The sequence below is a fragment of the Rana temporaria genome, chromosome 6 (genome assembly GCF_905171775.1).
Source record: "Rana temporaria chromosome 6, aRanTem1.1, whole genome shotgun sequence".
NCBI classification, from domain to species: Eukaryota; Metazoa; Chordata; class Amphibia; order Anura; family Ranidae; genus Rana; species Rana temporaria.
The window spans coordinates 132,959,100-133,202,892 of record NC_053494.1 but is presented as its reverse complement, the minus strand read 5'-3'; the positions used below and the strand labels follow the sequence as shown (position 1 = coordinate 133,202,892).

At 42.7% G+C, this 243,793-nt stretch overlaps 2 protein-coding genes across 3 annotated transcripts; one reads left to right on the top strand and one right to left on the bottom strand.

The window, feature by feature from the left end:
• Positions 1–3,578: 3,578 nt before the first annotated feature.
• On the bottom strand, positions 3,579–64,638 carry LOC120943834 (ras-related protein Rab-5B-like). Its single transcript, XM_040357391.1, has 6 exons — positions 64,464–64,638; positions 31,839–32,096; positions 19,291–19,442; positions 11,426–11,548; positions 6,183–6,276; positions 3,579–4,612 (listed from the first exon to the last, which is right to left on the bottom strand). The coding sequence occupies exons 2-6, from the start codon at positions 31,996–31,998 to the stop codon at positions 4,500–4,502; spliced, it is 642 nt and encodes a 213-aa protein (XP_040213325.1). The 5' UTR covers positions 31,999–32,096; positions 64,464–64,638; the 3' UTR covers positions 3,579–4,499.
• An 8,750-nt stretch (positions 64,639–73,388) lies between these two features.
• On the top strand, positions 73,389–127,334 carry FTCDNL1 (formiminotransferase cyclodeaminase N-terminal like). Of its 2 annotated transcripts, none has more exons than XM_040357389.1 (6): positions 73,389–73,493; positions 84,942–85,066; positions 99,906–100,001; positions 109,921–110,073; positions 115,356–115,550; positions 126,802–127,334. In XM_040357389.1, the coding sequence occupies exons 2-6, from the start codon at positions 84,952–84,954 to the stop codon at positions 127,239–127,241; spliced, it is 999 nt and encodes a 332-aa protein (XP_040213323.1). In that variant the 5' UTR covers positions 73,389–73,493; positions 84,942–84,951; the 3' UTR covers positions 127,242–127,334. The 2 variants fall into 2 exon arrangements, with proteins under 2 accessions (XP_040213323.1, XP_040213324.1); XM_040357390.1 differs by having other exon boundaries at positions 73,421–73,493; positions 84,895–85,066.
• Positions 127,335–243,793: the final 116,459 nt, after the last annotated feature.

Below are 243,793 nucleotides of genomic sequence, written 5' to 3'. Positions count from 1 at the left end.
CAATCTGCATGAAAGGAGGGGAGGAAAACTTCACTATTTGGTAAGATAAACCGTTTACCCTCCAGTACCCATGGGCAACGTGGGCAGTTGCCACACCGGTAAGTTCCCCTAAGTACTGGGGGAGGTGGAAGTTCTTGTGTGTAGTGACTCTGAGTGAGTCGGTCTCGCAGTGAGGATGCACGGCGGTAGACCATTTCGGGATGTACTTTCACATGTTTAGACAGAGTGCTATCATCAGTAAGAATATGCCAATGTCTATTGAGGATGTCACGTAAGACATTGTGATGAGCGGAATAAGTAGTAATGAAACGTACGGGATTGTTGGTTGAGGTGATTGTATTCCTCTGTTTGGGTGTATCATACAACAGGGAATTCCTAGAACGTAGGCAAGCCCTGTTGTAAGCTTTTTTTAGATTTGTTCTGGTATAGCCACGATCAAGTAAGCGTAACCTTAAAGCATCTGCCTGTTTTTGGAAATCGCTAGATAATGTGCAATTCCTGCGTAACCTTAAATATTGGGCGAAAGGAATACTTCTAATTAAGGGTTTGGGATGGGCACTAGTAGCAAATAGTAAAGTATTTCCAGCCGTAGGTTTACGGTAAAGGTCCGTATGTAAAGTGCCGTCGCTTTGTTTGATGACAGTCAGGTCCAGGAAGGGGACCTGACTGTCATCAAATTGGACGGTAAATTTAAGGTTAAATTCATTTATATTGAGCAAACGTACAAATTCCAACAAGGATTCAGAGGTACCGGTCCAAATAATAAATAAATCATCTATAAATCTATACCAAAGTAAAACCTGATCCAAAAATCTACGAAAGATGTCATTAGCGTGTAATGAACGTTCCCAGCCGTCAAGATATAAATTGGCATAGGCTGGGGCGCAGGATGTATCCATGCCTGAGCGTGTTCATGATCACTCAGGTAAACCAAGGTGAGTAGTCCTGTGACTCTCCTACAAAGCACAATATCGACCTTGTGTATTTTTCTTTCTTATCAAATTATTGTACATAATTGCTTGTTGCTTTACTATATTTTATTTGTATACTTTGTAGACATTCTCCTGAAGAAGCAGTTTTATACTGCGAAACCGGTCGAGACCACGACTCCACCGATTAGACCAACGGTCTTGTGATCGATCCGATTTGTGGGGTTTGTCCCAAATGTCCTGTATTTTTTGTATCATTATAATTTGTTAAATAAATATTTATACTATTTTTTACATTGTTGTATATCAGTGCCTCGAAAATCCCAAACAACTCCCCCTCCTCCCTTGATCTACAGTCAATCAACTAGGCCGCAAGCAGCCTTTGTTTGAGTTATTGATCAGGTCATACCAATTACAATCAATAGGGATGCTGGCACATTTTATTGATATTGTTATCCAAATCTAAAAGAGGTAATACTCGCACTTTGCACTTTAGGAGTGGACAGGCGATCTCCTGGGACCTGTTACGTGTCCCAGGAGATCGCCTAGAGGGAGGGGCCTAAGGCGAGAGTAGGAGTTGCCTAGGCGGCCCGTGGGTGGAAGTAGGAAAGGAAGTCCCACTCCCCCCCGAAAAAAAATACATGCCAAAATGTGGCATGTAAGGGGGTGAGGAGTGCTTAAAGCAGAAGTTCCACTTTTGGGTGGAACTCCGCTTTAAGGAGCAACCGTCATCTCTGTCCAACAGCGGATCCTCCTCTGACCCTCTGTTGACTCACCGACAGTCCCATTCATTTTAATGGGACCGCTGGTGATGCGGCAGGGACACAAGGTGAGGGACTTGGCGGCAGCAGGTGAGCGGATGCCCGCCAACAGGTGCTACCATGATGGATTTAAAATGACAGGTAGTTAGAATCTTTAAATATTTGCAACAGTGATGGTGAATAAACTAAATTATGAATGTATCTGAATTAGAAAACTATCTTTACTTTGAAGGCATTTTAAGTTAAATTTGATAAAAAAAAAAAATCCGATTTAAACATCAACAAAATCTTTTTTTTTTTTTTACGAATCGATTTTTATCCACCCTGGGTGGTTAAGCACAGTTGCAGTGGTTGCTGGATAGCATTAAAAGCTCATCACGGAGTTTACCACCTCCAGTCCCGGCCTTTTATGGTACTTTTTGTTCACATGTAACAAATCAGTATTTTTTTTTAAAGCAGAAGCCCTCGAGAATAAATCCATAGGCAACGTTTTAAAAGCCTTTACAGGTAACCACTTTAGATTTACAGAGGAGGTATGGTGCTAGAATTACTGCCCATGATCTGGAGTTCGTGATGATATGTCACGTGTGGGACAATCAATGTTTGTTTGTGTGCGGGATCGACATGTGCGTTCGCTTTTGTGTGCGAGCACGGGGGTCACTTTCATTTTTTTTATTCTTTTGTTTACACAGTTGCTATAATTTTTTTTAATCGCTTTTAGTGCTGTCACAAGGAATTTAAACTCCTCGTGACAGAAATATGCATGTGACAGGTCCTCTTTATGGAGAGATCTGGGGTTTATAAATGCTTTAAATTTTTAAAACTGGTGCGATGGTTTCCGAGTAAACTATAATTACTTTCAGTTAACGTTTATGAACAGCTGATAAAAGCTGATCCGGGCTTTGCTTGGCTTTATGGTCAACCAAGGGATGTGCAGGTTGGTCGCTTGGGTCTCCCGGTGGGACAGGAGAGACCGAGAGAGCTGTGAAAAGTGGTGGAAGGGAGGGCATCCCCCTCCTGCTGTCTGCGATGGCAATTGAGCGGCTAGTAAGCTGCTCCGATTGCTATTACAAGAGAGCCAACCACTGGAGTTCCGACGAGAAATGCCCCCCGTGGCTTGCACAGTACCTTCGAACATCGGAATTTAGGATCAGCTGTAGGACGGCGCCCACACACAATAGTCGACATTGTGCCAAAAACACCTGATGCTCGTGCAAGTCTGCAAAGGGCGGATTTCTTCATGATGGGCACGTGTGAGGGGCAGATGCCTACAGAAGGGGGCGTATTTTGAAATGATGGGCAGTGCTGTTAATCTGCTATACTGCCTACATGTGTTAGCTGGGTGTGTTTAGCCAACTGAAGGTCGGTTTTTTAATGTTGATGGGCGGATTTGCAGGGCTGATTTAGCGAGCCAACACAAGCAATAGCACTAGCCATCATTACAAAATACACCCCCCTCTGTAGGCATCCGCCCCTCACATGCGCCCATCATGAAAAATCCGCCCCTTGCAGACTTGCACGAGCACTGGGAGTGTGTGGCACAATGTTGGGTATTGTGCGCAGGAGGCGTCTACAGCTGATCCTAAATTCCGATGTTCGGCGGCCCCGTACTTCGCATTTGCAGTTCTGGCCGGGTATTTCTCGACAGGGGGAATTTCTCGACAGGACACCAACTCTAAAAAAATAAAAAAAAAACACAATGCAGAGTGATGCCTGCAGCCATCATCCCGGTACAACTACAACTATCGAATCCCCAGCGACGCATGGGTATGTCGCTGGACAGGAAGGGGTTAAAATGGGTTGATTATATGGCATGGCATACACAATTTTGGTTTACTAAAACCTGAATCTTGGACCTTTTAGGAATCCAAAATAAACACAGCAAACATTTGATTCACTTTGCTTTAATGTTACATTAAAAATCAATATTTTAGGATTCAAGTAAAACATTATATGAAGGTGCAAATACAAAAGTTTTATTCAGAGCATATTTTCTATCGCTTTTTTGAAGCTGTTCTTTTTATAATAGGAGGGAAATAAGGTACACAGGCAGTTGAAAAGTGTTTTCAGGGTAGACAGAAATGGATGGAAGGTAAAGTGCAACAGATCCACAGTGCTTTGTTCATCTGGGAAGTAGGAGAACGAATCACATCCAAGTAACATAACAGCCATGTTGGAGATGTCAAGAGTCTTAATTCATTAGGTCTTCGGATAGGTGGAGGATTTTTGCACACAGTGTTGGTAGAGGGTAAAAAAAAAAAAAGCAGTCTTATCGGCTTTATAGAATTCTCATGTCTGCTGAAGAGTTTAACACCTTTATATCAGACCAAGTTCAGTCATAAGCAGATAATCCTTTAAGTGCTTGAATAATACTGCCCCAAATGGTATATTCTCGACAGAGATACAGAGTACAGAGTTCAGGCCAAATGTGGCTGTACGCTCTGAAGATTTAAACTTGCAATAGCAGGATCTTAACAGTCACTGGGACTTGCTCAATGAAAAGCATAACACACTTCATACTGTCAGACCTGCTGCATGGTAACCAACTACTGCAAATATCATCAACCGTGGATAACCATGTTTTTTTTTTTTTTTTCCTTTTGAAGATGGGAGCGTTATGTTTTTTTTTTTTTCTTTTACAATTTTGTGGTTTCTCATTTGTAACACTATGATAAAAAAAAAAAAAAAAAATTAAGCCAAATAAATTCCCACCAGCTGTAGAAAATAGGGGGCAGCATCCTAACCAGTGTTCACAATAATCTGTGTAAAAAATGCATACAGAAGGCGTTTGTTCTTGCAGTGTGTTAAATCAATTGCTGCAGCACCCGCTTCTGGGTTGCTGATCCGAGCCCTGGAGATTTACGCCTCTGTTGCGGGCAGCGTGGGTTGGATTCTGGGCATCAGATTTCGGCATTTTCTTTGCTATAGAAAGAGAAGGTATTTATATAAAAACAGTCTTTTGAAAGGAGCAGGTGTCAGATGCAAGTTATAGATAAGGCCCCTTTCAGGCGGGCGTCTCCGCCAAGCGGAATCTGCTTGCTCAGTGGGGGATCTCTCCTCTGAGCAAGTGGATGACAGGTCAATGACTGCTCTCCTCTATAGGAAAATTGGATGGAAATGGACTGCCTGTCCATTTCCATGCGATCCACCACCAGATGCATGAGGAAAAGAACCACCATCCGTCTGTTTGTGACAGACAGGATCGGACTGAATGGTGGCGGGTGGCAGCAGACATGTGTCTGCTGACATCCGCTGTTCCATAGAAGAGGCTGGAGTGTCTGATCAGGTCTGCCTGAAAAACTGACAGGCGGTCCTGTTTGGACAGCCCGTGTGAAAGGGGCCCAAGAAGCTACTCGTAGGGGCTACCCCCCCCCCCCCCCCCGATACTCATTGTCCTTATTCCTACAAAATTACCATGGGCTTCAGACACATGTCTGAAGGAAGAACAATTCTTGTTGCCTACAGAAAATAGACATCGCCGCTAATCCTCAATATGTAGTAGAGAAGAGAAAAGCTGGCTGCTTTAAAATAATAGAACTGATTTTTCTTTAAAGATATATGCATGAGCATTTAAAAAAAAAAAAAAAAAAAAAAGTGCATGTAAACTCAAGAACAAACATAATGAACAACGTAATATACTGCAGCTTTCCAGTGTAGGTACTGCATTCGTTTTCTTATTTTAGGGCTTTATTTTCACATGGTAATCCTGTCAGTACAAACCTGTGGGTGGCAATGCCTACTCACTGTACCCATGTCTATGAACAAAGTATGCCCTACAGAACATCTCACCCTCATCTTCCTAACATAAGGGAGTTTGGAGTCTCCAGAGGTGAACAGGGCAAGGCTGATAAGAACTACTTCAAGCAGAACTCCGGGTTTCATTTGACTTTGGGTCAAGCTGGCCTGAACAAAAATATCCATTACCAAGAAATGCAGTGGCTCTATGTGCTGCGACATACAGTAAGCGGTGCTGTGCTCAGCAGTGTGGGCCAACTGCACCCAAATGAACTATTTAGGCCCCTTTCACACGATCGACCTGCAAAGATCTGCCTGTCCATTTTTTCAGGTGGATCCGAGCGGGCCACCCAATCGGCAGGCGGATGTCAGTGGAGATGTGTCCTCTGACGCCCGCCTGCCATCCGATCAGATTCGCTCACAACAGACGGATGGCGATACGTTCGCCATCTGTCCAGCGGAATCTGATCGGATGAAAACGGACATTCTTTCCGTTCTCATCCAATCTTCCTATAGAGAACAGCAGGGGTTCCTTTCTGACTCTAATCTAGGTACACTTGGCAGTATCGGCCTATAACATTTCATGCAAATATATTATTACCTAAGAGACAACAAGACCACGTATGCTTAGACCAAGGCAGCACTATTTGCACATAGGACTTTAAGGAGTGGTGCCAAATAAAGTAACAAAATGTTTTATAAAAAATATGACATTTATTTCATATCTCATAAAAGCTGACAAGCATGTAACACCTACCAATTGCTAAAAACAACTCGTTCACGTTCATTGCGGTTTTTGCTGATGTTTCCATGAATAACAAGCTTGTGTCTTCTGCATATGCCTGAGCCTCCTAAAAGAAAATGGATACAGTTATCAGAGGTCATAAAATTATTTTATTCTGACATAAAAGGATTATATGTTTGCAAGCACATCTCTTGCAAAAGTAAAGGAGTCTCTCTCGATTTCATTCCCCTGCACAGTAACACCTAAGACTGCAATGGGGAACACCAGCATTGTAAACTAGTCATGCAATAGTGCCGTCTGCTTAAAAAGAATTTTAGGCATGGCTTACATTATACACACATAGAGATAGAGATTATATATTATATATATATATATATATATATATATATATATATATATATATATATATCTCCATCTATACATACATACATACATACATACACAGTGCCTTGTGAAAGTATTCGGCCTCCTTGAACTTTGCGACCTTTTGCCACATTTCAGGCTTCAAACATAAAGATATAAAACTGTAATTCTTTTTGAAGAATCAACAAGTGGGACACAATCATGAAGTGGAACGAAATTTATTGGATATTTCAAACTTTAACAAATAAAAAACTGAAAAATTGGGCATGCAAAATTATTCAGCCCCCTTAAGTTAATACTTTGTATCGCCACCTTTTGCTGCGATTACAGCTGTAAGTCGCTTGGTGTATGTCTCTATCAGTTTTGCACATCGACAGACTGAAATTTTTGCCCATTCCTCCTTGCAAAACCGCTCGAGCTCAGTGAGGTTGGATGGAGAGCATTTGTGAACATCAGTTTTCAGTTCTTTCCACAGATTCTCGATTGGATTCAGGTCTGGACTTTGACTTGGCCATTCTAACACCTGGATATGTTTTATATTTGTGAACCATTCCATTGTAGATTTTGCTTTATGTTTTGGATCATTGTCTTGTTGGAAGACAAATCTCCGTCCCAGTCTCAGGTCTTTTGCAGACTCCATCAGGTTTTCTTCCAGAATGGTTCTGTATTTGGCTCCATCCATCTTCCCATCAATTTTAACCATCTTCCCTGTCCCTGCTGAAGAAAAGCAGGCCCAAACCATGATGCTGCCACCACCATGTTTGACAGTGGGGATGGTGTGTTCAGGGTGATGAGCTGTGTTGCTTTTACGCCAAACATAACATTTTGCATTGTTGCCAAAAAGTTTGATTTTGGTTTCATCTGACCAGAGCACCTTCTTCTACACGTTTGGTGTGTCTCCCAGGTGGCAAACTTTAAACGACACTTTTTATAGATATCTTTAAGAAATGTCTTTCTTCTTGCCACTCTTCCATAAAGGCCAGATTTGTGCAGTATACGACTGATTGTTGTCCTATGGACAGAGTCTCCCACCTCAGCTGTAGATCTCTGCAGTTCATCCAGAGTGATCATGGGCCTCTTGGCTGCATCTCGGATCAGTCTTCTCCTTGTATGAGCTGAAAGTTTAGAGGGATGGCCAGGTCTTCGTAGATTTGCAGTGGTCTGATACTCCTTCCATTTCAATATTATCGCTTGCACAGTGCTCCTTGTGATGTTTAAAGCTTGGGAAATCTTCTTGTATCCAAATCCGGCTTTAAACTTCTCCACAACAGTATCTCGGACCTGCCTGGTGTGTTCCTTGTTCTTCATGATGCTCTCTGCGCTTTAAACGGACCTCTGAGACTATCACAGTGCAGGTGCATTTATACGGAGACTTGATTACACACAGGTGGATTCTTTTTATCATCATTAGTCATTTAGGTCAACATTGGATCATTCAGAGATCCTCACTGAACTTCTGGAGAGAGTTTGCTGCACTGAAAGTAAAGGGGCTGAATAATTTTGCACGCCCAATTTTTCAGTTTTTTATTTGTTAAAAAAGTTTGAAATATCCAATAAATTTCGTTCCACTTCATGATTGTGTCCCACTTGTTGATTCTTTAATGAAAAATTACAGTTTTATATCTTTATGTTTGAAGCCTGAAATGTGGCAAAAGGTCGCAAAGTTCAAGGGGGCCGAATACTTTTGCAAGGCACTGTGTGTGTGTGTGTGTGTGTGTGTGTGTGTGTGTGTGTGTGTGTGTGTGTGTGTGTGTGTGTGTATGTATGTATGTATGTATGTATGTATATATATATATATATATATATATAATCACACACACACATCCACACACAAGGCTTATATTATACAGAATGAGTAAGTAACTTGTATAGCGCTACAAATGCGAACTAAAATCGCCTCAAGGCGCTGTATCCAATGTCGTCGTCCAGCTACGCTTTAGAATAGATGTGTCTTAAGTTTTTTTCTGAAGGCTTCGGACAAGGAGGAGAGCGGGACCCCACATCTCTGCCTTTGTCCAATTTACTTTGTACTCATTTAGCAAGTATTCTTTGAATGCCTGTGGCGAGCAGCCGACCCCCCCCTAATACTGAGGTCCCTCCCTGTCCAGCGATGTCCATGAGTGTCTCAGCCGTCCGAGATTCTCCCTCCTGATTGCCTGAGACACAGCAATGGCACCATTGGCTCCCGCTGCTGTCAAAGTCAGCTAGCCAATCGGGGGAGAGGGGGCAGGGCTTGGTCAGGGCTCAGTGTCTGAATGGACATAGGGAGCTGTGACTCAGCTTGTGTGTCCCCATAGCAAGATGCTTTCTGTGGGGGCACTGAACAGGAGGGAGGGGCCAGAAGCAGCAAAGAGGGACCCAGGAAGAGTAGGATCTGGGCTGCTCTGTGCAAATCCACTGCAAAACAGAGCAGGCAAGTATAACATGTTTGCTATTTTTATAGGGGGAAAAAAAATGAGACTTTAAAATAACTTTAAGAAATGTACAACCAAGATGATTCAAGAAGGGGAAAATGCTAGACCAGGGCTTCCCAAATCTGTTCCCTGATCAAGAATACAGGTTTTGTAGGTCATCTACCTACATACAGGTGGACTATAGAAAACTTGGGACAATCCCCCCTGTGTCCCCAAAACAAAGGGAGGATGGACTATCTTGTTACCCAAACATTTACAATAGCATATTAAAAAATGTTTTTATTAATACTTTTAATATTTTGTAACCCCATACATGAATAAAAGTAACAATACTATCTTCAAATCATGTGTTATTGAACTAAAAATAATAATTTCTACTGGTAATGTAATAGCCTCCCCCCCCCCCTTATCTCAGGTCAGTCTATGATGATTGAATACACTTAAAGTGTTTGTTAAAACAAGTTCTGCTATAGTTTCTGCTGATATACAACACTAAGCTCCCCAGTGGATGTCATTTATAAAAACATGCTGTATCATAGCTTACTTCAGAGCGCTGTTCAGAGCTCAGCTGACTGCCCGCTGGTCTCCTCTGTCGATGCGATACTGGCAATGGCGTCGGCAGCACCCGACAGCTGATGGAAACATCAGCTGCGGTGCCGACATCGCTGGACTCCAGGACAGGCAAGTGTCCGATTTTTTACAAGTCAGTAGCTGCAGTATTTGTAGCTGCTGGCTTTTAATTTTTGCAGTGGTGGGCACCTCCTCCAAGTGCTGCAAGCTGGAAACTCAGTTTACCCTGGATCAGAGAAATGCCGATACACCTATCCTGAAGAAGTGGCTGTATAAAAGTGGATGCTCAAGTGACCAACAGCTGGAACCATGAACAATCAGAACTAGAGATGTCACCAGCACATCATTGGTCTCCAGCTCAGGATCAGAAATGGGAGGGAAGACTCTGTGGCAATAGGGGAAATCTTATTTGAACATTAGATTCTGATGTGATACGGGGTGAGAGAAATGATGTAGAAATTCACCACTTTCAGAAGGATACACAAAGGGAGCGAAAAAAAAAATAAAAAAAAAATAAAAATTACAAAAACTTTACAAATTTCCATAATTTTTTAAAGTTGCATGGGTTAGATGTGCGGTTTAGTGGAATACATAAATTTCATAGTATTGTTAATAATCGATAGACAGGCATAGGTGGTTGGCCCAGGTAACTGCAAATACTTAACAGACTTAATCATACTATGGCTATGATTCTAAGGCCCCATACACACGGGAGGATTTATCCGCGGATACGGTCCAGCGGACCGTTTCCGCGGATAAATCCTCTCGAGGATTTCAGCAGATTTTAATGCGATGGAGTGTACTCACCATCGCATTAAAATCCGCGCCGAAATCCTCTGGCGATGACGTGTCGCGCCGTCGCCGCGATTATGACACGGCGACGTGCGCGACGCTGTCATATAAGGAATTCCACGCATGCGTCGAATCATTACGACGCATGCGGGGGATCCCTTCGGACGGATGGATCCGGTGAGTCTATGCAGACCGGCGGATCCATCCGTTGGGATGGACTCCAGCAGATGGATATGTTCTGCATGTCAGCGAATATTCGATCTGCTGGAATCCATCCCAGGGGAGATATATCCGCGGAAACAGATCCGCTGGCGTGTACACACCATAGGATCTATCCGCTGAAACCCATTTGCTGGGATTTATCTGCGGATGGATTCTATGGTGTGTACGGGGCCTTAAAGAAATTATCTGCACATAATCTATGCCAGTTATTCCTTATATGTTTACATATTTTATCATGAAGAATCGGGCTACCCAACACGCACATGCACTAGCATCAGCTGCAATCCTATATGTAAAAAGGGCAAAAACAGGTATATTAATAAAAAAAATGTTTATGATATACAGTGCTTTAGTAAACTAAATTTCATTCAGTTGGGCCTCTTTCACATGATCTGGTCCACCCGTCTGTATTTTGGACCACCCAATGGTGGGAGGCGGATGTAAGTGGACACGTGTTAGTTTACACTTGCCTGCATCCGATCTGGTCTGCCGTTTAGCGGCTCGAATTGGATGACAGTCGGGTGCAAGCGGACAGGCAGTCCATTTCCATCTGACCACCCCATACAGAACAGCGTGCTGTGTCCGTGTCTACAAAACTGTCATCCACTTGCTCAGTGGGGGGGATCAGCGGACAGATTCCCCCCCGCTTAGCAGGGGGATCCCTTTGATGGCGTCCGCCAGTGTGAAAGGAGCCTTAGATCTACTATAAACTACAATGTCTATATTATATTCAGTAGGCTTTAGTTACCAGTATACAATACTTCGGAGAAACCAAACAAATACAAGCTTTGCTGAAATAATCCAAAGAAACTAGTAAAAGTATTTATATTTGAGTCAGCTGAGGCTTAAAGTAGCTTCATGCATTCATCCACTGTTCCACAGTTTAATACTTACTTCAAATTCCACCATCCTCTTCTCTGCCAAATCTGACTTGTTGCCAGCCAAAGCAATCACAATATTAGGACTTGCCTGCCGTTGTAACTCTTTTACCCATGCCTTTGCACGATCAAATGTTTCCTGTGTACGATAAAGTAAAAGAACAGCTGAACATTGTGTATTCAGTAAAATTGTTACAAACAATGTATTCAACACTATCATGTTATAAAACCATAGCGTTTAACATGCATATGAGCAAGCTTTGCTCCTTTGTTGACCCAGATTCAAATCTGCACTGAAACTCATTTGGGAATTAACTTTTAAACAGCTTACTACTCAATACTCCCCCCCCCCTCCCCCTCCATGGTTTCTAAATTTCGCTACTTGGGCATTAAAATACAACTACCGTTGAATAGCTATATAGAGAACAATGTACATTCATTAATAAGTAGAATGAGAATCTAAATACTTAGAGTAAACTCCCATTAAACCTGCTGGGTAGGATCAACTTGTTTAAAATTATCTTCTTGCCCAGGTTCTTTATATAGATATAGAGGTGTGCGTTTGTGTTTATATATATATATATATATATATATATATATATATATATATACACACATACACACACACACACACACACACACAGTACAGACCAAAAGTTTGGACACACCTTCTCATTCAAAGAGTTTTCTTTATTTTCATGACTATGAAATTTGTAGATTCACACTGAAGGCATCAAAACTATGAATTAAAACATGTGGAATTATACATAACAAAAAAGTGTGAAACAACTGAAAATATATTTCATATTCTAGGTTCTTCAAAGTAGCCACCTTTTGCTTTGATTACTTGGCACACTCTTGGCATTCTCTTGATGAGCTTCAAGAGGTAGTCACCTGGCGCAGCACCCCATCACTTACCACCTTCCTATGGGGCTCTCATCCTCCTTAAACCTCCTTGGAAACACTTCCAATTTTTCACTTATGCAGTCATTAATTGTAAAGGCAGACGTTTTTTTTATCTTAATTCATTCTTTGCATTAAAATAAAAAAACCTTCTGTGTGTAGCAGCCTCCCCAGCACCCCTAAATACTTGTCTGAGCCCCATTTCTCTCCAGCGATGTCCACAAATGTCTAAGCTGTCCGGGACACCCCTCCTGATTGGCTGCGATACAGCAGTGGTGCCATTGGTTCCCGCGACTGTCAAAGACAGCCAGCCAATCAGGGCAGAGAGGCGGCGGGGCCGGGCTCTGCATCTGAATGGACACAGGGAGCTATGACTCGGCTCGGGTGCCCCATAGGAAGCTGCTGCAGGGGCACTCGACAGGAAGGAGGAGCCAGAAGCAGCAAAGACGGACCCGAGAAGAGGAGGATTGGGGCTGCTCTATGCAAAACCAACTGCATAGAGGAGGCAAATATAACATGTTTTTTTTTTAATAACAAACACACAAGACTTTACAATCACTTTAAGGTTCTCTATTACATTCGTGCATTTTCACATCTTTTTATTCATCAGTTGAGTTTCATATTTAGTAGCACTTAGCCCAGCCTTCCCTTTTTCTTCCCAGTCTCGATCACTGGCATCTCTGGGCAGAGCGCTTGGTTTTGTACTTTTTGTTTTTGTTGGTTGTAGACAGAATAATTGCACTGAGCCAAGAAGAGCTCTTCAGAGAGACTGTGTGTACAATTTCTGAAAAGCCTTACATTTCATGTTTATCAGCATATTGAATGTCCAGACCGAAGATTACAAACTTTAAGTAGATTTGAAGAAAAAAAAAAAAAAAAAAGGGGGGGGGAGAAAGAGAGATCAAATCTACTGAATAAAACATCTCCTTAACATTTTTGATCTGTCCAACATCCTAGAACAATAGCAAAAGGCATGACGATCGGAGGCAGGGGTTGGTTAAACATTTTTTGTCCACCAGGTTCCCAACCTTCCAAAAGGCAGCAGAATAATCCAACTGTCTAAGAATATCTATAATTCCAATTTACTTTGATGGATGAAAAGGTAAGCTTTGTTTCACATTTTGGAGTAAGTAGGGATTGCTTAAAAACTGTATAGGCTTTAAATGTTTTTTTTTTAAATGTCATACTTACCTCCACTGTGCAGCTCGTTTTGCACAGAGTGGCCCGATCCACGTCTTCTGGGGCCCCCTGGCTGCTCTCGCGGCTCCTCCCTGCATCATCTCCAAGATTATTGAGAAAGCAGTAGTACAACAGCTACAACTCCATTTGGACACACACAAACTCTTGGACCCACTTCAATCAGGCTTCCGCCCAGGCCATGGCACCGAAACAGCACTTCTCAAAATATGGGATGACTTTCTCGAAGCAGCAGATGACGGAGAATCATGTCTCCTGGTGCTGCTGGATCTCAGTGCAGCATTCAACACTGTAGACCACAAAACTCTCCTCATTCGCTTTAAAGAAGTAGCAGGAGTCACGGACGCAGATCTACCTTGGTTCGCATCCCTCCTAGAAAATCGTTCCCAGACAGTGAAACTATGAGCCTTCACCTCCGAAACTCGCGCAATTTCTTGCGGAGTTCCTCAAGGATCACCCCTATCACCCGTGCTCTTCATCATCTACCTTCGCCCACTCCTCAAAATCATCAGCAAACAGGACCTTTGCTACCACTCATACGCTGACGACACTCAACTCTACTTTCGCATCACCGGAAAAAAGATATATAACCATATAAATAAATAAATAAATATAACGGTCTATAAAAATGCCTCACATTGATCGATGATTGGATGACAGAGCTCCCTCAAACTCAATGGATTCAAGACAAAACTTCTTCTCCACCCAAACCGAAAGACAAAAGCTGAGACTTCATGGACACCACCCACCATCCTTGGACAGATCATCACCCCAAGCACCAAAGTCAAAAGTCTTGGAGTCATCTTTGACTCTGAGATGTCGATGGATGCACAAATAGGATCAGTAGTCAGCGGATCTCACCATCTCCTCCGGCTGCTGCGTAGACTCATCCCCTTCATCCCAGAAGAGGACATAGCAGTAGCAGTTGGAACTATCATCAATTCTCGACTCGACTACGCAAACTCCCTCTATATTGGACTACCGAAATATCAGATTTCGTGTCTACAAGCCGTCCAGAACACGGCAGTCAGACTGGTAACAGGGAAAAAACCCTGGGAATCCATCACCCCTTCACTGAGGACCCTTCATTGGCCAATAGTAAAGGATAGGGTCACATTCAAGACCCTCTGTCTTACCCACAATTGCATAGAAGGAAACGTTCCTCAATACTTGTGCAAGAAAATAAAACAATACACCCCCAATCGCATTCTCCGATCAACCAACCAAAACCTCCTCCAAGTCCCGCTACAAATCGAAGGGAGAATGAAGATTTGCAGTCCAAGGACCACGGCTATGGAACGCTCTACCCACAAACATCAGCATGGAAGAAAACCATCGGGCCTTCAGGAAAAAACTTAAGACTCATCTCTTCTAAAGGATCAGGGCGACACTGGATGGAAAAAAGCACCTTGAGGCGATTTAGTTTGCATTTGCTGCGCTATACAAGTTATTCACTCACTCACTCACTCACTCAGATAACCCCCTAGGAGAAGCGCTCTCCCGGGGGGGATAGTTACCTTGCGGGCGCGCTCCCGAGTCCAGCATTCGGAGTCCATAGACACGAATGCTGGACTAGTCCCCGCCCCCCCAACGCCGGTACACAGCCAATGGCTGCGCTGCTATCAATCTATCCAATCAAGAGCCTGGACCCCATGCAGAGGGGGATAGCGCGTTTCCGCCAAGGCAAATACAGGGCTCAGGTAAGTAAAACGGGGGGCTGGAGGGCTGGTTACTACCAGAAGTTTTTTTCACCTTAATGCATAGGATGCATTAAGGTGAAAAAACATGAGGATTTACAACCCCTTCAAAGAGTAACCCCAGTTTTGTTGAGAAAAATAAATAAATACAACCACCCCCTCTAGGTGATCTATGTGCATTGCAAGGATTTCAACAATCCTTTTTGCAGATCTCTACCTTTTGTTGCTGTGATGAAAATGCTTGAGAAGTTTGTCTGTGTCAATGTGCAAAGTTAATCTAAATGGGAGTGACTTTTATTATCAATCACCTGATGCACTTGCAGGGTTCTAATGAAGAACCTAGCAGGGTTTGAATCACTTTGGATGTGAATAATCCTTTGGAAGTATCTCAACAAAAATTTAAATTTTCTTGCAGAGGATGCCTAAATCACACAAGCAATGACAGTTCGTGGATGAAAGGTGAATTTTAAGAACATAAAAAATTGTAGCAATTATATACGGTATGCTATATATTTTTTTGTTATCCGCTATTTTTTTCCCAACGAAAGAGGTGCTACCCTTTAAATACTAACCTCACAACAAAAGATTCTGGCATGTACTAACAACCTGTTGAAGCCATCCAGCCCCCCCCCCCCCCCCTTCAGCATACATAACTTTATAAGCAGCAAGATCGCATTAAAAAAGGGCCATTTTAAAAGCTGGGTAACGTAACAAAAAGTCAGCCAGTTCTGACTTCCAGTACGCGTGTTGGCCTCTCTGTTCAACAGTTTGATCAGTGTATTCTGACAGGATTGGGGTGTGGGGTAAGTCCTTGTTTACAGAATACATCACCACAATGGGAGGGATTAAAACAACTAAGCAAAAAAACAAACACACTGTGTATTAAAGTGGTTTTAAAGTCAGGTTTTTTATCTTAATGCATTCTATTCATTAAGATAAAAAACCTTCAGTGTGTATCACCCCCCTTAGCCCCCCTAATACCTAAGCGGGTGATCGCCCCATCTTGATCCAGCGATATTGCACCAGATCCTCAGCGGCCTGGGACTCTCACTCCCAATTGCCTGAGACAGTGAGCCAATGAGGAGAGAGAGGGGCGGGGCCAAGCCACAGCTCTGCATCTGAATGGACACACAGAGCAGTGGCTCGGCTCGGCCCAACAGCAAGCGGTTTGTTGTGGGGGTCACTCGGCAGGAGGGAAGGGCCAGGAGCACCAGAAAAGGACCCGAGAAGAGGAGGATCTGGGCTGCTCTGTGCAAAACCATTTCACAGAGCAGGCAAGTATAACATGTTTGTTATTTATAAACAAAAGAACAAGACAACTTTAAAAGAAGGAGGTCCAGCCTCCCCACAATTTTTTTAATTTTTTTAAAGTCAGCAGCTACAAATACTGCAGATGCTGATTTTTAATATATGGACAATTATCTGTCCAGGGAGCCCACAATGTCTTACCCCAGCCGGGTGCAGCCGCCGCCATTCCTGGTAAGGAAACCTGGCAGTGAAGCCTCTCAGCTTCACAGCCAGTTCCCTACCGCGCTGCACTTTCTAATTGGCCTGGCGGCAGAGGAAGGAGGAGGGGGGCCAAACTTCCAAGAGACGGCACCTTCTCTGGAAGTGGGGAACGGTACTTGTCAAAAACAGGTAGCTGTTCTTCCCTCCCCCCTGAAATGTGGCACTGGAGGGGAGGAGGAGACGGATAAGCAAAAGTTTGACTTTTGAGTGGAACTTCGCTTTAATATCACTTTAATGCATTCCCTGCATTAAGGTAAAAAATGTTTAGGTAATATTGCCCCCTCACTCCCCTCTTCCTTATATTAAAGTGAAGTTCCAGCCTGTAAAAAAATTAAATAAAATAAAAAGTCATCATCTACAAATAGTAAGCTGTAGCTGCTAACTTAATATAAAAGAACACTTACCTGTCCGAGGATGCTGCGATGTCGGCACCTTAAGCCGATTCATCGGTTTTGGGTGCAAGCGCTGGCCTTGCAAGTAAGGGAAGCCGACCGTGGCTTCACAGCCGGTTCCCTACTGTGCAAGCGCGAGTTGCGCTGCACTCTCTGAATGGTCCCGTTGCCTTCTGAACCACAAACAGGCCCTAGAAGGCAGCGGGGGTGGGGACGGGACACGATGCAGATTTGCCAAGAAGTGGGAGCGGGTATCTGGCAGAACCAGGTACCCGCTACCCCCAAAAAAGTGCCAAATGTGGAAGTGGGGGGGGGGGGGGGGGGGGGGCACAAACAAGTGGAGCTTCCCTTTTGGGTTAACCTGAGCCCTCACTTGATCCAGTGCTCTGCCCATCTGTAGCGGCTCTCTCCGCTCTCCCAGGCTTTGCTGCGTCTATGGGACGAAGGCTGCATGGTTCGGGATCGAGCCCACAGGTGTGCCACCATAGCTTCCTATGGTGGCAAACCAACTAGAGTGAGGAGCCATGAGTGTCGGCAGGAGACACCCAAAGAGGAGGATTAAGGCTGCTCTGTACAATTCTATTACATAGAGCAGGTAAGTAGAACATATGTTATTAAAAGAAAAGCAACATAATCACTTTAACAGTTATGACGACAGCAAGTGGGGAAATCTGGATGGTGGAAGGATCTCAATCTATTTTACAGGATACACAGAATGCTGATGGTTATTTTGTGGGGGGAAAAAAACAAAAACAGAACCCTACACGAGACTGTGCAATACATATGTGATATCCAGGGATGAACCGTGTATAGACAGCTGGCTGCACAAACTGAAAAAGAAAAAAAAAAAAAAACAGGAAACTGACCCAATGTTACATCCTGGAAACTTTTAATAGTAAAACTGATAACCAAAGTGAAAATGCTCAAACATGTTGAAATATGTGGTCAGACAGTAACTGGTAATCTAGACCAGTATTTCTCAACCTTTTTTTTCCAGTCGAGGCACTCTTTAAAAATGGACAGTTCTGAGACACCCCATTCTGAAATGTAAAAGACTATTTGAATAGCTTTACACAATGTGGCAACATCCACATGTAGGACACCCAACACTAGAGGTGATTTATTCTTCCAAAGCACATACACTTTTGCACACTGGTACCGACTAGTATTCCAATGTTTCTCTTCTCTCTCAATTTCTCTCCATCAGATAATGTCGCCGCAGTGCTGAGTGAGATGGGCGCAGGAGGGTCAAACAAGGATGCTGTGGAAGCAACAGACATTCTCCTTATTAACTGATGTCATTAGTTGTTAGGCCTCATGTACGCTGCTGCTGGTAAACGGACGTTTAGGAGCAGTTGAGCATTTTTTTCAGCTTCCCCTGAACTCTCCTCTACGTTAGCTTATCAGTACATGTACACAGGGTCGTTTATAGTCGCTTCTAGGCAGTTGAGTTTTGAGGCTTTTGTTGGAACGCAAAAAAAATGGGTTCAGAAGCTGAGTTTAGAGGCATTTCAAGCGCCAAATGCTTCTAAAAACGGAGTAACACGCGTTTATCCGCGCTTCGTTTAAGTTTTTCATTTTTGATCACTTTGAAAAACTAAAAACGCAAAAATGCGCCAAAACACCACTAAACACAGCATGTAAACCAGGGGTCAAATCCTGGGGAAAAAAGTGTGGGAACTCCCACCCAAGATTCTCTCCCCCACCAAAAAGTCCCGCAGGACTTGAGCCCTGATGTAAACACAGCAAAACTGACATTTTAAACGCGGGTTACTATCTGTCAGGTTAAATCGTTCAGGAGAGGTTATAAAAACGTCCCGTGTACATGAAGCTTTAGGATGGCAGTGTCTAGAAAGGCTTTGTGTAACTAAAAGGCAGGCTTGATCCACCCGCTGGCTTGTAAACATTTTTTAAATACATTTTTAAGCATTTTGCCAAGGCACCCCTGAAGAAATCTCAAGGCACCCTGGTTGAAAAAGGCTGATCTAGACATCTGCCTGTGTGCAGGTATGCAAGGAGAATACACCCACACTAAAATGGAGGAGAACCATCTAAAATTGCTTGGTCACTGGTAACAAAACAAAATAATAATAAAAAAAAAACCTCACTGCGAATATTTGCAGATTGTAGTTTAAAGCCTATAAACAAACATAAAAAATAAAAAAAATGTAATATGCTCTTACCGGTTTGGTGATGTCAAATACCACAATGGCAGCCTGAGCTCCTCTATAGTACATGGGGGCGAGACTGTGATATCGTTCCTGTCCTGCAGTGTCCCAGATCTCAAACTTTACAGTTGTATCATCCAGACACACAGATTGAGCCAAGAAGGCAGCTATAGACAAAAGGACAATAAAAAGGAAAGATTAATTCATTCATTTCGAACAGAACCTCAGAAATTTATTGTCACCTAGGTGTCTGTCGAGGAGCTTTCCATATACTTCTGGTCTCTTACACTGAGAAAAGGAATGAATGAAATCTACTTAATGAGGAGCCCTAGAAATCAATAAAATACAGTTTTTGCGATATGGCACTGCGTTACTTAAAAGCAGAGGTCTGCCAAAAAAAAAAAAAAAAATTATATATATTATATATATTATATATATATATATATATATATATACATATATACATATATACACACATACACATCGCAGCTGCTGACTTTTAATAAATGGACACTTACCTGCAGGGCTGTGGAGTCGGAGTCGGGGGAAATTTTGGGTACCTGGAGTCGGGGTCGGCAAACAATGCACCGACTCCGACTCCTACTAAATTTAGATTGGAATTAAAAAAAAAAAAAAAAAGCAAGTTTAAATGTCCCAATTCACAAAAAGTTATAATTAATGACTTCTCTACTGTAAGAATAAAGACCAATGCATGCAGTGCCTCACGTAACCGCAATACGAACACGTTAAGTGACCGTGAAGAAGCATGCTTTTCATGTGCTTCACTATATGGCACGCAACGCACAATTAGGAGCTGCAATACTTATACTTTCCATAGTGTTGTGTTCTGCTTTTACAGGGAACACATGTTAGAGTACCAGTAAGTGTCCAAATAAAAAAATTCCAACAGGAGTTTTATAAAGCACTAAAAGAAGTTGAAAAGTATGATCGCTCATCAAAACTTACTGTTGAAGAAGCCATCCTTGTTTATCCAGAGATCGTTAGTGATGTGGCCAGAATAGTTACTGCAATGCCACCCACCCAAGTCAGTGTGGAAAGATTATTTTCAGCCCTAAAAATAATAAAGTCTGACTTAAGAGCCTCTATGAAAGAGGATCTGGCAGAGGCAATTCTCTTCCTTAGAACTCTACATTGAATTGATTTGCATTTGCTAAGCCTAGAACTACATTTCAAGATTAATATAAACCATTTCTAGGTTTTACAGATTTTGTTTTTGGTTCATTATAGATGAGCTTTGTTTTTGTTCTAAAACAACCAAATAATGTGGTTTGTATTTTTGAACTGGTAAAGATCCTGTTCCTGATCTTTATGCCTGCTGCTACTATCCAGCCACTTGATTGTTTTCATTGTGTTTGTCTTTTGCTTAAACTGTGCAATACAGTAGACTGTTGGCTTCCCAGCCAGTAGTCCTGTGGTAGGTTGCGTTTCTTTCCCTCAAGGAATGTATAAAATACATTCGCATATTAATACAGAGGAGTCGGAGTCGGGGAGTCGGAAGTACATAAAACTGAGGAGTCGGAACATTTATCTACCGACTCCACAGCCCTGCTTACCTGTCCAGGGTGCCCGCGATGTCGGCAGCCAAAGCCGATACAGGTATCTGCACCCCCCCTGAAAGGTGCCAAATGTGACACCGGAGGGGAGGGGGGGCGGGGGAGGGTTTTTCCGAAAAGCGGAGGTTCACTTTTTGTGTGGACCTCTGCTTTAACTGACAATTGCGCGGTCGTGCGAAACAGTACCCTTCCCCCCCCACAAATTTCATCACCACTGCAGGGGGTGGAGGTCTAACTTCAGAGGGATGGCGCCACAGTCTCCCAGAAGGGGGGGGGGAACCTGTCATAAAAGGTACCTGTTCCTCCTCCCCACTTGAAAGATGGGGTTTGGAGGCAGATAAGGAGGTTTCACTTTTGGGTGGAACTCTGCTTTAAATTAAGGTGGTACCTACACGATGATACCACACATTGGGTTCCTGTGGCTAAAGCCGCTACAAGTTAGCTTTAAACTGGTTGTAAACCCTTCCACTTCCATATACCTAGTGAAGCGACTGGCCTGGTGATACACAGAGATGAAACAAAACCTCCTACAAAAATTGTACCTGTTTATCTGCAGCCATCTTTCCCCTACATCCATTCAAAGTGCAGAATTTACACAGGATTTCTCAGGCTGTAAAGCATGGGGAAGGGAGTTGAAGTTGCATCAGTGAGGAAAGCTCTGAGAGCTTATTGAAGGGAAAGGACACCACCCCCCCATTCATACAGCACACAGGAACAGAGCTGAAGCTGTCAATCAGCTAGAGCTCCTTCCCTTGTCACCATATTTCTCTTGGTGTCAGGCAGGGTGGATATGGTTTAAATCAAGTCAATTTAAATCACGATTTAACTAGTAAGAAAGCTAGATTTAAATCATGTAAAAATGCTACATAACTAAGCTCTATTTCACGCTGAATAAACGAAATGATTGATGTATCCTAAATAGAAAACTACTTTTAGATATATTTTTTACTCCAAAAGCATTGGATTAAAATAAATTTGATAAATATATATATTTAAATAAAAATAAATAATTTTTTTCTTTTTTTAAATCATTGATTTTTATCCACCCTGGTGTCAGGAAAACTTGTCAGAAATGATTCATGCTTAAAGCAGAGGAACAAAGCAGCAGACAGAAATGACACTTAGTGCTCTGGATTGCGACAGATGCACACTATAGAGTTAAAAGCTTTGTTCATATTTCATGTCGGAGGTTTACAACCACTTTAAAGCTGAACTCCAGGTATAATCTTTATTGCGTACTTGCACTGGTCCAGTTTGGACCAATGCAAGTTTGCATTTCTCCTACCCAAGGGACAGCTGGGGAAGCAGACCATAGTGGTAGTAGTTGGTGCTACAACAATGATAGTATCGATGTTCTGGGTCCGACTTTCTCTTCTGCACACTGACCACACGGGATTGCTTATTTGGGACTACTACCATTACCAGAACGTCCTATGTTTTTCTTTCAAATCAATAAAAGGCATTCTCTGAATGTGGTGTACATCATGAAGTCCCTGCTTATCCTCTTCACCTCATCCAATCAGAGAATGCCTTCCATTTACAAGGTGTTCCGTGAATGATGACATTGCTAAGCTCCTCTATGGATAGTGGGCAGAGGGGAAGCCACTGAGCACAGGATCTGGAAGATGACGGCCATCACTAGTAGCACCGACTGCTACAGAGATTGTTAGTTTCCCCCAGCAATCCCTCAGGTAGGAGATATGCATATTAACACTGGTCCAAGCAGGTTCAATGTAAGTGTGCAATAAAGATCATGCCTAGAGTTCAGCTTTAACAATGTGTTACTTTCAGCAAGGAGAGCTGAAATAAAAACTGTCATGGAAAATAATACATTCTACCTCAGTGAATTAAACCCTTTACTTTGCTATCAGGAATTAAATAACTGGTTTGTAGTCTGCGGGTAGAGTCTTGGGTTTGTGTCAGGGGTATAATGAGTGAATGAGACTGGGATCAGGTCATTAAAAAACATCCCATGCAATGGAGGAGTCAAGTCAATGGACAGAACTGGAATATCGAGTGAGGAATATAAGAAGCTGCCTGGTGCTTTGACATGCAATCAGGGTCGGCCCGTTTATTAAAGTGGTTGTAAAGGTTCAGTTTTTTTTTAAATAACAAACATTTCATACTTGGCTCCACTGTGCAGTTCGTTTTGCACAGAGTGGCCCGATCTTCCTCTTCTGGGGTCCAACGACGGCTCTCGTGGCTCCTCCCGCAATAGATAACCCCCCTCTGGGAAGATCTCTCCTGAGGGGGTTACCTTGCGGGCGTGCTCCCGTATCATACACTCGGCGTCCATAGCCGCCGAGTGTTTGACTCGGCCCCGCCCCCCGGCGACTGCGTCATTGGATTTGACAGCAGCGGGAGCCAATGGCTGTGCAGTGCGCTGTTAACAATCTATCCAATGAAGAGCCAAGAAGCCGTGGAGACAGCGATGCGGGATCGCGCCCATGGAAATTCGGGGCTCAGGTAAGTAAAAACGGGGGCTCGGGGGCGGACACTGCAAGATGTTTTTTCACCTTAATGCATAAGATGCATTAAGGTGAAAAAACACAACCAACCCCTTTAAGGACGCCACCCCCTCTGTCACACTGTCCTTTATATGACACATGGATAGATGCAAGCATTGCATGAATCTCTCAATGGCCGCCACTGCCACTCCCTATTCAGGCAAACAGACCCTTTTTGGATGCCTGCCGGCTGAATTCCAGTGGTGGAGGGGGGTAAAATCACTCGATTAGAGCCATGGGCTCTAATAGGCTTCAAAAAATTGGGACTTTGAGTGCAGAGCCCTGCACTCGCAGTCCACCCAGGCGTGTTAGAAAAGCAAATTAATATGTGCTTTTCTAACACTGAACTGCCTCTCTGCCAATAAGGAGGCACGGGTCTAACACCAGTCACTGGATTGGCTGAATGCACAGGCGATCCCAGTGGCCAGCTAGCAGAAGCGAAGAATAGACGCACGGAGAGCGCAGGAGCCATAGCCTGACCCGCGCAACCCATCCTACAGCTTGCCGCTGTCACCTGCTGCCTGACCCGCCACCAAGTTGGGGCAAGTGCCGGTCAGACAGCGAGCTAGCAGGCGAGAGGGGGGGGGGCATAGGGGGGGCAACAGTGGCTGCATATGATGTTTTTATTTCAGTATTTTTCAGTTTGTTTGCGCCCCCCCAAAAATTTTGAGCACCAGCTGCCACTGCATACAATAACTCAAACGCAGTGCTGAAATATTTGCCGCCCCTATGTGGAAGAATACTGTGCAAACCTATAACTAGTTACTATAAAGTATTAATATTTTATTAGTCATTAGAAAATAGTGAGGAGAATTGGAGGAAGGCTGCTCACATCCTGCACAATAAGCAGTAACGGCATCACCCGCTGCCCATGTCTGCAATCAGGAAACCTGCCAAGCTTATTTCTGGCTGGTGATGTTTTGCAATAGTAGTGATGGCTGGTCTAGCATTTCCCATGATACCTTGATGATGACAGGGTAAAAAAGGTCAGGAAAACAAGTACTGTTATGGTTCAAAGCATTAGAAAGGGAATCTAATGAAATCAAAAACGTTCACAGTTCTTAACAACAGAAACGCTTAGATCACCAAATATAACCTATGAACAATTTAGACTTATGCCTTGTACACACGATCGGTTTTCCCGCGGTAAACAGTCCGCCAGGAAAACCCGAGAACCTGCTCGGTAGCTTTTCCCCCTACACAGGGCTGTGTTTCCCGACAGGAAGACTGACATGAGAGCTTTGGTCGGTAAACCCAGCCATGTGTGCGCGCTCCACCGCAGGTTTTCCCCATAGGGAAACTGCCGGCTTAAAAACCACCGGGAATCCAAGCAGGAAAAAAAGAGATCATGTTCTAATTTTTTCCCGCCGGGATTCCTGGTGGTTTTCCTGTCGGGAAAACTGCCATGGAGCATACACACGGCCGGGATTCAGGACAAAAGTTCTCATGGCAGTTTTCCCATCAGGAAAACCGGTCGTGTGTACGAGGCATTAGGCCCCATACACACTTATAGACTTTCTGCAGATTTTTTCTTCAGATTTACCAAAACCATGAAGTACAAGGGCCTGCCTGATTGAATACAAATTTAAACTCTTAGACCCCTTTCACACTGAAGCGTTTTTGCGTTAAAAATAGCACTATTAAAACGCTCATAAAAACTCTCTCCATGCATCTCAATGGACCCTTTCACACCGAGTCCTGCAAGCAGCATCTTTGGAGCAGCTTTTGGGCGCTAAAAAAAACGCTCTCCAAAAACGCCCCTCTCCATTGAAAGCGCTGTAAAAACGCGCCTAAAACGTTAGGGTCTTAGCGGTGCTTTACCAGCACATTGGGATTGCAGATGAGGCTTCGCTCGAAACACGCTTGAAAAACACCCTAGTGTGAAAGGGGCCTTAAGGTTTGACCTCATATTATATGGTTTTGGTAAATCTGAAGACAAAAACTTGCAGAAAATCTAATAGTGTGCATGGGGCTTAAAGGGGTTGTAAAGGTAAAAAAAATTCCCCCCAAATAGCTTCCTTTACCCTAGTGCAGTCCTCCTTCACTTACCTCATCCTTGGATTTTGCTTTTAAATGTCCTTATTTCTTCTGAGAAATCCTCACAGTAATGCAAGGCTTTCTCCTTGGTGTGGAGAAAGCCTCTTGAGGGGGGAGGGGGCGAGCAGGCAAGTCAGGACACTCTCTACTTTGCAGATAGATAAAGGAGCTATGTGTTAGTGGGCGTCCTGACACTCCTGCTCGCCCCCTCAAGAGGCTTTCTCCACACCAGGGAGAAAGCCCTGCATTACGCAAGTCATGATGGGATGATTCTGATCCCACCCTCCCCATTTCAATCGCAACTTCGCTTGGCCCTCCCTTATTTACTTCCTGACTCTTATTCCTGTGCCTACCCATCTTCTTTCCACCATGTGTGAGCCCCCTAACAACTCCTGCCCTTTTTGTCATTATCTTTCTTTTATTGCATCAGTTTACAATGTTAAACACCAGTACAGTCTCTTTAGAATTTCGGGTACTGAGACTTCAGGATATATCTGTTGTAATACTCATTAATTGATATTGTAATATTGATTTTCTGTTCTCTGTACTCCATCTTGAAAGATGCCATTTTAAATTGCATATACTTAAATTGTGCAATAGTTACAAGAATTGTTTCCCTGTATGTATATGAGGTGTACCTTAATTAATATTGAAAAATATAGGTGTGGAGCCTTTTAGAGGTTGATGCCTACTACCATATGGCTTCAAAACTTATTCTTCTGCAGGTTGCCATTTGGTGGAGATTGGAGTGTTAACACCCCAGTATAATCATGTCAGGACGCCCACTAACACACAGCTCCTTTCTATATCTGCAAAGTAGAGAGTGTCCTGACCCTCCTGCTCACCCCTCCTCCCTCAAGAGGCTTTCTCCACACCAGGGAGAAAGCCTCACATTACTCTGTGTAGTTACAGACAGAAGAACAGGAAGTGAGGATTTCTCAGAAGAAATAAGGACATTTAAAAGCAAAATGGAAGGATGAGGTAAGTGAAGGAGGACTGCACTAAGGTAAAGGAAGCTATTTAGGGAAAACATTATTTTTTACCTTTACAGCCCCTTTAGGGTTCCAAGGATAAATGTGTTGGCAATATGTAAATAACTAAAAAAACACCAAACTTCCATCTGGTGTCATAGCTCAGGCCTCATGCACACTGGATATTTTGAAAACTGATGCTAAAACAGGATTGGCAACAACGCCGACCCTGTGGTACCCCACAGGACAGGGAGCTGCAATTAGAGTGATAGGCTCCCAGCCTCACCCGTTGTGCCCTATCTTGGAGGAATGAAACCATCCATGCCAATGCCATCCCCTCGATCTTAGCCGTATTTTTAGTCTATGCAGTAGCTGTGTATGATCGATGGTATCGAAGGCAGCTGACAAGTCCAGAAGTATCAGAGCTTCGGTTTCACCGTTGTCCAGGGTACGAAGTATTTGGTCCTGGACATTGACTAGGGCTGTCTCAGTCCTGCATCCAGGTCGGAAACCTGACTGGAGGTCATCTAGAATAGAGTTGTACTCCAGATGACTCTGAATCTGCTGGACTATGACTCTTTCAATGATCTTAGCAAGAAACACCAAGGTGGAAATAGCAAGAGGAAACCTCTCCTTTTGGCAACAGTCACCAGATACCGTGTCCTCATTAGAAGACCCCCCACTTCCGCTTTTGGTGACAATTGTAACATTTTAGATTTTCCCTCACTTTATGCCCAAATGGAAAGAGTCATGTTCTTTCAACAAGAGCACATACAGCAATAAAAACCTAAAAGGGGTTATAACACTTACTAGCTATGGGAGTTTATCTTGAAGCTGTAATAGTTTTGTGCAAGCTCCGTCTGAGGCAGGGCCGGCGCAACCACCAGGCGGACCAAGCGGCCGCTTGGGGCGGGCAGGTCCGCAGCCTGGGATGGGGCGATAAAAGATGACTTTTTTTTTTTTTATTGTCCGGAGTTGCCGGCGCCCGGTGTCCCGCTCCAGGGCTCGAGTCCTGCGGGTCCGGGAACGGCGTCTGTAGAGGAGAAGGGAGGGAGAAAAAGTTTCACTGGCACCGCACTGCCCCGCCCCCTCCCCCGGCGAGCTGTTGCAGAAGAACAATAACATCATTAGCATGTGACAAGCCGAGTCTCTGCTGCCTGACTAGTAACTCCCCCCAGCAGGAGATCGTGGCCGTGCTTCCCTGCTGAAGGGAGCATGCTGGCTGCTTGTAATTTTTTTTTGTGATGGACGCTGATGAGCTGACCAGCCAATCTGCATGCACCTAGCCCTATCAAGTGCCTGCAGATTGGCTGGTCAGCTCATCAGCGTCCATCACAAAAAAAAATTACAAGCAGCCAGCATGCTACCTTCTGCAGGGGAGGAAGAGAAGCTTAGCTAGTGCTGGCCACTATCTCCTGCTGGGGGGAGTTACTAGTCAGGCAGCAGAGACTCGGTTTGTCACATGCTAATGATGTTATTGTATAAATACCAGGAAGCAGCATGGATGGAGGGTAAGTCACAGAAATTGTGTGTGTTACTGTGCCCCCCCCCCTGCAGACTTTATTTAAACTCCTGTTTAAAGGGAAACCTGGCTGAGGTTGACAGGCTGGCATTGAGAAAATGGATGAGGGTGACTCTGGGTGGATATGAGAGTTACATTGTGGAGATCCTCTTCACAATGTAACTCTCATCCCCACAGAGTCATCCTCATCCATCTTCACAATGCAACACAATCATCTTCATCCCCACCCAGCACCATCCATCCCTCTCTAACGCATCCCCTGCACCATCTATCCCTTTCCACATCACATCCCCACCCAGCACCATCCATCCCTCTCTAACGCATCCTCTGCATCATCTATCCCTTTCCACATCACATCCCCACCCAGCACCATCCATCCCTCTCTAACGCATCCCCTGCACCATCTATCCCTCTCCACAACACATCCCCACCCACACCCAGCACCATCCATCCCTCTCCACAACGCATCACCACCCACGCCAAGCACCATCCATCCCACTCCACAATGCATCCCCACCCACCCCTCTCCACAACGCATCACCACCCACGCCAAGCACCATCCATCCCACTCCACAATGCATCCCCACCCACCCCTCTCCACAACGCATCCCCACCCACGCCTAGCACCATCCACCCTCTCCACAACACATGGCTGTGGAGGAGGCGGGTACAGAGAGAGGTGGCTGTGGAGGAGGGGGGGGTACAGAGAGGTGGCTGTGGAGGAGGGGGGGTACAGAGAGGTGGCTGTGGAGGAGGGGGGGTACAGAGAGGTGGCTGTAGAGGAGGGGGTACAGAGAGGTGGCGGTAGAGGAGGGGGCACAGAGAAGTAGCTTTACAGCCCTCTCTGTACCCCCCTCCTCCACAACCACCTCTCTGTACCCCCCCTCCTCCACAACCACCTCTCTGTACCCCCCTTTCTTAAAATGACTAAGATTGTATTTTTTTTCCTTTTTAATAATTATGAGGTGGCACTGGTGGGCAGTAATGAGGTGGCACTGATGGACACTAATAGGCTGAACTGGTAGGCAGTGATGAGGTTGCACTGACAGGCTGAACTGGTGGACACTAATGAGGTGGCACTGTTGGACACTGATAGGCTGCACTTTACCTCTCCACCCTAAACAATAACCTCCTCCCCAACCTAGATTTTCTGAGATAATGAAAAAAAAAAAAAATATATCGGCTGCAAAAATCGGCCTAAAATATCGGCCGCCCCAATTTTGAAATATCGGCATCGGTATCGGCCAGAGAAAAACCCATATCGGTCTACCTCTAGTCTGCACTGTAGGGGTGTCTGCATTGTAGGGGTGGGAGTCTGCACTATAGGGGTGTCTGTACTGTGGGGGTCTGCACTGTAGGGGTGTCTGTACTGTGGGAGTCTGCACTATAGGGGTGTCGGTCTGTACTGTAGGGGTGTCTGTACTGTGGGGGTCTGCACTATAGGGGTGGGGGTCTGCACTGTAGGGGTGTCTGTACTGTGTCGGGTTGGGGTCTGCACTGTAAGGGTTTCTGTACTGTGGGGGGCTGCACTATAGGGGTGTCTGTACTGTGGGGTATGGGGGTCTGCACTGTAGGGGTGTCTGTACTGTGGGGGTCTGCACTATAGGGGTGGGGGTCTGCACTGTAGGGGTGTCTGTACTGTGTCGGGTGGGGGTCTGCACTGTAAGGGTGTCTGTACTGTGGGGGTCTGCACTATAGGGGTGTCTGTACTGTGGGGGTCTGAACTGTTGGGGGGTGTCTGTGTAATGGGGTCCAGAGTGCTATGTAATGTAAAGGGGTCCAGTGGTGTATGGTGCTGTGTAATGTAAAGGGGTCCAGTATGTTTTACATTTAGTAGTATGGTGTATATTATACTAAGAATTTCTGGTGTGGCGTGGTTACAAAAGCACAAATTTAGTGTGTTTTTTTATATAAAAAAATTATTGAAAGAAATTTTTTTGCAAGGGAGGTGGGTGGCAGTTGGGGGGGGGGGGGGCCAAAATGGAGCTTCGCTTGTGTAGGCAGAAATCCTTGCACCGGCCCTGGTCTGAGGGTACTATAGGAATGCGCTTTCCCTGGTGAAAGAAATGTCAAAACCCACGGTCATAAAACTCTTCCCTTTAAGAACCTAAAGTCCAACGCTTTTTTATATATTAATTTATATTTGTCCATTTGCAAATGGAAAAAAAAATGTGTCCTCTTCATCTTTCTCTGATAGTAGTCACCCCAATTTCAGGTGAAATGTTGCCTAGTGTCATCCAACACTTCCTGTAAGCCCAGGTTGTCATGGACACACCCCCGGGGTGCATCCTGAGTTCACATTGTAAGTGTGTCAATGAAGCACAGCCTTGGAGATGAATAGAAAGAACTAGGATTGTCATGTGACCACACTTATAATTAAAGGGTAACTCCACTTTTGTGGGGGGGAATAATAATAATAAAGCAATTTACAATTGCGATACAAGTCATATTGTAATTGAATGTTATTAAAAGCGACCCTGCCGGAGAGACTCGGAAATGCTCAGAGACCGCTCAGCTGCATTCGGAACCCCTTGGGAACAGAGTATTTCCGAACGGCTCAGGCGCCCCCACACCTCTGGCCAAATGCGGTACTGCACACAGCAGAAGCTTGAATCCTGCTCGTTTTGCGAGACAACCGAGTCAGGATTAAAAAAAAAAAAAATGCTCATATTGCGAAACGCTCGTTAACCGTGTTACTCGCAATCCGAGTTCCACTGTACTACTATTTTTAAAAAACCTCAGAAAAGCACCAAGAGCACTGTGCTAGGAGCAGTTTCCTTTACTTTCTTGTGATTATGACGTCTGGCAGTAATAAACCCAAAAACTAAAAATGGAATATGTTGCAGCTTACCAATCGTTAGCTGTGGTGGCCGCATTAGTGTTCTATTCTTTTTTTCCCCCTCTGTTTTCACCTGCTGATCTGGACAGTAACACACCTCCTGTATTAGGATGCCTACACTCTGGATCAATGAGCAACAGAGACACCTTTGGACAGCAGAATTGGTAATCTGGGGGGGAGAGTAATGGTGAATGCACTAGCAGATTAAAATACACTAACAAACTGAAGCCAAACTCCAGCTCACACTTTAAGCAGTGACAATAACTGTTCTGTTTTCCTTTTGAGATAAAAGTTTTACATAAATGAATAAAACCTGACCCTGTCAGTGTTAAAGCGGGAGTTCACCCATAAAACAATTTTTTCAAAAAATCCCCTTAGATTAATGCTCGTTTTGTCTAGAGGAATCGGCTAGTTGTTTTAAAATATGATCCGTAATTACCGTTTACGAGATGCATCTTCTCCGTCGCTTCCGGGTATGGGTCTTCGGGAGCGGGCGTTCCTTCTTGATTGACAGTCTTCCGAGAGGCTTCCGACAGTCGCATCCATCGCGTCACTAGTAGCCGAAAGAAGCGGAACGTCGGTGCGGCTCTATACTGCGCACCGACGTTCGGCTTCTTTCGGAAAATCGTGATGCGATGGATGCGACCGTCGGAAGACTGTCAATCAAAATAGGAACGCCCAGTCCCGCAGCCCATACCCGGAAGTGGCGGAGAAGATGCATCTCGTAAACGGAAAGTACAGCTCATATTTTAAAACAACTAGCCGATTCCCCTAGACAAAACGAGCATTCATCTAAGGGGAAAAAATTGTTATGTACGGGTGAACCCCCACTTTAAAAGGTCTGTCTCAACCTCTCCGACTGCTTCATCTGCAGGACAGATTGTTCTATTGAAAACCAACACTTACTGGCAGGATCACCAGGTGAAAATAAAGGAAAGAAAGCCTAAAAAATAAATCGAATGCAGCCAGCACATCTAAGAATCAGTAAGCTGCAATACAATAAATTTTTGCTTTTGGGTTTAAAACCGTTTTCCGCATGTAAAATGGCCTGTATGTGAGTGAAAGCCACATTTTACCCAACATTAAAGACAAAGATTATGACGTGCCTCTTACCTCCTATAGTGGTCTCTTGAAATTCATCAAACTGACCCTTGACGAACCGTAATACCAGACTGGACTTGCCCACTGCCATGTCTCCAAGTAGCACCAGCTTGAACTGACAGATCTTTGTCTGGCCTACTCCATTAGCCCTTAAGCTCCCCCTGCTGGCCATGGCGTCCTCCGTTTCCTGCCTTCTGACTTTCACTCCAGCAAAAGATGAGATTCTTTAATCCAGCGATTTGAAACCCAAATTTACTTTTAAATACCAATCTGCAGAGAAAAAGAAAAATATAGAATTTCGGTTATCTTTTTTCATTCCACACTCAATACAAATCAGACGAATGAACAAACACAGGGGACCGACACAGTGATGCTTTCAGATATGCAAAGTTATACATGAACAAGGGCAAAAATCTTTTTGTTTTAAAAGAAAGCAGCCAAAACAAATTCAGTTTCACTACAAAAGATATCCACTTGTCGCCACGCGAGGTATCCGTACTACGTCACTGGACTTCAAGTGGTTATACCGCGACAATGCCTGCAGCCATCAAGCTGGTACCGTTTCTGAGAGCCGATGGTCAGCTCTCTTGTAAAGAAAAAAAGCAATCCTAGTGGCTAACTAGTCACTGGATTGCTTTAACAAGCAGTGGGGAGGGGAAATCCCCACTCCTGCCACCTTCATCGGGATCTCTTATCTTACCAGCTGAACAAAGACCTCAACAAAGACTGGATCAGCTTTGTTCGGCTATATGATATAGTAACCCGGAAGAGATGACCTTACACCACTTCTGGTTTACCCGGATGTAAAACTGCGCCATTTTAAATTAACAATCAGAAGCATTTGATAAACACAGATCTTGGTGTGATCAAATGCTTTCAAGGGCAGAGGAAGTGCCCCAATATTAAAAGTCAGCAGCTACAGTATTTTTTTTCGTGGGGGGGGCCCCCAACTCCTCTTTTTTATTTTATTTTTTGTAACTCCTTTTTAACAAGCCAAAATCACTTTCTTGAACAATCTGATGCAGCACCACGATCATATCCACACTGACCAATAGGGGGCATGCTCAAGTATTAAAGCGGGAGTTCACCTAAATTTTTTTTTTTAACATTAGATTGAGGCTAATTTTAGCTGAATCGGGTGTTTTTTTTTTAAATGAATGCAGTACTTACCGTTTTAGAGATGGATGTTCTCCCGCCGCTTCCGGGTATGATCTTCGGGACTGGGCGTTCCTATTTGATTGACAGCCTTCCGAAGGTTGCATACAGCCCGTCACCAGTTCCCGAAAGAAGCCGAACGTCGGTGCGGCTCTATACAGCGCCTGCGCACCGACGTTCGTCTACTTTCGGGAACTCGTGACGCGCTGTATGCGACCATCGGAAGGCTGTCAATCAAATAGGAACGCCCAGTCCCGCAGCCCATACCCGGAAGCCACGGAGAACATCGATCTCTAAAACGGTAAGTACTGCATTCATTTAAAAAAAAAAACACCCCGATTCTGCTTAGTAAAATTAGCCTCAATCTAATGTTAAAAATTGATTTTTTTGGGTGAACCTCCACTTTAAAGGGGTTTTCCACCCATTTAAGCTTATTAAAAGTCAGCAGCTACAAAAAGTGTAGCTGCTGGCTTTTAATAAACAGACACTTACCTGCTCCAGCGTTCCAGCGACGCGCCGGCCGGGGCTCCGCTCCTCTCCCCCCCTCCCCGGCCGGCGTCTTCATTTCAACTGTGGGCACCCGGCCGTGACAGCTTTCGGCTTCACGGCCGGGCACCCACTGCGCATGCGCGAGCGGCGCCGTCTGATTGGACAGGAGATCGCCTAGGACCTGTGACGTGTCCTAGGCGATCGCCTACAGCAGCCCCTTCCTGTAGGTGATTAAGCTTAAATCGCCTACCTGGAAGGAGGAAGTGGGACAGGAAGTCCCACTCCTCCTGAAGCCCCCACTCCCCCCCCCCCCAAAAAAAAATTACATGCCAAATGTGGCATGTAAGGGGGTGAGGAGTGGGATAAGCGGAAGTTCCAATTTTGGGTGGAACTCCGCTTTAACCACTTACTTTTATTTCTGGAACAGAACTCTACTAGTTGTACAAGACAGTGATGTACAGGGGCGGACTGACAACTCATGGGGCCCTCGGGCAATAAAAGATTATGGGGACCTCGGGCAATAGAAGATTATGGGGCCCCCGGGCTTACAGATGGCCACCAAGCCAGGAGGCATTACAGAGGTGGAAAAGCTAAAATCTCAGGATTTTCACATCAAAAGCATGTCGGTTTTGGACATATGAGGGACAGATGTAAAAAAAAAAAAAAAAAAAAAAAAAAACACAGCTTTTTACATACTGTCCCTGGTTTTAAATGAGCCTGGCAACCCTGATGGGGCCCCCTAGTGGCATGGGGCCCTCGGGCAGTGCCCGAGAGCCTTTAATGGTGAGTCCGCCCCTGGCCACGTAGCAAAGTCTGCAGGTTTCTAAAGAACCAATACATGCAATTTTAGGATTTTCTCTATCAAGGCTCTCTAGTGTTGCTATGTCCACACAGACAAAAGATAATAAAATAAAAAAAAACAGCAAGAGAAACATCTCCCTGAAAAAGCTGGCATGGGACATTTGATTGCTGCCGTTTTACATGCTCCATCCCCCGACATTCTAGTGTCAACAGATCACCAAAATGATATTCTGTGCACCGGAACTCGCACCAGACAAAGGTCCATCTATAAATAGTGCATTCTGCTCTCCCTTCCCTTTATACTAGTGACACAGCACACAACAAAAATGCCAGAAAAACAAAACCTTTGATGCCAGGTACTGTGTACTCCACATAAAAGTGGAACAGTCAGCTCCTATAGACAAGAAAGGTCAAATTCAACAAGTTAAAGCGGGGGTTCACCCTATCGACGGGAAATTTTTTTTTTTTCTTTTACCTTAAAATCAGGCATTGTAGCGCGAGCTACAGTATGCCTGTCCCGAATTTTTTACCCCCGTACTCACCTTGTAGTCGTCCATCGAAGATACCGGGGAATGGGCGTGCCTATGGAGACGGAGGATGATTGACGGCCGGCTCTGGCGCGTCACGCTTCTCCGGAAATAGCCGAAATAGGCTTGGTCTTCACGACGCGTGCGCATAGCCTGTGCGCAGGCGCCGTGAAGAGCCGAGACCTACTCCGGCTGTCTTCGGGGAGAGTGACGTGCCAGGGCCGGCCGTCAATCATCCTCCCTCTCCATAGGCACGCCCATTCCCCGCGGGAGCCGAAATCTACGATGGACGACTACAAGGTGAGTACGGGGTTAAAAAAATCGGGACAGGCATACTGTAGCTCGCGCTACAATGCCTGTCTCGATGGTAAAATGTGTCGGGGGGGGGGGGTGAACTACCGCTTTAATAAATAAAGTAAGCAGAAAAAAAAAAAAAACACACAACATTTGGAATGGAATTGGTCTTTCTACAACAAACTGCCTAAATCGGATTGGTTGCAAGGAGTTAAAGTTGTTGTTAACCCTTACATCAGGGTTCCACAAATTTGCTAGGAATCTAGGAGCCAGCTAAAAAAGTTAGGAGGCAGAAAACGCGCCAGTCCCGCCAAGCTCGCGCGCAGAAGCGAACACATACGTGAGTAGCGCCCGCATATGTAAACGGTATTCAAACCACACATGTGAGGTATCGCCGCGATCGTTAGAGCGAGAGCAATAGTTCTAGCTCTAGACCTCCTCTGTAACTCAAAACATGCAAATTGTAGAATATTTTTAAACGTCGCCTATGGAGATTTTAAAGGGTAAAAGTTTGTCGGCATTCCACGAGCGGACGCAATTTTGAAGCGTGACATGTTGGGTATCAATTTACCCAGGGTAACCATATCTTTCACAATATAAAAAAAAATTGGGATAACTTTACTGTTGTTATTTTTTTAATAAAAAAAAGTGTATTTTTTCCCCCAAAGAAAGTGCGCTTGCAAGAACGCTGTGCAAATACGGTGTGACAAAGTATTGCAACGATCGCCATTTTATTCTCCAGGGTGTTAGAATAAAAAAAATATACATAATGTTTGGGGGTTCTAATTAGAGGGAAGGAGATGGCAGTGAAAACAGTAAACACACACACATTAGAACTGCTGTTTTACTTGTAATGCCAACAGCCACCACCAGATGGCGCCAGGTCACAGAAGGCAGCTTGGGCCTTCACAAGGCTGCAAAGCCACGGCCTAAATTAATGGCTGTCGCGATCGCGTGGAGGTGGGGGGGCACGCAGACACAGGATGCTTTGCCTCCGTGCGCCCCCACCTCCCCCGCCGCACGATCGTGGCGGGCCCGCGACGGCCGGTAATTGAGGCCGCAAAGCCGCGGCCTCAATTACCGGCGGGCGCCAGGTCACAATTTCTTGTCGCAACTGCGACCTGACTCCTGGATTTTGTCGAGGCCTGCCTTACATATACCCAGTGAAGTGACTGGCCTCAGGTGATACACATATGGAAAACAAATCCTCCTACATAAGTTGTACCTTTCTATCAACAGACTTTTCTTCTCTACATGGTGCAAAGTGCTGAGTCATAAAGCTTGTTTGAGCGTTCAGAAAAAAAGGGGCGGAGAGCTGAAGTTACACTTAGCAGAGCTCAGTGAGGCAAACACCGAGAGCTGATTGGAGGGGGCCAATCAATGCATGATTGGCCCTTTACTACAATCTATGATCAGCTATGTCCAAAGGACAGAGCAGTTACAGGGTGCACACTGGGGTGCACGAGAGGTGTGTTCTGGGAAGACATCCATGGACGCCCTTCCAGAACAAGAGAGCCGCGATGTAGCCGCCTTTTAGCTATGGCTCTGTATTGAGGGGATTAATCTACAGACACCCAAAAATGAAACTTCCGCTTTGCTTGTGCATGTGCAGTGCGTGCCCACTGTGACAATGCCAGCGCCGGAGAGGAGGGAAAGACGAGGCATCATTCAGATATTCTGCTCAAAGTCAAGGACATCCATTTACGTACCTTGGGCGGGAAGTTGATAATGTGAAAGATGATAAGTAAATAGATACCCAACACCCCTGCCCGCTGCTTGTAAAAACAATCAAATGGCTACTTGGCCACAAGTTGTTATTACAATAGAGCCGACCGTCGGCTCTAAAAAACGGTACCGGGGTGATGCCTGCAGCAGGCATCACTCCAGTACAACCACTTAAAGCCAAATAATGTACAGGTACGTGATTTGGCGGCAAATGGTTAAAGTGGTTGTAAAGAAACAAGGTTTTTTACCTTTACGCATGCTATACATGAAGGTAAAAGACCTTGTGTGTGCAGCCCCCTCCAGTACTTACCTGAGCCCCCTTTTGATCCAGTGAGACTTGCCCCTCTGGGAACTCGCACTACTGATTGGCTATTGGCTCCCACTGCTGACAATCACAGCCCGTGAGCCAATCAGGAGACGGAGGGGGTGGGCCAAGTCAAGGCTCCGTGTGTAAATGGACACACAGAGCAGGGGCTTGGCTTGGGTGCCCCCATAGCAAACTGATTGCTGTGGGGGTTACCCAAGAGGAGGAAGGAGCGCCAGCGTGGGACCCGAGAAGAGGAGGATCCGGGCTGCTCTGTGCAAAACCACTGTACAGAACAGGCAAGTCTAACATGTTTATTATTTTAATACAAAAAAAAAAAAAATGAAAGCTTTACAATCACTTTAAGTATAGAGCATTGCTAATATCCTGCTGGGTATGCTAACAGTCTTAAGACTTAAAAGCAGCTTTATTCTACTTGACACACAAAATACATATTATTTCGATGTAAGAATTCCAAACAGTTTTTCTATAAATACTCAGAACATTCCATGTGTCATTAAAGGAGCCCTCATGAAAACAGGCATCTTTTCATAGGCAAACATTTTACAAGCATACACGTGATGTGCCTTTTACCCAGGCATCTACCAAGGAGAAACACAATGTGACATCATGGAAAAAGCCATCATCATGTGACACACAGCAAAGTCAGATTTGTAAAGTAAATTAGCAATCAGTCAAACAAGTATTTATTATGTGTTGCTTTGACCTTGTTCTTCACCTTAGATCAAGGCATGATGTGTTGTATACACCGTATCCCTGATATTTTCATCTCATTCATCACCTACAGTGGATATAAAGTCTATACACCCCTGTTAAAGTGTCAGGTTTCTGCGAATTTATCTTTTTATATATATATATATATATATATATATATATATATATATATATATATATATATATATATATATATATATATATATATATATAAAAAAAGATAAATACATTTCAGTACTTTTTCCACCTTTAATGTTACCTACAAACTGCACAAGTAAGATGAACAACAAATACAAAACTCAAATAATGTGTAGCTGTGTTCTGAAATAAGCAATCACATTCAAACTCATGTTAATTAGGAGTCAGTACACACATGCCATCATTTAAAGTGCCTTCGATTAACTCCAAATAAACATCAGCTGTTCTAGTAGGTCTTTCCTGACATTTTCTTAGTCGCATCCTACAGCAAAAGCCATGGTCCGAAGAGAGCTTCCAAAGCACCAGAGGGACCTTATTGTTAAAAGGTATCAGTCAGGAGAAGGGTACGAGGAAAAAATTCCAAGGCATTAGCTATACCGAGGAACAAGACAGTCATCATCAAGTGGAGAAAATATGGCACAACAGTGACATTACCAAGAACTGGACAAAAAGAAAAACTGATCAGGGAGGCTGCCAAGAGGCCCACAGCAACATTAAAGGAGCTGCAGGAATATCTGGCAAGTACTGGCTTTGTGGTACATGTGACAACCATCTCCCGTATTCTTCATAGCTCTGGGCTATGGGGTAGATTCGAAAGTCAGAAGCCATTTCTTGCAAAGAAAAACCATCAAAACCTGGCTAAATTTTGCAAAAACACATCTGAAGCCTCCCAAAAGCATGTGGGAAAAGGTGTTCTGGTCTGATGAAACCAAGGTTGGACTTTTTGGCCATAATTCCAAAAGATATTTTTGGTGCAACAACAAGAACAACACTACACATCACCAAAAGAACCCCATACCCACCGTGAAGCATGGTGGTGGCAAAATCATATATTGGGGCCATTTTAATTCAGCTGGAACAGTTGCCTTAGTCAAGGTAGAGGGAATTATGAGCAGTTCCAAATACCAGTCAATATTAGCACAAAAAGCTGAACATGAAGAGGAACTTTATTTTTTTAGCGTGACAACGACCCAAAGCATACATTCAAATCAACAAAGAAATGGCTTCACCAGAAGAAGATTAACGTTTTGGAATGGTCCAGCCAGAGCCCAGACCTGAATCTTATTGAGAATCTGTGGGGTGATCTGAAGAGGGCTGTGAACAGGAGATGCCCTCACAATCTGACAGATTTGGATTGTTTTCGCAAAGAAGAGTGGACAAATATTGCCAAGTCAAGATGTGCCATGCTGATAGACTCATACCCAAAAAGACTGAGTGCTGTAATAAAATCACAAGGTGCTCCAACAAAGTATTAGTTTAGGGGTGCGCACACCTTTGCAACCATATTTATTTAGTTTATTTTTACTTTTACTTCCCTCCACCTAAAAGATTTCAGTTTGTTGTTCAACCGAGTTGTACAGTTTATAGGTCACATTAAAAAGGTGGAAAAATGTCTGAAATGATTTATCTTTGTCCCAATTTCACAGAAACCTGACATTTTAACAGGGGTGTGTAGACTTTTTATATCCACTGTATATTCAGTACTCACAAGTCTTGTGGCAAAACTTTGTACCTTGTGATGTGTGAAACAGTTATGAGACCTGAGCAGAAGAGATGAGCAATGCTAAACATTCAATTGTACTGTAGGCACGAAGTAAACTAAAGTAAAGCAAAAAACAAAAAAAACAAAAAAAAACACTAAGCAACCAGCAAGTGTGGATAACTAATGATTTGCAGGAGTAAGTGCAACTGTGTTAATGTCAAAAAGTCAACCCGAGAAAAACTGTGGTTTGCTGATGGAGGGTAAGGCTGCATTCACACCTGAGCGTTTTGTAGCCTGAAGCTATAAAACGCTAGAGGGGAAAAAATACATTATTCTCTATGGAGATGGTTCACTTCTCCACTCCAAAACGCCAAATTGGGCTGATTTGGGCGTCTTTGAATGTTTGTATTCCCATAGAAACTAATGGAAACGCTCGATTCAATCGTCTAGCGCGACAACGAGCGTTTCTACGGGCGTTTTGTCGCTTTAATCTGTCCTGTGAAATAGAATATTCACCCAGGAAGAAGATAAAAAAAAAAATCTACAAACATAGCAACAAATGATGAAAGAGATGAGCATTTTTCCGATTGGCTAAAATAAAAAAACGACGAAGTTCAAAAACGTCGGACAACGATGTATGCAAACGCACGAATACGTGTTAATACGTGCGACAAAACGACTGAAAACGCTATGCTCAGGTGTGAATGTGGCCTAAAGCAACAGGCTTACTTTAACGGCAGCTCCACCAGAACATGTCCAACGTCCCTTTTTTCTTCTGCCAAACTCAGCCAGGAGTGCCAAAAGTACCTGGTATTCTGGATATTGGTCACTCAGGCCAGGGCTGTCACATGAGGGCAGACTGTACATGAGAATTTTAGACTGTATATTCTTTAAGATATATAAACAGGAATTAACACATATAACGGTTTATATCTGTTTACAGAGTACCCAAAAATAGTCCTCTTTTATGTTATGTATACTTGTGTAAAATGGAAAAATTATAAAATAAAGTAAAATAATAATAATACATTTTTTTAAAGCGCCCCTGTGTGCTCGGGCACAGAAGCGACCGCACACTTAAGTCCCACCCACATATGTAAACACCATTCAAACCACACGTGAGGTATCACCGGAATAGCAACAATTCTAGCACTAGACCTTCTGTGTAACTCTAAACTGATGACCTGTAAAAAAAAAAAAAAATTAAAGCGTCGCCTATGGAGATCTTTAAAGCGGGAGTTCACCCAAAAATCAACTTTCTGTCAGATGTATACTGCATACTGCTGACATCTGCAGTATGCTGGTCTTTTTTTTTGGTATTTATCGTTTTAGCAGTATTTCTTCTATGGCTCCGAGCGGGGATTACTTCCTGGTATAGGCGTTCCCGAAGACAAGCAAGTTGATTGACAGCCTTCGTCACGGCTTCCGAAAATCCACACGAGTGACACTCGGCAATTTACGGAGCCTGCGCAGTCAGCCCTACACGGCAGGCGCAGGTGCCGTAAACAGCCAAGTGTCACCTCGGCTGTTTTCGGAAGCCGTGACGCGCTATAGAAGGCCGTCAATCAACTTGCTTGCCTTCGGGAACGCCCATTCCCCGCAGGATTCCCCGCTCGGAGCCATACAAGAAATACTGCTAAAACGATAAGTACCAAAATGAGATAAAAAAGACCAGAATACTGCAGATGTCAGCAGTATGCTGGATCTAACTGCAGAAAGTTCATTTTTGGGTGAACTCCCGCTTTAAGTACAGAAGTTTGGCGCTATTCAGTGAGTGTGCGCAAATTTTAACGCGACATGTTGGGTATTTACTCGGCGTAACATCATCTTTAACTAAAAATTGGGCTAACTTTACTGTTTTATTTTTTAATTCGACTGCCATTTTATTTCCTAGGGTGTCTGCTAAAAAACATATATAATGTTTGGGGGTTCTGAGTAATTTTATAGCAAAAACATTATGATAATAAACAGTGTACCATTGGTTTTATATGTTCTTAAAAAAACTACATATATATATTCAGTTTGCAAATTAGACCTGTTATTAAATCAGCCAATCCCTCTAACTTTGGCCTAGGCATCAAAACTTGAACAATGTGCTTTGCCTAGAATTTCTATGGAAAAAAAAAAACATAATTTTACCAGAACAGTCACTTAATGCAACACAAAAAGAATTTTATTTTAGCTATAAAACTGTCAGCTTATAATTTAATAATCGCCTCCTGAAAATAAGAATAGCTACATAAATGGCCAAACGTCTGCCAGCAGCAGGGTGGAAATTATAGACTTCGCTTTTCCCTGCGCTCCAGAGATGGGTGGCAACATTGTGACACAGATGTGTTAAAATAACTCTTTAATGTATCAGTCATTGAAGTGGATACAAGGGAGCTGAGAGAGCCAGACTGATAAATGGCAGGGATCTGGTCACATTCGCATGTAAAGGACACATAGTACATACCGTATTTGCCGGCGTATAAGACGACCTTTTGCACTTAAAAATATAGCTCAAAAATCAGGGGTCGTCTTATACACCAAAAGCAGACTGTGGGCATCCATTTTTTAAAAGCTGCGCCTCCTCCTTGTGGTGTTCCGTGATAGGCGGAACACTCAGTTTCCCAGAAGAGCCTGTGTTTAGTGTTCCACCTATCACAGACGTCGTCTCGTCCTCGGCAAGGGGAGGCAATGGCACAGTGAGGCGAGGCAGTGGCACAGTGAGGTGAGGTCAGGGCCGATGCAAGGATTTTTGTGAACTCAGGCGAAGGTGCATTTTACCACAGTGGGGCGAGGGGAGGCAATGGCACAGTGAGACGAGGGGAGGCAATGGCACAGTGAGGCGAGGGGAGGAGCGGTGCAAGGATTTTTGCAAACTCAGGCGAAGGTGCATTTTACCGCCCCCCCCCCCCCCCCCGCACACGCAGCAGTCGTCAATAAATTATTTCCCTCCACAGGTTTTCAGTGAACCGAATCCCCTGTATATGCACTTTGTAGAATGAGGGGGTATAGGCAATGATATTGGTGCCAAGTTAATGGGGCATTGGTGCTAAATGGGGGGGGGGGCAATGTGCTAATTTCTAACTTGGGGGAGAGCTGGAACAATGGTGCCAAGTTGGGGGAGGGGGGGGGCAATGGTTCTAAGTGGGGGGATGTTTGGGACATGTTTGGGGAGAGAGGGGCTACTTGGGATAAGTGGGGGATATTTGGGATACATGAGAGGAGAGGAGAAACATTTGGGATACGTGGGAGGACAGGTGGGGACATTGGGGATAAGTGAGAGGAGGGGCATTGTGGATAAGTGGGGGGGGGGGGGAGAGGCATTAGAGATAAGTGGGGGGACATTGGAGGAACATTGAGGACATTAAGTGGGGGAGACGTTGATGTTCTGTGTATGTACATCCGTTTCACATACCGCAGTTCACTTGGTCAGGCAGCCGCAGATCCATATCCCTGAAGATGTAATTTCATTGCATGTGAGTACCGGGTTAGAGCTGGCGCCGCACTAGTACCAGAGTGGCTGCCACAACGTAGGGGAAATCATCCAATCCAGAGAGGAGGAAGAGAAGACGGCGGCGGTTCACATTAGCAAGGCGGAGGCGGAACTCCTTGAGCAATCCAGCCCTGCCACCGCATGTGACCTCCGTTCGTCCAATCACTGAATGGAGCCTGGTGGCCGAAGCCCAGAGCACAGCCAGTCATGCAGCGGCAGCCATGAGCCCAGCCCACCACAGACACACACACACTACGACTGTCCCGGCGGTGACCAGCTCAGTTTTCCGCCCTGTTTGCCTGTCGGCGCTGGCGCCGTAAGGCAAGAGCCCAACTTGCCTTGCGCTAGCGCCGGCCCTGGGTAAGGTGAGGCAGTGGCACAGTGAGGTGAGGCAATGGCGCAGTGGGGGGGGAGGGGTCATCTTATACGGCGGGTAGATCCCAAAACCAACATTTAAGCTGGAAAATTAGGGGGTCGTCTTATACGCCCAGTCGCTTTACACACTGGCAAATATGGTACCAATCTTATTTCAATTCATCTTACATGAACATTCTATTAAAGAGTAACTGCAGTCAGCTCACATAATTTGTAATAAAAACATTTTTGCCCTTCTGAAGCTTCTCTCCAACCACTTTGCATGTTATTTTATGCGATTCTATACTTGCCAAATATGCTGCATCAATTTTAACAGTGGGCAGCTGAAGCTGTTGCCTGTTCACTTCCTGGATTTACACAGACACACCTCCAACTCTGCATCTCTCATTTGCCCTCTTATGAGAAGATAGAGAGATCATAAGACTAGGCCAATGACAGACAAGAAACAAGAAGTGGGCTGTATTAGGTATTTCCTGGCAGGAAAAAATATTTTACTATCCAAAGTTAACACAAGGGCAGAAGATTTATTAGATGGAAAGTTGAAAACATGACTGATGGTCTGCTTTAAATACTACGGGAAAGAATGGAACTTTAAAAGCATATGCAATAAAACTGAGCATTTACTTTGTCCCGTAAAAAACTTCAAAGACCAACCAAACAGAGGTGGATCAAAAATGACCCTGGAATTACTGGAAGCTGTAACAAAACTTTATTGCCTGTATCATTTTAATATAATAATGGCAATTAAGACTTAACATTCCACAAGTATTCGAAATGTTTGGAAGGATTTCTGTGATCAAAGTTCTCTGTGGGCTTTTAAAAATATTTTTAATCTAGAAATATGGTCTGTAGAGGGATCTGAACTTCCCTACATTTAAAATGACTGCAGTGCCTTGTTCACATGTAGGGGACTTCAGTGTACAATCACACGAGGGCCGTGTATTACTGTGCAGGCATTTCCCCCCATTCATGTCATCTGGGATGCAGCGGCTGCACGAACACAGCTGATGCTCCCAATCTGACAGCCATGCAAGCAGGGCTGTGGAGTCGGTAGATAAATGTTCCGACTCCGACTCCTCAGTTTTATGTACTTCCGATTCCGACTCCCCGACTCCGACTCCTCTGTATTAATATGCGAATGTATTTTATACATTCCTTGAGGGAAAGAAACGCAACCTACCACAGGACTACTGGCTGGGAAGCCAACAGTCTACTGTATTGCACAGTTTAAGCAAAAGACAAACACAAGGAAAACAATCAAGTGGCTGGATAGTAGCAGCAGGCATAAACATCAGGAACAGGATCTTTACCAGTTCAAAAATACAAACCACATTATTTGGTTGTTTTAGAACAAAAACAAAGCTTATCTATAATGAACCAAAAACAAAATCTGTAAAACCTAGAAATGGTTTATATTAATCTTGAAATGTAGTTATAGGGTTAGCAAATGCAAATCAATTCAATGTAGAGTTCTAAGGAAGAGAATTGCCTCTGCCAGATCCTCTTTCATAGAGGCTCTTAAGTCAGACTTTATTATTTTTAGGGCTGAAAATAATCTTAGAGAGGTAGTTGGGCTGCTGCTTTCTCCTTTGTGTGCTTATCTGCTGCTGAAGATAGGGCAGTGGGAGGATCCAGGAAGGGGCATTTATTCTAAAACATGATTTTCCTAGGAGAATCCCATAGTCATGTTTAAAGTTTAAGCTAACAATCGGAGTTTACAAGTTTTTATAGCCTTAGCTGAATGACAGCAGTTTTTCCAATGGTTTACAGCTTCAGTCTTGGACTATTGGCCCTCCATTCCCTTCACTTATACAAGTGTCTCACTCTCTAGTCCTGCAAAAAACATATTTATTTAATCCCTTATCAGTGAGAGGCTAGGTTACACATGGACGCTGCGTTCCCTGTAAAAGCAGAACACAATACTATGGAAAGTATAAGTATTGCAGCTCCTAATTGTGCGTTGCGTGCCATATAGTGAAGCACATGAAAAGCATGCTTCTTCACGGTCACTTAACGTGTTCGTTTTGTGGTTACCTGAGGCACTGCATGCATTGGTCTTTATTCTTACAGTAGAGGAGTCATTAATTATAACTTTTTTTGTGAATTGGGACATTTAAACTTGCTTTTTTTTTTTTTTATTCCAATCTAAATTTAGTAGGAGTCGGAGCATTGTTTTCCGACTCCAGGTACCCAAAATTTCCCCCGACTCCGACTCCTCGACTCCGACTCCACAGCCCTGCATGCAAGTGCACGGTACCAAATTCAGACAATGCTGGCTATCGAAATTGGGAGCAGCAAGAGCTTGTACTCCCTCCCCCGTCATACGCGGTACCCCTTCAGCTTCAGCAAAATGACAGACTCCAGTAAGAAGAAACCTGACCAATGCTGGAGGCAAGTTACAGCACACAGTTATTTTTAAGGAATAATTATTATTAATGTGGAATTTATGTTCCTTGATAAAGAACATTATTTATATCAAGTTGTTATGGATAACAGTTAGGCCCCGTACACACGGCCGAGGAACTCGACGTGCTTGGCACGTCGAGTTCCTCGTCGGGTTCTGGGATGAAGCCGCCGAGGAGCTCGGCGGGCCGCCTTCTCCCATAGAACAACGAGAAAATAGAGAACATGTTCTCTATTTTCTCGTCGAGCTCCTCGGCGGCTCCATCGAGCCAAAACTGTACAGACGACAGAGTTTCTCGGCAGAATCCGGGTTTTGACCGAGTTTCTCGGTGAATTCTGCCGAGAAACTCTGTCGTGTGTACGGGGCCTAACACTTTAACCACTTATGGGCCGGAAGGACTTACCCCCTTAATGGACCAGGCCATTTTTTGCGATATGGCACTGCGTCGCTTTAACTGACAGTTGCACGGTTGTACCCAAACCCCCAAAAATTCCCCACAAATAGAGCTTTCTTTTGGTGGTATTTGATCACCTCTGCGGTTCGGTTTTTATTTTTTTGCGCTATAAACAAAGAGCGTAAAAAAAAAAAACACACACACACACACCACTTTTTTTTTTTACTTTTTGCTATAATACATATCCAAAAAAATATATATATTTAAAAAAAAAAAAAAAAAAAAGTTTAGGTCGATTTATATTCTACATATTTTTAATAAAATATATATATATATATATATATATATATATATATATATATATATATATATATATATATATATATATATATATATATATATATATATATATATATATATATATATATATATATATATATATATATATATATATATATATATATATATATATATATATATATATATATATATATATATAAAAAAATCAATAAATAAATTAATTCGCAATAAGCATATATTGATTAGTTTGTGCAAAAGTTATTGCATCTACAAAACTATGAGATAGATTTAGGGACTTTTATTTTTTTAATTGTTTTTACTAGTAATGGCGGAAATCTGCGATTTTTAGAAGGACTGTGACATTGCAGCGGACAAATCTGATCCTAAATGACACATTTTGGGGGACCAGTGACATTGATCAGTGCTACTGGCAGGGAAGGGGTTAACGCTAGGGGCAATCAAGGGGTTAAGTGTGTTCCCTGGGTGTATTCTAACTGTAGGGGGAATGGGCTGCAAGGGACAGGATAGAGATCACCGTTCCCGGTCACTAGGAACAGTAGATCTCTGTCATGTCCCCAGTCAGAACTGGGATTTGTCTTGTTTACCAAGGCATACCCCGTTCTGCCCCTGTACTAGCCGATCGCAAGTCGCCCGACCCGTGGGCATGTTCCCGCAGTGTGCACGCGCCTGCCCCCACAACTACGCCTGCGCGATCCGCTGTACGGCTACGGCGATTTGTGCAGGAGAGCCAACCTGCCGCCATATAACGACAAGGACAGCTGGTGGGCAAGCAGCTAATGACCCAATTAGCAGGCTGATAACTTCTTCATCAAGCTGTGCTGCTGCAACAGGGTTTAAGGTTTAAGATGTGCTGTTGGTTAAGATTTTCTAGATTACATTACTGGCCAACCAAATTTACAAATAAAACCTTTCCCATTCACTTCCTGCATGAATTTATCATTCACAACTTCAAGACATTATTGAACGTTCATATTCATCATTAACCACTTGCCGACCAGCGCACGCCTATTCACGTTGACAGAATGGCACGGGCAGGCAGATTGGCGTACAGGTAGGTCCATTTGAATCTGCGTCCGCCGCGTGCCTCTCGAGTGCGGCCGTGGGTCCCAGGGACTCGATGTTCCCGGGAGTCCTGCGATTGCGGTCAGCAGGAGCAGAACGTGGGAATGCCTTTGTAAACAAGGCATTCCTCTATTCTGCCTAGTGACACTGTCACTGATGACCGTTGCCCCCCGTGATCGGGAACGGTCACCAGTGACATGTCACGTGTAGCCACGCCCCCTAATGCCGCGTACAGACGAGCATACATGTACGATGAAACCGGTCTTCACCGTACATGTATGCCCGGGGATTTCTGTATTTCTGTATGGTGGCTGTACTCCCCATCATACAGAAATCCGTGCGTAAACAATACGCGGGGCGTGTCCGCGCCATCGCCGCGACGATGACGCGGCGACCCTGCCAGTTAAATGCTTCCACGCATGCGTCGAAGTCATTCGACGCATGCGAGGGATGGCGGGCGCTCGGACATGTACGGTAGGTCTGTACAGACGACCGAACATGTCCGAGCGGGCAGGATTCCAGCGGGCTGTTTTAAAACAAGTCCAGAAATATTTGCCCGCTGGGAAAAGGCCCGGCGGGCAAATGTTTGCTGGAATCCTGCCCGCTCGGGCCTACACACGACCGAACATGTCTGCTGAAACTGGTCCGCGGACCAGTTTCAGCAGACATGTTCGGTCGTCTGTACGGGGCCTAACAGTAAGAATCACTTCCTAGGGAACATTTAACCCCTGCAGCACCACCTAGTGGTTAACCCCCTCACTGCCAGTGTCATTTTTACAGTACCAGTGCATTTGTATAGCACTGATCGCTGTAAAAATGACAATGGTCCCAAAATGGTGTCAAAAGTGTCTGATGTGTCCACCATAAGGTCGCAGTCACAAAAAAAAATAAAAAAAAAATAAAAAGGGGAGGTGATCGCCGCCATAACTAGTAAAAAAAAAAAACATTAATAAAAATGCCATAAAACAGTCCCCTATTTTGTAGAAGCTATAACTTTTGCGCAAACCAATCAAAAACCGCTTATTGCGATTTTTTTTACCAAAAATATGTAGAAGAATATGTATCGGCCTAAACTGTGGAAAAAAAATGTTTTTATATATTTTTGGGGAAATTTTATTATAGCAAAAAAAAATAATAATAATAATAATAATAATAATAATAATAATATTATTATTATTATTATTATTATTATTATTATTATTATTATTATTATATTGAATTTTTGGTTTATAGCTCAAAAAATAAAAAATAAAAATCGCAGAGGTGATCAATTACCAGCAAAAGAAAGCTCTATTTGTGGGAAAAAAAAGGAAGTCAATTTTGTTTAGGAGCAACGTCGCAGGGCCACGCTATTGTCAGTTAAAGCGACGCAGTGCCAAATCGCAAAAAGTGGCCTGGTCTTTAACCACCAAAAGGGTCCAGGGCTTAAGCGGTTAATCTCTCCTATTCTTTTCAACCGTTAGCCTTTGTTTAATCTTCAACTGCCATGGTGCTCCATATGTGATCAGTTATGACACCAGCCATTTGATGACAGTTGAGAGCAGAAGAAAATGTGACAGTTACATTCCAGAATGTAACTTTTTTTAAACTGTTAAATCAAAGGGTTAAGTTCCTCTTTAATGTCTTCTGGACTTTATGTTGCAGTGATTACACTGAAAGCGACTAATAAATGCAACAGCAAAATATCTTAAAGCAGAACTTTACAAAAAAAAAAAACACTTTAGCAAGGAACATACATTCCACATTATTTATTACGCTACCAAAATGAGTGTGTGCTGTACATTGCCTCCAGCATAATTCCTGTTTCTTATTGCTGGAGGATGCAATTCTGCTGAAGCTCAGAGCCCCTGAACAGCTGCAAATCATAAAGTGGAACAAAATCCATTTAAAAATTAAAAAAAAAAAACAGTTCCATTCCTGGAATGCCAGGTATGCTAACTGTCACATTTGCTTTTGTCCTCAAACTGTCAAACCATCAAATGGCTGGTGTCATAACTGATCACATGTACAGTACAGATCAAACAGAAGCAGCTTCCTTGTCTGTAAAGGATTGGAGGGTTTAATTCTGCTTTAAGGCTATCAGCTGATCGGCCTCTACCAATTCAGCAGTGCTTAAAGTGGTTGTAAACCCTTGCAGACCACTTTTCCCTATAAGAAGGCTTATCTGTAGGTACTGGAAATATCTCCTAAACCTGTCATCGGCGCATGCGCACTTTAGGGTCCGTGCTGTGACCATGTGCGGGAGCAACATCACGTGACAGAGTCCGCAGACCCGGAAGGAAGAGTGGTGAAGATTGATGTTTCCACCAGCGGGGATATCACTGGCTTCATTTGCAGGTAAGTGCCACATAATGGGCTAGTATGAGATGCATACTAGGCCATTATGCTTTTACTTTGCAGGGGAATAAAGAGGAAGTAAAAATCCTCTTTAAAAATAGAGAGCAACTAAACTTTAACAAATTTGACAATGAAAAATAGAGAGCAACTGAGCATTACTGGATTTTAAATAGTATACACTTATTTTTCCTGTTTCATATAGCTATACCTGCAAAAGGAGCCAACCAGAAGTAGATCTGGGCGATTATTCCCCCTAAAAAACGTGGCCTAACCTAAAAACTTTAAAAACATTTAGAAGGGAAATGGAAGGAAAAGGTAAGTGAACCAACAATGCACTAGCTTAAAGGAACCAATTTAGAAAATCAAAAACAAACCTTTACAACCCCTTAAATTTAAGAGGAAAGTTTCGGGAAAAACATATTTTTTTTTAAATAAACCACTTTCAAGCAAAATAATGGTCAGTACCCATCATCTGCAGTCTGATCTGTGCCAATCTGCAGCCTGATCTGTGCCAATCTGCAGCGTCAATGCAGCCTGGAATCACTGATCTGTCATCTCCTGTTTATTCAGCTCTCAGTCGACAGTCACATACACAGTCCCGCCATCGGCATTGGACCAGCTCCTGTGATTGACAGAACACTGGTCCAATGCCAGTGGTGGAGGCGAGACTGTGTATGTGTGTGATGTCAGAGCCAAGTAAAAGCCGAGTAAACAGGAGATGACGGTTCGGTGATTCCGGCGACGCTTGTCCCCCTCCTTCTCCTTCGAAGTAGATCGGTGTATAACATGCACCTGTGATTTGCCACCTATTTTCAGGGGGAAAAAGGCTGCGTTATACGTTGATAAATATCGTAATAGAAAAGTAAGAGTGGAAATCTTCCAATGGGGACAGTTCTGGGGACCTGGGGGTCCCCAAGGGATTCCCTTAATTTGCAGGGATTTCCTCTCATTTCCTGTTTTAGCTATGGGACAGGAAATAAAGGGAAATCTCTGCAATGGAAAACAGATGGCAAAAATAAATAAAGGATCTGACCAGTCATAACCCTCCCTTACTCCATCCCAGATGAGAAAAAGGGGTTTACCTATAATTCTACTTTAGATTTTCTGACAAAAGTTTCACTTTAATTGAGTACCAACACGCTACAAACAACAAGCAGGCAAATTAGGATACAGTAATGAGTTTTCTTCCTCTTACATATATGAAGAATTTTCCATAACGCTGAACTGTCACCAGGCACCGTTTGTTTGCATTCTACAAGGCAGGACGTCATAACCACCTTACAGATTCCTCTGTCACCTTCAGGTAACACAGGTACAGGAACAAGTCACTTTCACACATTTGATGACCTTCCAAGAGAAAGGTCCATAGAAGAGCGCTTAGCCCAGGTTCACACTGGGTACGATTTGCTTCAATTTGAGATGCGATTTCACATGTGAAATCGCATCTCAAATCGACGGCATTTGCCGGCAATGACACCGTCCTAATCGGTGCGACACCGCATCTGCGGCGCTGCACCAATTTTAAAAAGTAGTTCCTGTGCTACTTTTTGAGATTTCGGGCCACGATTTACATTGACATCTGTGCAGAAACCTGCACAGATGTCTCTTAAATCGCGGCCAGTGAGGAGTAAAGCCGTGAGAGTTCAGCTGAAATCGCACGGCTTCACTCTCGCAGCCCAGTTTGAACCAGGGCTCACAGCCATTTATCCAAACTGCAAACTGCATACAGCTGCTTCAGGCCTTTTGCTTTACTATTTGGCATCAACTTATTTTATTTTTTTTTTTTCCAGAATAATAGTTTATTCAAGAGATAAAACAGTATAACAGGATATGCAGTACATTCTATAAATTTTTGCAGTAGCAGAAAGCATATACAGTACTGTAATATAGACCGTATCGCAGTACGGTAAAATGGACGGTTATTACTTAATCTTAATGTTGCTAATAAACATAAATTGGAATGTGCAAAAAGCCAACTGTGAAATAGGTAATAGCACCTCCAACGGGAAAGTCGCATTTGTACCTGAATCAGGGAAAGTCCATGGTATGATATAAACTGTTATCACTACATATGTAGAAAAGGGCTAAAGTGCAATATAACCGCCTTTAGAACGACCAATAGGCTAGTCCCCCCTCTCAATCCACCCCCAAGGGGAGCAATACTGTGAACCAAGAGGGGGGAATATTTAATAAGTGCATAACTAAGGGGGGTAAGAAGACATTTGGTCAGTATAGATAGGTAAATTCGATAGGCCAGTATAGAACATAGGAAATACAGAACTTATGGGTAACTCATATGATATGTAGTGATTATTACACACCAGGGAGGTGCAGGAGAAAGAGGGTATCACCCCTCCAGGTGTGTGACAAACTGAAAAGATGTATATATTCGAACCTTGCGATAGTACTTAGGAGTATGTGGTATAGAAAGGAGGGGGGGAGGGTAAAACCAAGGGGAAAGGAAGGGGAACCAGTAATGTAGAGAGTCCAGGATGAGGAAAGCTGTCACGAGAGATCAGTCATGGTGGTCAGAGGGAGCTGTTAGAAAGTCATCAGGAAGGGAGTCTTTGTAGTGTATCCAACCACCCCAGGTGAGTCTGAATCTGTCCGTTGTATCTCTGGCCTGATGGATTAGTCTTTCCATCAATTCGATCTTGTTAACTCTGACATGCCATTCCTGTATAGTGGGTGGAAGAGAGTCTTTCCAGTGTAACGGGATGCATTGGGAAGCTGCGTTAATTAGGTGCAGCAATAGGGATTTCCGGTAGGTCGACTGTGGCAAGGATGTATGATGTAGAAGGTATTGCTCAGGGGTGAAATCAGGAGTGAATGAAGTAATGTGGGTAATGAGTGAATGTACAGAATTCCAAAACAACTGGATTTTCGGACAGCTCCACCAAGTATGAAAGAGTGTACCCTCTGCCTCATTGCATCTCCAGCAGGTAGAAGAGACTGTTGGATAAAATTTGTGTAGCTTGCTAGGGGTTCTGTACCAACGTGAGTATATCTTATACCTATTTTCCTGAGCAGATACGTTAATCGAACCTTTGTGTATATGTGTCCAAATAGAGTTCCAGTCGTCCTCAGATATGGAAATCTGTAAGTCTCTTTCCCATTTGTCATGAATAGCGGACATAGAGGTGTCAGTGGGTGTAAGCATAGAATACAAAATTGAGATTAGATGTCGTTGTGGAGTAGAGGATGCACAAAGAGTTTCAAAGGGAGTGAGATCTCTGCACCAAAAGGTTGGGGCAGGAGTGGTCTGAAGAAAGTGTTTGAGTTGGAAATATTTGAAGCGCGGTATTTGGAAGGTAGGGAATTGCGAGACCAAAACTGACTGGGGTAAGAGCTTTCTATTTTTGAAAAATTGGTGCGCCCGTAAGGAGGGCTCAGTATGTGCTGCTTGTGGGTCTGTAGTGTCAATACCTTCTGAGAAGCCCGGGTTATGTGTAAGCGCTGTCAGGGGACCTGGAAAAGGTGCCACGCTCGGCTCTTTAAACACTGTCCTGAGACAAGCAAGGGTTGGACCTATCAAGGGGTGCGAAGTACATTTCCTAGGGGTGAGTGGTCGATCTATCCAGGGGAGGTGGGAAATTCGGAAGCCCACAAAGGCTTCTTCCAGGTCTACCCAATCTTTATTCTGACCATGAATGTGCCAGTCCACTATTCGGGTGAGAAGACAGGCCCGGTGATACCTAGCTAGGTCCGGGATTCCTATGCCTCCCTTTGATTTAGGTAAAGACAATCTGTCCCAACTCAATCTGGCTGGACGACCACCCCACAGGAAGGTTCTACAGAGTGATTTGAAGGAAGTCAGGAATTTAGCAGGGAGTTTAATGGGGATGGCTTGTAGCAAGTACAGAAGTCTCGGCAGGACGTTCATTTTAAGAATAGCTGCACGACCAAACCAGGAAAAAGTACCCTTGGTCCAAATTTCTAAGTCTGCTTTTACAGATTGCATTGCTGGTGGGAAGTTGTGAGAGAATAAATTTGAAAGTTTTGTGGGGAGCTTAATCCCGAGGTAGGTTATATCGTTAGGATCCCATTTAAAGGGAAAGTTTTTTTTGCATAGGTCTACAGTTTCAGTTGGTAAAGATACATTTAGTGCAACAGACTTGTTAAAATTGATACGGAAATTGGAGAGTGTGTAGAATAGTTCAAAGTCCTTAAGAAGGTTGGGAAGAGTAACCAGAGGATTTGTTAGAAACAAAAGAATGTCATCTGCATAAGCAGCTATTTTATACTGACGGTGTTTGATGTCGACGCCCCGAATATCAGGATTATCCCTCAAACATCTCAATAGGGGTTCCAATGTTAGGATAAAGATCAAAGGGGAGAGGGGGCAACCCTGTCTAGTTCCATTGCGCACCGAGAAGGCGTCCGACAGTCGACCGTTGACCTTCACACGGGCCGAGGGGACCGAATAGAGTGTTAAAATCATCTGCATGAAATGATTAGGGAAGCCCAGTTTGCGTAACGCTGCTTCCATATAGTCCCAGGCCAATCTGTCGAACGCCTTCTCGGCGTCAAGGGACAACAAGAATCCCTTGGTTTTAGATGTGGACAGCCAATGATGAATATTTATCGCCTTTATGGTGTTGTCCCTGGCCTCCCTTCCAGGGACAAAACCAGCCTGATCCGTTGAGACTAGAGTCGGGAGATGGATTATTAATCTATTGGCTAAAATTTTTGCGAATAGCTTCAAGTCAACATTGAGTAATGATATAGGCCGGTAGTTGGGTACCAATGTGCTATCCTTCCCCGGCTTCGGTACTAGGGCAATGTGAGCCTCCAAGAGATCTCGACCAGTCGGGGGTGAAAAAGGTATGTCAGCGAATGCCTTAACTAAATGTGGGATCAGTATTGGGGCGAATGTTTTGTAATATCCTGAGCTCAAGCCATCAGGACCAGGGCTTTTCCCTGATTTCATTTGTTTCAGTGCAGATAGTGCCTCCTCCACCGATATTGGTAAATCCAAACAGTTTAAATCGGGGACCTGGGCAGAAGGTAGACCATATTTAGAGAGAAAGTCATTTATAAGTTGGCTTCTATGGGCGGGAGTCCCTGATCCTGAAGGCGTGGGTAAATTGTATAATGTTGAGAGAAAGGATGTAAATTGTTTCGCAATCAGATCAGTTCTATGCAAAATGTCACCTGTTGGGGTGGTAATAGAGTGTATTGTATTAATTTCCTTCTTTTTCTGTATTGCGTGGGCCAAAAGTTTACTTGATTTGTTTCCAAACTCATAGTATAACTTGTGTGTAAGGGCAAATTTGTATGTTAAACGTGAGTGAAGCTCAGATTGGAGATCCCTTCTGGCTTCCATCAAAGCTACAAGGGAGTCCGCAGCCAGGGAGCGTTTGTGGGCCCTTTCAAGGGTTCTGATTTTTACAAAGAGTTCCTCAAGCCTAGCAGCACGCTGTTTGCGGCGTCTAGCCATGATGGATATAATCTTCCCTCTGAGGACGCATTTGTGTGCCGCCCAAATAGGGGCGGGAGTAGTCTCGGTAGACGTGTTATCAGAGAAGAATTGTGTCAGCGTTTCTGATAACTCAGCTACATGACCTTGATCCAGGAGAATAGAATCATCCATTCGCCATGGGGGACGACCAGGGATCCGACCTTTCCAAGCGAGTGTCATGGTGATCGGGTGGTGGTCTGATAATATCATGGGCTCGATTGATGCCTTTGTAAGACGAATAAGGTCCTCCTGGGTAACAAAAAAATAATCGATACGTGAATATCTATCGTGTAGGGGAGAGTAGTAGGTATAGTCCTTAGTAGTAGGGTGCATTGAACGCCAGGTGTCATGTAGGGTAAGCGAATCTAGTTGCGTTTTGACAGAGCGAAGTGTGCGATAAGTTAAGCAGGAAGAACCATTCGAGGCATCGAGGAGGGGGGTCAGTGGGATATTGAAGTCCCCGCCCATGATCAGCATCCCTGCTCGAAAAATGGTAAGGTGTTGGATAGTGTCGCGGAAGAAACTAACATGTTGTGAGTTAGGGGCGTATATATTCGCGATTGTAATAGGAGAGTTGTGTAGTTTGCCTTTGATAAAAAGGAATCTTCCATTGGGATCGCTTTCAACATCATCAATTTTTAGTGGGCAGTGTCTGGACAACAGTATGGATACCCCTCTAGCTTTTGAAGTGTCATTTGTAGCATGAAAAACAGTCGGGAAAAGACGGCTCTTGAGCACAGGAATACTATCCGTTCTAAAGTGGGTTTCCTGAATCAACACAATTTGGGGTTTCTCCTTGCGTAATGAAGAAAGTAATAAGGAGCGCTTTTCAGGTGTGTTCAAGCCTCTAATGTTTATGGAGTATAATTTAAGATTCAGAAAAGGCATGTCTTGGTCAACAGGTATTGGAGCTGGGGTAAGGAGGTCAGTCATTGTCACAGGGGGAAATGAAAGGGAGAACAGTAGAGGAATGCAAGGTAGGAAGGATATGTGAGGTTGCGAGGATAAAAACTCTCTAGATCAAATTAAAGAGGGCTATTAACGGCTTGAAAAAGCAAAAGTCTGTCTGTAAACAAGGGGTATGATAACCCCTTAAATAAAATAAAAGGAGGATGCCAATAGGCAAAAGGGTGCGGTGCACCTCAGGTGGAGATACCACGACCTGCGGGTACAGGGACAACCAGGTCCTACCGTATGGGGGTTGGTCTGACCAAGAGTGAGCAATAGAGCGTATATAGATGTTACTAACAACTTAAACTTTAAACAGTAAAAGGTACAAACCGTGAAATCAACCCAAACCACCCCAGAACAACCGTCCCTTATTGTAGGCAAGATGCCAGCCATTGTCAGGAGACAGGATACTGTTCAATACTCGAGGGTGAACCCCTACTCCTAGATATATAAGAGGATACTAATATACTGGCCAAAGATGCCTTATCTAGTCTAAAATCTAAATAAAACAATATTATTATGTCCCCACACCCTCCGGTACATAAGGTAATCTCACCGGCACCGATACGTCAGGAATACCGGGACTTACACTTCCTCCACCACCAGGGGGGCTAACTATAATCCAAGTTATCTGGGTAGTTAAACCTATGGAGAAGACCCAGGGGCTGAGTTATTGTAAATGTACATATAGCCCTAATGTGACTTTGAGACCCTATCAGCATACATACGTTAAACGGAAACTTAAAACACTATTCAATTTCAAGGTGATAGTGACCTTGTTAGGCACATGTTAAGGTGACAGAAACCGGTTCTGAGCATTGACTGACTGTAAATCCAGAACGGGACTGTCAAGTATCAGATAATAACTCCGAGGTCCCTTACTGCCAGGAGACCCGATGCGGATCGTTGTTCAGCAGTGATAGTGTCACATCTGGCAGAACATAAGTGGCCCCGGGTGCAATAGAGCCTTATGAGATTGGGATCCCAGGACAGGGCAAAGAGAGGGCGCAGCATAGTGTCTCGAGTCGGTAGATATAACGGTCATATCTTCAGAGAAGACTATAGCAAACAGGTGGCTGCTCTCAGACTTCGCCAGACGGGCTCCATAAGTAGGGTTGATTAGAATTAAAGGGGCAGAGGCACCACAACCGAACAACTACCCCGCATCGTACTGTACTGTGATGTAGGAGTAGGTGGTGAATGGATAGTATCTTATAGTTAGTTCCATTCAGGGTCTCTCAATATTGGAATTTGTTTGAATGACCGACCTGTCATAAAAGTTGGACCGGTTTTCCACTCCAATCCGTTGATGTATTCTCAACAAGAAGCACACTGAGAGAAGGGTGGACAGTTATAGTGTAGCGTGCCGTTTGTAAGGTAGGCTTATTTATCCATACAGAGCAGCGGTCTCTGAAAGTGGTTGAAGTCTATGACCTGGGAATTTGTAGCTTGACGAGAACACATCTACTGGGATTGAAACGTTATAAAGAATGACAAATCGAGAGTCAGATCACCAACGTGTAAATTAGGAATTTGGAAAACAAAAAACAAACTGCAGAGATCTAAAGACTGGGTATTGTCCTTATTCCCTTTAGATAACTATAACAATCCTTAAATCTGGTTTAAAGAAACATGTAAAGTGATGCCGCAGATAGAGCGGAATAGGTAAACAGGGCTTTCATTTTTCAGCGGTCTCTTCGTGCTCTCCGGGCTGCCGGCAAAAGGGGTACCTGGCGATCCCTACCGTGGGCTTGTGGATCCCGGATACTTCCAGATTCAGATGGTGAACGTCGGCGGCGGAGACCAGTGGTCTGTGTCTCCATCTGCTCAACATTGTGAGTTGGCCACCTGTTCACCGATTGGCGATAAATTGCGTACCACTCAGGTACTGCTACCAGGGGGATTCCCAGCGTGTCACAGAAGCCTGGCAAATCTTCTGGGACCTTAAGCAGTGCGGTGCGGCCTTGATGTGTAGCGGAGAGACAAAATGGGAACTTCCACTTATAGCCTATGTTTCTCTCTTTTAACACATCTAGCAGAGGCCTAAGGTCCCTGCGATGTTTGAGTGTAATGCCGGATAGATCCTGGTATAATTGTAGAGGGGTGCCATCATGTGTCAAACGTTTGCCCCTTGCCTTTTTTATTATCTCCTCTTTCAATCTGAAATCAGCCAGGCAACACACAATGTCTCTAGGGGGGTCTGATTCCCTGCCCTTAGGGCGCAGTGCACGGTGAATCCTGATAAAATCAATGCCCGTTTGAGGGGGTCTTTCCAGAATGGAATTGAATACAGCAGTCACGGAGTGCAAAATGAGGTCTCCCTCAACTGATTCTGGCATACCTCTAACCCTCAGGTTCTGGCGGCGTCCTCTGTTGTCGAGGTCTTCTATGTGACGATTAATGTCTCTTAGCTGGAGTGTGTGATCATCAACCTTCCTAGTGGAGCGCCTGAGGATTGTTTCTTGATCATCCAGCGTAGTTTCAGCTTGTGTGACCCTGTTTGTGAGGGAGCGAAACTCTAGGCGTAGTTCAGAAATGGCCGCTGCTAAGCTGTCCTTTATGTCTAAAGCGACGCTCCTAAGGTCCTCTATCGTGAGGGTCCGTTGTGGATTGGGGTCGTGTATCTCCGTTAGTGCGGGTCCTCGAGGAGCGTCCGAGGGAGATATTGTAGGGCTTAAAATAATGTCTGAAGCTCCTACCTGCGACTGCTGCGCTATGGCTGTGGAGAGTCTTGAGCGGGAGGCCGCCATGTTGTCTCCCGGCGCGCGGAAACCTTCCTGTGTATTCCGTGATCCAGGGCCTGTATTTTCCCTGGGCGAACGTGACCGGGATGTAGAGGCCGGTCTAGAGGCTGTACCCATGCCGAGAAAAACGGAGAAAATTAGGCTGGGTGTTCAGTTTTTTGCTCGGTTTGTCCTGAGGTGGCAGGAGCTGTGAGCTTAGGCTTCCATTCTCCTCACGGTCCAGGCCACGCCCCCCATCAACTTATTTTATCAATACAAATGACATCGTATTCCCGACAAAAACCCCTCCCTCTTACTTGGGTATAACAAACAAATTGTACCACTCAGCAGAAAGAGTCATCTTCCCCTCCCTAACTGCTTCAAACATTCATCCCTGGTTCACATTGCAGTGATTAGGCATACGATTTGACATGTCAAATCGGCGGGTATTGCCGGCAATGGCACCATCTGAAACAGTGCCGCACCAATTTCCAAAAGTACCGTATTTTCCGGCGTATAAGACGACCTTTTATATTTAAAGAAAAAACGCCCAAAAATCAGGGGTCGTCTTATATGCCAGGTTTAAAATTATTTCAGCCCGCCGGGTGTGCTGGAGCAGGGGGGTTGGGAGCGCGGGTACCGCCGGCATACTGTGTTGATCAGGAGCCATGCATAGAGCATGGAGGAAGAGAAAAGCCGTGGGATTACAGAGCGGATAGTTTTCCTCCGCTCCGCTTGTGGTTATACACAGCCCTGCCTCCTGACCCCGCGCCTGTAAGGTGGACAGAACACATCCCAGCATTGGACTGGCATTTTGTTCATCTTACAGGCGCAAGGTCAGGAGGCGGGGCTGCTGTAACAGCCAACTATCCGCTCTGTAATCCCGCGGCTTTTCTCTTCCTCCATGCTCTATGCACGGCTCCCGATAACCCCGCAGGCTTTTCTCTTCTTCGTTATGATCCTCTGCACAGGAGAGCAGAGGCTGCAATGGGGGCACAGGTGAGCAGAGGCTGCAATGGGGGCACAGATGAGCAGAGGCTGCAATGGGGGCACAGATGAGCAGAGGCTGCAATGGGGGCACAGGTGAGCAGAGGCTGCAATGGGGGCACAGGTGAGCAGAGGCTGAAATGGTGGGTGGTGAAATCCATGTTTTTTTTTTTTTTTTAATGGTGGTGCCTTAGAAGGGGGTAGTATTATAGGGTGAGTATAGCCCAAAAGCCATGTTTTCACTTGAAAAATAGGTGGTCGCCTTATACACCGGCAAATACAGTAGTTTCTTTATTACTTTTAGTGACTTCAGGGTGGGATTTCAATAGACATCTGTGCAGAAACCCGCACAGATGTCTCAGAAATCACCCCCAAGGTCGGGACTGACATGCGGGCATGAATTCGCACCATTTCATTCCTGCCGTCAGTGTGAACCTGGGCTTAATGTCGGAACCTTATTAGCCAGAATGAACTTGCAGTGCATTGGTCAAATGCTTTAGTAACACGCCTTTTATTTTACTTTAACACCAACGCAACCAACTGCTCCAGCCTATGTGACACCTTATTACCAGAACTCGGAATGCCCTAAAGTGTGCCCACAATGATCGCAATGAGATGCTGTCACCACCATGCACACCATGTGCGGACACCGGTCTCTGCAATGGCACAAAGAACTCAATTGTTTTCTATGTGCCCTGTAACATTGGTGTCATGTGAGGTTTTTTTTTCCTGTGCAAAAATATGCAACAAAGTTCTCTGCAAGGGTATGTTTTATATGTTTATAAAAAGAAGTCCAGAAAAGTTGTGTCTTCCCAATCAGGTTTACTGTTGTCAATGGAGAAGTGACGTTGTGGCTCCTGATCTCCCAGCACAGAGAAGACAGTGTGGACACACAGCTGCCTTGTCATGCCTGTTACCTCTTCTGCTTTATTAGCTACATTTAGAACAGAACTGTAAATAAACACCAAGGAAGGACAGAGATTTCTAGGAAACATGATTCATGCACTGGCTGGAATCTCCTATGGGTGTGCGATCCCTGGGGGGGTGAGATCCCTGGGGGAAGTGTCAGCAGTAGGAATAGCAGATCACTGGATGGTGCTGACCAGCCATCCTCTGGACACATAGTATATATAGTAAACACCGGAAACTTCAGGAACAAATTTATACTGCCTGATCCCTTTCAGCTGATCACCGTCACCGTATACTAGTGATCAGCGATGGCAACCCTACCATACTAGTGATCAGCAATGACAACCCTACCATACTAGTGATCAGCAATGACAACCCTACCATACTAGTGATCAGCAATGACAACCCTACCATACTAGTGATCAGCAATGACAACCCTACCATACTAGTGATCAGCAATGACAGCCCAACCATACTAGTGATCAGCAATGACAGCCCAACCATACTAGTGATCAGCAATGACAGCCCAACCATACTAGTGATCAGCAATGACAGCCCAACCATACTAGTGATCAGCAATGACAGCCCAACCATACTAGTGATCAGCAATGACAGCCCAACCATACTAGTGATCAGCAATGACAGCCCAACCATACTAGTGATCAGCAATGACAGCCCAACCATACTAGTGATCAGCAATGACAGCCCAACCATACTAGTGATCAGCAATGACAGCCCTACCATACTAGTGATCAGCGATGACAGCCCTACCATACTAGTGATCAGCAATGACAGCCCTACCATACTAGTGATCAGCAATGACAGCCCAACCATACTAGTGATCAGCAATGACAGCCCAACCATACTAGTGATCAGCAATGACAGCCCAACCATACTAGTGATCAGCAATGACAGCCCTACCATACTAGTGATCAGCGATGACAGCCCTACCATACTAGTGATCAGCGATGACAGCCCTACCATACTAGTGATCAGCAATGACAGCCCTACCATACTAGTGATCAGCAATGACAGCCCAACCATACTAGTAATCAGCAATGACAGCCCAACCACACTAGTGATCAGCAATGACAGCCCAACCATACTAGTGATCAGCAATGACAGCCCAACCATACTAGTGATCAGCAATGACAGCCCAACCATACTAGTGATCAGCAATGACAGCCCAACCATACTAGTGATCACAGATGACAGCCCTACCATACTAGTGATCAGCGATGACAGCCCTACCATACTAGTGATCAGCGATGACAGCCCTACCATACTAGTGATCACAGATGACTGCCCTACCATACTAGTGATCACAGATGACAGCCCTACCATACTAGTGATCACAGATGACAGCCCTACCATACTAGTGATCACAGATGACAGCCCAACCATACTAGTGATCAGCAATGACAGCCCTACCATACTAGTGATCACAGATGACAGCCCTACCATACTAGTGATCAGCAATGGCAGCCCTACCATACTAGTGATCACAGATGACTGCCCTACCATACTAGTGATCACAGATGACAGCCCTACCATACTAGTGATCACAGATGACAGCCCAACCATACTAGTGATCAGCAATGGCAGCCCTACCATACTAGTGATCACAGATGACAGCCCAACCATACTAGTGATCAGCAATGGCAGCCCTACCATACTAGTGATCAGCAATGACAGCCCAACCATTCTAGTGATCACAGATACAACCCTACCATACTAGTGATCAGCAATGACAGCCCTACCATACTAGTGATCAGCGATGACAGCCCTACCATACTAGTGATCAGCGATGACAGCCCTACCATACTAGTGATCAGCAATGACAGCCCTACCATACTAGTGATCAGCAATGACAGCCCAACCATACTAGTAATCAGCAATGACAGCCCAACCACACTAGTGATCAGCAATGACAGCCCAACCATACTAGTGATCAGCAATGACAGCCCAACCATACTAGTGATCAGCAATGACAGCCCAACCATACTAGTGATCAGCAATGACAGCCCAACCATACTAGTGATCACAGATGACAGCCCTACCATACTAGTGATCAGCGATGACAGCCCTACCATACTAGTGATCAGCGATGACAGCCCTACCATACTAGTGATCACAGATGACTGCCCTACCATACTAGTGATCACAGATGACAGCCCTACCATACTAGTGATCACAGATGACAGCCCTACCATACTAGTGATCACAGATGACAGCCCAACCATACTAGTGATCAGCAATGACAGCCCTACCATACTAGTGATCACAGATGACAGCCCTACCATACTAGTGATCAGCAATGGCAGCCCTACCATACTAGTGATCACAGATGACTGCCCTACCATACTAGTGATCACAGATGACAGCCCTACCATACTAGTGATCACAGATGACAGCCCAACCATACTAGTGATCAGCAATGGCAGCCCTACCATACTAGTGATCACAGATGACTGCCCTACCATACTAGTGATCACAGATGACAGCCCTACCATACTAGTGATCACAGATGACAGCCCAACCATACTAGTGATCAGCAATGGCAGCCCTACCATACTAGTGATCAGCAATGACAGCCCAACCATTCTAGTGATCACAGATACAACCCTACCATACTAGTGATCAGCAATGACAGCCCTACCATACTAGTGATCAGCGATGACAGCCCTACCATACTAGTGATCAGCGATGACTGCCCTACCATACTAGTGATCAGCGATGACAGCCCAACCATACTAGTGATCACAGATGACTGCCCTACCATACTAGTGATCAGCGATGACAGCCCAACCATACTAGTGATCAGCGATGACTGCCCTACCATACTAGTGATCAGCGATGACAGCCCAACCATTCTAGTGATCACAGATACAACCCTACCATACTAGTGATCAGCGATGACAGCCCTACCATACTAGTGATCAGCGATGACTGCCCTACCATACTAGTGATCAGCGATGACAGCCCAACCATACTAGTGATCACAGATGACTGCCCTACCATACTAGTGATCAGCGATGACAGCCCAACCATACTTGTGATCACAGATGACTGCGCTATATAATCAGGTACAGAAAGCAGTTTGTTCCTTTTAGGATAAAAGTTTTACATAAAATCTGATCATAGTAAGTACCCCTGTTAGTGGTAAATGGTTTGTATCATCACTGTAGCTGACACATCTGCAAGATAGCTTGTACTTTTGAAAAACAACATACTTGCTGGCCAGATCACCAAGTGAAAACAAGGGAAAGGAATCCTAAGAAAAGGAAAACGAATGCAGCCACCACATCCAAGACTTGGTAATCTGCGATGTAATAAAACGTTTTCTTCTGTGTTTATAAATAGAGCTCTATTGATGCCCGGTGACAGTGCCGGTATACCGGTGATCACAGTGTCACCCCCGGGCAGGCAGTGTGTTGTAGTAGAGAACAATGAGAGGAGAGGCGCCGTGTTCCCGGTACTGGCCCGGCTCCCTGTCAGTTGTATGGGGCGGACGGACATACCTCACACCATCAGGACTCGCTGACAGCTCGGCGTAGTGCCCGCTGTGGCCTCGGCTCTTCTTCCCCGGGCAGAGCCTCCCTCAGCTCGCAGCGCTTCTGTCACTCCGTCTGTCTCTCCAGAGGGGGGCGAGCATCCTCCGGACACCGGAAATCCATCAACAATCCCCACTTCCGCCGCTCGCTACGGCTCTGGCTGGGAACTCTGTGGTGATCACATGACGGTCACACGATCGCCAGCCACTGGCCTGTCATGTGACCTCATGTAGTATTGATAATGTGTGAGCTGCCCTCCCTGATCTATTAAATCCTTCAGACCTGGAGCAACCATGGTCCGAATCCTGTAACCCATTCACGGCTAGAGACATTTTTCTGTACACTTAGAAGGCACAATTTTCAGTCTATGTATGTTAGAGGCCACTGTAAAAAATGTTTTTGTTTTTATTTGTCACTTTATTTCTATCAATAACTCCCTATGTGACAGCATATTTAACCACTTAAGCCCCGGACCATTTCGCTGGCCAAAGACCAGAGCATTTTTTGCGATTCGGCGTTGCGTCGCTTTAACTGACAATTGCGCGGTCGTGCGACGTGGCTCCCAAACAAAATTGACGTCCTTTTTTCCCCACAAATAGAGTTTTTTTTTGTGGTATTTGATCACCTCTGCGGTTTTTATTTTTTGCGCTATGAACAAAAATAGAGCGACACTTTTGAAAAAAATGCAATATTTTTAACTTTTTGCTTTAATAAATATCCCCAAAAAAGATATATAAAAAAAAAATTCCCTCAGTTTAGGCCGATACGTACTCTTCTACATATTTTTGGTAAAAAAAAAAATCGCAATAAGCGTATATTGATTGCTTTGCGCAAAAGTTATAGCGTCTACAAAATAGGGGATAGAATTATGTCATTTTTATTATTATTATTTTTTACTAGTAATGTCGGCGATCTGAAATTTTTATCATGACTGCAATTTTATGGCGGACACATCGGACACTTTTGACACATTTTTGGGACCATTGTCATTTTTACAGCGATCAGTGCTATAAAATTGCACTGAATACTGTGAAAATGACACTGGCAGTGAATAGGGTTAAGCACGTGGTAGCGCTGAAGGGGTTAAGTGTTTCCTAGGGATGTGTTTTAACTGTAGGGGGGATGGGCTGTGTGTGACACGACAGTGATCACCGCTTCCGATTACAGGAAGCGGTGATCACTGTCCTGTCACTAGGAAGACTGGGAAAATGCTTGTTTACATCAGCATTTCCCCCTTCTTCCTCACCGTGACACGATCACGGGTATGTCCGCGGGACCCGCGGTCAGAGTCACGGAGCTTGTGGCGGGTGTGCATCCACAGTGCCGCTTCTTAAAGGAGACGTATATATACGTCCTTTTGCGCAGCCGCGCCATTCTGCCGATGGATTGCGGCGGACGGCAAGCAGTTAAAGTTACAGGTTCTCCTTATTGAGATATCAGAGTGAGTGTAGGCAGGTGGCACTGGACCAATACCAACAACTTCCCCTATAACTTCCTGCAGTCTCAAGGAGACAGCTGTCCAATTGGACTCTGGTGACCCATGTTACCTCAGTAGCCATCTTGGGTCAGGCAGAGTCTATTTAAGACTCCAGCTCCTGGATTTGGCAGATTTTATGTAAGATGCTAGCGTAGGGACAGGTTCCCAATCTGACAGAGACAGTGCTTAGTAATAAGAAAAGTGCAGGGACCATGTCTACCTCACTTCAGGAAGCCTGTGGACTGGCCAGGCTGCTCCTCATTGCAGGTGCTGTCGGCATTTTCAAGTCTTCAGACTACTATCACAGTTCGTAAGTGGCTCCAGACGGGTGTGCCTACCCACCAGGCCGGAATAACTGCTTCCCGACCGCCTCACATAGGAGTACGGCAACAGAGCAGCTCTCCAGCGCTGGATCATATGTTAAAAATGTGTCTGCTTGCAATGATTCAACATCACAAATCTGTGAATCCCTTCATTCAAAATCTCCCCATAGGTCTAGCAATGCCTGTACTATGAAAAAGACAAAAGAAATAAAAAAAGGGGGAAGAAAAACATATGAAGCCTCGTACACACGCACGGTTTTCTCTGCAAAAAAGCTGCTGGGAGAGCTTTTGCCGAGAAAACCATGCGTGTGTACGGTTTCTCGCCGAGAAAACTGCCTGGAATGTCGACGAGAAAAATAAAGAACCTGCTCTCTATTTTCTCGTTGTGATTCTCGGCAGTGTTTTCCTGCCGAGAAAGCCGAGCGTGTGTATACTTACCTGCCTCCATGGAAACCTGCGCATGCTCGATGAGACTTTGGCGCATGCACGGTAGCTTCCAAGGCATAGTGTAGGGTGTAGCAAGATGGAAGCGACGGCATCGAATGTGACATACGCATGCTCGTCGTAGTCGATGACGTCACCGCGTTCTTGCCATTCAAAAGAACAGCTGTTCTTTTGAATGGCCTGTGTGTACATTCGGCAAGCAAGAAAGCTTGCCAGGAATCTCGTCAGGAAAACCAACGTTTTTTTCCTGACGAGATTCCCGGCCGTGTGTACAAGGCTTGAATTATCTTTTTGCATGCGTGCAGTACACATCGTTGCCATCTAGTGGATCAAATATAAAATTACATATATTAAATAATCTAGTTGAATCATGAATTATTGTCTAGAAAAAAAATAAAATAAAAAATGAAATTTTACAAATATGCTGAGGTCCCTCCCCTGTCAATTTTTTTCTCTCTGTGTCAGTAAAACTTGTCAGAAGTGATTTATGCTGACAGCAAAAGAAACAATGCATCAGACAAAAATGAGTCATTGGATTGAGACAGATACGCTTTGTTTATATTTCTGTAGTATTCTGTACTTTCTAGCTGGCGCTGCTTTAAATTTAGAGGGTAGTCAGAGATTTAATTGCCTCTGACTGTACTGTTTTTGCCAAATTTGGGCCTCTGTTCCAGCCGTGGCTGTACTGTGAGTGACCACTATTGTTGTCAGGGGTGTTGGTGTCACCCCAGGCCGAGGGTGGCAGCAGTCAAGTCAGGGTGTATTGGGTGTTCTTCCTCGGCAGCCAATCAGTGAGAGTTGATTGTCTCGCTGTGCATGCTGGGGGAGAGTACTTAAGGGACAGACGTCATTAGTTCGGGGTCATCGTCTGTCCCTGGTCAGTCGTCCCACCACCCCCCGTGAGTGGCCCTCCTGGCCGGGGGTGCGTGATCAAGAGTTGTGATCTGCCGAGTAGGCCCGGTAGTCAGACTGGGTCTACGCTGCGGAGTAGTCCTGTGCTGTCTGTCCTAGAGGGAAGAAGCCACCCAATGAAGCACCTGTTCTGGAGAGCACCGAGCAGAAGGCTGGTACGCTCAGGAGAGGCCTAGAACTTCATTGAAGGACGCACTAATACTGAGAGGCTGAGTGATGGTCGCCTGTCAGTTCTGAGTTCACAAGATTTATTCAAGAGAGATCCGGGTGCTTAATCCTGTGCTGAGAGGATTCTGGACCGAATGTGTCTCCACCTTTGGCAAGGTCTGTGGCAGAGACTCTACCAAGTTTCCGTGTGAGATCCTGGCTGCTAGGTTAGGGAGAGAGGCCTATCCAGGTGCACAATACCCGCTCTGGCTAGAGTGGCGACGAAAGCTGCATTGTGGGAAGCAGGAGTGTTTCCGATCAAAAGTTTTACACCTGAACCTATTGCCTATTACCCTTCTACCTCTTCAATTACCACTTTTATTCTTTTACCACGCTTGGTAAATAAAGCATAGAAAAAAGAAGCGCAACATGTGAACATTGAGCTTTCTTTCAGCTCTCATTAAGTACCCTGGACGGCGAAAGAATAGCGGTAACATGCCACCCAAAGCAATCCAGCAGCTCCTTCGGGGGTAGTGCTACATTTCATGTCTGAAGTTTACAACCACTTTAAATAGATGCAGAACTTGCACCAGTTTCTATTTCAAGGTAGCCTCACCATATTCACCAGTTTCGTGTGCTATCATAATGGCCCATTACAATGGCGCAGAAGGCTTTGTTTAGACCAATTCCTGACCGACGTATATATATATATACACATATATGTATGTGTCCTTGGTAAGTGGTGGTGATATCTGGATGATGGTTGCAGCGGCCCGCTGAGAGGGCGTATAGGTGGTCCATGTCTGCTCCACTTATGCAGAGTGGACACGGCCACTCTCCTCTATGGTCCTCTATTATCCGATCCACCAGACAGATGGAGAACAGATCCCCATCCATCTGTTTTTGGCTGATAGGATCGTATCGGATGTTGGCGAGTGTCAATGGACACATGTCTGTTGAGAACCACTGCTCCATAGAGGAGACTGGAGGGTCCTATCGGGTCCACCTGAAAAACTAACAGGCGGACCCGATCAGTCCGCTAGTTGCACCGGCTAACTATAGGGATGAAAGAGGGACTTCTGTTCCCGGATCATCTCTATGGTACATGAAACCCGGAAGTGATTATGATTTTGTCACTTCTGGTTTTGGTTGTTTGTTTGATAGCGGTTACTGGCTAGTAAAGCAACTGATCAAACCAATCTTGATTGGATTGGCTGCTTCGGAGGGCAGAGGAGAGATATAGGGCCTAATAGACCCCAGATCTCTCCATAAAGAGAACCTGTCATGGTGTATACCAGTGAGGGCGAACCTTGGCACCCCAGATGTTTTGGAACTTCATTTATCATGATGCTCAACTACACTGCAGAGTGCCTGAGCATCATGGGAAATGTAGTTCCAAAACATCTGGGGTGCCAAGGTTTGCCATCACTGGCCTATACTATCACAAGGGATGTTCATCCCTTGTGATAGCAAAAAAATTGATATAAAAAGTAGTGTCAACATTTTTTTTAACCTCTTAAGGCCCGCCTCCTGCACATATACGTCGGCAGAATGGCACGGCTGGGCACATGTACGTACAGGTACGTCCTGTACTAGTACCCAGCCGTGGGTCGTTGGCGCGCGCCCACGGCGCGCACCCGCGACCCGGTCCGAAGCGACCCGTGTAAACACGGCTTCCCCGTTCTTCACTGTGGCGGCAGCATCGATCGTGTCATCCCTTTTATAGGGGGACACAATCGATGACATCACACCTACAGCCACACCCCCCTACAGTTGTAAACACACTTCAGGGAACACATAACCCCAACAGCGCCCCATGTGGTTAACTCCCAAACTGCAACTGTCATTTTCACAATAAACAATGCATTTTGAATGCATTTTTTGCTGTGAAAATTACAATGGTCCCAAAAATGTGTCAAAATTGTCCGAAGTGTCCGTCATAATGTTTTGGGGGACATTTATTATAACAAAATATATTGCATTTTTTTCAAAATTGTCGCTCTGTTTTTGTTTATAGCGCAAAAAATAAAAACCGCAGAGGTGATCAAATACCACCAAAAGAAAGCTCTATTTGTGGGGAAAAAAGGATGTCAATTTTGTTTGGGGGCCACGTCGCACGACCGCGCAATTGTCAGTTAAAGCGACACAGTGCCAAATCGCAAAAAGGGGCAAGGTCCTTTAGCTGCATTTTGGTCCGGGTCTTAAGTGATTAAATAAAAAAAGAAATAAAAAAAATGCAAAGCACCCCATCCCCCTATGCTCATGCACAAATATGAATGCGACTATAGGTTCCGCACACATACAGTAAACGGTGATCGCCCCACACATGTGCGTTATCTTTGTGAACATCATAGTGAGAGCAATAATTCTTACATCAGACCTCCTGTGTAACAGTAAACTAGTAATCTGTAAAGATTTTTAAAGTGTTTAAAGGGGTGTTCCACTAAATTTTTATGTTTATTAAAAGTCAGCAGCTACAAAAAGTGTAGCTGCTGGCTTTTAATAAACATACACTTACCTGCTCTGCCGTCCAGCGCCGAGCCGCACCGCACGGAGCTCCGCTCCTCTCCCCCCCTCTCCACCGGCGTCTCCATCCTAACTGTGGGCACCCGGCCGTGACAGCTTTCGGCTTCACGGCCGGGCACTCACTGCGCATGCGCGAGTGGCGCTGCGCCATCTGATTGGACAGGCGATCGCCTGGGACCTGTCACGTGTCCCAGGCGATCGCCTACAGGAGGGGCTGACAAAAGACGATTAGACTATTTGCCTTTGCAGCCCCTTGGCGGAAGGAGGAAGTGGGACAGGAAGTCACACTCCTCCTGAAGCCCCCATTTCCCACCCCTAAAAAAATTACATGCCAAATGTGGCATGTAAGGGGGCGAGGAGTGGATTAAGCGGAAGTTCCACTTTTGGGTGGAACTCCGCTTTAATATGAATAATAAACAATTTTGTCACAATTTAACGGGCATGCACAATTTTAAAGTGTGACATGTTAGGTATCTATTCACTTGAGGTAACATCATCTTTTATATTTCACAAAAAAATGGGTATGATAGAGGGACGGTGCGGCTCTCGTTCTGAGAGGACATCATATGACAGCACCCCAGAATGGCTGCTATCACGCGCCCATGGGGGGTGCACAGCACAGCACGGTGATCGTGGCCATGCTGTGTTGCGCGACTCCGATCTCTGTAAAGAGCCGTGGCTCTTTAACCATGTGATCGGCTTTGTCCAATCACAGCTGGTCACATGTAAATACGGAAGTTCCGTGAATTGACTCTCCTCGCCTCACACTGACCAGGTGTGTGGCGAGGAGTGCCGATCAGCGGCATTTCTTTGCAGAGGAGACCTGGCCAGGTATTCGGGGCACTGATCATCAGTGCCCTGATTATAGGAAAGCCCCAGCAGTGCCACCAATCAGTGCCCATAAGTGATAATAGTCAGTGCCTCCCACCAGTGGCCATAAGTGCCTGCTCATCAGTGCTGCCCATCACTACCAATCAGTGCTGCCCATCACTACCAATCAGTGCTGCCTATCTGTGCCGCCTATCACTGCCCACCAGTCCGCCCATCAGTGCCCACCACTTCCGCCTATCGGTGCCCACCAGTCTGCCCATCAGTGCCCACCACTGCCGCCTATCAGTGCCCACCAGTCCGCCCATCAGTGCCCACCACTGCCGCCTATCAGTGCCCACCAGTGCCACCTATCAGTTCCCACCAGTGCTGCATATGAGTGCCACCTATCAGTGCCCATCAGTCCTGCATATTAGTGCCTCCTCATCTGTGCCACCTAATAAGTGCCGCCTCATCAGCGCACATCAGTGAAGGCAAAAAATTACTTATTTACTGACAGAAAATAGGAAAAAAAATATTCTTTTAGTAAAATAATAAAAATCCCAGCAGTGATTGAATACCACCAAAAGAAAGCTCTATTTGTGTGAAGAAAAATAAAAAATAAATAATTTGGGTAGTGTCGCATGACCGGGCAATTGTCATTCAAAATGCGACAGCGCTAAAAAGCTAAAAAATGGCCTGGGCAGGAAGGGGTGAAAGTGCCCGGTATTGAACTGGTTAAAACATATTTTTTCCTGAAAGTTTACAACTGAAGTCTAGGAACTCTTCTGCTGGGGGGGGTAGATGTAAAGGCCTCCTCCTGTTTTGTATGTCATCATTGGTGGATTTAGATGGATAATATCTCTCTCTAATAATTACTTGTACCTGGTGTTTTATATATATTACCTGAAAATCTGCCAATAAAAACTATTAGAAATTAAAATTTACTTTTGATAAACTGCCACGCCAAAATTGTGTAAAAATTACAACACCCTCTATTCCCTAAAGCCTCTGCTTAACCGCTTGCCGACCACCGCACGCAGATATACGTTTGCAGCATGGCACGGGCAGGCAAAAGGACGTATATATACGTTCCCTTTAAGAAGCCGCATTGAAGACGCACGCGCGCCTGCCGCGAGCTCCATGAGCCCGACCACGGATCCCGTGGACTCGATATCCACGGGGATACCCGCAATCGTCTCACGGTGAAAAAGAACGGGAAATGCTGATTTACACAAGCATTTCCCCAGTCTTCCTAGTGACAGGACAGTGATCACCGCTTCTTTTAATCAGAAGCGGTGATCACTGTCGTGTCACACATAGCCCATCCCCCCTACAGTTAGAAGCACTCCCTAGGGCACACTTAACCCCTTCAGCGCCCACCTAGTGGTTAACCCCTTCACTGCCAGTGTCATTTTCACAGTAATCAGTGCATTTTTATAGCACTGATCGCTGTAAAAATGACAATGGTCCCTAAAATGTGTCAAAAGTGTCTGATGTGTCCGCCATAAAGTCGGAGTGCGATAAAAATCGCAGATCGCCGCCATTACTAGTAAAAAAATTATAATAAAAATGCCATAATTCTATCCCCTATTTTGTAGACGCTATAACTTTTGCGCAAACCAATCAATATACACTTATTGCGTTTTTTTTACCAAAAATATGTAGAAGAATACATATCGGCCTAAACTAAGGAAAAAAACTTTTTTTTAATATATTTTTGGGGGATATTTATTATAGCAAAAAATAAAAAATATTGCATTTTTTTCAAAATTGTCGCTCTATTTTTGTTTATAGTGCAAAAAATAAAAACCGCAGAGGTGATCAAATACCACCAAAAGAAAGCTCTATTTGAGGGGGAAAAGGGACGTCAATTATATGTAGGAGCCACGTAGTATGACCGCGCAATTGTCAGTTAAAGCGACGCAGTGCCGAATCCCAAAAAGTGGCCTGGTCTTTGGCCAGCAAAATGGTCCGGAGCTTAAGTGGTTAAAAAAAAAATTGGACGTTTGGTGGTTCCAAGTCATTTTCTAGCAAAAAAAAAACAATGTTTTGTATATTAGCAAATTAGAAATTTATAAAAAAAATTATATGTACTTTGCTATCTGTTTCACTATCGACTGCAAAGTTACTTGTTTGTTTTAAATTGAAAAAACAAATAAAAAAAAGTATTATTGTTTTTATAAAGACATAACGTCTTCTGTTTGCAGTCCGAATAAAATGAATGTGATTTTTATTGGACCTTAGGGCAGCTTCGGTCATTACAGGTTTATAACACAAGGTGGCGCTGTAGGAACAGCCACGTTTTGGATCCAGTGAGTTGCCATAAGACGGAGCTGTGTGTAGGAAGGCGGCTAGAAGGTAAAGACTTCCGGAGGGAGAACTCTGATCCAGGCTAAGCAGAGCCCATTATTTATTGTCCCCTCAGAGGTTGTTCTCATACAGAGCGATAATAATTAATGAAATGGCACGTCATTCTCTTCTGAGCTGTGTACGGTTTAGCTGGCACAATATGCAGCACAGCACCTTATTAAGACCATAGAGACACTCAGGACATTCTGAGACCTGTAGTTCTACAAGGGAGGGCAGGAGAAAGTCTGGAAGGAACATGAGAATACAGTTTGTTTTTATTCAGTTGTTTTATATTGACAGCATACACTTATTTTATAACAGCAGCATTGTAATACCAATACAAACAGTAATAGGACTTGTGCCTGTCTACTTCCCATCTCTTTCCACCGCTTCCTGGATTCCCAGCATGCTTTGCAGCGCCTCCCCTGCTGTTTACATTTGAGGACTTTATCCACTTCAGCCCCGGAAGGATTTACCCCATTTAAAGAGGAGTTCCACCCAAAAACTTCCGCTTATCCGGTCCCCCCCTCCGGTGTCACATTTGGCACCTTTCACGGCGGCGCAGATCCCTGTCTAATACAGGTATTTGCTCCCACTTCCGGCGATAGATCGCCACAAAATCTGCGGCGATCTACGCCATGTCCGGCCCCTCCGTACCCCGCTATCTTCTGAGGGATGCACAGGTCCCAGAAGAGAGCAGGGACCAGTTAGGACATGCAGCGTGACTGGCGCATGCACAGTAGTGAACCAGGCTGTGAAGCCGTAAGGCTTTACTTCCTGATTCTATACCTCCCAACTCTCTAAGATGGGAATGAGGGATAAGGCACTACTTTAACTGAATATATACAAAAAATATTGCGCTACTCGAAAAAACATATAATATATATCAGTGGTTGTGGGCAGCCAACATACCAATGGATAATTGTGCAAAAGTGAAAAGAATATAAAATGTAGCGCCAACCTGTGTGAAAAATTGTGTCCACAAAGTGGCCCCAAATAGACAGACACCCTATAGGGAAATATGTCCAAAAACTTCACTGGGTACACGATGGGGAAAAGATCATATGTACCATGAACAGAAAAACAACTGACGTTCACGGTTAGATATGAATGGGTGAACCAACAAAGGTAAATAAAGCAATTAATAAGTCCTGTAAAAGTGTATGACCACAGATACAATTTATAAGTGAAAAAGTCCCATGTATATGTGTGGGGGTGGTTCCTTATGATACATTCATAGCTTGTAACTACGTTCAGATATTCCCCTCAGTTGAAAAAACAACACCACTTCACACGGAAAGGCAAAAACCTCTTCTCATGGACATTCCTTGGTAAGTTAAAAGATGAATACTCTTACCGACTCCCGTTGACCCACATCTCACCGTACGGTGGGTAGGTCTCCAAGGCTTATATGGGCTCAGATACCCTCCAACAGCACCGATGAAGGAAGAAATCCTGATTCTGATGTTCCTGAAGGAGATGGAAGTATTGGCCCCAGGAGCGTCCGTGAGATGGTGTGGAATAAACACTCCAGGTTTCAGAGGGAAAAAAGGGAAAAAGAACACCTCCTCATAGTGTAGAAAAATTTAATAAAATCTCTCAAAAGATATAAAAAAAGTGTTCCACAGCAGAGAGAGAATCCAAACAGTACAAATGTATATAAAAAATCCCGACAGATAAAAAGTTCCACACTTAGATCACCACAGCAGGTCACATCACCACAGCAAATCAAATCAAGAAAATCAAGATCAATGGCGTAGTGAAAATGGTTGGAGTCCAGGTTGGATTTTTTATATACATTTGTACTGTTTGGATTCTCTCTCTGCTGTGGAACACTTTTTTTATATCTTTTGAGAGATTTTATTAAATTTTTCTACACTATGAGGAGGTGTTCTTTTTCCCTTTTTTCCCTCTGAAACCTGGAGTGTTTATTCCACACCATCTCACGGACGCTCCTGGGGCCAATACTTCCATCTCCTTCAGGAACATCAGAATCAGGATTTCTTCCTTCATCGGTGCTGTTGGAGGGTATCTGAGCCCATATAAGCCTTGGAGACCTACCCACCGTACGGTGAGATGTGGGTCAACGGGAGTCGGTAAGAGTATTCATCTTTTAACTTACCAAGGAATGTCCATGAGAAGAGGTTTTTGCCTTTCCGTGTGAAGTGGTGTTGTTTTTTCAACTGAGGGGAATATCTGAACGTAGTTACAAGCTATGAATGTATCATAAGGAACCACCCCCACACATATACATGGGACTTTTTCACTTATAAATTGTATCTGTGGTCATACACTTTTACAGGACTTATTAATTGCTTTATTTACCTTTGTTGGTTCACCCATTCATATCTAACCGTGAACGTCAGTTGTTTTTCTGTTCATGGTACATATGATCTTTTCCCCATCGTGTACCCAGTGAAGTTTTTGGACATATTTCCCTATAGGGTGTCTGTCTATTTGGGGCCACTTTGTGGACACAATTTTTCACACAGGTTGGCGCTACATTTTATATTCTTTTTACTACTTTAACTGACAATTGTGCGGTCGTGCGATGCTGTACCCAAATAAAATTGATGTCCTTTTTTTCCCCCCATAATTAGATGCTTTCTTTTGGTGGTATTTGATCAGCTCCAGGTTTTGTTTTTTTGCGCTATAAACAACAAAAGACAGACAATTTTGTATGTGCTATAAAACATTCCAAATAAAAAAAAAGTAAAAAGTCAAACTTCTTCATCAGTTTAGACCAATATGTATTCTGCTACAGATTTTTGTTACATTGATTGGTTTGCGTAAAAGTTATCGCGTCTACAAACTTTGGGATATATTTATGTAATTTATTTATTTTTACTAGTAATGGCGGCAATCAGCAATTTTTAGCGGGACTGCGATATTGCGGCAGACAGATCTGACACTAAGTGACACTTTTTGGGGACAAGTGACACTATTACAGTGATCAGTGCTAAAATAATGCTATAATCCTATACTAATGAGAAGAGAAAAAATTGCGTTAATTAGAGTCCAAATAGATTGAATCACAAACAATTGATTGCAGGGCATAAGATTGTTCCAATAATTGCACAGGTAATTGAAGTCATTCCATAATGGACACCCCAGTGATTGACTCACAGACAAGTGCACCGCCACCTCACAGAGAACACGCTTACTAGATAGTAAGCAAATGGCAATAGCCCAGCCCAGGCCCTTGCGTCTGCAGGAGATTGCGGGAATGCTGTATAGATGATGATACTGACTCGCAAGCGAATAACCATAAGCTCCGTAAGCATTGTTTAACAAACAGCCCAAAAAGAGAAACGATAGACCAGGGACCTCCAGCTGTTGCAAAACTACAAGTCCCATCATGCCTCTCCCTCTGGGAGTCATGCTTGTGGCTGTCAGCGTCTTGCTATGCCTCATGGGAGTTGTAGTTCTGCAACAGCTGGAGGTCCGCTTATTGCATATCCCTGCGATAGACCATAGCGTGATACTGTCTAAATCTTAACTTTATTGTTCAATATAAATAGTTGTACTTGCACTTCAGAAGTTTTAAAATCACGTCAAAATAAGAAGCAGGCCAGCAACAATACAAGCTCCCGTCCTCTTCAATGAGACGGCGTGGTGACGTCAGCATGTAACCTTCCCCCAGACGCGTTTCAACATATATGACGTTGTCAACTGAATAAATGTAAAAAAAAAAGTTTACAACAAGTAAATATGATATAAGGTGTCTGCTAAAAAAAAATATATAATGTTTTGGGGTTCTGAGTAATTGTATAGCAAAAGAATGATGATTTGTACATGTAGGAGAGAAGTGCCAGAATAGGCCCGGTATGAAAGTGGTATAAAAGCCCGGTATTGAAGTGGTTAAAGTATTTTCTTAACTCCTGAAAAATGAATTCTCACTAACTACCCTCTTTCACGCCTTCCTCTCCAAGGTCTTAGCTAGGCTTTTTTCACTCCACACTTTATTCTTTTTTTTCTTTTTGTGTGAAAATGTTTCTGTTTTAATTTTTAAAGCCTTATGTCTCGTACACGCAACAATTTTTAATGGTCTAGAAAAAAAGTTTTTTCAACCAGATTCTCGTCAAGCCTGCCTTGCCTACACACGATCGTGAAAAAAAAAATTGCTCGAGCAAAGCGCGGTGACATACAACACGTACGACGGCACTATAAAGGGGAAGTTCCATTCGGATGGCGCCACCCTTGAGGCTGCTTTTGCTGATTTCGTGTTAGTAAAAGTTTGGTGAGAGACGATTTGCTCTTTTCAGTCTTCGTGCTTTTCAGTCTGTTACAGCGTGACGAATGTGCTATCTCTATTATGAACGCTAGTTTTACCAGAAAGAGCGCTCCCGTCTCATAACTTGCTTCTCAGCATGCGCGTTTTTTTCACGTCGTTAAAGCCTACACACGACGTGAAAAACGACGTGAAAAAATGTATGTTCTAAATTGTTAATGGCCATTTTTTAGGTCATGAAACATGCTCTGGAGCCCACACACAATAGTTTTTAATGACATTAAAAAAAAAAAACATTTTTCACGTTATGAAAAACGGTCGTGTGTACGCGGCATTATTGCATATTCACATCATATGCATTTTGGCAACATAGCCCTAAGCAATCCCAACACAAGTTATTTCCCTTATGTCCTACGGCAAATTTTGGTATGTGCTGAAAATAAGTCAGGCCATACATGCAAATTTCCACGGGTTGCAGCAAAGAAATTCGCATGATTCCCCCATCAGTGTAGTTAGGGAATCCCTCCTGCCAAGCTATTGCCTTCTCCTGACGAAGGGGTGGGCAGGGAAAGCTGTCTCCACGGGAGAAGACAGTGTTTATTGCTAGCAGCTATAACAGTTGCTTGCAATAATCGAAAGCAAATCCGACAGGCTGGTTGTGCCCAAGTTGATCGATTGATCAACTTGGTACATTCAGCCTACCCATTAATAGTTTAATCTTGGCCGTTTCCTGCTGAACCGCCCAAGATTCGAACCATGTATTGCTGACCTAAATAGAACAGGTTGCAAATCTTACCCAGTGCTTTGCAACACACTACACTGCATTGTGACGAGCTGTGGTGCATAGAGATGGACTGTGAGAAGCGTTGTGTATGGCACCTTGAGCATAATGTGTGCCTGCTGGTATGAATCGGCTCTTAAACACTTTGAATGACAATTGCTCAGTCATACAATACTGTACCCAAACTACATTTTTATAATTTTCTTCCCACAAATAGAGATTATTTTTTGTGGTAAATATATATATAATTCCAATGCGCTACTGTGAGTAGACCAAAGTGTGAAAATAGTGTAAATAATATATTAAATGAATAAATATATATATAGAATACCCGGGGCAGCTATATCTAAAAGTGTTCACATAACACAAAAAGTAATAAAAAAGTAAAAGAGTGATAAGCGCTCCAGGTATGTGCAAAATGCAACCAAAGTGTATACGTAAATGAATAAACCACTATCAAAAAGATAAAGTGACCAAGCTCAAAAGTGCAGTACGTGCCGAAAAATGATTATAAAAAAGTATATAATCTGATGTGATACATAAAGAGGATGTCCAGTCCTCTAGAAGTCCATAAGCTCTGTAAAGCTAACACATAGATATATAAATAGTAATATACCGATAAACAAAGTGTATATAGGATGGTTTAAAGGTGAGTGAACAAGTATATAAAAGTGCAACAGTGGTGTTGATGGGACAGTCTATAGGTAGAGATGATGAGATGTATCCAAAGAAGATAGCTATGTAGAAGGTAGCAGTGTAACAATCCTCATTAGTCTTGTAGTTCCAGCAGTTGAACACAACTGCTGGAACAACATACACTGACTGTCCCCAGAACAGGAACGATCGCAGACCCGGAGGGATATCCCTATATGCGCACATATAGCACCTTCATGGTAAGGGCACTACAAGACTAATGAGGATTGTTACACTGCTACCTTCTACATAGCTATCTTCTTTGGATACATCTCATCATCTCTACCTATAGACTGTCCCATCAACACCACTGTTGCACTTTTATATACTTGTTCACTCACCTTTAAACCATCCTATATACACTTTGTTTATCGGTATATTACTATTTATATATCTATGTGTTAGCTTTACAGAGCTTATGGACTTCTAGAGGACTGGACATCCTCTTTATGTATCACATCAGATTATATACTTTTTTATAATCATTTTTCGGCACGTACTGCACTTTTTGAGCTTGGTCACTTTATCTTTTTGATAGTGGTTTATTCATTTACGTATACACTTTGGTTGCATTTTGCACATACCTGGAGCGCTTATCACTCTTTTACTTTTTTATTTTTTGTGGTATTTGATCACTACTGGGTTTTATTTTTTGCTAAACAAACTAAAAACGACCAAAATGTTTGAATTTTTTTTTCTTAGTTTCTGTTATAAAATTTGGGTTTCTCCTTGCCACTGACGGGCACTGAAGAGGCTGCACTAATGGGCACTGATGTGGAGGCACTAATATGTAGAATTGATGGGCACTGATAGGCTGCACTGATATGCAGCACTGATGGGCACTGTGGTGGGCACCTCTGATGGGGGCTGCGCTGATAATCAATGTGCTGATTATCAGTGTACACCCCCCCTCTGACAAGAGAGCTACTGATCGGCTCTCCCCATCAACGCGAACCGAGGAAAGCCAATTACCAGCACTTCCTGGTTCCCTTACCAGCCAGCCTGCAATAAACCACCACTCTATAACTTTGAGAGTCTCCCGAGTACACGTATATTAATAATTGGTGAGGGGACGCACAGGATACCCTCGCTGCCATTGTGTTATTGCTGGGTGTCCAGTACGTCTTTTAAGGAGGGGTGGACTCCCTACTGCCCTTAGATAGATTAATAGATAAATAGATATTAATATAAATTATGTCGGTTGGCTGCTGGTGTGTGGCACAAGAGATAAGTAGAATCAGCTTTCTATAGTACATATATATATATATATATATTTTTTGTATGTATGTATGTGTGTGTGTGTGTATGCGTGTAGTGATGAGTCCGAGGGAAAGTTCATGTAGAGCAGGCATGTCCAAAGTCGGGCCCGGGGGCCAAATGCGGCCCCCCTGTTGATTTAATATGGCCCCCCTGGGAATTTGGATATATATATTGTTTGTGGCCCCCAGGGCCACACAAGATATATACTGTATTTATTGGTGCTGCCTTGGAGGGGACAGGACGAGCACCATCAGATTACATGAAGAGAATCTCCTGTTTACTCAGCAGCGTCTCAATTGGAAGTCCCGTCTCCTGGGATGCCATTGGACGACTGTTCTGTCTATCATAGGAGGCAGGACTTTGTATTAAAGAGGCTACAGGGTAAACAAGACATTCTCCTGTTTGTAATCTGTTGGCACTCGTCCCGCCCCCTCCCTCTGCCCTCCGAGGCTGCAGATGGGCGTCGTTCAGGCTGCACTGATGGCAATAGTAAGGCTGCATTTATGACACATGTGAGGCTGCATTGGTTGCAAAGGTGAGGTTGCAATGGTAAGGCTGCATTCATGGCAATTGTAAGGCTGCATTCATGGCAATTGTAAGGCTGCATTCATGGCAATGGTGAGGCTGCATTCATGGCAATGGTAAGCCTGTGCGGATTATACGCCGATAAATACGGTATATCCAAATAACACGCCCAAGCTCATCCTTAGTCCTAAGCAGCGCTCTGGGATTCGTTGGGGCCACAAATAAAATATATACAGTTTATCCAAATAACACGCCCAAGCTCATCTCTTCACCACACACAGCCACAAAGGCAAGAGAATTCTTGTTGGGCCGTGTATCAGACAAACACACTTAGTTCAAAGAATGTCAGGCAAAATAGTCGGCCCTCACGCATGTTCACTTAATCAAATCTGGCCCTCTTTGAAAAAAGTTTGGACACCCCTGATGTAGAGAGATGTGGTTTGTTAGATGCAGATAGGTAGCCAGCTATGATGAGCAAGAAGGGGCTCTGTGGACATGAAAGAAAGAGAAAGCGGCGCCAATCTAAGTGCAGTATCTGGTTAAAATAATCACACTTAATTTAAAAGTTCACTCACAGGATAGAAGCAGTGTAAAGACCGTTCACTTCTCGTGGTCCCATCCGGGTGGAGAGCTGGGGTTTGTGGCATCTCACATTGCCGGCAGTGCCGGTGGCGTTCCTTCTTTAGGCCTGAAGAAGGCGCACACATGCTCCGAATGCACGCCGATATGACCACGCCCACTACTGGTCCCGCCTGGCTTACTCCTTCGCCAACTGCCCTGTCCGTGAGATGGACCGAAGGGGCTCTGCAAAGCACCAGATGAGCTCTTTTTACATGTTCTTGTGAGTGTTTTTAATCCTTTGGAATAAATTGTGCATTTAAATACTACACTCAGGTTGGTGCTTCCTGTTTCTTTCTCAATTTGCATTGACAGAGTTGGCTTTTCTCTGAGGACGGCTGCCACCATTTGTTTGTTGTTTTTTCTCCATTTGAACTTATGGACTCCCCCTGACCATGTTGTAGTAGGGCTGCACGATTCTGGTCAAAATGAGAATCACGATTCTTTTGCTTAGACAAAAGATCACGATTCTCAAAAATGTAATGCCTGAACCCCCCCCCCCCAAATTTTTTTTTATTAATTAATAAACCTGTGATTTATCTGAAAATATGAATATATAAAAAAAGAGACTAGTGATATGTCTATAATGTTAAAGATCATATAACTCCTATGAAAAAAGCGTTCATGGATACAAACTACTGTTGTGAGAGAAGCTCAGACATCTATCCAGCGGCGCAGGCTGCTGACGTCGGTTTCAAAATCGGCGGCATTTGCGTTCCACGCTGGTTACGTGGAACCAGCGGTGAACACGGAAGAATCGCTGGTCATCCCATGGGGAGATCGCGGGCGGGGAGAATTGAGATCACGATTCTCTCCGCGATTAATCGTGCAGCTCTATGTTGTAGTACTTACACTGTCCTTGTTCATGCTGCTTCTCAGGGAAGACTCCTTCCAAGCTTCTCCTGTTGTCAAGATCCTCCCAGGTCTGCACCTAGACCCCTGCCTGAGGTGGAGCATCCCCCCCCAAACTAGGGGGTTCACCTCAAAGGCCACAGACAGTTCCCACAGCACTCAATCTCCATCTTCCACACGACTCCCCTCGCTGGCATGATTCATTCATATTTAGTCCCCTGCCAAGCCCACCACCTGGGGATTAAAGGATGAGAAAAATGCACCTACTAAGTGCATTATGTCAAGCATTGATAGGTTTATTAGTAAAATATTCATATGTAGAAAGAATAGTGGGGTCACTCTGTAGGAATCACATAGTCGGCTGATTCTCTGTGCAGTGATGTACCTCCTCTGGTGTACAACTATCCGTGCTGTGATGGGGGGAGCGTAGTGGAGCTCGATAGATGTCGGCAGAGCCGGCACTAACCCCACAGCGGCATGCGTTGCAGCCTGGAGCGCAAGCGGCTGTCGGCGACAGGAAGTAATGTCAGACTGGACTCAGGTTGATGACGCGTTTCAATGCTTCCGCATTTTCTTCAGATTTTCTTCAGATCTCAAACCATGCATGGGCAGGCTGAATGTTGATCGATCAACTTCAGTACTATAGTCGCTAGCAGTAATCAATGTGTTCTTGTGGCGAGGAAGGCTTCCCCCCCGCCGGGATAACAGAATGGCTCAGAGGGAGCCAGTGTTGATGGGGGAATAGAGTGAATAATTGCTCCCTTTATAACTGGCTTTAGGCCTTTTTGGAGGTCTACATAAAGGAGGCTTTTGCAGGTAAATAACATGCCTTAAAGAAGAAATTGACCCTGTACATATTAATTGAGTTAGAAACAGCAAAGAAATCCTGGTGCTGCAGTACCTCGTTGCTCTTCCTGTGCTTTTAGCCTTTTGAAGCTGCCATTTGTTTCCAATGACAAACAACATAGTGTCACTCAACCCCTCCCCCCCCAAATCTTCTATCCTCTACATTTGATCTCTGTTATGGAAGGAGGGAGTGAGGCACAATAGCAGAGGTGTGCAAAAAAAAAAAAGAAAATAATCCAAAACAGATTTGTCAATTTTATGCAGATTTTTCATGTAAATGGGGTGTTTTGTGTCTGTTTAACCACTTCCTGACGGCCGTACGACTTTATACGGCCGCAGTGTGGATGGCAATTGCCGGGAGGCCGTCTATATACGGCCTCCTGGCACTGGGGGGCGCGCACGCGCGCGTGACGGCAGCGCGTGTGCGTGCACGCCGCATCACTTAGATGCCGAAGCTCGTGCCTGGCGGCCGCGATGTCCGCCAAGCACCCGCGATCGGTGGTTACACAGACAAGGAAGTGGATCTGTGTGTGTAAACACACAGATGCACGTCCTGTCAGGGAGAGAGGAGACCGACCTGTGTCCCTTGTACCTCCCCCAGTCAGTCCCCTTCCCCCACAGTTAGAAACACTATGCAGGGTACACATTTAACCCCTTCCTCACCCCCTAGTGTTAACCCCTTCTCAGCCAGTCACATTTATACAGTAATTAGTGCATATTTATAGCACTGATCACAGTATAAATGTGAATGGTGCCAAAAATGTGTCAAAAGTGTCCGATATGTCCGCCATAATGTTGCAGTCCCAATAAAAATCGCCGCCATTACTAGTAAAAAAAAATAATAAAAAATAATAATAATTCTGTGCCCTATTTTGTAGGCACTATAACTTTTGCGCAAACCAGTCGCTTATTGCGTTTTTTTTTCTCAATTTTCACTCTTTTTTTGTTTATAGCGCAAAAAATAAAAACCGCAGAGGTGATCAAATACCACCAAAAGAAAGCTCTACTTGTCTGGAAAAAAGGATGTCAATTTTGTTTGGGAGCCACGTTGCACGACCGCGCAATTGTCAGTTAAAGCGACGCAGTGCCGGAAGCTGAAATTTCACCTGGGCAGGAGGGGGGTATATGTGCCCAGTAAGCAAGTGGTTAATATAGCTTTGAAAGTGTTTTGATATATCTGTTCAATGCTGTACATGCAAACATCTGATTTCTGTTGATCCTGACAGAACTCCAGTGAGCTCTTAACTTCCTGTAAACTCTTCCTGTGCTTCATTGAAAATTCAAACAGTGTTATCAAACCTTCCCAGTTCACCTCTGTGAACTACAGGGCACCCTCTCATGTTGTAGAGAGGGGAAGTTGTACTGTAGTCCATATCAGGAGTGAACAACCTAGAGTGTCAAAGCTATTCCTCCATAGATACAGTACAGTGAGTGAGCATTGTCTCCATAGGAAAGGAAGTATGTCACTGGCAGGATGACCAGATGAAAATAAATAAAAAATTATAGAAATAATAAAAAGTATACATCCACCATATCCAAGGACTGGTAAGATGGGTTCAAATATAATACAACACAACAATTGTCTTTTTTTTTTTTTTTTGTAGTGAATTGAGAGAGAATATGGACCAATAAAATCCCCTTTGCCTTGTAGAATAAGCAGAATGGCATCAAGAAAAGTTGGAATGTCTTTAGCGGCCTGTCTACTGAACATTTCAGAAGCCAGAAATAAAGAAGTTGTTAAGAGAATTGCAAGGGCGGCTTTATTTGACAGTCATGGTGAGTATACAATTTTTCAGGGTCACGCAAAAATTAGGGCGGAACTCTGTATGCTTGCATCAAATACATACACTATTTTTTTTTTTTTCAAGAATAAAGTTTTATTAGTTTAATAGCATGAAGACAGTAATACATTAACAATTTCTTTATTCATGTAAGAATAGAAATTAATGACAAGACTCCTCCATAGATTCAGTAATATAACATACTGATAATTAATAAGAGAAATACTAAAATATAGTGCAGACCCTGCAGGTGGCTGACTCAAGCCACCACAAGCTGAGTTATAATATGGAGTGGAGAGCAGGCTGGTCAACAGAGAGCCGGGGCAGACACCGACATGTTCACTTGGCAATTTGAGAATGATGTGCAACATCAGTACTATGGCATACCTGCAGATGATAGGTGTAAATCTATGGTGAGATGCCACTTTTAGAAAAGGAAAAGTTGAAGAGAGAGATGAAAGAGAAGAAGAGGGAGGGAGAGGAGAAGAGAAAACAGGGGAGGTGTCCGAAGGGAAGTGTGGCCAAGCTGGATGAGAGACTAACGTGAAGTCACTCATTATTAGCCAAGGAAAGGTAGGAGTGCAGGGGAAGTCGATCCAAGAAAACGACAAATCCTGTAAGTTCATGAAGCTTTCATTAGCATCAGCAAGTATCTCCTCCACCCTCCATAATGATGTTCAATTCAGCCACACACCCCCTTACTGTAGTGATAATGGTTGATTTCCAACACTTAAGAATCAAGGCATGGCCCGCTAGGACTAAAAAAGCGAAACAGGCATTTCTTTATTTATTTTTTAATGGACCCCTATATCATGGGCAAAAGAGCCAAAATGTTTTTCCAAAATGGTCTGATACTGGACTCTGACCACCATAAGTGGAGATGCGAACGACCCGGCTCTCTGCATCTTCAGCATCGGTCTGGAATTGATGGAATAATTTTGTGCAACATGCCCCAGAGTGCTGTACCACCTGGTCAGGATTTAGAAATTTCTCTTCTGTGCTTGTGAAGCTATAGTTAGTTTTAAAGTAAAGATACAGGCTGTATTCCAATCTTCTGAAGAAGGGGAGTGATCCAGTTGCAGCTCCCAATCTCGGACATAGAAAGGAAGACTGGGGAAAGCACCCCAGAGAAGGATGCTATTCATTTTTTTTTTTTAATTATGTCAGGCAAATCTGTTTCAAAGAGCTATATGTCCTCCAATGGGGTCAGATCCCTTTGAAGCTCACCACCCATCGTTGTGAGTTTGTCATAGAAATTCCAAGGTTGACAATAATAAAACCACTGTTTATGATGCGGCGAGGAATATGTTTTACTTTCTCATAGGGCGTGTTGGATGGGAGAGGGTCTTGAATCTTGCCATTGTAAAAAACATTTGCACTGTATCCCTGGAGGGGGAACTCTGGATTCCCCATGATCAGAGTCATTTGGCCATGATGGGAGGAGATGTTGTATTTTCTAAGTGCTAAATTCCAAATGTGTAAGAGCGAGTTTGTCAAGGGTGTTAGTGTTGATGGGGGTGGGCAGTTGATTGGGTAAATCCATAGATTGAGAATAGTGGTAACGGTGTTATGTCTGGTTCTAAACTAACCCACAGTTTGGATCTGCCATGGTAGAACCAATCTAGTACTCTACAAAGAACTGACGCTGTATGGTAGAGTTCAAGGTGAGACAAGCCTACTCCCCATCAGCTTTACGTTTAACTGAGATGTCGAATTGCAGTTCAGTCAGAAGTATTTGAGTAATAGAAAACGCACAGAGTGGGGAAAAAAGACAGGGGACCAGGATCAATGGGGTTTGAAAAATGTAAAGATACTGCGTGAGGATGTCCTTTTTTAAAGAGGACATCCTTTCTAGCCAGGAGTGTTTTAGGGTTGACCAGCTCTGCAATCTGTATTGGCTAGCTGTATAGATGAGTAGGTGGTTTTAGTCGTATACAGTGCCTTGAAAAAGTATTCATACCCCTTGAAATGTTACACATATTGTAATTTTACAACCAAAAATGCAAATCTATTTTATTGGGATTTTAGACCAACACAAAGTGGCACATAATTGTGAAGTGGAAGGAAAATGATAAACGATTTACAATTTTTTTTTTACAAATAAATATGTGAAAAGTGTGGCGTGCATTTGTGTTCAGCCCCCTTTACTCTGATACCCCTAACTAAAATCTAGTGGAACCAATTGCTTTTAGTATAAATACAGCTGTTCTGTGAAGCCCTCTAGAGGTTTATTAGAGAATCTTAGCGAACAAACAGCGTCATGAAGGCCAAGGAACACATCAGACAGGTCAAGGATAAAGTTGTGGAGAAGTTTAAAGCAGGGTTAGGATATCTCAGGGAGCACTGTTCAATCCATCGTCTCAAAATGGAAAGAGTATGGCACAAATGCAAACTTACCAAGACATGGCCGTCCGCCTAAACTGACAGGCCAGACAATGAGAGCATTAATCACAGAAGTAGCCAAGAGGCCCATGGTGACTCTGGAGGAGCTGCAGAGATCTACAGCTCAGGTGGAGAATCTGACAACAGGACAACTATAAGTCCTGCACTCCACAAATCTGGCCTTTATGGAGGAGTGGCAAGAAGAAAGCCACTGTTGAAAGAAACCCATAAGAAGTCCTGTTAGCAGTTTGCGAGAAGCCATGTGGGGGACACAGCAAACATGTGGAAGACGGTGCTTTGGTCAGATGAGACCAAAAATGTAACCTTTAGGCTTAAAAGCAAAATGCTATGTATTGCAGAAGACTAAGCATTCACACAACCCTCACGAATAATCCTTGTAATTTGCCTTATTTCCTATGATCGTCAGCTCTATCTATTGACCATAATGCTGTATTTTTGTGAAATACCCCAATCAGGAAAATACTGAATTATGGCTACTAGATGGAGCTGGTATGCTATATATTAAAATCTGTGCTATGTGCTATATTAAAATATGTGCTTTTATTAATAAACATGAAAAACGTATCAATTGGCCTGACCAGCTGAGTGGAAAATGTGAATAGGACATGGAAAGGATTAAAGCTCAAAAACGCAAGCTGCTAGTTATATAAATGGTGGAGTTGAGAAGGAACTTTTTAATTATTACATGCTACAGATTTCCTGTCCAGTAGTCCCCTATAAAAATAGCTACCACTAATATTCCTTCTTTGACGGAATATAAATACAATGTGGTTTTGGTCTTTGTATGCTTAAAGGAATTAATGGCCCTGAACCCTCCAGCTTCATCAAGACTCTATGAACTATCACTGAGAATTTCATGCAGCCACTTTCTGTAGGCAGGCTTTTGAGAACCAGAGTTTTAGCTGTTACGGAGAATAATGTACTGCAATTTGAAGCATACAGTATGTGGGCACTATCTAAGCAAGGGTAAATGGACAGAAAAGATGCCCAAATCCTTTAAATATTGACCATCATTATGCTACCAAAAATGAAAGATCTTTTCATGAACAGTATGTTTCTTTCCTCTTCCCCTTCCAAACTGAACTAGTAATACTGCCTCACTTCTTCACAAAGCGCTTTCTAAAATCTATTGTGTTGAACTTTTGTATTGCCCATAAGTTTTTATGGGAGCCAGATTGACAGAATCATTGCCTCATCACTCACAAATTAGATCCTCTCATTTAGGACATAAAGAAGCATCATAAAGAATATTTGCTGCAAAATGCCTCAGGCTCTTAATTTTTAGTTTTTACCAATTTTTTTTTAATGGTGCAAATTCCCAGTCAATAGAAACAGACTGCTTATTTGCGGAGATGGGGGCTACAAACAAACTAACATGAGTTGAACATCCCAGGCTTGTTTTTTTGTAGCTTGTCACAATGCCCCACAGGATTCAGAACTGTTTGATGCTGATTAATATATATTTATTTCAATAATAAAGTAGCTATAATTTGATAATTACAGTACTGTATTAAAAGTGCTGGTAAAAATTATGCTTAAAGCAGAATCCCCACCCCCGCCCCTTGCACCTTTGATTAACCACCAAAATCATATGGTTGCTTGGCTTAATTATGTTACCATGGGTCCGCCCACACCATGCCGAAAAACTTACACCACCATTTTAGGTATGTACATCACTAGTGACCGGCTTCTCCTTTCTCTGGGCTTGACCACTAATGATGTCTGCACAAGACCTCATTCTTGCACCTTGTTTTGTATGTGCTTGGGAGAAGAGTAATTATTTATATGTTGTGATGGCTTCAGTAACAAGAGTTTTGGGTAGTAAGCAAATGCACCGTTTATTGAAAAGAACTGTAAAACGTATCTAATAATCTGAACTTGAAGCACACTATAGGGTAGATTTGCTAAAACCGGAATAGAGTGGAAAATCTGGTGCAGCTCCGCTTCCAGGTTTTTTGTCAAAGCTTAATTGAACAAGCTGAAGTTGGAAGCTGATTGGCTACCATGCACAGCTGCACCAGATTTTGCACTCTCCCGTTTTAATAAATCAACCCCTGTGTATACATTATGTAATAAGCAAACAGGGCTGTTTCCTTGTATAAGTGAAAGTTAAAAGCATATACATTTATTTCAACCCCCCAAAAAAAAACATATACAGTGGGGATCGAAAGTTTGGGCACCCCAGGTAAACATTTGTATTAATGTGCATAACGAAGCCAAGGAAAGATGGAAAAATCTTCAAAAGGCATCAGATTACAGATTAGACATTCTTATAATATGTCAAAAAAAGTTAGATTTTATTTCCATCATTTACACTTTCAAAATTACAGAACACAAAAAAATGGTGTCTGCATAAGTTTGGGCACCCTGCAGAGTTAATATCTTGTACTGCCCCCTTTGGCAAGTATCACAGCTTGTAAATGCTTTTCGTAGCCAGCCAAGAGTCTTTCAATTCTTGTTTGAGGTATCTTTGCCCATTCTTCCTTACAACAGTCTTCCAGTTCTTTGAGATTTCTGGGCTGTCTGTCACGCACTGCTCTTTTAAGGTCTATCCATAGATTTTCAATTATGTTGATGTCAGGAGATTGTGAAGGCCATGGCAAAACGTTCAGCTTACGCCTCTTGATGTATTTTGAGGTGTGTTTAGGATTATTATTCATTTGTAGAAGCCATCCTCTCTTTAACCACTTGCCGTCGCCGCACCGTCATAATACGTCCACAAGGTGGCTCTCCTAGGCGAGATCACGTATTATGACGTCCTACCTTTTAGCCGCCACTAGGGGCGCACGCGCGCCGCCGGAGGCGCGCGCACGCGCCCCCCGCTCGCCCCCGACTCCCGTGCGTGTGCCCGGCGGGCGCGATCGCCGCCGGGCACACGCGATCGCTCGGTACAGAGCGGGGAACGGGAGCTGTGTGTGTAAACACACAGCTCTCGTTCCTGTCAGCAGGGGAAATGCTTTTCTTCGGTTCATACACTGTATGAACCGAGGATCAGTGTTTCCCCTAGTGAGGCCACCCCCCCCCCCACAGTAAGAACACACCCAGGCATACTTAACCCCTTCCCCGCCCCCTAGTGTTAACCCCTTCACTGCCAGTGGCATTTTTATAGTAATCTAATGCATTTTTATAGCACTGATCGCTATAAAAATGCCAATGGTCCCAAAAATGTGTCAAAAATGTCCGAAGTGTCCGCCATAATGTCGCAATACCAAAAAAAAAATCGCTGATCGCCGCCATTACTAGTAAAAAAAATATTAATAAAAATGCCATAAAAATACCCCCTATTTTGTAAACGCTATAACTTTTGCGCAAACCAATCAATAAACGCTTATTGCGATTTTTTTTTACGAAAAATATGTAGAAGAATACGTATCGGCCTAAACTGAGGAAAAAAAATGTTTTTTTATATATTTTTGGGGGATATTTATTACAGCAAAAAGTAAAAAATATTCATTTTTTTCAAAATTGTCGTTCTATTTTTGTTTATAGCGCAAAAAATAAAAACCGCAGAGGTGATCAAATACCACCAAAAGAAAGCTCTATTTGTGGGAAAAAAAGGACGCCAATTTTGTTTGGGAGCCACGTCGCACGACCGCGCAATTGTCTGTTAAAGCGACGCAGTCCCGAATCGCAAAAAGTACTCTGGTCTTTGGGCAGCAATATGGTCCGGGGGGTAAGTGGTTAAAGTGGAGGTTCACTCTCAAAAAAATTTCTGACATCACACGGAGTCGTGCCATCCTACCGACAGAATGCCGGTATTTTTTTTTTTCTCAGCACATACCTCTTAATCCCGATTTTCACCTCACGGCAATTCCGCGGGAGTGGGCGTTCCCAAGCACTGCCTGCGATTGACAGGCTTCCGAATGGCGCATACTGCGCGTCACAGGTTGCCGAAAAAACCCGAACGTCGGTGCGGCTCTATACGGCGCCTGCGCACCGACGTTCGGGTTCTGTCGGCAACCTGTGACGCGCAGTATGCGCCGTTCGGAAGCCTGTCAGATCTTTCTGGAGGGATCGTGCAGTCAATTGCTTTTCTCACAATCCTGCAAGCTGTTCTGTCTGATATTTTTCTTGGTCTTCCAGATCTTGCTTTAACTTCCACTGTTCCTGATGACTGCCATTTCTTAATTACATTCCAAACAGAGGATATTGACATCTGAAAACATTTTGCTATCTTCTTATAGCCTTCTCCAGCTTTGTGAGCGTCAACTATTTTCAGTTTCAGTTTTCTAGACAACTGCTTAGAAGAACCCATGGTGCTGATTGTTGGGGCAAGATCAGATGAGTCTGGGCATTTAAAACCTTTGAGATTGACATCACCTGGTCTTCCCAGACGATGATTGAGAACAATCCATGACACTGGCAGGTCTCAGCTTTGCAAAGGGGACAGTGCATGCTATAAATTCTGCAGGGTGCCCAAACTTTTGCAGACGCCATTTTTTTGTCCAACATCGGTACCTGACCTCACAAATGCGCTTCTGGAAGAATGGTTAAACATTTCCAGAGACACACTCCTAAACCTTGTGGACAGCTTTCCTAGAAGAGTTGAAGCTGTTATAGCTGCAAAGGATGGACCAATGCAATATTGAACCCAATAGACTAAGACTGGGATGCCATTAAAGTTCATGTGCGTTCAAAGGCAGGCATCCCAATACTTTTGACAATATTGTGTGTGTGTGTGTGTGTGTGTGTGTATATGTATGTATATATATATGTGTGTATGTGTGTGTAATATATATATATATACACATACACACACACACACACACACAGTGCATATTCATGCCCCTTGACATTACATTTTCCACATTTTGTCATGTTAGAACCAAAAACTTAAATATATTATAATGAGATTTTATGTGATAGACCAACACAAAGTGGCACATGTTTTTGAAGTGGAATGGAAATGATAAATGGTTTTACTTTTTTTTTTTTCAAATAAATATGTGAAAAGTGTGGCGTGCATTTGTGGTCAGCCCCCCTGAGTCAATACTTTGCTGCAATTACAGCTGTATGTCTCTACCAGCTTTGCACATCTATAGTGAAATTTTTGCCCAACCTTCTTTGGAAAATAGCTCAAGCTCTGTCAGATTGGATGGAGAGCGTCTGTGAACAGTAATTTTCAAGTCTTGCCAAATATTCTCAAGTGGATTTAGGTCTGGACTTTGACTGGGCCATTCCAACACATGAATATGCTTTTTTTTCTAAACCATTGTAGCTCTGGCTGTATTTTTAGGATCATTGTCCTGCTGGAAGGTGAACCTCTGCCCCAGTCTCAAGTCTTTTGCAGACTCTAAAAGGTTTTCATCTAAGATTGCCCTGTATTTGGCTCCATCCATCTTCCAATCAACTTTGACCAGCTTCCCTGTCCCTGCTGAAGAAGGGATGGTGTGTTCAGGCTGATTATCAGTGCTAGTGTTCCACCACACAGAGCGTTTTGCTTTTAGACCAAAAACCATTTGACCAGAGCACCTTCTTCCTGCCCCTGGACGAAGTAAGTTATTACGAAACGGATGTAGGGCGGAGTGGCGTACTGACGTCATCTCGAGCTCCATATGATTCCCCAGTAGGATGGGTGTCTGTGTTTTGTGTACCGGCCGGCACACCAGACTTTAAGGCCTATGGGCCAGATTCGCAGAAGAAGTACGCCGGCGTATCTACTGATACTCCGACGTACTTTCAAATTTGTCGCGTCGTATCTTTAGTTTGAATCCTCAAACCAAGATACAACAGCTTCTGGCTTTGATCCGACAGGCGTACAGCTTTTTTTTATGGCTTTATTTAAACAATGGCTGTCTTCTTGCCACTTATCCATAAAGGTCAGATTTGTAGAGTGCACGACTAATAGTTATCCTGTGGACAGATTCTCCTACCTGAGCTGTGGCTCTCTGCAGCTCCTCCAGAGTTACCATGGTCCTCTTGGCTGCTTCTCTGATTAATGCTCTTCTTGCCCGGTCTGTCAGTTTAGGTGGATGGCCAGGTCTTAGTAGGTTTGCAGTTGTGCCATACTCTTTCCATTTTCAGACGATGGATTGAACAGTGCTCTGTGAGATGTTCAAAGCTTGGGATATTTTTTTTATAACCTAACCCTGCTTTAAACTTCTCCACAACTGTATCCCTGACCTGTCTGGTGTGTTCCTTAGCCTTCATGATTCTGTTTGTGCACTAAGGTTTTTTAACAAACCTCTGAGGGCTTCACAGAACAGCTGTATTTTATACTGAGATGAAATGACCCACAGGTGGACTTTTTTTTACTAATTAGGTGACTTCTGAAGGCAATTGGTTCCACTAGATTTTATTAAGGGGTATCAGAGTAAAGGGGGCTGAATACAAATGTACACCACACTTTTCAGATATTTATTTGTAAAAAAAATGTTGAAAACCGTTTATCTTTTTCCTTCCACTGAGCAATTATGTGCCACTTTGTGTTGGTCTACCACATAAAATCCCAATAAATTACATTAAAATTTTTTGGTTGTAACGTGACAAAATGTGGACATTTTCTTGTACAAAGAGTTTTATTGAAAAAACACATCAACAAACAAAAAAGAATACAAAAGAAAAAAGCAGTGGAGGACACACCATAAGCTTATCATATATCAGAAAAGATAGTCCGTAGACCTGAGATCAGTCCAGCTCCTAGGGATCCGAAAGCGAATCCAGAAGGCCGGCAATAGAATGTCCTCAACTCAAGTGGCCTGCTAGATTGACCTAATGCTGGCTTAGGTAACATACCGGTTAACACACCGGGGTAAATGTAGAACTTAAAAGCACAGTTGTTATACGATACACAACCTTACAAAAAAAAAAATGAAATAACAAAAATAAAAAAAATAAAAAAATAAAATTCAAGCAGGCACATAGCAGAGGATGTCAATATTCCAAATTGTAAATTAAATAATGCATCCTGTGTCCAAGGCCAACAGGACCAAGCCTGAGGGCCCAAGCCACAAAGAACAAAGAAAGGGAGGATGGAAATGTGGACATTTTCAAGGGATATAAATAATTTATAAAAAGCTATATAATATATATTTGTGTATGTGTGTGTGTGTGTGTGTGTATGTGTGTATATATATATATATATATATATTTTTTTTTTTATTTTTTCAAATATGATAAATTTCCTTTAATGGGGATGTAAAGGTTTGTTTTTTATTTTCTAAATAGGTTCCTTTTTGATTTCCCTTCTAAATGTTCTTTTTTCTTTGTCTGAATTTCTCATTTCCTGTTTCTCCTCAGTAAGCTTGCCCCCATCATCTGAGCTGTTCTGGCTGGGGGTTAGTCAGCCAGAACAGCTTACTGAGGAGAAACAGGAAGTGAGAAATTCAGACAAAGAAGAAGAAAAACATTTAGAAGGGAAATCGAAGGAAAAGGTAAGTGAACAAACAATGCACTAGCTTAAAGAAACCTATTTAGAAAATAAAAAACAAACCTTTACAGCCCCTTTAACCACTAGCCGACCAGCCACCACAGTTATACGGCAGCAGGTCGGCTCGGCTGTGCAAAACGGCATAATATTACGTCGTCTCGCATTTCCGCCAATAAGGGCGTGTGCGTGTCGCTGGAGGCGCGTGCGTGCCCGGCGGGCACCATCACCGCCGGGCACCCGCGATCGCTCGTTACAGAGCGAGAACCGGGAGCTGTGTGTACACAGCTCCCGGTTCTCGCTCTGTAACGAGCGATCGCAGGTGCCCGGTGGTGCCAGAGGGAGAAATTACGGATCGTCTGTTCATACAATGTATGAACAGCGATCAGTCATTTCCCCTAGTCAGTCCCACCTCCCCTTCAGTTAGAACACACACAGGGAACATAATTAACCCCTTCCTTGCCCCCTAGTGTTAACCCCTTCCCTGCCAGTGGCATTTTTATAGTAATCAATGCATTTTTATAGCACTGATCGCTATAAAAATGCCAATGGTCCCAAAAACATCATGGTCCCAAAAAAATAATAATAAATATGCCATAAAACTATCCCCTATTTTGTAGACGCTATAACTTTTGCGCAAACCAATCAATAAACGCTTATTGCAATTTTTTTATGAAAAATATGTAGAAGAATACGTATCGGCCTAAACTGAGGAAATTTTTTTTTTATATATATATTTTTGGGGATATTTATTACAGCAAAAAGAAAAAAGTATTAATTTTTTTTAAATTGTCGCTCTATTTTTGTTTATAGCGCAAAAAATAAACGCAGAGGTGATCAAATACCACCAAAAGAAAGCTCTATTTGTGGGAAAAAAGGACACCAATTTTGTTTGGGAGCCACGTCGCACGACCACGCAACGCAGTGCCGAATCGCAAAATGGGGCCAGCAATAGTGGTTTAATCTATGTTCTAATATTGTAAATCTAGCTGGTAGTTACCATTTCACATACGTTACTCAACTAACCTACTAACCATACTGCAAAACACATACTGTGACTGCTTGGCAGAGGCACATATGTCTGCCTCCGATCAATTTGCCATAGTATTCATTACACTTTTCAGTTTTACTTAACACAACTTCACTGCCTGGCAAATCAGTGGAGGCCAATCTTTTATTTTCTTGGCTCCTTAGTTGTTTTATAGGATTAGGTTATCAGCCTAGTGATTAAGTGATTGCACCCTGCAATCTGCCAGCTGTGTGCTGCTGGGATACCCCGAGCCTTGAAGGAACACTTCTTAGTCTTATTAGAAGCTGCAGTTCAAGTGAAATTGCAGCTATTATACTCCATTATGCAGACAAAACAATTTACTACTGCAAAGGATCATGCTGACAGCAAATTTCTCCTGTTTGTTAGTGTTCTTGTTCTTGTTCCTGGATGGAGCAGAAAATGTTTTTCTTTCTTATCTATTAAGGGACACAGGAATTCAGAGACTATTGAGTTATACTGTCGCCTACAAGAGAATTGGACAGTGACAAACAGAAAAATTGTGGGCCAGTGTAAGCCCTCTTACTCCCTGCATGCCTTAAGCCTCGTACACACGATCAGGTATCTAGTCTGATGGATTTTTTTGTCGGATATCCGATGAAGCTGACTTTTATCAGTCTTGCCTACACACCATCAGTCAAAAATCCGACCGTGCCAAAACGCGGTGATGTAAAACACTACGACGTGCTGAAAAAAAATGAAATTCAATGCTTCCGAGCATGCGTTGACTTGCGTGGATTTTTGACCAATGGACTTCCACACAGACGATTGTTTTTTTCTATTGTTTTTTAAACATAGGAAAAATTGAAAACATGTTCTATTTTTTTTTCACAAAAAACGATGGGGCCCACACACTATCGGTTTGTCTGATGAAAACGGTCTGTTTTCATCGGACAAACCGATCGTGTGTACAGGGCTTGAGTTCATTCCTATCGTCTTAGGGTTATAGACATCTTTTCTCTGATTCTGATCTTTTCAAGAATCCTACTACATTGCTGTGGCTGGTTACTGATTCTGAGTGCCAGTCCTGCACTGCCCCGGACTTTACATTGCAGGGTAGCCTGGAATGTGAGCTTCTTGCACTGGGCTCTGCATTGTGGCACTCTTCAGACCTGTGTGTAGTGGTAAAAGTTAGTCATGAATCACTTTTCAGATGTATCCTAATGAAATAGTAATTTCTTAGAAATGTATTTAGTTTATCTGTTTTCTAATGAATACAAACTTTTCAGAACGATTAGAATTCCGATCGGTCAAGAAACATCGACTGATTCAAACTCTGTGTGAAGAAATAGCTGGTTGTTAAGCAGCGAGCCGGGAAACGTTGTGCCCCGCCCCCCCCCCCCCCAAATCCTTACTAGACCCTCATTCGAGCATGCTGCCCGGCAGGTCGTACCCTTGTCCCCATGTTGATGACGTCAGAAGTGGGCGGTGTTACCAGGTGACGCCGCACCTTGCCTATGTAAGAACTGTCAAAGCGAAGAGAGGGCAGACAGCGGGTGGCCTCTTAGGAGGAGAGGCGTTTTTTGCAAATGTTTGCGTTGGTGGGTGTCTTTCCTGTTTTTGTTTTTACTTTTTGACACTTTTTTGGATGAATAGGTTTGGGTTACGATGTACCCTATACCCATTCACATGGGGGGGGCGGGATCTGGGGGCCCCCTTGTTAAAGGGGCTTCCAGATTCCGATAAGCCCCTCTGCTCGCAGACCCTGACAAACACACCTCAGGGTCGTCGGGAAGAGGCCCTTGTCCCCATCAACATGGGGACAAGGTGCTTTGGGATGGGAGGGCGCAGAGCCCCCACCCCAAAGCACCCACTCATCCATGTTGAGGGCATGTACTGTTCTCCTTGTATTTCTTCCCTTTTGTGAAATACTAGGTGTTCCTGCCAATCCCCCTGCTTTCCTATTTTAAACTGACCACACTAGACACCAGAGCATATCCATCTCAATGTGGTCAGCTGAGAACAGAGATCATGGAGTCACTTTAAAAAAAAAAAGACAACAAAATTCTATTTATAATGAGATATATGCAGTTTACACACACACACACATTTTCCTTTCCTTTCTATTTTAAGCTAAATGGGTTGTTTTACAAGGGAAGAGTTCACATATACTTTCATTTTGCATTGGTTTCAGCTGCCTCAGCTTCCAAGGAACTCAACCACACAATGGAGATAACTGGTAATGGGATACCAGTTCTGGTGATGCTGGTAACAACCAGGGATTCTCTTATGCCCTGTACACACGATCGGTTCATACGATAAAAACGGTCTGATGGATTTTTTCATCAGATATCCGATGAAGCTGATCTTCATCAGTCTTGCCTACACACCATCAGGTAAAAAACTGATTGTGTCAGAACGCGGTGACGTAAAACACAACGACGTGCTTCCGAGCATGCGTCGACTTGATTCTGAGCATGCGTGGATTTTTAACCGATGGAAGTGCCCACAGACGATCGTTTTTTTCTATAGGTTTTTTAACCATCAGATAATTTTAAAATGATGGATAAAAAAATGATGGTGCCACCCATGATCGGTTCGTCTGATAAAAACGGTCCATTAGACCGTTTTCACACGAACCGATCGTGTGTACGCGGCATTACTTATTTTGTCTGTGGGACAGGAAGTTAAAGGTTCCCAATGAGACACAAATGGCAAAAATAAACCTTACATGGGTTTAATCCTCCCTTACTCTATCCAAAATGAATACAATGTTTTGCTATTAGTTCTACACTTAAAATGTGAAGAGTTTTCTTGAGCAGCCTATATACATTAGAGAAAGTTGGCTTGATCTGGTCATAATTTTGTTATGCCTGTAAGATAAGCGTGGTCCAACCACATCAAACATGCTGTTCTAGTTTTCTTGAAGGAAGTGTCAGTTGGTTGATTTGGATTTTTCTTGGCCAGTCACTATTATTAATGCCAGCATTGGGAATCTTAGTGCTCATGGCGAACATGCATGTTTGTACCACAATTTTTAGTCAGAAAGATTATTGGGCAGTGAGATCTTGCTTGAACAATTTACGTATATGGTTAGGTTTACTGGAATTGTCTGTGGTGAACGCTAGAGAACAGACCTCCTTGGGTCGTGCATAATTATTGTCAGACTTAACAAGGTGTTATCAACAGAGTCCATTTTAGTCCAACTGTGGAAACAAAGTCCCATGTTAAGGATATTGTAGTTACCCTACATGATTGCAAAGTCTAAACTTAAGAAACCAGCAGTGATGCTATCTACATACTACGCAGATAAGTACACATATTGAAACTGTGCAAGCCCCTTAGTGGGAAGATCAATTTAGAAAAATAAAATGTAATGAATAACATAAAAAATAAATACAAAATAAAAAACAGATCCTGCCTGGTTCTGCCCTGCCCTCTGTAAACTGACCACAGTGTATTATGGCTGCTGAGCCCCGAAATCGTGGTCAGTTTACATGCCTCCGTCATCCGCAGCCCAGTTCTGTCTTTCTATGTCATCCTCTACCCTGCCCCCTTTCCCTGCCTGTCTGCTCGTGTCAATGCCCATCCCGTCCCCTTCTGCTGCTCTCATAACTACTATAAAATCCTCCCATCCCCCCTGTAACACCTATATCAAAGCGGCTCCCAGCGCTCACGTGACTCATCGGCTCTCTCTCTTCTCTTCTCCTCGGCTGACATCATCAGCAGTGCTCAGCCCCACCCGCTGGAGCTGTCAGCCGGGCAGAGAAGAAGAGCCAAGGAGTCACGTGAGCGCCGGGAGCCGCTGTGATATAGGTACAGATCTATATATATTTTATATATATTACACAAGCATAGAGGGGATGGGAGGATTTTATTGTAGTGGCTTAGCAACCACTTTAAAGAGGTTGTAAACTCTGAAAAAAAAAAGAAATCCTGCAAGACAAAGGCATAATGAGCTAGTATGCATCGCACAAGGTGATACAAACCCTAGTGACACCACTGAGCACATAAATCTAACGTTTGTTATTTTAAGTTTTACAAGAAGAAAAGTAATTTTTTATTTTCTTTTGGCAGGTCAGAAACATCCAGATACATCTGTTCTGAATGTGTTCTCTGATTATGATTACAACAGGTCAGTGATCACAATTGCTTCTACCAGAGAACAAATAGGTGAGTGTGATACAAGTATTTAAATGTATTATATAATTAATAAATAAAAACAAATAATAATTACATCACTATCTCATCCCTAGCCTTCCACTTGGTTTATTTAGCTCCAGTGTGAAATGTGAATATTTCCAAATTTACTCTTACCTGCAGATAACACAGCTACTCTTTTCTAGTACTGCACTATTGTGAGCTACTGTGAATTTGCTTTCCAAATTGGCTCATAAAAGCCGGTTCACATAGGAGCAACACGACTCTGGCTGTGACTTTGCGAGGCGACCTGGACACGACCTGAGCGTGCACCACAGCGCGACTTGGGGTGACTTACAAGGCGGCTTCAAGTCGCCTCCAGGGCAGACGGCTTTCCAGTGGCCAATCAAACAACAATCGGCTCTTTGGGAGGGAGGGGTTTGCCTGATAAAACGATTTTCTCTTCCTGTATTGTTGCTTCAGTTAAGTCACAATCCGACTTTGGAGGCGACTTCCATTAAAATCAATGGGTACAAGTCACCTAATAGTCGGATTGAAGTAGTACAGGAACATTTTCTGAAGTCGGAGCGACTTCAATAGTGTACATTAAGACGACCCATTCACTTCCATTGATTTTCTCGACAGCGCGACTTGAGGCGACTTCAATTCGGATCCCAAAACACCCCTGTGTGAACTGGCTCTAAAAAGATGTGGACCATGAGCGGAGATAAGATGAAACTCTTCTGTATGGAAGAGGGCTATGAGCTGCAATTTTTTTTTATTTTTTTTGTGGTGGGGAGGGAGGGGATTTATATCATGAAGGGGTCTGAACTGAAGGGAGATGTCTATACTGGTGGGGAGGGAGGGGATTTATATCATGAAGAGGTCTGTACTAAGAAGGGGCTGAGAGGGGATATGTGCTGTAAGGGTAGTCTGTACTTGGAGGTCTTTACTGAAAAACTGCAGGGAGTTACATTATGCCTTTTTAAAATTCAAAAGTTGGGAGGTTTGGCCTGCTAAAGCATGTACCTCTGGAAGATTAAACATGTTAAAACATTTTTGCAGCTTGTAAAAAAAAAAAAAAAAGCTGTAAAAATGTTTTAACATGTTTATTCTACCAGAGGTACATGCTTTAGCGGCCAAACCTCCCAACTTTTGAATTTTAAAATGGCAGAATGTGACTCCCAGGAGTTTTTCAGTAAAGACCTCCAAGTACAGACTACCCCTGCAGCATATATCCCCTCCCAGTCCCTTCTCAGTACAGACCCCTTCATGATACAAATCCCCTCCCTCCCCACCAGTATAGACATCTCCCTTCAGTTCAGACCCTTTCTCTCCCCACCAGTACCCACCCATGGTTGGCTCATTTACAGGTTCTATCATATGCAGATCCCACAGCAATTTGCATATAAATGAGCTGTGGACACAGCGGCAGGGTTTTTGCAGCATCAGTTCCTCAGAATATCTCTGTACTGCTTTTGCTGTTGCTATCAGTTTTTAACCCCAACGACTTTAGATGGGGAAGCTCACAATCATTATTGTATTTAGCAATACCATGATGATGGCAGCGATCATCTGGGTCCTGTGTGCGCAATGCAGATATTCACATAACACCTTTTTCTTTTTCACTGACTGTTCTCCGATTGGACAAGGTGGAGATCATGATGTCACTGGCCCACCTCTCTACCTAATCCAATCAGAGAATACCCTGTATTGAAAAAAAATCTGAGTGTTCTGTGAATTATGACTGATCTCTAAAATGAATATAATTAAATTTTTGTATCATAAACATGTTTTCACCTTTTTATATCTGTTTTTGTATATAATTGCTGCTGGTCTCCTGTAGCATTATCAGCCATTTCCTGTCTGCATGCATGCACTCCAGCAGTGGCTGCACATTGTTGCTTTGCACTAGCTTCCTGATAGTGACATTGTGGGCCTTGGCTCTGTAATGCGTATTAGCATGGCTACCTGTAGTCTCAATTAGGGGCACATGATACAGGATGACAGGAGGATGACAGAACACAATTGGGAGACAGTTATCACCCTATAATAATAAGTATCTGAACAAGGACACACATGATCAGAGAGTAGCCACGTGTGAACTATATCCTGTTTACATACACCTACAATAGTGGAATAAGGGTGTGGGCACTACAAATAAAATATCTGCTATGTGTTGCACATCCAACATGTCTCCAATTATAAGCCATCCCCTTTTGTTTAATTCTATTATTTTGTTAAGGAAAATGACTTGGCATGTGTGCTGCTACACGTCCCCAATCCCTGGGGCCATTGTGCATTGAGTTGTGCTGAGCAAGAAGTCAGAGGATGTAATGAATAGGCCATAAAGTTCTGTATGACATCCCATGATTTAATAAATATTCTTTCTGTTGTTTCAAGATCCGGGAACATCATTTGTGAACATTATTTTAGCTGAGTAAGTGAAAAACGGATCCCAAGGGAATTAAGAAAAAGCTGTTAATTAAATTACTTCATTTGCTGGGGAAATGAAAAGCACATAAAATGTTTAATGCTTTACTTGGACACATGAATTTGTACATGTATTTTCTTAGCATTTTGGTGGAATCCCTTCAGTAACAGGAATTGTATTTTCATTTAAGAGTTTACTAATATATATATATATATATATATATATATATATATATATATATATATATATATATATATATATATATATATATATATATATATATATATATATATCTATATGTGTGTGTGTGTGTGTGTGTGTGTGTGTGTGTGTGTGTGTGTGTGTGTATATGTATATATATATATATATATATATATATATATATATATATATATATATATATATATATATATTAATGTGCAAAAGTTGTAGGCAGATATAAATGCTGTAAATTAGGAATGCTTTCAGAAATAGAAGTATTAATAGTTAATTTTTTTTATCAATTAACAAAATATACATTAAATGAACAGATCAGAAATCCAAATCAAATCAATATTTGGCGTGTCCGCACTTTAAAACAGCATCAATTCTTCTAGGTACACTTGCACACTGTTTTTGAAGGAACTTGGCATGTAGGTTGTTCAAAACATCTAGAAAAACTAACCACAAACCCTGTGCTTGTAGACTGCCTCAAATCCTTCTGTCTCTTCATGTAATCCCAAAACTAATGTTAAGATCAGGGCTCTGTAGGGGCCAAACCTAGGACTTATTTTCTTCTTTACACTGAAAATAGTTCTTAATGACATTGGCTGTATATTGGTGTCGTTGTCCTGTTGCAGAATACATTTAGGACCAATCACATGCTTCCCTGATGGTATGGTATAATTAATAAGTATCTGCCAGTATTGAGGACACCAATGATTCTGACCAAATCTCAATCTCCACTTTCCATTCACTGTTGCCTGCTGACACTCATTATTGCACTGCTCTCCAGCCCTTCGGCAAACATACTGCCTTCTGCTACAGCCAAATATTGCAAATTTTGATTTATCAGTCCACAGCACCTGCTGCTATTTTTCTGCACCCCAGTTCCTATGTTTTTGTGCATAGGTAGCCTTGTTTCCATGTCAAAGGTTCATGAAGACCACTTCTGGCCAGACTTCTCCAGGCTGTAGCCCCTACTGCCTCACGAAGACATCTGTTTGACGAATTTGCTTGGAATCTAGGAGCCAGCTAAAAAAGTTAGGAGCCAGAAAACGTGCCCCGTCCTGCCGAAGCAAACGCATACATGAGTAGCGCCCACATATGTAAACGGTGTTCAAACCACACATGTGAGGTATTGCCGCGATCGTTAGAGCAAGAGCAATAATTCTAGCTCTAGACCTCCTCTGTGACTCAAAACATGCAACCTGTATAATTTTTTAAACGTTGCCTATGGAGATTTTAAAGAGTAAAAGTTTGTCGCCATTCCACGAGCGAACGCAATTTTGAAGCGTGACATGTTGGGTATCAATTTACTCGGCGTAACATTATCTTTCGCAATATAAAAAAATTGGGCTAACTTTACTGTTGTCTTATTTTTTAATTTTAAAAAGTGTATTTTTTCCCAAAAAAGTGCACTTGTAAGACCACTGCGCAAATACGGTGTGACAGAAAGTATTGCAACGACCGCCATTTTATTCTCTAGGGTGTTAGAATAAAAAATATATATACAAAAAGGTGAAAGAGCCAAGCAGGGAGATGACAAATAATAAAATAATTTTAATTAAGAAAAAAAAAACAGCTTTTACTTCAAAAAAAAAAAAAAAAGCTATTAAAAAAAAAAAAAAGGCTATATGAAGCTATTTAAACCAGCTCCCCCCCCCCCCACACTCACCATTAGGCAAAAGGCGCCAGATGATGGCCACAATCACTTTGTGCACTTCTCCTCTTTGAGAAGGAGATGAGTGGGCAGTAAATACAGGCAGAAATCCCCATTAGTATTGCTGGTTGTCTCTTGTCATACCAGCGGCGACCACAAGATGGCGGTGACAGATGACAGACTACAGTAGGAATTATGGGGCAGATTCACGTAGATGAGCGGCGGCGTAACGTATCGTAGATACGTTACACCGCCGCAATTTTTCATCGAAAGTGCCTGATTCACCAAGCGCTTGCGATGAAAACCTACGCCGGCGGCCTCCGGCGTAAGGCGGGCCAATTCAAATGGGCGTGTGCCATTTAAATTAGGCGCGCTCCCGCGCCGGACCTACCGCGCATGCTCCGTTTCCGAACTCCCGCCGTGCTTTGCGCAAAGTGACATCATTTTTTCGAACGGCGACGCGCGTAGCGTAATTCCGTATTCCCGGACGGCTTACGCAAACAACGTTATTTTTAAAATTTCGACGCGGGAACGACGGCCATACTTTATACAGCAATAAGATTGCTGTGTAAAGTTAAGGCACCAAAAAAAATGGGAAACTAGACTAGCGGCGACGTAGCGAACGCGAAAAACCGTCGGGAATCGCCGCAACTCCTAATTTGCATACCCGACGCTGGTTTACGACGCAAACTCCCCCCAGCGGCGACCGCGGTATTGCATCTTAAGATCCGACAGTGTAAAACAATTACACCTGTCGGATATTATGGCTATCTATGCGTAACTGATTCTATGAATCAGTCGCATAGATAGAACAACAGATACGACGGCGTATCAGGAGATACACCGTCGTATCTGCTCTGTGAATCTGGCCCTATAGGCCTGCGCCCCAGGAGCCAGGTCGCTAATTCTAGTCACAATTGCGACCTGGCGCTCGGGAATTGATGAACTCTGGTTTAGATGAAAAATACATCAAGCAAGGCAAGGAAATAGAGGTGGCACCCGTGGCGTGTGTAGGACAAGTGCTTGTTTCTCAATGCCTGTTTAACTTTTTGTTGCTGTAATTAGATCCTTTTATTAAATTCATATGCTTTTACTGAACGCTGCGCAATTAGTTTTTCCTCTTTTTATTGACATATTGTATGACCGGGTCTGAGGTACCCTAGAGATAAATGTATATGGTGACTTCCATCATTGGCATCCAGTAAGCTGCTGAATAGGAGAGGCGGCTTATACATGAAGTGAGGGGTGATTTTCACTCACTGATGCGCATACAGGCCTTGATAGGTGTACAGGATACCTTTTTCCTGTCTGTCCCTTGGGGAGCACTGGGGGTTGTACCTGTTAAGAGTTCAAGGACACCTTTTTCTTCACTGTATGGACTTTTTTGGGTTTTGGACACTTAATTATATATATATTTTTTTTGTACTATATTTAAATTATAAACACTCATTAATTGTGAAGATTAATGCACCACTTATGTGACAGCGCAATACATTTATATATATTTCTGGTTTCTTGCTGTGTACAATGTTGTGAGTGCTGCTGTTGAATTCATATAATTTATAATTACGTTGTGTACACTAAGTGCAGTTTTTCTCTTTATATACAGTAGATGGGTGTACCTGGGTCCCACTGGGCTTTGCCAGTTCTGTACTGATGACATTACTTGACATCTTCCGGTCTCAAAGGGAAGTAAACATGAGGTGTCTTTCATCTGCTGCAATAATGTTCCTTGGCCGACCACTGCAATTACGGTCTTTACTATTGCCCGTTTTGTTGTGTTTCTTCAAAAGAGCTTGAACAGTACATCTAGAAACACCAGTCTGCTTTAAAATCTTTACCTGGGAGAGACCTTTCTGATGCAGTATAACTACCCTGTGTCTTGTTGCTGTGCTCAGTCTTACCATGGTGTATGACCTGTGACATGAAATTTGTCTTCCCTTAGTGGTAGTGTTTGGCTCTTCCTCACACTATTTTAAAGTGGTTTTAAGGCCTTAAGGGTTTTCACCATAACACATTCTATGCATTAGGGTGAACAAAAACTCCTGTGCTGCAGTTCCCCCCCCAGACCCCCCTTTTTCTTTCCATGAGCCCGATCCAATTCAGTGATGTGCACGAGAAGCACAGTGGCTCTAACTGCTGTCTCTTTCCTCATTGGATAGATTAATAGCAGTGGGAGCCATTGGCTAATGCTGCCGTCAATCAAATCCTGTGACATGGAAGCGGGGGTTTGGTGACGGGGCCGAGTCCTGCTTTTTTTGTCAATGGGCGAAGCTGCAGGGCTTGCGAGCGAGCATGCAAGGGTGCCCCCATGAAAATCTGCTTTCCATGGGGACACCCAATAAAGAGGAGGGGTCTGGAGCACTGGCAGGGGATCCCAGGCGAAGAGGATGGGGGCTGTTCTGTGCAAAAATATTGCACAGAGCAAGTAAGTATAACATGTTTGTTATTTTAATACAAAAAAATTCAAAACCTTTAGAACCACTTTAAGCCTCCTACACAACTGTTTCTGTTTCAGTTGATGACTGTGTTTCAACCTACATATGAAATTGATGATCATTAGCACTTGCTTTGTATAATTGGTTAATCATACACCATAGGGTAATAATGTCAAGACTGAGGTCCTCGAAAAAATGCTTTCTGCTAAGAACTCTGTTTACAATTTGCATATTATGTAAGAGTATTTTAAATGGCCAATCTGCCAAAAGTGATATTTTAGATATGGGTGGAGCTATTGTGGACTCCAGTGATGACTCCCTGCTACAGACTCTGTCTCTGTTCCTGACTCTCCATTGGAGTTTCTGGTGTTTTTACTGCTCCTATTGCAATGTATATAGTACAAAAGAAAACAATTGGTGACTGTATGGCTACAGTAGGTGTGCAGAGCAGGAAACAGTGCAGAAATCTCACTACCATAGTCAATGGGAAATATAAATAAGGCATTATGTGATTTAACTCTTCAGCATCTTATTAATGAAGTAATATTTTACAAGGCAAGGCTGTTCATAAATTGGTTAGCAGGCCACGTGCCACAAGTTGGGAAGCTGAAATAGTAAATTATTGTGGCTAATTGTGCTTCTCTATGATAGAGAGAAAAGGCTCCAACAGCAGCAGATTTCTGCTTGTCTGCAAGTAAACATAAGTAGTAGGAGCTTCTAGTCCTCTCCTGCTGGTCACATGTTAAAAAAAAAAAAAAAAAACAGCCTTTGGAATATAGAGTAGAAATAAATAATATCAATAAACCGTTTTAAATCATCATACAAATATACTGTGTAATGAGCCCCTGCTCGCTCTGTTCCACTCTCCCGACACTTCTCTGCTGCTATTGGATCAGATCGCAGCGTCTGATATTTCAGTCATCTGATGCTCCGGGAATTGACAGCTATGTGCCCAAACAACCACTTCCTATTGGTCAATTGTAAAGTACACTCTAGTCCTCACTTAGGTCCTCTTGGCCAGGCAAATTAGGACTTAAAACAGGATCAGCAGGGACTGGTCCGATAGCTTGAATGGGAGGGCTGATATGTGTAATGACAGAGAGAAGTCCCAGGAGATGATTAAAGTACATAAACAAACAAACAAACAGTCAAACACAGAACAATGCCTTCCTTCCAGACCATGGAGCCGTATGGAGGGGGTTAGCCTTAAGACAAACAGTGAACAATAAAACAAACACAGTGGTATCCAAACATAAGACAGGGCAGAGGACCCACCACTGTGTAATAGAATCAAGGAAAAATACTTCAGTGTTCCAAGGACCATGACATACTGTATATTTGAAATCAAATCAAAATTATTATTTTTTGGCAACAACATGGTGTGGTCAGATTTCTGTGTTACACCCTTCCAGCCTGTGTCTTAGAATCAGAGGGAGATGAAGCCTCCATCAATCCTCATGTAATATCCCACCCCCCTAGTGTTTAGCTGATTAGTGGGCATGGAGGAGGAAGGAGGGAGTGGGTTATCATTTATCACTTTGTGTACGCCCACGTGTGTGACTCTATAGTCATGTGGGCTGCTCAGACGTAATCGGAAGGAAATGCTTAGCATAAAACTCACTGAAAACTGAGCATGTGCAGAGCTGCCACCACAGCTGCCAAATCTCTAGCTGCATTGGGGACATGAACATAAGGCGGAGATAGAGAGCAGCAAGATCAATATTTTTTTTGCAAACTACAGAAAACAAATCTCATAGTGACTGAGTGAGTATGAGCAGCATGCAATACAGCATTTATTAATGTTTTTTTTTTAAGATATGGGTTCAGTTGCACTTTAAATCTAGTTGTAATATAGAGTATGTAATACATCTAATATTTTTTCTGAGGGTCCTAATAATTGAATATCATTTGGGATCCTAGCCCTCAGGTTGTATGTCCCTGGCTTACAGTAAGTATTCTGAGAAATGCAGTGTGTACTATTAAGAACATACAGGCTGAGCCATGGTACAACTTGTAGCATTGAGGAAGGTTGTGTTAAATGTGCCAATATTCTTTCATTTAAAACACACAGACTGTTCCTATAACAAATACTTTGTTAACAGAGGATTTGAAGAGTCACATGCAGACAAACTGCAGTGCTAAATAAGTGGAACTGGATAAATGTTTCATGAGGAAGTGTGGAAAAATATAACACGGATGATAGCTGAAAACAGGCGACTGGCCAGCACAAACTGCAATGGATGTCACTAAATGTTTGCCTTTCAATTTCTCATGGTGATCTCTGGTAACACTATTTTATTTGGTTTTGAAGAAGAAAAAGTTGACAAACTAATAAACCAGTGCAGGGGCAAATTTGTACCAAATTGTATACACAACATAAAAGAAAGGTACAAAAGAATTCCATGAAGAAAGTCTGTTTCTAAGGTCTTTTATGAATTGCTATACTGGCCCATAAGTTTGTAGTGGGTGACTGGCTCGAGTTCACTACAGCATAGGGTAGGCTTGAAGTCTAAGGAGGCAAGAAGAGCAAAAAGAAAAAGTGGGAAATAAGAGAGAGAAGAGACAAGGTGATCAAGTCATGGGGCAAGTGTGGGGTATGGGAGGGGAAATCTGGAGGAGAGGGATTAGGTGGGTTTTACCCTAAGGTAGCTTGAGATACAAGCAGTTCAATGAAGATATGACCTATTAAATTCATCGGTCCCATATTTTATGAAATTTTTTGTTGGGGTAACTTAAAATGCTTGAGAGGTTTTCATGGACTAGACATAAAGTTATTTAGATTTCTGACCTCATGGATGTTTGCTTATTTCTTTTTTCCAGGACTTGGCTAAGGTTTGCTGAGCTGCTAGCAAAACAAGGGGTCAAGCTTTTGTTGGCTTAAAGTCAGGCCATCTATAGGGTAGTGGAAAATGGCTACCCATGACTTATAGGGGACAACAATGTAAAAACGTATCCAAATGAAACCAAAGACTCTAGGCCAGCGTTGTACACGTCCACCATGTATGAAATATGTCTCCCTTATAAATTTAACCACTTTCGATGATTACTGAAAATACATGTCAGTTACATGCTAACATTTTTTTCATAGAAATTTAGAGTGGGTTATTTAATTTAACAGAATATTTGTGAGTCAGCCATTGACATGAGACATTCTTACAAATAGTATTTTTTTTTGAACTGGACACTCATTTATGAATCTCTGAATTTGTATTTATATAGGAAAATCTGTTGTGTCTTCTTGTGTGGAAGGCTTTGCATCTATCAACCTATCTGTACATGATGGAATACATCCATGTCTCGGTGCCATTGACCTAGTACCCATCTATCCTTTATCAGGTATAACACTGGAGCAGTGTGGTGATATTGCAAAAGGTAGGTTCTGCTATATGAAACGGTAAAACTCAGTTATGTTTTTATGAGATCCTGGATCTTGGGTGATTTCTGGCTAGCCAGATGCTTCTTTGATTTGTCAACATTTGTAGTTGCCTATTTTGAAGGTCATTAAAGCGGTGGTTCACCCTCAATAACAACATTCTAGCATTAAATTAAGCATAGTAGCGCAAGCTACAGTATGCCTTTATTTATTTTTTTAGTGAAGATTCAGACTCCCCGCGGGGAATGGGCGTTCCTATCCAGAGGGAAGATGATTGACGGCCGGCTATGGCACGTCACGCTCCCCGAAGATAGCCGGAGTAGGTCCCGGCTCTTCACGGCGCTATTAGGCGCCTGCGCACAGACTAGGCGCAGGCGCCGTGAAGAGCCAAGTCCTATTTCGGCTATTTCCGGAGAAGCGTGACGCGCCAGAGCCGGCCGTCAATCATCTTCCCTCTGGATAGGAACGCCCATCCCCCGCGGGGAGTCTGAATCTTCACTAAAGGATTAAACAGTGAGTACGGGGCAAAAAATAAAAATAAAGGCATACTGTAGCTCGCGCTACTATGCTTAATTTAATGCTAGAAAAAAAATGTATAGGGTGAACCCCCTCTTTAAGTAATTTCAGGGTTGGGCTAAGTAACTAGCTAGGATCAGGGGTTGCCTCAGGTGGAAGGCCCACAATGTGTGCTGTTTAGCCTGTTCAATAGAACTACGGTAACTAGATTTCCAAAATGTCACTTGTGTGTGGCATATTTTCTTTGATTCTGAAGCACGGAGCTAATATTTAAAGGTTTTTAGGCAGTCAAATTTGTGACCATATTTATTATTTACACCCTGTCATCAAATGCTTTTTTTCATTCCTAATTAATGCAAAGGTTAAGGGAAGGTAAATTATATTCAATAAAACAAAGTGGGGTTGATTTATTAAAGGCAGATAGGCTGTTCACTTTACAAGGGGAAATTGCACTTATCCTTAGAATCTAGTGAATGAGGTGAAGCTCTGCTGTCCTCCATCATCCATGTGCAAGCAAAAATGCTGTTTTTTTTTGTTTTCCTTGCATGTGATTGGGTATTTTTTGCAAAGTTAAACTGTGCCACATTCTCTAAGCTCTGGACTAATTTCCCTGCAAAGTGCACAGCTTATTTGCCTTTATGGTAAAGGGCCGCTGTGATTGGCCCTTTACCCCGATCTGCAATCAACAAAGTCCAAAGGACTCAACGATCACAGAGTGCCCTCCCAGCATTGGAAGCTGGTGCTGTAGCTGTCTTTCAGGTATAGCGCGGGCAGCAATCGGTTAAACCATGAGAAAAAGCATGCTCAGGGGGCAGGGCTGCGCGACATTGTTTATGTCTATAGACGTACACAGCCCGACTCAAAAACGAGCTTGCACATCTCCCATAGCCATCACTTTCTGTGGGGGCAGACACAGAAGAGGAGGAGCAGAGAGTGCCGGTGGGGGACCCAGAAGAGGGAGTTTAACAAGAGCAGGTAAGTATAACATGTTTGTTATTTTAATAAAAAAATTCTTAAAAGGTACATTTCAAATTCATATATTACTGTTTTACGTGGCAGGAAATTTGAAAGTTTGACCTGCCACTGTTGTCACTCACATCTTCTACTCAGGATGATTACTCTGCTAATTCATGGAATACCATTACTGCCTCGTGCCTCATTCAATAGCGGCGATGATGCTGTTTCATTGTCCAGTGATTAGGCCATGGTGAAGAGATGATATAGGTAGTCATGAAGTTGAATTTCTGAACAAGGAAATAAGTGTGTCACCTCTGCAGATGTGCTGTGTGTAAGAGGTGCTTAAATCATAGCATTGCCTTATTGGAATTAAAAATCCTTTGGTAGGGAAAACAATAATGCATTTTTACACTTTTTACATTTTTACACTTTGGCCACTTTGTGTAGGTTAGCTGCGCTTTCCCATACACTTCTATTATGTATGTGGGACTTTAATAGAGGTCTATAGGAAGGTGCAACTAACCCACATAAAAAACGTGGCTACATTACACTGTAGCCAAAGATCAATGTGAAGCTATCCTCATCCATACATTGTAAAGGGCCATGGTGTTGCAAGTATACAGTACCTGCGGATACCTACAGCCAAGATCCCAGGTGTTCTGATCAGCAGTGGCTGATAGCTTGGTGTTCAGCCTTCAGTGAGTTAGAGAGCTTTCTGCTCTGCCCCTCCAGCACTCACTGGAGCGCTGGGCTGTGGAGTGGGTGGGATCAGCTGGCTCAGTCTCCTAGCAGCTCGCAGAGAGGCTGATCCATCTGCCAGTCCAGACATCTGGGTGGATTCGGACTTGATCGTTTTCAAGCCTGGACTGAGTAAGTGACATCAGCCGATAGCCGACTTTAGCCAGCCGACGTCTGAAAACGGGTCACAAGAATGCAGAACGAACTGCAATCCTGTGACCTGCAAAAGAAGTATAGCCAAAATGAAGTTGGTCATACTTCTCCTTTTAAAGCGGAGTTCCACCCAAAAGTGGAACTTTCACTTAAACCACTCCTCGCCCCCTTACATGCCACATTTGGCATGTCATTTTTTTGGGGGAGGAGTGGGGGCTTCAGTAGGAGTGGGACTTCCTGTCCCACTTCCTCCTACCACCCAGGGACCGATTAGACGACTCGTCATATCGCCTTTTGGCTGCCCCTCCCTGTAGGCGATCTCCTGGGACACGAGACAGGTCCCAGGCGATCGCCTGTCCACTTAGGGAGCCGCTCATGCATGCACAGTGAGTGCCCGGCCATGAAGCCGAAAGCTGTCATGGCCGGGTGCCCAAAGTTAGAATGGAGGCGCGGGCAGAGGGGGGGGGGGGAGTGAAGCTCCAGGCGGCTGCGGCGCTGGACAGTGGAACAGGTAAGTGTCTGTTTATTAAAAGCCAGCAGCTACACTTTTTGTAGCGGCTGACTTTTAATAAACATAAAAAAGGCTGGAACTCCCCTTTAAGTGTATGTTTGTTAAGAAAATGGACTATGAAACTGTGAACCACCCAGTGACAAAGGAACAGGGACACACCCTTATTTAAGGCACTGTGTTATATTTATAGATGTACATAAAATGATTATATGTTGTTTTTATAACATGCAGTTACCCTTTGAGCAGTGATTTCTAATCTAGTATGATTAAGTAAGTACTTTCAGGTTTGCCACTATTTTAATCACAGGCTTTGCTAACCCATGCATTAAAACAACTGTAACAAAACTATTTTTATAAACCCATCTATATACTTTATTTTCTTCACGTACGAAAATGACTAGGAGTCAATAGGCCACAAGATGTCACTATTGTACTTGTTCTTGCAGCTTATTAGTGCGTTTGTGATCTTGAAAGTGCTTCATAGCAGCAATTACATAGAGGATTAACTTAGACATAACACAAGGCGGTGTACATTAATCAGCACTGGTAGTTACCACTTACTAGCTCTAAACGCCTAGTGAAGATTAGTGGCATAGAGCCAAAGCTACTCAGAAATGCATGGACTGTTTTGTGGAAAATAAAAAAAATTAAACAAATTGCTTTTTACTGGTAAAGTCGGGAAATGGTGTTGTTTTTTCTACATGAACTTTTTTTAGCCTAAATATTTCATGCATATTAACCACTTGACCACTGGGCACTTAAACCCCCTTAATAACCAGACCAATTTTCAGCTTTCGGTGCTCTCACATTTTGAATGACAATTACTCAGACATACAACATTGTACCCAAATGAATTTTTTGTCCTTTTTTCCCCACAAATGGAGCTTTCTTTTGGTGGTATTTAATCACTGTTGGGTTTTTTATTTTTTGCGCTATAAAATAAAAAAGACTGAAAATTCTGTAAAAAAATTATAATTTTTCTTTGTTTCTGTTATACAATTTAGCAAATTTGTAATTTTTCTTCATACATTTTGGCCAAAATGTATACTGCTACATATCTTTGGTAAAAAGAAGTACAACTTGGTGAATATTATTTCGTCTTTGTGAAAGTTATAGCGTCCACAAGCTATGGTGCCAATATCTGAAAATTGTGCAGGGGTATTGCAGAGTATTGTGCGGGGGTATTGCAGAGTATTGTGCGGGGGTATTGCAGAGTATTGTGCGGGGGTATTGCAGAGTATTGTGCGGGGGTCTTGCAGAGTATTGCACAGGGGGTCTTGCAGAGTATTGCACAGGGGGTCTTGCAGAGTATTGCACAGGGGGTCTTGCAGAGTATTGCGCGGGGGGTATTGCAGAGTATTGCGCAGGGGGTATTGCCGAGTACTGCGCAGGGGGTATTGCAGAGTATTGCGCAGGTGGGTAATGGGTATTGCAGAGTATTGCGCAGGTGGGTATTGCAGGGGGTATTGCAGAGTACTGCGCAGGGGGTATTGCAGAGTACTGCGCAGGGGGTATTGCAGAGTACTGCGCAGGGGGTATTGCAGAGTACTGCGCAGGGGGTATTGCAGAGTACTGCGCAGGGGGTATTGCAGAGTACTGAGCAGGGGGTATTGCAGAGTATTGCGCAGGGGATATTGCAGAGTATTGCACAGGGTATTGCAGGGATGGCTGGATCTGTGACTGCAATAGTCACAGATCCAGCCCACAGCGCTGCTGACACCCGCTCTCTCCTCTCACACTGTACCGATCGGTACAGAGAGAGGAAGGAGGAACCGGCGTCATCAAATGACGCCGGTTTGTTTACATGTGAACGCTCCGTCTTTGGACGGAGCGATCACGTGGTAAACAGCTGCTATCAGCGGCAATTTACCGCGATCCGTGATGCGCCGGGTCCTCTGGACCCAGCGATCACGGACACTCCCATGTGCGGGCCCCAGGGGGGCGCGATTCTGGGAGGACGTCCATGGACGTCCTCCCAGAGTTAAGGAACCGCCTTGTAGCCGTAATTTGGCTATGAGGCGGTGATTAAGTGGTTAATATGTGACAATCATTTAAATAAATAATTGTATGATTATTATCTATAATTAAACTGTGCAAAAATATTCCTGTAATCTGTAATTTTACTATGGCAGACCTCAGGAGCAATAGCAGAGTATTTACAATATACAGTATAGTGGACCCTATTTATAAAAGTGTTTGAACAAAAACAGTTCTTGTTTGCCATAGCAAGCAACCAACCAGACTTTCACTTTAATTGTGCGTGTTAATATACAACAGCACTGATTACTAATAGAAGGTAACCAGGACTGTTGTCCCTGCAAATACGTTATGAACGAAGCCCATGTTTATATTACATTATGTTTAATGCCAGCCTCTCTCTTTATTTTACCACCAAACCCTATTTAGGTATTGCAGAAGAACTGGTCACACTTGTTCCAGGCAGCAGTGTATTTCTTTTTGGCTATGCCGACAGACCAGACATGAAGAGCTTGGCAGATAAGAGGCGATCTATTGGATGGTTTAAGAAAAAATCTGAAATCCATGTGGACTCCCTAAAAGCTGATATTGGGCCAAAACCATCACCAATGCATGGGATAACAGGTTAGTCTTTCGGACCCATCAAAAACAAATATGAAAGTTAAAGTCATTCTAAAGCTAAATATTTTTTTTTACCTTATAGCATTGTATAACATCTAAGTAAAATATATAACACCAACAGATATAACACCATCCTTTTTTTTTGTATTCATCTCCTGACTTTTAATGCCAGCCAAATACTCCCAGCACACAGTGGTCTTCGCCAGAGGGAAAGCCAACCAATATCACATCACATACATGGTCCAATGCCCAGTGAATGCAGCCCTCCTCGGATAGGGATGATCCTTGTAGAACTTCAGAAACAAAGAAGGGGAAGGCACAAACCCCTAGTGCATTATCCAAGTTAAAACTGAATTTATTAATGTAAAAAGCAATCAATTAAGTGCATACTCACAAAGGAGCATAAGTATAAAGCAAATACATAGGAGAACATGAGGTAGAACATCAAAGTGTTTCTGCAGCCTCACATATGCACGCTAATGCATTTGGGGGTGAACCCCTTTCTTCAGAGTTGTGCTTAGGGTAAGCACAGCTCTGAAGAAGGGGGTGCCCCCCGAAAGTGTTATGTTATCCTTCTATGTACTTGCTGTATACTTGTGCACCTTTGTGAGTATGCATTTTATTGGTTGATTTTTACATAAAAAAATAATCAGTTTTCACTTAAATAATGCACTGGGGGTTTGCGCCTTTCCCTTCTTTGTTTTTGAAGATCTCCTGACTTGTGCCTGTCCACAACTTTATCCCGGAGATTTTTTGACAGTGCCTTGCCAACCATAGTTGATTGTTTGCTTCAGTTGCACTAGCAGGGACTGAAATGCTCCAGGAAAGCTCTTTTTATGCTTTGTGTGCCATTGAGAAGGTACACCTGATTGAGTTTACAAGTAATTTTTAGGAGGGGATTATCCTTTTACCAACTCGGCTATTCTAGATTCATGTTCTACTAAGTCACTTTGTGTGATGTCCCATAAACCCCTCAAATTACTCCCTTACGATATTACAATGATCTGTTTCTAGCACTAAGAAGATTTTTCTTACTGTCTGCTCATATGGTTACACCGCTCCATTAAAAACCCTGGCCAGCCCTACAGTTGCTGAATTGGCTAAGGAATTATATAATCTCATGAGAATGGAAAATTATTTGATGGCGTAGCTGTATGAAAGAACTAAAACTCATTTTGAAAACTGACATCTCTGGTTCTTATACATGGACTCTGAATGCTTTAAATCTTACCTACAGTTTAGACCTGACCACCATTGGTTATGATGTCAATTGCCTTGGATGAAGGCAACTGGTCACATGGCCGGAATCTTGTGAATGTTTTGCATCTTCTCTTTGTGCTTTTCCTTTTCTTCTTTCTTCGCCCCTCTTGTTACTCTTAATTTCTGCCTGTTTGATGTATGCCACAATGGATTGGTGCGCCCCCAAAAGATTCCAAATCATATTCCATTCCATTTTCAAATGTATACCTGGTTACGTATAAAACCTGTAAAATGCTAGGAAGAAAGGTGGGAAATAGTTCAAAAACTTGGAAAATATATTATTCAAAGAAGATTGTTTCTCAACTCAAATCCTGTATAACCATAAATTTGTGAGAAGAGATGGAGGAGTCTACTAACTGGTTCTGGAGTAGATGCTAAAAGCAGTAGTAAATATCCCCAAAAATAAAAAGAAATGGGCCTCCCTGCAGGTTTAAGTCATAATGTACTAGTATGTACTGCATACTAACACATTATGACAGACTTGGCTGTACATGGAGCCCTCCAGTACAGCGTTGTCACAGCTCTCCGATGCTGCCATTTTCACCCAGTCTTCCTTCTGGGCTCAGCTGTATGGCTGTCCTTGGCTCTGGCATGGAGCTCTGAAGGTTCGGCACAGTATGCCATCCCTTTAGAGCACATGCACTGGTGACATCACCAGCTACATGTTGTGTGAATAACTTTTAAACAGTGCTAGTTTAGGAGATATTCACTTTACCTCTTAGGTAAGCCTTAAGGTGGTTGTAAACTCAAAAAAAAAAAACCTGCAAGACAAAGGCATAATGACCTAGTATGCATAGCGTACTAGCTCATTATGAATTACTTACCTTACATCAAAACCCTGTCTGTAACGGAATTACCCGGGACAACCAGAGACTTTTGAAGGATGGGGGGTACTCCTGTGCCAGCGTCACTAATGACTCTTGGGTCTAGGGTCACCATGTGCCCCTTTTGGGCATAGGGTGACTGAGAAATATTAATTATAAATTACATGAGATGGGACATTACTGATAATTCATGTATTGCAGGAGATCTGGACATATTACAGGTGATTTCATTCTGACCCCCAACCTGTCAATAAGAGTGTCTACTTCAATGCTTAACCTAGGCTGTTGAGATGCTAACTAAGTACGTCTGCTCCTAAGACCTTTCATTGTGTGAAGATGCTATTGATGATAGATATGTGTTGTGAGTTAGCAGTCTAAAGGTCAGATGTCTGACTTAACCTCCCTGGCGGTATGATTATTTCAGAAAAAAGGTGCTGAAAGCGGTACCATTATTTGCAAGGAAATTTGGCGTTTTATACTGTAGGCCTGTAATTCTTAGGAATAACTAATTTAAATCTGACCAAACAAGAGACTTGTAGGCATCCCGGGTATGACATTTTTTTAAAAACAAAATTATAAATTATAATATAATAAATAATTATAAATAATTATAACAAGTAATAATATAATTATAATAAAAATTATTCAATAATGTAATCAACTCAAAATCATTGAAATTTGCTCAGTTGCAGAATTGTCGCTGTCATTACTTTTATTTGTTTATGACGAATTTCCCCACAAATCGCTATCGCACAATTCTGCAAGTGATTATAATTTATTATCGCTGTTTTCTAGCTGCTCTAAAACCATTTTTGACATAAAGGGACACTTTTGGTTGCTATGGACAATCTACAGTTTGCAGGCAGAAAGTACATGTAGGACACTGGGAAGACCACTAGGGACAAGGGGGATGTGTATTTTTTACATACAGTACTGTAATCTATAAGATTACAGTATACTGTATGTAAGGTGTTTGTTTACGTTTTGAATTTGGCGCCGTTCTCCGCTCCCGTGCGTCGTAACGTCGCAGGGAACGGAGATCGGCGGCACAGGAGGACACTGTGTGAATTGAGCGAGGTCCCGCTCGCTCACACAGCGCGGTGGCATCGCTGGATCCAGGGACAAGGTAAGTAACTTTGTCTGCTGCTGCAGCGAGGCAAGCCCGAGTCTGACTCGGGGTTACCGCTTTTGGTATAAAATTCTCACCCCGAGTCAGACTCGGGAATATCGCTAGGAGGGTTAAGGAATGTGTATTATGAAGTAGGTGAGAACAGCTTGGCGGAGCCATGCTGTCTGGATAATGTTTAGTAATTAGCCCATCTGAAGGTGTATTGAAGCCCCCCATTGTGTGCTGTGTGGGTGGAGAGTTTCTTTGTCCCTGTGATTAACTTTAACATGCTGTACTGTATATAAGAGAGCTAAGAGACCATTAAAGTTTATTCATACATTTTGAAACCAGTACCAGAGCTGTGTGAGTCTCGGTTATTCTGGGGAATGGAATGGATAGTGTCTGCTAGATTGTGGAGTGTCAGATAAGCTGTTGTGGTTGATGGAATGGGAATATCGTAAGCGGTGGTGACCGTTACACTGTCCTTGTACCCCCCTCCGGCTGGCGACATCTCTCCTGGAGTTACTTCCAAGTATCGCGGGCTCCGGCACTGTGATTGGTCGGATCCACAATGATGTCACTCCTGCACATTCGTGCACGAGCCGGCGGGACCGGCACACACATATGTGCCATTGCTTGAGTTTGCTTCAGCGCGCATGTGCCAATGACATCGGCACATGCAGGGGACGGGATTTCTCCTAAACCGTTCAGGTTTAGGAGGTATATAGGGTAGCTACAGGTAAGCCTTATTATAGGCTTACCTGTATCAAAAAGTGTGTTGTAAGTGTAAATAAAATTTCGTCCGACTAACAAATTGCAGATTTTTGGATCGTAAGTCTGGTGCTGGATGTGCAGACTATAACATTTTTGTTGTACGTGAACTCAACGTTGGGTTTTCGTCCAAAAAAAATCTTAAGAGCAAGACTACGTATGCTCAGAAATGAAATAATACATACAAAACTATTCAATGCATTACATCTCTTCTGAAGTTGTATTCTGTCATATGAGAATTTTCATCTGGTGAGTAACCTCTTCACTTTCAACATGAAACGAAAACCTGATCGTGTGTACGAGTTGCGACGGCCCGCACTCAGAGTTACGACGGCGTATCTGGAGATACGCCGTCGTAACTCCTTTGTGAATCCGGGCCCAAGTTTTTTTTCAGCAGGAAAACGGCTGAAATTTGTCTTACATACACACCTTCACACTAAGAACGTGGTGACGTACAACACGTATGACAAGCCGAGATCAATGAAGTTCAATAGGCAGTTTGGCTCTTCTGCTTAATTTTGAGCATGTGCAGGTTTTTTTGCGTCGTAATTGCATACAGACGATCGTGATTCCCGATACAAATTTTTCCTGTCACTAAAATAGAGATCCTGCTCTCAATCTTTACTTGGCAGGAATTCTCACAGAAAAAGTGCGATGGCGCATACACACGGTCAGAATTTGCAACAAAAAGCTCACATCGCACTTTTCTCTTTGGGAATCGTGATTGTGTGTATGAGGCATTAGGCTGGGTTCACACTGATGCAAATTGGATATGGGTTTCCTTGCATCCAATTAGCATGACAGGAGAGTGTGACCGGCTCTCAATGGAGCCGGTTCACACATCTTCTGGGTGCACAAGGATCCTGTGCGTCTTTGGCTCTGTTTCAGGTCTCAATTCAGGCAAAAATTTGGGCCTGATTCGTCCCATGAAATGGAGAACGGTGAAGCAATGGACCCCTGCTGTGAGCAACGTCCGTACACAGTGTGAACCCAGCCTAAACCAAAGTAGTGTTTGCAGGGATGTTTTCTTAGTTATTTTGATTCTTACCAAGACCACTGACCTTTTACCATGAATAGTCCTTGACATGTCTTAATGATTTCCCCTATTCCTAGTCAAAAAATAGCTGTTCTCCCCCTCCCAACTATAAATAAACTCATATCCTTCCTGTGTGGTGGTACAGATGATGAGGACACATGTGGAGCCAATCTCATCATCTTTCCCAAATAAAAACCTTTCTTATTCTTTTAATTATTCACCCCTGATGTACAATTGATTTTGATAGTGGGAGAGTGTGTTATGAGGGGACAATAAAACCAACTTATTTGTATGTCTCTGGGCCCCTCTCCCAGCCTTCTGTTTCTGGTTGTGTTCTTCATTTTTGTTTTGTCTTCCTCTGATTCTGTGTATATGACTTCAATAATAATCTGTACCACAAACATCCTCAACATCAATGTTAATAGCATAACGAACCATACCGGGGCTGTTTTGGTATGAGCATTTGTAAACAAAAATGCTTAAAGCATTCAGAACTAATTATTATTTGTCTAAGTGCTTAACTCATTCTGTGCGCATAACATCATACATTCAACCATTGTAGAACTTTTGATTATTTTCATAAAAAGGGTTTTAAGACATTTCTCCTAGTATAGTTAACCAGAACTATGGCTAGGTTGACTAAAGTAGATTATGCCCCAGATATCTGCCACAATGTATTGGAATTGGAGATGGTCTTTGTTTGGCAGGCATAAAACGGTTGTCATAAAAATAAACTCCTTCTATACAGTTTTGAAAATGGTAAATTATTCCAAGGTTTTAAAGGGACTAAGGAAAGAGTACCTAAACAAGCAAAAAATAATTACTGGTACAACATCATTTAAGTTTGTCTGATTTTAAATATGATCAATGGAACTGAACTCTTTACCCACTTAAGCCCCGGACCAATATGCTGCTAAATGCCCAAAGGCGTTTTTACAATTCGGCACTGCGTCACTTTAACAGACAATTGCGCGGTCATGTGACGTGGCTCCCAAACAAAATTGGCGTCCTTTTTTCCTCACAAATAGAGCTTTCTTTTGGTGGTATTTGATCACCTCTGCGGTTTTTATTTTTTGCGCTATAAACAAAAATAGAGCGACAATTTTGTTTTTTTTACTACTATTGGCGGCGATCAGCAATTTTTTTCGTGACTGCGACATTATGGCGGACACTTCGGACAATTTTGACACATTTTTGGGACCATTTTCACAGCAAAAAATGCATTTAAATTGCATTGTTTATTGTGAAAATTACAGTTGCAGTTTGGGAGTTAACTGTAGGGGGGTGTGGCTGTAGGACTGACGTCATCGATCGAGTCTCCCTATAAAAAGGATCACTCGATCGATACGCCGCCACAGTGAAGCACGGGGAAGCCGTGTTTACATACGGCTCTCCCCGTTCTTCAGCTACGGGGAGCGATCGCGACGGAGCGGCTATAAACGAATAGCTGCGCCGTCGTCCCGGATCGCTCCCCGGATCGCTCCCCGCGGGAATCCGCACGCAGCGGGGGGGGGGGGGGGGTCCCGATCGGACCCCCCCCCTGCTAGAAGGCAAGGACGTATATATACACCCTTCTGCCTGTCCGTGCCATTTTGCGGACGTAAATAGTCGTGCGGCGGACGTTAAGTGGTTAACCACTAAAGCACTATTAACTCCTTCATGCCAAAAACTAATCTTTAAGTGATTGTAAAGTTTTGTTTTTTTCCCCTATAAAAATAATAAACATGTTATACTTACCTGATTTGCACAGAGCAGCCCAGATCCTCCTCTTCTCGGGCCCTTTTCTGTGATCATGGCCCCTCCCTTGTATTCAGTGCCCCCACAGCAAGCAGCTTGCTATGGGGGCATCTGAGCCGAGTCACAGCTTCCTGTGTACATTCAGACATGGAGCCCCGACCTGGCCCTATCCACTCTCTCACCTGATTGGCTAGCTGTCTTTGATTGACAGCAGCAGGAGCCAATGGCGCTGCTGCTGTGTCTCAGCCTATCAGGAAGGAGAATCTTAGATGGCTGAGACACTCGTGGACATTGCTGGACAGAGATGGGTCTCCGGTAAGTATTAGGAGTCCGAGGGGGGCTGCTGCACATAGAAGGCTTTTTATCTTATTGTATAGCATGCATTAGGATAAAAAAAAAACTTCTGCCTTTACAATCCCTTTAATGCCCAAGCACTAATGTGTTAGTAAAACTGTACATATCATTATAACTATTTCGTACATACAGGTGAATTATACCTTGTTATTTTCAGGACAAATTGACTTTCATTTGGTGGTAATGGTTATAGATATCGCCTGATTTTTTTTATTATCAAAGGAAAATTAGCCCAAAATAGTAAAAAAAAAAAAAAGTGTGTGTTTATAGATAGATAGATAGATTTACCCGTATATTTCTTGCTACTACCGTAACCTACAAAATAAATTCTTATGCTCCTGACGATCACAGTGATACCACATATGTATATGTTATTTGTTGTTTGTACCCGTAGTACAGCTCAGAAACAATAGTGTGCATTTTGCTTCTTTTTTTTTGTCCTACCTAAAACACACTGACACTGAGGCCGCGTACACACGCTCGGTCAAAACCGATGAGAATGGACCGAAGTTCAGTTTCATCGGTCCAAACCGACCGTGTGTACGGCCCATCGGTCTTTTTTGTACACAAAAGCATCGGTTCAAAACCCCTGCATGTTCAGAATCAAGTCGACGCATGCTTGGAAGCATTGAACTTCGTTTTTTTCAGCACGTCGTGTTTTACGTCACCGCGTTCTGACCCGATCGGATTTTTAACTGATGGTGTGTACATCAGGCCACTTCAGCGGTGGACCGATGAAAACGGTTCGTCTGACCATTCTCATCGGTTTGGACCGACCGTGTGTACGCGGCCTAAGGGGTTGATCTACTAAAGGCAAATAGACTGTACACTTAGCAAAGTGCAGTTTCACTCTGCAAGTGTAGTTGATCCAGAGCTTAGTAAATGAGGTAAAGCTTCACTTTGCAAAGAATACCCAATCATGTGTAAAGAAAATAAAAAAAAGCAGCATTTTTGTTTGCACACGATTGAATGATGGAAGTCAGCTGAGCTTCTACTCATTTACTAAGCTCTGGAGTACCTGCTCTTGCAGAGTGCAACTGCACAGTCTATTTACCTTTAGTAAATCAACCCCTAGCTGACAGAGATACAAAAAAAAAAAAAAAAAATTCTGCCCAAAATATACTGACCCTGATCCTGACCTTGACCTTTGACCCAAACAATAACCCTGGCACTGACCTAGACCAAAACTTGATCTAAGTATTATTTATTTTCTTCACACAGTTTTTTTTTTCCTCTCTGCAGGGAGAGCTAAAGATGCAATGTATCTTTCCTCTCCATTTACAGAGAGAGAAACACAGGCGCAGGCTTCACATCAACTGATCACTGTGCTAGCCAATCAGAGGCTACCACAGCGATCAAATGACCCAGAATCTGAAGTTAGTATGAGGCCCATGTCTCTCGATGAGACCCTGGTCTCTGAGCTGGGAATGCACTCCCAGCACAAAGGGAAATGCGCAATTATGAGGCACCATGGCAAAAAGCCCAGTGGAGTGGGGCCACATATTTGTGTTATGTCGGCATTAAGGGGTTAAACAGCCATACTGCTTATGGAGCTGTCCTGACAGGTGACTATAGGGTTGATTTACTAAATCTGGAGAGTGCAAAATCTAGTGCAGCTCTACATGGTAGCCAATCAGCTTCAGCTTGTTCAATTAAGCGTTGTTAATAAAACCTGGAAGCTGATTTTGCACACTACAGTTTTAGTAAATCAACCTCTATGTGTATGGAAAATTTAATTTCATCAGTGCTACGAGAAATCCTCTGCCTACCTATCTCACTGACTCCTCACCTAGCTATCCTTAATCTGACCATTGACGATATTCCACCCCCCTTGAGACTGGTGACATCACACATTCTGCTGGCATCTAGACTTTTGATTGCTAGACGCTGGAAATCTAAAGATATCCCCACGATGTCCGAACTAGTGAACTTGGTACAAACCCATTACTCCTATCAGACCATCCTAGCTCGGGGGAGACACTCACACTCCACCATACTGGCCCTGTGGAACCCGTGGCAACAATGGTACGCCCACAAATGGAATCATTAATGCACCCTTGAATTTGCTTGAATATGCTTGATGCTCTTGATACTCTCAGGTACTTATGTCCCCACTTTGCTCCTTCTGAATCACTCTCATCCCCCCCCCTCCCTTCTTGCGGATACCCCCCCCTCCTTTCTCTCCCCTCCCCTCTTGTTAGTATAGATGTCTTCTGTTACAGCAACACTGTTTGTGATTTATGCATTCCGACTATATGGCCTCTATAGTGTGCTATTTGCCACTGCATGTTTCTATGCTCCGTTGAGGTACTCTATACTGTTTATGACTTTTCACCTTTACAATATCATACTGATGTATTTGAAATATACTCAATAAAAACTATTTGAAAGAAAATTTAATTTCATAGGTTACTTTATCTAGACTACAAAAACATTAAAGTGTTACTAAACCCAGGACCCTGCATTCATTATATCTGGTCTCCAACAGAACATGGAAATGCAATTATTTTAGTAAATATAAATTGCTAAATGCTTTTTCTCATTAGCAGTATATTGCAATCGTGTGACTTCTATCAGTGTCTGCCAGTCTCAGGGGAGGGGATTGGTAGATGTAATAACAGATTTAAACTAGCAAATTGAAGTAAAACTCCAGGTGATACTTTGTAAGCAGTTACAGCAAATGTTTTTTTTTTTCTTTTAGGAAAAGGGGTTTACAAAAAATAAATAAAAGCTGGGCACCCTTGCCAGTGTCAAATGGTTTGTCTTGTTTCTGTAAATGATATATTCTGCAAGGGAACTTATTCTTTTGAAAAACACCACATCTAACAAATGGCAAGCTGCAATATACTAATTGTTTGCTTTTGGGATTAATACCACTCTAACTTATCCCTTCAACTCCAATAAAGAAATTAATTTCCCTTTGCAATCACAATGCCATCTGGTTTCCCATGGTACAGCGCATTATAGTTTGTTGATTAAATTATAAACCACTGTTAAAAACTGAGTAACAAATTGTTAGTTTGCAGTCATCACAACTTTGTCCTCATATACTGTATGTCAGTGGCCTCACAATACAATAGACTCCCAGTTGTGTTACATAGCCCAAAATGCCTTGCATGAAATATTCCAATTCTGATCTGCTAAAATGTATGGTCCATTCACACTTGTGTGCAGCCCATTGATTTCAATGGCACCTGTTCAAATCGGTGTGACTTATCCTCTTTGAGCTGACCGCCTCCCGGCGGCCCTTTAAGAGTTCTAAAAGTGTGGAGGCAGGTATTCGGGTCATGTGACCACTGTGATTGTCTGTCACAGTGGTCACATGATTAGATGGCTCCTGATTGCAAGTATGCATCGAGAGCTTACCGACCCCTGCTGGCTACCGTGCTGAGGGCGCGCGGTTGTAAACACAGGACCACATATATGCAGCCGCTTAGCATCAAGACCCACCCACTGCGAGACAACATATATGCCTATGGTCAGCACCAAGGGGTTAAAGGCTCAGCGACTTTGAAAAGGTGCTTGTTGTAGGAGGGTTATTCATGAATTTATCATATTCATGGAGTCGAATATTATAACTTCTGGTGTGATTCATAATACTAGTTACAATGAATTTGAACAAAACGTAGGGGATGATTGGGGATGGGAAAGAACGGGTAATTACTCGATTTCAGTTAGGTTGGTTTACAGAAACATGTGATTTTTTGTTGTATTCTTTATCTCTTACTATTGAATGATTCTTTGATTTGGACCACGGTATTGTTAGAGAGAATATAATACTAAATATGTCATTGTGTAATGCAATATAATGAAATTCATAATATCGAATGTACCGTCTATATTTTGAAAATAAAATTAAACTTGAATGAAAAAAAAGAAAAGGTGCTTGTGCTATTTTGGTGTGACTGTTGATGTGACTAAAGTCGGATCAAAGTTGCATGAAAAATCACATCAAAGTTGCAATCCAAAGTTGCACTGGAATTCGTTCAAATTTGGAGACACGCTGCGAATGGAGCCTAATAGTTTAAATAATGATTATGCATATTTTTAATGAAATCTTAAATATGTTGCATTTTTTTATTTTATTTTAATTAATACATCAACTTCTTAAATAGAATGGTTTTTTTTTTCTCACATTTTTTTCCACTGTGTTTACTGTTCCAGGTGTTGGTGCCAGCCCATATGTGATGAACTGCAATGTCACGCTTGACACACAAGACCTGGCTTTAGGTAGAGCTATAGCTGCTGCCATCCGTGGTCGGTCTGGAGGGCTTAAGGGAGTGCAAGCAATGGCTTTCCCAAACAGTGGTCGGGTAGAAATAGCCTGTAATGTGGAGAGTTTCAGAGACATTGAGGAGACTACTTCTTCATCAGAAGCTAATAAATATACATTTCATCATATTTGTGGAGAAAAGTTTGCACACATATCTCCGCAGTATATAGAGGCTCAGATTGGACAATTAGCTTCACAACACGGCACCATCACAACAGGAACTGCCATTGTTGGTTTCACTCCATTAGAGTGCAAATCCACAGCCGAATATGCAATATCACATGGAATAGGAGAGATTTGGAAGAGGAGGCAAGCTGGTATTTTTATGTGAAAAACCTGAAAGTCCCCAGTTATAATAAATATGTAATACAGTAAAACCTTGGATTGCGAGCATAATTCGTTCTGGAAGCATGCTTGTAATCCAAAGCACTTGTATATCAAAGCACATTTTCCCATAGGAAATAATGGAAACTCATATGATTTGTTCCACAACCATTTATTCATAAGTCCTTCAGTCTATAGTCCATATAAAAAGATTATAACAATGTGATAAGTTGTGTAACCATAACATGTCCATCCACAAACGGAAGCCTCCACAAGGAAATTAGAAGCAACTTCCAGCAGGAGCTACAGAGTATAAAAGAGAAGAGAGGCACCTCTAAGTGTAGCAATATGGTTACATTTAACCACTTAATGACCCCTTCACGCCGATATACGTCGGCAGAATGGCACAGCTGGGCACATCTACGTACATGTAAGTGTCTCTTTAAGCCCAGCCGTGGGGTCGCGGACGCGTGCACGCGACCCAGTCCGAAGCTCCGTGACCGCGGGCGCAGAACTCGCGGACCCGATTCCTGCTGGAGTCCCGCGATGGGTCCCCGGAGCTGAAGAACAGGGAGAGCTGTGTGTAAACACAGCTTCCCCATTCTTCACTGTGGCACTGTCATCGATCGTGTGTTCCCTTTTATAGGGAAACACAATCGATGATGTCACACCTACAGCCACACCCCCTACACTTAGAAACACAAATGAGGCTACACATAACCCCTTCAGCGCCCCCTTGTGGTTAACTCCCAAACTACAATTGTCATTTTCACAGTAAACAATGCATTTTTAATGCATTTTTTGCTGTGAAAATGACAATGGTCCCAAAAATGTGTCAGAATTGTCCGAAGTGTCCGCCATAATGTCGCAGTCACGAAAAAAATTGCTGATCGCCGCCATTAGTAGTAAAACATTTTTTATATAAAAATGCAATAAAACTATCCCCTTTTTTGTAACGCTATAAATTTTGCGTAAACCAATCGATAAACGCTTATTGCGATTTTTTTTATCAAAAATAGGTAGAATAATACATATTGGCCTAAACTGAGGAAAAAAATAATGTTTTATATATTTTTGGGGAAAATTTATTATAGAAAAAAGTAAAAAATATTGATTTTTTTTTCAAAATTGTCGCTTTATTTTTGTTTATAGCGCAAAAAATAAAAACCGCAGAGGTGATCAAATACCACCAAAAGAAAGCTCTATTTGTGGGAAAAAAAGGACGCCAATTTTGTTTGGGAGCCACGTCGCACGGCCGCGCAATTGTCAGTTTAAGCGACGCAGTGCCGAATCGCAAAAACTGGCCGGGTCCTTTAGCTGCCTAAAGGTCCGGGTCTTAAGTGGTTAATGAAGGTAATACATTTAGCAACTCACATGGTTGATGATTAAAACAGGCACATCTAAGTATGCAGGGATCCGGGGTAAAGCTGTCCACATAGACCGTCCTCCTCCCTGCCGGCTCTCACTGATGTCTGTCTGCAATTGTGACCGCTTAAACCGCTCGTGGAAAAGACAACATCAATGGGGGTGCAGGGGATGGTCTGTCTATGTGGACAGCTTTACCCTGGATTACTGCATACTTAGATGTGCTTCTTTTATTCATCAACCATGTGAGTTTCTAAATGTTGTGCCTTCATTAAATGTAACCATATTGCTATTTTATACTCACTTGTGACATGATGCTACTCTTATATCAAGACATTGCGTGTATATCAAGTCAAAATCTATTAAAAAATGTTGCTTATCTTGCAAAACGCTCTCAAAGTAAGTTACTCCCAAACCAAGGTTTTACTGTACATTCAAAAGAAAACAGTAGCAATGTTGTTTCAACCAACTCTAGAAATAAATGATATCCTGAAATCTGATTGACCACTATAGGTATGCTTCCTTTACATTTGTCTTTGTAAGGAAGGCCTGTTGTGTTATAACTTGTTTACCACTGTCTTGGCAGGATAAGCTTAAAGGAGTTGTAGAGGAAAAAAAATGTTTACCTAAAATTAATGTCTGCAAGGTAGACAGACAGAATAGTGTAATGATTCTGTTAAAAACTAGTAAATACCTATTAAATTCCTTCATCCATATCACCTCCGGCATTCTAGTTTCTGTTCTCTCATTTACTTCCTGGTTTGCATTGTTCGTTCATGTAAGAACTACATTTCCTAGTATGAATTGCGGCACGCCCAGTAATTCACACCTCCTTGAGGTCTCTAACACGTAGAGAGCGTCAGCTTTATTGGCCATGACCGGAGTCGAATGGGCACAAGAACCTCTCGTCATCCAATTCCAGAGGGTCTGCTTAAAGATAAGGCCTCCCAGAAAACCTTCCTTCCCAACCTGGGATCTTTCATACTGGAAGCTCTAGCGCATGAACCATTCTCTCCATTCGACAACATCTCCCTGTGGGACCTAAAGCTCAAGGTCACCTTCTTGATCGCAATAACATCTGCAAAGAGAGTCTCAGAGATGCAAGCCTTACTGGCAAAAGAACCATATTTGATTGTCTATCCAGACAAAGTAGTCTTAAGACCATCTGATCGGTTCATCCCGAAGGTATCATCCTCCTTCCACTTTAACCAGGAGATCAACCTTCCTGCTCTCTCCACCAATCAAGGGGATCCACATCCATTGGATGTAAGGACCAACATCCTAGCCTACCTCTCGGCAACCAATGATCTTAGGCAATCAGAAAACCTCCTGGTCATCCCACATGGATTTAGAAGAGGGCAAGCAGCAACCTCTCGCACCATCGCGGCTTGGCTGGTAAAAACCATCAAAAAGGCCTACTTGCTGAGCCAAGCACAAACACCTGAGGGCTTGAAGGCACATTCCACAAGGGCAATGGCAACCTCCTGGGCGGCCTTCTGCAGAGTGTCCTCGGAAACGATTTGCCAAGCAGCGACTTGGTCATCCAGAAACACCTTTATTTCTTATTATAAGGTGGACTCTGCCAGATTGTCTATGGCAGAGTTTGGACGAACAGTTATTCAGTCCAACACCTCTATTCCTTGTAAATAAAACATTATCTTTATGCTCAGACCCACCCAGTTTGCGAGTTATTCACCCAAAGGTGTATGCTGCCATGATGCGACAGGAAAACTGAAAATTGTATACTCACCTTTCTGTAATTTTCCTTTCCTGTCGCATCTTCATGGCAGCATACAGATACCCACCCATCTGAGGTGAGGTATATATATACTGAGAATATCTGGGCGGGGGCCCTCTCTGGGCTTAACAGTTAAACGGTCCTATCAGGTTGTGGGGGCAGAGCCACAACCCAAAGGTGTATGCTGCCATGAAGATGCGACAGGAAAGTAAAATTACAGAAAGGTGAGTACAATTTTCCGTTTTTCTTTCTGCAAGGTAAGAGAAAGCGGCATTGGACCGGATTCACGTAACACTTACGCCGACGTATCTACAGATACGCCGCGTAAGTGTAAATGTGCGCTGTCGAATCTATGCGCCGTGCCCATAGAACTAGATACGCCTGAAAATAGGCTTCCTCCGACCGACGTAACTTTCCTACGCCGGCGTATCTTGGGCGCATATTTACGATGGCCGCAAGGGACGCGTTGAATATGTAAATGACTGAGATACGCCGATTCACGAACGTAATTGCGCCCGTCGCAGTAATATACGCCGTTTACATAAGGCGTACGTCCGGCGTAAAGTTATTCCACATATAGGAGGCGCATCCCATGCAAAGGTATGGACCACGGAACAGCCGTCGTATTTTACGTTGTTTGTAGTACTACGTGAATAGGGCTGGGCGTAGGTTACGTTCAGTGAATCGATGTATCTTAGGCGCTCGTTCCGACGTGATTCTGAGCATGCGCACTGGGAAGCATCTAAGGGACGGCGCATGCGCCGTTCGTTCGGCCCATCATTTGCTTGGGGGTCACGGTTCATTTAAATGTATCTCGCCCACTTCCACCTACTTTGAATTAGGCCGGCTTACGCCTAGGAATTTACGTTACGCCGGCGCAACGTTGGGAGAAAGTGCTTTGTGAATACTGTGCTTGCCTCTCTGTGTTGCGTCAGCGTAGCGCATATGAGATGCGCTACGCCGGCATAAAGATGCGCTCAGGTATGTGAATCCGGGCCATAGTATCTTTCCTCTCCATTCATAATGAGAGAGAAACACATGGACGGGCTTCATAGTGACTGATCACTGTGGTTGCTAATCATAGGATACTGCAGCAATCAGGTGACCCAAGAATGGGAATTCCGACTCCTGATCGTACACCGCTGCACCGATTTCAAAAAGTAGTTTCTGTACTACTTTTTGCGATTTCGGGCTGCGATTTAGAGTGACATCTGTGAAGAGTTGGACTGACATGCGGGAGTGAAATCGTGCGAGTTCAGCTTAAATCGCACGGCTTCATTCCTGCAGCCCAATGTGAACCTGGGCTAAGAAAGGTATGTATACTTACCTATTTTCAGCCTGCTCTGGTCTGGTCATGTAATCTCCCCAGTATCAGCCAGTGGTGGCTGCAGGGGAGAGGAGAGAGCGCTCCAACAATGGCTAGTAAAGCCTGGAGCAGTGACATCACCCATAGGCTTCAATGACCCATTCATTGTCAGTGCTCCCTCTCCCCCGCTGCGGCAGCACTGGCAGACCCAGGGGAGTAGGATCAAACAACAGGACCAGAGCAGTCTGAAAATTGGTAAGTACACTGTACATCTTTCTTACACAGGTTAGTAAGTATACATGTAGAAAAATTAACTCATGTAGGGAGGCATGTGGTTGCCAACATCCCTTAATAGTGTAAAAATAGAAAACCTCAAAAGGTGCAGGATTTTTAGGGCAACAAAAAGTTTGACTCAAAGCGGTCATAAAAAATATACAAATTTATTACATAGTATAAGACATGTGAAAAATGACATAATGCAAAAATAAATATTAAAAATGATTCAAGATAGAAAAGTAACAATGATACTGTCCGTCATTAGATAACCATCACTAGACCAACTGATGACAGTTAGGGCGGATAATCCAACGCGTTTCAAATGTCAGGCACCCTTCTTCAGGGAAATATTACAGTATCAAATTCTAAAAATGAATCAAAATACAAAAAACATATTTATTAAGCATATAGAGAGTAACAGTCACCATCCCACATTATACAATGAGGAAGGAATTATTATAAATAATATATACTGACTCACTTTTTGAATCATAAATACCCAAAATGCGTGGATGTGCTTCCAACGACACTACCGGGTGGAGGTGCTCAACCTTTAAATCCCCTGCATTCAGTAGCTCCTCAATCCTACAATCCCATAGGGGGGCCGAATAATATAATTCAACAAATGGCGTAAACTCACTGTGTCAGGAGAGAACAGCAAAGGCAAAAAAATGAATGAATTAAATAAATATATGCACCAAAAAGAGGGGTTCTATCACCCTCCTGAAATGTTGCCCAAATTCCCATATAGATGAAGACTCACCGTTACAACCAGGAAGGAAAAACACCATATATACCTGGAAGAAAGCCTGCAAGCTCAAGGCAATACAGGCAAAGAGACCAAACTGTCCAATTGGCGTCAAAGAGGGAAGGTTAATTTTCTGGAGACTGCATCTGATAAGAATATCACAGGTGCCTCCTGAACCTCCTACCTACGGAAGATGGAAACGCCAAACGCCCCCCTTGGTGCTCTTTTATACTTACCTGTCCTCGCTCCAGATAGCAGGTCCTGCCTCCTCCTAGATGCCGCTGTGTGCCAACCGGTGCGCGGCATAAACAAAAGAATGTGCCGCATCATCCGGACACGACGGCATTACACGAACGTCGCACCGGTCGAGGAGCCGTCAAACGAAAGCATTACCCAAACGCCATATCCGGTGGAGACCGGAAGCTCTGCAGCGGCCATTTTTCTTGTGGGCTCCACGGGGCTGAAACATGGGCATACATCCCCGCAATGGTGAAAAGGGGGGAGAGTGCACAAGTAAAGCCATGATGGCATGTGAAGCCCACAAGAGGGAAATGCGGGACATGGTAGCCCCTAAAAAGAAAAAGGGGACTTGCCAACCACTGGAGGGAACCCATAGAGGAGATATTAAAACCTCTATATATAAACTGCACTACAGTGCCCCCTGATGGAAAGGAATAAAATGGCACGTTTGAAAAAAAGAGACAAAAAAACACCTCTGCCAGGGAGTTACCTTAACCACTTAATGACCGCCGCATGTACATATACGTCCACAGAATGGCACGTACAGGCAGATGGGCGTAAATGTACGTCCCTGCATTTCCGCGGGTCGGGGGTCCGATCGGGACCCCCCCGGTACATGCGGCGGTCGGTTCTTCCATGGGAGCGATCCGGGATGAGGGGGCGGCTATTCGTTTCTAGCCACCCCCTCGCGATCGTTCCCCGGAGTTGAAGAACGGGGAGAGCTGTATGTAAACACGGCTTCCCCGTGCTTCACTGTGGCGGCTGCATCGATCGTGTCATCCCTTTTATAGGGAGACACAATCAATGACGTCAGACCTACAGCCACACCCCCCTACAGTTGTAAACACACACTTGGTGAAACATAACTCCTTCAGCGCCCCCTGTGGTTAACTCCCAAACTGCAACTGTCATTTTCACAATAAACAATGCAATTTAAATGCATTTTTTGCTGTGAAAATGACAATGGTCCCAAAAATGTGTCAAAATTGTCCGAAGAGTCCGCCATAATGTCGCAGTCATGAAAAAAATCGCTGATCGCCGCCATTAGTAGTAAAAAAAAAAAAAATTAATAAAAATGCAATAAAACTATCCCCTATTTTGTAAACGCTATAAAGTTTGCGCAAACCGACCGATAAACGCTTATTGCGATTTTTTTACCAAAAATATGTAGAAGAAGACGTATCGGCCTAAACTGAGGAAAATCTTTTTTTTTATATATATATTTTTGGGGGATATTTATTATAGAAAAAAGTAAAAAATATTGAATTTTTTTCAAAACTGTCTCTCTATTTTTGTTTATAGCGCAAAAAATAAAAACCGCAGAGGTAATCAAACACCACCAAAAGAAAGCTCTATTTGTGGGAAAAAAAGGACGTCAATTTTGTTTGGGAGCCACGTCGCACGACCGCGCAATTGTCTGTTAAAGCGACGCAGTGGCGAATTGTAAAAACGCCTTTGGGCATATAGCAGCATATTGGTCCGGGGCTTAAGTGGTTAAGGTAACTCCCTGGCAGAGGTGGTTTTTCGTCTCTTTTTTTCAAACGTGCCATTTTATTCCTTTCCATCAGGGGGCACTGTAGTGCAGTTTATATATAGAGGTTTTAATATCTCCTCTATGGGTTCCCTCCAGTGGTTCGCAAGTAGACATGTGCAATTCGTTTTGTTTCTAATTCTTTTTTTTACGGAAATTCGTTAATTACGAATTTTCGTTTTTACAAATTTTTTATTTACGAATTTTCAGACTTCCGAAAATTCGAATTTACGAATCTTCGTATGTCCGAAAATTCGTAATTACGAATTTTCGGATTTCCGTTTTTTTTTTAAATTTCGGAAAAAATTTCGGATTTTAGAATTTTCCGAAATTTTCTATTTCGAATTTTTCAAATTTCGAATTTTTTAATTTTCGAATTTTCGAATTTTTCACTTTTCCAATTTCGAATTTTTCAGATTTGGAATTTTTTAAATTTCGAATTTTTCGAATTTTCGTATTTCCGAATTTAGAAATTTCGAAAATTGAAAAATGTTTCAAATTTCGAGTGATCATGTGACCAGAGTAATCACTACATCAGCTATGACATAGCAATCACATGCAAACTGGAGGCTTTATTCAGAAAATTGTTTCTGCTTGCAACTGCAATGGTGTGTCTGTTTAGAACAGTAATTGTCTTATGAAAAATAGTTTTAAAAAAAATAACATAATTTATATCCTCAAAGTGTTTGTAAACCTCAATCATCATGCAATATGAACAAAGCACAGTGGCGGCTGGTGGTATATTTTTTCGGGGGGCTACCGGTCCGTAGGTCAGCCACCAGCCCCGCACTTACCCCATCCAGGTCACTGGCATCGCTTTCTCCGTGCGGCGGCCTCACCCTGCCTCTCCCCCTCCTGGGCTTCCCCTGCGTCTCCTCCCTCCTCCTCGGTAGCTAATAGGATCTCTTCTCCTCTTGACCAATCGGGTGATGGGTCTCAGGAGGAGAATCAGGAAGACAATAGCGAATATTAATTCGCTATTGTCACACAACTGGGTGGGCTCGGGGGCACAGTGCTTTGTGTCCGGAGCCCACCCTTTTTTTAAGCCAAATGGAGTCTCAGGCTTCTCAACACCCATTGTAGTCCATGTGTCCAGCGCCCTGCATGTAGATTAGGGGCTAGACACAAAGATTAGGGCGCCACGCCCCTGTGCCCTGTATGGACGGATTGCCACTGGCAAAGCACATATATCTGCAGAGTTTACTTATCTCTCTCCAAAGCTCTAAGTGTTGTTTCTCTCTGGTGCTTCGATCCTCTGTTATCAGCATGGGTCACTTCTGAGAGGTTTCCCCACACATGAGATCAAATTGCGTCGGGGAAAGGAGGGCTCAGCAGACAGCTTGTCTATTCAGAACACAGTTCTGTTTTGTGTAAAGCGGGGGGTGCCTTTCCCTCCAATCAGCTCCCATACACTGTTACTGTAGCCTCTCTGCCTCCTCCTCTGTGCTCCTAACAGATGAAAAACATTTTTAACACTTTTCTGTCCTTTTGAAGGGGTGTAGGGAAGAAAAGACTGGAGATAAACAAGTAAAACCGATGTAGGATAATTTGTTTCATCTCTGTGTATCATCTGAGACTGTTCACTTCACTCGATATATGTGAGGGTTTACCTCCACTAAAGGACTCTGGAAAACTATGCTCTAAAAATCTTTTAATTCTTTCTACCCACTTCAATTGCAGCTTTAGCAAACATAAATTCAAATATTCATCATTGCCAGGATCTTTGAAACAGGCAACCATTTTAGCTAAGCTGACAGATGGACAAAAAGAACCACAAAACTGCTCCATCAATTCCTTAGCTGTCTGTCTTAGCGAGTGTCCTGACCACATCACACAATCTTCAAAACAATACCTGCAGAAGAATATGGAATAGCATATCCTTGCCAGGACTTTTCTAGTGGAAGACTAACCACTGTCTAACGTGTTTCCTCGTATCTAGTATTTAAAAAAAAATATCCACACTGCAGACCTCAGAGCATTTAAAATGCACTCTTAACTGCCACCAGATTAAAAGTGATGACCATTTTACCATTGGCATGGCGTGTCTATATAAGTATATATATCATTGTTGCCGCAGGCTCTTCACTCATGTATGTAATTGCATTATTTCTGGATCAGATGCTTCTTATAGTAAAGTAAAAGGCTTGCTACGAGTGTTTTCTCTACTCGTATTGTACTTGGTATTAGTCTCATTAGACATCATTTATGAAAGCACAAATGGGCTGTCAGATTTTTGTGCACATATATTCGTGTTTCTGCAAAAGTTGAAATTAAACTTGCTGTAGGTTCAGCTCTGCAACTACATGTTTACTAATTCCTCTTACAGCTTGCCATGTACCCAAATAAATTGTCATTCAACAACTGACTAAAATGGTGGGTTGCTTGTCTATTTAGTTAACAGATTGAAAGGCTAAATTTTAAAATGCTAATCTGACCCTCTGAATTGAAAATAAAACAATATGATTTTGCCAGTCATAAATAGATTTGTCACCCGTGTTGTTTGATCTATGCTTGGCATAATATATTCAACAGTGGCGCCTAGTATAATATATACTAATTGCAAAACTATGACAAACCGTATATCTTCAACATCATCGCAAGTCTCGATCCAAAGAAAATTCTTCCAAAATGCATTTACATAGGGACATGAATCATATTTTAAACAATCATGTGTGTCCAAAAAAAAAAAAAAAAAAGTAAGTCCATTATTATTTTCCATCAACTTGTGCTGAAAATTCTATATATTTTCTGTGAAATTGTGTGTGTGTGTGTCACTTTAACTCTTATCATGCAGAACCCATCACCAGTGTGCCAATACTCTCACCTAGTTAGACCCATAATCATCAGGTCTAATGTGCTTTCCTTTAAAACAAGGTCTGGTATTCAAGGAATGCTGTCCACCTTCACTTTGTTGGGGTATACTTCAATTCAACTCCTTTCTCTGGAATCCCCCAATATATGTGTATGAGAAGCTCAAAAAAGGATAATACATATAGTGCTCTCCGTGTACATAAAATTCGTTTTTATTAAAATATAGCCAAAGGGTAATTAAAACTCAACTTGTGCTGAAAATTCTATATATTTTCTGTGAAATTGTGTGTGCATCACTTTAACTCTTATCATGCAGAACCCATCACCAGTGTGCCAATGCTCTCACCTAGTTAGACCCATAATCATCAGGTCTAATGTGCTTTCCTTTAAAACAAGGTCTGGTATTCAAGGAATGCTGTCCACCTCCACTTTGTAGGGGTATACTTCAATCCAACTCCTTCCTCTGGAATCCCCCAATATATGTGTATGGGAAGCTCAAAGAAGGATAATACACATTGTGCTTTTCATGTACATAAAATGTTTTTTATTAACATATAGCCCAAGGTAGCTAAAACTCAACTTTGCAACTGGTGCACATCAGGATACAAGCGTGTTAGGAATGTGTTAGAAACATCCTCCCAATGTGTTGCGTCTCAGAGTCATGTGACTTCCTCAGGGGAAAACTGGCTAATGTGTCCCTGCAACTGTTTATATATATAATGCTAATACTGTATGTGCTATGAATGGTAATGTGGCTGTCATTTTATCAAAGACCATGGATGTAAAACAACAGACGGTCATATTCCAATAGATCTAATGTATAATATATGCTCTAAATGTTAATGCGGTCAACATTTTATTGAAAACCATAGATGTCAAACACCAGACAGCCATATTACCATCGATCTAATGTTACATATTACTAAACATTCTATGCTAACAGATGCCATAATATTAAAGCCCAACTATTAAATTAAAAAAAAGATGCTTAAAAAGAACTTAGGCCGCGTACACACGACAGGTCAAAACCGATGAGAATGGACCGAGGTTCAGTTTCATCGGTCCAAACCGACCGTGTGTACGGCCCATCGGTCTTTTGTCCTTTGGACCAAAATTTTAAAACTTGCTTTAAAATTGAACCGATGGACCGCTGACCGATCAGGCCAAACCAATGGTTAGTACACAAAAGCATCGGTTCAAAACCACGCATGCTCATAATCAAGTCTTGGAAGCATTGAACTTCGTTTTTTTCAGCACGTCGTGTGTTTTACGTCACTGCGTTCTGACCCGATCGGTTTTTGAACTGATGGTGTGTACACACATCAGACCATCAGGCCACTTCAGCGGTGGACCGATGAAAACAGTCCATCGAACCATTCTCATCGGATGAATTGGATCGGATTGCCCCTGCAACATTTATGAAGCTTTCCTTTTTTTACTCTGTGAGTACTACAATTTACATACCTTTGTTCTGCAGTGGAGCTGGCTGTGAGTTATTTGGCACCAGCTCAGTGTTATTTATAAAACTATTTAGATTGATATGGACAAGACATAAAACACATAATGATATATTATTCTCTAGTATGTGTGCTAATATTACTGTGGTAATGCTTTCAATATCACTGCCAGAACCACAGGCTGAGACGCCCCTATTATCTTATGAATAGTGCCCCTGGGATATACATTAAGTTATATCTAGGCTTCTGTAAGAACTACCATCTTGAACGCATCACATTACTAACAATAGTATACAGCTTTCCATAACCACATGCTACTATACCAGGAGGAAATTGGACAGCTCTGCTTGCTAGACATAGTAATGAATCCCATGGCTGAAGGATCAGTGATCTGAGAAGAAGCTTAGAGAGCATCTAAAACATTGAAGGAGTGGTTGTAGTTGTGTAGATGATGAAAAGTTATTTATTTAGTCACCTTACATTTACAACATATACAAACTTTAGCATCTTTTCTATTAATATTTGTTTCGCAAAAAAAAAAAAAAACATGGATTTCTAGTTTTAAGTCATAAAATATATACAAATGTACCCACAAAAATTATGTAACTGGAAAAAAAGAAATTGGAGCAGGGGCCTTCAAAAAACACAAAAGTGATGTTCCGTAAAAATGCTGAACAGAAAGACTATTAGCAGTGTTTCTCATTAAATGTTTGAAAATAAAGTTGAGTACAGTGCAAAACAAATTGATTCAGAATGTCCTAGATGACTTTTGCTTTCATTGTGCTAGAATAAAGGCAAGAGATGAGATCAAAACGGTTAGATGTGATGGAATGACTGCGTGCAAAATTTCTGCAACCTGTGCTCCTTAGCATCTATTCTTTTCATCTCAAACATACGGTACATAGTTTACAAAGCTGGAAAAAAAAACATGTCTATTAAGTTTAACTTAATCTGCAATTGTAGATATTTTTATCCAAGGGGAGGAAAGAAAATGCTGCAGATTACCTCTGGCTAATTTTTCTTAAGGTGAGGTGGGGGAATATCTTCCCAACCTCAAAAGGCAAGTGGATGCGTTATATCAATTCAGGGAAATATTACTATCCCTTAGTATTAAAACATAATTGTGCTTTCCATTCTAATAATCTAAATACAATAAGGGTAGGTTTAGACATGCCATTAAATCTCCCTTTTCTTTGAAGCCCAATCTGCGTTCAGGTCATGACCAGAGGCTACTGACAGGCGATGAGTGTTGCAACACCTTCTCACTGCTTGTTTTAATTCCATTTTCTTTCTTTCCAGTTTACTCCAATGCATAGTGTTCGGTGGGCTTGCCACCTACCGATTACTACATAGGTGGAGGCGGGGACACACCCCTAGTCACCTGTCCTCCATCTACCCATTAGTCTTTACATGCCTCCATTGAGGAGACTTCAAAAGTTTAGTTAGGACTGCAGATCGCAGAGAGCCTTGGCGCGGGCTCTGCAGCTTACTCATGTACTTGCAAATGCGTGCAACCAATCTCTGCTTTTAACATATACAGTTAGACAGTTGAATTTGGCCTGCTGTTTGGGTGGTATGTATGAGCCTGGTTATAAACGTTTACTATTTTACTTATACTACTGTTTGTTTAAAAACGCATCTCATTTAAAGTCCCAAAAACCCCCCCTTTTTTTGTATTCAATAGGGATGGAGGCGTGTGTTTTTCATACGCCTCATTTAAAGTCCCAACCCCAGTTTTCTTTGTACCATATAGGGATGGAGATGCGTTTTGCTGATACCCTTATACTATTATGCGTTTTTTTCCAGTGCTCTTCACCACAATACCAAGCATAGGTGGAGGCGGGGACACACCCCTAGTCACCTGTCCTCCATCTACCCATTAGTCTTTACATGCCTCCATTGAGAAGACTTCAAAAGTTTAGTTAGGACTGCAGATCGCAGAGAGCCTTGGCGCGGGCTCTGCAGCTTACTCATGTACTTGCAAATGCGTGCAACCAATCTCTGCTTTTAACATATACAGTTAGACAGTTGAATTTGGCCTGCTGTTTGGGTGGTATGTATGAGCCTGGTTATAAACGTTTACTATTTTACTTATACTACTGTTTGTTTAAAAACGCATCTCATTTAAAGTCCCAAAAACCCCCCCTTTTTTTGTATTCAATAGGGATGGAGGCGTGTGTTTTTCATACGCCTCATTTAAAGTCCCAACCCCAGTTTTCTTTGTACCATATAGGGATGGAGATGCGTTTTGCTGATACCCTTATACTATTATGCGTTTTTTTCCAGTGCTCTTCACCACAATACCAAGCATAGGTGGAGGCGGGGACACACCCCTAGTCACCTGTCCTCCATCTACCCATTAGTCTTTACATGCCTCCATTGAGGAGACTTCAAAAGTTTAGTTAGGACTGCAGATCGCAGAGAGCCTTGGCGCGGGCTCTGCAGCTTACTCATGTACTTGCAAATGCGTGCAACCAATCTCTGCTTTTAACATATACAGTTAGACAGTTGAATTTGGCCTGCTGTTTGGGTGGTATGTATGAGCCTGGTTATAAACGTTTACTATTTTACTTATACTACTGTTTGTTTAAAAACGCATCTCATTTAAAGTCCCAAAAACCCCCCCTTTTTTTGTATTCAATAGGGATGGAGGCGTGTGTTTTTCATACGCCTCATTTAAAGTCCCAACCCCAGTTTTCTTTGTACCATATAGGGATGGAGATGCGTTTTGCTGATACCCTTATACTATTATGCGTTTTTTTCCAGTGCTCTTCACCACAATACCAAGCATAGGTGGAGGCGGGGACACACCCCTAGTCACCTGTCCTCCATCTACCCATTAGTCTTTACATGCCTCCATTGAGGAGACTTCAAAAGTTTAGTTAGGACTGCAGATCGCAGAGAGCCTTGGCGCGGGCTCTGCAGCTTACTCATGTACTTGCAAATGCGTGCAACCAATCTCTGCTTTTAACATATACAGTTAGACAGTTGAATTTGGCCTGCTGTTTGGGTGGTATGTATGAGCCTGGTTATAAACGTTTACTATTTTACTTATACTACTGTTTGTTTAAAAACGCATCTCATTTAAAGTCCCAAAAACCCCCCCTTTTTTTGATTACTACATGTTGGGTAAACTTGGCTGCATATGGGAACAGCATGTAAACACCCCCAGCCACTGCCTATTGCAGCTTAAAGGGGGACTAAACAATGCATTTTTGACTCCACCCCCCAACCACTTATCTTAATGAATCCTAAAGGTTCATCAAATAAAAGATGCACGCAAAGTCTCACCATTTGTTTTCTACAAAAAGCAGCCACAGCCTGGGTAGAAAAGTCTGTCTCTGTCTGCCAGCATGCAGAGATCGAGGAGGACCTTCGATCTCTACATAGAAACGGTGGTTTCCCTGCACACCAGTTCCGACACACTTCTTTCTGAGTTAGAGCTAGAACTCTTCATTAGGCCAGGTTCACACTGCTGCGAATTCTATTGCAAATTTGAGCCGTTGCGATTTCTCAAATTCCCAATTCATTAAAATAACATTGTTTTCCATTAGTGCAGTTCACATCAGTGCGGTGCGAATCTAAGCTGCAGGAAAAAAGGGCCCTGTGCAATTTGGATCCATGTGCAATGCGAATTCAGCTCTATAGACTGGCATTCCTTGAAATCGCGGCCACGAATCATGGCAAAATCGCATCAAATCGCATCAAATTCACGGCAAAATCGTGGCCTCAAATTCATGCGATTTTGATTTGCAGCAGTGTGAATCTAGTCTTACACTTATAGGTCTTTGTTGGACAGCCAGTTCTAACACCATGTGCATTTAGCACTTCAAAACTGGGCCAATTGTGACATTTCTCACATACATATAAAAATCTGATATTTTTTTGCAGAAAAATGCTTAGAACCCTCAAACATTTCAACGTACATGTTCTTAACGCAAAGTCCCTGGAGAATAAATTGGTAGGTGTTGCAAGTTTGTATGTCACATGATATTTGTACAGCAGTTTATCAAATGCAAATTTTCAGGAAGAATACAGTTTAATGAATTTTAGTGCACAAAACCACAATATAATTTCCATTTTTTTTTGTAAAATATTGAAGATGATGTATGGTAAGTAAATAGATGCCTAACCTGTCATGCTTTACAATTGTGTACACCAATGTAGCGACAAAAAAATACAATACCTAAACATCTCCATAGATCACGCTTTGAAAGCCTTTACAGGTTACCAGTTTAGAGTTACAAAGAAGGGTAGGGTGCTAGAATTTTTGCTCTCACTCTGACATTTGTGACGATACCTCCAATGTGTGGTGCGATCACCATTTACATATGCGTATCTGACCTGCACCTTGTCTGCAAGCACATTGGTGCTTAAAAAACATTATTTTATTATGTAGTAAAAAATAAATAAAAATTCTGTCTATTGTATTATTTTTAATTGTATTACTATCATAAGGGATGAACAACGTCCCTTGTGATTGCAGGAACTGTGAGAGGTCCACTTTATGGAAATATCTGGGGTCTTGTAGACCTCCAAAGCAGGTGATCAAACTGAGATCAGTTTGATCGGCTGTTTTACAAACGAATTAAATCCTGGTAACAGAAAGGGGATACCCTTTTGCCACCTGTAAAAGTGATTGGGTGGCTGTATAGTCACTTGGATCACCTTTACTTTAAAGATAATGATCAGCTGAAAAGAATGATACCAAGATCATGGCTGCAGTTGCCATGATTTTTTCACTTCCTGATGAGGCTGTATATATGCATATGTCGGTCAGGAAGTGCTTAATACGGAGTTAGACCTCATTTATATCTATAAAAACCTCCTCTCTTCTTGGAAGGATCCACAAAATTATGGAGTATGTCTGTGGGAATTTGTCAGCCAAAGGAGCATTGAGTACTGATACTGGTTGAGAGGACCTGGCTCACAAATTGAGTTTATGAACCTAGATTCGCGCACAGGGGCACTGTTATGCTGGAACAGAAAAGTGCCTTTCCCAAACCTCCCGAAAATTGGAAGTGCACAATTGTTTAATAAGCCTTTGTATTTTGTGGTAATAGTAGTACTATTTAATAGAGACACCTAAACTCAAAAATCCGGGGGGCCATACACATACTTTTGGCCATAAAGTGTATCATTGGTCCATGTATTCCCCATATCTGATGACGCCCAGTGGGAGAGGCGAAATGCACTACGCTATCTGTGAAGGCTGTGTGGACGCCAAGGCGGCAATCTCTGCATGATTTTATCTTCTTTGATGTAAGTGTAATGATTTTTAAATTGTCGAAATTAAATAGCAGTATTACACTATATGCTCTCTCCTCCGTTTTTGTTGGAACGATAGCATTGTGGATTGTTGCTGATCGAGTGAGCTTGAGGGACCTTGATTATCGGGAGGAGGCCCGCAGACACCTATATTCCAAGGCCAATCACAACAAATTCCGTGGACGGACATCACCACCTCAATACAGGCACATGTGGAGAGCTCGGACAGTCACCTGAATTTTTGATTTTGTAGTTGTCACGGAAAGTCACCTGAATATTTGAACTTGTCACCGGCTCAACATTTCATACATTTTTTAATGGACTTTATTGATTTCAGTCATTTTGCACTATACTGGCATTAAGCACGTTTGTTTATATATATATTTTTTCAACAGTAGTAAGATACTAGGGGCTAGTATGTAGCAGAATGAGTCATGTAGCACTTAATTGACCATAAATGTACTCAACCACCTCCCCTTTAGCCATCCAGTGATAAGATGAACCCTTTGCAATAGAGAGTCTACTGGCTTTCACCATTCAGTGCACAGTGACTAATTACAGTGCCCCTTGGTGGTCAAAATTCTATATACATGAAGTGGAATGCTGACTTATATTTATGGGAATAAAATTGTAAATCTTTTAGGGGTTTTTTTTAGGCTAAAAAAAACTTTACCTGGAAATACACAGTATAATATAATATACTAGCTAAAGCCTTGTATATTTTTGTTATATTTTTGCCCATATTTTGCTGTTGGGTACATATTTACACCAACCTATGCAACACAAACCTTGGTTCTTCAAATGTTAACGCTGCGGCCCTTGTTTTCTGGAATGGCCTTGAGTTGACCCCATGCTGATTAAAAGGCATTCTTAAGAAATATAATATATTCGAAATTACATTGTTTCAGTTTTTTTTTAAATTTGATAAGCTACACTGAGGGCAGTAGAATAGCAGTTCTCTAATTCATATATCTTACAACATTAAGTATAACAATGTAAATATCTTCAAGGTGTATAAAATAATGTTCTTATAAAATCCTGATTATTTAATGCTGTACATTCTAGAGCCATGATGACCCATATAGGGTTTCAATTTGTTTAAGTGATTTCTTTTGTAGCCGACATAAACCCCATCCACCCCACAAGACATCTTTACTGTAAGCACTGAGGTATAAAGCATACATCTCATTGTTTACTCATATAATTAGGACCCCCTGGCATTTCAAGAATTCCATTTACAATGAATGTTCAGTCACTGGCAGAAATGTATTTTGTATGGTAGTCAAGATTTTACTTCGGAATAAAATAATAAATATCTAATAAGATTGTGTTAAAAATGTAATTGTTTTTTATGGACGCATGGGGCACTTAATTAGAAATGACCTGCTGCACTTCGTAAGCAAGAAAACTCATTTTTGTTAATGCTGTTTTGTTGTAGCGGCTGTTGTGATGCTTAATTATTCATGATATTAGCATGTTTCTTTCTTTTATTTTTAACATTTAGTTCACCCTAGAGCCAATTCGGAGACTTAATGGGATTACACTAGGAATGGCAGACCTGCCTTTTTATCATGTCGCGAGAGATCTATGCTTCATTATTTTCCACTTCAGGAAGTCAGTTATGGTCCAGCAGCTCCATTAACCTCATTGATATCATCATAGTCATAGCATATTTTAGTGGCAGCACTAAATAATAGAAATCGCAAACACATCATTGTGCATTCTACCAACAATATTATTGTGTTTTAAAATAAAAGTAGCCTCCAATTTTATATGTAAAATGTCAGATACAAGTGAAAGCGTATGTTATTGTCTCTGCTAATGGTATTTTACTTTTGGCTATATAGATTCTGTGCAACTCCTGCGTTAATCTGCCATCACATATTTGAAAGAAAACTAGCACACCTAGAGAAAATTCACGCAAACCTGGGGAAACAATACGAGATAGTGTAATGCCTTGTACACACGATCGGTTTTCCCGACAGGAAAAGTGCAATGTGAGGTTTTTGTCAGGAAAACCAACCGTGTGTATGCTCCATCAGGCCTCGTACACACGACAGAGTTTCTCGGCAGAATTCGTCGAGAATCTCGGTGAAGAGCCGGATTCTGTCGAGAAACTCGGTCGTGTGTACATTTTCGGCCCGATGGAGCCGCCGAGGAACTCGTCGAGCAAATAGAGAGCAGGTTCTCTATTTTCTCGATGGCAGTGGATTTTGGCTCGACGAGTTCTTCATCGGGCTGTTTTTTAAACGAGAAACTCGGTCGTGTGTATGCTAAGAAACCTGTCAAAAACTTAGACACTGGAGACCAACATAGGTAAAACTAGCGTTTGGAATGGAGATAGCACATTCGTGTCGCTTCCAACATTATTTAATCGTTTATTTGCAGCGCTTTACACAATTTTTTGTAAGGGCACAAAACAGCAATATAATAATTTTTTTTTAAGATATTCACACAGAGTTCCTTAAAATTAGGTGGAACCTTTTTCTTACTGGACTCAATATTTTTTTTTTTTTTTATTGTCACCTTATTTTGGTCGTGTGTTTTAAATCCTGCTTTTAATATTCACCTTAATTTTAAATTTTAAAAAAATGCAAATCCTTTTTTTTTTTGTAATGTCAAGTTCCCCCCATAGAAACCTTATTGCTTTGTCTTATCTCATGTGTCCCTTTCAAATTACACCTTATATCCAATTTTTAAAAAATAAGAACCTGCCTTCTCACTTGCAAAATTGAAATGTAAAAAAATACAAGGACAAGTATGAACTGTAAAAAAAAAATGTACCATTTATTTTGGTAATAAAAATAAATTTACTATGCAAAAGTCAGCACTGGAGAGCTTGCTGCCATTTGTGCACAGCCAGGTGTGGCCTGATGTGACTGGTGATCAGTTGGAGGCCAAAATGGGGACTTGAGAGGTTCATTCAGGAAGTCACGCATCAAGGTCTTGGACTCCCAGAGATCAGAAACTGGAGCAGGGCAGGCAGATGTCACCAGGTTGTGGTACTACAGCAGCCTGAACTCTGGTACACCACATGGAAGTAAGGGAGTCACTTTCTGGATTTCTTCAAGGCCTTCCTTGGTGGCTTCCCTGCAGCCTGCTCTTTCACCTTCTCTGCAGCCTTCTCAGCAGCCTTCCTCTTCTGCCTGGCTGGAGGTGGTGCCACAGGGGTAGTACTCATGCCAGGAGGAGGAGTAGACGAAGGTGGTGGAGGATGAGTAGCCGACGGTGGTGGAGGAGGAGGTGGAGGAGGAGGAGGAGCAGTAGAAGGAGGAGGAGTAGTAGAAGGAGGAGGAGTAGTAGAAGGAGGAGTAGAAGGAGGAGGAGCAGTAGAAGGAGGAGGAGTAGAAGGAGGAGGAGTAGAAGGAGGAGGAGCAGTAGAAGGAGGAGGAGTAGAAGGAGGAGGAGTAGAAGGAAGAGGAGCAGTAGAAGGAGGAGGAGTAGAAGGAGGAGGAGCAGTAGAAGGAGGAGGAGTAGAAGGAGGAGGAGTAGTAGAAGAAGAAGAGGAAGCAGAATGTTCAGAAGGAGCAGGAGAAGAAGAGGAAGAAGAATGTTCAGATGGAGCAGGAGAAGAAGAGGAAGAAGAATGTTCAGATGGAGCAGGAGAAGAAGAGGAAGAAGAATGTTCAGAAGGAGCAGGAGAAGAAGAGGAAGAAGAATGTTCAGATGGAGCATGAGAAGAAGAAGAAGGTGGGGAGCTTGAGAAGGAGCATGAGAAGAAGAAGAAGAAGAAGGTGGGGGAGCTTGAGAAGGAGCATGAGAAGAAGAAGAAGAAGAAGGTGGGGGAGCTTGAGAAGGAGCATGAGAAGAAGAAGAAGAAGAAGGTGGGGGAGCTTGAGAAGGAGCATGAGAAGAAGAAGAAGAAGAAGGTGGGGGAGCTTGAGAAGGAGCATGAGAAGAAGAAGAAGAAGAAGAAGAAGAAGGTGGGGGAGCTTGAGAAGGAGCATGAGAAGAAGAAGAAGGTGGGGGAGCTTGAGAGTTATGTGGTGTGTGAGGATGGGGATGGCGGCAAATCACAGTGTCCTCCGTGAGAAGACCCCTCACCCCCTGATTTGTGAGGGTGATGAGGAGGCCCTCAAAGAGGAGGCGTTGGTCTAATGTCATTTCTGACATTTTGGCCAAAACCACTGTTACAAATCCCTCCTGAGCAGTGGGAGGCTGTTGAAGGGTTGCATGGGCGTCCCGAATGAGGGCTAGTGAGGCGTCACGCACCCTTGTATCCCTCACCTGCCTTCTCGGACGCAGACGAAGAGGAGACACCTGGCATCTTGTGCTTGGCCCAGCAACCTCGTGCAACCCACTTGGGCCTGCCACCTCATCCGCTCCACTTGGGCCTGCCACCACGTTACAGATACTTGGGCCTGCCAACACGTCCAAGATACTTGGGCCTGCAGCCTCCTCCAAGCCACTCACCCTGTCCTCCTCCTGCCTGGCATTTTCCTGATCCTCCTGCTGCCTGGTCTCGTCCTGTGTATGGAAAAAAAGTAAAGTTTTACTATTTAAAAAAAATTTTGTTTTATTTATTTAAGCTCCTGACTGTTGCATTTTTTTTAGTCACGACTTAGCTAAGCCAATCATTCTGACCCATGTTTTATGGTCAATCACACCACAAAAATTCATGGCCAATACTGACAAATTTTAGGAATAACACTTTTAGATCTAATTTTTATTTACCTTTAACATCTTAATTTACATCTCTTTAACAACATTTAAACACCACACATTTGCACATTGAAAGTACTATATACCTGGCTCCAGCTGGGCAAATCCGGATCTTCATCCAGGATGGAAGGCTGCTGAGAGGGTTCATCTGCAGAGGGAGCAGCAGGTTGGCTGGAGGGAAGGCTGGACCTTCTGTGGCTTCTGGGGGGAAGGCTAGAAAGTGACTCCCTTACCTCCAGGTGTTCATCCAGGAAGCTCAGTTTGCTGTAGTACCACAACTTGGGTTTAAATACCCGCCCTGCTCCAGCTCCAGACCTCATCGAAGCCAAGACCTTGTTGCGTGCCTTCCTGTAGGTGCCTCTCAAGGTCCCAATTTTGACCTCCAACTGGTCAGTTGTCACATCAAACCCCACCTGTCTCCGCACAAGTGGGAGCAGGCTCTCCAGTGCAGTTTTGCGCAAGTCTCTATTTCTAGATATGGGGTCTTTGGTGGCCCACAAAACAGGAAGTTCTTGCCACCGATCAATGAAGATCTCCAAGAAGTCGGGTCGGTTAAAGAGATTCATCTTTTCCTGTCCAAAACCAAGGATAAAAAAATAATGTCACTACACAATCTATAAAGTCAATTACTCTTTCTCACAAGCTAGCCCTTAAAGGGTCACTAATGGATAACTATATTTTTGGAGGAAATGACTGTTTACAGTGTCTAGAGACATACAAGTGCATACATATAATGTGCCTCTAGTTTCACTTTTGGTTTTAAATGTATTTAATGTTTCTGTGAAGTAAAGAGACACACAGAACCCAAAAAAAATAAAAGCAGGGCATATTTTAATTTCTAAAATTATTAGCATTGTTTTGGTGGATTTTTAGACACACAGCTTAGACCACAGTGACAAGCTCCCCTGATACATTTGAGAGGGAGCCAGAGAACCAGGAAGTGATGATTTATGCAAAGGATTACAGCTGCTTAAAAGCAAAAAGGGACAATGAGGACATGAAATCAAGACTGATATAATGTAAAGTTAGTTATTTCTGCCCCAAACAATTTTGGCTTATTGCTCCTTTAAATGTCTGTCTTTCCTGAATATGCCACTGCTGTCCCAAGTTCGAAGCATACCTACACGCTTGTCGTTCAAACGTCTTTCTTTCGCAACCCGGTCGTATGGACGCTACATGTGTTCGAGCCTTATATACACTCCGCACACGACATCCGCCCATGCTTAAAAAAAATTGATGTTTCCCCCCCGCCCCTTATCTTCCGTCGCAAAAACGACAAGGAGGAATTGGCAGCAGATCATGTTGGGTCAGTTCCTAGGAAACAGATGACCAGTTGTGTCGAACTAATAAGCCAGATCTCATCCTCATTTGTGTATGAAACGTTAGTTAGAGAAAAGCACTCCCGATATAGTTTGGTCAAGACATAAAAGCGACCATTTGCATCATGTTTAAACCGACTTGTTTTTAGAAGACATCCTGATGAGAACCGAGATTGCCCACACAACAGTAGTTGGATCAAAATGCATAATCAAAGCGTTGTTTACGTACGACGGCACTATAGCGGACCATTACCTTCAAATTTCAAACTGGCTATGTTTTAATTTATGAACCTAAGATGTAGGCCACAAAATCATTCAATCAAGAAAAACATGTAAAATGTAGTTACATACCGGTCTTTGACCCGATGGTTATCTCCGCCGTCTTCCACAAACTGTGAACGCCCCTTTTACTCACGTGGTAGCCCTTTATACACGCGCATGTGGGACTTTACGCACGTCTCCCCGCCCCTGACGTTCATGGTGTCGTATTTTCCCCGCCCCTTTTCCATCTTTTTTTTGTTGGAAGCACATGGAGAATATGGCAGCACGGCGAATCCGTTGTAAGGCCTCCAACATGACCTTTGAGGAAATGGTGGAGATGGTCCTCATCCTCAAAGCAGAGGACTACGATGGGAGGCATGGGCCATATAAGTACCCTAATAAGGTCAAGGCCCAAATAATGGAGAAGGTGAGGAGGAGTCTCCATCAGAAATTTGGGGTGAAAAGGTCCAAAGAACAGATCCGGAAAAGGTGGTGTGACCTTAAAAAACGTGAGCCGGAACAAATGAAGAGGATCAGGAGAGTGATTAGAAGAAGTAAGTTTGTTATATATTTTGTAAGATTTGTTCCGCGCCATGTGTTTTTTATTTCAGGTTGTACTGTAATATTTTTTTATGCACAAGAATTTGTCGTCAAACTGGACGTCCATTCGGAACGACTAAATATTGTGTTTAAAATCCTACAAATTATGACATTTTTTAAAAATTGTGGTGAGATCAATCGTGAAAATTATGTAGATGTGCTATTAAAACCACAAAACTTTTTTTACAAATTAAATATACAGTAAAAGGAGAGTCTGCTCAGCAGTCGGTGACACATGTGGACTCATTTGCATAATTGTTGTCCCCTTTAATAACCCATTTTGGGGTTCACACAGAGCTGAGGTGATCCAGTGTATACTTGGTTGGCTTACATGTTTAAAAGTAGACCAAAGCTACAAGATTTGTCAGGATTTTTGTGAATGCCTTCAATCCTGTGTTTTGCCCTGAGGGGTTTTTCAAAACATCAATAGTCCCAGAAATTGTATAAAGTGAATCATATTCCTCTTTCAGGCCTATAAGCTATAAAAATCCTGTTTCCATTTTCTTCATTCTCGTAGGGCGTCATGAAGCAAGAAGGGAGCAAGAAGTCCAGCAAGCCACACCCCCGAGGGATGGTGATGATGCGCAGCCTGCCACCACATCAGGTAAAGTAACATATAACTAACCCAGCTTCAGGTAATGTAGATGTAGGCCTGCCTAATTTAAAAAAATAGTTTTGTCCCACATTTCAGGATCAGGTGGTGGCTTGGACAGGCATACTAAACAGATGCTGATCTCCGAAATATGGGCCTGCAGAGAAGAGGTGGAGGAGATACATCTGGCCAACAGAAAAATAAACGAAAGAACAAGGAGGGTGGAAACTAAATTAAAAAATTTACTAGATGTTTTGGGGAGAGTCTGAATCAGAAAAAAAAAACAAAAAAATTTAAAATACCAGATTTTGCTGTTTATTTAATTAAAAAAAAAACAAAAAAATAATATAACCAGATTTTGCTGTTTATTTAATTAAAAAAAACCCCAAAAAATAATATAACCAGATTTTGCTGTTTATTTAATAAAAAAAAAACCAAAAAAATAATATAACCAGATTTTATACTTTATTTAATTAAAAAAAAAACAAAAAAATAATATAACCAGATTTTATACTTTATTTAATTAAAAAAAAACCAAAAAAATAATATAACCAGATTTTATACTTTATTTAATTAAAAAAAAACCAAAAAAATAATATAACCAGATTTTGCTGTTTATTTAATTAAAAAAAAACAAAAAAATTACAAAAATGATTGTATATTGTATGAGAAAAATCACCCACAAAAATACAAAAATGATTGTATATTGTATGAGAAAAAAAACCAAAAAAATTACAAAAATGATTGTATATTGTATGAGAAAAATCACCAACAAAAATACAAAAATGATTGTATATTGTATGAGAAAAATCACCAACAAAAATACAAAAATGATTGTATATTGTATGAGAAAAAAAAAACAAAAAAATTACAAAAATGATTGTATATTGTATGAGAAAAATCACCAACAAAAATACAAAAATGATTGTATATTGTATGAGAAAAATGACCAACAAAAATACAAAAATGATTGTATATTGTATGAGAAAAATATAACAAAAATTTTTGTAGGGTATTTTGGAAAAAATAAAAATAAAAAAATTAAGAAAATAAAGAGCTTTTGAACATCAAAAAAGTGTGTGGTGTTTTTCCTAAAATACGTTAAATTTTCTATGTGTTTGGTTTGGGGGTCACCTGGGAAATGTTTGCTAGTTGATAATGAAAATACACTTAGTTACACTTAGTAAAGAACTCCAAACAACACAAGCAAGACATAACAAGTTTATAAAAAAGATTATGATTTATTTTGGTGAAAGCTACAATTATGGCAAATTTGCTTGAGATGGTATTGCCCCCCTACCCATGAAATAGTCCATGTATTTGTCCCGGACTTCACGGGCACTCTGGGGGGGCAGTCCTGTGTGGCCAGCTTCAAGGCCCGCCAAAGTTTCTGCAGGGGTCAAATGTTGTGCCTCGGGCCCAACCAGGGCCATATAATTTGGAGATTGTCTCCGCAAAAAATTGTGGAGAATGCAGCAGGCAAAAATAATAGTATTCCACTTATATTCCGCCATGTGGAGAGAGGTGAGGAAAAGGCGGAACCGGCTGGCCATGATGCCGAAAGCGTTCTCAACCACTCTACGTGCTCGGCCCAGCCTGAAATTAAAGACACTCCTCTCTGGGGTGAGGGTGCGCTGAGGGTATGGCCTCATAAGATGGGGTCCCAGGGCAAACGCTTCATCAGCCAGGAAAACAAATGGCAGGCCTTCTACATTCTGGTCATCCGGTGGCAATGACAGATCATCATCCTGAAGGCGAAGCGCGAACTCCGTCTGCCTGAAGGCTCCCCCATCCGATACCCGTCCATTCATCCCGACATCCACAAAAAGGAATTCATACTGTGCTGACACCACCGCCATCAGCACAATACTGTTGAACCCCTTATAATTAAAGAACTGGGATCCTGAACGGGGTGGAGGCACGATGCGGACGTGCTTCCCGTCGATGGCTCCCCCGCAGTTGGGGAAGTTCCATCGGGTCTGGAAGTCCAAAGCCACAGACTGCCACTCCTGTGGTGTGGACGGAAGCTGGGGAAGAAAAAATGAAAAAATTAGCCACATAACCTTGCAAGCAGATTATACAAAGACATTATAAGCATTCTAACATTTCTGGGAACTAGCATATTATATCTAAATATATTTAGACAATTAACACATTAAACACCCCCTCTGATGGGCCAGTGCCCAAGTTTGGGGGAGGGCTAGATGAGTTTGGGAGTACTAAAAAAATATAATTTTGATTATTGGTGAACATAGACTTTACAACACATTTTTGAGGGGAGGGCTAGATGAGTTTGGGAGTACTAAAAAAATATAATTTTGATTATTGGTGAACATAGACTTTACAACACATTTTGGAGGGGAGGGCTAGATGAGTTTTGGAGTCCTAAAATATAAAAAAAAAATATTTTTAATATTGGTGAACATAGACTTTACAACACATTTTGGAGGGGAGGGGGGGGACATTACAATGGATATAACACAATACATTGGGAAGTGACTAGACTAGGTAGGTTGGGGCCCAGGATAGCATGCTGGGGAGGTAAGTGATGGGAAATATGCATGTAGGCCAAAAAAGGGGCATCAAAGTTTACATCATGCATGGGGGCAAAGGGGACATTCACAGCATATTCCAGACATGGTAATTAGGGAAGGAGGAGATAACTACAAGACATTAGCATACATTATAGACATAAAATGTGATATTAAAGGAGAAAACTTACCCTCATATATTCCTCCTGCAGAACCTGGATGATGGCAGAGCAGGTGTCAGGAATGATGAGGCCCAGAGCCTGGGGGGAGATGCCCGTCGAGAACTTTAAGTCCTGAAGGCTTCTCCCAGTTGCCAGATAACGGAGGGTGGCAACTAGCCTCTGCTCAGCACTGATGGCTTCCCGCATAACGGTGTCCTGCCTGGTAATATAGGGGGACACCAAAGCCAACAGGTGCTGAAAGACGGGATCAGACATCCTCAGGAAATTCCTGTAATCAACAGGATTATTTTCCTGAAGCTCCCGCAGCAAAGGCATGTGAGAGAATTGGTTCCTACGGAGCAACCAATTCTTGGTCCATGAACGTGTCCTCCTCCTGTTCATGAACTCCTCATCGTCTAGGTCATAAACAAACAGACCTATACTCAGAAGATGCTTAGCACTAAGTCGGCGACGACTAGGTGCCTGCAACATGGCTACAAGGCTAGTTACGAACGACAAATCAGAATTGCACTAAACAGACCGCAGTGAAGAACAGCAAGACCTATGAAGAACGACCCTGACAATGAAAAACGCGGGGACAGGACCGCAATGTAAAACAATACGACCTGACCGCACGTCTCGATTGCCTAGATACGACCCCCACAAGTACAAACTGAACGGCAGAGATCAATCTGAAAGCACAAAGACTGAAAAGCACGAATCGTCACTCACCAAACTTTTACTAACACGCGTAAACACGGAATCAGCAAAAGGAGCCCCAAGGGTGGCGCCAACAAAATCAAACCTCCCCTTTATAGTCGCGTCATACGTCGTGAGCGTCATCGCGCCGGAGAACGACCAGATTTTGGTATGTTACGTGTGTACGCAAAGCAAGCCTGCCGAGCTTCTCGACAAGTTCAACAAGGAACTCGACGAGGAACTCGACGGGCTTGGCACGTCGAGTTTCTCTGTCGTGTGTACGAGGCCTCACACTTTTTCTGTCAGTTTTCCTGCCAAGAAAAGATTGAGAGCGGGATCTCAATTTTAGTGACAAGAAAAATTCCTATCGCAAATCGCGTTCGTCTGTATGCAATTACGAAGCACAAAAAACGTGCATTGCTCAGAATCAAGCAGAAGAGCCAAACTGCCTATTGAACTTCATTGAGCTTGTCGTACGTGTTGTACGTCACCACGTTCTTGACGTTCGAAATTTCAGCCAAGATTTGAGTGATCGTGTGTATGCAAGATAAATTTAAGCCGGTTTCCTGCTGAAAAAAAAAATGCGGTTTTCCTGACGGAAAAACTGATCGTGTGTACAAGGCATGAGACAGACTTCCTTTAATGTCCTAGAAAAATGAAAAAAAGGCCCCAACAATTCAAGGCAAAAGTCATAACCACTCATAAATACACTTGCAATATCTTGTAAAACATATCCCTGTATTTTAGAAATTTTATTAGAAAGATAGTGACATCACAACTGTAAAAATATCACAAGCCTCATTTATCATTGAGCTTGCGTCAAGTCCCAAAACAACCAGAGTTATACTTACAATATCCAAATGGCATTTTTCAAAGCATGTTTCCATCTGTCTGGTTGTTGTAGCACAATACAAGCCCTATTTAACCGCTTTAGCTCCGGAAGATTTTACCCACTTCCTGACCAGAGCACTTTTTTACAATTTGGCACTGCGTCGCATTAACTCACAATTGAGCGGTCATGCAATACTGTACCCAAACTAAATTTGCGTTCTTTCTTTCCCACAAATGGAGCTTTCTTTTGGTGGTATTTGATCACCTCTACGGTTTTAATTTTTTGCGTTATAAAAAAAAAAATTAACAATATTTTTTACTTTTTGTTATAATAAATATTCCCAAAAATGTTTTTAAAAAGCACCGTTCTTCAACAGTTTAGGCCAATATATATTCTTCTGGTAAACAAAAACCGTGTTTCCCCCAAGCTCATGTGAATGTACAATATATATGTAAAGCGCTGCGTAAAATTTATGGAGCTATATAAGTACCTGTAATAAATAAGATAATAATTATATTTAAAGTGATTTCTCTAAGTAAAGCATGGAGACATGGATGGGGGAGTTTGCTTTGAATATTAAAATGAACAAAATAGCATTTTATGTTTATGGTACCCAGGAACAGTTCCGCGGCACTAAAGATAAAAAAATGTTTTAAAAAAAATAACAAACATGTTATACTTACCTCCAATGTGTGGCTCGTTTTGCACACAGTGGTCCCGATCCACGTCTTCTGGGGTCCCTCGGCGGCTGTCATGGCTCCCCCTCTGCAAGACCTTTCCACCTTCATGCGAGCTTGCATGGTGGAAAGCTCTTGTGGGCGCGCTCCCGTGATACAGATACCGACTGTATCACTGCCCCCCCCCCCGAGGCGCGCCCCTTCATAAGATGTGATTGACAACAGCGCCAGCCAATAGCTGCGCTGCTATCAATCCGTCCAACCTAGCCAATCAACGGCCAGGCTGGGAACCAAAGAGGATGACGGGGACGAGAGCGGTACTTTCAAAGGGTGAGGTAAGTAAAACGGGGGCTGGGGGGGGGGGGGGGGGGCGGTGCTGTCGGATGTTTTTTCACCTTAATGCATGCATTAGCATGCATTAAGGTGTAAAAACATTTACCTTTACAACCCCTTTAGGGACATATACTGTAAATATGCATTTGATAAGTATATTCACTTGTTGTTTATTATTGGTCTGTCTTTGTTTATTAGGGGTTAAAATAATAATATTTGTTTTTAATATTTTGAGCATTAAAATAAAAAAACAGAGGCAGAAACAAGATCCTTAAAACCAGAACTCACAGCAATTTCTGTCTTCAGTTGTGTTCAGTGTTCAACAGAGAGGAGAAACGGGCGCTCTGGTGGAGTTGGATAGCTGGTCAGAGGGATGATAGTGATAAGATAAAGATGGCACTTCTGGCAGCACTTTGGTTAGAGGAGAAGCAACTATGAAGATATAGGAAAGGAAAAAAAAGGCGCCTCTAAGTGCAGTATTAAAAGACATGATAAAATCAGGAGACCTCATCTGTGGCCTGTGTCCATCCTCCGCATGGTGGTAGAGAGCAGTGTAGAGCCGTCCAGCAGCTGTAAAGAGTTCTCATACGTGTTGGAAAAAATAGGCAGCAGGGAAGCCTGTATTCCGGGTTCACTGCGGGGAACACACAAGGCTGATGGTGTCAGTGGGGAGAAGAGGGCGGTAACGCGTTTCAGAGCATGTGCTGCTCCTTCGTCAGACGGGTCTGCTGCCTCCTCTCTCCAACACGTATGAGAACTCTTTACAGCTGCTGGACGGCTCTACACTGCTCTCTACCATCATGCTAAGGATGGACACATGCCACAGATGAGGACTGCTGATTTTATCATGTATTTTAACACTCAATGATCTTGTAAGTGCTTATAACCCTTTGTGTACTTTATAACATTTTCCCCTTCCTTTCCTTCATTTAAACTGCCCCCACCAATTCTAACCCTTGCTCCCCCATCCCCGTGTACTTAACCTTTCCTCATGCCCCTAACACCTAAATCACCCCAGACAGAAATGGCTATTCCTTGACACCCAACCCCAAACAAAACCATACTCAGATTCACGCTCTTCTTTTACATCTGACCCTCCCTTCCCGTAGCTTGAACGCCCATATACTTCATACAAGAGACCGCTCATATGGAGTTGCTAAACATAATCTTGATCCATATATATCTGATGCCCTTAGGGATGCTTACCGTAGGGGTTGACAAATTTGCTTGGAATCTAGGAGCCAGCTAAAAAAGTTAGGAGCCAGAAAACGCACCCCGTCCCGACGAGCTTGCATGCAGAAGCGAACACATACGTGAGCAACGCCCGCATATGTAAACGGTGTTCAAACAACACATGTGAGGTATCACCGCGATTGGTAGAGCGAGAGCAATAATTCTAGCCCTAGACCTCCTCTGTAACTCAAAACATGCAACCTGTAGATTTTTTTAAACGTCGCCTATGAAGATTTTAAAGGGTAAAAGTTTGTCGGCATTCCACGAGCGGACGCAATTTTGAAGCATGACATGTTGGGTATGAATTTACTCGACGTCACATTATCTTTCATAATATTAAAAAAAATGGGGATAACTTTACTGTTGTCTCATTGTTTTAATTAAAAAAAGTGTAATTTTTTCCCAAAAAAGTGCGCTTGTAAGAACGCTGCGCAAATACGCCATGACAGAAAGTATTGCAATGATCGCCATTTTATTCTATAGGGTGTTAGGATAAAAAATATATATAATATTTGGGGGTTCTAATTAGAGGGAAGAAGATGGCAGTGAAAATAGTGAAAAATTACATTAGAATTGCTGTTTAACTTGTAATACCAACGGCCACCACCAGATGGCGCCAGCTTACACATCTGGTGGTAATAACTTGTAATACCAACGGCTCACCACCAGATGGCACCAGCTCCCAAAAAACCCCCAAAAAAACATTTTTTATTTTTTTTGCCCCCCTTCCAAGCCAAGTCGCCAGGACCCTATTTCTAGTCGCCATGGCGACCTGGCAACCGGGATTTGTCAATCCCTGGCTTACCGTGCAACTGTATACAGTTATCTGTGCTACTCCAAGATATACTGTTTCTCTTCTGTAATGCTGTAATGTTTACTTTATCTGTAATGTTGCAGTGTTTCTTCTCTCTGTATTCTCCTATTTAAAACCAATTAAACTATGAGGAAATAAATTACTACAGTACAATCAAATTCAGCTAATGGAACTAACCCATACACACAATACACACATGCATACACAATACACGTGAACGTACTGAGAAGTGATAAAAATACAAAGGATAGTGCGAGCCTCCCTATTTTCCTACTATGAAACATTTTGCTTTTGAAAAAAAATACAGGTTAACTTTAAACCTTTCATTGCCAGACACCTGTGCACTGTTCTTTTCAGTTTAAATGCAGTAACCATGCAATGCAATGTTGAAATGGAACTCTAGGCAAACCGCTGGAATACTGTACAGTATATTTTTAATGTTTAACTTGCAATATATTTGTAATACTGTACACAAAGACAGCATGCCAATGTCATGGGCCTACTTGCAGACTGCACCGTTTCCATCGGATATGTCCGCTGGCGGATTTTGATCTGATGGCTGTACACACCATCAGATCAAAATCCCAGCGGCAAACTTCCGCGGTGACGTGGCCGCGCCGTCGGGCGACATGCGCGACCCTGGAAGGTAAATACTTCCACGCATGCGTCAAATCATTTCGACGCATGCGAGGGATGGGGATCGGACGGACTTATCCGGTGAGTCTGTACAGACGACCGGATAAGTCCGAAGGACAGGTTTCCAGCGGATAGATTTCTTAGCATGCTAAGAAATTTTTATCCGCTGGAAAACCGTCGGCTGGACAAATGTCCGCTTGAAAATGTCCGCTAGGCCCTAGACACGACCGGATCTATCTGCTGGAACTGATCTGCGGATAAATCCCAGCGGACAGATCCGGTCGTGTGTACGGGGCCTTAGGCCATCCTCTGTTCTCCTTCCATGCAAGAAACTTATCTTTAAAGTGGATGTAAACCCTCACATATACCAAGTAAAGTGAAATGCCTCAGATGATACACAGGGATGAAACAAATCGCCCTATATAAGTTTTAAATGTATATCTTCTGTCTTCATCTTTATATACTTAAAAAGTGAACATCGTGTTAGGAGATTTTCACTTTCTGGTTAGCACTGTAGTGAAGTCTGGTCATACAGCCAAGACAGCTGATTGGAGGAAAGGCACACTTCCTCATAGGTAGATGCTTTTAGAGCTGATCGTTGAATAGTTCAGGCAGAGGCGGCTCTTTAATTAGGCAAATTAGGCAATCGCCTTAGGTCTCGCCCACAGAAAAGGCCTGGCGCGATTGCCTAATTTGCCTTTTAGGTTAGTGTGTGTTGTGTGGATCTCGCAAGTGGCGGGATGAGCGGATGGCGGGCGCACTGCACACATCCGCAGAGTCCGGTCCGCGGCGGCAGACGAGGGACAACACGTCTTTACGATCGATCATGGTGGTGGGCATTGCTCAGGCTGCCTGCGTCCAATAGCAGGCTCCACCGCCGCAGCGCTGTCCTCCTCCTAGCCTTTCCCCTAAAGTCGGCAACGGCGGCCCCAGTATATGACGGGAGTTGTAGTTCTCCCACAGAGCACAGGAATACAGACTTCAACTTGGCTCTCTGGTGCCTGAGCTCTGCAGAGACTACAACTCCCAGATTGCTCTGCAGGGCACTCATAGAGAGAGAGAACCTCACATTTTGCTTCTCCTGATGCCTTAAGTAGGGGACCAAGTCACAGAGACGAGGAGCAGGTAGGTACATTTACTACATGCAGTCTGTCTGTACTGTACCCAATCTCTGTCTATTGGTCTCATCATCATTGTCTGTACCCTGTCACAGTGGCAACTTTTGATGTGTACAGTGGCAGTATTTGATGGGGCACAGTGGCTGCATTTTATGTGGCACAGTGGCAGCATTTGTGGGGCACCGTAGCTGCGTTTAATGGTGCACTGTGGCTGCATTTGATAGGCACAGTGAGGCGGCATTTGATGGGGCACAATGAGGCGGCATTTGATGGGGCACACAGTGAGGTGGCATTTGATGGGGCACAGTGGCATCGTTTGGGGCACAGTGGCAGCATTTGATGGGCACAGGGGCAGCATTTGATGGAGCACAGTGGCGGCATTTTATGTGGCACAGTGGCGGCATTTGATGAGGCACAGTGGCAGCATTTGTGGGGCACCCTGGCTGTGTTTGATAGGCACAGTGGTGGCATTTGATGGGGCACTGTGGCGGCATTTGATAGGCACAGTGAGGCGGCATTTGATGGGCACAGTGACAGCGTTTGTTGGGGCACAGTGGCAGCGTTTGTTGGGGCACAGTGGCAGCGTTTGATGGGCACAGTGGCAGCGTTTGATGGGCATAGTGGTGCAATTTGATGGGGCACAGTGGTGACATTTGATGGGGCACAGTGGTGGCATTTGATGTGGCACAGTGGCGGCATTTGATGGTGCACAGTGGTGGCATTTGATAGGCACAGTGGCTGCGTTTGATAGGTACAGTGGCGGCATTTGGTGGGGCACTGTGGCGGCATTTGATAGGCACAGTGAGGCTGCATTTGATGGGGCACAGTGGCGACATTTGAGGGGGCACAGTGGCAGCGTTTGTTGGGGCACAGTGGCAGCGTTTGATGGGCACAGTGGCAGCATGTGATGTGCACAGTGGCTGCGTTTGATGGAGCACAGTGGCGGCATTTTATGTTTCGCCTGTACTGTACTGTGCCATACTTGTGAGATTTAGGATCTTTAGCTTTCCCGAGAAGTTGGTGTAAGGCTGAGTGACCTTACTGGTGCCTAGAGACACAAGCCAAAATCTTGGGTTTGTGGTAAGTATTATTAAAGTGATACTAAACACAAACAATTTAATTTGCATTGTCCCTTCTATTTCTGTATGTGGATGGTGGCACTGTAATTATTTTAACCATTTGCTTACTGGGCACTTCCTTCCTTCCTGACAAGGCCAATTTCCACTTTTAATGACAATTGCACGCTCATGCAACACTGTACCCAAATGAAATTGTTATCATTTTCTTCACTCAAATAGAGCTTTATATTGGTGGTATTTAATCACCACTGCATTTTTAATTTTTTTATAAGCAAACAAAAAAAGACTGGAAAAAAATAAAATAACGTTTTTCATATTTTGTTATACAATTTTGCAAACAGGTAATTTTTCTCCTTTACTGATGGACACTGATGAGGTGGCACTGATGGGCACTAATAGGCTGCACTGATGGGCACTGATCAGGTGGCACTGATGGGCACCGATAGGCAGCGCTGATGTGCACTATTAGGTGTCACTGATTAACAGTACCGATGGGCAATGATAGATGCCAGTCACATTTATACAGTAATTAGTGCATATTTATAGCACTGATCGCTGTATAAATGTGAATGGTGCCAAAAATGTGTCAAAAGTGTCCGATGTGTCTGCCATAATGTCGCAGTCCCAATAAAAATCGCAGATCGCCGCCATTACTAGTAAAAAAAAATATTTTTTTAAAAATAAAAAATTCTGTCCCCTATTTTGTAGGCGCTATAACTTTTGCGCTTAAATATCTAGAAGAATAAGTATCGGTCTAAACTGAGATTTTTTTTTTAAAATTGGGATATTTATAATAGCAACAAGTAAAAAAATGTTTTTTTTTTCAAAATTGTCTCGTTTTTTTGTTTATAGCGCAAAAAATAAAAACCGCAGAGGTGATCAAATACCACCAAAAGAAAGTTCTATTTGTGGGGAAAAAAGGATGGCAATTTTGTTTGGGAGGCACGTCGCACGATTGCGCAATTGTCAGTTAAAGCAACGCAGTGCCGGAAGCTGAAATTTCGCCTTGGCAGGAGGGGGGTATATGTGCCCAGGAAGCAAGTGGTTAATTTTCTGTTCAAATAATAATAAAAAAAAATATTAAAAAACAGCCTTTGGGATACAGAGTAAAAATAAATAATTAATATCAATAAACTTTTTTTTAAAATTCAAATATAAGTATAGTATAAGTATAAGTATATCAAGTATATATTTGAAATCAAGTCTGTATTATTTTTTGTCAATAACATGGTGGAGGCGGATTTCAGTCACAGGTTGTGTCATGCCCCTCCAGTCTAGAATAACAGGGAGATGAAGCCTCCATCTGTCAAGATCTAATATTCCACCCCCATTGTGTTTAGCTGGTTAGTGGGCATGGAGGAGGGGGAGGGAGTGTCCTGTCATTTACCACTGTGTATACGCCCACATGTGTGACGCTATAGTCACATGGGCTGCTCAGAAGTGATAGGGAGGAAATGCTTAGCATAGAAACTCACTGAAAACTGAGCATGTGCAGAGCTGCCAACACCTCTCTGCAAAATCCCTAGTTGCATTGGGGACATGGACAGAAAGGGGAGATAGAGAACAGCAAGATTGACCAAGTTTTTTTTTGCAGAATACAGGAAACTGTGGAGAATCTCGTCGAGCCAAAAAGAGAGCATGTCTTTTTTTTCCTCAACGGCAATGGAGAAATTTGGCTCGCCGAGATCCTCGACAGCCTAAAAAGGAACTCGACGAGCACAAAGATGTGTTTCGCCCGTCGAGTTCCTCGATCGTGTGTACGAGGCTTCAGTGAGTGTGAACAGCATGTAACACAGCATTTTTTGATAGTTTTTATGATGTGGGTTTAGTGACACTTTAACTGCTTTTTTTCTTATTACGTTTATCGGTAATGGTTTTAGATGGGGACTGGGGGCTAATATATAAGGGCTAGAAGATTTTTAGCGCAACGTTTACTTTAATGTTTTTTATTGACCACAAAACTAGACTTTTTTATCATCTGTCTGGAATTCAGCTTCAAAGGTTCCGTACTGGATGTTTCTGAAACCATATGTTAGTAATGTAAGGCAGACAGATATCTATCTGCTCATTAATACCTAGTTAATATTATAATTCCTTAATTTAACAAAATATAATTTATTAAGGTTGTAGCATTTTTAGGAAGCTGACTTGGTTTTCTAGGTAGAAATCTAACAAATACTTTTTTTTTTACTAGAGTTCAAGCCTTTTGGTACTGTACAGGTTAAAGAGAAGGTCTGTATGGGCTTTGAGCAAATTGTGGCTGTGGCTTTTGGGATGGAGGACTTGAAATAGAAATAGACAGAACTCAGACCTTAGATGCTATTGGTGACATAGGGCCCAACCAGCTGGCTTTTATTAGGACGTTTTGTGTGGTCTGTAATTTAGTACAAGTGGAAAGGTCTGCTTTATACAGAAGTCCCGTCCGTGCGCCTTTTAACCCTTCACCAGCCAGCATAGCTTATCAACACATTTGTGGCTTGTTCAGGATATTGTTGAACTGTCTCTCCTAATTCTCCTGAGTTCATTTGAGACAGTCAGGGTTTACATACCAAGTTGAATTCAGAATAAATACGTGTGATTATGATTGCTCCATTATCTAACATATAGAGTGGACTTTGTTTTCACTAAACATAACTCAGTTTAAGGTTTACTTTTTTACTAGGTATTTATCCTTGGCATATTTGTGGATAAATGTTAGTAACATATCTTAAATACTTGTCTAGTTTTACTAACTGTAAATACCTGTAGGACTTTATCATTGCAATACGATGTATAGAGTATAAATTAATTAATTATAGGGGGACAGGGGGAAGGGGATAGGCAAGAAACCACTAGTATATAGGTGATGAGTATCGACACCTATAATAGATCATATGCCCTGTTGGGTACTGTTGCTGTAACCAATACAGTAATGGTCAAAAAGGAGGGGAAGGGGGGATCAGGAAAGCAGCCAACAGAGGGACCTAAAGGGGTACTATAGGCAACAGTTAATGATCAGAAGCTACCAAGATACAAAAAGTTATTTATGAATAGTATCAAAAAGTAGGATATAAAAAAGTGTACAGCTGTAAGTGAACTATATTAGAACTAGGGTAATCTTTAAAATGAGCAATTGATTACCATTTACAAAATCACAGACAGGACTAACAAAAAAGACACAGACATAAAATGGCAGCACGGTCCGGACGGTTATGTGTTCAGCCTGTAGGTTTGTCAGCACAAATTCAATTAATTAATGGTAGCAGGTATTGGGGTATTCACAGTATCTGGGAGGATTCCTAACCCAGATGGTCCCCTCTGCATATGCCAAATGGGTGCTGACTAATAAACTGGCTGGACACCGTGCAAGTGGGGGGAAAGGATGTAGAGAGGAAGGGATGAAAGGGGGAGGTGGAGCAGGCAATGGTAAGCTTACTCTGAAACCAATAATTTTGATCTTGTTCAAAGATTTGGAGAACAAGAAAAAAAGTGAAGAGAAAAAAAAAATAGAGTATAAATGGTAGAATGCTATGGAAGTGCCACCATCCCTATGGATTACATTATAGAACAATTCCCCTTTTTTTACTATTATCGGCAAACAATAAATGCAAACTGTATATAAAACATACAAAATTGTATTACTACAAACAGGGCCGCCATCAGGGGGGTACAGGCATTACACCTGTAAGGGTCCCGGTTGCCCCAAACTCTCGGCAAGGGCCTGCTCCTTTCCGTTTTTTTTTTTCGTCTGAATCCCCCCCCCCCCACCTTTTGCAGCACGCCCCCTTTTTTTTTTTCAACTGACTTTAGCAACTTGCGGCAGGAGAGAGAAGAAAAGGCTTGACTTGACTTTGTTTTGTTCATCAGCACCAGTAGCATGTTCTTCCTGTGCCTGTGTGGTCTTCCTCTGGGTACGCTGGTTTTCTCCCACACTCTTATTACACGCTTTTCATCTCACGGCAGGAAAGAGAAGAGATGACACTTTCGTTGCCACAACCCCCCCTGCTTATCATCTCGCGGCAGGAGAGAGGAGGCCCCCCCCCTCCCCAGGGGGACCCTGCCCAAAGCTGTGTAAGGGGCCCCAAAATTTGTGATGGCTGCCCTGACTACAAAACATCTAAGAAAATGTTAATAGAATTTGCAGTTAATCATTACATGCATATAGCACAGTGTCAAACACAGTTTTTTAACCCCATGTATCTGTCAACAACAGAGTTGATCTGCCGACAGAAGCACCCAACACATTTCAAAGCAGAATTTTTAGTTCTTCTTCAGGGGTGTCAATATGCAGGATGGGGGTATTCTATAATGAAAAAGTAGCATTAAGTATGTTATTTCAATTAATTTGTATATATATATATATATATATATATATATATATATATATATATATATATATATATATATATATATATCACTACCCCCGAAGGAGCTGCTGCTTTGATTTGGGTGGCACGTTACCTCTATCTTCCCGCCGTCTAGGGTACTGGATGAGAGCTGCAATAAAGTCAATGTCCACACGACAGGTGTCTTTTCTGTGCTTTTATTACCCAACGGGGTAAAAATGGTAAATAGTAGAAAAGGTGAAGGGATAGAAGAAATGGAAGGTGACAGATTCAGGTGTAACTGGTTACAGGAAACAGTCCTACTTCCAACGACAACTTTCTTGGCCACTCTAGCCAGAGTGGGTATAGTGCATCTGGATAGGCCTCTCTCACCAGCCTAGCAGCCAGAGTGTCACTCGGAAACTTTAGGGTGAAGTCTCTGCCACAGACCCTCCTAAAGGTGGAGATCGTTTCGGTCCAAATTCTCAACTGGATTTAGCACCCGGATCTCCTTCAAACAGCTTTAGTTTGGTCAGGAACTGATAGACGACCATCGTCCAGCCTCTCAGAAACAAAGTGTCTTTCGATGAGCAAGTAGGCATCTCCTGAGACACCAGCCAGGTGGATGGCGGCAAGGCGACGACGCCCAACCAATGGCGTCTGCCCCCTAAATACCCCTCCTCAGCATGCACAGCGAGGCGATCAACCCTCCTGATTGGCTGCCGAGGAGAAGTATCCACGCGACCCTGACTCTACTGCTGCCACCTACCATCTGGGGGTGCCTGAAAGTCCCCAGACAGCAAGCATGGGCACACAGCACAGCCAGAGCTGGAACAGAGGCCTCATGGTCAGAGGCAACTAACTCTCTGACCCCCTCTAAATTTACAGCAGCACCGGCTATGTAAGTAGCCAGGCGCTATATATATATATATATATATATATATATATATATATATATATATATATATATATATATATATATATATGTATATACATTATATTGCTGAATGTATTGGGACACCTGCCTTTACACACACATGAACTTCAATGGCACCCCAGTCTTAGTCCCTAGAGTTCAATATTGACTTGGCCCACCCTTTGCAGCTATAACAGCTTCAACTCTTCTCAGAAGGCTGTCCACAAGGTTTAGGAGTGTGTCTATGGGAACATTCCCATAAACACACTCCTAAACTTTGTGGACAGCCTTCCCAAAAGAGTATAGCTGCAAAGGGTCGGCCAATACTTTTGGTAATATAGTGTATTTTACATATGCATTTAATACTAACCCTACTGTGCAAAACAAAATACATTTGTAGCAGCTGTTATTAAAACAATGAAAGACAAGGACTTGTTGCCATTTTCTACAAATCACTCCCCGACGGGATCAAAAAGGATGAGGCTGTGACACCTATTGACCACTGAGGCCGCTAAGGACATTACAGGCTGAAAACACCCATCAAAGTGCTGCCAGGAAGTATAAATATGTAGATATAAGTACAACAGCATCTTAGAGTTTATACAATATCTCACAAAAGTGAGTACACCCCTCACATTTTTGTAAATATTTTATTATCTTTTCATGTGACAACACTGAAGAAATTACACTTTGCTACAATGTAAAGTAGTGAGTGTACAACTTGTATAACAGAGTAAATTGCTGTGCCCTCAAAATAAATCAACACACAGCAATTAATATGTCTAAACCGCTGGCAACAAAAGCGAGTACACCCCTAAGTGAAAATGTCCATATTGGGCCCAAAGTGTCAATATTTTGTGTGCCCACCATTATTTTCCAGCACTGTCTTAACCCTCTTGGGTATGGAGTTCACCAGGACTTCACAGGTTGCCACTGGAGTCCTCTTCCACTCCTCCATGACGACATCACAGAGCTGGTGGATGTTAGAGACCTTGCGCTCCTCTACCTTCCGTTTGAGGAAGCCCCACAGATGCTCAATAGTTTTTAGGTCTGGAGACATGCATGGCCAGTTCATCACCTTTACCCTCAGCTTATTTTTCAAGGCAGTGGTCATCTTTGAGGTGTGTTTGGGGTCGTTATCATGTTGGAATACTGCCCTGTGGCCCATTTCCTGAAGGGAGGGGATCATGCTCTGCTTCAGTATGTCACAGTACATGTCGGCATCCATGGTTCCCTCAATGAACTATACCTCCCCCAGTGTCGGCAGCACTCATGCAGCCCCAGACCATGACACTCCCACCACCATGCTTGACTGTAGGAAAGACACACTTGTCTTCGTACTCCCCACCTGGTTGCCGCCACACACGCTTGACACCATCTGAACCAAATACATTTATCTTGGTCTCATCAGGCCACAGGCCATGGTTCCAGTAATCCATATCCTTAGTCTGCTTGTTTTCAGCAAACTGTTTGCAGACTTTCTTGTGCATCACCTTTAGAAGAGGCTTCCTTCTGGGACGACAGCCATGCAGACCAATTTGATGCAGTGTGCAGCGTATGGTCTGAGCACTGACAGGCTGACCCCCCACCCCTTCAACCTCTGCAGCAATGCTGGCAGCACTCATACGTCTACTTCCCAAAGACAACCTCTGGCTATGACTCTGAGCACATGCACTCAACTTCTGCACACCTGTTCTGAGTAGAACGTGTCCTGTTAAACCACTATATGATCTTGGCCACTGTGCTGCAGTTCAGTTTCAGGGTCTTGATCTGGATCTGTGATCCTAAAGGGGAGATTTTATCACACATCCTGTCTTGGTAACAAAGTTGTCATTGGGACAGGAAGTAAATGGAAAACCTTTTGTTTCCAAAAATTGTATTGAGAGTTTTGAAGAAATAAAAGGTGCAAACAACATCGTAAAGTAGTACATGGGAGGCACAAGGTCAGATACTTCCACATACAGATAGCACTTACAGAAGCGCTGTCAGGAGACAATCTATTCCATATTCTCAGAGAACCTTACTGTGTACACATAGAAAGCTTAATACAGCTATAGTACAAAACTATTTAATCAAACAAGTAGCACAGAGTAGGTGAGAAGGTTCCACTGATTGAATATGAAGGAATGCAAAAGCACAATCATCCATCATCAACTAAACAGCAAAATGGAGTATCAGAGCCAATGATGAGGGAACCAACAAACCAACTGAGATCACATGCTTTACTCAAGATCCTCTTCAACCTCCAATAGGGGTGGAAGGACCTGCAAACCCAACTGCAGGAGGTGGACCTCCCACAGACATCACCTAGGGACATCCCACCATCAAAGAAATTGACAAATAGAGGAGAATAAAGAATAGAAGAACAGGAAGAAAAAGTTACATGCCAACCCTCCAATCCCGGGACGCTCGCTGATTAAATGTAGTCATCCTGAGCATCACTCATCAGATATTTAATCCAAGGGTTTCAGGATTTTTCAAACATTGTATCTTTGTCATTCAGGATTGCTGAAAAGCATTAATTTATCATGATCCAGGATAGTTTATCCTTAACAGTGGAAAACTTTTAACAGGAAAATAGCTATAATGCTTTGTACACATGGTCAGACTTTTGACCCTTTAAAAGTCCGCCATCAGTCCGTCGGAAGTCCAACGGAAAGAAAGAGAACAGATTCTCTATCTAAGGTCCGTCGGACTTCTGACAAAAAAAATCCGATGGAGGCTACACACAGCCACAGAAAAACTGCGATGGAGTATACACACGGTCGGAATTCACAGTTCTCATCACAGTTTTTCAGATGGGAAAACTGGTCGTGTGTACGAGGCATTAGAGTCTATGAATAAATGTATCTAACATTTTTTGGTAAGGGCTGACTTATTTTCTAATGTTTTATTTATTTTGATTGGACTTTTGGTGAAAATACATACAGCACATCTGGATTTAGTATAGTTGTTCACTTTACATACTGAGATTTTCTAGCTAGCTATAGACATGAGATGGCATGTACTGATCTAAAATGTTTCTCTTATCTGTGGCAGAAGCAGATATGCTCATTGTTTTCCTTATATCAACAGTGTCTTTCGGTTTCTCACGATTTCCCTGTCCATGTGAATGAGCCTGAATGCATAAATAAAGGAGAGCATACATGTTAATGAAGCAGCTGTTGCATGTGATTATCCTCTGCTTTTGGTGGGAGATGAAGTATGTTGACGCATTGAAGAGCAATAGGATTTGTAGTGATGATTGTAAGTACTAATGCGAAAAAATCCCTTAGTTTGTGTTGAAGCAATTGTGTGGATCCTATATTATGGGGAGTCTTTTTTCTGCTTTGCAGGGTGGTATCTCACATATCCCTGAAGAGCAAACTGGTTTTGATCTAACAAAATCTCGAAACGCATTGGACACCTAATGTCCACCACATATGAATGAAATCATTTCTTACTGTGATTATTTGTCTTCTTGTAATGTCCGCCATGAGCTACCAAAAACTCTCCAGTCATCCCTCACTTCCATTTGGATAGAGCAGTGCACAATAAGTGTGGGTATATATACTGCTTTATGTAACTACAAATCCCATATGCCTGGTACACACCAGCCGAATATCGGTGGGTAGCGCCCAGTTTAACAGTAACCGGCCAACATTCAGTCTATGCTGTCCAACAGAAGCTAGCCAAACCTTTGTGATGGAAAACTAGCATCTGATTGACATCTGATCAGCACTGGCAGCCAATGGCTGTGAGCACTGATCTGTGTGTTCTGGGGGGCAGTCCCCAGGTCAGAACACAATAGATCATCGCTGTACTAACATTGTATGGTTAGTACATCGGCTCCTCCCAAGCTCCTCAGTTTTATTTTGTTCAGCCTGATAAGTTGCCAGAAAAAATGATAGCGTGTACTAGGCTATAGTCTATCTCTGGAGTGAGCAAGAGGAGGTGGCTAAGTTCCTACATACAGTGGGACCATGGATAACAAACATAGCCACCGTCTAACAGGAAGTCTAATCACCGCAGCAAAAAAAATTTTTTGGGGAGATTTGGAGGAGACTGAGAGCAAAAGAAAGGACCTTTGAAGTTAAGAATACATACTTGAATATAATATTTTTTTAAAGTAGAATCGAGTGTCACTTTAAGTTGGAGGATATTGTAACCATATTAGTACACTTGTATACTGTCCATGATACGTTTTTTATTTGCACTAACATCCATATTTTTAGGACAAGCTTTCTGGGTATATCGAGGTTCTGCTATAATTTTGTATCAGTACTTATTGCACCTTAAAGAAGAGGGTACACCCTCTTCAAGTGTTTGTGTCACTTTAAGACAGAGAAAATTGAGTACTGTCCGTGATACTTTTTTTATTTGCACTAACATATAATTTTTCAGGACAAGCTTTCGGGTATGCCCCCTTCTTCAGTTTGTGCAAATAAAAAAAGTATCAAGGACAGTACTCAATTTTCTCTGTCACAATTGCACTAATACGGCTACAATCGCGTCAAGTATGATGTCACTTTAAGGAAACATTTATTACTGCCAGTAGAGGGCAATGTTAAACTTCAAATGGAAATAGCAGAAACTTACTACTACACAGAAGACTATTAGTAAGGTGGCAGGGACATTAATCACAGTTTAATGGGAGCATGGTGTGTGTCACAAAACATAGCTGCATATACTAGAAGACATTTAGCATGACCAGTTAGGAGGAAATAAGGAGGGTGTGGACATAAACTTTTATATACATTATAATTATGGAATTTACCATGTACTGGAGGCATGCATATGAAGTTCTAGATTAACAGGTTGTATTTGTAACTGTAATATGTAATTCACTGAATTCAGAAAAGTTCAAACACATAAAAATCGCTCACATAAGTGTATAGAGAACAGGGGTTGAGACTCTTGTTAAACTATGCTTTTTTTTTATCAACTATTTCTGATAAGAAATTAAAATGTGAAGATCAAGGACTGTAGCCCATTTATTAAGCAAGATAACATTTGATATGCTGTAATCTTTGCTATAAAGATTACAGGAATTATTACTAATAATTGAGCAATCATTCAAGATTATTATGGGTCCCTGTAACCAAAGTAATGCTTTAGGCTTGACATAAATTGTCAGTTACTGCCCCAATCTATTAGCCCAATAGGACCCTCAGGCAACGGTTGGCTTATTTAAAGTGGCATTAAACACAAAACCAAAAATTTAATTTAAGCAGTTTACTAAATCTTAAGATGCAGTGGCTGCATTCATTTTCTTTTTTATGCTTTTCCCCCACTGTCTTCACATGCTGACCTCCTTTATTATAATGCATTGGCTCCTGTATTGGCTTCAATCTGCACCAGTGTAGGGTCTGACAATGGGTCCAAGGATTTCATCCCGAAACCTAATGACAGTCAGGATGCCATTGCCTAGCCTGTAGTGCGTCCCCAGACCATCCCTGACCAACCACCAAACCGGTCATTCTGAACTGTTACAGGCAGAATAAAGTTCTCTGTGGCTTCTCCAGACCCTTTCACGCCTGTCACGTGTGCTCAGGGTGGACCTACTCTGATCTGTGAAACGCACAGGGCCCCAGTGCCGGACCTGCCAATTCTGGTGTTCAATGGCAAATCGCAATCGAGCTCCACAGTGCTGGGCAGTGAGCATAGGGCCCACTAGAGGACATCGGGCCCTGTGTTTACTGCCCGGCACCGTGGAGCTCAATTGGCACTTGCCATTGAACACCAGAATTGGCAGGTCCGTCACTTGGGACACAAGGGTCTGGAGAAGCAGCAGAAAATATTATTATTATTAAAAAAATGTGTGGAAAATGCCGGCCGGCACTATAGGAACCATTCTTCCTTCAAATCGACGGGGTGAGAGAATATTATGCTGCCTGTAACATCGTTCAGAATGACCGGTTTGTTGGTGGGTCAGTGATGGTCTGGGGAGGCATATCCATTGAGGGATGCACAGAACTCTACAGGCTAGTCAATGACAACCTGACTACCATTAGGTATCGGGATGAAATTCTTGGACCCATTGTCAGACCCTACGCTGGTGCAGTGGGCCCTGAGTTCCTCCTGGTGCATGATAATGCTCAGGCTCATGTGGGGAGCATGCAGCCAATACCTGGAGGATGAAGTAATTGATACCATTGAATGGCCCACACGCTCGCCTTACCTAAATCCAATAGAACACCTCTGGGATATTATGTTTCAGTCCATGCCACTCCGCCAGGTTGCACCTTAGTCTGTTCAGGGGCTCAGTGATGCCCTGGTCCAGATCTGGGAGGAAATATATGTAAAAAAGTGCAGCGCTGACAACTTGTGTATATGGACAAAATACAAACACAATGGTGTCAAATAGTGAGTGAATGAACACTTATGTAGAAATGTGCAAATAATGAATATACTCAATAAAGTGCATACAAATTAAACATCAGCATGGTAAATACGTGTAACATAATAAAGTGCATAAGTGCTAAAGGATTACATTCACTGAGTAGCCACAATAACCTGGGTACTCCCAGACAAAATATGTTAAAACGGACAAGTCCACAAACATCGGTGTCGGGATGAACTCACAACACACTATATAAGTGTGACGGTGTATGGTAGTCAATGCAGATAAGGATGAAGGTGAAGGCAGATTTTTTTAATAAACATCCAACATGCGAATCTCTCATTTCCACCACATCCCAGAGGTGCTCTATTGGATTGTAATCTGGTGACTGTGGAGGCCATTGGAGTACAGTGAACTAATTTTCATGTTCAAGAAACCCATTTGAGATGATTTGAGCTTTGTGACATGGTGCATTATCCTGCTGGAAGGAGCCATCAGAAGATGGGTACACTGTAGTCATAAAGGGATGGACATGGTCAGCAACAATACTCAGGTAGGCCGTGGCATTTAAATGATGCTCAATTGGTACTAAATGGCCCAAAGTGTGCCAAGAAAATATCCCTCACATCATTACACCATCACCACCAGCCTGAACTGTTGATACAAGGCAGGATAGATCCATGTTTTCATTTTATTTACCCCAAATTCTGACCCTACCATTTGAATTTTGAAGTTAAAATCAAGACTCATCAGACCAGGCAATGTATTTCCAATCTTCTATTGTCCAATTTTGGTGAGCCTGTGCAAATTGTAGCCTTGGTTTCCTACTCTTAGCTGACAGGTGTGGCACCTGGTGTGGTCTCCTGCTGCTATAGCCCATCTGCTTCAAGGTTTGATTTGTTGTGCAATCAGAGATGGTATTCTGCATACCTTGGTTGCAACTAGTTGGTTTTTGAGTTACTGTTGCCTTCTATCATCGTCTGCCCTATGACCGCTGACATCAATAAGGTATTTTCATCCACACAACTGACGCTCACTGGATATTTTCTCTTTTTCAGACCATTCTCTGTAGACCCTAGAGATGATTTTGCGTGAAAATCCCAGTAGATCATCAGTTTTTGAAATACTTAGACCAGTCCGGTAATAACAGCCATGTCATGTTTAAAGTCACTTAACCTCCTTAGCGGTATCCCCGAGCGTGACTCGGGGTGTTTTTTCCATGCTAGGATCGGTATCCCCGAGTCACGCTCGGGGTAGATGTGCAGAGCGTGCAGCGGCTTACCTTCTCGCTGAATCCACAGACAAAGTTACTTACCTTGTCCCTGGATCCTGCGATGCATCCCCGCTGTGTGAGCGAGCGGGTCCTCGCTCGATTGACACAGTGCTCGTGTGCCGCCGATCTCTGTTCCCTGCGACGTTAGGACGCACGGGGGCGGAGAACGGCGCCAAATTCAAAAAAGTAAACAAACACATTACATACAGTATACTGTAATCTTATAGATTACAGCACTGTATGTAAAAAATACACCCCCCCTTGTCGCTAGTGGTCTGCCCAGTGTCCTACATGTTCTTTTATATAATAAAAACGGTTCTTTCTCCCTGCAAACTGTAGATTGTCCATAGCAACCAAAAGTGTCCCTTTTTGTCAAAAGTGATTTTAGAGCAGCTAGAAAACAGCGATAATAAATTATAATCACTTGCAGAATTGAGCGATAGCGATTTGTGGGGAAATTGGTCATAAAAAAATAAAAGTAATGACAGCGACAATTCTGCAACTGAGCAAATTTCAGTGATTTTGAGTTGATTACATTATTGAATAATTTTTATTATAAATATATAATTATTTGTTATAATTATTTATAATTATTTATTATATTATAATTTATAATTTTTGTTTTAAAAAAAATTCATACCCGGGATGCCTACTAGACTTGTTTGGTCAAATTTAAGTGAGTTATTCCTAAGAATTGCAGGCCTACAATGTAAAACGCCAAATTTCCTTGCAAAATAATTGTACCGATTTCAGACAGAATCATACCGCCAGGGAGGTTAAATTCCCTTTCTTTCCCATTCTAATGCTCGGTTTGAACATCAGAAAGTCATCTTCACCATGTCTAGATGCCTAAATGCATTGAGTTGCTGCCATGTGATTGACTGATTAGCAATTTGTGTTACCAAGCAATTGAACGGGTGTACCTAATAAAGTGGCCGGTGAGTTTATATTTACTGTACACTATATTGTCAAAAGTATTAGGATGCCTGCCTTTACACACACATTATCCCACTCAAACTTTAATGGCATCCCAGTCTTTGTCCGTAGGGTTCAATATTGAGTTAACCCATCTTTTGCAGCTATAACAGCTTCAACTCTTCTAAGAAGGCTGTCCACAGGGTCCAGGAGTGTGTCTATGGGAATCTTTGACCATTCTTCCAGAAGCGCATTTGTGAGGTCAGGCACTGATGTTGGACGAGAAGGCTTGGCTCACAGTCTCCACTCTAATTCATCCCAAATGTGTTCTATCGGGTTGAGGTCAGGACTCTGTGCAGGCCAACCAAGTTCTTCCACCCCAATCGCACTCATCCGTGTCTTTATGGACCTTGCTTTACATTCTACAGTGTACCCATATTCTGATGGCGACTTCCAGCAGGATAATTCTCCATGTCACAAACCTCAAATCATCTCAAACTGGTTTATTGAACATGACAATGAGTTCACTGTACTCCAATGGCCTCTGCAGTCACCAGATCTCAATCCAATAGAGCACCCTTGGTATGTGGTGCAACGGGAAACTTACATCATGAATGTGCAGCTGACAAATCTGCAGCAACTGTGATGTTATCATGTCAATATGGACCAAAATCTCTAGGAATGTTTCCAACATTTTGTTTAATTTATGCCATGAAAAATTAAGGCAAAGGTGGGTCCAACCCATTACTAGCAAGGTGTACCTAATGAAGTGGCCAGTGAATGTATATACAATAATGAATGTCTGCAGGAAACAGTGAAGCATGGTGTAAGTTTCTTGCAAGTTTGGGGTCGCCTATCTGCATTGGGGGTCGGAGATTTGGTCAGAATCATTGGTGAGCTCAACACTTAGGCCCCGTACACACGATAGAATCCATCCGCTGAAAAATCCCAGCGAATGGATTTCAGCGGAAGATTCTATGGTGTGTACAATCCAGCGGATCTGTTTCCGCGGATTTTTCTCCCATGCGATGGATTTCCAGCAGATAAATATTTGAAGACATGTCTTCAAATCTATCCGCTGGAATCCATCCCAACGGATTGATCCGCTGGTCTGTACAGACTCACCGGATCAATCCGTCCAAAGGGATCCCCCGCATGCGTCGTAATGATTCGACGCATGCGTGGAATTCCTTATATGACTGCGTCGCGCACGTCGCCGCGTCATCATCGCGGCGACGGCGCGACACGTCATCGCCAGAGGATTTCGGCGCGGATTTCGATTCGATGGTGAGTACACTCCATCGCATCAAAATCCGCGCAAATCCTCAGAGGATTTATCCGTGGAAACGGTCCGCTGGACCGTATCCGCGGATAAATCCTCCCGTGTGTACGGGGCCTTAGAAATAGAGGCAAATACTTATCCATCATGTCATACCATCTAAGAGGCCGGTGATTGGTCCCAAATCAATAAAACTATCTTCAGTGTAAAGAAGAACAAGCAGTCCTAGGAGGAAGTGATGGTTTTCCTCCCACAGAGCCCTGTTTTTAACATCATCGAGTCTGTCTGGAGTTACATGAAGGATTTAAGGCAGCCTACATCCACAGAAGATCTGTGGTTAGTCCTCCAAGATGTTTGGAAAAACCTACTTGCCGAGTTCCTGTGTGCAAGTATCTAGAAGAATTGATGCTGTTTTGAAGGCAAAAGGTGGTCATATCAAATATTGATTTGATTTGCATTTCTCTTTTTTTACTTTCCATTTTGTTAATTGATAAAAATAAATTATTAACACTTCTATTTCTGAAAGCATTCTTAAAGTGGATGTAAACTCAATTCATGAAATTTGAGTTGGGCACATATATCTGCAGTATTTTGTTTCAGTATGTCTCTTCAAAGAGCCAAGTTCCATAGCTCTCTCCTGAACCCTTCCTCTGTTATGTTACCCTGAAAACGCTTGACAAATTCTCGAACACATCAGATAAAGGCAGCCTGAAATTTCTGTCCGGGAGAATGCTATAAATAGATTAGCAGGCAGCTGGCCCTGTTACAAAACACCTCTGAGAGTCTCTGCCTATGATTAGAGGGGGTGTGTGTCTTTCCTCCAATCAGCAATTTTAGCTATCTTGGCTGTATGCCCAGACATCACACTCTGTGTTAAACAGGAAGAGAACGTTTCCTAACACGAGCTGAACGTTCTAAACAGTATATACATGTGAAGACAGCAGATTTACAGTACATGTAAAACCTATGTAGGGAGATTTGGTTCATCTCTGTGTATCATCTGAGGCTGTTCACTTTACTGGGTGTATGGAAGGTTTACATCCACTTTCATATACAGCATTATTTCACACCCGTATAAAACATTTACAGGGGGTCACCGAGTTACGAACACCCGAGTTACGAACGAGACTTCCTTCTTACGAACGCCAGCAAATGCCGGACACTTTGTGCTCCATGCTGGTCCTGGATACCTTTTGAGCTCCTCCGGGCACATCCCACACTGCCGTACTACGCCCCAGATAACATAACAAGTGCCCGGAACATCCCACATCCATGCACAATCAGCAGTTACACTAAGGCCCTGTACACACGAGAGGATATCCGTTGGAAACGGTCCACCGGACATTTCTGCTCCCGATTTTGATCTGATGGCTGTACACACCATCAGATCAAAATACCAGCGGAAAACATACACGGTGACGTGGCCGCGACGATGACGCGGCAACGTGCGTGACCCTGGAAGGTAAATACTTCCACGGATGCGTCGAATCACTTTGACGCATGCGAGGGATGGGGATCACTTGGACTTTTCCGGTGAGTCTGTACAGACGACCGGATCAGTCCAACGGACAGGTTTCCAGCGGATAGATTTCTTAGCATGCTAAGAAATTTTTATCCGCTTGAAAACCGTCGGCTGGAGAAATGTCCGCCGAAAAATGTCCGCTAGGCCGTACACACGACCGGATTTGTCTGCTGGAACTGATCCGCGGATAAATCCCAACGGACAGATCCGGTCGTGTGTACGAGGCCTAACAAACACTTACAAATGAAGTGTTCCGACCGGAAGTTACACTTAGCCCCCATTCACACCTAGGCGTTTTGTCGCCTGTAGTGTGACGCCGCAGCAGCCCCGAGACGCTGGAGGGATGAAAACACATTGCCCTCTATGGAGATGGTTCACATCTCCACGCCGAACGCCGAACGCCGAACGCCGTACGCCTGAAAAAAAGTCCCGGACCTTTTTTTCAGGCGGCTTTCGGCGTTCGGCATAGGAGATGTGAACCATCTCCATAGAGGGGGTGAGGCTGCATTCACAATCGCAGCGTTTTGTCGCCGCAATTTGTCGCCGCAATTCGCGGGACAAAACGCCTCGATTTTGTACGCCAAGGTGTGAATGCAGCCTTACAAATGCAGTGTTGCGACTTACGAACAACTTTGACTTACGAACAAACCTACAGTCCTTATTGTGTTCGTAACTCGGGGACCCCCTGTACACAGTAACATATACAGTATATATATAACATACACAAACAAATATATAAAATGTTCATCTTTTAACTGTAAAATAGCAGTGTCCTACATTTGTCCTTGTTCTATAGTGTTTCATTTTGTGGTTATTTTATTAGTTACACCTGCTGCCTCGTGCAAACAGCCAAACAGTAAATCATGTGCCTGTGGCACAATACATAAAGCAGACCTGTTCAGGAGGTATGCTTTCATATAAGCAAGCTTTAGACTGGGGAAGATATGCAATCTAAACAACTTTGACTGTGAAATAATTGTTGGTGCCCTTTGGCGGTATGGTGGTATCAACCCAGACATTGCTGATCTTCTTCCACTTTTACATATTACAATGTGTAGAGTTTATACAGAATGGTGTGAAAAGCAAAGAAAAATGAAATGAGTGTGTGAGTGAAAGCACCATGTTAATGAGAGAATTTTGTATTTAGTCCGACCTGGGTGAACAAGTTATATCCGGCACCTCATCCCATAGAAGCGAAAATAGGAAGAAAGTTTAGGGTGGGATTATAACCGAACGAAAATGTAAACAAAAAGGGCCAGATTCTCGTAGAATCGCGGCGGCGTAACGTATTGCATTTACGTTACACCGCCGCAAGTTTTATTGGCAAGTGCTTGATTCACAAAGCACTTGCCTGTAAACTTGCGGCGGCGTAGCGTAAAGCCGTCCGGCGCAAGCCCGCCTAATTCAAATGGGGCGTGTATCATTTAAATTAGGCGCGTTCCCGCGCCGAAAGTACTGCGCATGCGCCGTCCCTAAAATTTCCCGACGTGCATTGCGCTAAATGACGTCGCAAGGACATCATTGGTTTTGACGTTAACGTAAATGGCATCCAGCGCCATTCACGGACGACTTACGCAAACGACGTTAAATTTCAAATTTCAACGCGGGAACGACGGCCATACTTAACATTGGCTAGACCACCTAGGAGGCATCTTTATCTTTACGCCGCGTATCTCTACGGAAACAGCGCACATTTACAGCGACGGGCAAAGCGTACGTTCTTGAATCGGCGTAACGACTCATTTGCATATTCTATGCCGACCGCAATGGAATCGCCACCTAGCGGCCGGCCTAGAATTGCAGCCTAAGATCCGACAGTGTAAGTCACTTACACCTGTCGGATCTTAGGGAGATCTATGCGTAACCTGATTCTATGAATCAGGCGCATAGATACGACCGGACGGATTCGGAGATACGACGGTGTATCAGGAGATACGCCGTCGTATCTTCTTTATGAATCTGGCCCAAAGTATTTAAAACATGAAATTTATTTTAAACATGAATAAAATTGAATCAAAATAAAACCATTATGTATCCTTATACATCTCCATGTGTGGTGATCACACTGGAAGGATTCCAATTAATCGGTAGTTACAAGATGGTATTTTTCAATTAACCAGTGGTTACAAGATGAATAAGTGGTTAGGGAAAACACACCATCTTGTAACCACTGGTTAATTGAGAAATACCATCTTGTAACTACCGAAAAATTGGAATCCTTCCAGTGCACAATAAACAATATAGATCAAATAAAATGAAATAAAAAATAGTCCTCAATGCTACATAGAAGTGTCCAAACATTCAAATCCGTGCTGGATGAGTGTATTAAATACACAACTTAGATAAAGGGAAGACGTGTAGTCCCTCAGGATCAATAGAGAATGAATAACAATATCTTCACATCAATAGATGGAACTGAATCCTATCAGCAATAATAGGTGTCCCAAGACCGGTCTCTCAAAACTCTCACCTCATTAAATGCTTAAACTTTCATAAGTAAGATGATACGACATCTGGCAAAAGTGGTCCCCCAGCCTTCTTTTGAAATCTCTCCACCTCTAGTATATCTGCAGTCTTTAGCCTTCACTATTCCTGTGAATTGCCGTTGCTTCCACAAATGCAACCTTTTGTGCGTGGATATGTGGGATATAAAAGGAGGGTAGGAGAGACAAGGAGGCTTCCAATGGTGTAGTACGTTTTAAAATACCTAAGATCGCATTGTTTTCCGCGCCGGCTTACGTCACTTCCAGTTTACGTCAGCCAATTCTTATGCGTTGCGTCACTCCTCGTGACTTCTTCAGAGGACTTCTTCCAGTGTGATTACCACAAATGGAAACGTATAAGGATACATAATGGTTTTATTTTGATTCACTTTTATTTATTGTTTAAAATAAATGTCATGTTTTCAATACTTTTTGTTCCCATTTTTTGTTGGCACCGTTATAAATCCACCCCAAAATGTCTTCCTATTTTAATGTTAATGAGAGAGTTCAGAGAAGAATGGCTAGACTTGTTACAATAGAACACCCACACCTGTTCAAATAACTGTTCTTTACAACACTGGTATGCAGAAGGCCACAAATAATGCTACTAAATTCAGATTTAAAAGTTACAATCCAATCTGCAGGTCTGTGGTTGTGCAGATCATACTATTAAAGTGTATCCCTAGCCAAACTTTTTCATTTTTTTTAAGTTTCCGATAGAGAAGTGGTAGAGCCTTTGTTAGATTTTGATGGCTGTCTGTGTCCCCTCTGGGTGGAATCACCCCTTCAATTTGTCCTGGTGAATGTTGTCACTGGAACAAAAAGTGATGGGCAATACAATATTTTACAGTTGTTCTCCATTAGGGACGCAGTCTACTCTTATTTTGTAAAAATTTCCTCTCCTCAGTTGCTGTTTTGACCCTGGGATAGGAAGTGAAGAGAAACCTCCCCAGCAGTATTTTCCCTAATTTTAGAAAGATTTCCTCAAAGTTGCTATTGCGTTTCTAGGACAGGAAGTGGAAAAAAAAACTTCCCAACAAGATTTCCCTTAAACTTAAAAATACTTCTTCTCAGTTGCTGTTGTATCTCTGGATGTACCCCTACAGGACATAGGCCATAGGAGCTGTGCCTAAAAAAAAAAAAAAAAAAAAAAAAAATTAATTGTATTTTAATTTGTTTAGACCATGGATTGTCTTGTTTAGAAAAGACTGAGAAAGGATTAGGATCTTTATTGCTATCTATGTCCCTATTAGGCTGATTTGCCTTTACTTCCTATCCTATCCCATGGGCAGTTGGAACTGATAGTGAGGAAATGATCCTCCAATCCCAGAAAATGTCATTTGTGGGAAAACGCGCCGGGCGGAGTTTATGTGTGACATTAATATGGCCAGTGAGACAGGTGACACCACGGCCGGTTTGTTTCATACACCGAATGTGATTCAGGGCCTTGTTGTAGGTAAATCTTGCATTTGAATTTTTATTTTTTAATATTTTACGCTATGAGGCTTCTCCCAGTTTATATTCTATATATTCCAGGATGATTAGAGGCTTTGTGATTCCAAAGGGATGCTTGAGTTCATTATTACCCGCGAGAGTGCCATAGCAGAAATGTCTTACTATTGACAACATCCATTGTGGAGATGGAGGGCAGGCTTGTTTGATCACTGTAGTCGTGATCCATACCGTCTGGTAAGATGGTTAAATTTTTCATTTTAAGGAACACATTGGAGCACTTTTGGAGTTGAAGCTTTTCCATAAGCACGGAGCACTTTATTATTTGGCACGTTTATACTGGACTTTTTATATAACAATGAGATGGTTTGATTAACTGTATATTCTGATCACATATTGATGTATGTGATTAAATATTGCACAATTACATTTATGATTTGCACATGCACTTTACTTTGATATGTTCATTTGTTTATTTTCATTTTAAGAGTGAAAAGAATTAACGCATTTATATTCATACCATCTTATATGGTGGCATTAAGATAATTGATTTATTGAGATTATTGATGAATTAGTCACTTATAGGAACAGTGCACCATTTTTTACACATTTTTCCAGTAGTCTAATATTCAGACAGTTGTGTTGCAGCAGTACATGATACCAGTGTTGACCAAGTGCAAAACTCTTTTTCTTTTCAAGTGAGGATAATCTGCTTAGTAGAGATTGCAATAATAATAAAAAACCTAACTGATGGTTTTACTTTTGCCTCTCTATCTAAAAAAGCTTTATCTGAGGATCCATTATAAAATTAATTAGCACGACTAAGGCCGCGTACACACGATCGGTCAAAACCGGTGAAAACGGACTGAAGGACCGTTTCATCGGTCCAAACCGATCGTGTGTGGGCCCCATCGGTCAGTTATCTTTCAGTCAAAAAAAAGAGAACTTGCTTTAAAATTGAACCGATGGACGCCTTACCGATAGGTCAAAACCGATCGTTAGTATGCAAAAGCATCGGTCAAAAAGCCGCGCATGCTCAGAATCAAATCGACACATGCTTGGAAGCATTGAACTTCGTTTTTTCAGCACGTCGTGTGTTTTACGTCACCGCGTTCTGAAACGATCGGTTTTTTAACCAATGGTGTGTAGGCACATCAGACCATCAGTCAGCTTCATCGGTTAACCGATGAACCGGTCCTTCAGTCCGTTTTCATCGGTTTTGACCGATCGTGTGTACGCGGCCTAATAGCTAAAATGATTTAGCACAGCTAGATAGCACAAAAGCAGTGCTGTACACCTAGTAATTGTATTTGTTATTTTCTATTTCTGTTATATTACAAGGGACAAATCTAGTTACATCAGCTGTACAGATATAGAAAATGTGTTAATAAAGTCTGCTAAGTATTATCAGTCAGTTCATGCTACCTATCATTAATCATATTCATTCACATCTAAACAACTCGTGTTGTCATCACATTTAACAATCTGCATTTGGAACATAATTGATTAATAATTGACCGTCTTTATTGAATTAATGACATCGCCTTGCCTTGATACATAGCAGATTTTTCATACAAAGCACGCAATTCCTAAACAGCAATCCAGCCTTTCAGTATGTCACATTCAGGATAAATGTAAAATGTAAACTTGAAAACCTAGCCAAGCCTGCATCTAGAATTACAGGGGCAGCGCTGTGTCATGTAATGTTACCCTTCGTATGAATGATGTTTTAATAAGCCAGACTGCTTTTCATTGCTTTTGTTAACACTTGACAGACTTAAATTTTAGCTGAAAAATCCCTAAAAAGGTGCTAGACTAAAATTATTACATTTGTAAGTGTCTACAAAGGGTATTGTAAATACTGCCAAGCAAAGATAAGCATCAACATCCCTAGTGATGGACAAAAATTGGAAACAGTCAACAATATGAAGGGCACTTGGTTATAGGAGGAGCTACAGCCAATGGGTGGAGGCTGTTTGACTTTCTACATACAAAATCTTTTTTTTGTGATAGGACAGATAGCGTGTACTTCAATAACAAAAATGTATGCACAGCAAAAAGCTTTTTGTGGGTGGCAAAAATCATGTGTAATAAAACTACCGTGAACAGGATAAGAGCGATACCATACACTATACTCAGGGGCGGACTGACCATTGAGTCACTCGGGCACTGCCCGAGGGCCCCATGCCACTAGGGGGCCCCATCAGGGTTGCCAGGCTCAGTAAAACCAGGGACAGTATGTAAAAATCTGTGTTTTTTTAGATCTGTCCCTGATATGTCCGAAACTGACATGCTTTTAATGTGAATATCCCAAGATTTTAGCTGCCCTGCCTCTGCACTGCCTCCTGGCGTGGTGGCCATCTGTAAGCCAGAGGGGCCCCATAATCTTCTATTGCCCGGGGCCCCATGAGTTGTCAGTCCACCCCTGACTATACTAATACATCACCAAATAAATCATAAAAAACTCATATCAAATATAAAATAACAATATATAAAATCCATAAATTTTAGTGAACAAATAAATAAATATATAAAGTTCATGTGAATCCAAGGAGGTTTTTCCAGTGCAACTTCAACTTAATCGGATGTGCAGTATAAAGTGGCAAGTGCCAAGACAAACATCAGTGCAAAATTCATGCGCCCCTCTGTGTGCCCTCTCACTCACCAGAAATCCTGGATTCCATAACAGTAGTCAGATGCGGTATGAGAGGGTGGCTGGGCTTAGTAGTCCCACTGGATGTATTACTGCGGCTTGCGTTGTCCTCACTGAGCCATCAGAAATCACGTAATCCCAGGGTTTGACAAATTTGCTTGGAATCTAGGAGCCAGCTAAAAAAGTTAGGAGCCAGAAAACGCCGTCCCGACGAGCTTGCACGCAGAAGCAAACACATACGTGAGCAGCGCCCGCATATGTAAATGGTGTTCAAACCACACATGTGAGGTATCGCCGCGATTGGTCGAGCAAGAGCAATAATTCTAGCCCTAGACCTCCTCTGTAACTCAAAACATGCAACCTGTAGATTTTTTAAAACGTCGCCTATGAAAATTTTAAAGGCTAAAAGTTTGTCGCCATTCCACGAGCGGACGCAATTTTGAAGCGTGACATGTTGGGTATGAATTTACTCGGCGTAACATTATCTTGCATAATATAAAAAAAAAATGGGGATAACTTTACTGTTGTCTTATTTTTTAATAAAAAAAAGTGTAATTTTTTCCCAAAAAAGTGAGCTTGTAAGACCGCTGCGCAAATACAGCGTGACAGAAAGTATTGCAACGATCGCCATTTTATTCTCTAGGGTGTTAGGATAAAAAATATATATAATGTTTGGGGGTTCTAATTAGAGGGAAGAAGATGGCAGTGAAAATAGTGAAAAATTACATTAGAATTGCTGTTTAACTTGTAATGCATAACTTGTAATACCAACGGCCATCACCAGATGGCGCTAGCTCACATCTGGTGGTAATAACTTGTAATACCAACGGCTCAACACCAGATGGCGCCAGCTCACAAAAATATATATATTTTTTTTTTGCCCACCTTCCAAGCCAAGTCGCCAGGACACTATTTCTAGTCGCCATGGCGACCTGGCGACTGGGATTTGTCGAGCCCTGCGGAATCCCATTGAGAAATGTGCAAACATTTTGGGGACTCCTGGGCTCTGTGGTCCCATGAGCTGTAAATCCAGCTAAAAAATGTGTTGTCCTTAACAAACCTCCAGGGATGGGTACAAATGGCAAAAGATGCTCTATAGCGTAATTCTGTATATTTTCTGTATTAAATACAAAATTCCAGGTAATCCACTCATTAAAACATTAAAACCATTGTAAAACCAAAACCAGAATGTCACCTAGGAGGACGGGAGTTTGTTTGTAGCCGGCCGGTTCTGTGTTTTTATGCGCAGCATTTTAAACTCTGCAAATGTAAGTGCAATACATTCTTTTTGTTATTTCTACATTGGAGAAATATTTCCTGTCATCAGCTATATAAGTTATGGGGAGAGGATAGTGGTGACATTGGGCCTAATTCACTAAGAATAAGGAGAACAAGTAGTCACTCTACATATAGTTACTCCCAATTAAGCCAAAGAGGACCGGAAAAGTGAGTACGTGAGAGATAGTAAATTCCAATTCCAATTCCATAACTGGCAATTGCAAACAAGTTTCCTTTATGGAACTGCACTGCAGTATTTAGCTATGATCATGTGTGTACATGTATGGCAATAAACCATTCTTATATGGGGTACGATCTACCTTGTGTGTGGCTATTTATTTATATTACAATTACTGTAGATAGTTTGTTTTCTTATTTTGCGAATGCTGGGCCAGATTCACAGAGCAGATACGACGGCGTATCTCCTGATACACCGTCGTATCTGTTGTTCTATCTATGCGACTGATTCATAGAATAGCCATAAGATCCGACAGGTGTAATTGTTTTACACTGTCGGATCTTAAGATGCAATACCGCGGCCGCCGCTGGGGGGAGTTTGCGTCGTAAACCAGCGTCGGGTATGCAAATTAGGAGTTACGGCGATCCACGACGGTTTTTCGCATTCGCTACGTCGCCGCTAGTCTAGTTTCCCGTCGCAAAGTTAGTCGTTTTTTTTGGTGCCCTAACTTTAGTCAGCAAACGTATTGCTGTCTAAAGTATGGCCGTGTTTCCCGCGTCGAAATTTAAAAATGAACGTCGTTTGCGTAAGCCGTCCGGGAATACGGAATTACGCTACGCGCGTCGCCGTTCAAAAAAAATTACGTCACGGCGCGCAAAGCATGACGGGAGTTCGGAAACGGAGCATGCGCGGTAGGTCCGGCGCGGGAGCGCGCCTAATTTAAATGGCACACGCCCATTTGAATTGGTCCGCCTTGCGCCAGAGGCCGCCGGCGTAGGTTTTCATCTCAAGTGCTTGGTGAATCAGGCACTTGCGATTAAAAATTGCGGCGGTGTAACGTATCTACGATACGTTACGCCGCCGCTCTTCTACACGAATCTGGCCCGCTTTTATGAATGATTATTACAGAGTAATGTCTGCTATTCTGCGAGGTTTCATGTATTTATCATTTACAGTTACATATCTGTTATATGTAAAAAAGGAGACTATAGAGTTCTACTAATCTATGTTCATTCTTTAATCATACGAAACTATTTGTACTCAGCACTGGCCTAGTGGTCTGCACTCATGAACAAAAAGCACTTAGGTCATGAGTTCAAATCCCAAATCCCAACCCTAATGTTTGATTATTTTATTTTCACACAATTATATTTTTGCTAAATAACATACCATGCAAATTATGGAAACAACCATGCTGATGTGGCAGTGACAATTTGGCGTTTGCCTATTTTCAGCATACTATTCTGTTTAAAAATTAAGCAGGTGATAATTTTGAACCCATGATCTGAGTCTTGCTAGGTAGGAGTACTACTCACTAAGCCATTGAGATGAGCACAATTATGTTTTCAATATACTGTAGTACAATGATTAATGAATGAACGTAGATCAAGAGAATCTATAAAAACTAAAAATGCAAGTTCATTGCTAAATCATCAAAAAATGGAAGATGTGACTTGTTTTGCTTTATTTGCTGATGTTTATATTATTATCATTGATGTAAGAGTTACATTTTTATTCTACATGTTAAACTTTTTCTATGTCTAATTCGTATTTTATGAAGATGTTGAGTTCTATTATATTGTAGGTTTAATTGTACTCAGCACAGTAGCCTAATCTTTAGAACTCTTAGCTAGCAGCACAAGTTCAAATCCCACCCATGCTACCACCTCCCTAGAATTGCAATGGCAATTTCAAATGTGCTTTGGCAAATGCATAGGTGCCATCAGCAAGAGATACATTGTATCCATACCCCTTGAAACTTTAGGGAGGCAGTAGATAACATAGGTGGGATTTGAACTTGTGTCCTAACTGTTGCTAGATCAGAGCGCTAACCACTTAGCCCCTGTGTTGATCAGTTTTCTAACTAGAATATATAGTATTTCAATGATGAAAGCATTGACATATAAAACTAGAGGTCAACATTCTAATAAAATTCTATTTAGACATTAACAAATATGCATCATATAACAGAGACCCAAAAGCCTGGTTTGGATTGGGCGGACCCCCACACACTTCGAACCAGCGACCCCGGTGCTGCCACATGCGTGGAGCTTTAATCTCTGTGGTGTTAAACACCCCTAAGTCCCTGGGGTGCAAAAAGTTAATCAATGTACTGTACCCTGAAAGTCCTGAGTGCCATTGACTAACCTGCTTCTGTGATATGCCATCTGGTTACAAGGCTGGATATGGCTAATTACTGTCAGCATGCTGCTATAGGACCATCTAATTTTGGGGCTCTTTGCTTGGTAAGAGGCTGTAATTGGTGCTGGAGTGGAATTTACAAGGCTGCTTCTTGTCCTTCCCCATGGAACACATATGGCAATGGTGGTGGAACCCTCCTACACCTACTACATTTCTTTATGCATTTACCTATAGGTGTTGGAATTACATTAGGCAGGAGTTCTGTTTCTTGTTTTATTCTGTGATATTTGGTGTTTATTGGTATGTGGGTGTATAATAGTGGTGTTACCCTCTGAACTTTGGCAATGACACTTTGATCTGGATTAATGATGTTGGTACACATATTACATTTTTTTGTGATGAAAATGATGATCATTTGGAAATACTAAACAACATAAACAAAATTGTTATTCATTTTAAATTTGCATCAGCAAATTTGGCAATCAGCAAAAATGGTATTGTGTGTGGTTTGTGACGACAGCTGTGGGGGTTTTGGTTGAGATTTATGTGAGATGGAGAAAAACAAGTGCATTATCTACCATTTACTTATTAAATGTCAAACAGCTAAGTCGCTGAGCATGCTTAGTGTATCCAGAGATATGGCTCAAATGGCAAAGTGGCTCAGTGTAACAAAACATATTTCACAAATGGCAAAGTCCCTGTGCATACACAATGCACATGGCAGTATATACACAAATAGATTTATGTAGAGAGGGAGAGAATAATATCTGTTACAAAAACAGAAAAACATTACTAGCATTGTAAAAAAAAAAAGGGAATAAGACGCAACATAAAAACCAAGCAAAGGACAATTTATTTTAGGAATTAAAGAGTTCATCTCAAAATTAAAATGTATGTTTTGTGGAAGTAACAGTTATACAATAAGAATTAATGGTTCATACTTGCATTCATACATAAATAGTACATAGTTTGCTAGCTCTCACAAATTCCCGGGTGTTAACACTTGTTTGGCATTCCCACATTTCAATGTGAGTAGGATTCAGCCTAGGTTCACACTGCTGCGAATTCAAAATCGCGGTAAAATGCACGATTTTACCGCGATTTCGCGGCTGCGATTTTGCCGCGATTTCGGCCGCAATTTAATGTAAATCGCGGCCCGAAATCGCAAAAAGTAGTACAGGAACTACTTTTTGAAATCGCAGATGCGGCGTCGCACTGATTAGGACAGTGCCATTGCCGACAATTGCCGCCGATTTGAGATGCGATTTGACATGTCAAATCGCATCTCAAATTGTTCCAAATCGTACCCAGTGTGAACCAGGGCTAAGACTAGTTTTCAGTCTGGGCATGCTTTCTTGTGCCAGCACAGAGTTCTAAAAATAGGGTGAATTTATCTCTACTTAGACTTTCAAGCATATTTCTGCTTTCACAACAATATTTCAAGAAATTTAGAAGCAGATCATCTCCAAACAATATACCACATGTTTAGGAACCATTTAATCTATGAGATTAATATCTAAACATTATTTCCATGTGCAATTCCTGTGCTTCTACCACGACTACTGATTTAGTTGGTTACTGATTTATGTGACCCAGTGGCATCGCTAGGGGGGTGGCTTCTGGGGCTATAGCCCTGAGTCTCTTAATGGCAGGGCTTTTCTTTTCAGAGAGAAGTGCACTGTGAAAGTGTGTGAGGGAGAGGGAATATGTGCAGAGAGGGAAAGTGTGTGTGGTGTTTAGCAGAGAGGAGAGCTGGGAAGAAAATTGTACACAGATAAGAGCTGGGGGGGGGGGTGGATTTGTACACAGAGAAGAGCTGGGAGCATGTGATACCTCACATGTGTTGTTTGAACACCATTTTCATATATTCGGGTATGACTTACGATTGCATTCTGTGCGCAAGCTCGGCGGAACAAGGCACTTTAAAACATTTTTTTTATTTATTTAACTTTTTATTTACTTTTTTTACACTGTCTTTTTCAAAAAATTGGGTCACTTTTATTCCTATTACAAGGAGTGTAAACATCCCTTGTAATAGAAAAAAAGCATGACGGGACTGCTTAAATGTGAGATCTGGGGTCAAAAAGACCTCTGATCTCACATTTACACTAAAATGCAATAAAAAAAATAAAGAATAAAAAAAAATGTCACTTTTTTTTTTTTACAAAAAAAATTATAATAACTTCCCTTTAAGACCATTGGGCAGAAGTGACGTTTGACTTTGCTTCTGCCATCCAATGCTAAGGAGCCGAGCCGGGGCCATCTTTTCCTCACTCGGGATCCAGCCTGTGAGGGAAGAGCACACCATCATCTCCACCGCTACCGACGGCACCAGTAAGCGACAGAGATGGTCCTCGATAAAAGTGATCTTGTGGCGATTCCACCGCTGAGACCACTTTTATCCGAAAGCCAACCTCCCGCTGTTGAAGACGATATTGGGGTTATGGCAGCTAGCTGCTGCCATAACAACGGTATTCCCCTTCAAACAGCCGCCGTATAATGACGGCAGGCCTTAAACATTATTTTTCTTCTTTTTGCTTTGTCTACATTGGAGAAATGTTTCCTCACTTCCTATCCTGTCAATCACTAAGTAAATCTTCCCAACAAAGACAGAAGTGGCAATATAACCTATCCAACACAGCAACCTATCTAAACCCAATAATCTATGCAAAATAAATACAAACGTTTAGGCTATAGTTCCTGTTTAACCTTGGCATAACTTCTAAATCTTTTTTCTAAAGTTAAAGCCTTAAATCCCAACTCCAGGATATTTTTATTTCTTCTGTGTCCCCCACGTGTTGGATGCTGGGTGAATATGTCAGATGTGCATGTGCGGGTAAATGCAGAAGCACAGAAGCATCAGTGTTTACAAGAAGACAGTCATTCACTTATATGGCAGCCTTTATGTAGTACGTGCGGCTCCCCGGGTGTGGGAAAGTTTCAGGAAGTTCATGCCAGGCATAAAAAATGCCAATAACTATCCTAGTTCATGAATTCTAAAACAATTCACTTTATTTACTATTTACTTTCACTGCCTATAGAATAGCTTAAAGCCCAGTTGAGATCTTACACCTTTTTTGCTTCTTATATTTCTGTGACTGATTGTTTGGAAATATTCTCTCAGTAAAATGCTATTTCTAGCTCTCCTCTCCGATTCCAGTGCTCTATGCTACTCCCCCATTCAGTCTATTATAAATGCTGCTGTCTAACGAATACATCTTACTAACCGATTTGTGACTGCTGCCAATCTCTTAACTGGCTTCCCCTACCCCATCGTATAAAATTCTATATAATAACCATAACGTACAAGGCCATCCACAACATCGCCCCCAGCTATATCACCACCCTCATCTGTAGATATCACCCAAATCGTCCTCTCCACTCCTCCCCAGACCTCCTGCTCTTTAGCTCCCTTGTTACCTCCTCCCATGCTCGCCTCCAGGACTTCTTCAAAGTCTCTCCCATCCTCTGGAATATCTTGCCCCAGTATGTCCAGTCAGCTTCTATCCTGTCCGCCTTTAGGTGATCCTTTAAAACATACTTATTCAGAAAAGCCTACCCCACCTCCACCTAAGAACTGTACTTGAGTCACCTCCATTAGATCATCCCCTGCAGCTATAACCTTTTGTACCACCTCCCCCTCTTTTAGATATTAAGTTTCATGAGAAGGGGACTCCTATTCCTTCTGTATTGAACTGTATTGTAATTGTACTATCAACCTTTTATTGTAAAGTGCTGCGTAAACCGCTGCCGCTATATAAAGTAAATCCTGTATAATAATAATAATAATAGCTGAATAACAGCCATACTCCTCAACACAATTGTCCTCACATAGACTTATATAGCAAAAGAAGAGAGGGGCATGTCAGCCCATTTATGTTACAGTGGCTGATTCCAGAGTTCACTGGGTCTAACTTTTATTCCTACTGAACTGCATATATTCATATGATATATATATATATATATATATATATATATATATATATATATATATATATATATATATACACATACATATATATATATATGAACTGCTGTAAAGGAAAGAGGTGGTATTCATTAAACACATGAAAGAGGTGGTATGAATTAATTACATTTATGAATATTATATGAATTTAATTAATTAAAAATGTATGTTGTTAGCAGGACTCAAAAATTACACTCGCCACACTCATTTTGCGAGTGGATTTTGAGGGCTGGCGAGCTATGGCAGCCTGGGAGCATGGGGGCGAGCACCGTCGACAGGCAGGTTGTATATGAGCCGTTCTCCCAGCGATCATAGGGGGAGAGAGTGGAGAGCCGCGGCCCGGATGATCCAAACGGCAGGAACATAACAGCTTTCATTTTCATTTCAATAGCTGTGTATTCCCAACCACTATCACATACAGCCCCTCCTCTTTGTCCTGGCACTTTGATAGACAGATCAGCAGTCCAATCCTGGGACGTGATCTGTCTATCAAAGTTCCCTGGACAAGGGGGAGGGGCCGTATTTGACGGCCTGCGCTCTGATTATCCAGATGACCGCTCTCCTCTCTCTTCCCCTGCACAGGTAGGCTGCATTGGTAACAGGCTGCATTGGTGGCACTGGCTGCATTGGCGGACACAGGCTGCATTGGTGGCACAGGCTGCATTGGTGGCACAGGCTGCATTGGGGACACAGGCTGCATTGGGGACACAGGCTGCATTGGTGGCACAGGCTGCATTGGGGACACAGGATGCATCGGTGACACAGGCTGCATTGGGTACACAGGCTGCATTAGTGGCACAGGCTGCATTGGGGACACAGGATGCATTGGTGACACAGGCTGCATTGGTGGCACAGTTTGCATTGACAGACACAGGCTGCATTGGCAGCACAGGCTCAGGGTAGGGGTTGGGCCGGCCAACTGGTGGCGAGTAACCCTTGAGGCTTGGCTAGTAGCTCATGACTTTACATTTTTAGCCCTGTTGTTAGTATAATATTTATCTGACTACATATCTGTATAACTCCAATTGAGCTTTATAGCTTAATAATGTACCACAGATATAAAAGCACACACATGTATGCTCTCTCTCTCTAGGGTCAATTTGCTCGTAAGCCAGTGCCAATATGTTTTTCGGTTATGGACATAAACCAGAGCATCCCAGGGAAACCCACACAGTCATGTGTAGGAAATATAAATTCCATTTAAACAGAGTCCTAAGGAGATATTGATCCCAGAATTCCAGCGCCACAAGGTAAGAGTGATAACCACATAGTTTTTGAGCAGCCCATAAGACCTAAAAGTATTTGCTGAGGTGAGAAACTGCAACTGAAATGTATGTTTTAACTTCAAGCTCTGAAATATGAAATACTTTCCAACTTTAATACAGTCCTGAACTTCAGCCCAGGTATTTTGCTAAGATAGAGAATCAGTGCCAGTTTTAAATGTGTAATTCATGGCAATAGAGAGGTTATTTCATTACATCTGTTTCTTGAATGACTCATTACAGCAAAGTACAGTACCAAGTCAAGTCTTAACAAACGGATTTAAATCAACTAATCAGGTGTTTAACAATGGCTTTATTGAAACAAATAAACACATTTATGAATATTTTTTTATTAATTTTGTGCTTTACTAAAGTGTAGAACACAGCTCTCAAATCTGCTGTCATTCCATCATGGCTAAATGCAAGTCCAACCAGTGGATTTTGAATAGGACTAACAGTAATTGCAAAAACGTTCTGTATCATTCCATTCACTCTCCCCGATCGCCCTCTACAATCTTCAAACAAAATCCCCTTCTTGAAGCACAGTTTCGATATCCCAACTTACCCCTTGGAATGCATCATGACTGCATCAATACTGCACTTAGATATTTGTAATCCATGTTTTTCTATGTAAGGGTCTAAACATAGATGGTAGCCTGCAGGACATGTCTCAATTCTCCTACACATTATAACAATGTGGGTTATTTACTAAAGGCAAATCCACTTTGCACTACAAGTGCAAAGTGCGCTTGAAAGTGCAGTCGCTATAGATCCGAAGGGGACATGCAAGGAAGATAAAAAACAGCATTTTAGCTTGCACATGATTGGATAATAAAATCAGCAGAGCTTCCCCTCCTTTCAGATCTACCCCTCAGATTTATGGCGACTGCACTTCCAAGTGCACTTTCAGTGCAAATTCAAGTGCACTTTGCACTTGTAGTTTGCACTTGTGGTGCAAAGTGGATTTGCCTTTTGTAAATAACCATCATATGACACAATTGTAGTAAGGTGTTAGTCTAATGCCCTTTGCTTGTATGAAAATGCCTAGAAAACACATTGGTATGTAGAAGGTCTTAAACTGAAAACACCCCTAAAAACATCCATGCTCTGTAAATATAACACGATCTTGACTAAACTACACCAAGGTCAACTGAAATACAGTAAGGCAAATCCACTTTGCACCACAAGTGCAAACTACAAGTGCAAAGTGCACTTGAATTTGAACTGAAAGTTCACTTGGAAGTGCAGTAATATCACACATAGGAAAACACGTTTATCTAGAACACTCCAGTGTCAATGGCAAAGTTGATTTGGTGGCATACATCTGGTGGTTTGCTATTAACAGAACTACATATTCCAGTTCACATAGATTAACATCCCCCAAAACAATGCCCTCACACTGAGGAAACATTAATCAATGTGCCACTGTGGAATCAAGAGCCTGCAGTAGTGCCAGCTACTACTTCCAAAAACACACTATCACTGATAGCTATCAGACTCAGCTAATTGTCAGGTACCTATTAATGTGGTTCCCAATCATGTGATAACCATGTCCGCTATGACATCCCATGACTTATGTTAGTACACAAACCCCTTCAGCTCCCCTACAGGTTAACCCTTTCACTGGTAGTCACATTTACACAGTAATCAGTGCATTTTTATAGCACTGTTCACTGTATAAATGTGAATGGTCCCAAAATAGCGCCAAAAGTGTCCGATGTGTCCGCCATAATGTTGCAGTCACGATAAAAATTGCTCATCGCCGCCATTTTATGGCATTAATAAAAATGCCATAAAACTATCCCCTATTTTGTAAACGCTATAACTTTTGCGCAAACCAATCAATAAACGCTTATTGAATTTTTTTTTACCAAAAATATGTAGAAGAATACGTATAGGACTAAACTGAGGAAAAATATTGTTTTTTTATATATATTTTTGGGGGATATTTATTGTAGCAAAAAGTAAAAAATATATTTTTTTCCAAAATTGTCGCTCTATTTTTGTTTATAGCACAAAAAATAAAAACCGCAGAGGTGATCAAATACCACCAAAAGATTTGTGGGGAAAAAAGGACATCCATTTTGTGTGGGAGCCACGTTGCATGACCGCGCAATTGTCAGTTAAAGCGACGCAGTGCCGAATCGCAAAAGTGCTTTGGTCTTTGGCCAGCCAAATGGTCCGGGGCTTAAGTGGGTAAGGAAGTGGTGTGACATCCATGCTGATATGTCAGTTAGTAAGTTAGTAATATGGGAAGAGACTGAAGGAGTGAGGTGAGGAGTAGACAGATAGATTTGGGTGTCATCTGCGTATAAGTGGTATTGGAAGCCGTGGGCGGTTATCAAGTGACCAAGGGAGGAGGTGTAGATAGAGAAGAGAAGGGGTCCAAGAACAGAGCCTTGGGGGACAGAAAGGGGCAATGGAGAGGAGAAGACAGAGTTGTAGGTAACACTGAAGGAGCACTGTGATAGGTAGGCAGAGAACCAGGATTGAGCAGAATTTTGGAGGCCAAGGGAATGGAGTTTATTGAGAAGGAGTGGGTGGCCAACAGTATCAAAGGCTGCAGAGAGGTCAAGTAGTAGGTGTATGGAGTAGTGGTTTTATTAGTTAGTAAATCGTTAGTGAGTTTTAGTAAGGCAGTTTCCGTGGAGTGCTGCGAGCGGAAGCCAGACTGTAAAGGAATGTTATTTTCACCTAGGTAGGAGGTAAGACGGTTGTAGACTAAGCATTCTAGATATCGCTAAAGTTGGTCTGGGCATTCATGGCTCAATGAGCTCTGATCTTAAAAGGGTTAAACGTTATTCTTTTGTTCAATGCAGGTGTTAATCTATAATGGATTCTATTTTATATTCCCCTCTATAAAAATTATGTACAGATTCAGTGTGGTCATTTTCTTATTTTTTTTTGTAAATGCACTTTGTTGTACTGGCACATTAAAGTATATCTAAAACGCAAACTTTTTATTTCATTTTGGAAAGGGTTAAAACCAATGTCAGTGTTTTTGCTATCTGTAATGCCCCGTACACACGATCGGGATTCCCGGCAGTAAACAGTCTGCCCGCAATCCCGGGGGGAAAACCAAGAACCTTCTCGGTCACTTTCCCCATGTACACACCAGAGGTTTTCCCATTGGAAAAACTGCGGTAAGAGCTTTGGCCAGGAATCCCGACCGTGTGTATACTCAACCGCAGTGTCTCCCATAGGGAAACTGCCGCGAATCCCGGCAGGAAAAAAGAGAACATGTTCAAATTCTTCTTGCCGATTCCCATCGGTTTTCCTGTCGGGAAAACTGCCATGGAGCATACACACGGCCAGTTTTCCCAGCCAAAAGCTGCCATGGCAGTTTTCCCGTCATGTGTACGAGGCATAATGCCTCGTACACACAACCGTTTTTCTCTACAAAAACCATCAAGAAAACCGCTGGCAGAGCTTTTTTGCAGAGAAAAACGGTCGTGTGTATGTTTTTCGTCAAGAAAACTGTTGTGGATCTCGACGAGAAAAAAAGAGAACATGCTCTCTTTTTTCTCGTCGGAAGTCTCAATTTTCTCGTCGTGGTACTCGTCGGGCTGGTTTACGACGAGAAACACGTTTGTGTGAATGCTTAAAAACCTGCGCATGCTCAGAATAAAGTATGAGACGGGAGCGCACCTTCGGTAAAAGTAGCGTTCGTAATGGAGATAGCACATTCGTCATGCTGTAACAGACTGAAAAGCGCGAATCGTCACTCACCAAACTTTTACTTAACACGCGGTAACATGAGATTAGCAAAAGCAGCCCCTAGGGTGGCACCAGTGGAATCAAACTTCACCCTTTATAGTGCCGTCGTACGTGTTGTACGTCACCGTGTTTGAGAACGACGAGATTTTGTCTCGACAGTGTGTATGCAAGGAAAGCTTGACAAGAATCTTGTCAAGCTTGACAAGAACCTCGTCGAGGAAAACAACGTTTCTTTTACGACAAGATTCTCGTGTGTACGAGGCATAAGGATTGTTTCCCTTCAATTCTTGTCCTGTAGACTTGAAGAGAAAATAAAAGGATATCTTTCCAATGGGTGGGAAATCCCCTTTTAGACAGTTGTCATGGAAACAAGTGCCGCCCTTAGAATATTTCACATATTTTCATGTTCTGGCGGCAATTTAAACGTTTTGGATTCAACCTCTTTTCCATACTCTGCGATGTTTGTGATCAGGGCATATAGAGAGAAAATTTTCCTGATGGGGACACAGACTGCAATAAAAACCTGACGGTGGTTCAAACCCCTCCACACTTTATCCAAAAATAAACATTTTGGCATTAGTTACACTTTAACCTTTTGCGCAAAATTAGCATTGCGCTGATACTGATACCATACCGTTATCAGTATTGGTGCCGATACTAAGCATTTTTACTCGTGCAAATCCTCATATTCTAAAACGTATACCTTCAGACTGGGTTCACGTATGTGAAGGCAGGTGTGATTTTGTTCAGCGGTTCAAGTGCGATTCCAATGCATATTGTAGTGTATGAGATTCGAAATTGCACCTGAACCTTTTTCAGGTCGCACTGCAGTCGCCCCGCGCATATGTGAACAGGCTGTAAAAACTTACTGAAACACATGAAAACTGATGTAAAATTGATGTCTCTGCTAGTGAAACGAGTTCTAAAAATCTGTCACATGATATTAAAATTTGGCCTCTGTAATTAATATCAGGGAGTACTTGAGAAAAAGTATCGGTACACATACTTGGTCTTAAAAAAATGGTATTGGTGGATTCCTGCGCAAAATCAAATAAGCTGTTGAGCCTGCAAGGGTGTTCTCCTTTTTGCGTTCATATTATTCTGTGTCCTCTATAATGCCTTCAGTAAAATAACTATTTTTAAACCACAGTTCTGGACTCTGGTGACTCTTTTTTATTGAACTGACCAGAATCAATATACTACAGAGATCCTGCAGATTGCATACTGAGGTGCATCAAGTCACCCTTAATAAAACAAAATATGGCAGCAGAAGACGGTGATGAAATACAAAAACAAAGAACAAATGTTATTGAAAATAATATAAGAACAAATGGTTTTGCTGCTTAGCTGCTAATTGTCCATTTATACCTCCGCGTCTCTCCAGGTCTGGAGGAAAAAAAAAAGAAAAAACACTCTGTTCCACATATCGCTGTCATGGGTCAAACTGAATGGGCACTGATCTAAAAAAACTAACATCTTCCCAAATTCAGCAGGTGATCTGCTCACGGATCACCCGTAAATCAGAATGGACTCTGTTCTGTGTGATAGAAGTCTAATCAAGGAACTAAATTATTTGTAGAAACCCTATTGATCAATGACTAGAAACTGTACATTGATAGGGCCCATCTATCCAGCTGAAATTTGCAACATAGGTTCTCTTGATTCAGGAGTGTTGCAAGGCTGGCCAAGCCCATTTTGTTTGCTTTACCAATTTTCCTAAAAAGCTCCCTATCCTCTCTCCTAGTAGTGGTGTTTGGTCAGATGACTATACCTATGCCTATGCCTCCTTACTTTGACTTTGCATGTGTTGTAGGCCTGGGGGCTGCTCTGTGACATGATGGAGGTAGCTTTTTTTGGCATGTGGGCATGGAAGGTCTGTGTAGCATGGGTGAAGGGCTTGGCAATCTGGCAATATCTTTATTGGGGTTGCCATCTGTTTGGAGTTGTAGAAGGTAGTGTTGGCAACTTAAAATGTTCTCAAATTTTGGCTATGGCCATAGTTTGTGCTTTGTATGGTACAATTGTTCCTTCTCCATGTGCCCTGTGGCATGCAGGTAAATTGAATCCCTTACAATGCTTCTTTGTAAATGATATAAATTGTCTGCAGCTTCATCTTTATATTTGAGTAAAAGACACTACCCATCCAGCTGTCTTAGGGTTAATAGGTGCATCATATTATAATACAAATTACAAGGCAAAAAAAAAATTGCAGAAAGATTCTTGCCAGAGCCAGACGACTCATCCACAGTCAGCATTTCTGCGTTCAGAACGTTTGCCTTTTTCTGTTTAGAGAATTTTTAATATCCCAGGAACTGATTTGCATTTTAAAATGAGCTGTTTGACCTTGGATCTACCATCTGTACGTGCAACCCTTCAATCCCCCCCCCCCCAAACTTTACCATAAAGCCTGTATGTATAAATGTTTAATGAATGAGGCCCTAAAGGTTTGTGAAGATTCCAGATTTATATTCCATTAAACCTGATTCTCGCAGCCTAATTAGCTGGTAATTTCACCCTTGCTTGTACTATAAACCATTTTATGTTCAATAATAATAATAAAATCTCTGTAAACCTTGTCCTTTTATTAATAAACATTATGTGCTTCTGGCTTTTAAGAAAAAAAGTAATGAATTGCTTGGCTTGTTATTCCAGCCTATCAAATGATAGCTGTTTCATCCCGCATTGAAAAACAAAACAAAACCATTGATTGGAAATTTTCAGGGGAATCTGAAAAATAATACAAATTCTAAGTGAAATTGACAAGACTGTTTTTTTTCACATTCTAACATGAGTCTACAGATTTGGATTTCGCCAAGGTCAGCAGTCTCAAAACGTTGCTGTTTTGGGTTTTGACTTTCAAACTAAGCATTTCGTGATGTTTGGGATTTTTCAAGGCAGACTACGCTTTTTGTGTAATCCGGACCACCTTTCTCCATGAATTTGGCATGGTACACATGAAGGGAGTTAAAAACTGTGTGGCATATGCATTGAGGGCATTAGAAGTAGTTTTGTTTACTTTTCTCCCTTTAATAACCCTTCAGAAACACAGATTGCAATGACTGATACCAGCTACTCAGCTCTATTAGTCTGCCCATTTTCCCATCTACTGTGACACTGGTGAAACGGAATGCTTTAGCTGTTATTTGGACCATGGAATTGACAATGGTATGGATTTCACTTTTTAAGCCTCATACACATAAAAAAAATACCTATACGGAATTTTTTAGGAATGTATACCACTCAATATATGTTTTAAAGTCAAATTCCATTCACTAAAATACATATAATGACAACAGTGATTTCAAACAAGCAATATTTTGAATCTAATGCTATTGAAAATGTCTGGTTTCATCAATCATCCTATTTATAGGTAATAAGTGAAAAAAAAAACAGGATTTATGACTTACCGTAAAATCTATTTCTTGGAGACACAGGGAAAAGACAGAGATTTAAGGTTATGCAGTTGCACTCAGGAGGTTGGACAATCAAAGCTGTAAGACAGCCCAGCATAACCCCTTTCAATCCCAGCATGCCTCAGTTTTGTAGCAAGCAGTAGTAGGAGTGCATTACAAGAACAGGGGAAAAGGAACCTGTGCTTGCTAATGAACTCCAAGAAAACAATGTTACGGTCAGTCAAAGCACCTGTTTTCCCAAACTGTTCATTAGGGGACACAAGGCAGAGTCAGAGAGGTAGGAATGTCCCAACACAATCCCATTGAGGAGTGGGCAACACAGCAAGTAAAATGCTAAGGAGCCCAAGTAACCAGAGTTTTACAAGGAAGGCTTAATAAAGCTCACAGGCCTATTTTTAGAACCTTATGCCGCATACACACTTTTCATGACGAGAAAAATGCAATATAGGCTCCAGAGCATTTTTCTTGACGTGAAAAATTGGCATTAAAAATGTAGAACGTCGTGAAAAACAGTCGTGTGTAGGCTTTAGCGACAGGGAAAAATGTGCATGCTCAGAAGCAGGTTATGAGAAGGGAAATTTGCATAATCAGCCCAAAGGGTGTCGCCAATCGAATGGAACTTCCCCTTTATAGTGCCGTTGTACGTGTTGTACATCACCGTGCTTTGCTCAAGCATTTTTTTTTTCACAATTGTGTGTATGCAAGGCAGGCTTCACAAGAATCACATTGAGAAAAACTTTGTTTTTTTCCATGACATGAAAAATGGTTGTGTGTACGCGGCTTTACAGTTGAAATTTACTTCAAATTAGGGACAAACATCCACCTGGTAGAAAAATGAGAAGAAGACCAGTTGGCAGCTTTGCAGATCGGAGATAAAGATGCCTAATGCTAAAAAGCCCATGAAGCACTAACAGACCTATTGGAGTGCAATTTAATAGGAAAAGGAGGAAACATGTCCTCAAGCTGATAAACTTAAATGATGAGCTGTCTTTTTCACACAGAAATAGTGGAACAAGATTCAGCCTCTTGTGTACAGGACCCTACAGAGGGGATGAAAAGAGTGTCAGTCAATATAAGTGAGCCAATAGCTGTGATAAAATTCCAACAGCTCTTGTTACATCTGGTCAATGAAGACAAAACTTGAAATGTCTTGGAACAGACCAGAGAAAGGTGCAAAAGAGATGGGGGTGGTGGCGCTGACTGTTATATACCCTGTGTGACCAGGGTGTGAACCTGTAAGCAATCCTAATGCTAAATAGCAAGGATCAACAGGTTAAGTGAATAGCCAGACTGGATACACAGTGGTGTAGTAGTGCTAAATATACACTAGATGGCGGTATATGGATAATACCTAAATATGGTAGTAAAATGTGATCAAAATGTGACCAGTGGTGTTGTGTTAAACCATAAACAATAATAATTCAGGTAAATACATAGACTCTTCAGTGACATACAGATCTATGCATATTATACACTGTGAACATGATACTACCATCCACAGCTGGAAACAAAAACGTGTACCAGATCAGTGATCAATCAGGTGTGCATTCATCTGGTAATGTGATCAAAGAAATGTATATAAAAAATAATAATCTTTCCAATTTAGTAACTCTAGAGTGTAAACAGTAAATAATAAACAGCAGCAGATATAAAGTTCATTCGGTGGGTGTCATCTTGGTGACTTGCTAGGTGAACAGACAAAATAATTTGAGTGCAGTCGCTGTGGCTCCGGTGCTCCCCCTCATGTATCCCCACTCACCAGAGTTGAACACCCCTGCAGGGGTAACAGGCGTAGGTAGGGATTTCCACCAGATACTCCTCAGCTCGGATCTCCAGGCACTCAATTCTCCCAACGTTCCCTTTAGATTCCACCACGGGGCAAAAAATATAGAGACGGCTGTCTCTATATACCTCCGGAGAAAAAAAGGACAGGGGCTCCCATAGTGTAGTAGTTTTAAAAGGTAGCACTCAGGCTTAAGTTTATTGGCTATGCCAGCACGAAATACAGGTACCAAGAGTACAGGGGTTCAAATATAGTGGAAAAAATATGTCAAATGAAATCAAATAAAATAAAATAAAAAGTCCAGGCTGGTTGGATTTGCCAGCCGTTAGGGTATTAAAAGCAAACAAAAATTAAATTAAAAACTACTGTGCCAGCAGTGTCCCACTATGCACTTGTAAGCCGGTACTTGTAACAGAGCTGGTTGAGCGGCGTGCGCTCCAGATGCGTCCCAGCTCGTCTCCCGGAAGTGCGTGGGGGTATGCGTGTATCCGCTTGACGATCGTTTCGTCCAATCACGTCTTCTGAAGCGGGTACACGCCTACCTCTTCCTCCAGTTTATATAAGAGATGTCAGCGTGTAACCTCCCGCCCACTTAAGGCATCAACCAATCGGGATTTTATTGCAGGGCTCCCTCCGAATCAGTGGGTTAGCTGAAAGCATTCAATTCCCTTGGGATGTGTTACGGTTACCGCGGACTGAACAATATAACATATTAGGATCTTATAAACACTTCATTAATGTGATTTTATCACCTCTTGCGATTCATACAAAAAACAATGCTTAGACAGGGAAAGCCTCATATATACATATATATATGGAGTGTTAGTAGTGAAAAGTAATAATAATGATAAAAATCAAAATCAAAGCAAGGCTGACATTATGTCCGTGCAGGAGAAATGTTGGGGGTATGTTAATAATATAGTGGATAAGATGGTTCGGAGATGCCTCATTCTGTCCATAATAATTAATAAAACATATATTATAAAAAATGGGTATAGGAGTCCAAGATCTCTCAGATGAATATAGGAGAAATATTTTAGGAGAAATGCAATGTAAATAAAATCAAGGATGGAATAAGTAAAGTCACCACCTAGGCTGGTAGATGATGGTACCATAACTCATAATATTTTCTAATATATGGGTATAAGTGTAGAGGTAGAACAGTATCGAGAGTATGGTGGACATTCCCATACTATATAGGTATATAGGTCCTACAGAGAAGGAGGGGGGCACAAATGGCACCATATAGGTGGTCCATCAATTAGCATATACACCAGAGGTTATAATGGTCCAATCTAGATAAGCATTTGCCACCACTCCATAAGTACACGTCCTGTCACTCCCCAATACGGAGGTATCGGGGGGTAATAACTCCAATTAGGAGTTCAGTAGGTGGTATACCTCCCTATATGGAAAGTCATTTCTCTTATCATAGCTAGGGGATGTGGGTTGGTATGTGGAGTTGGCAGGTGGCCTATGTACCACTATATGCTGAATATAGAGCAATGGACAGTAATATTAGTAGAGAGCCTAACATCAGTGTGGGGTAAGATCCCCAGTGTCACGGATTAGCCAGGAAGCAGTTCAGATCTATGTCCTTATTAAGGCCATGGGGCACTAGAGTGCCTAATCTATAAATCCAGCTTGTCTCATTCTGTGAGATCGCAACTGTTTTATTACCCCCCCTCCAGTCGTCCTTGACAAGATCGATGCCATAGAAGATGAGCCCCGATGGGTCCTTCTGATGGTATTCCTCGAAGTGACGTGATAGATTGTGTTTAGGGTAGGCACTTTTTATTCTGCTGATATGTTCCTGAATCCTAATCTTTAGGGGTCGGGTAGTTCTGCCGACATATTGCAAGTGACACGGACACTCAATGACATATGTGACGTGTGTAGTATTGCAAGTTATTAACTCTTTGATTTTATATTCTTTGAAATCGAAGCGTGATTTGAAGCTAGTTTTTCTTCTTGGCTGCTTCTTGCTAACCCGGCATGCTAGGCATTTTTGACATTTATAGAAGCCTTTCAGCTCTGGGCATAATCTGACAGGTTGCGGTGGATCAATAACATTGTGTACCAGATGTTGTCTTAACGATGGAGCCCGTCTGTAAATGAATGTTGGTTTTTTACCTAGTATGCTGGTTAAAATTTGGTCTTCTTGAAGAATGGGCCAGTATTTTTTGATGATGTGTTCCAGGTCTCTATACTGAGAGTTGAACCCTGTGATAAAGGCCACATCTGTCATCTTTTGTCTCTTCTTGGCCTTGGGTTCCAGCATTAGGTTCCTATTCATATTCCGCACTTCTTCCTTTTGTCTGGTCAGCTGTTCAGTGTTATATCCTTTTTCTACAAACCTTTTTATTATCACGTCTGCTTGTGTTTCAAAGTCTGAGATTAAATTGCAATTTCTACGGAGTCGCATCATCTGTCCTTTTGGAATATTTGCTTTCCATCTTGGATGGTGACAGCTGGTAGATGGTATATAGCCATTGCGGTCGGTAGATTTGAAGAACGTTTTTGTGTGTAGTTTGGAGCCATATTTGAAGATTAGTAAATCTAGATATTCAATACAGTCTTGGTCACATTTACCAGTAAATGTGAGTCCATATCTATTATCATTAAGGTTTAACAGGAATTTATTAAAGGTGTCTGTTGTTCCGTCCCATAGGATAATGAGATCATCGATGTATCTTCTATACATTTTAATCTGGGGGATATTTTGTCCATACACGTATTCCTCTTCCCAGCAGTCCATTAGTAGGTTGGCGACACTGGGGGCATACCGAGCCCCCATAGCAACCCCTTTTGTTTGCACATAATATTTCTTCTGATACCAAAAATAATTGCACTCCATTGCCATTTGGAGGCCTTCAATGATGAAATTAATTTGTTCTTGCTTGAGTGCAGTTTTTTCGTGTAGGGCTTTTTCTACCCCCATCAATCCATCTACTTGTGAGATGCTGGTGTAGAGTGAATTTACATCGATGGTGGCCAGTAGCAAGCTTTCTGCCCCATCTATATGCTGTAATTCATTAATTAGTTGGCAACTGTCGCGGAGGTATGATTTGCCCTTTTTAACGATGGGATTAAGAAAGGTGTCCAGGTACTCTCCTAATCTAGAGAAAATGGAGTTGATTCCACTGATTATGGGTCTCCCAGGTGGTTTCTCTAGCCTCTTGTGTATTTTTGGGGTATAGTACAGTACCGGTGTTTTGGTTGATTTGGACACTAGATATTCCGCCTCGCTCTTATTCAGTATCCCTAGAATGGTTCCTTTGTTCACAAACTTCTCAAGTCTTTTGGTAAATTGTATTTTGGGGTTGCTTTTCAGTTTTTTATATGTACCCTCAACATTGAGTAGATTTTGCATCTCTTCCTCATAATCAACTTTGTTGAGGATAACCAACCCCCCCCCTTTGTCCGCTGGTCTGATGATTACTTCGTTTCTCTCTCCTATGGCTTTGATGTTCTCCCACACTTTTTTATTTTTTGTTTTCGATTTCTTCTGAAGTTTCCTAAGGTCACTTTCTACCATCTTCTTAAACGCCCCTATACACTGATTGCCTGGTATGATAGGATTGAATGTTGAGTTGTTCCTAAGTTCTGTTTGGACATATTCTGATTGTATAGCTCTCTCTTCGTCAGTACTATTATGGAAATATTTTCGTAAATTGAGTTTTCTCAGAAATTTTTGCAGATCAATGTAAGCTTCAAATTGATCGATAGTTTTCTCTGGCGCATATTTCAGGCCCAAGTCTAATATCTGCATTTCTTCTCTGGATAACTGTACATCACTAAGGTTAAAAATGCCTTTACCTATTGGTGTCTTGGGCGTTTTCTTCTGCCCCCCTCGGCACCCTCTCCTGGTCCTTCTCTTTGGTTTGGTTCTACTTCCCTGTCTTGATACTGGGATCTGTTCCATGGGTTGGAGTGTGTTCCATAATCTTGGTATCCTTGATTTGCCTGATGTTCCCCTCTTCCTGGTGGTCTTCCATGGGTATCCCCTCGGTTGCCATTCCTCCCCCTCCAATTGGGGTTCACATATCCTGTTCGTGGCCTCCAGCGTCCCGGTGGTCTTGTATTTGGGCCGCCCCTGTGAAAACCCCTATTTTCCCTTGTTCCTCTCCCTTGGGAAAGGTGATCGTCACGGGGGTGGTATAATGGTGGGCATAATGTCCTGGTAGAGGTGAAAGGAAGAAACCACTTTAGTTAAAAAAGGGCTTAGGCCTGAATGCAACCTTATCCCTGCATACCACAAAAAGGGCTCCTTAAAAAGCAAAGCTCCACCCAATTTTGCAAGAAGGTCTTAAACCAAAGACCACCCTTCCACCCCTCATTTTTGGATATACAGTTGTGCTCATAAGTTTACATTCCCTGGCAGATTTTATGATTTCTTGGCCATTTTTCTGAGAATATGAATGATAACACGAAAACTTTTATTTCACTCATGGTTAGTGTTTGGCTGAAGTCATTTATTGTCAATCAACTGTGTTTACTCTTTTTATATCATAATGGCAAAAGAAATGACCCAAATGACCCTGATCAAAAGTTTACATACCCCAGAACATTCACTTTATTCTGCTGTAGCCAATGACAGATCGACTTGTGTTTTGGAGAATTTTCATGTTGGAATGTCCAAGTACATCCTATGCGCAGCTTCCTGACTGATGAATGCAAATGTTCCTCCAGTATTTTTTGATAACATACTGCATTCATCTTGCCATTAATTTTGACCAAATTTCCTGTGCCTTTGTAGCTCACACATCCCCAAAACATCAGTAATCCACCTCCGTGTTTCACAGTAGGAATGGTGTACCTTTTATCATAGACTTTGTTGACTCCTCTCCAAATGAAGCATTTATGGTTGTAGCCCCAAAGCTCCATTTTGGTCTCATCACTCCAAATGACTTTGTGCCAGAAGGTTTGAGGCTTGTCTCTGTGCTGTTTGGCGTATTGTAAACAGGATACTTTGTGGCATTTGCGTTATATTGGCTTTCTACTGGCGACTCGACCATGCAGCCCATCTTTCTTCAAATACCTCCTTATTTTGCATCTTGAAACAGCCATACTACATGTTTTCAGAGAGTCCTGTATTTACCTGAAGTTATTTGTGAGTTTTTCTTTGCATCCCAAACAATTTTCCTGGCAGTTGTGGCACAAATTTGGCACGTAAGTGCAGACAATGGAATATTCCTGATAGGTTCTAAAGGTGACTTTTGAAGGACCAACAAAATCTGGTCAAGATCCCATAGAGACACTGGGGAAAGAACGGGGGGGCTATTTGAGCGACACCCTGAACAGCCGTCTTCACTAGGAGCGAGAGGCCAGCAGTCTCTGAAAGAGAATGGTCAGAGATTAACTTTGGCCTTTGATTGTACTCAGGGCCAGGCAAAGAATCATAACACAAATCATAAAACAGAGTTTAACCCGTGGAGTATGTCCTTGGATAGGAATTTCTTGCCTTGCACCATGCCAAATATGCTTTCCAGGTACCATGGTTTATTTTAAAGAAGGCAGATTTCCTAGCTTTGAGAGGCATAGGGGTAACAGAATCACATAGGCCCGTTTGGCTGGCTTCTGTCGGACAGGCTGATGTACACACTTTAAGTAGGGTTGGAGTGTAGGAGTGGCGCTAATTTATAAATTCCTAAAACTTAAGTGTCTCTGCCATAAAGTGCAATAGTGAAATAAAAACAATTAATAAATAAAATAATACTAATTAATGCCAACTGAACATCCAACACTAAAATAGTACCTGTGCAAAGTGCATGTGTGCCTGTGCAAATATTATGTGCTGTCCTAAGAAGTAATTACGTGCAAATTAACAGAAAAATGTGCATGTACAACGGTCCAGTGCAAAAAATATATATAAATAAATATAGACTGTGAACACTGGGGTGGATTCAAGAAGCAATTGCGCCTGTGTAACCATAGGTTACACAGCGCAATTGCTTACTTGCCCCGGCGTAACGAGTGCTCCTGATTCAGAAACCTTGTTACGCCGACTGCAGCCTAAGATCTGCGCGGCATAAGGCTCTTATGCCCGCATATCTTAGGCTGCATTCTTGCGATGGCCGCTAGGTGGCGTTCCCGTTGTGCTCAGCGTATAGTATGCAAATTGAATACTAACACCGATTTACAACGTTGCGCGAGCCCTGCGTACGCAATTTACGTCGTTTACGTACGGCGGTTTTCGCGCAAGGCTGCCCCTGCTATTAGCAGGGGCAGCCCATGTTACGTATACCCGTCGTTCCCGTGTCGCGAAATTTGAATTTTACGTAGTTTGCGTAAGTGAATCATGAATGGCGCTGGACGCCATTCACGTTCACTTTGAAGCAAATGACGTCCTTGCGACGTCATTTGCCGCAATGCACGTCGGGAAAGTTTCCCGACGGAGCATGCGCTCTACGATCGGCGCGGGAACGCGCCTAATTTAAATGATTCCCGCCCCCTACGGGATCATTTAAATTGCGCGCTTTTGCGCCGGGCATTTTGCCGGCGCACCCGCGCAATTTACGGAGCTTCTGCTCCGTGAATCGAGGGAAGCGCAAAAAAATTGCGGGGGCGCAGGGCAAAATCGTTGCCCTGCGCCTCCCTAATAAATGCGCAAATCTACTTGAATCCGGCCCACTGTGTGCAAACAGATCCTGCAAGTGTTCAATGATGTGCAATGACAAAATGTGCAAAAAATTTAAAGTCCATCCTAACAAGAATATATATGTGAATCGCTATAATCTTGTTGTCTCAAGTGCTGAGTATTCAGACACGTGCTCGGTGCCAGGTAAAACAACTGTCGTTGTATTACAAAATGGTGACCACAGCAAGCTGTGCTCTTATAAAGCCCGCACTCACCGAATGTTCACCCCCTCTTGAGGTGAAAAACGTTCACAGTGTATGCCACTGTGCGGCACTCTGGCGGTATCTCGTCTCCCTGTGCTTCTGGTGGTGCTTCCAGTATTAAAGGGGTTGTAAAGGAAAAACATTTTTTTCGTAATAAGCATCCTTTACCTGCAGACATTCCTCTTTTCACTTCCTCATTGTTCGTTTTTGCTCAGAAGTTGCTCTATTTCTTCTCTGTTCTGTTCACTTCCTGCTTGTCTGATTGTTACTCACCACCGTGAAGGGAGGCTTTACTGCGGTGGTCAGTGACGTGCTCGCCCCCTCCTGGGAACTACATCTGTGCGGCAGGACGCTCTCTACGTGTTAGAGACTTCAAGGAGGTGTGAATTACTGGGCGTGCCGCAATGCATACTGGGAAATGTAGTTCTTACATGAACAAGCGCCGCAAACCAGGAAGTGAATGAGAGAACAGAAACTAGAACGCTGGAGGTGATATAGATGAAGGAATTTAATAGGTATTTACTTGTTTTTTAACAGAATCATTACACTATTCTGTCTGTCTACCTTGCAGACATTAATTTTAGGAAAAAAACGTTTTTCCTTTACAACTCCTTTAACCCATATGCAGAAGAAAGGAATCCCAAATGGTGTAATTGGTGTGATGTACACACTGGCTGAATGTCGGCTGGTTTCTGTTGAACTGATGTTCAGCTCATGTGTACCAGGCTTTAAGCTCTTACAGCTGTGTTTGCCACTGTCTTCTGAAGGTAGCTTTGTTACCCTAAGTATCCTGTTTTAACCTGTGTCCCCTTTTGAACAATTAAGAAAGTATCTGTTTAATGCTCAGATATAGCCATAGACTGTCATGAATCTGCAGCAATACTTTCATGCCCTGTCTGCTTACCTCTGGTTGTGTATCAGCCTTAGGGTCTGCACTCTCACACCTGTCTGCTTATGTAATCTTCCCTCAAGCATGGCTCCACCCCAACATTCTAACTGGGAACACTATATTAACCTGTGCACTGCAAGCCAGCCTTGCTGATCAATATTGTGTGTTTGGCTTCCTGTGTGCTCCACTTCTGATTCTGTTTACCGTCCTTGGCTTGTTCTTGACTTTTCTTGTCTGCTTCATACCCTGGCCTATGGCGTGTTTTTTGACTACCCCTGTCTGCTCCTTGCCCCGACCTTTTGGCTTATCTCATGACTATCCCTTGTTGTTCTGGTCTGCTGATTCCTCTCTATCCTTCAGTAGCCTACTGTGAGCGTGAGCTGGGAGACCCTGGGGGCCATGACCTGGAGCCAGTTGCAGCGAAGTCCATCCCCACCACTAGGGGCTCTTAGACTCCACGCCCTGGGGAATCTCATGCTCTTGCTCCCAGTGTGATCTGTTTTGGTACTCCAGAGGACCTGCTTTCCTGAACCACCCAGAGCCTCATCCGCGGCAGTCAGCCATAAGGTCCACTACCTTAGCGGTGCACTCCAGACCCCAACAAGGTGCATCTGTCACCTGGCCTCAGGTGACCTGACATAGACACATTGACTTTTCAGCTGGTTGACTGTTTAATTAGTGAGATATTAGTAGCAACTATTCTGTATGGTGCTAATGGTGAATTTGCTGCATTGTTCTAACAATGTTTAATGACAAATACTGTTTGAAAGTCATCCACTATGAGATCAATGATCAATGTTGTGCTTCACGTGATACATTGTTTGCAGTGTTAATCACTCAGTTAACATTAAGTGTCACTGATTGCAAGAATTTCAAATAAAGGTCTTTGGGAATCATTAGCATCCCATGGCACTTGGCAAATAATCTGTTAGTGTGTCTAGAAATCGAATGGGTGACCACCAGTTCTTTTCTCTTTCAAGAGAAGGAAAATGAGAAACAATATAGTGTTAAAAATAGCTATTTTACCTTTCAGTGCACTAGTTAGTTTGTCACTTATCATTAACCAGTTGATGTTTGTTCCTTAAACCCGGTTCACACTGGGGCGACACAACAGGCGGCTCAGCCTCCTGACGTGTCGCGTCCCATTCAATGCAATTAGAACCGTTCTAATAGGAGCGGCGCAAGTCTCTCCGACTTAGAAAAAGGTTCCTATATGACTTTGGGGGTGGCTCGGGGCGACCTGCATTGACTTCTATACAGAAGTCGTTTTGCAGGTCGCCTCTGAAGTCGTCCTCAGGACGACTTGCAGAGTCGCCCTCAAAGTCGTGTCGCTGCTATGTGAACCGACTCTTACTGTTTCCATATTACCGTAAATGTTTTCCAGAATTTAGCTAACCAAAATAAATATACAAAATCAATGGTTGAGATATCTCAGTTAAGGGAGTAGACCGGGTTCTTGCGCAGAATCTCCATATTTTGGGAGCGTGTCGATCATATAGGCTTCCTATCTGTTCACTGTTTTTGAAACAATTGGGGGAAACATGAGGCACCAATTTCTATAGATTGGCAGGTACCATGGGTACATGGGTACATTATAATTGGACTCAACTAAAAAGGTAATTTTGAGGTGTGGTTGTCCATTCTTACCACTGTTGTATGTCAATGAGTGCTCCTTTTGCCCTTTGTATCAATATGTGCCATAGTCTGTGATTTGAGGCAATTAGAAGTGAGTGTATAGCCAACATTTAAGCCCTCTCTGCACACACACTCAAAGTTTTATTTTGAGGTAATATCTTCATTTTTTGGCTATTGTTCATAGGAAAGCTGCTATTTGTGCATATAAAAAAACTCAGAATTTAAGGTTTGAGTTTAAGTTTGTCCTAAAGTAATTTTGCACTTTTGATACCTCTGGTTGTTATCACATTTAAGCCTAAGCCTATTTCTGACATTTGTTGCTTACAAGTTAAAATCCATATTTTATTTTTGCAAGAAAATGATTTAGAACCCCAAAGATTTTATATATATATTTTTTAGCAGAGACCCTAAAGAATAAAATGGCGATCGTTGCAATATTTTATGTCACACGGTATTGACGCAGTGGTCTTTCAAACATTTTTTTGGGGGAAAAGCGCACAGAGGCAAGCACTGGATTCACAAAGCACTTGCTCCCACTCGCTGTTAAAGATACGCTGGGTTTCCTCGGCGTAAGCCAGCGTAGGTGGAAGTGGGCGTGAGCCATGCAAATGAGGCGTGACCCCATGCAAATGATGGGCCAAGCGCCATAGAAGTACTTAAAATGAACGGCGCATGCACCGTCCCATGGGCGCATCCCAGTGCGCATTTTTAGAATCACGTCGAAACAACTGCCTAAGATACGTCGAATCACTGCCTACAACGTGAACGTAACCTACGCCTAGTCATATTCACGTACAACGTAAACGGCAAAAAATATGACAGCTTGTGTTCCCTGATCCATACCTTTGCATGAGTTGCGCCTCCTTTATGGGGAATAACTCTACGCCGGACATACGACTTACGCAAACCGCGTATATTATACGCCGGGCGCAACTACGTTCGTGAATCGGCGTATCTCCCTCATTTGCATATGTGCATAGAAAATCAATGGGAGCGGAAAATGCGTCCAGCGTAAATATGCGCCCACGATACGATGGCGTAGGCAAGTCACCTCGGTCGTAGGAAGCCTAATTTTAGGCGTATCTCAGATTGTGGGCACTGCGCACAGATACGACGGCGCATAGATAGACTTACGCGGCGTATCTCGAAATACGCCGGCGTAGGTGCTTTGTGAATCCGGGCCATAGCGTTTTGCTTTTAGACCAAAAGGTTTGCAGTTGTGCCATACTCTTTTCATTTTCGAATGACGGATTGAACAGTGCTCCGTGAGATGTTCAAAGCTTGGGATATTTTTTTATAACCTAACCCTGCTTTAAACTTCTCCACAACTTTATTCCTCACCTATCTGGCGTGTTTCTTGGCTTTCGTGATGCCGTTTGTTTACTATTGATGTTCTTATATTCCTGTAAGTAGACTGCAATAAATATTGTATGCTTTTACCTTTACGGGCTTCACTATTATTGCTTCTCTCTTTATACTGGGGGATTTCCCATTGATAAAAAAGAATAAAAAAGTTGGCGCAATTTTTTTCTTTTTTACATGTTTGTGTTAGGTCACGTGATTGCTGCCTTCTTTATTTCATAATCACAAAATATTTTTTGGTTAGCGCAATTTTTTCTTTTCGATTTCCCATTGATGATTGCATAATATACCCACTTGGTCTTGTGTGTTCTGGAGGTCTTTCTGATGCTGATGATTTTGGATATGATTTGATTGATCCATCAAGTCTGGAGTGTCCCATCTACTGCTGACCCTCTGCATTGTATGATTACATTGCTTATTGGCTTATCTTTCTGGTAAGCAGATTGATAGCACTTTGGTGTGGTGTGCTTTTGCTTTGCACACTGAAGCTTGGTGGAGGTTTTACATCGCCTTTTTATCAGTTTTATTGCACATTGATTTTTTCTATATGGACTATCACATTGCCATTTCTTATTTATTTTCACTGAAGTGCTGCATTTTGGACTATTATGTTTGTTTACTAACGTTCTCTAACAAGCCTCTGAGGGCTTCACGGAACAGCTGTATTTATACTGAGATTGAATTGCGCACAGGTTGACTCTATTTAATAATTAGGTGATTTCTGAAGGCAATTGGTTCTACTAGATATTAGTTAGGGGTATCAGAGTAAATAGGGCTGAATACAAATGCATGCCACACTTTTCAGATATTTATTTGTAAAAAAAATTGAAAACCATTAATCATTTTCCTTCCACTTCACAATTATGTGCTATTTTGTGTTGGTCTATCACATAAAATCCCAATAAAATACATTTACGTTTTTGGCTGTAACATGACAAAATGTGTAACATTTCAAGGGGTATGAATACTTTTTCAAGGCACTGTATATATATATATATATATATATATCATTCTATGTTTTAATTATTTATGAAAAATGTTCTTTAATATCATCTAATTATAGCATTAAAGGTATGATACTGCAGATGGACACTAGCAGTACTCCTATGCAGACTAAACTTTTTTTTTTTAAACTCATTTTTTTCAATAAAGACTCCAGCCTGCATGTGATCACATCATGTCATAGCTGATATAGTGGTCGCATGGTTGGAAACTATGCTGATTGATTCCCCATTGACAGTGTAGACCCAGCTGTAAGTGACACCTGGGATTAAGAGTGACCAGCTGACCTATGTGTCAGATGATGGCTCTGAATGGGGAGAACATTTATAAATAGATCCCCAACAAGGGGCATTATGCTGGCAAACATCTATACACAGAAGGTGGGTGGAAGGGGTCTATTAACCACTTCAGCCCCAGAAGGATTTACCCCCTTCCTAACCAGGCAATTTTTTGCGATACGGCACTGCGTCGCTTTAACTGACAATTGCACGGTCGTGCAACGTTCCCCCCCCCCCACAAATAGAGCTTTCTTTTGGTAGTATTTGATCACCTCTGCGTTTTTTTTTTTTTGCGCTATAAACAAAAAAACTGTGACAAAACAATACTTTTTGATATAATAAATATCCCAATTTAAAAAAACAAAAATAAAATGTCTTCCTCAGTTTAGGCCGATATATATTCTACTACATATTTTTGGTAAAAAAATCGCAATAAGCGTATATTGATTGGTTTGCGAAAAAGTTATTGCGTCTACAAAATAGGGGATAGATGTATGCCATTTTTATTATTATTATTTTTTTACTAGTAATGGCAGCGAACTGTGATTTTTCAGAAATTTTTTGTCAATTTTTTGGGACCACTGACATTTATACAGCGATCAGAGCTAAAAATAGCCACTGATATCTGTATAAATGTCACTGGCAGGGAAGGGGTTACCACCAGGAGGCAATGTTAAATGTGCTCCCTCAGCGTGTTCTAACTGAAGGGGGGGTGGGACTGCCTGGGGGAGGAGACAGATCGTTGTTCCTATATACTCGGAACACACAATCTGTCTCCTCTCCCCTGCCAAGACATTGATGCCCCCTATACCCCTTAAACCGTAGGGGAGCCATTATGCCGCTGTTAAATGACGGCAGGCAGTCGGCAAGCGGTTAAATATATTCCTATATATATATATATATAAATAAAATGTTAAACTGATAGATTAGCAGCAATTACCCATTTACCAGCATATAGTATATTGTAAACCTACAGCCACAGAATATATTTATTTTAATTTATAAGTGCGCTCTCCAGAATGCATACAAGTATGGAATGTACAGCATAAGGGTATAGATTCCAGGAAAGTAGGTACGTCAGACTTCATTGTTAATAAAAAAAATTGCTATATATATAAATAAATTACCTACTTCATAAAGTTATTTGGCAACACAATATTAAATTTTCTTTGCAATATCAGGCAGCTGTTAAGAGTCATATTCTTGATAAATAAATGGGTTGTTTTATGATTTCCGTATTTTTTGCAAAACCTCTTTGCTTTGACCAACATGGAACTATATACTTCTATATAATTGTTTTCAAGGAGAAGAAGGTTTTTAGAATTAGTAGTTACTTTTCCTAACTATTTTCTTTAAAACGGCAATTTAAGAAAAAAAGATCAACATGTTCGTTTTTTGAAGGAAATTCAATACATAAGCATTTTCTACTCAAGGTGTTCCAGTGTGTGCAATTTTCTGGAAAGTGGAAAAAATAACACTCTCTCTTGTTTAAAGCGTTAATCATTGCAATGTGTCTATAATCCTCATGCATGTATATAGGCCAGATCACTATGGTTGTGTGCAATTAAGTGCATTTAACTTGCTTAAAAATAAATTGGCTACCTCTTTTTGTTTTTTTGCATGGTCCTTTGTGTTAGCACAAAAAGGGTTAAAATATTATATTTCATAAGGTGGCTTACTATAAAGGTTCAGAAAATAATGTTTTTCAGTTCAGTTCTTGGAAGTTGGTAAAAGCTTTTGGAATTATAATAAATATTTATAAATTTATAGCGTTTACAAAATAGGGGATAGTTTTATTGCGTTTTTATTAATTATTTTACTACTAATGGCGGCGATCAGCGATCAGTAATGCGAGGCTTTCTCCCTTGTGTGGAGAAAGCCTCTTGAGGGGGGAGGGGGCGAGCAAGAGTGTCAGAACGCCCACTGAAACACGGCTCCTTTCTATATCTGCAAAGTAGAGAGTGTCCTGACCCTCCTGCTTGCCCCCTCCCCCTCAAGAGGCTTTCTCCACACCAAGGAGAAAGCCTTGCATTACTGCGTGTAGTTACAGACAGAAGAACAGGAAGTGAGGATTTCTCAGAAGAAATAAGGACATTTAAAAGCAAAATCAAAGGATGAGGTAAGTGTAGGAGGACTGCACTAAGGTAAAAGAACCTATTTAGGGAAAAATAAAAATTTCCTTTACAACCCCTTTAATAATTATATTTTTTACTACTAATGGCGGCAAACAGCGATTTTTTTCGTGACTGCGACATTATGGCGGACACATCGGACACTTTTGACACATTTTTGGGACCATTGTCATTTTCACAGCGAAAAGTGCTATAAAAATGCACTGATAACTGTGAAAATTACAATGGCAGTGAAGGGGTTAACCACTAAGGGAGTGATTCTTACTGTAGGGGGGCGTGGCTGTAGGTGTGAAGTCACTGATCATCATTCCCTATAACAGGGAACAGACGATCAGTGCCACTGCCACAGAGAAGAACGGGGAAGGTGTGTTTACCCCACCCTCTCCCTGTTCTTCAGCTCCTGTGACCCGATTGCGGAACACCGGCGGCGATTGGGTCCGCAGGTCCTGCGGGCGCGGTCACGGAGCTTCGGACCGGGTCGCGGGCCTCTTAAAGGCGATGTACAGGTATGTGCCTGTGCCCAGCCGTGCCATTCTGCCGACGTATATCGGCGTTAGGCGGTCCTTAAGTGGTTCAAATATAATGATATGATAGGCTAACTTAAATGATATAATAGGCTAACTTAAATGAAATAATAGGCTAACAATAAGCCTTTTGTAGAATTACACACATTTTAAATGCATGCCCACCCCTAATTAAACTACATTCCCCACTAAAAGCTTGCTGGAGGCACAGCAAAAAAAAAAAGGTGTCCTTGAAAATTTGTGATATGAAGGCAACTATATGAGTAGGTGGCTGGGTTGGAGAGCCTAGTAGGTTCAGGCCTAGAACAGAAGAGCTGCTTAGAATGTTAGAATGGACCCCAAAAGTATCCAGTATAAGCTCAATGTTTCATTATAAAGGTTTTCTGAAATGGTTCCAAGAACCTCAGGGGTCTCTTTCTATTTCCTGGAGTGACAATATTGTACGCTATGACTTTGTGAGTACAGCTGGTTTCCAACAGCTCTTTTTTAATATGGATACTTTGTCTCCTGGATGGAAAATCAACAGCAGCTTGCTACCATTATGGTTTTGTCTTTTTCTAGTATCTGTTGTGTAATTTTAATGGCCATTTTTCACAGGCAAAACAATGTATCATTCTGGTAGAGTATTACTCAACACTCATGAACAGATGTGGAAGGAGAAGCACAAAATGTGAATTAACACCTGTGCTGAACAACTTCTTAAATATACAATTTGCAATATGAATTATCCTCTCAGTTTGACCATTGTATTGAGGGCTGAAATCCCCACCACAATTCAAACGTATGAATCTCTCTGCTGGAGAAAAGCATGCTGTCTGAAATAATCTCCTTGGAACACAAATTAGCTAGTTTGTGTCATACTTGTTCACATGAAAGCAAAGTTTTTTTTTGTTGACTGATATTTTTTCTTTACATACTCAGTAATTTTCCAACACTTTTGCAATGTCCCCAGACATACTAGGTAAATACATAGTCCTTCTCACTTGATTTGGAATACTTTGATGTATGAAGATTCCCAGCATTTCACGTTATAGTTATACTTTTATAACTATATACAGTACACATACTGTATACCTGTAGCCAGGAGCTGGACTACTACAACATGGAGAAAAACATGGAGCACATTGCTCTTTATTCGCCTCTTTCTATCCAGCAGGGAGAGAGCTAAAACCAAACAAGCCCATAGACATCTATGCACAGCACTGAGAATGCTGGGACATACAGGGCATCAGATTCATGGATTCCAATGGTGGGGGGTGTGTTTTTTGGAAGCACGTGATTAGAACCAGAGGCTCTAAAAGGCTTCAAGAAAGGGTGGGCCGAGCCATTGCACTGCTCCTGATCCCACCCTGGGCAATCAGGAAGCAGGTCTTGAGACCCATCACCCGATTAGCTGAAAGGTAAGGTGATCTTATTGGATGCCTAGGAGGAGCCGCATGACAGAAGCCGCCAAAGTCGAGGAGGAGAGGACACAGGAGCCACTGCCCGCAACCCGCTCGCTGCCCTCTGCTGAGGAGGAGAGAACACAGGAGCCACTGCCCGCAACCCACCCGCTGTCCGCCGATGAGGAGGAGAGGACATGGGAGCCGCGCTGCCTGCCTCTGAGGCGCAGACACAGGAGCTTCTGCGCGCAAGCAGCTCGCTACCCACCGCTGAGGAAAAGAGGACACAGGAGCTGCGCTGCCTGCCGCTGAAGCTGAGGAGGAGCAAACACAGAAGCCGCTGCCCGCAACCCGCCTGCTGCCCGCCGCCGAAGACGAAGAGGAGAGGACACAGGAGCTGCTGCCTAACGCAGAAGCTGAGGAGGAAAGAACACTGGAGCCACTGCCCGCAACCCACCCACTGCCTGATGGAGCCCTGAACCTGACCGCTAACCTAGATGGGGTAACTGCTGAGGGGAGGGTGCTGCCGACCGACCAACCAACAGGGGTGTTTGTTTCCTCGCCCCCTACCCCCAAAAAACAAATAACCAGCCGCCCCTTTGCTGGGAAGAAGAGAAGAAAGGAAAGAAGAGCACACGTAAAGGCACAAAACACTTGGAGTTCTACTGCAACCCAACATAAACAAAAAGTCCATAGAAAGTCCATGAAACAAGATAGGATAAAAACTCCATACACTAACGACTGCCACCATATAGGAGTAAAAGCCAGATTCCAGCAAGAATGAAAGATAAACAAGGGGAGAGGCGCCTCTATATGTAGGATTAAAAGCAATTTTTTTGTATGTACTGTATATAGAAATAAACAGGCACATCTGGAAAGGACCTGTCTGGCATATAGGAGTGAAATGTTGTATGCCCAAATGATCATCTTGTGGACCCAATTGTCCATAACATAAGAAATCCAGGGATCTGCAAACAAGATGTCCCCCAAACTTGAGATGGATAGGTGGAGACAAACCTTTGAGGCCCCATACACACGAGAGGATTTATCCGCAGATACGGTTCAGCGGACCGTATCCGCGGATAAATCCTCTCGAGGATTTCAGAAGATTTCTATGCGATGGCGTGTACACACCATCGCATTGAAATCCGCGCTGAAATCCTCTGCCGATGACGTGTCGCGCCGTCGCCGCTATTATGACGTGGCGACGGGCGCGACGCTGTCATATAAGGAATTCCACGCATGCGTCAAATCATTACGACACGTGCGGGGAATCCCTTTGGACGGATGGATCCGGTAAGTCTGTACAGACGAGCGGATCCATCCGTTGGAATGAATTCCAGCAGATGGATTTGTTGAGCATGTCAGCAAATATCCATCTGCTGGAAATCCATCCCAGGGGAGATTTATCTGCGGATAAATATCCGACGGAGTGTACACACCATAGAATCTATCCGCAGAAACCCATTTGATGGGATTTATCTGCGGATAGATTCTATGGTGTGTATGGGGCCTCAGTGGAGAGAGACTACTCTGTAGGTTTGGTCGACTTAATTTGTCAAGGTTACTTGGATTCTCCAGAGAGGGGGGTTTAGAGAATGTGGAGTCTCTGTCTCAGGTACCCTGGGGACAAAAAAGATGTTTGTGAGTGGAAAAAGAAGAACCCTGTTTGTGGCGGGAGTTCTTTACTTTTCTTAAAGGGGTTGTAAAGGTTCGTTTTTTATTTTCTAAATAGGTTCATTTAAGCTAGTGCATTGTTGCCTATTGCCTAATGCATTGTCAAAAAAATTCTCAGAAATAAAATAAAAAAACAATGAAAAAACATTAAAATAAAAATAAAAAGCAAAATTACACAAATAACTATCAAATACACCAAATAGTAAAATAAATCACAAATACAAAAATAAATGAAATAAACTATCATAACTGCAGAAAAATGTAGTTATATATGTTTTTCCTTTCAAGCTAATTTTGCCTAAGCAGTGAAAGCCAGAGTTTGTAAATTAGTGAGATTTCGCTCAAAGGAAACATTAACATCAAGGAGTAAGTTAGGAATTTTATTTCCCTTTCTTTTGCAGGGAATTGTTATTTATTTTTGTCTCGTCTCAACTTAAAGGGGTTGTAAAGGTTTGTGTTTTATTCTCTAAATAAGTTCCTTTAAGCTAGTGCATTGTTGGTTCACTTACCTTTTCCTTCGATTTCCCTTCTAAAAAAAATGTCTTTGTTTTATTTGTCTGAATTTCTCACTTTCTGTTCCTCCTCAGAAAGCTGTTCAGGGAGCTGTTCTGGCTGACTAAACACCGCTCGGGTGATAGTGTGAAGTTTACTGAGGAAAAAAAGGAAGTGAGAAATTCAGACAAAGAAAAAAAAACATTTAGAAGGGAAATTGAAGGAAAAGGTAAGTGAACCAACAATGCACTAGCTTAAAGGAACCTATTTAGAAAATACAAAATTAACCTTTACAACCCCTTTAAGTGCTCATTTTGTCAATATCTGCCAATTTTCACCACAAAATTCAGGCAAGCTCTTAATTTTGCTTATCCCTAGTGGAGATTGGGAAGTTCTGCTCTACTACGATCAAATCAGCTACAGTTTTGTTAAGAATAACTGCAGGAGAAATTATTGAGCGAATCACTTCAACAGGAAATTACACATCCAAAGGAGTTCTGTATTAAGGTGTCCTTTTATGAAGCAGTGAAATCTATTCACTGCTTCGTTCTCTGGCATTCACGGTGGAGATTTTTCTCCTCTGTGTGCCTGTTTATGAAGCGGAGAAGATCGCTTCACCCTTGGAGGAGTGAAGTGATCTACCAACGCTTCAAACAGTGAAGAACGGCCCCTGATACTGGAATCTCGTGAGACTTTACGAGATTACAGTACCAGAAATTCACAGAAAAACCGAGATGTCAGTTTATTGAGCAGTGATAAATTATCACTGCTCAGTACACTGACATACGGTGTGTTTAATGTAATTAAAATAACGAGTCCCCCTTCATAATATATACATGTATACACACACACACATTGTATATACATGTATATACACACACACACATTGGCCCAGATTCAAGAAGCACTTGCGCGGGAACAAGTGTGATTTGCGCCGCGCAAGTACTGATTTGCTCCTATGCAAATTTGCGGCTGATTCTGTAAACCAGTTAAGCCTGAAATGCGGCCATTTTCCCACGCACGCAGCCTAGCTGTTCCTGCGCAATTTTCGCGCAATTTTGCGCGGGGTGTAAGTTGCGCCTTCATGGAATTCCCTCAGCGAATATGCAAATTAGGTACTGCCGATGATTCAGAAACATGCGCGTGTGATGCGCATCTTGCGCTGGAAGCTCGCAAGCTTTTTTCCCTGGGCAAACTTGCTCCTGTTAAAAGCAGGGGCAAGTTAGCAAAAGATGGCCAAATGTCATCTGAAGGAGCGCGCAACTTCAGCAGCACCTAGACAGACGATCTGAACAAGCAGAGCACCCACATTTTCGGGACCTCACATCTGTGCACCAACATGCCAGGGGCAGCTATGGTTCTTGATATTCTATTGACTGAGCCGACTCGTAGGAGGGCACGGGAGAGGATTTACAGAGGGCGCTACAACCTTTTTGAGATGAGTGATAATGAGGTGTATCGCATGTTTCGCTTCAGCCCTGAAGTCATCCTTGAGTTGGTAACAATCCTGCAGGATGACATCAGCAGCCCGACCCATCGGGGACAGGCAGTGCAGCCACTGGTGAAGGTAGTGGCAACCCTTCGTTTTTTGGCAACTGGCTCATTTCAGCGCACAGGTGGAGTGGTGGCGGGGATGTCCCAATCCAGCATGAGCAGGTGTGTGCACCAAGTGATCCCTGCAATACTCAGACGCATGGGCACACAATTTATCAAACCAACCACGGCTGACGTGCGGCAGAAGGCAATCAGTGATTTTTATTTATTAGCCAGATTTCCACGCACTGTGGGTGCAATAGATTGTACCCATGTGGCACTACGCCCCCCCGGCTCCTCGAGCATATCTACTGCAACAGGAAACATTGGCATTCGATAAATGTGCAGATGATTGTGGATGCACATGGCCCCTATATGGCGGGTCTGCAGGGCCTGCTCCTCCAGCAGACCGTCACGGAGGCTGGAGGGTATATGGGTATATGCCTCGTTTTGGACAGAGCCTTCCTGGGAGGAGAGGCTCGGCCACGGACAGAGGGAGAAGGGGAGGGGTCCACAAGGGAGGGGCTTGCCCTGGAGGGGGATGACGTGCTGGGCGGGGGGGTGGTGGGTTGCACAGGGATGGTGGTATCCTCCTGGAGGGAGCCAGAGTCCTCCTGGATGAGGAAAAAGGAATCCTCCTCCAATACCACTTGCTCCTCCATACTTGGCCCCGGTATGATCTCCTCCTGGACCAGCATAGACAGAATGTCCATGGGGCCTGACTGGACCCCTGGCTCTGGTCTGGATGGGCTGGGTCGAGCCGCAGCCGAAGACGGCCCAGCTTCTTCTTCCTCATCACCACATGTGGATGACACCAAAACGACATATTTTGCTGGTGCAACACACTTCTCATATGTTCACTTGTACCCCCTCCCATGATGCACAGCAGATATGAAAGAAAAATAATACTTACATCTTCACTTCTACCCACAAATATGTTCACTTGTACCCCCTCCCATGATGCACAGCAGATATGAAAGAAAAATAATACTTACATCTTCACTTCTACCCACAAATATGTTCACTTGTACCCCCTCCCATGATGCACAGCAGATATGAAAGAAAAATAATACTTACATCTTCACTTCTACCCACAAATATGTTCACTTGTACCCCCTCCCATGATGCACAGCAGATATGAAAGAAAAATAATACTTACATCTTCACTTCTACCCACAAATATGTTCACTTGTACCCCCTCCCATGATGCACAGCAGATATGAAAGAAAAATAACTTACCAGTCCCCAAGTTCCCAACAGTGGAGTCGTACCCTTCAAGTCCATCCACCTGCTCCTGCACGAACGTTTGTGCAATAAGCTGCTCCTCCTGATTGAGCCGGATCATACATCGCGGACCACCTCCCGTGCCACCGGTATGCTTCCTGATAAGAGCCAGTTTTTCACGGACCCTGCACCTCATATCATTTAATTTCTTCTGGATGTCATCCCAGGTACGCACTTCATTACCCATGGCATTGATGTCCAGGGCAATGGCTTCATATATAGCCCTCCTTTGGGCAATGGTGGTGTTTGCCCGCTGGGCACCATATAGGACTTCCTTATGCTGCTGGAGTGCAGCAATCAGGATGTCCATCTCCGCAGCCACATAGTTGGCCTTCCTTTTTTTGGTCCCTTTGGGAGGTGCCATGTCTTGCAAAAGGGCTGAATTTCCTTGCTCAGGGGGGGTAGGAAAAAGCAGGATGAAATTCAGCAAAGAACCTGCGCAAGTCTGCTCCTATTTATTTGCTCAGTGCAAGCAGCTGAGCAGGATTTGCCCTGAAATTATGCTAGCAAACCTCTGCTGAGCCGAAAATTCCTCATTTACATAGGGGCACACCCACTTTGACTTGCACGGCCTTGCGCCCTCAGCTTTGCCTTAAACAGGAGCAAATTAAATGAACAAACGATTCCTGAATCAGGTGGCAATTTGGCAAAATTGCTCCAGCGCAGAGAAATTCAGCTGAGCGGCTCAGGTGTAAGTAATGGGCAAATCTACCTGAATCTGGGCCATTATATATATATATATATATATATATATATATATATATATATATATATATATACATATATATATATATATGTACACATTATATATATGTATGTATATATATATGTATACACATAAATATTACATGGGGACATGGTTACAGCATTGGGGGGTCTGAACGAGGTAGAAGGAAGTTAAAAATCTTCCTCCTTCCTCCTCAGAACCCCCGGGATTCCCTCTTCACTCCCCGCTTCACCAGCTCTGAGATGGTGAATCAGGGAGTGTGAATTCTGACTCAGATCGCCAGTGAAGCTCTCAGATAGCAGCTTCATAAACTGGCTGTTACTGTGTCAGTCTATGAGACTTCTCTGTGTGTGGAGAAAATCGGCGGGAAAACAAATTCAAACACTTCTCCCCCCGATTATCTCTGTTTCATAAACTGTTTATGGGCTGTGATCAGTGGTGATCCCTGGGATCACTGCTGTTCACTGCTTCATAAACGGACACCAAAATGTACAAAATATCCCAACTGCCATGGTTCTGAAAAAGAAACATTTAATTTCCTAAATTAAAAAACATCACAGGAGGCTGCAGGCTAAAATGGAAAGTCAGTTTTTAATAAGATAACATTGCACAATGGCTTGTGTGGTGAATACATTTGTTGCAATAAATATTTTAAAAATAAAAGGTGGGGAGAAGTTGATTTACAAAGTAAATTTTTAGTTTTTTGACAATATAGAAAAGTATCATGTGTTCTTTTGAATGCATTATAGTCTCCTTCAGACCAAACATATCGTTTTTTATTTCAACATAATCCGACCTTCCGTTAGACTATTAACAGAGGAAGAGACTGTGATTGGGAGCTGGACGGTATATGTTTTCCATCTCCTTTTATGGTGGCTCACACTGCCAATTAAGACAAATCACACGCAACAAATCAAGGTGTGTAAACAAAGCTCCTTTCTGTTTATTACAGTTGACGCCAGAAAATAGCCCTCACACCATTAGCTAGGAGTATAACACTGAAGCCGCCTGGATTCTCAGAGTCCTGTGTGTGTGCTCATCTTCATAAACTCAGGCAACCTTGAAGGGATAAAGGGCATACAACCACCATCTGGCTATGATTCACAACTATTAATAGTAGTACATAAGAAATAAACTTTTTCTAAATTGTATGCTGACCAGATTATTGCATTATTATATTACTGGGATGAATAGAGCCGAACATTAGCCATATAAAAGATGTAGGTGTCTACCCACTCTATCAGAAAATATCTGCAAACGGTAGTCTAAGTGGGCGGGTTCGGCATTACGTTTATCAATTAAGAATTGGTAACGTTTTTTTTTTTTTGCTTTGCCATTATTTGCATGGCGTCAGTACAGTCTATAGACTCTGGACTTGAGACATGTAGTGTGAGATGATAGTATCGTAAAAAACATTTTGTGAGGGACAGAAGCAGGAAGTTTGTGTATTGTTTATGCTAACACAAGTATATTCCTTCGTTGAACAAAGGTAATATAAATTAGGCAAAATACATAAGGAGCATCCCAGGGACTGTAATTTTGCAGAAACAGTAGTGATGCAAGGTGTTAAATTGGACATCATTTCATTAAGTGTTGTGGCCTGTGTGGAAAGGTATGGTATGTGTCAGTATGGTTGGAGGTGGGTGGGTTTTAGTACAGGCAAAAAAAGTGATGGAGTTGCTTGAAAGTCTGGCTACAATAAGGCCTCGTACACATGGACGGACCGTACACACGGCCGGACCGTTTTCATCGGACATGTCCGCTGCCGGATTTTGGTCTGATGGTTGTACACACCATCAAACCAAAATCCCCACGTACAGGATACGCGGTGATGTGGCCGCGCCGTCGCCGCGACGATGACGCGGCGACGTGCGCGACCCTGGAAGGTCAATGCTTCCACGCATGCGTCAAATCACCTCGACGCATGCGAGGGCTTTCGGCCGAGCGGACATGTCCGGTAAGTCGTACAGACGACCGAACATGTCCGACGGACAGGCTTCCAGCGGATATGTTTCTTAGCATGCTAAGAAACATTTGTCCGCTGGAAACCTGTCCGATCCGCCGGAAAATTGTCCGGTCGGACTACAGACGACCGAACATGTCTGCTGAAACTGGTCTGCGGACCAGTTTCAGCAGACATGTTCGGTCGTGTGTACGAGGCCTAAGGGTAATCTTGACACCAGGTGACCTGCTATTCTTGTCAGGCTGGAAGAGAGGCGAAGTCATATGGCTTTTACCCAAAATAGAGTGTGAGCGGATGGCTACTGAGGGCATTAGGGATATCAGTACAGGGAAGAGGGTGAAGAAGGGTGCTTATCATGCTGTAACATTCTGACTACAATATATGATGTGGTTAGAAAACCAAATGGATTTTATTTGTGTCACGTTCATTTCTTATTTTATAGATGCCTTCTATTGACCCTTGTTTGTGACCTTTTCTCTTCTAGTTTTATTTTGATACTGGTGTCTGATTTTCCTTGACTACATTCATAGGCCAAACTAACATTCCAATGGGCAATACAATTGCATCAATGTCCAATAAGAACATATTCAGTAGAAGAGTTCAGTTATCAAGCATAGCCATAAAACTAGGGAAAGGTCAAAAACCTAAACCTAAAAATTACCCCTTAACAACTAACTGTATCACATGGTCTTCATATTAGCCATACCGAGCCCTGACTTTTTTGTCGTGACTAAAGTATGTTTAGCTCCAACCTTAAATTTAATCCTAACACTTTAAGTGCTTCTTGATCTAGAAAAAAAATCGCCAACAGGCAGGTTTTTTATTGCAGATTATATGTCTCCTCTGCAATAGAAGCTTCCTGCCTGCCTGTTCGCAAACTTCTTTGGAATGTAGCAGGAGCCATGCATACATGTTCAGCATGCCTTGGTGCCACAATAACCTTACTCCCATGCATGTGTGCGGGAGTTACGTCATCCTGGGCAGGCCAATCAAGACAGCTGAATATGCTAAACCCACAAAAAAGCCAGGCAAAGATGTTGTGTTGATGTTGTCGAGGGAGCTTGCAGAAGCTGTATCGCTGGAGTGGAGGTGAGTATAGCCAGGCTCCGTCTGACCCACCAGAGGGTCAGAGAATCCTGTCCTCGATCTCCAAGGGGCCACAGCTGGTTGGCTGTGGAAGTGCCTATCAGAGCCATCTGATAGGCTTTCCGATTACAGCCCTCAGGCTGTAATAGGCTTCCAAAGCTTATCCCAGGGACGCACGGGGGTTGCGTTCCTTGGATAAGACTGACAGGCTTCTCAGACAATCAGGTTCACCGATTCTGGTTACTGGTAACCTGATTGTCTGAAGCATCATTGAGGGTGGGAGAAGACATCGAGGGATGGAAGAAGCAGAATGGCTGAACCCAGAAAGGTTAGTGCCAGGCGGGGGGGGGGGGGGGAGGAGGCATTTTACAGGGCACAGTGGCAGCATTTTACAGGGCACAGTGGCTATAATTGATGGGCACAGTGGCGACAATTGATGGACACAGTGGCGACAATTGATGGGCACAGTGGTGACAATTGATGGGCATAGTGGTGACAATTGATGGCACAGTGGTGACAATGGGCACAGTGGCGACAATTGATGGCTCAGTGGCTGCATTTGATGGCATGGCACAGTGGTGGCAATTGATGTGCACAGTGGCGATAAATGATGGCACAGTGGCTGCGTTTGATGGCATGGCACAGTGGTGACAATTGATGGGCACAGTGGCAACAATTGATGGCACAGTGGTGACAATTGATGGCACAGTGGATGTGTTTGATGGCATGGCATATTGGTGAAAATTGCTGGGCACAGTGGTGACAATTGATGGCACAATGGTAACAATTGATGGTACAGTGGTAACAATTGATGGCACAGTGGCTGCGTTTGATGGCACAGTAGCTGCGTTTGATGGCATGGCACAGTGGCTGCGTTTGATGGCACAGTGGCTGCATTTGGCATGGCACAGTGATGACAATTGATGGGCACAGTGGTGACAATTGATGGGCACAGTGGTGACAATTAATGGGCACCGTGGCGACAATTGATGGCACAGTGGTGACAATAGACACAGTGGCGACAATTGATGGCTCAGTGGCTGCATTTGATGGCATGGCACAGTGGTGGCAATTGATGTGCACAGTCGCGATAAATTATGGCACAGTGGCTGCGTTTGATGGCATGGCACAGTGGCGACAATTGATGGCACAGTGGCGACAATTGATGGCACAGTGGTGACAATTGATGGCAAAGGGGCTGCATTTGATGGGCACAGTGGCTGCATTTGATGGGCACAGTGGCTGAAATTGTTTTCTTTTTCGTTTGTTTGCAACCCTCCAAAAAATTTGGAGCACCAGCCGCCACTGCCCTTGTCCCTCTTTCTTCCCTATCTACCCCTTTTCTCGATATTCCCTGTCTCTCTCTCTTTCTCCCCTTCACCCCTCTTTCCCTCTTCCTCTCTTTCCCCTCTATCGATTCCTCTTTCTCTATCTCTCCTTCTTCCCTTTCCCTTTCACCTCCCTCTCAACCCCCTACCAGCCTACAACCCATCTACCATCTGTGCTATGTGACACATGGTGTGGGCAGCATGGGTACAATTTTATAGATTGCTGCAGTATGTCATGTGTCAGCTCTGCTGTGACAATCCCTGTGCCACTTATGCAACATAGGTGGCAGATGGGTTTTTGCAACATGGTTGCTCCAGGGATTGCATCCAAATTTGTATAAAGTATACTGTAGGCTTTATTACTGAACACCTTCAGGATTCTAGTTGTGTTAGCATAGTACTGATTTTGTCATTGGACACGTTCTGATTTCTCAGTAAGAAACAAATGGTATCTCTGTGGATATGTTTATGGTTGTGACAGTATGGTACTTATTGTGTTCTCTGTTTGTGTCAGTATTGTATCTGTAGCGCCTATGTACTTTACAGTACTGGTGCTAATCAAATTAAAGGGTAGATCAGAGTGTAGTTAAACTCTGATCCAGATTTTTAGTAGCAAATTGCGGTCTCTGTCTCAGCTTGGCTGTGCTGTGAGCCCATTCTGCTGTACTGGGGTGTTCTTCCAGCCCCAGTGCTGTAGGGGGCAGCAGTGGAGTCAAGGTTTGGGTGCTCTTTCCCAGCAGCTAATCACGAGAGTTTGTCCTCGCTGTGCATGCTGGGGAGGGGTATTTATGGGGCAGACGCCATTGGTTCTGGATCTTCTTCGTCCAGTGTGGCGCCCACCTTTGGGGTGGCCACATCACGGCGCCCCGGCGTTATGGCCTACCTGGCCGGGGCGTGCGTGCCACGTGGTGTTCCTGGTTTCGGGGCCATGCTGACCCGGAGCATCTGAACAGCGGCGGGGACCCAGTGAGTGACTGGGTTCCCATTTTGATGATCCCAAGCTGTACTGCTGTTTGGTGGGGAGTCAGTCTAAGGAGCGCCATTGAGAGGCTGGCGGTCCAAAAGGGCCTGGACAAACCACCGGGGATCGAGGTAGCCGGACACAGAGGGATTGATCACCTGTCGGTCGCTACCTGGGCGACAAGTTGAAGGAGATCCAGACGTAACTCAATTAAGGAGGCACATCTCCTTAATTCAACCAAGAGGGGACCTGTGGCAGAGGTATCTTCTGAGGCTCATTGAGAGGGGTCTGTGGCAGAGACTTTCTCCCAAGTCCAAGTTCACCAAGGAGGGTCTGTGGCAGAGACTTTATCCTTCAATTGTCCGAGTGATACTCCGGCTGCCAGGTCAGTGAGAGAGGCCTGTCCGGGTACACTAAACCCACTCCAGTGGGAGTGGTGCAAAGAAGTGTTACGTTTGGAAACAGGACTGTTTCCTATTATTATGCCTGAATCTGCTATTCTCCTATCTTCTTCAGCTTTACTTTCCTCACCACAAGTTTACTGCTTTTACCCAGCTGGGTAATAAAGAGCACAGCAAAGAGCACCTGTCTGGACATTCCTTTACTTCTACTACATGCAATACACATCATTCACCCCTAGGAATTTTGGAGGAGCCACAAGGTAACATGCCGCCCAAAAATCTAGCAGCTCCACTGGGGGTAGTGCTACATATCTATTATGTTTCTATGTACATGTTTGGCTGTGTCAGTATGATATTCATTATGTTTATCTGGATATATTTGTGGTTATGTCAGCACATAAATTATATTGTTTCTGCAGCCAGGGATGGACTGGCCATAGGGAGTACAGGGAGTTTCCCGGTGGGCCGATGACTCAGTGGGCCGTTTTTTAAAATGGAGACTCTCTCAGTCCCCCCCTCTGTCTCTCAGTCCCCCCTCTGTCTCTCAGTCCCCCCTCTGTCTCTCAGTCCCCCCCTCTGTCTCTCAGTCCCCCCTCTGTCTCTCAGTCCCCCCCTCTGTCTCTCAGTCCCCCCCTCTGTCTCTCAGTCCCGCCTCTGTCTCTCAGTCCCCGTGTCTCTCAGTCCCCCCCTCTTCTGTCTCTCAGCCACCTCTATCTCTCAGACCCCCCCTCTGTTTCTCGGACCCCCCTATCTGTCTCTCAGCTCCCCCCCTCTGTCTCTCAGCTCCCCCCATCTGTCTCTCAGATCCCTCTTCTGTCTCATTCACTCCCTGACTCTTAGGCTGCTTTCACACTGGGGCGGGCATTGACGGTAAAACACTGATAGTTTTAGCAGCACTTTACTGTCTTTTTAGCTGCACTATTTGGCGTCTAGCAGGCGCTTTTAACCCCCACTAGCAGCCAAATTCAAGGTTAAATGCGCCTGTGTAGCGCTGCTGTTCCCGAAGTGCTTTGCAGGTGCTTCAGCTGCGGTGGCCATTCATTTCAATGGGCAGGAGCAGTTTGTACACCGCTCCTCCACCGCCTCAAAGATGCTGCTTGGAGGACTTTTTTTAACGCCCTGGCAGCGCCCCAGTGTGAAAGCACTGCAGCGGAGGCGTTTTTCAGTCGTTTTACAGGAGCTATTTTTAGCCCAAAAGCGCCTAAAAAACGCCTCAGTGTAAAAAGGGGTCCTACACTCACTCCCTCTCTTTTACACTCACTCTCTTTTTCTTACATTCACCCCCTCTCTCACCCCATTTTCCTCAACCCTCCCTCTCTCTCTCTCTCGCTCTCATTCCCCTCTCTCTCTCCCTCTCATGATATACAATAATGGATGTAGGGGCCTTTTGGTGGTCGTGATTTTTCGGGGGGGGGGGGGGGGGGCATTTTATTGAATTAAAGTGGGCCAGTCTGGATGAAGTCCAGGGCCAAATTTTTGTCCCAGTCCAGCCCTGTCTGCAGCCATGTATTTTCTTGTGACTGTGTTCATTTGGTTTCTAATATCACAAGTGCTGGATTTTATTTATATGCTGTATTAATACTAGGGGCACAAGGTTGCTGGCCAAGGGGAGAAAAAAGTATTACCTCCCCCTAGTAGCCAGTATCACATATATAGAGCTTGAGGAGGATGTTGGAAATTGTGCAACTGCTCCATCCGCAAACTCTCAATCCAAACTCTCAATCCATGTTGTGTTGTAACCCCCCTTCCTATTACCACATTTGACCTAGGCCAGACAGGAGAATTTATGTTTTCCACATTACAGGCATCACGTCTGCCCTTTTGTTTTTCCAACCATATTGTCAGTACTGTTTGTTTAGAGGACCATAATCAATAGCAATTAGTATTAGCCCCTTATTTGGCCATGGTACACACAGGGCATCACCACCAGCTTCATTTGTGTACCGCATCCTTTCAAGCTGCTGGAAAATGTACCCAGTGTGCCAAATCCCTGCCTATATTCCTTCTACATGCTGGTGGAAAGGCAGAGAAGGCCTTCTGGGTAAAAAAATTGTGGCTGCACACCTTGCATTGTGGTATAGCACAGGCCACAAAGTTGTGGAAGGGAGCAGGCTCCACAAGCTGGATTGGGTGCAGCTGTAAATCCACCTAGAATGATGGTGATTGACACAAGAGTGATTGGATGATATTTTTTTCTTTTGCTCTGACAGCTGGGGCGGACATACCTACCTGGCAAGAAGGTTGTAGGAGAAGGAGGGGTGAGATTGAGAGGCTTACAGCTATGTTCAAGTCTACAGTTGCCCCTACGCTGGGTGGCCCTGTGCTGACTTTCATCCCTGCTTGAAGTTCTGTATAGTAAACCTCCTAAACCCAATATCAGATTTTCAGCCTTATCTCTTGAGGCCATAGATGTTAGAGCGATGTACAGTAGATGGAGATGTATGGGTGGAAAGGTAATAATGGAAATTAAATAAGGAAAAGGCGTATGGGACTTTTGCTTCAATTGGGTATCATTCATTTGCTGCTCTCACCAAGCTTTGCGAAAAGGAATGCATGTGTTTCCCGAATGACTGGAACATTTGTCACACTGTAAGCAGAGGTTGCAAGCCACTACAGTGTTGTCAACATCAGACGTGTAAAAAAGGCACCCCACTAGTCTGCAAGTTGCCACTGCCCCTGGACCACATCCTGCCGTTCTGAATGGTAAGGAGTGGGGAGCTGATCAGTTCAGGTTTTCTCTCCACTCTCATCCTGTGAATGGTCAGTGAAAGGTGAAGCAGCACACTGATGAGCTCATTTTTCTGTCACACTGAAATTCCCCACTATCAGCATGCTGTTGGCACTGCAGCTCACCTCACTGGCTCCTTGGTATGCTTCCATCTCCCACTCTCTGAGCTCTGCTGTACTGACTGTCAGAAGACTGAAAGACGTTAATACTAATGCCGCAAACACACAATGGAATTCCATCGGAAAAAAATAGAACATGTTCTATATCTAAACTCCGATGGAATTCATCGGAATTTCCGATGAAAAAACTCAGATGGGGCTACACATGATCGGAAAATCCAATGGAAAAAGTCCATCAGAAATTCCGATCGTGTGTACGGGGCATAAGGCCCGGTTCACACTGCTGCGATGTCAGACATTGCATGTGATTCGCAGCGCACTGCTGTTCACATCATATGCAATGTGTATATATTTTTGCTGACACATAATGCTAATACATCTTGTGGGGGGGGGGGGGTTAGGGGTCGCAATTTGAAATGTTCGCCCTGGGCTCTAGATGACCTTGTCCCGGCACTGGATATAATTCATCTGCTCTGTGATATTTTACTTCATTGGAATCCAGCCTGGCATTTTGCCAGAACAGAGGCAGATTATCACCTGTGACTATTTTCATAGCTTACTGAAGTTACTCTTTAATTAAAGGGGTTGTAAAGGTAAATGTTTTTTCACCTTAATGCTTCCTATGCATTAAGGTGAAAAAACATCCAATAGCACCGCCCCCCCCCCCCGAGCCTCCGTTTTACTTACCTCACCCCTCAAAAGTCCCGCACGCTTCCCCGTCATCCTGTTCGGTTCCCAGCCTGGCCATTGATTGGCTAGGTTGGATGGATTGATAGCAGCGCAGCCATTGGCTGGTGCTGCTGTCAATCACATCCAATGATGCGGCGCGCCGGGGGGCGGGGACGAGTGATACAGTCGGCGGCTATGGCGCTGCTGTATCACGGAGGCACACTCGCAAGAGCTTTTCACCATTCGAATGAGCTCGCATGAAGGTGGAAAGCTCTTGCGAGGATGAGCTGAGACAGCCGCCAGGGACCCCAGAAGACCGGGTTCGGGGACGACACCCTGTGCAAAATAAGCTGCACAGTGGAGGTAAGTATAACATGTTTGTTATTTTACCCCCAAAAAAATTCTGCCTTTTGTGTTCCTTTAAGTATTAAATAAAAGTGGTTAGGACTAGGGAATGTTCAAGTGTTGCAATGTCCTTTCAGATATTATTTAAAAAATTAGACTTTTTTATACCTTGGCTATATTAAAAAAATATATTGGTTGTTTAATGTGTACTTTCACATCATTTAATTATTATTCACAACTGCTCAGCTCACTTTATTTTATTTGTTATCACTCCCTATACTAAAAATAAAACTCATTGTGCTCTTTGTTTCCTAATTTTTGCATACATAAACATTAGTCACCTTTGTACAACGCACGTTGTTGCTGGTGTTTCATGTTATAAGGTGGTAAAAAAATAATATTACTTTCTGTGGAATTTTTTTAATGTTCTGAAACATTAGCTACTGCACGTATTAACTCATAAAACAGCACATTTATATCTTTTTTTTTGTTAGTACAATGATGCAACGTTGACTTTATAGGCAATGATTGTGTCAACGCCTTCCTGCCCTTCTACCTATAGATTGCGTATTAGACCTGTCCTATAAACAAAGACATTTTTTATTACCATTTTACTGCTTCTATTCCTCAATAATCTTCTAATAAAACACAAGTCACTCACAGTAAATAGCTGCTAACGAGTGTTAACGACTAGGCCTGTTAAATTGTGAATAATGCTCAAGGTCAGCTTTAACTGTAGTACATATATTTTCAAGTCTTGTCAACTTCTTCTGATCTTTTTTTTCATATTTTTAATACTAACTGTCAAGGTTGTCATTTCTGGCTTATAGAGGAAATATGTTTCATATTGGTTTGAATTAGTACACTTCTGCAGTGAAATAATTAAAATAAGTGAAATTCCAAGTTTTCCTTTAAACCTTATAAATGACGCATTAAGGTAATGAAGGCACCTTCAGGCTCCTTTACCTACTTTTCATTAACTTTATGTCAAGGGAACTCACCAAACAAAGCAAACTCTGAAATGCAAATTTCACTAAGATGGTCAAGGGTTTGTAAGCAAGGGTTAGTACCCCTTTTAGGGAAAACCCACCCCTAAGTGCTTATGGTGGGTGTAATTAGTCTATCCTATACAGTATATTCTTGGTTTTTTTTTAATAAATCTTTTTATTTATTTTCCTCAACAGACAAACGAACAACACAAAACACAACAAAACATCATACACATTGAACCTAAAATATATCAATTCAAGATGAAAATCCAATCACCCTGCATGGCAGCTATTGATTCAAAAAAAAAAAAAAAAAATCAAAATAACAATACAATACAGCATATATATATATATATATATATATATATATATATATATATATATATATATATATATATATATATATATATATATATATATATACACACACTATCTGGGCCTAAATCTAGGCCTTCCCATCTGTCCAGTCAAATGTCAAAACCTCATAAAAAAAAAAAAATTCCCTTCTATCATCAATGGCCCCACACATCCCTTATATACAGAAACATCCATATTATAATTAATATAATTAATGACTCCCATCGGCAGTAGATGATGTGTACAGTTTGTCCAGCCACTTTGCCCAGACTTTATCATATTTATTAGGGCAACCCCTATTAATATAAGTGTCTCTATACAGTGGAAGGTTATTATTTATCAATTGTTTGCAGTATAGAAGTATAGGAGGGTGAGGTTTCTTCCAGTGCATTGCAATGGCTTTTCTTGCATAGAATAACATTGTATTAGCGAACACTCATTCAGACAATGTAAGGACAGTAGCCTCTACAAGACCCAGCAGACAAACAGACATTGAAACCAGTAAAGGAACAGAGGTAATAGTTTTTAATAGATCTACCACTTCCCCCCAAAAAATAGCTATATACAGTATGTGACCGCGATATTGTGTCAATCTCGCTCCCTTTCTCGGCGAGATTGACCACCTAAGAGCCCGAGTCGGCTCGCCGCGATGGGAAAAAGCCGTCATAGAAGCGACGGGAATCCGACTTGGATTCCCGCCAATTCTAGCCTCGGCGTTTGGTATGAATCATGAGGGGGAACTCCACGCCAAATTTTAAATAAAAAACGGCATTGGGTCCCCCCCAGAGGCATACCAGGCCCGTAGGTCTGGTATGGATTGTAAGGAGAACCCCTATGCCAAAAAAACGGCGTGGGGGTTCCCCCACAATCCATACCAGATCCGTATCCAAGCACGCCGCCCGGCTGGTCAGGAAAAGAGTGGGGATGAGCGAGCGCCCCCCTCCTGAGCCGTACCAGGCCGCATGCCCTCAACATGGGGGGGTTGGGTGCTCTGGGACAGGGGGGCGCCCTGCAGCCCCCCACCCCAATGCACCCTGTCCCCATGTTGATAAGGACAGGGCCTCTTCCCGACAACCCTGGCCGTTGGTTGCTGGGGTCTGCGGGCGGGGGGCTTATCGTAATCTGGGAGCCCCCTTTAATAAGGGGGCCCCCAGATACCGGCCCCCCCACCCTAGGTGAATGAATATGGGGTACATCGTACCCCTACCCATTCACCTGGAAGAAAAATGTCAATAAAATAAACACACAACACAGGGTTTTCAAATAATTTATTAGTCAGCTCCGGGTGTCTTCTCCCCTCCCCCCGGGGGGTCTTCTCCACTTTCCGGGGGGTCTTCTCCACTCTCCGGGGGTCTTCTTCCATCTTCTCCGCTCTCCGCTGTAGTCTCGGCGCTCCCCGGTTCTTCTCACACTCGCTCTCCGGTGCCTTCTTCGGGGCTGGCCGCCGCTATCTTCTTTTTAGCTCTATTACTAGCAGCAGCGCAGCCTGCTCTTCTTTGCCGCCTTCTGCCTTCTTCTTCTTTTCTTCAGATGTTGACGTGACGCTTCCTCCCGCTGTAATGCCGGGTGCACGGCTCGCACCGATTTATATAGGCCTCTTATGACGTCACAGTCCCATCATGCTTCGGGACCCACGAAGTGCGAGATGTCGGCACCATGTCGCCGAGAATCGGCGTGGAAACACATTCTCGGTGACAGGTACTGTATGGACAAGTCCAAAAAATGTGTGTGAAATCCTCTGGAAATGCTCCACACCACCAACACTTAGAAGAGCACACAGGGTTTATCTTTTGATGTCAATAAGGCGTAATATATGCTCCATGTACCAATTTAAATTGTATCATGCAGTTTCTCAAGGATACCAGAGATCGCAGAGGGAAATCCCACACAGCCCTCCAATCCTCCATATCCAAATCTGGTATATCTCGCTTCCACCTAGCTCTAATGCCCCGTACACACCATCACTTTATGTGATGAAAAAAAACGACATTTTCTGTGAAGTAAAAAACGACGTTTTTGAAACTTAAATTTTCAAAGACGAAGTTGCCTACACACCATCGTTTTTCTCACAATGTTCTAGCAAAGCGAGGTTACGTTCTCACCACTTTTTCCATTGAAGCTCGCTTCTGGGCATGCGCGGGTGTAAAAACGTCTTTTTAAACGACGTTTTTTGCTACACACGGTCAATTTCTGTAAAAGTAAAAAACGACGTTTTGAAAAACGACACATAAAATTGAAGCATGCTTCAATTTTTTTGGGTCGTTTTTTACAAGACATAAAACAACGTTTTCCCCCACACACAGTCAATTAAAGTGACGTTTTTAAAAACGTTGTTTTTTTTCATCACATAAAGTGATGGTGTGTACGGGGCATAAGACCTTCTAATGGTAAAATAGAAATGAAAGTAAGATGAGAGTACAGTATCAAGGTGGGCTTATCCAGGCACTGAACCCTGAGTACCGATTCTAAAGAAGATTGTATAATCCTTAGACTGTCCTGTATAAACTGTGCATGAAAAATATGGAGAAGCTGAAAATATCTAAATGAATACGATTAATAACTAGGTAAGTTAAAGTTAGTAATATAATATTATATTTAGTCCATGCAATAGGCTCTTGCACTTAAAAAAATTGAGGAAGAGTAGGATTAAACCATAAAGGGGCGCTTGGAGAGATTGCATCTAAGGCCAGCCTCCCAAGCTTGGATATTATTAAACATTGAAACAGTCAACTGGTAGCGTGCCCTACGCCCCTAAATAAGAGAACTTTAAGAGCTTCTATGGAACCTACCACTGCTGCTTCAAGCCGAGTGGAAGAGTTATATAAATCTGGACTTAGCCACCATGTGGCCGTGACCAGCTGAGTGGCCAAGAAATATTTATATAAATGCGGAAAGGCTAAGCCTCCCTGTTCACAAGGGTGAATCAAAGTAGTTAATTTGTACCTGGGGTTCTTTGATCCCCATAAAAAGGACAAAAAAAGCTAATTTAATCTTTTAAAAAAGGAGGTTTATGTTGGATATGCACTGTGCAGACAGCAATGAAGACCAGGAGAGACAGCGAGAGACAGAGCACCCAGAGAAAGCCACGGTAGAAAATTCAAAGGCAGGTAAAGTAGGGACTTTTCGAGAAAGACCAAGTCTTTTACTTTCGCCTGGACATAAAGGCAGACGTGTCCTGTAATATCTTTGAAGGTCTGGTAAGCCAATGACCCCTTTATGCTTGGCATGGTGAGATGGGAAAATGTGATTATTGGAGGCTAAGCTTGCCACAGAGAGGTTGAGCATTCTCTTTAAAAGAAAAAGGTTGGAGGGAGTTGGATAGTGACCATCTGCATAATATACAGTAATCTATGAAAAACTGCCATTTTTATAAGGGCTGCCCTTCCAAACTATGAGACATTGAGGATAGTCCAGTTTTGCTGGTCTCGACATCATCCTCCAAAATTACCTGGTGATTTCTTCTCTAAAGCTCAGACAAGTGTCTCAGAAATTGTATTCCTAGTTAAGTCATAGATTCCAAACACCAGGAACAAGTTTGTTTTGCAGATTTACCGCTTGATCGGAAAGAGGGCTTTTATTTCAGGAGGCAAGCCTCAGTCCTGGGGAACATGAGTGACCAAAATTGGCAAAATTTGTCCATGTTACAGGTGTGTGTGTGCCCTATCTCATTTCTGGGAGGTAGGTTGGTAGGAAGGGCCCTTTGGCCAGCATAGTTGTTGCTAGCAGTGAATCAGGGCAATGATAACGAGCTGTTCTGATCCTTTCTAACTCTCACAACTCCCAGTTTGACACTAAGAATGTCCATCATGTTACAGAATCACAAGAGAGCAGAGGAAGGCAGAGAAAGCGTACTGGGTTTTGGAGAACGAGAACACCCGTTAGGTTAAGGTAAACACAGGCACCCATTTAGGGGTTTAATAAAAAGAAAGGTTTACTTTAAAGCCAGAAAATTAGACAGGCATGACCAGTACAAACTTATCCTGAATCATCAGTCAAGGCAATGTGTAGCTACAGTATGTAATAACTATGTATAGTGCTGGTGGAGGGGGTGATTTCATGACTGTGCCTTGTAGTAGTTGCTGTCTCCCTTGATACATAACATGCATATACTGTACTTCAAGTCCTTTATATACTGCTTAAAAAATGGAGCACTTGTGCTAAATATGTTTTTGACTGTGATAACCCCTGAAGTTGGCAAAGGGTTGAGAATGGTGTGTAGGTTTCTAGATTTCAATGGCCAAAACAGCATTATGTTTGGAACAGCTATGTGGCTCTAAGCCCACCGGTAGCTTCAGAACTACTTTCATTTTTCCTGGAGGAGCTGATCAATGGCATCCAGGAGAGCTTGATTTTATGTGTTCTGTTGGCAAGCTGCTGAAGATATCTTACCTGTCAAGTTGATGCTGCTGGGCACATGACTGATCCCTGCTTGCTTATTGAAAAACAACAGGAAAATAGAACACGCAACTACATCCGCATTAGTAATAACACTGCGACTTAGTGGCAGCACTAGTAATTACAGTACAATATATGAAAATAGTTGTTGTCCCTATGTCTGTATATATTGCATGCTAACAGTGTTAAAATGTCTATATACATATATGTATAACAGAATCATGCATTGTTAGATACTATAGATTTAATTTCATAGATATCTCAGAGGTTTGAAAGGTTATTTAATAAATCAGAGATAATGGGGTTGGTTTACAAAAGGAGTATATTTTCACTTTGTGAAGCTTCAATCATTTCAATCAGCTAATATTTAGGTATGACGTTCCTATATTTTTAAATCCCTTTGGACATTATTGGTTGTTCTTCGTGAACACTGACTTACTTGACTAAGTGAATACTGTACTCCTTTAGTATATCAGCTCTTGGTGTCAGGATACTAAAATAGTTAAACTTTTGACATGCTATCTCATAGCTCAAAGATCATAAACATTCTGAGACATTAAAATGAATGTGTCACAAACATGGGCAATACTAACCAAATCTGATGAAAAAATATATAAACACAAAAATGAACAATAAGTCAAGAGACACAGTCAGGTGAAGTTACATGAAAATTTAAACCATGAAGGAGGAGCCTACATTTCCACTAGCTGTCTAAATAAAAGACTATATAATCTTCACTTGCCAAATTTCTTATTTATCTGATATAATCATTTAATACATTTTTATTCCTGACTATAATAAAGGAAATATGTACAAACCCTTATGCATGATCTTCAAATTAAATTACTAGTCAATCACAAGAATAATATATAGATATACATATATATAGTCCGCATACTGAGATATGTCCGAATTCTGACTTAAACCCGAAGTCCAATCTGTTTTTTTTAAGCTTTGAGATACTGCCTTACAGATTTTTTATTGGTCCTAGGACTCATTTGTAATATCATAATTTTGTTTTTGTTTGCTCAAATGCTACATTTTTGCACACAGCAATGATATAAATGATTTACAAAAAGAGAGACCTAACCCATTTACCAGTCAATAGCATTCCAACAAATTATATATTTCCTGATTTCAAATAGGTAATCAATTGTTATTGACCTCTAGGAGACAGGAAATGGACATGATTTAAAACAAATACAATATCTTGTTTTGCTTTAGAAATTAATGTCAATAACTTTATTAGATTTTTCTAATGACTATGAATCAATCAGTGCAATGTTTTAAACAACAAAGATGAGACTAGCTAATGACAAAAGATTTTTTTTTAGATTTAGATTTAGATTTTTTTTTTTTATATTATTTCACCAACAAAATGTGTCTTCTGTTCATTTGGAACAAAACTCATGGTTTAAACCTTTTGCACTGGTGGACATTAATGTAGATGTTTTCTTAAGAAGCTGCAGAGTGGGTCATGGACACCATTTGCGAAGTGAGGCAAAACCAATTCCTTCTATATGAAAGCTAACTATGTTGAAGCCCTGTACACACGGCCGGGAATCGCGTCAGGAAAAAAAAACGTTGTATTTCCTGACAGGATTCCTGGCAAGCTGGCCTTGCAAAGCTCTTTATACAGACTGCCACTCAAAAGAACAGCCGTTCTTTTGAATGGCAAGAACGCGGTGACGTCATTGACTATGACAAGCCGGTGTCTCGTCACATTCGATGCAGTCGCCGCAATCTTGCTACACCCCACACTAACCTTATATGCTACCACGCATGCGTCAAAGTGTTATCGAGCTTGCACGTTTTTTCACCGCATACAGACGGACGGTTTTCTCGGCAGGAAACACTCTGCCAGGAAACCCGACGAGAAAATAGAGAGCAGGATTTTAGCTCAGAGTGTGGTCTGACTGCCCCCACCCTGTGTGCATGTGCACAGTTAAGCAAGTCTGAGCAGGGCAGGGAGGGGCTGTACTGGGTAAGGGGGTTAGCAGAAAAGGTGTAGATGAAACTGGAAACTCAGAGGGCCCAGGATCCAAGCAGGGTGACTAGGGAAGCGCTTTTCTCCAGCAACACGCTGTAAAACTTAATGTGACAATGAGGGCATGGGCAGGGTCGCAATTGTCATGCCCTGTACACACGACTGGGATTCCCAGCGGCAAAAGGTCCGTCGGAAATCCAGAGGGGAAAACCAAGAACCTGCTCTCTACTTTTTCCCCTGTACAAACGTTCGGTTTTCTCATCAGGAAAACTCCAATGAGAGCTTTTCCTCGGGAATCAAGACCGTGTGTATACTCCATTTGTCTTTTTCCCCACAGGAAAACTGCCAAAATAGTCAGTTTTCTGCCGGGAAAAGGTTAGCTGGGAATCCCGACAGGAAAAAGGAGAGCTGGCTCTTTTTTTTGCCAGACGATTCTGTCAGTTTTCCCCTTGGAAAACTGCGAGGGTGCATACACACGGCCAGGATTCCCGGATAAAAGCTCTCCTCGCAGTTTTCCCGTTGGAAAACCTGGTCGTGTGTACGGGGCATCACCCCTGCAAATCGTCAAGTTCCTCCCATGGTGGACGGAGTCAGTGTTTTTTTGTTTTATTCTAGTTATTTTTTTACAATTACATTTTTTAAATTATTTTATATTAATTTTTAAAATAATTATTTTTAGTAATTTTTTTACCAGCCCTGTTTGTGGGCTTTGGTGAAATATAAGGGGTTTAAACAGATGCCTGATGTCTCACTTTTGAGACAGAGAAAGTATTGGGGACACAGATTCTTCAATTCCTTTCTCTGCAGCCTCAGCTGCACTGAAGATGATTAAAGGAGTTCTCTGACCTAAAACTTTTAACCCCCGCTGTGCCCGGGCTGTAAAAAAATAGAAAATAAACTTTCACTTACCTGCCTACGATCCCCCGTTGTTCCGATATCGCCGTCCCGTTCTCCGGTCCCGGGCCCCTTCCGCTTCCTGTGTGTCGGTGACTCATAGTGCGCTCAGCCTATCAGCGGCCGCAGCAATGTCCCGTCGCGGCCACTGATAGGCTGAGCGCACTATGAGTCACCGACACACAGGAAGCGGAAGAGACCGGGACCGGAGAACGGGACGGCAATATCGGAACAACGGGGGATCGTAGGCAGGTAAGTGACAGTTTATTTTCTATTTTTTTACAGCCCGGGCACAGCGGGGGTTAAAAGTTTTAGGTCAGAGAACTCCTTTAAACTGTATAAATTAATACAGTGAGTGATCAGTACCGATCACTCACTCTGTCCATGCAAAATAGGAAGGGGCTGGTAAATTATATATTTACTGGCTCTTTCCTCCTCTTTCCATCCTGAAGATCCCCTGGCAGCTCTGCGGGAGGGGGGGCCATGGCAGCAAGGGGGGATTAGGACTGCAGTTGGCATTGGTGTGGCCTCTGCAGCTTTTGCATATATTTGTAAATGTGTGCAAACTAAACCCCTTATTTTAACGTGAACGGTTAGACAGGGTTTATTTGGTTGTTGCAGGCTGGCTGGTGAGTAGCTGGGACTTTTTTGTTGTTTCTTGACATGCCCTTCCATATGCTCCTTGCTGCAAAGGCCAGATATAGATTGGGGTGGTTGCCATTTGTTTGTACATTTGCATGTACTTGCAGGATGTTTGTGCTTGGATTCCAGGTATAGATCTTATTGCAATATAGTTTCATTGGTCCTGTCTGGACCAATGTATGTAGGCCTATTCTATACCTGTAGAATCCTTGTGGAAGCAGAGAATCCCTGTAGTAGTCGCTACTACTACAATGATTGGTGCTGTCTTCCAGGTCCCCTACTGAGTGATTCCCAGCTGAATATTAACCACAGGAGATTGCCCACTCAGCACTGCATGTATTGCAGAGAAGTACTGCATATATCCTTTTCTTCATTTTGCCTTGGCACATATGCTTTAAAGAACAGATTTTTTTCCGCCATGCAGTGGGGTTGTGCCTGCACTGTATGGGCTAACTACTCAATTTTGTATTGGGGTGAGGAGAGTGGAGATATGCTTACCTAATGCGCCGATCCTCCGAGCGCAAGACTGGTCCCTTTCGCTCCTGCCCTCTTCATGCTAACGGTGTCGTGCAGTGGACTGTTCTTAATGTCATCACTCCCATAGACCGGCTCTGGATGTGAGGACAGCAAGAACAGTCCACCGCTGGAAATGGGGGAGCAATGTTTTCTAGAGGATCAAAGCATCAGGTAAGTATAGATACGGGGGCAGATCCACATACATTTGCATGGGCGCATCGTATGTGAGATACGCTACGCCGCTGTAACTTACTTTGCAAATCTTTGAATCCA

Bases quoted from the DNA above. Each gene is read 5' to 3' on its own strand.
- LOC120943834 (XM_040357391.1), bottom strand. From the start codon at position 31,998: ATGGCCAGCAGGGGGAGCTTAAGGGCTAATGGAGTAGGCCAGACAAAG. The intron at 19,443-31,838 runs GTAAGAGGCACG...TTTTGTCTATAG, and splicing joins TCAAGAGACCACTATAGGAG to CTGCCTTCTTGGCTCAATCT. The intron at 11,549-19,290 runs GTAAGAGCATAT...TATCGTACACAG, and splicing joins TATTTGACATCACCAAACCG to GAAACATTTGATCGTGCAAA.
- FTCDNL1 (XM_040357389.1), top strand. From the start codon at position 84,952: ATGGCATCAAGAAAAGTTGGAATGTCTTTAGCGGCCTGTCTACTGAAC. The intron at 85,067-99,905 runs GTGAGTATACAA...TTCTTTTGGCAG, and splicing joins GGCTTTATTTGACAGTCATG to GTCAGAAACATCCAGATACA. The intron at 110,074-115,355 runs GTAGGTTCTGCT...AACCCTATTTAG, and splicing joins GTGTGGTGATATTGCAAAAG to GTATTGCAGAAGAACTGGTC.